At 38.8% G+C, this 288,358-nt stretch overlaps 3 protein-coding genes across 3 annotated transcripts; 1 reads left to right on the top strand and 2 right to left on the bottom strand.

Annotated features, from left to right (window-relative positions):
- The first annotated feature begins 82,260 nt into the window (after positions 1 to 82,260).
- LOC140229339 (USP6 N-terminal-like protein) lies at positions 82,261 to 199,921 on the top strand. The gene is made up of 15 exons (XM_072309622.1): positions 82,261 to 82,397; positions 100,327 to 100,500; positions 141,609 to 141,682; positions 143,545 to 143,630; positions 144,148 to 144,190; positions 161,990 to 162,070; positions 169,869 to 169,976; positions 178,033 to 178,191; positions 180,361 to 180,481; positions 181,359 to 181,453; positions 182,981 to 183,146; positions 184,415 to 184,531; positions 185,758 to 185,906; positions 194,869 to 194,919; positions 198,905 to 199,921. The coding sequence occupies exons 2-15, from the start codon at positions 100,497 to 100,499 to the stop codon at positions 199,859 to 199,861; spliced, it is 2,211 nt and encodes a 736-aa protein (XP_072165723.1). The 5' UTR covers positions 82,261 to 82,397; positions 100,327 to 100,496; the 3' UTR covers positions 199,862 to 199,921.
- Positions 199,922 to 211,131: 11,210 nt separating this feature from the next.
- On the bottom strand, positions 211,132 to 212,025 carry LOC140229338 (uncharacterized). Its single transcript, XM_072309620.1, has one exon. The coding sequence runs from the start codon at positions 212,023 to 212,025 to the stop codon at positions 211,132 to 211,134; it is 894 nt and encodes a 297-aa protein (XP_072165721.1).
- An 18,326-nt stretch (positions 212,026 to 230,351) lies between these two features.
- LOC140229337 (synaptotagmin-15-like) lies at positions 230,352 to 282,479 on the bottom strand. Its single transcript, XM_072309619.1, has 10 exons — positions 282,353 to 282,479; positions 258,818 to 259,010; positions 250,674 to 250,852; positions 249,739 to 249,939; positions 239,329 to 239,480; positions 237,643 to 237,795; positions 236,367 to 236,541; positions 234,371 to 234,490; positions 232,033 to 232,215; positions 230,352 to 230,762 (listed from the first exon to the last, which is right to left on the bottom strand). Exons 1-10 carry the CDS (start codon positions 282,375 to 282,377, stop codon positions 230,635 to 230,637), a joined length of 1,509 nt encoding a protein of 502 aa, XP_072165720.1. The 5' UTR covers positions 282,378 to 282,479; the 3' UTR covers positions 230,352 to 230,634.
- Between the last annotated feature and the right edge of the window lie 5,879 nt (positions 282,480 to 288,358).

The raw sequence follows: 288,358 nt of genomic DNA, 5'->3' as shown, positions 1-288,358 counted from the left end.
CCACACTACAAGTTGCCTTGCCAGCCCTAAGCTGATGTTTCCCTTCCACGAAGGTCAACAGACAAAAGCATTGCAGCATTCATTAAAGCCGCAGTACAGTTGTATCACAAAATGTTGCATCCAAAATGAAGTTGAGCAAAAAAAAAAAAAAAAAAAAGTCTGCCTTTATCTCATCTTTAGCAGTGTCATGAAAGATGACATCTCATGTCACAGGCATTCATATCACTGTCAAAAAAAAAAAGAGAGAAAACTTTCACAATGTGCACAAAGATTGTCAAACAAGTAGAGAATACAAATGATGCTACAATACACGAATGATATTGGATATTATAAAAACTGCAGTGCAACCAAAACTGTATAAAAACTGCAGTGCAACCAAAACTTCTAGAATCATGCATCATACACTGAAACAAATGAAATAATCAGACTAGCAAAACAAACCCATATAAATGTACTCTTTAGTGTACATGTATTTAGTCTTTGACAATTTCTTTTAAAATCATATTCCAATTACAATAGTCCTATAGAATTGAGAGCTTGAAAGTCGCACATTCAGTCAAGCAATCAATAGAAAAAGAAAAAAAAAAATACCACGGTTAGCTACACTCAAAGTGAATATCTTAATAGACAAAACTATACGCAAGAGTGATCATGACATGTGCATCACAGGGAATAAATGTTTACCTAACCCGTTACTTCCTTTCACATGGGTACTTGGAAATGTATTCATTGTTTGCTTTGTGCCATGGACTGTTACGGTGCAAACTGAAATCACATTATGCATGTTTGCTGGCACTGCTGCAGATTAGAGAGTCAGATACAGTGTTTATACCTGATGAGTATAACTGTTTCTTCTTTCACAATCGACAACAAAGTAAAATGTCACAAGAGCGATTTTCAGGAGACTTGACATTCAGGCTTATCCAAATCTTTTGTTTGTGGGATATTGGATGTCTTCGCTTCTAGAAAGGCTAGGAAATATGGTGGTGTGATTTCTCAAACATTTCAATTTTCATGGATCACACTAATACCCCTTTCAGGTAATCGCGGTTCAATTATCCGCATCCAAATAATGCGGATGAAGTAGTCAAAATCGCGTTCATATATCCCATGAAGTGCGCACTACTTTTACGAGCACCCGTTCATATAATGGTGCGAGTTATTTGTGCGAGTTATTTGTCATGGTTACTGCGCACGCCTCTATAATGACGTACTGTTTCCGGTGAATATCCTCACGTGTATGCACACCTCTCGCGCGCTCAAGCTCAGCAATCAGCGGTTGTGCGGGAAATCGAGTGACCTTTGACCGAACTGTGGAATGTTAGTGCGGATAAGTCGTAAAACGCGTTCATGTATTCTCGATCTAGTCCTCATGCTGCAATTATGCGCATAATAGCAGCATAAAAATAATGCGCACTTTTCTACTCCTCTCCCGTTCATGTAATCGAAATTTTACGACTTGTGCTCCTATTATCCGCATCCACGATTACCTGAAAGGGGTATAAGAGGGTTCTAAACTGATTCTCGTACTTTGTGTTGCGGCATGTAATGAAAATGGGGGTATATGGGGGCCATTTTCCCCTCAATATGCCACCATGTTATATATGACTAGAACTACAATGTACTGATAGCCACTTAGATAGAGCCACTGGACTTGAAGTTTTCGTGGACATTATTATATGACATAGCTGGAAGGCCTTAAAGTGCAGCCGTGCTGTCCCTTATATGACCCCACCCCCTGGTCATTTGCTGGGTAATTACAGCACTGCTATGTTGTGATGGGCAAAGGTAGACACACTATGCAATAAAGGAGGGTTCTTCTGCCTGCTGAAGAGATCGCAGCTGATAGAGGAGCGGTGTCCCAGGGTACATAGGAGCCAATTACATTATAAATACTGTATTTGGCTGCCATGGGGGACGTGAAGCTGTCATATTGGAAGCACTTCCCTTTGAGGATTGTCATTTCATTATCTGTTTATCAATATTGGCGAATGTTGGCAAATACACTAGAAAAGAAAGCTGATGTCCAATTCAAAAGATCAGTCAATGCATGATGATGTCCAGTTAGTTAGTATTCTAATCACCAACTTAGTGGCACTCTTTCATTCTTCTCTCTATGTAATAGTAGTGACCCCCCCCCCCCCCACAAACACACACACACACAGAGAAAAAGGCAAAATATTTCATCCCTTGTAATACATCTTTCAGATCATGCTTTAATTTTTTTCCAGCATAAATTGAGACCAAAACCATCGCAACAAGAGAACACTTTTAGAACAAGAACTAGAAGTTCAAACTAGAATTGAATGCACAGTATTCAGGACTGGGCACATCTCACATAAGCTGGCCTTACATCACGCCAATGGCTGCATCTCAACATATACGATGCGCACAGACTCCATCCATGGGGCAGGGACTCCATAATTCCTCCCTGTTCCCTGGTTACGTATCCATGGCGATGCAGGAGGATGTTCGTCCAACTCAAGAGGGGCGACAAACACACAACTTGACCTTTGCTTCCCAGGCTACAAGTATCTCATGTCGTGACAAGCTGCGCCTCAAACAAAAATCACACCATATACAACAACTACAACACATCGTAAAACATTGCTCTTCCTTCACAAACGCTCATGAATGGATACCTCATACGGTATGTTTACAAGTTAGTCTTTTACAACATAACATCTAGCATTTTTTCCATACCAACTCATCATCTATGCTGTTATCTAAAGTGTAAAAAAAAAAATCTAAGAACCTGTTTTTCTTTCACAGGAACAGCACATGTACTTTCCTCCAGGACACACATGTGAAAATAAAAAACAAAACAAAACAGAACAAGACAAAAACCTAACACTAAGATGTTGATAACTGCAATGCCGATCTATGTGCAAACTTTAATCACACATATCTAAATAACATAATCTGTATTCTTGCATTTTTTAAGCATATTAATCAGTCTCCAGAAATGATGCACACCTTAGGTCTCACTACTGTAAAAGTGGAAATTTTCGCGGTGTTGAAATTTTCGCGCATTTCGCGCAACCAGAAACTAGCGCGAAAATAAAAACACGCGAATATTTTTGCTTGCCATACGTTCTTGTGCGTGATGTCTTGATTCCGCGGAATTAAAAACACGCGAAACTCTTCTGACCCGGCCTAGCGCGAAAAATTAGTCGCGCGAAAATATCCACTTTTACAGTATGCTAGTCTTCTGAAGAACAATTAATAGGGATTTCAGTCTCTCAATCATCAAGATAAAAAAAAAATAATAACTCTAGCCAGTTTATCTACCACCTGTCCATTTACCAGAAATTTACTAGGGGTGGTATTCTGAGGTCGTAATTAAGTCTGTAATTAACTTCGTGATTAAGTTGTGAAGTTAATAGGCCCTTAATCATGGGCAAAATCGGTATTCTAAGGACGTAATTAAGGTATGATTAAGTCCCCTGTAATTATCTTAGGTCCCTCCCATCTAATTGTTATTCCATCCAATCAGACGCGTTGTTAGAAGCCAAAATGATGATTACACGTGCAAATATGCCCTCAATGCGCGCTCCTGCACGCCCCCTGTAATTACAACCCAAGAGCTCCGTGCGCACACTCCGGTATAAGGTTACAACCCCTTACCTACGCACGCGAAGATCTCAACCTCTTTGCTCACATAAAATGACAAAATTCCTCGAAGATCGGCTATATTTCTTTTTTTCTCTGAATTCTACGGATACCATGATAACAAGATTCAACCGCTCCCTGGTTACCGAAGACAGTAAGCATCGTTGTGGCAGAGAAAACACGATGTAATGCGTGATATCGGAGTAGTTAATGACACTCTTTGGTATCATTAAGTTTTCCATTAACTTTCATACTTAATTACACCCTCAGAATACTGATTCGTAATTTTCTCTGTGATTAAGTCCTCTCAGAGGTGCACGCGCATTGATACGCGCAAACGCATAGGTCCTTCCCGCCAAAACGCTTGTTGCTATGGTAGTTACTAGTAATATATCCCCTACTTAATCATGCTGTCAGAATACCAATTCGGTAATTAAGTGCTAATCAGACACTTAATTAGCTCTCAGAATACGGCCCCAGGGCTTTAAATTTGATTTGTATATGTAAATATCCAAACGCACCTCATCAGGTGCAAAATTATGCTACATTTGTAACAATCTAAATTAAAAAATTAAGGTAAAGGCCATGGTAATGCTGACAACAACAGTGAATAATTTTCCTGGTAATTGCATAGCAATGTCCTATGCATTTTGGATATGACTGCTATACAAAGTTGAATTCGTTGTAGGCAATTTCATTATGCAGATTTGTATGTTGGTAATGCATGTCCATCGATTAAAATTGCTATTCATTTTTGAGAAGGGAAATTAATCCCTGAACATCAACAGTCATAATGATGTTGATGATTACCATCATTCCCATAGCTGCTTATCACATAATGATGGAATTATAACCCACTAATGGTAATAATATCAACACTGCCAACATTATCACAGTAACTGCTTGAGTAAATTTCTCTAAGAATTTCCTTGCTCTGCATAACAATCCCCTTTAAAATGCTTCAAAACAAAACAAATACCATTGAAGGAATGTGTCATACACTCACACACGGTGATCTGTCAACAAAATGAGGAAGTTCAAGAGTTGAAAGTCAAGGAACTTGTATAGACTGATTGTCATTTCCTAGTTTCTTCAACATAAGATGACATCATAATCATAACAGACACTCTACCCCCCCCCCCCCTTTCCATTTAATTTCACTTCCTCTTTTGGCAGGTGAATGACTGGTGGCTTCACAAACACGAGTCTGGCAACAGAACCCCCCCCCCCCCCCCCAAAAAAAAAAAAAAAAAAAAAAAAAAAAAGATCCCACATTGGTCATTATCGAGCATAAATGAGAAAGATGCAAGAGAAGTTGAGGAGTTATGCTTTTTCAAGGAGTTCTTCTCCACTGCCTAATGATGCTCTCAATGGCTCAGAAATTACCTCACACTGTGTTTGTGTGTGTGTGTGTGGGGGGGGGGGGGATCATGGGGGAAGGGGTTTTCCGGACAGCTGTATGTCCGCACATAGCCTCATCGAAACCTATCTTAACGAAAGAGAGCTTGTCGTCACTTGGCCAGGAGAGGGGAGGGTCACCACGATACTAGTAACCGGATCAAATTTTCCTCTGAATCGAGCGCGAGCGTTGAACACCGTGTGCGCAGCGAGCCAACCTGACAGATTCCAGCTGGCTGCTTACAAGGGGACAGCCAAAGATATTTTGTTACACACCATAAGTGTCATTCACACAGACAAAATAGCGGGATGCTGACTGCGATCCAAATACTAGGATTATTTTTGCTCCTGCTCAGATGAAGACAAATATCCTGATAATTGCCGATCTTAATAATTTGTCGCCAAAACTGCACATGTCCAAAATCCAGTGAAATGGTGCCCCTCGCCTGGATAGTGTTCATGTACTATTATGATGTGTGTTTTGAATGTTGGGTTAAAGGATTTTAAAAAATAATAATGATAATAATAACATATCTCCATATTATTAGCTACAGCATTCATATACTAGCCACGGTGCAAGTTATCACCATAATTCCCCCCAAAATTGGAAGATTTCTCGGGATTTGTATCGCCATGCCGATCATGCTATCTAGTGAGATTTTTATGTCCCCGCTGACAAAAATCTTACGATTTGGAATGCGATGCAAAATCTCAAGGTTTGTATTCCACCAAATTGCATCAGTGTGAACCTCACTATTAAACCAAGTAAAATTGCAGTGAGCAACTCTACAACACGAGTGGAATGAGGGCAGGAGCTACACAAACATTTGAATGATACTATCTTGATATGAACAATGACTTTTTGAATTCAGTGGTATACTCGGGAAGGTGAATAAGGTGAGGTTATTGGTTTATCATAAACACTGAAAACAGGCAACTGTGTGCACTCAGTGCTATACAATGCATAAATTTGTGGAAATTATCATTACAGACAGGGTACAGTCCTCAAATCTTTTATACTTTGTTCTAACATTGTTGTTGTTGTTGTTGTTGATAGTCTTCGGATTAGAGCGCAACAGACAAAACCTGAGGAATAACCTAATGCCAGCACTGCACAACAACAATCCCAACTCCTTGAGGGCCATTTACCCTTTGACACTTTGTGCTTTTGTCAAAAAAACAAAACAAAACAAAATGCAAACTGCCGTACTCTATGAAGCAAACACATTAACCTCACTCCCTGACTGACATTGCACGTCAATGCTGAGAAAACCTCAGAGTGATTGATAAGTCAATTCAGGCATGATCCTGTCAAACAACATTCAGCCTGAATTTCCCCCCCCCCCCCAGATATCTGTCATAATCCCGCACTGGAGATCAAGTTTGTGCGTCACACAACTATAAATCACAACTGGATTGCTAAACAAAAGTGATAGGTGTCTTGATCAGAGCTTTTGTTTTTACTATTTTGCAGGGCACAGAGACCAGATATTTCACAATAGATATGAGTTGGCTTTTGACTGTCAGCTGGTTTTGTACAGTGAATAGGAACAACAGCAGCATGTGCGATATATGTTAAAACACTTTCAGTATGACATCTCTTTAATAGAACTTGATGAATACTAGGTAGTTATGGTGCTGATCATACATAACTTCAGAAATACCAATCTAAGCGTCCCTCTTGGACCAAAAGGATATCTTGACATCTTTTGTTTGTGAAATTTGCACTGCAGCATTACAAAAGAAATGAACAAATGGCTACAGCTGTCAGGCATGTACCGATACCGAAACTGCTCACTTCTCTTCCCTCACTGACATGGGATGACCTGAATGGCATCATGCAAAAGCCATGGGCAATCATGTGATCTGATTGTAATTTAATGCATTACCTGGGCCATGAGGGACGACATAGGGGCTGCATTTACTAATCCAAGAGCAATCATAACACTTTATTGCACTGTGTATAAAATGCCTCTTTTTTTTCTTTTCAATACCCAAAGCTATCTGAATCTTTAATGTCACACTGCATGTTGAAGCCAACATGATATAGGAAACGACAGAAGCGCACTTGAAATTGCATATATCGTACGTGCCAATAATGAATGTATCAATCACAACACTGCCATCTCCTGCACAGGCCACAATGGAGAACAGGAACTAATTGAGAGCCATGCTACTTGCAAGGCAAGGCGTTACAGAAAATAAATAAATAAATAAATTATACATATATTATACACATCTATATACCGCACTAACTCAAACAGGCAATTGGTCACGGGCTCCTGTCTTTAACAGGCAAGTGCCCATCCATTTTACTTGCCCAACAGAGAGCTATTGTAGCCCCGAGAAAGTGGGCACGTAGGCTTGTTGTGCCCTGCTTTAAAAAAGGGCTTATGCCCTATCAAGAAGGGACACTGCAAGATGGCATGACAAAGAGAAGAGATTGCAGCTGATTGACAAATTGCCCTACTTCGACGTAAATAAGCACCGAATCAAACAGTTGCAATGAAAACATCTCGACGGAAGAATTTCATGAACTTGAAGAGACGAGATATTCCATGAGTCGGATTCACACTTTAGAATCAATGCAACGTTTGACAATGATGATTAACATTCAGATGGAAAAGATGGAAAATGCAATGAGAGGTGGGAGAAAGGAATAAATGAAAAGCAAAATGGAAAAGTAAAAAGAAGAAGAAAGAAGGCAATGATGAAGAAAATACAATTTCAGATTTTGTCATACATGTATCCAATGCGGCCTCCTCAGTTTTGCAAAACACTGCTCTTCTTGGGGGCTCTATTATCACATCCAACACTGCCAGCTGCAAATCTGTACATCTGGGTCCAGAGGTACATGTATACTACACAAGTAGAACACCAAATGACATAAATATGGCTACTCCTATGAAAAAGGTCAAGACACCTGCTGGGATCAAAAATGTGTTTACATTTGGTAACATTTGATCACCTAGAACCTTTCAGCATACAGCTGAAAGCTACAGATGTTCAAACATTTATGGAATGGCTGCCCTTTCTCTTTCCTCTGACCTATAGAACCATCGACAGCATCATATTCATTGGTTTGTGTTTACATGTAGAACAACAACTCATCAATTTATCTAGAAATGCCCCCATGCATAGCGGCAAACTCTAAAGAGTTAAAATCTCATTTTCTCATCTCGGCCGTAATCTAGAGGACGTCGCGTCGTCTCTCGTTGCCAGAACATGGACGCGTCTGCTCAGCTCATTACCGCCGTGCCGCATGATGCGCCACGTTCACCAAGTGCACCTCCTCGACGGACCAAAAGTCTGCCCATGCCTGCGCATAACGTCACAGTGCTATCAAACACTGCTTTTCTCGCTTTTGTCTAATTTCGACGGTAGAAACGGCTAACTGACACCCAGCGAAATGTGCAAGTGCGAGGCCATGATTTAAATAATTTTGGCGAGTGCTCCAGTGGGAAAACAAGACAACTTTGTTTGTTTGTTTGCTGTGCTAGGATTTCCCTTTTTCTAATATTCTTTTGTTCTTGCTGTTGTTCTGTACTAAAGCTAGAAGTCATTTGGCTTGAAGCCTGCATGCATATAAATATGCAGGAAGTCATCCAGGCCTTTTATTACCTACCCCTCCTCCCCCCCCCCCTCCCCCTTACCCTGTGACATCTCTATCCCTATCAATTTTGATGCTAGCATTAGGGTCATTTCACAACGCCCATAAAAAGAATTAAAAAAAAAACAGATATCCCCCCTCTTTTCCATTAGCTAACTTTCAGTACGTGTAATGTTCTTTTCAAAATCTACTACACAAAAGATGGAATCTTACATATTTGTAAATGTAGATCTCTAAGTTTGGCTTGCTGGTGTACATTTTCCATGTTAATATCAGCCCCATATAATGTTGCAAAAGAAATAATGCTAACTATACTTGGATCTCTGAACAGAAGCAAATAACATTAGTTCTGAGTACAGAAAACAACTTTTCCTGAGAGCATTACATAGATCTGATATCACATATTTCAAAGGATACACATACATCAAAATGAATTTGGTTGTCACTGAATATATCAAGCACATAAATATTGAGAACATCTTCAGCTACAAATACACAAAGCAGGCAACCAGGCAGGTGTATTTGCATGTGTGAAAACAAATTTTGCGGTAAACAAAACAAATCGTAAGTTCGCAAAATAATTGAAGTTCAGGACGGGTCAGCCTTCCTTGAGTCATGCGACTTGACCTCCCAGGCTGTAATGAGCATGCCCTCCACTTTCAATTAGCTGTCACAGTGCTAAAGGCTGTGCCCAATATTTGTCCCAGCCCTTTGTTTGGTCACACACAACTTGAATGTGCAGCAATGAGCACTTCCAACGCCGACGTAATATTACTGTAAACACGCCACGTTGTATAGATGGACACAGGAGAGAAGCAACGCAGTCTATGAAAAGCAAAACAAATTGGTTATCACTCTAGCCTGCTGTTCATTTCACTTCATGATGAAAATTGTAAATGTGGAGTAGAATCATAAATCCACACGCGTTCACAAGATGATCTTGCACATCGTAACATGCTTTGAGTGGGTATACCTACAAATCAATTTCTACAATTAAACATGCTATCAATTTACCCAGTATCTAATCTTCCTGTTATTAGGTCATACAATACCAAGATAACTGCTTCACACTGTGCAGCATAACTGCAAACAAATGTCAAATTTCATAACACAGGCATAATCAAAGTTGAACTGGATTAATTTTGACAATCCATTAAAACATTTATTCAAACTGATGATTGTTCATATATCCTCACTCTTTGCAAACATCATAAAATCAATTATTACAATTTTCGTGGAAGCAACTTGTTCTATTAAGTAGAACATATTATTGACATATATATTTTACATTTTATTCTTTATATCTCCAAAATATCTCTTTATTCTTTTGGATTGAATCACTTTTTCTTCAAGAGAAGCCAAATTAAATAAAAACAAATTTGCCATATTCATGGCTTCGGAAAAAATGTGAAGCCAATGCTACGTGTAATTCTATATCTTTATATTACTTCATTGCATGAAAAGGGATGTAAATGAAATCCTATTCAAGCACGGTCATTTTTTGTTTCTCAAAGTGTAAGTAACGCATAATTATTGAAGATTGCATTAGCGTAAGGCAGGAGCCAAATCCCACTATCAGTGGCTGGTTCACATCATGAAACTAAAAAACATACTCTTTCATTGCATCTTCATTTCTTTCTTTTTTTCCCCCTCTCACTTACGAAAAAAAATCTCAGCGAGACTAAAAGAAGAAAAACAGGGCTCTTTGTGTCGGATACTTTTGCATCCTCATGTTACAAGGAAAACACCTCAGAGTCTGGATGCAGACTGAGGGTACTTGCAAGAACTCACGCTTTTTCGCAAACACTCCTCCTTTTGCCGTAACCCCGTAAAAGATGGAAAGTTGACGGCGGAAACCAGGGCAAAGATGGTTCCCTCCAAGATCCCTTTCCCCATCGCCCATTGTTCCCCTCCCCCCCCCCCCCATCCCAGATCAAGCAGTTAAAGTACATTCATCACTTCTATCTGATCCCTCTTGTTTTGTTTTATTATTATTATTATTATTATTATTATTATTATTATTATCCCTCCTGGAGCATTTGTCTGAAATCTGCCAGTTGCAGTCGACACCAAGCCTTGTTGCCTAATCCTACAAAGCTTAAAAAAATGAATAAATAAATAAAAAAAAAATGATGCCTAGCTAAATATATATTGCACGTCACCCTTTCTTTGACAACCATTCCCAAATTTGCAATATTACTCCTTTACTTCAGTCTTTACTTAGAAAGTTAGTAGGTCTAAGTCTCTAGGACAATATAATGCTCGAAGTGTAAGTAGTTCAGAAGTCAGAGTATTTGCTAATATTTCACTGATAAGCATGTATTAAAATAAACATTTTTAAATCTCAAGATGCAGCCTTGGAACAATACCATATCTACATCTGTTAGCAGCAGAAATCTACAAAAAGTACTACATAATCACACATTGCATGCAAATTACAAAGTCTTATTTTCAGATCACTTTTTCATCAACAAACCCTGAGTTTTCTAGCAATTATATCAAAATTAACTTTTCTTACAGGCTTGGGCCCAGGTATACTATCAACAAACACATGGTAAATTTGGCTATACTAGAACATAAAGTATGCGAAATCAAACTTACACTTACATACTCATAAAAAGATTGCTAACTTTTATCTACAAATGTATTGTGGGGGAGGGATTGTTTCAACACAGACATTCTGTGATAAGCTACACAGAACAGTCAGAAAACGGGAAAAAGAAAAAAGTGACGTCCATTGATGGTAATAAGGCCAGTGCTACTCTGCATGCACGATTGTTTCACAGATCTTCATACAATACATGTACTGCACTCTCGTCACAATCCCTTGTCAACACACTTCAAAACTGCAGATATGTTTTGTATGCAAATGTGATTCATCTTCCATATGGAGAAGTATTCAAGGATACTATGTTGCTCATGTACAGTACCTTTAATATGCATCGATAGCAGCTGAAACAACATTCAGCTCTGAGGCATTGGTAGTGAACCTAACAGCTTATGGTGACAGAAACTCAGTTAACATAACAAAAAAAGCCACATAACAAAAACACACATAATGTTGTTACAAACCCGAAAAGAACAGTCCGAGGTGTCTGCTGCAGCTCGCAATAATTTTTTGGATGTGAACTGGATGAAATGCGGAGGAACACTTGTAGGCAAGGATAGATAAGGCACGCTTTTGGGCTGGTATCGTTGCCAGTACAGTACTGTAGCAGGTAGTTTGGATAGGGTTTCATAAGGAGCAGATTGGCAAGGGCGTGATACTGGGCAAAATATAAATAAGGGCAGGAGAGGGGAGAGGAGTATTCAAAGCAAGATGTGTAAGCCTGCCACTGATGAGAAATAACGCTAAATTTTGAAGTAGCTGTTTTGGAGTGTTGGATAGGGACCTACAATATGTAGAAATGATGAGAGGAAGGCTCCAGGAATGACATTGCATCATGTGCACCATCACATTGCAAGGAAACCAGCTGAAAGAGTCTACCCACCCTGGTTTGGACTGAAGATCCATTGGGGTGGGATGTGACACAACCTCACAATATGTTCTATCACCGAGCAAAAACAGTGATAAAGGGCCGAAGATTTTGAGGTCCCATTCGAACCCCTCACTATCCCCACTTCACAACACCTGTGAAATCTTATGCAGTAGAGTTGACAGTGACAATTGAATGACCGCTTTAACGATGAGTGCTGAAGGATGCCCTTTAAAGGGTGTGTACAGTTCTGGTTGAGGTGAGGATTTAGCTTTTAAAGGGAAGGTAAACCCAAAGAGCAATGTGGATTGAGTGAAAGCAGCAACATTAGTAGAACACATCAGTGAAAGTTTGAGAAAAATCGGACAATCGATGCAAAAGTTATGAATTTTTAAAGTTTTGGTGTTGGAACCGCTGGATGAGGAGACTACTAGAGGATATTACGTATGAGTGGACAACAATACAAAGAAAATATAAAGGATATTCAACAAAAATTCACTTTTCTAGAATTATGAAAGAGCAGTGGACCAACCGCTTTCAGAAAGCAGGGGGAATAATTGCTACCCTTAACATATGTCAATATCAAGTTGATGGCATTTGTAATTTTCATGAAAAATGGATTTTTGTAGTATTTTCTTTATATTTTCTTGATATTGTAGTCCACTCATACGTCATAACCTCTAGTAGTCTCCTCATCCAGCGGTTCCAACACCAAAACTTTAAAAGTTCATAACTTTTGCATCGATTGTCCGATTTTCTTCAAACTTTCACTGATGTGTTCTACTAATGTTGCTGCTTTCACTCAATCCACATTGTTCTTGGGGTTTATCTTCCCTTTAACGTTTTGCGAGATATTCAGAAACCATTCTATGAGATGTCAAAGGGCATGCAATTCTAAGGGGTATCAAAAGTTTATTTGATGAAAAGAGGTTTGAAATGTCTGAGATATCCAAAAAAAAAGGTGAGACAAAGAGATCCTAATAAGAGGCGTGGCCTGTCGCCTTTTATTATTATCACTTTTTTGGATATCTCAGCCATTTGAAAACCAATTTTCATCAAATAAACATTGTATCCTTCTTATAATTACAAATAAACGTTGAATCCTTCTTAAAATTACATGCTCTTTCCTATTTCATAAGAGGTTTCTCATTATCTCACTTAGGAATGTTATAAACCTGAATCCTCACCTCAACCAGTACTGTACAGTCCCTTTAATGATCAAATTCAGGAAAAACGGCACACCAAATATTGAACATTGCCAGGAAGCGATAGAGGCTATTGTTCCAAAACTCTTTTGGCTGCATTTCTCATTCAGTCATTCCTGTCTAATAGTGAACCCTCACATCCGTGTTCTAACATCCAAAGTATAGAGAAATGCTACAGGTCTGAGTAACTACATGTATCCCCACAACTGTACAGAGTACATGCAGCACTGACAAGTGCGACCAGTAAATCCGCCTTATCATCACCTACCTAAGCCTGCTTCAATCCCACTCTAGACTCTTGTTTTGATTTTTGTCAACATTTCCTCCACATTCTACCCACCGCAGAGTGGCTCTGATGCCTGCATGCACAGGGAATCGGTTCCCATCAAAACATTCCGGGAATGCGCTCTCACAAAATCTCTGAGGTCCTCCACGGATTATCGATCCTGTACAGCACTGGTCTTCGAAAGACACAGTGGGGTTAGGCTTCATACTACTGAAAGACATAAAAAAACAGTTGGTGGGGGTTAATGTCATTAGTGGTATCCAATCATGATGCGTTATGGAGGTCCCACTAAGTGGCCCTGTGAATACAACATTATGGACGAGGTATGACATTTGAAATACAATGTATCTGACTTGGCACATCAATGTAACTGCATGTGTAAAACCCATGTGACATCTACATCTGTTAACGGGTCGGCAGACTCCTGAGCAAAAATAACAACCTTTGCTGAAGAATGCTGTTAACTCTCCACTCCACCATCTTGTAATGTGGTTTCTCATCTTTATCATAAATTGTCACAAATTCTATCATTTATTAGGAATAAGGAAAGTGTCACATCACTCTGATTCTGCAACTGTGGGCATCTTCACATTTTGTGTACTTATCTATGGACATAAGCACTACAAGGTGCAGACCATGGCAATGTTGAACAAAGTCGTATCATAATTGTCTCTACATAGTTTGTATATTTATTGATGGATTTCCATCAACAAGTGAAATTCAAGGGGGTTAGACAGAGAAAGCATGCATGAAAAGGAATCGCTATGAGAAAATGTGGTTAACAGCAAACTGTTTTTTTAGACAATGATACAGGCCTTAAAAGTGCACATACGAATGGTGAATTTCAGCTTTCAAGATCAGCAAGCTGTATGATCTGAGCGAAAACATACAGGAATATATGCAAAATCACTGACCTACAATCATTCTTTTTTTCTTTGTCTTTTTTTTTTTTTGGGGGGGGGGTAGGTTTCTAAAAGCATATTGCCAATACAGAACAGAATTTCAGCTTTGATCAATGTTGGCAGCTAGTTGATATATGTAGAAGATTAACATAACAAACAATACATATGATTTACAAACTTGCTAAACCTTTGAAGCTTTTTTTTTTTGAGGGAATTTCTCTGAACATACGTAAAATTCAATTTCATGAAGAACGAACGGTGTGATGTGGGATAAAGGATTTGTTTGCACATTCAGGTATGCGAGAGTGTGTAAATGTGTGTGTGTTTGCAAAAGGGAGCTATCGATTTAAGGACGCGGATATCAATTTTGCATATCATGTGCAAATTTCTGCCGTTGGCATAATTACAAACTTGAAGTACTGCATCTGCTCGATTCTAAAATGGTAGTAGGCCATAATAACATTGTTCTAGAATCACCGACGGAACAATGCTGTTTATGATGAATATGCACAATTAACAAAAGCAGCGCGTTCTTTGCAAGCAACTACGCATAGTTTGCTCCCCGACATAAACTTTAAAGTTTACTACAGACAAAGCCATGTGGGGTTTCACTGATTGCATGCATGAATTCTTGTTTAATATCGGTCATGCATTTCCCATAACCATGTTGAAGGAAAAAGACTATTTATGACGTCACACGCTCATTTACACCTGGGACAACCCACTCGGCTGAGCTGCCGCATCACACATTTTCGAAAGCACTTGTAAGGGACAACGGACCGAAGGACACGGACGCTCCAGGCTGGTTGCTTCCTGCCTCGCAGATTTCACTACGTCCTCAATCGAAAGCTCCCTACTAATGAAAAAGAGGGACAGAGAGAGAGGCAAGGGCTGGAGGTGGAGAAGAGACAAAAAGCAGAGTGCTCTCTCTTGCTGATCCTCTGCGCGTGTTCAACTCTATTCGAGCAAATAATTGCTAACATGTTCCTGCGATAAATGTGGGTGTCGGCTCCACTGGCTTATGCCACAGCCTTCCTCCCTCTCCCGGTCCCTACGCTCTGGTCACTGCGATCAATGCGGACCCGCCGGTCTGCAAAAGGGTGGGCAGGTGTGGGAGAGAAAGGTCACTGGGCTGCTCTCCTCGATCCGACCTTTCACACACCCTGGGGATGAGCATCTTCATTTCTCCACAAAGGAACAATCAATGACACACCCACGCTCCGTGTCTTCTCTATTAAAGTACAAACCAGTGTCAATATGCTGCCGTTCAGTGGCAAGTTTAGTGAAGACTAGTGGTGGTGACAATTTTAACGTGATGATTATCATTATAATGATAATAATGACAATAATGACAATGATAATAGCATTTGTATATCAACATCATCACCTCTGGGCCAGAAGAAGATCCTTCTACATTTGCAGTTGATGTAACAAAAGTCCATTTCCATCCTTCTATCCCAAGTGAATGAAGTTATTGACATCCAACAGCTGTATTTTCATTCCTCCTAGAAAACGAAAAATCACACTGTTTGCACCATACAATGAGTGGTTTGCCGATATGAAGTATACAAATTCAATGGCAACTGTGTGTGTGTGTGTGTGTGTGTATTCTCTATTCACCTATCTTCTACATCCCTCATGAAACAGACATGTACCTACATAACCCAATATATTTGCAACTTTAAAAATTCTGTCACATCAGGTCGCATTTGTATTCAACCACTGAACATGTCCATCATTCGCACCACAACTGCTCTCCCCCCCCCCCCCCCCCCTCTCTCTCTCTCTCTCTCTTGTTAACTTCCAATTTCTTTTTCAGCAGCTTTTTTTTTTTTTGTTCTTCCTAGATTTCTTTTTACTTCACTTTTTTCCCTTCTTGAGTGTGGGCATGTTTGTTTGTGTAATGCACATTTCAATTAAGCTCTTGAGCATATTTACCCAAGTCATAATCAGCACAGCTCATGAAGTTTGTTGGTCCCCAAAAAGAATAGGTAAAAGGACAAGAAAACAGCACCAAAAAATCCTTTTCCCCAAGCATAGTTCCTCTGACCCCTTCTCCCAACACTTATTGTTTGCCGTTTCATAACAGGCATGGCATTATTATATAGCTAGTCCTTTTACTGTCTCATTGCTATAAGACAAGGGCCCCACGTTACCTGAATTCCACTGTGTTATAATAGTATACAACAACTCCATCTGTTTAAATTCTGTATGAACTAAATGGCTTATCACCTGTTGCAAAACACTATTCATTAGTGACAGGCCATTGTGTTCGGCAACATTCCTACGATGCCAGATTTTACAGTGGATGATCAAGAAAAATATAACAAGACAAAATCAATACCATCAAAATTGGCTTGATATGTTCTATTGTCAAGTTGTAAATTTGCAGCAGGCAAGTTGAATCTGAAAAAAAAAAAGTATTAATTTACATAAAATTTTGCTAAACACATACAATGTACACATGATTTAAAAAAAAAATAGTATTCTTTCTCTATTATTTTCATGTCCTTAAATCTATCTCACAGTGAGTTTTACTGATCATAATAGTCACTGTTACATGGCAAAATATCACTGACCACATTCTTCACGGGGACCCCATACCCCCACCCCCCACACACACACACACCTACCTTCACAATGTTTGGAAATGCAACCATTATCACACTAATGTGTGAGTACACATTGCCAATGTGAATGTTTGGCATACAAACGCTGTCCTCACTATGAGACTTGCTCAGTTAATACAGTCTGCTTGGCAGTTCCGTAACTTAACAAGAACACTCTAATGATAGTATTACCACTAACGGTGCAGCTTTACCAAGCAAGAGGTACCATCTCTGACAATCAAACCCTTAGCACCTATTGACTGTGCAAACACAAACATACGTATATGAGCCAATATCCAACTTAAAGGGATTTGCAGTTTAACAGTTTCTTTCATTTAATACCTGTAGCTTTTGTACCTTTCTTTCTCTCTCTCTTACACTGGAATCTTCAAGCATCTTGTAGAATAAAACATCTCACTCAAAAATTATCACGGCAGTGTGAAACATACACATTGGCTTAGTGAAGCCCAAAGCGAAAGCTTGTGTTCTAGACATTTTGTAACCTTCACCTCACACACACACACACACACACAAATAAGTTTCCCTAGCAATTACATGCAGTCTCAGGTTTCCAAGGCAACATGAAACAAAATCTTTAAAAAAAATTGCAAGTAATGATGCAAAGGAATCTGTACTTTTTATTTTTTAATGCAATTTTGTGGAATTCTCTTTACATTTTCTTTATAAATATCAATCATTGCTCGAATGACATCCTTGCATTTTTGCAATCTTCTTGTAAATCCAGAGAAGACGGCACATGGATTTGACCAAAACTTTTAAAAATTGTTAACTTTGAAAACAGACTGTTGGATTTTCTTGAAAGTTTACTGATTATTAATGTGTACTACTAATATTTCTGCAAACATAAAGTCCACGTACATAAAAGCTGTCATTCCCCTTTGACCCTTTTAAAATTCATTAATTGGATTTTATAAAAAATGCCAGTGACATTGAATACAAGCACTGCCATTTGTCCCAATACATTTCTAACAGTAATTAGTGATGGTTGACTGAAACTGCACGGATTACAATGCAATTCAATGAATGGGTATATCACACAGTAAATAGCTTCAAGCAATGATTAAGCCCCGCATGGACAAATGTATTCCAGTGATAAACACACAAAATACTGTATAAGCTGTTATATTCCCATGTTCGTGAGGTTTTGCAAATCACTGTTGGACCATGAATTTACCAACACACAAAAATGTCACCATATGCTAGGGTAATAGCATCAGCCTCAGTGTCAAATCACAAATACAACATCTCACAAAAATATCTGTGACCTCCTCATTCACATAATCATCTGTTTGCGAAAATAACAGTTTAGTAATCACTGCTCACTTTTTTGATTTCCAGACAAAAACCAAAACAGTTATTCATTCCACTCATTCCGAACAAAAATTAAAGAGATTTCACATTCAATCCAATTCTCCTCAATTACAATGACCTCAATGGCTGTCACAAAAAAAAAAGTGACAAAATTTACATAATACTAAGTCTGATCAATTTTCTTCTATTCCTATACTGAGACAAACAACTGAGGGTATGCAAATTGCACCCCAGAGTAAAATGAAACTGAGCGAGGCAAGTTACAAAGACAGACAAGTTCCCGCAAGCATGTAACCAGAGTACTGTCGTTAAGTTTCAGCATAACAGCCAATGACATCTGAATGGTCTGCATCCGCTCTCTATCTTTCTCCCTTTGGTTTGTAGCACTCCTTCTAGCCTAAGACGTTTTAAAATTCAGATTTATTCGGGCGGACAGCGCGCAAGCTGCATTGAGACAGCAGCCTACCGTCACCCATTCGTGTAAGTGGCTCGGCGACACGGATTAGAATGCTGATCGAGCAGGTGAACGTCGACCTGCATCGCTTGGCATGGACGCACGCCCCGAGCGGCGCATTTCCCCCATGGTTCGTGTAATTGGTTTGGGGAGAAATGTTGAACGCTGGATAGCCGCGGGTCAATGGAATGATGAATTACCAACACAACTGGGTCTACTCTCAATGGAAGCTATACTTTACCTTCCATCTTTGACGATTTTATCCAACCACAACATATGTAAGCACTTGTGTTTTTGTAATACAAAGGATAATTATAAAATCATACTTATACATAATCTATAACTGCTTGCTATTGGCAAATCAAAATTTTCACTGCAAAACCACTGGATAATTTTAGGAATCTCAGCAAAGCATTCTTCCTTCTCCTTCTCCAATGAGCTTCAGTTAAGTTTTTTCAACCAATATGTTGCACAAGATACATCCAAAAGGCGTGGCAACTCTTCGCAATCTCAAACATATGTTTGAGTTCTAAGGCATTCCAAAGGAATGTCTAACACTCCTCTACGCTTCTATAAAGCAATACTCCAAGACGAAACTTAGAAACAAAGTAAAAGTTTCACATTTCATTAAATTACAAGCTACAATTTGAATGAAATACTAGGATGTTAGAACAGTTTAGGAAAGAATTAAAAGTTATACACATGTACTTCTGTTCTCTCAATGTATGAATCAAAATGAAATGAAATTAGGTCCTCTTATATTTTTCCAGATGTTGCCCATGCTCGTTTCCTATCTGTTAATCTGGCACATTTGATCTTTCAAGTGAAGTACTCCACTTCAGCTGTTCACACACATTTTTCAAATTCTTGAAGTTAAAAAGTATAAGTTAATGTTTTACACTGCATTTTAATTCTCTGCTCCATGTTAAGGCACCAACATTCATTGTTACAAAAATGTAAAGGCACATTAAAATAGGGTGCTAACTGCAGCAGGAGAGGTCTTTCCAGCAATGAGAGCACCAGTTGTTTCTGACTGATTACTGATGATGTGCTTGTTTGTCAAAGCTCCTGGGTACATATTGGGTATCTTGTAGTTAAGGACATAAACTTCTCTGCGGTGTCGAACACGACTTCAAAGGAGAGCAATTACTTTCTACTCCATCTACAACACCTCCCTGCTTCGGGCAAGCCTCCTGTAGTCAGGAACGACTTTCTGCTAGAAAATTATGCACAGAATTGTAACATAACAGAGTATAGTCGACTGTGCTTCAGCTTTGTCATTCATGGGCAGTTGCACATCTACTGGATGGAATATCCTACAAGCATTATTCCGGATGTGCAACTTCAAATGCCCAGTACAGACAGCGTTAATAAGGTGATGCAGGATGCTGACAGCATAACACATAAATGTGCATACATCAATGTAGAAACACAATTCCTTTGCATAAGGCTTTTATCTCTGATTCAACTCTCAATCTCGTTGGCAACTTGTTTACACACAATGTTGATGCCATATTGAAGAAGCAGATATGACACAATTTTGTTGCATGACCACTAAACATATTATATGGAAACCTCTCCAGTGTGTGTGTGTGGGGGGGGGGGGGGGGATATAGAGATAAAAAGGTCACTAAAAACGGGAAGTTGCTTTCCCTACAGGCATTGTGTGACTATATCACCACTTTCTGGGAAACATGGGGCCAGCTCAGACAATAAATAGAAAAAACAAATGTATGCTTGCCTCACTTCTGTTAATATGTTGTTGTTGTTGTTGTTGTTGTTGTTGTTGTTGTTGTTTTTGTTTTGTAAAGGATGTTCATCTTCAATTTCACTGTGGGATGGGGTACTCTTCAAAAGATGTTTAAAGAATCTTACCTCAAGAGAACATGTCACGATTATTTGTGACCCGCTACAACAAAATGGTCCTAAAGTCGCGCACGGTCGAAGCCGTGAAAATCGAGTTTGAAGTTAGAGCATCAAAATTGGTCAAAACTTACGATTTTCTGAATTTGACATATTATTAGAGTCCGACATGTCTTCTATCATCTGTCGAAATTTTGAAGCAAATGATGAAAAGAAAGACCAAAAAATAGCGTTTTCTGGGCCATGTTTTTTTAGCGTTTCAACGAAGCAGAAACTGGTTCGAACATTTGGATTGAGCGCCACACATGGGCTCCGCCCCTAACAACAACCAGAGTGATCTCATTGGTCAGTTTGCTGCTTGCCGCTAACTGAAGCATGAAGCTTGCACACTGCCCAGTCGACTGGTGCGTGCGGGCGGGTTGCGCTATGCCTAGCCGCTTCTCCTGACATCCTGGTCACTGATTGGTCGGTGAGGAGACCGCCGACGCTGTGTTTGAATGAGCATTTCGGGGGTTGCTAGGGCTTAACTTCTATTGTCCGGAGGTGAACTGACTTGCGTGTCTCTTGATTGTGATTGCGTCGCAAGGAGAACTTTTAGGGCGCTTTTCTCGAAACAGTGATTTCCCAGACGTCTTGACATGCTCTCTTTTAAACATCGATATCTCCGCAGCCGATTATTTTTACAAGACGTGTTATATATCAATTTAAAGCAGAAAGATTAGGGAATTGTGTCATGCAATTTTCAAATAATCGACCTCGCCCGACTTTAGGATCATTTTGTTGTAGCGGGTCACATTTTGTTTTTCGATGTCCCTGCAGAGTGATACATTTTTTCTGCCAGATATGCTAAATAGGTACAAACAAATACAAACTGCAGCTTCTTCTGGTGCACATGGAGTAGCACTCAGTTCAGTATTATGTCTGCTCTGCTCTAGGTAGATACTCTACGGATGGGAAACAGGGTGCCTTGAAAAAAAAAATAGTTGACCATAACTTTGAAGTGGTCTCTCTACAGCATACACATTAAAGATTTGCTTCCTCAGTACTGATCAAGATATTGTTTCTTATCACAAGAACACTGGCAGTTGTACACAAGAAGACCGGACATGCCAAAACAAAACCAATTTTTCTTCCCGTCGGGCTAACTTTTTCAGAAAAACCAACTATGATATATATATGCAAAGATTGTGGCAATGACAAGTTTCTGGCCAACTGAACATAGAGCACACAACACAACATGTGTATCTGAGATAGAGAGAGAGAGAAAAAGGCAATACACTGTTGTACCTCCCTCTCTTGCACCCCGTCATCTCATATACACTATCATTACTTACATTGGGCCATACAACATTGGCTACTGCAAATTAACAAGAACAAGCCCAAAAGAGGTGAAGTACGTTTGAGGCATCATGCAAGTCTCTACTGGTAACTCGTTCACTTCATTTGGGTTTTGTTTTTCAATTTGTTTGTAACAAACGATGCACACTAAAGTCCAGGAGTCAGTTACATTCAGAAGACAAGGCTCCTGCAATGAAATCAAATTCATGGCTGATTTGAAATTCAGATAAACCTTAATGTAATATATTACAACTCGCATTCCCTTGCAGCGTTCCATATACTGCCAGAGATTCGGCTGTCTGGAGCAGGGAGCAGAAGACGTTATCACGTAATGGACAAGCTGCTTTTGAAATCAAGTCAGGCCTAAGCTAATTGCGAGAAGACTTGCAATCAACTGCACGCTTTGGGGGGGGGGGTCTAAAATGCAGCGTACTGGGATGAAATTTGCCTCGCGATTTAACGTCTAGATTGCGTGCTGTCATTTTAGAGACCATTTTGCTCTTTCTTCCATCTGGTAAAGAATAAAGCACCATTGATCTGCAAACCATGCACCCTGCACTGATGTTTGTATGTGTGTCTGTACATATGTGTGCATGTTTTTGCTTGTTTATCACTTTATTGTGTTATCATCCACAAGTGTAGATACTATCAAAGGCAGCGCAGCTCAGTTTCAGCACATGCTAATATCGAAAATGTACCGAAAGCCGCGTATAAACTTTCGTATTCAATACATGAAAGTTACTCACTATAGATTTGTGCCTATATAATTCACCCTTGAGCAACAGTAGCAAAAGTTCAAAAGGCCCTTTTAATTAAAGGTGTGGCTTATCTAAATTCTGAATATTGCATTGTAACCTTTATTGTAGTTTATAATGCCACCATTGCTGGCATTTTCTTGTTTCTCCTATTCCATTACTAAAAAGCCACAGGAGTTCAGATGCACTGTCTTAATACATGCAGCACGTGAAATATGCAGATCTATGCATTGTGTACTTGATTAAAGAGGGTCGGCTATTGTTGTTTTGTCATTATGAGGAAACGTACTAAACATGCACAAATAGACACCTTTAGAGCTTAGAGTATGACATAGCCGATTCTCGTAGGTGAGATCATTTGATTTTTGCATTAAAGCTCTCTTCACACATCACTGTGAGTTCAATAAAGTATATATATTATACTGAAAAAGCTGTTATTTTTGCGAGGATTTTTTTTGTGTGTGTGTGTGAATTTTGGAATCACAGTTGGGCCATGAATTTTGATAACAACACAGGAAAAATATTGCCCTCTCATCTTGATTGCAATAACTTTGGCAACTAGGGAACGGACAGGCATTAGTGCACTTGCAATAGCCTCAGTGTCATATCGTGAAAACAATATCTCAGGAAAATGTCTTCCTCATTTGTGAAAATATCTGTATGGAAAATAACAGCTTTTATAGTATTTGACATGGTACATATGTATGAAATACATATCACTGTACAACATCACTGCATAAACATTTCCTGCAGTACATACTCAACCATTTCATTTGATATGCATGCCCCTGCTTCACATGTTAACAATATGTCTACAAGCATAACCATATATTGTGCTTGTGCTACATGACAGATATATTTTTTTTTTTATATCAACTGTGTTAAAGTGCATGCCTGTGACAGGAAATGCTACGTCAAAACCAAATTCCAAGTAATCTAAAGTTCCAGACATTATATGATAGTTGAAAGTCAAGGGCCCAGTGTGTGTGTGTGAGGGGATTGATGGAAGGGGGTTACCGAGGATGGGGTTGTGGAGATGGGGGTTGGACTAAAACTGCCCAAAACAGCATCCTGTATGTCCAGGTTCAGAACCATGCAAAGAGGTACAGCTGTAACACCTACAAAAACAGGGTTGTGTGTTGATACTAGTGCATAGACAGCAAACAGGACAAAAATCTCTGTCCATACAATTATTTTGATGTTCACTGTACTTACAGGTTGTAGGCCTATAAGATGCATTCTGTGCACTTCAGTGATGGCATGAGATTTTCACTTCTGATGAAATCCTTTGAAAAATGAGAACTCGCATCATGATAATAATACTTCTTTTGTCTATCATTTCAGCTACAGTAGCATACGATTTACAATTCATTCTGAACTTCCAAATTTTTGGTATCATCTAAAGAGTAATGCTCACCCCTGTTCAATTAATGTTTATATCAGAAATCCTTAGCACTTCATTAGAAATTTTAAATATGTGGGTATTTGAGTCTAAAGAAATTTTAGAATGAACTAATTCTGGCATATATATATGACAAAATGTCTATGTGAGGCATGCCTGGACAGTGAATGTCGGTCTACGCCATAGATTTCTGCCTCATGAGTTTTTATTGACCAGCTGTGCTTTGTTCAAACACCATGCCCATCAGTGCACCTGGCCAACAAATTATATACAGCAGGTTGTGATATTTTTTCATCCCCGATTTATACTTCATGAGACTCACTCTCGGCTTTATCTGCCATGGCTATACAATGCACAGGATCTCATTTTGAGACCTGCAATGTATTGTAGGGTACCCCTTTCACGGAGCCTTAGCACAGAAACACCGGCAATTAGTGCCTTGTATTGTACTGCGGGTAAACAAAACTGCTCACAAACGTGAAAACAATCAACTGCGCAGGACAGGTGTAAAGCAACTTGCTTTGTTATGACAGCTGTAGCTGGCCACATAGGTTGTTAAGATTTTAAATGAATATGAATTCATCAACAACTATTGACCTTGTCTGTATTATGTTACTGCCAAGGTACACACCCAGTATGTTTACAACTCATAGCTAATGATAGGAAAGCACATTCTGATGGGCAAAACATAATTCAAAGATTAGTTTTGACTTTATCTATAAACACACTGTGAATGAGTCTGTGAATAGCACTTGTTCACTGGTTAAATTTTGTACATTCTCCTGCATTAGGGGCTATACACGTATGTGTGTTCTACAATATTCCAAACTGTGATGAACAGATTGGAGCATTTCAACATACAAGATGCACCTACAAAGCACCTAAAGGGAGAGCTTATTACCCTCCACTGGTTAAAAAAAAAAAAAAAAAAAAAAACATTTTGAATGAAGGCAAGGGGGTGGGGGAGAACAGATGAGTATTTAAAAACTGTGTGCAAGATCAGTATGCTACAGTTTGTATGTGCAAATATAGTGACATTAGAAGCCATGTAAATGTCAGCTTGTCATCAGTCACTTGTGTCATACCATCCAGGTGGGTTTATCTCAAAAGTAACCCCCGATACATTCCTTGGTACATGTATTGTCATATTCCACTACCACTTGACCTAGTCTGTTGCTGTGGTATATTTGTATTATGATTGGGGCTGACTTCCACAAGTCTCAAGATATCGACGACGCACAGTACCATAACCACTGCGTACCATCCGTAATAATGCCTACTTCACACCACGGTACAACGGTACGGAGCCTGCACGACATCCCAAAGCAGTATATATGGATGTCCAGTTAACGAGGACAAAAGCTGACATTTTATTGCTGTACTTCTGCACCTGTCGCCAATTAAGCATTCAAGTATGAGCCACACATGGGAAGTAGGGTATCTCACCATCCATAGCAGGCAGAGATAAATGAGAGCGGTTGGGAGAGAAAGAGGGAGAGACAGAGAGAGATATTGGACCTACTGATAGATAAATAGAAATATCAGATAGAGATCTATATAGATAGTACAGGGTAGCTAAACAGACACATAGATGGATAGATAGATAGATAGATAGATAGACAGGTAGATATCTATATATATATATATATATAGATATCAGATAGATATAAATAGACAAACAGTTTTTATACAATGTAGACAAAGACAAAGACAAAGACAAACATAGGAAGAAAAACAGATAGACAGAGATATATACAAACACAGGAAGACATAACAACTTAATGTAGGAAACACAATATGTTGCAAACAATATATCTATGACACATATCAGATCAGATCACACTCTAGTAAAAGTAATATTTGGTATGGATCCCTTGGATAATGCTTCCAGAATATAAGGTAGAAAATATGAACAAATTTTCCCACACAGTACAAATCATAAGTCAACTGGACAGAGAAATTACTATGGACATTTGTGACTCTAATTTTTTTTATAATTCCTCCAAAGGATTGTAAAGAGCTTGAGAGGGGTTGACGATATGTATTCTAAGATCAACTGTTCTGAGTTTCAAAGCAAGTCATGCTCTAAATCATTTTATGTAGTTACAGTAGTATGCAAGTTTTTGCAGATATCGCATTACTGTAAAATTGTGGACAAGATACAATAATGTATAGCTTCGGTGGGAAGTTCACTATACTAAATCAAATCACCTTGCTGTTGAATGCAGGCTCACAAATATGGCCAGAATGTATAATTTGCACAAATCTGATCGTGTTCCAGTTTTTTGCTGGCTCAGAGCTGGGGAGAGCCTATTGATGTATTCAGTCCATTTTGCCTCAAGAATTGATCTGGTGCTTGCACTTATCTTACAAAAGAGATAGTCACATGAATGGATAAATTGTATGGATGCAGTTAGCATTTGTACCTGAACCAATACACTCTACTTTTCCTTTCAGCTCTTTTGATACCGAGTACACACACATGGATAAAAAACAGACAGTGAAAAATGGGTCACACATTGTGCAGTGATAGTCCATACATGTCCCACCAGTCAGGAGCTTTGCAGCTCATTGGAGAATGTGACAATACACTGTATACTAGTATTGCTTGTAATTCACATATTGTTTTGACACGTTCCCACTGATAATATGGGACACGGGGGCCCCCTCTGAAGAAAGACTCAGGGCCACAATGGAGCACTTGACAGGATGCAAGTGGGGGTGAGGGAGAGAATTCTCTAGCCCCCTCTCTATGAGGACAATCAAAAACTAAAAAGAATAGGCACAAGTACAATGTGTTATTAACACAAACAGCTCCTTCAGACTGAAAGCCTCGTCTGAGTCTTCTACCCATTTTTCATACAAATTAGGGGATTCAATGATGCAATTCACTTCAACAAACTATCAACAGATTTGGCAGCCTTTGCACAAGCAACTGATCACAGAGTTCTTACGTCCTAGAATATGAATTTTGGCAAATACCTGAACAGGTGAATTAAGCTCCTAAGCACTCACTACTGCTTGAACTGAAGTCAGGGGCCATATGAACACGTAACAGTGAGAATATCATAAACTTTCAATTATGGAAACACATCCCTCATGGTTGGATACAATAAGTTCCAGATTACTGAGAGAAAAATGCACCAAAATACAAAATACAAAAAAAAAAAAAAAAGAATACTAATTGTATATCATCATGTGGAACTCTTCACACTAGCGCAAAATATCTCAACATTCACACACTTCTTGCTCCATTCCTTTGGCTTCTGTGAATCAGAGTATGCTCATTCTTCTTTAAAGTATGTAGGCCTACAGATACCAGATGTGAGCATTCATTTCAACTCAGTATCAATAAACAGGTTATAAAAACACACTGCATTGCCCATTTAAATTGTTGTGTCACAGGCTGAACAGTTGAGACTAATTAACGGCTCTGTTTGAATTGGCTGTTAGAGGATTTCGGTTATTGTGTAAAATGGGGATACCTCTTCACACACTTTAACCCTGTGCTTGAATGAACAGAGGGCATCGTTATGTAATCAAAGAGATCCTCCACTGAACAATGGAGTTGACAAAGTGCCCCGGGATTCAATGGGACTATTTGAGAAGCAGGTCACAGGTCCAAATCTCCCAATGCCTAGTGTGGGCCTACATGTACAATGTACTTTGTGTGGGCACTGCATGAAGAGAGCATATTCAAAGCAGGGGTACCTCCCTGTTCCAAGGGGGGGGGGGGGGGGGGTGCCATCACAACAACAACAACAACAACAATAACAAGAACAACAATGGCAGAAGCACCAGGGCAGTAAAGAAGAGGTGACTGGACTGTTACAATTGTTAAACAAACGCAGCGTTGGCACATGAAACAGATTTTGTCAGACAAAGGGATATAATGGGATTATGGCTGGTACACATATCTGGAACACATGGGCCTTGAAACTCAAGTTTTAAGGCCCTTGTCAAATCAAAGGAGGTAGCGAATAGGAGACATGCACTATTAGTTACACTTTTCACTGATTTCACTGTCATCATTTAAAATCCTCTGTCTAATCATTACCTGCTAGAAAATGAACAATGAAAGTTTCATTCAACTCGCTTCGTCCCAAAGCTATGCAAAGCTAGTGGTGGTACAGTTTGCCGTGGGAACATCTCATATCATATGAGATTGCTGCAACCTTTGAGGGGACAAAATGCCTGATGCTTGCAACATACCTCTGATAAGGATCAACAAATTATAAGACGTTGCCACTGAAATAAATGCAAGTTTGTTGAGCATGCTGACAGCTGGCGAGTTTTGGCTTGTATAAATCATGCCATCTCTGGCAACTTTAGCCCTAAAAAAAAAAAAAAAAAGGCAAAGAAAAAAAAATCCAGGAATGGTAACCAAAATGATTGCTAGTGAACCAAGAAAGGTGTTCTGGAGCAGCCCCTCCCCCCCCCCCCCCCAAAAAAAAAGACCCCAAGAAATTACATGGTATATCAAAAACAATATTTTTGTACATTATGTACAATGATGTTTACGTACATAATATGTGTACGTTATCCATACTGGACGTCCCAGTCAAGCTTTTCATAGCTTATGACGATCCAAACAAAATGTATGTTAATAACATGTTTCATGTACAAACTATGTGCATATTTGTGAATAATGTATGTATATGCATTTTGTGAATAAATCAAATCAAATCAAATCAAATCAATCCATTGCATCTGAAAGCTCTACAGATTGGCAAAGATAACTTGCAATAAGGAGGATATTGATATGACACACGGACCTAAGAAAATTCATATTCGCTGGGCTAATAATAATGGCACAGACTAAAGCGTACTCTCACTAAATCAGACTGCATGTACAAGTATTTCATTTTACATATTAGTATCATCAATGTTACAACTGAATGAAGAGAAGCATGGTAAAATGCTCCCTACAGCAGAAACAGATATTTTCATACCACCGCAGAATCATATGCATGCATGTGTCACAGAGCTTTATGAATGTTTTGGGGTTGGTACAATGTACAGTACTGTACATGCATCTTAAACTTGTTTGAATAATGATGATATTGTATCCCCCTTCAAGTACTGTTTGGTTTTTGATAGCCACATGATATCATTCCATGGTATCGCTCATTGATGTTTTAGTTTATCTCAAGATCAATGAAAAGCAAACAGCGAAACAATACAATGGGCCTTCAAAGTACAGTCGTAGTAGATACGACTGTAGAACTATTCCCATACAAGATGCAATGCATGCACTCTTCCTCCACACAATCATATACAGGGAATAATTTTCCTGGTATCGCATGAGCCATTTGCTATGCATTTTGGTACGACTGCTATACAAAATGTAATTTGCATAGCAGTTTCATTACATAGACTTGTATACCATTTTGTTGAAAATGTATGTCCATCGACAAAAATTGTTATTCAATTTCGAGAAGGAAAATTATTCCCTGATATAGACATCTATAAAAATACACTGCTACAAACATTACAATACAGCCATCATTTCAGAATGAAGGCTGAATCATCATGATAAGAAATGTACAGTAATGAATTAGCATTTACTGTATAAGGCAATATGAAATAGAGCACATTGTAGTCCATGTCTCGGCAAGATTGTTGGAGGTTTGGCATTACCTCTCACGATGGAATACCAATATTTCAGCTGAACAGAGGAATGCTCTTGACATCCTGATCTCACATCTCTTTTCTTTCTTTCTTTCTTTCTTTTTTTTTTTTATACGAGAGAAGCAGATACAAGAATTGATAGGAAGAACTTCAGGAGATATGTATACCGAGATGACCATTACTTAGGCAACAAAGAAAAAACAAAAAGCAGCAGGACATTATGAGCCCAGCAGACAATGTGTACACATGGCATTGTTAACATTCCTCCAAGCATGAAAGTCTGTGGTCCAGCCCATTCTTCTAGCCACCTGTAATCACCACCACTCTGGCCAATTCATGAGGTATCGAGATAAGAAGATTGGACACAGCAACTGGTGAAGACATCGTGTCACGCTCAGTGATTTGTGAGATCTCCATTCCCGCAAAATTCACAGCTTCAACATCGCTCCCTTTACCAAAATTAATGAACTCTGAGATCGACAGGCCGAAATTTGTTCTGCGAGGACAATCAGACATACACTCCATTATATGCTGACTCATACGAACCTAAAAAATCTCAACATGTGTGTAAAATTGTCAAGAAGAGCACACATACATGCTGCGCGCTAAGATTTACAGACCATTTGTCTGTGAGTATCAGCAAGTGTTACCATCTCAGACATTAGTTTTTGTTGTTATTTTACTTTTTCTCTCTGTGTCACAGGTCCAAATCTGTGACAGAGTTTTGGTTTTGCAAAGATCTTATACAGTATTCATCGCATAATCGGGACAGGTTGGGAGTAGCAAACACAGCCCCTTTAAGCGGGGTGCCCGATTTCGCGATGAGCACTCACCATACACTAACGGCATACGACATATACATGTAGTGCACACACACACACACACACACACACACGCATACTGACGTACTGTACATGTACATGAATACACAACCACGCTACCCCTCGGCGCGACCCTCTAGCTCTCAGCTCCCTGCATTCTCGCAATGATGTAGAGTAATCGCAACCGGGTTCTTCTTCTGTCACCTCTCTCCGAACACAAAATATGTGGATTAAAAGCTAGCACTTTCTTAAACATTCGTAGAATTCTTGAACACGTAGGGCATTCCGTATAAATATATATCCACAACCATGGGAAATGATTACCCCGAACTGATGTGGGAACGTCAATGAAAAGTCCTTCAATCATTCAATCATCACGGCTTGATTGTTTACTTGCCGCGATCACTGCCCTGTACATGTGTTGTCAATATGTAGCGATCTAGCTCGCCATACACCATGTACAGAAAAGCGAAGGCGGGCAGCGAGCTGAAATGTACGTGTACTGGATGGACGGAGGTCAAAACACACCAGTCCGAAGCTTGCTTTGTAAGTTCGATGTAAACGACAACTGATAGGTGTCACAAATGTACACACAAGTAGTTATGTACATGTATCAAGGCTGTATGCATGGTTGTTTAATGTGTATGTACACAGGGTGACCAGATTAATGGAGAACATTCTATATGATATAGATATAGTACATACAGGCTGACCAGATCAGTGGAGAATTTTCTATGTGGTATACAATGTAGCTACAGTACATGTATGCATGTGACAGGAAATACATTATAGCTCACTCAATCTAGAATGATTTAACCCATTCCAGAAAATTCTAGGAAGTGCTGGCTGAGTGAGGCACTGCCCTTGTAACCCAATGTGATTGGTAGTTAATTTTGGCAATGATGTTATGCACATATTAGGCAGTGAGTCATCCAGGATTCCTGGAATTTGGACTTGCTAGTATGTTCAGGTATGTGGCCCAGGTTGGAGAAAATTACAGAATGTACTAGAAAGGGGTGAATGGATAGTATATAAGCAGGAGAAATTCTGAGGTAGGCAGAGTACCCAACACCTCTGCTCTGAGAGTTACGTCACTTCTGGCTCTGAAGCGACTTGTTATAGTCAGTCCTGTGTTACCTGCTGACCTGCTATACAAACTGTGTTTGTGGAGATAAGGCCTGGGAGACATTTTGCCTGCAGAGGATTAATTTGCCTACGTTGGAGATAGACTCCATATTTTAGTGTCAACGGACATTATTACGGCAAAGCTGTGACGGGCTGGATTCCTTGCTGGACATTATAAAGTGAATCATCATTCAACGCATCAACTGGACGTGGTCGTCATAACGTTTGGATTTTGCACATTTCGCCGTGGCCATTATCGTGGATTTTACCCCCGGATCTTAATAACGTGGATTATTGCAATCAGTGCCTCTGGATTTACATTGGAGGAATCATTCATCAGTGCATCAAGGACCATTAATTTGTGCATCGAACATCGTATCTGGACACTGTCAAAGGATTGCTTGCTTTTAAATTTGGCTGTACTACATGTAAGTAATTCCACTACCGATTTATAATTGTTTCTATTGATCATTATTGTACTGATGTGAGAACTGATTACGAGTCTGTACCCACAATATCACTGTTAATAAACCGCCTGAACATTAGTTGATTGTTTCTTTTGTGCGATCATTCTCAGAGTGATTTTGGTCGTAACAAAATTGGGGGCTTGTGTCCGAGAAGTGAATTTAAAGCCAAAACGTAGAATTTGGAACGTTCCGGAATCTAGAATATTGGTACAGATATATATCAGTTGAGTTGATTGTTCAATTGTACATTGTGTGTAATACATGTGACAATGTCAATCAGTACAATGGATGTTCAGGCATTTGTTCAGAGGACAGATTTGTCCCTCAAAGATTTGCAAAGGTTACGCAAATGTGATTTGACCGCTATTGCACAGCATTTAAATGTTGATGTTCCACAAGGTGTAAGAAAGGCAGAAATTCTTGACTTAGTAGCTGGTCACATGGAGCTCAAAGAAGAAATTCATACTCCAGATCAAGCTCAAATTTCAGATCAAACACGGCTTGAGCTTGCAAAATTGGAAATGGAGAAAGAGAAGATGAGATTAGAAATAGAAAGAGAGAGGGAAAGAGAACAAAGAGAAATGGAAATGAAGGAAAGAATGGAAATGAAGAAAATTGAAGTGGAGCAACAACTGAAATTGCGTGAGATGGAATTGACTCATGCACAGACTGTTGGAAATCGTGAAAGGGCTCCCCCTGAATTTGATTTGGCCAAGAACATTCGATTGGTGCCAAAGTTTGAAGAAAACAGAGTTGATGCATATTTTGTGTCATTTGAGAAGGTGGCTAACAGTTTGAACTGGCCACAGGAATTTTGGCCCTTGCTCCTTCAAAGTGTGTTTGTCGGCAAAGCAGCTGATGTGTACTCATCTCTCTCTGAAGAGCAATCACGTGACTATGCTACAGTCAAGAAAGCAGTGTTGAATGCTTATGAGTTGGTGCCAGAGGCGTACAGACATAAGTTCAGAAATTCGTACCGCAAACCAGGCCAGACACATGTTGAGTTTGCTCGTGAAAAAGAAATGATGTTTGATAGGTGGTACAGATCCCTGAAAGTGGATCAGGATTTTGATAACCTACGTGAGGTTGTTCTCTTGGAAGAATTCAAAAAGAGTGTTGCTTTCAGTGTGCGGTCACATTTGGATGATCACAAAGTGACAAGTTTGCATAAAGCAGCCTTGATGGCTGATGAGTATGAGCTGACCCACAGAAATGACAACAGACCACCTTTCAGGAATTTCTCTGGAAATAAGAGAGACAAAAATCAGTCGAGCAATCCAAAGAATGCTGGTTCTGAAAAAGGCACGAGTTCTGAAACTTCATCGGCACCAAAGCCTCAATCTGACAAAGGGTCCAGTACAAGTGCAAATGTCATCAAATGTTTTCACTGTAACAAGACAGGGCACGTAAAGTCACAGTGTTGGAAGTTGCAAAACAAAACTAAGAAGGACATGGGATTTGTCATGTCAAAAAGTGTCCTACCCGAAAATAGTGTCCCGTTCAGTGAAACACAGGCCATTGAAAGTCGATCTCCCAAATTCAAAGATAGGACTATTAAAAGCAGGTGGATGAGAGCTATCGTAGCTTTTTGTTTGATGGTGAGGTGACCCCATGTACTTCTGGTGAGGCAGGTAAGCCAGTAGTCATCCTGCGGGATACGGGGGCCTCTCAGTCGTTGATGGTGGATGGTGGTATGACTTTTCCACCAGATAGTGCAGTTAATGCAAAAGTCTTGATTCAGACTGTTGATGGCAGTTATATGTCAGTACCACTGTATAGAGTGGATTTGAAGTGTGACCTAGTTTCTGGTCCTGTCACTGTTGGAGTTGTTCCTGAGTTGCCCATGGCAGGCATTGACTTTTTGTTGGGGAATGACTTGGCTGGGGACAAGGTGGTTGCGTCTCCAGTTGTTTCGGATAAACCAGTGGTGGTTGCTGAAACTGAGCAGTTGCAGGAGGAGTTTCCTGGGATTTTCCCAGATTGTGTTGTGACTAGGTCTCAGGCTCGTAGAGCTGTTCAAGATGACGCGGATTCTGTTGATGTGGAGGAGAATTCCGGTGTTTGGTTGGCAGAAACCTTTTTCAAGGATTTGAATGATGGGGTTGCTGTATTAGGCTCCGAGGCTAACAGTGATGGGCTGTTTAGCAAGTCTTCCTTGGTTGAAGCACAGCAGGCAGACTCTGAATTGAAAGGCTTGTCTCAGACAGCGTGTTCTGAGGCTGAGGCTGAAAAGGTCCCTGAGTGCTATTATGTCAAAGATGGCATTTTGATGAGGAAGTGGAGACCTCCCCATAGGCCAGCTGATGAGGATTGGACGGTGGTCCGTCAAGTTGTTGTCCCTCCCTGTTACTGCGGTGAGATCTTGAGGATTGCTCACGAGTTACCAGTTGGCGGCCATTTAGGCGTCAGAAAGACAAAGGATCGGATCATGAGGCATTTCTATTGGCCAGGGTTGAATGTGGATGTGGCTGAGTTTTGCAAGACTTGTCACACATGTCAGGTGGCTGGTAAACCACAGCATTCAGTGAAGCCGGCGCCATTGATTCCGATACCTGCGTTTGAAGAACCATTCAGTCGGGTTCTAGTTGACTGTGTTGGACCTTTGCCTAGGACTAGGTCGGGTCATAAGTACCTCTTGACAATCATGGATATGTCTACACGGTTTCCAGAGGCTATCCCATTGCGAAATATCACTGCCAAGACTGTGGTAGATGCTCTAGTGCAGTTTTTCACTAGGTATGGGTTGCCCAAGGAAGTGCAGTCTGACCAAGGGTCAAATTTCATGTCAGGCATATTTCAAGAGGTGATGTATCGTTTGGGTGTGAAGCAGCTGAAGTCGTCAGCTTATCATCCCCAATCCCAAGGTGCGTTGGAGCGCTACCACCAGACCCTAAAGACAATGATTAGGGCATTTTGTGAGGAGTATACGGAGGATTGGGATAAGGGCATCCCTTTCCTGCTGTTCGCAACGAGGGACTCCCCAAATGAGTCGACGGGTTTCAGCCCATTTGAGTTGGTGTACGGTCATGAAGTTAGGGGCCCACTGAAGCTCATCAAAGAGAAATTCATGACTGAGGATGATGAGGTCCACCTACTTGACTATGTGTCAAAGTTTCGTGAAAGGCTTTCAAAGGCTTGTGAGGTAGCTAGGGAACACTTGAAAGTGTCACAAGACTCAATGAAGAGAAAGGCAGACAAAAATGCCAAAGCCCGAACCTTCAAACCAGGTGACAAAGTTCTTGTACTGCTGCCCATACAAGGTGAACCACTGAAAGCCAAGTTCAGTGGCCCATACTGTGTCAAAAAGAAACTCAATGATGTGAACTATATGATCAGTACGCCAGACAGACGAAAAGATCAGAGGGTGTGTCATGTAAACATGCTGAAAGAGTACTATGAGAGAAAGGCTAGTCAGCCTGTAGGCGTAGCTCAGGTGGTAGAAGATGAAGTAGATGAAGAGGGAGAAGCTCAAGATGAGAAAGGAAGTGAGCCCTCTAGTGCCAGGTTGTCTAACTCAGAGATGTTATTGTTAGGGAAAGTAGATGAGGCACTGAACTACCTACCTGAAAATCAGAAGAAAGATGTGACTAGTCTGTTACATGAGTACAAAGAATTGTGTAAAGACAAACCAGGCTGCACCCCTCTGGCTGTACATGATGTTGATGTAGGAGATGCTGACCCTATCAAGCAAAACCCTTACAGACTAAACCCGAGCAAACTGCAAAAAGTACGGGAAGAGGTTCAGTACATGTTAGACAATGACATAATAGAACCGAGTAAAAGCAGTTGGAGCTCCCCAATCGTCATGGTGCCCAAACCGGATGGGTCTCAAAGATTCTGTATAGATTACCGAAAGGTAAACGCCGTGACAAAAACAGATTCTTTCCCCATTCCCAGACTTGAAGACTGCATTGACAGGGTCGGAAATTCTGCATATGTCAGTAAAATAGACCTTCTAAAGGGATACTGGCAAGTGCCCTTGACCGACAAAGCCAGGGAGATTTCTGCCTTTGCTACACCAGATGGCTTGTTCCAATGCAAAGTAATGCCATTTGGCATGAAAAATGCTCCGGCCACCTTCCAACGGCTAACAAACCAAATCATTGCCGGACTTGACAACTGTGTAGTATACATTGATGACATCCTAGTGTATAGTGACACGTGGGAAGAACACATTACACACTTGCGGCAACTCTTTGATCGACTCAAGGAAGCCGGATTGGTGATTAATCTGGCAAAAAGTGAATTTGCAAAGGCCAAAGTGGTGTATCTCGGGCATGTAGTCGGTCAGGGACAAGTATTGCCAAGAGAAGCCAAGGTAGAAGCTATACTAGGCTTTCCCATCCCCCAATCCAAGAAGGAGTTGCTCAGATTCCTGGGCATGGCTGGTTTCTACAGGAAATTTGTGCCAAATTTCAGCACTGTAGTCACCCCCCTAACAAACCTGCTGAAGGGTAAGGCAAAGTACACCTGGACTGATGAGTGTCAAAGGGCCTTCGAGAAACTAAAAGCAGTCCTTGCTAATGAGCCTGTTCTGGCAGCTCCTGACTTCCAAAAGCCATTCAAAGTGGCAATCGATGCTAGTGATGTAGGAGTGGGAGCGGTTTTGCTCCAAGAAGATGAAGAAGGCACTGAACGACCGGTTAGCTACTTTTCCAAAAAGTTGAACGCATACCAAAAGAAATACTCAACTATCGAGAAGGAGGCTCTCAGTCTCATCCTTGCCCTCCAGCAATATGAAGTGTACTTGACAAATAGCAAAGGGGAGATCACGGTCTATACTGACCACAACCCCTTGGTCTTTTTAGACCGGTTCAAAATGAAGAACAATAGACTGTTCAGATGGAGCATGATGACGCAGCCATATGCTCTCAAAATCAAACATGTGGCAGGCAAAAATAATGTCATTGCTGACGCTTTGTCAAGAGTGTAACATGAAGAGAGTATCAAAGGTGAAAAGTTTTCACCGCATATCACTTACAGTGTACATTGTATGTGTTTAGCATATCCATTAATGTATGCAAAACAGTTTGACATGATTGTATAAGCTCCGAGAATCCAAGCAATATCAATGTAACTGGTATCCATGAAAAGAGAACATGGAATCAATGCAGCTTTTCAAAAGGCATGTGATAGTATGTGATTATGGTTGTTTGAGTTGGATTTTACCTCACATTCGTTGTAAATAACAATAAGAAATTGTGAAGGTAAAAGAAACCCTTGCTACAGCAAGGCTTTCTTTTTCCCATGGGGGATGGTGTCACAAATGTACACACAAGTAGTTATGTACATGTATCAAGGCTGTATGCATGGTTGTTTAATGTGTATGTACACAGGGTGACCAGATTAATGGAGAACATTCTATATGATATAGATATAGTACATACAGGCTGACCAGATCAGTGGAGAATTTTCTATGTGGTATACAATGTAGCTACAGTACATGTATGCATGTGACAGGAAATACATTATAGCTCACTCAATCTAGAATGATTTAACCCATTCCAGAAAATTCTAGGAAGTGCTGGCTGAGTGAGGCACTGCCCTTGTAACCCAATGTGATTGGTAGTTAAGTTTGGCAATGATGTTATGCACATATTAGGCAGTGAGTCATCCAGGATTCCTGGAATTTGGACTTGCTAGTATGTTCAGGTATGTGGCCCCAGGTTGGAGAAAATTACAGAATGTACTAGAAAGGGGTGAATGGATAGTATATAAGCAGGAGAAATTCTGAGGTAGGCAGAGTACCCAACACCTCTGCTCTGAGAGTTACGTCACTTCTGGCTCTGAAGCGACTTGTTATAGTCAGTCCTGTGTTACCTGCTGACCTGCTATACAAACTGTGTTTGTGGAAATAAGGCCTGGGAGACATTTTGCCTGCAGAGGATTAATTTGCCTACGTTGGAGAAAGACTCCATATTTTAGTGTCAACGGACATTATTACGGCAAAGCTGTGACGGGCTGGATTCCTTGCTGGACATTATAAAGTGAATCATCATTCAACGCATCAACTGGACGTGGTCGTCATAACGTTTGGATTTTGCACATTTCGCCGTGGCCATTATCGTGGATTTTACCCCCGGATCTTAATAACGTGGATTATTGCAATCAGTGCCTCTGGATTTACATTGGAGGAATCATTCATCAGTGCATCAAGGACCATTAATTTGTGCATCGAACATCGTATCTGGACACTGTCAAAGGATTGCTTGCTTTTAAATTTGGCTGTACTACGTGTAAGTAATTCCACTACCGATTTATAATTGTTTCTATTGATCATTATTGTACTGATGTGAGAACTGATTACGAGTCTGTACCCACAATATCACTGTTAATAAACCGCCTGAACATTAGTTGATTGTTTCTTTTGTGCGATCATTCTCAGAGTGATTTTGGTCGTAACATAGGGAATCTCTGAAATATTGTTGTGGTATTTTGGTAGATTTTTTGTGTAAAATATCAACAAAATCAAAGATCGCTTGAAGAAAAATTGTCCCGTTTATCAGAGGTCCCCGCCCGATTATCCAGTGAAAATAATGTGCATTGGAAATGTTTCTGGGAAGCGTATGTCATTTAAGCGAGGTCCCAATTATCAGATGCCCGATTATGCGATAAATACTGTACTTGTTTTAAAACTATTTATTGAAATCCTATGTGTGTTCCAATTGCATCTGTACTTTTTTGTACTGTGGCAATAATAAGAATGGGAAATTTAATTCAATTCAATTTCAATCTCTATTGTCCATTTAGAAATTCCTTTTGTTTCAAGTCTGTGCTGCTAGACCATGTACATTGTAAGGCTTCATATCAAAATACTTTCTTTCCCACACTTCCCTATAAACAATTTTTATGAATAGCTCTATTAGACATAGGTACTATGTATTATACATATATGTACTATGCATTGTGCATGATTATTATGGACACAACCCTGTTCTCATTTCTTCTGGCCTTGGCACAAGCAATAGTAGGTCGCAAGCAGGAAAAATCGATGGCTGGGTTTGAAAGCCCTGGGAGTTCGGTGGTCATTAAGAAGGGCTTCAAAAGGGGCTTGAGGTAAACACAAAGAGTTTAGTGACCACTGATGCACACAGGAGATTAGTGGACAGTGAGGATGGCTCTCAGGTCACTCACAAAATAACATAAAAGGAAAAAATCAATTTGGTCTTATCCTTGTGGTGGGTTACCCCTACACAATGCCTCCTGAACTTGTTTATGATTGCTCCACAACAGTTTGTGAAATATCTGTGGACAGTTATGTTTGATACATGGTTTCTAACCCATGTTATGTAATCAGGTAAACCTTGGGTCTTTTTGCTATAAAAAGCACTAGTGGTGTACAGGCACTACTGCACAAACACAATGTAAAATGTTGAAGATTGCACTGAGTAGCAGGTTCTCAAAGGCATTCTCTACAGCAGAAAGCACCCCCAAAATGCAGTTCCTCACTCTGAGATCAAAACAATCAGATACATATAGCCATGCAAGGAGCAGTACACGTACTCACTTACGTAATTACTGTACACATAAACCCTAACGCTGTGTATTAATGTGTGTAGGTGAACAAACTTCATTTACATTCAATTTAAAAAAGAAAATGTAAGACAGTATGAAACAGTTGATACTAGAGTAAAATAAACCTGTTTATATATTGGAATGACTATCAGATCAGGAACGTTGCAAGTACATGTAATACCCTATGGAAGTGTCATTTTCTTTGCTGTTTTCTTATTCACTTATTTATTTTTTATCATTTTTTTTAATCAATTTTCTTTTCTTTTTTTTAATTGGAGGTTGATTTGAATTTATTTAATAGTAGGTCAGATGCTTTACTCTGTGACTCTGGCATCATGCATAAAAATTCCAACAGGGAATGTACCTAAGGAAGACACTATCTAATGTACAGTGCATAAATGAAATCACAAGAGCAGGGAAAGTCCAGGCAAATTCAAACAATAATTTAGACAGTTGTGGTGGTACAGGTCTAAAGTGAGACATCTCACATGGAATCCTACAAATGGAGACCATCAATATATTTTCACAACTTTCTTACTATTTTGTAAAAATCTCTGGGAATATCCTGTTACTACTAATTGATAGTATTGCAACAGACATACATGTAGCTGCTTGAGAGAGAAGGCATGGCAAATTGCAAGCAATAAGTGTAAAAATTTGTCTGTAATTGGACTGCTATCAATATTACAACTGATGCAAATAAACTGCATGAAGTAATTATCATCCTGTATTCAGTTTATGATACAGAAAAACTTAATTTCATGGTAATATAACTACGTGTATAACTGATGAACACATAAAAAATTTTGAGCAAAATATCAAATTAGTGAGTCTTCCTAAATGTTTTCACTGGTTGCTACACATACTGTACTCGGTCCAAGCTCTAGTTGTCAATTAGCAGTTCATAACATTTTTTTTCATAAACTGTAAACAAACTACATGTACAATATACTGGTATACTATAGACACACTACAAAACTATAACAAACCATATACACTTGTATATCAGTGTTGTCAATACCATAAAGTTTAAAAAAATAATTACAATAAGACACATACTGCTTGGTACTAGACAGCTGATTGCCAATAATGGAAATTGTGTTATTTGATATTTACATTCATTTTGACACTAAAATCTTTGTAGCATAAGTGAATTAAGTTGGAAAGGCATCAAGAGCAGGCCATGAGAAAAGGAGTATGATCATTACTTGTGGGTGGGAAAACCGATCAATCTGGATTATATTGAATTTCCAACTCGATTGCACGCTCCAATCTTCACATGCGCGTGTGCCTTCCTCATTGTGCTCTGGATATAAGATCCATCTTTCACCGATCGCTCCCGAGAAAAATTTGGCTCCTGGTCTGCCTCCGGCAACACAGCAAAGATGGGCACGCAGTCAATGGAGAAAGGGGTTCACCGCATTGAAGTTACAGCCCTTTTGAGATGTGCGGAGAAAAAAATAATCTAAAGAACAAAAATTAATTCTGAGTCAGATGTGTGTGCAAGCACATACATAGCAAGCGGCACGGTACAACATCTTCAAATCTCACAATCTTTCACTATTTGCCCTTTTTGTCTCTTCATTTTGATGGCCAGTTAAATTGTGATTAAAGAAGGTCTCGGCAAGGCAAGGCTCTTCCATAAAGTCATCGGATGTCAGGCTGATGAATCTTACATGTCCATGTTTATGTCATGCAGTGAGCACTTCCATGGAGGTTGCAATTTAATGCAAGGCTGTAACAAAGACCCCAGGCACTGACCGATGTGAGTCTTTGGGTCTGACTTATGGATCAAAATTCAGTGCATAAAGTTACTTGATGACACTTTTAATACATTATGTACAGCTCAACATACAAAAATATCAAATATGGCACAGCACATTACACAATATCTAAAATCCCACATGAACAGCATAAAATATTCCTATTGATTAAATGCAATTTATTGTAAGATTGAGACTGTAGGGAGGAAGAAGTCTTTGAATATGAAGCTGAGATAACAGACATGAAGGAATAGATCACAGGAACATTTCACTTGAGGATGTATGACATCCACAGAAAATCTATCATATCAAGCACAAATTTTGACGTAAAAGTTAAGAAAGAGGTGCATGTGGTAGAACGACAGATCAGTACTAAAAGAAACTATTCAAGAGTGAGATTGAAATATTATCTGTGAAAGTATCTACTTGAGCTTCATCATCCTACAAGGCATTCTGTAAACTGTACAAAAGACAAAGGGCAAAATATTCATAACATGACAGAATACAAAAGGGAATTTTTCATCTAAATTTACATGATTTTCTGAAACTTAAGTTACAGCTGTCTCTTTTGGGAGAATGTTTGAGGACATGATGACATATTGCAGCACCACTGATTCACTAACATTCATGCTGCCACTGCATTCTTCATTTTTTTTTCTGATTTCACTCCAGTTTCACTGGATACATGTGTGTCCATACCCTGTACCTGTACTCTCTCCTCAGAGTATATCCTCCTATGAATATCTTCAAGCCTTAGCATACATTTGTTGAATACTGAATACAGTGCATGGTACAGTAAATGTAAATCAAAAAAACAAACAAACAACGACAACAAAACAAAACAAAACAACAACAACAACAAACCTGAAATAGTCATAAACATTGGCATAGCTTATGATGACAATATATGTAGGGTATATTGTACCTGTGCAATAATGACAATGTTTATTCTTAGGAAGTATTTCTTTTCCAACCTCATCTCTGGTTGGGGCATGTTGTACATTGTATTGTTTATTAAAGTTTACTGTAAAAGTGGAAATTTTTGCAGTGTTGAAATTTTTGCGCATTTCGCACAACCAGAAGCTAGCACGAAAATAAAAGCACGCGAATATTTTTGCGTGCCATATGTTCCAGTAGTTGATGTCTTGATTCCGAGGAATTAAAAACACGCGAAACTCTTCTACCCTGGCCAAGCGCGAAAAATTAGTCACGTGAAAATATTTGCTTTTACAGTAATGCAATTACATGCATTAAACATCACATCCTCAGATTCATCCTAGTTCAATGCATCCAGTTGTTTATAATTGCAACTGATTGACAAATTGTCCTTCATCAATGTAAAGTAAACATCAATTATTCAGTATTTTTAGTAAAAGCCATTTTTTTTGTTGAAAAAAATGCAATGTTTTGCAGTTTTGAGTCAGTATTTCAAATAACACAATTTTGTTAACCATGTTCAAAAGAGGGTTCAAATTCAAATATTTCAAATTAGCACAATATGTCTTTATGATCTTTATCTGAAGTTATTTCACAAACCAAAATTGATCTGCCCAAAATGGCTTAAAATGTAGTGCAGAATCTACTGTACATTTGTGTCTGAGACGCAGGCTCATACACTGATACACATCATGTAGACTGTATACAATGTAGGCCTACCGTCAAATGCTACTAAATTATACATTACAGGTACAAATGTACAAGAGTATACAGCATATGACAGTTACCCCTTGGGAACATGAATGTATTAAAAATGACACACAAAAGTGCAGCATATGGATTGGGGACTTGCTGACATCTGTAGTGTGTGTGTGTGTGTGTCTTTTTGTATGAGGAATTCTTTTGACATATTGGCAATCAATTCCACTTTTCTTTCCACTCTACAATGGCCCATCCATAATTCCATGCATATGCTCTGTTCCTATTTGCTCAAACACAAACACATAGAGCCACATGAGCACATATCATACATGTGTGTCTTCTCTCATGAAGAGTATTATATGTATTTGTAGGCTTGTATTATGTGCTTACAACAGATTGTGCATCTGCCAGAAAATGCTGATCCATGTCAGCAACAGAGGAACATTGTCCATACAACGTTGGACACATATTCACATGAGTAGAAGCACACTAGTTCTCTGGCTGAATCATCGCTGCATATCAATCGAGATAATGGCTATTTGCAATTGCTCTAAGCTGTAATTGGCTAAGACAATGGGCAGCAGTCCACTTCTGTCCTACTTTGCTCTCAACTGTTCACAAATGCCGCATTTCAATCATGCGTCACACCTTGGCCTTCACAGCAAGTGTTCTAACGTGTATTAACCTTGTACAATTTGATATGTCTCCTTGCAGGGAATGACTGCATAATAACAAAATTAATTATGATAGTAATTTTCCAGTTGAATTTCATGAAAGCAAATTAACAACATTTATCAGCTATTTCAAATACAGAAATATCATACAGTAACTCTGTTACTCAAACGAAAAATTCAATCAAATTGATTTTATTTTCTTCCCTCCAAAGAAATAAAAAGGAATCAAGCTGTTGATTATTTCTAACATTTTGTTTTGTTTTGTTCTGTTTGGGTTTGGTTTGAACCATCTATTGCTAGTTGAACAGAAGCATGCAAATACTAAATAATGTTGCTTACTTGGAAACTTTATTTTCACTGGGTTTTAAAGTACACTTTGTATAAAATTGAGACACATCAAGGATATTACACACATACAAAAACAGTTGACAGCTCTTCCTACATGTATAATAATATTCTACAACTAGATTTAGGTCAGTTTCAAGAAAACTGATGAAATGGCTTCATTTACCTGAAGAGCAACCACACAAAAGAGTTAAGTTTTAATCTTACTAATAGTTGGTTTCAACCAAAGTTCCTGTACCCCAGCTTTATAAAGTGTCAAATTCCCTAGTAAAAGATGGTATTACTGTTTGATATATTTTGTATTATGAACAAATGACATGCCACATGCTACATTTAAAATCACCCATTAGTCAGGCTATAACCACAGATTGCATAGACTTGTCACTGGACTGCCTGCAACTGCATCAGAAATCGGAACGTACTTTCCAAGTCAGCTTTGGAGGCAACCTGCTTTTATTGCCAGCAAACTGAAGGACAGAGCCCAAAAGGAGATGCCTAATCTCTCCATTGAGGGAAGCACTGGATTACCTGGTTGTCCTTTCAGAGTGCCCAGCAGCCATTCGAGTCTGCCAGAGGCCGAGCGCATCATCATCGCAGAGCTCGACAGTAAACAAGTCCTGTGCAATTTTTCCATCGCACAATGACTTATTAGGCATATTGGCAAATCACTGCTGAAAGGTCGAGGGAGACGCTGGGGGATACGACCACTATCAATAACATAAAGTGCTATACCTCTCACTCATGAAGGGGGTTGGAATCTTCCTGTGTACCTCCAGAGCGAGCCTGGTACCCCGCCAAATCAAATTTATTTCTTTGTTGGGGGGGGGGGGGGGTTCTTCTTGGGGAAAGAAAGGGGTTCACAGACAGCTTTCTTGTGAAAATCGACTTTGATGGATACATCTGTAGACCTATTAAAGGTTATCTGTGTACTGTGTAGGCCTATGTGCGCATGCTTGTATGCTTCCATTTGTGACATAATGGAATTTCCCTTTATATATGTTGCTTCATCCCATGTCATCTTGCCTCAACTGTTCTTGCCCTCCCTCTCTCTCTCTCTCTGAGGCTGCTCCACAGGTTCTCTGAATCAATAGATGTATGACTTTCCCCACAGCACATGTTCTGATTTATGTTTATATGGCGACATCTATTGATCGCATGCTTACACGCGCCAACAAATGTGTGGAAATGTAGACAGGTGACACAACCACAGTATGGCCATGTTCACATTGCTAGCCTGTCACATGATGTGTGAGTATGGTAATGAGCATGCACACTTACAAAAAAACTTGACCTGCTTTCTGTTTATATTGTATATTTGCAGTAAAATGCCACATTGGAGGACGGGGCTCTCATTCTTTCTTAAATTTAAATGTAAAGTATGACACTTGTAAAAGTGAACAATAATATCTGGAAGCAATGTACCAGTTTCATTTCTGCTTTTGATGCAAGATTTTTTTGGCCCCAGTGTCTTGTGATGATGCAAATTCTTCACCTGCTTCTTACACAGAGTTGTAGCTCCTAAATTGAAATTCGTATTGCCCACAGTACGCATCTAATTGTCCAATATGGGAAGCTACAGTGATACCATACAACATGCTTTTCATAACATGAAATCATGGAAGTAGGCCTATGCCTTAAAACACTGCAGCAGTCACTCATTCGGGTAACAACAGCTTGCACTCTCTATACAATTACAAAACGTATGAGCATGCATACCTTCGTGTCTCACAATGTATTCTCACTGTATTTTGTGAGTGAAATACCTGTTGACAATAAAGGAATGCAGAAAGCCTGCTTGCTTTAATCAGACAGTCACAAAAGCCTATATCTTAGCAGCTGCATTCCCTTGTTGTCTGGGGTATGCGATTGTGATTGACGTGATGAATAGTATGCATAAACAAAAGCGATATAAAACCATAATTCATGTGGTTAGTAATCACATGACGATGCCATGTGACATCACCAGTACTAGCAACAGGATATGTAGGGTACAGTTGCTGAATGTTTTCAAAGCACTGTGTTTATGGCTAGATGTAAAGTGAAAGCAATTAGACTGAGCTGAATGCAATGGAAACTCCCAACACTACCTAATGGTTCCTGAGTCTAACAATTCTCTCAAAACACAGACTGCTGTCATGCGAGCTTATCAATGATGTCACTGTTTTCCATTTCTCTTGAAGGAGAGAGGAAATTGCCACTGACTGCATAGAGTGTGCATAGCAATTAAGTCCTTCCAGCTGTAAACCCAACTTGCATCTGCTTCAGCAGAGCCATCAATTGTATTTCATAAATCCCATATTTATGTATCTACATAATCCACTACATTCATACATGCCTGAAGCAAGTCTCACACAAGCAGAATTCTGAAAGTGTTGTTGGGGAGCCAATGGAGATTTTGAAAACCATTCTCTAAAATTAAAAACCCATAACGTCTCTTGCCCTCCTCCATAAGGAACGTTATATGCATTCTTGACTGCCAATCTCAAAAGGAAATCGAACACAAGGCTTTTATGATTTTATGAGTTTTTGCTGTAATGAGTAACAGGTTGATTTGCAGAATGCAGGGGTCAATTACTTGGTCTGGTTAACTATCAATGGGCAAATCAATCCACAGGGGGTCAAACAGCTGGTTCCAAAAAAAAGGTACACCATTGTAAACGTCACATACAATAGGCCCGTTCACAAACAACGAAATTCGAAATTTCAATCGCGATCCAAATTTCGATTTTTTTTTCGACCGTTCATACACAGGGAAAAATCGCACTTCGCAGCAAGGAAAGAACGATCAGTGGCCAAACTGCGCATGCGCGAATCTTGCATGACCGAAGACTGACCCCGCAGTCCCAATAGAGTTTCGCACGTGCTCCGAACGATGGGATTAAAAATACCGATTTCCGAATCTCGATCGCGCTCACACACACGACGCTTGGCAAAATAATCGCGATTATTCTGAAAAATCGCACTAATAGTGCGAGTTGGATCGCGATAAGGATCGCGGTAATTAGTGAGATTTTTCTGTCCACACTGGAAAAAATTTCGAAATTTTGATCGCGATAAGAAAATCGATTTTTAAATCGCACTTTTTCCCTTGTGTGTGAACGGGCCTACTGTGACTGTCAGAAAGACTGAGCCACATTGCTCAGTATTAGAAGAGAGAATGGACTTACAATTTGTGTAGGCCTACCTCTGCAAATCTGTGTTACATGTATTTTCCAAGAAATCGATGCAATGTCAATCATTAAGACTCAAACTCTCCAAGAAGGGTAAATGTCGCATGTTGTATACACTGTGTGACTGCCAGAAAGACCACGTGCGTACACATCTGCAAATCTGTGTTATTTTCCGTGAAATTGATGCAATGTAAAATAGAAAGTATCTTTCTGCAATTTCATGTGAATTATATGTATGTGCATGAGCGTTTTTGTGACACGTGTTTGTGTGATTGAATGTGTGTGTGTGTGTGTGCTTGTGTTGCATCTGTCCTATGTAAATATGTTACTATTATACTTCTTGTTAATATGTTTAAAACTTTAGTATGTTTTGCTTTGTTTTATATGTTTATCCGGGACCCCTTTTTTACAAGCTCTGCTTCTTTTGGGGTCCCAAACCATTCATTATTCTTAATGCTGTATCCTTTTGTAAAATGTCAAATGTTTAATGAATTGGTTAAATAAACTTGAAACTTGAACTTGAACTTGAAGTCCCACAGCCTGCCATTATTACTCCCTTGATATCAATGCCACCTTCAGATCTAGAAATCATGACTGAGGTTTATATGGATTTAGGTTGCAACTTATCTTTGCTTTCATTCTGTTTTGTTTTTTAGTTTATGGGTGTTTTTTGTAGCTCTGCAGGTCACAGACATACACATGTATGCATATAAATCAAAATGAACAGACCAGGTACATACATTGTAGATGCAACACTGCAAACTTCATAACACCACCATAATTTATGTTGGATCATGAGGGTCAGTGTCAGGAGGTAAATTCACATACCATGGTTGCATGGTTGACAAAATAATTTGTTGGAAAAAAAAATGATTGTTGGCAAAATAGCAGGCATTCTACTGATCTATGTGACCATATCATGCTACAGTATGTTGTATCACCATAACACTATCTGACTGGCAGAAATGCTGTACAGAACATGTAGCCTGAGAAACTTGCTTTCTATGACATGCTTTTGCATTGGTACAAGTGTATGAAAAGCCAAGACAGGTGGTATGCAAATAATTCTCCACATGTTTTATATTTAATATTCTATGGAACTTGCAGAGATCACATACCTTTACTTTATGACTTTCCAATTGTACACACAGTGTAACATAACAGTTGTGACCTCACAAGCATTTGTCCTTACACGGCATTTTGCAAGTGCAATGTACAATGTTAATGCATGGCACTGTGTTACAAAATAATTTGCATTATAAATGGCCTGTTTATCATCACATCATCATGATTCAACTCATTTGTGTACTTTCACCCACAATAAAAGAAACTACAATATGTAGCAGATATTGAACCCAAGGTCAATCTCATGTTTCAATGGGATATCTAGCAATGTCATTCAAAAGAAGGCCGTTAGCTGAAGCTGTGTTTCAATGGGATTATATTCCCTTTAGCACAAGACTGGTAGGACGGCTACCTCAATGCAAGATATTCAAGATGGCAGGCATACTCAGTTCTGAGTGATACATGCCATCAAAACCAAAACAACAATGCAATAATAATAACAATAACAACAACAACAATGGTTACATTCCTGCAAACTCCTGACCAAATCCATTTAAGTATGTTATATGACATATCTGCATATAACACAAGGAAATTTCTCACATTAGTAGTACAGATATTAGACGGGAACTCTGGCTGATTTTCAGACTTTTACACTGGAACAACTAGATCTATAAATTGGCTATTCTGGGTACAGATTTTCAGAATATAGAGTGACTTCAAAGTTTTCAAAATTTAAAACAAGTCACAATGAACAAAGATGACAGCAGCTTCACCATAAGAATGTATGAGTGGGGGCTCACAGAAGCAGAAAAAAAGAAGAAAGCATGTATAAATTCTACACAGGTGACTTTGAAAAGCAAGCAGTATTGTAATGGAATTGCATTGCTACATTTCGAAAATATGAGCCTCTACTCAGAACGCATTCTTATGGTGAAACTGCTCCCTTGTTCAGTGTAATTTGTTTGGGGTTTTCAGAGTATCGGTTTCTCTGCTCAAGAACCACATTTAAAGGGAACACAAACCCAAAGAGCAATGTGGATTGAGAGAAAGCAGCAACATTAGCAGAACACATCAGTGAAAGTTTGAGGAAAGTCGGACAATTGATGCAAAAGTTATGAATTTTTAAAGTTTTGGTGTTGGAACTACTGGATGAGGAGACTACTACTAGAGGTTATGACGTATGAGTGGACAACAATATAAAGAAAATATAAAGGAAATTCAACAAAAATTCACTTTTCTAGCATTATGAAAGAGCACTTGACTAACCGCTTTCAGAAAGCTGGGGGAATAATTGCTACCCTTAACATACATGTATGTCAGTATCAAGTTGATGGAATTTGTAATTTTCATGAAAAATAATTTTTTGTGGAAATCTCTTTGTATTTTCTTTATATTGTTGTCCACTCAAACGTCATAACTTCTAGTAGTCTCCTCATCCAGCGGTTCCAACACCAAAACTTTAAAAATTCATAACTTTTGCATCGATTGTCCGATTTTCTTCAAACTTTCACTGATGAGTTCTACTAATGTTGCTGCTTTCACTCAATCCACATTGCTCTTTGGGTTTACCTTCCCTTTAATTCCACAAATCTAAACATGGAGCTGTCGATTCATGTACAAATATGATGTGAAATTGTGAAAATTGCCTGGACTTCCCCTTAATACAGAGATAACATTTTGTCACAAATGTACACACAAGTAGTTATGTACATGTATCAAGGCTGTATGCATGGTTGTTTAATGTGTACGTACACAGGGTGACCAGATTAATGGAGAACATTCTATATGATATAGATACAGTACATACAGGCTGACCAGATCAGTGGAGAATTTTCTACATGGTATACAATGTAGCTACAGTACATGTATGCATGTGACAGGAAATACATTATAGCTCACTCAATCTAGAATGATTTAACCCATTCCAGAAAATTCTAGGAAGTGCTGGCTGAGTGAGGCACTGCCCTTGTAACCCAATGTGATTGGTAGTTAATTTTGGCAATGATGTTATGCACATATTAGGCAGTGAGTCATCCAGGATTCCTGGAATTTGGACTTGCTAGTATGTTCAGGTATGTGGCCCCAGGTTGGAGAAAATTACAGAATGTACTAGAAAGGGGTGAATGGATAGTATATAAGCAGGAGAAATTCTGAGGTAGGCAGAGTACCCAACACCTCTGCTCTGAGAGTTACGTCACTTCTGGCTCTGAAGCGACTTGTTATAGTCAGTCCTGTGTTACCTGCTGACCTGCTATACAAACTGTGTTTGTGGAGATAAGGCCTGGGAGACATTTTGCCTGCAGAGAATTAATTTGCCTACATTGGACAGAGACTCCATATTTTAGTGTCAACGGACATTATTACGGCAAAGCTGTGACGGGCTGGATTCCTTGCTGGACATTATAAAGTGAATCATCATTCAACGCATCAACTGGACGTGGTCGTCATAACATTTGGATTCTGCCCGTTTCCTGTGGATTCTGCACGTTTCGCTGTGGACGTATATCCCGGATTCTTACCCCGGATTAATACGAGGATTATCACAACCTGCGCCTTTGGATTTACGTCTGAGGTGTCATTCATCGGTGCATCGCGGATCATTCATCTGTGCATCGAACATCGTATCTGGACACTGTCAAAGGATTACTTGCTTTCAAATTTGGCTGTACTACGTGTAAGTGATTCCACTACCGATTTATAATTGTTTCTATTGATCATTATTGTACTGATGTGAAAACCGATTACGAGTCTGTACCCACAATATCCCTGTTAATAAACCGCCTGAACATTAGTTGATGGTTTCTTTTGTGCGATCATTCTCAGAGTGATTTTGGTCGTAACAAAATTGGGGGCTTGTCCGGGAAGTGAATTTAAAGCCAAAACTTAGAATTTGAAACGTTCCGGAATCCAGAACATTGGTACAGATATAATATCAGTTGAGTTGATTGTTCAATTGTACATTGTGTGTAATACATTGTGACAATGTCAATCAGTACAATGGATGTTCAGGCATTTGTTCAGAGGACAGATTTGTCCCTCAAAGATTTGCAAAGGTTACGCAAATGTGATTTGACTGCTATTGCACAGCATTTAAATGTTGATGTTCCACAAGGTGTAAGAAAGGCAGAAATTCTTGACTTAGTAGCTGGTCACATGGAGCTCAAAGAAGAAATTGACACTCCAGATCAAGCTCAAATTTCGGATCAAACACGGCTTGAGCTTGCTAAATTGCAAATGAAGGAGAGAGAAATGGAAATTAAAGAGAGAGAAAGAACAAGGGAATTAGAGCTGGAGAAAGAGAAGATGAGATTAGAAATGGAAATGAAGGAAAGGGAAAGGGCTAGAGAAGTGGAAAGAGAAATTGAAATGAAGAAAATTGAAGTGGAGCAACAACTGAAATTGCGTGAGATGGAATTGACTCATGCACAGACTGTTGGAAATCGTGAAAGGGCTCCCCCTGAATTTGATTTGGCCAAGAACATTCGCTTAGTGCCAAAGTTCGAAGAAAACAGAGTTGATGCATATTTTGTGTCATTTGAGAAGGTGGCTGACAGTTTGAACTGGCCACAGGAATTTTGGCCCATGCTCCTTCAAAGTGTGTTTGTCGGCAAAGCAGCTGATGTGTACTCATCTCTCTCAAAAGAGCAATCACGTGACTATGCTACAGTCAAGAAGGCAGTGTTGAATGCTTATGAGTTGGTGCCAGAGGCGTACAGACATAAGTTCAGAAATTCGTACCGCAAACCAGGCCAGACACATGTTGAGTTTGCTCGTGAAAAAGAAATGATGTTTGATAGGTGGTACAGATCCCTGAAAGTGGATCAGGATTTTGATAACCTACGTGAGGTTGTTCTTTTGGAAGAATTCAAAAAGAGTGTTGCTTTCAGTGTGCGGTCACATTTGGATGATCACAAAGTGACAAGTTTGCATAAAGCAGCCTTGATGGCTGATGAGTATGAGCTGACCCACAGAAATGACAACAGACCACCTTTCAGGAATTTCTCTGGAAATAAGAGAGACAATAATCAGTCGAGCAACCAACAGAATGCTGGTTCAGGAATGTTGTCGGCACCACAGCCTCAATCTGACAAAGGGTCCAGTACAAGTGCAAATGTCATCAAATGTTTTCACTGTAACAAGACAGGGCATGTGAAGTCACAGTGTTGGAAGTTGCAAAACAAAACAAAGAAGGACATGGGATTTGTCATGTCAAAAAGTGTCCTACCCGAAAATAGTATCCCTTTCAGTGAAACACAGGCCATTGAAAGTCGATCTCCCAAGTTCAAAGATAGGACTAAGCAGGTGGATGAGAGCTATCGTAGCTTTTTGTTTGATGGTGAGGTGACCCCATGTACTTCTGGTGAGGCAGGTAAACCAGTAGTCATCCTGCGGGATACGGGGGCCTCTCAGTCGTTGATGGTGGATGGTGGTATGACTTTTCCACCAGATAGTGCAGTGAATGCAAAAGTCTTGATTCAGACTGTTGATGGCAGTTATATGTCAGTACCACTGTATAGAGTGGATTTGAAGTGTGACCTAGTTTCTGGTCCTGTCACTGTTGGAGTTGTGCCTGAGTTGCCCATGGTAGGCATTGACTTCCTGTTGGGGAATGACTTGGCTGGGGACAAGGTGGTTGCGTCTCCAGTTGTTTCGGATAAACCAGTGGTGGTTGCTGAAACTGAGCAGTTGCAGGAGGAGTTTCCTGGGATTTTCCCAGATTGTGTTGTGACTAGGTCTCAGGCTCGTAGAGCTGTTCAAGAAGATGCGGATTCTGTTGATGTGGAGGAGAATTCCGGTGTTTGGTTGGCAGAAACCTTTTTCAAGGATTTGAACGATGGGGTTGCTGTATTAGGCTCCGAGGCTAACAGTGATGGGCTGTTTAGCAAGTCTTCCTTGGTTGAAGCACAGCAGGCAGACTCTGAGTTGAAAGGCTTGTCTCAGACGGCGTGTTCTGAGGCTGAGGCTGAAAAGGTCCCTGAGTGCTATTATGTCAAAGATGGCATTTTGATGAGGAAGTGGAGACCTCCCCATAGGCCAGCTGATGAGGATTGGACTGTGGTCCGTCAAGTTGTTGTCCCTCCTAGTTACCGCGGTGAGATCTTGAGGATTGCTCACGAGTTACCAGTTGGCGGCCATTTAGGCGTCAGAAAGACAAAGGATCGGATCATGAAGCATTTCTATTGGCCAGGGTTGAATGTGGATGTGGCTGAGTTTTGCAAGACTTGTCACACATGTCAAGTGGCTGGTAAACCACAGCATTCAGTGAAGCCGGCGCCATTGATTCCGATACCTGCGTTTGAAGAACCATTCAGTCGGGTTCTAGTTGACTGTGTTGGACCTTTGCCTAGGACTAGGTCGGGTCATAAGTACCTCTTGACAATCATGGATATGTCTACACGGTTTCCAGAGGCTATCCCATTGAGAAATATCACTGCTAAGACTGTGGTAGATGCTCTAGTGCAGTTTTTCACTAGGTATGGGTTGCCCAAGGAAGTGCAGTCTGACCAAGGGTCAAATTTCATGTCAGGCATATTTCAAGAGGTGATGTATCGTTTGGGTGTGAAGCAGCTGAAGTCGTCAGCTTATCATCCCCAATCCCAAGGTGCGTTGGAGCGCTACCACCAGACCCTAAAGACAATGATTAGGGCATTTTGTGAGGAGTATCCCGAGGATTGGGATAAGGGCATCCCTTTCCTGCTGTTCGCAACGAGGGACTCCCCAAATGAGTCGACGGGTTTCAGCCCATTTGAGTTGGTGTACGGTCATGAAATTAGGGGCCCATTGAAGCTCATCAAAGAGAAATTCATGACTGAGGATGATGAGGTCCACCTACTTGACTATGTGTCAAAGTTTCGTGAAAGGCTTTCAAAGGCTTGTGAGGTAGCTAGGGAACATTTGAAAGTGTCACAAGACTCAATGAAGAGAAAGGCAGACAAAAATGCCAAAGCTCGAACTTTCAAACCAGGTGACAAAGTTCTTGTACTGCTGCCCATACAAGGTGAACCACTGAAAGCCAAGTTCAGTGGCCCATACTGTGTCAAAAAGAAACTCAATGATGTGAACTTTGTGATCAGCACACCAGATAGATGCCAAGAACAGAGAATGTGTCATGTCAATATGTTGAAAGAGTGCTATGACCGAAAGTCAGTTGGTGTGACATAGATAGTGGATAGCACAGTAGAAGTTAAGGGTGAAAAGTTTTCACCGCATATCACTTACAGTGTATGTGTTTAGCATATCCATTAATGTATGCAAAACAGTCTGACATGATTGTATAAGCTTTGAGAATCCAAGCAATATCAATGTAAATGGTATCCATGAAAAGAGAACATGGAATTAATGCAGCTATTCAAAAGGCATGTGATAGTACAGCTGTATGTGATTATTGTTGCTTGACTTGGATTATACCTCACATTCGTTGTAAATAACAATGAGAAATTGTGAAGGTAAAAGAAACCCTTGCTACGGCAAGGCTTTCTTTTTCCCATGGGGGATGGTGTCACAAATGTACACACAAGTAGTTATGTACATGTATCAAGGCTGTATGCATGGTTGTTTAATGTGTACGTACACAGGGTGACCAGATTAATGGAGAACATTCTATATGATATAGATACAGTACATACAGGCTGACCAGATCAGTGGAGAATTTTCTACATGGTATACAATGTAGCTACAGTACATGTATGCATGTGACAGGAAATACATTATAGCTCACTCAATCTAGAATGATTTAACCCATTCCAGAAAATTCTAGGAAGTGCTGGCTGAGTGAGGCACTGCCCTTGTAACCCAATGTGATTGGTAGTTAATTTTGGCAATGATGTTATGCACATATTAGGCAGTGAGTCATCCAGGATTCCTGGAATTTGGACTTGCTAGTATGTTCAGGTATGTGGCCCCAGGTTGGAGAAAATTACAGAATGTACTAGAAAGGGGTGAATGGATAGTATATAAGCAGGAGAAATTCTGAGGTAGGCAGAGTACCCAACACCTCTGCTCTGAGAGTTACGTCACTTCTGGCTCTGAAGCGACTTGTTATAGTCAGTCCTGTGTTACCTGCTGACCTGCTATACAAACTGTGTTTGTGGAGATAAGGCCTGGGAGACATTTTGCCTGCAGAGAATTAATTTGCCTACATTGGACAGAGACTCCATATTTTAGTGTCAACGGACATTATTACGGCAAAGCTGTGACGGGCTGGATTCCTTGCTGGACATTATAAAGTGAATCATCATTCAACGCATCAACTGGACGTGGTCGTCATAACATTTGGATTCTGCCCGTTTCCTGTGGATTCTGCACGTTTCGCTGTGGACGTATATCCCGGATTCTTACCCCGGATTAATACGAGGATTATCACAACCTGCGCCTTTGGATTTACGTCTGAGGTGTCATTCATCGGTGCATCGCGGATCATTCATCTGTGCATCGAACATCGTATCTGGACACTGTCAAAGGATTACTTGCTTTCAAATTTGGCTGTACTACGTGTAAGTGATTCCACTACCGATTTATAATTGTTTCTATTGATCATTATTGTACTGATGTGAAAACCGATTACGAGTCTGTACCCACAATATCCCTGTTAATAAACCGCCTGAACATTAGTTGATGGTTTCTTTTGTGCGATCATTCTCAGAGTGATTTTGGTCGTAACAATTTGTTGAGGCAAGGATTCAGCTTTTAATTTTTTTTTTGCCAGATACTTAGAAATCACTTTATGAAAATGTTCAAGCATGTTCAAGCATGATTACGCTTTCCAGATCACCAGTTTCTGCATTTTTAACATGTTCCACCCTTGAAATAATTCACACCAAAAAAAAGAAGAAGAAGAAGAAGAAATACTGACAGCCTTCAATGGTTCTGAAAGCCTGAAGAAAATCTGCAATGGGTATCAAAGATGTTAATATCACATCTAGCACTTTATTTAGTGAAACTACTTCGGTATGGCTTTCAGAGCCTTTCTTTCAGAGTACAATTGTACTGTAAAGTAGCCTACAATGCTACATCACATGCAACCAATATTAGAAGAGACTATTGAACAGTTGCTGTGCATAATGAATTCAGTTAAAAATCAGGGCAGGGGTTTCTCCCTTTTTGCCCTAGCCTTGTAAAGGATGTAAACAACACACAATACCCTTTTCAGCTCCTGCCTTTAATTAAAGGTACTGATGTGATGCGTCTTAAAGGTCTGACTCTTTAAGTAAAACCATGGAGCTACGTAGCTCCATGGATGGTAAAATTCACCGAAGTAATAATAAATAGCTGTGGTGTCGCGTAGACCATAATTATATCTTTCTCATTCTCATCGACATTAGACAATGCCATAATCTCACAACTGATTTGCCCTACTTGGATGTCTTGGTGTGGTGTAGATCTGTTACCAAGTAATACAGTTATTTGTTAGTTAGGTCCCTACATGTAGCTACAGTTATGCCTACTGACACAATATTGATATTAATAACTGTGACAGTGCTGATAGTGATATCGTGTTCGTAGTGGAGGTGGTGCATGATGCCTGATGGTGTTTGTTAGTGTCTATTCATCTAGTGACCAGTGTGACTTCTAGAAATGCTCGCCACTTATCACGAATGGGCCGTAAAACGGCCTGCTTGATTACACTGTTATAGACCCGTAGTGTACTTTGCTTGTTTCATTTTTTTTTTCTTAGCTCGTTTCCATACCTGTGGCCGTTGTATTAGTGCGGGTAGAGACGTTCTGCGGGTTTTGTGGCTGTGACTCGCCACGGAGCTCTGCGATGACGTCCGCCGACGCCGCAGGACTGGAATTTTGCCATCGTTACTGAACGGCGAAACGATGGAACTTCGCCGAAACAAATGAGCCTCCGTGTATTTGGACAGAACGCAGCCGGCAATTCCGCAGAAGTAGGCAAAATAGGGCCTCATCCACATAGGTAATCCATGCAAGGTCGAACCACTGAGAAATCGCATGAAACTCAGAAAGCTGATGACCAGCGCACTTTGAGGTGTGGACAAAGTTGATGTCATGCTGACCAACGAGGCCGATGCCAAGACGCTAGCGACTAGCCATAGGCTAAAGAGGTTGGCTGCCCCAAAACAGACCTGGCCAAAAATCTCGCCGACGTAGCAGGCCATGAAGAATACGTACACATTATTACCAGTCCATGTCTTTCGCAGATAGATTGCTAGCCAGTAAAACGCACAAATTACACTAAACATGGGAGCGAAGAGACCACACAAAATGTGTAAAGCCGATATGAATGAGTCTTGTAAGATATACATGAGTAACGCAATACCAGCTACGCCGGCTGCAAGGGCAGATCGACTCTCAGCGCCAGTGTTTTTCAGTTTCTTCAGGCCAAACCAGGCCAGATATGGATTATAATTCCTCCTCTCCATGAAGGCTGCTGTACCGGCGATATATCCGTTATTATCCGAGCTATCGAGGTTAAAATATCCTTTGTCTAGTCCATATCGAGCTGATGGTCTTCTCTCGTCCATTTTCCGTGTCGCGTTCACGTTGCCATACCAGCTGCACTGACAGGCCGTACCGTTACCCGCCGCCGCATGCACCGTACTCCTCGGCTGATTCGATTACTAGAAAGATTGCAGTCGTTCATTGGTGATGGGCGATATGGCCTCCGCAAGGCGCAGACAGCAAGCGCTGGCTCGATTGGACGGTCAGCTATTCAACCACATATTTACTACGCACGTTATTACGTGAATGCCGTCTGCGCGAAGCCTGCCAACACAGCTGAGTGCACGCCGCTTTACTACATTGTACTAGTATGCCATGGTTGTTTATGAAGAAACCCCGAAACCGTTAGTTGTTTACACTCCTCACGCCGACATGACAGGTGCATGACACCCGCCACATTATCTACGACAAGGCAAAAGATGTGATAATCGTCAAGCTCGTATAAATGAAACCTTTCCTCTTCTTTTGATCTCCCTGTAACATATCGGCTGTGAATGAACTGAGCGTAGGGCATTATTTTGTCACGACGTAGCTATTCACCTTTTGTGTCCCTACACCTTGCCGCCCCCAGCAATGACAATTAATAAAATCGGCATTATGTTTTCAACTCCGGAAGAGCGAACTCTTCATTCCTTCACAACTGAAGTATAAAGACAGGGGCTAATTCATGACTGCCTATAAATCATATTCAAATAATGATGTTGACAAATTTGAGAATTTGTCACGAGATGGGGCATTCCTCTACATGGTTAACATGAATTTCATGCAGGGGCACCAAAATATTATTATGACGATGATGGTAAACAGCGTTTATTGATAGCGTCATTATTTTGTCTGTAGAACATTCAATAGAAAGGCACCCGGCTCCCACAATGTGTCACGCATTATTGTCATTCTTAAAGTTGCTAGGGGTGGGGTGGTCTAACAGGTCAGACTGAATAAAATTTGCAAAATAAATTTTGGTAGAATGCAGTTTGTTTTGATACCTCGTAGTGATAGTTCAATCCACCTCTATTATATACAAAATAACTGAAAAAGGAAGCAGTTTAGGCCTATGCCGAGAAAAGATAACTAGATGTGTTTCACATACCTCATTTCCTAACCACATTCATCCAACTACAACTTCTTTGGGCTGATCACGTCGTGGGGTGTCGCATTTTCCGTCGAATATGTATCGTGATGTTAGTCATATTTTCCGTTCTATACATTGTGGACGACATAATAGTCACTCGCCGAAACAAACAAGTTGATTGTAGTGACCGTGCTTTATTTCTATACGATAATCTAAGAAGTAGCTGTCACACTTTAATGCACCTTAAAAACAATAAAAATAAATAAATCACGATTAAGTTTGATTGTTCTTGATAAAGACGTAAAATTCAAGGTTTGGTCATTGATTAAAAAATGTCGTCATGGCACGCAAGAAAAGAATACCGGGTTTGTTTGGTTTTCTTTCTTTGTTTTTTGGTTCCATGTGTTGTTGTCACTTCATCTGGAATATTTCAAATAATGGACTAACTCCATTTTGACAGATGTCCTACGAACATACGATTATCTGTTCTTATATAGAGAAGCAGGACCCCCCCCCCCCCCCACCCGAGCGTTGCCGGGATAGCAGTTCCCCTTGAGTGTAAAACTATAATACCCTGCCTTTTTAAAGAAGATACGGATAGATAGAATGGTGACTGTCCAGCATGGGCGGAGGTCATGGAGCAGACTTTCCCATTGGAAGCAAAAACAATGAAGCTGTTAAAACGTTTGTAGGATTTCATTAATTATTTCTATTGCTAATCAAAATTGGCGAAGGCTTCTCCTATATAATTTCGCATGCCCCGTTTACATATATATATATGAAGAGTTTGTTTGCAAAAACCGATAAGTCCATATTCGCCAAATGGAGATATTTGCGATTAAAGGTCAAGAAAAATAAAGAGAACAATGAAAAAAAAATTTGCTTCTTTTAACCAAAACTTAAAACTTAAAAAACTTTAAAAATGTACCTTTATATGTAGTGACCAATATATCATTTAAGAGGTGTTATTTAGTACTTTATGACAGACACCGGACATATACTTTAAAATCTTCAAAAATGGACTTATCGGTTTTTGCGAACAAAATCTTCATATATATATATATATATATATATATATATATATATATATATATATATATATGTTTTTCCGACTCTATGAAACGTATACCGAATAACAAAAACTGAACTTCCTTAGTACATTCGATCTTATCATGGCTTCGTTCAATCAAACGTTGAAAAGCTGCAGCTATTCCTTTATTAAAGCTACAAACTGAAGTCGACCTTCATTTCCGACAGTGAAACTCACCTTTTATGTGAAAATCCACCCAGTTTGAAATAAAGGATTTATAAATTTATGTGAAATCAAACAAGCCGGATAGCCATGGGGGCTTGTTTAGGTCGAAATAATGATAAGGAAAGTTAGTCTAGTTTTTTCCAGGGTTTGTTTCTATCAAACATAATCGGTCACGCATAGTTGCGAGACAAAGACTGAAGCGAAGATGCAATATGACTTATTCAATAGATTCAATATTTTCTTGCACACCGCATATCGTGTTGAATTGATTTCCCTTTCTCACGTTGCTTGAAAAAGATTCATTTTGTATATACATCAAATAGATTTATGAATGCAGTTTTGATTGAGAAATGGCGGCTTTGATGATAAACAAAAACATGATTTATGACAATCATGTTATGTAAAAAGAAGATAGAAGATTTATGAATCTAAATGATATGCAAACGTCATCATCACATCCACGTAATTCATAAGAGCATGTTCAAATTCCACAATGCCATATAACTCCATTATGGATTATTCCAATTGTGTTTTTGTTGTTGTTGTTGTCGTTGTTTTTGTTTGTTTGTTTGTTTGTTTGTTTGTTGGAACTTCTATTGTGCTTTGATGGTTGCCTCGATGCTACTCATAATAAAGTTAACGCGAACATGCAGGGAGGGAATTTTCCCTTTAACACCGTGGCACACTTCCAAAAATACATGTCGAGCGGCTCTGTTCTAGAACTGAGTGGAATTTTGATTCCATCCGCCAGTAAGTTGTGGAGCATGTCACACTGATGAGCTGAATAACGTTTTCCGCCTTTTACTGTCTAATTTGTGTTGTGTCCTTTTAATTCGAATAAACGATTAAGTGAAACGATGTCACATAATTTATATATTAATAACTGAAATAGGAAATGAGACATTTTGTAAAGATTACGGAGTATAATACAATTACGGAATATATATATATATATATATATTCCGTAATATACTCCGTATATTAAATCTTTACAGAATGTCAAATTTCGTATTTTAATCGTTAATATTATTATGTGACATCGTTTATATATATATATATATATATATATATATATATATATATATATATATATATATATATATAATCATCTTGTCGTGATATATTTCTATCGTTTCCTCTATGCGTGTGGTCACCTTGTCACCGGTCTATCATCTGTCAAGTACACGGGTTTATCATCCAAGGATAACTCCTTGGGGTTTATGTATTCAATGTCATGTCTGCGTGTTTCCTTTCATCAGTATAGTCGATATACCCGACTATAAAATCTCTCAGCCGTATACTATATACCCGCAATGGAAGTTGCATTGGCTATGTGGAACGCACCTACCTATGAATATATAGCTGCTAGGTTGGGCAAACTTCCAACGAGCGCTGGGGGGGGGGGGGGTGGAGAGTTTGCAGGTAACCTTTGTTAAATGGGGATGTGCTTGAGATTTGAATGCTTTACGAAAGTGCGAAAGATTCACATCTTGGTGGTACGAAAGTGTATCGATCGATGCAAGCGTTCCGCAAAAAGTGCATATGGATCGAGGATTATAGGCCAAAGTTCCGATCACTCGGCCTATCCACCGACTGTGGACGACTGGTGGGTAATAAAGCACGCTCCGTAACCGACAGAGTGTATAATCTTCTAAGTTACCTTTAAGACACCGCTAGTCTCGAGTTAATCCAGATTAACATGGATGGCTGAATAGGATTAACGGAGGCAACAGTGGGACCTCGGGGACTCTGACGTCAATGAAACGTTTCATTACGCGCCTTTTCTTCGAGTGCGCGACCGACTGCCGGGGAAAAATAATACAAAAACTGCGGAATATGAAGCTAGGCAGCAAACTATCCAGTGATAAAAGAGGACGAACTACTGTAAATCGGATGTCGGCACTATCTTCTTCTGGAATGTTAAATACAAAGCTTGTATATAACAGAGATGACTATCTATAGGATAGGGCACCATCATGAAAGTGATTACTCGTATCCAATGCGCCGATAAGATTCTAATGGTGAGACACTATTTCTCTTCATTGTATGAGGCCTAGTGTACATTGTCTTGTCTCACCTCCCTGTTGTGACTAAACCGACAGTATACCTCAACATTTTTCTTCATACTGTTGGAATGTGCGTTTATCTCACCACTGAAGTATATATGCACTATGCTATCTTCTGGAGTCGTGCTGAGAGCTACAACCAGTAGTGATTTCTGAGATAAAAATTACAACGATAAGTGACTTCTATTTTTCAATTCAATTCAATTCAATTCAAACTTTATTTCACTTTCTTCCTTCAACAGAATGTACAAGAAGAAACATTATTATGAATTTGGCATGCGAATCGTTGAAAATGTATATAACCAAACAGGATTAACAACATGTTCATGTCTACATGTTTCTGTTTTTCAAAGAAAAAAAAATGCTTTGCTAAATATGTCTTTGTAAGTTATTTTGCTCTTTCTCTTTTTTATCTAATCCCATATAGATAGTAGTGAGAAAATGATCATAGAAGAAACTTTGACCTTTCAAGAGATTTATAAATGATTATTACAATGTTAATCTGGTAATAACATTGTACGTTGATAGAGTAAATAGTTTTCAGGCTTTTGAATTTAAATTTCCATTGTCCCGCAACAGAATGAAAAGTCAGCAGTCAATGCACATCGCAAGGATAGAACGCACTCTGAAAATATTCACGTTTCATTGAATCATTAAAATGTGGATGCCTATATAGGCCTACATCAATAAATTAAAAAAAAAAACAACCTTGATCATTGCGTAAGATTATTGCTGAGTATAATGATAGAACAATACAAGGACCTTGACAAAAGTGGGAAAAGTATAATGTATTTTGAAAGAGTGATGTTTGGCTTTTTATAATAGCCGGAGGATGCTACATTAAAGAAAAGGAAGTAATATCGCTATCTGTGATGAATTATGCCAGCTGCATTCAATTCAGTTCAATTCAATTTAATTCAATTCAATTCAATTCAATTCAATCCAATCCAATTCAATTCAAGTGAATTTATTGGGAATTTTCTGCATTGAATATATATTACAAATGAAATACAGTCATTTCTTTTTATTTTCAAGGCAATAAAACATACAGTGTATACATCCGAACATAACTGAGATACGAGTGTACAGATTGAAGGAGAGAATAAGAGAATTAACACGTCAATTGGGAACCACTCGGGATGAAGTGAATCAAATGAGCTGACTGAATTATGGTGCATGTATTGGGAGTTTTAATGCAGAAGCATATAACTTGAAGATACGACAGCCTTAAAAAGAGAAGAAAAAATGGTCAAAACATACATCATGTATACTTATCGAAGACAAAAGGAGGGAGAAAAAAAAAAAAACAGAGTCATTCTGGCATCACACTGCGACAACAAAAATTGTGTAAACACAGTATGTACAGAGAATGAGGTGAATGAGGTGAGTGCTGGTGCAAGCGAATGAGCCCAGCAGGCGCGTGGTACTAGGTGCCTTTTAAGATTTAAATATGTTTATTGAATAGTTTGATGTAAAGAGACTCTATCAATAAGTCACCGCATCAGGTCTTTGTTGAATCGTCAAGGGTATGATAAGACAGAGAAAATAATACAATTATTAGACGTATTTCTGTTCAAATCATAATTATGACTCAAACGATTAGCTGCAATTGCAAATTCCAATGGGGAACACATTTCACTGTTCCAAGTCACTCATGGAATCTAGCAGTCTTTGTTCAGCGTTTCGGGGTTTCGTTCTTTCTTTTTCATATTTTTTTTTTCAGTCTGTCTGTCTGACTTGTATGAAGGTGGATGTAGATCTGTCTCCTCAAATTCGAGCAATTCTATACTGCCTGCGGGGTGTGTGGTTTTCCATTTCTTGACGGATTTTGCCCTTTCGAAATGCATCGCGTCCAGGCTGCTGTGGTTAACTGCTTCTCCACAGGCCTGCAATGTGCGGCAAACTGTCCATTACAATAATTACCGCATGCATGTCTTGTTTGGTTAGAATGATGTCCATTTCACCTCAAACCTTTGAAGAAAATGTTATTCACGCCCAGTGATGACAAACATATTATACACACAAACACACACATACACACACATACGCGCGCAAACACACACACACACACACACACACTCATTAACATGGAATATTATATGTGTATATTATACATTAGCATTAAAAAGGGCCTGTATGCATTTACGACTATTAGCATGGAGAGCGAGATATCATGAAATTACACAAGAGCAACATATTATCGTAAAGCATATATACATATTTTATGTAATTATATACAACGTATACTGGTATATATATATATATATATATATATATATATATATATAGCAATAATACTGTCACTTTTATATAGAGGAATGCCTTAAATGCCAATTGCCTTGATTTTAATTCAAAATCAAGGCAATTGGCATTTAATACATTCCTCTATTGTGACATTATTATTGCTCTTTCTAGTACTGCCAATACGCGGAGCTATTACAATATATATATATATATATATATATATATATATATATATATATAAGCAAACTTCTTGCCAGATGTATTAACACTGTCATTGTATTGTATTGTATTGTATTGTATTGTATTGTATTGTATTGTATTGTATTGTATTTATTTTCCGTCATTAAAAGATATACAAACAAAGATATGTTACATAAAATAAACCTTCAACGGAGGGATGACCCTACTCAGCACTGTTATCGTAACAGCGCTGTTTTACAGAGGGGTCCCTTACATGAGAAATATAAACAAACAATATAGTTACATAGGAAGAAAATACAAACATTCAGAGAAATATATCAGCTGTGAAATATATACAATTATAAACTTCGATGATAAATATATAAACACAAAAAACAGGCATCTACGTGGTTACATAAGAAGCAAATACAAAAATTCAGAGAAGTATTTCAGCTGTGAATTAATTATAAACTTCGATAACAAATTATAAACACACACACCAAAAAAAAAACCACACAGACATCTACGTATATTCAACAGAGAAAGAAACTGAATGAGGAATATACATCTACACGTTACATAAACAATAATCACATAAAATCAGAAATACAATTTTCTAATCCCTTTAAAAACATATCTGGACTTCAGGTCAATTTCAAGGTATAAGGCAGTGCATTGTATTGCATCGATCCCCTATAATGTGTTGTTCTTTTACAATAATCAGTACGAGGCTTTGAGAGAAGAATGTTGCCTGCGTTTCGAAGAGAATATGAGTAACGGGAAGGCTGGAATATATCATTCATAGATGAGGATAACATATTATGAGTTGATTTAAATACAAACATGTTCAACTTACTTTCTCCTTCTGAGAATTGTAGATAATACGATTTGTTTTCCCTGTACTGTAAGCATGCATTGTTTTGTTGTTTTGTTTTGTTTTGAGGACCGACACAGGGTTATATAAAATCAGCTGGATTCATAGGCCTATTCACCGTGTTATGCTGACATGTTTTTATTATTACATGTACTCGTTTGTTATTGTCTTCTGAAGAAAATGCAGAAATAAAATCGAATGAAATACAATCAAAACCGAATCGAATCATATCAAAATAAAACATTGCATATTTTGAGTATACTTTTAATGGTATATTATTGAGATATCTTCCAGCCCTCTGAACAACAAGAACGTGGATTTTTTTTTTTCGCTCTTATTACATTCTATGCTACAGTCAGAAAGCTAATATTTGGCGATCCGTAACCCACTGACTCACCACTTTGAGTAATATTAACCGACCCCTGACTCGAAGAACCATCGGCATTGTACACATAGAAATTGCCCCTGGTAATGACAGTGCTACCGTATTCTTTGTAATTATACACTCCCCTTTTTCTACGCTGGTGCTTTGCAAAAAAAAAATGTGCGCTAATGCACCCAGGAATATACACAAATATTTTTACAAACGTAATGCAGTGCGCGTGTTTACATTATTCATGCTTCCGCCCGGGTAGTCACATTCGATTTGTTTTGATGTTTAGGCACCTGTAGAGGAGGGATGCGAAGAGACAAACTTCGCCATGTCAGACTTGATAAAGGCTAAACCTTTCGAAATGCCACCTGTCGGAATATTGCAGATAATATTAAAGAGAGGCGCGTCGCGTTCCCATCAGTTCAATCGTGTACTTGGCCTGTTGCCTATACTGTTATAATATTCATGGATATTGATTTTCATTGAGGGTCTTGTTCACAAACTCTATTCAATAATGGTATCGGCGATATATTCATCATATTTATGTATGCATGTTTATAATGCGCACCTTTAATATAGTCAATTTTCTTACCTGCTGCATACATTTGAAGTTCTTTTTTTTTTTCTAAATCCAGTGGAAAAGACCTAGTTGTCACCAGGTCGTGTAGGCCTCATGCAGGCAAATTTAAGTGTTAAAAATGCCTGGAGCGTTTGTATTGGAAAAGTATTTCGGGAAAATTGCATGCCTATTATTATTACAACGTGTTAAATAGACCTTTTCCTGTCGAATACATTCATGTTCGTTGAATCCATTCAGCGGGTATTAGTTGCTCTATGAACAAGGCAAACTTTCTTGTGTTCGCAACAAACTTTGTTGGATATAGGAATGCATATGAATATGAACCATCATTTTCGTTTAGATAAGAACACACATAAAAGTAGCCTTGCGACCAACATGAGGGTGTTGGTCTTGACAAAGTCTATGCAACACCTCGAGATATTTCTGATATAGACTAGGTGACGTGTTTAAAGTGTTCATATTCATATTATGTTCATATTCATTCCTATGTATATTTTCATCAAACTTTTTGACTCGTACTTCTTACCAATTGTCATCCGATATAATTTGACAAAATGTATATACTTCTGTTTTATGTATTATCGTTTGTTGGATTGAAATAAAGTAAGTTGAATTGAATTGAATTGAAATTTCATTATTATACTTTTATAACAGAGATGCTCCTTGAAAACCAGAAAGCATGGCCGAGACCTATCTGAGACTTGCCCGACATAGCAGCAACTATTATGCAAGTTGCATTCAAAGTATTAAACTGCGTTGTGGCTTGGATTGTTCAAAATAATTACAGGTCCATTGGACAAAAATAAGAACAAATTTATGAATATGGAAGATGGATGGCCAATTAGTACATAAGGCTTATTCATAATATGACAGAGGTCCCATGTCGTGTTATTTTGCTTGCATTCAACCTATTCATCAATCCACTCTCTCTACTAGATGTTTCTTTTTTTGCATGTCCTATCCGCTCTTCCTATATGACCAAGAAGATTCAAGAGTTGGAGTTCCAATTGGCTATAATTATTACTCAAACAGCTGTCAGTTTTCTATGGATGCATAAAAGAATTCCACATAATATGATTATATTTTTGCCATTTATGTCTGATATTTGAAGCCACTACCTTTCTGAGCAATCTGAAGATTTATTTTGAACTCTAACAGCCTGGATGATATCAAGTATAAGATTCAAGATTCAAGATTCAAATTTATTTTCACTTCCATCAAATAAACAAAGAAATTATATACATTGCATATGTACAGGATATTTGTAATAATTGCAGAATGTGATTTGACAAAGTACATATGAAAATGAGAAGCAGATGAAAAAAAAACACGCAACTATGTCTTTGTTAATATATGAAAAGCGTATAATACAAGTCAACTAATGATGAGGATGGAAGTGGAGGGTCCCACTAAGAAGCAGAGCTTGTACGATATGGGACCCTCAGAAAATACACAAGACAGCAATATAAAACAAAATAAAATGAACCGATGTCAACTGACATCAAAATAATTGGATAGGAAAAAGAAAAAAAAAAAGAAAAAAGGGGAAAAAACTACAGCACGTGCCATCGTGGACGTAAGCAATCTGGATTACATGATGTAAAATAAGTGATGAAATACAACCTGGATTGAACATAATGCAAAATTTTTTATGCATAATTATATTGGTAAGAATGCAGGAGAAAGAGAAAAAAGACACATCGATATATGCGGAACACTGGCAGGAATATAATTGTAAGGAGGACTTATAAAAAAAAAAAAGGTTCTTAATAATTGTTTAATATTCAAAGAGATGATGACTTGACTGAAATGGTAAAGCGAAACTAACTCGGTTGGATGTTGTAAGATTTCAATAAAAATAATTTGATTTATTCTTGAAGGAGTTCAGAGGTTGAGCTGTTGTGATACTGTTGTGAAGTGAATTCCAATACTTTGGCCCATCGTAGATGAATGTGTTTTGAGCTAACAAAGTTCTCAGAAATGGCAAATTGAAGTCATTTGATCGCCTAGTTGGATAATTGTGAACGGATTGATTTTTTTGAAACATTGTTTCGAATATATTTGGAAGATTATTTTTGTTATAATTATACATAAATTGTCCTAAATTAAACAAACACAAATCATTAATTTTCAATATTTTATGCTCATAAAATAGTGGGTCAGTATGGGACAAAAATGCAGTATGACATAATTATGATACGGAGTGATATCTTTTGCAATAAACGTAATTTATCTAAAAGTGTTTTTCACAACGCGAGAATACCGTAATTTAAATATGGCAATATCAAGGATGAATAAGCAGGGACGACAAAGGAAAACAAAATTTAAGCTTATTAATTATACCAATATTACGTGAAATAATTTTACATATACTGTCAATATGAAATTTCCATATAAATGCTAGTTTATTCATGAGATGAAATGGAAATTCCCCTGTGATAAAACATATAAATCAAAAGTCAATCTCATCCAGAAATATCTGCAATTAAAAGTGTGAATCAGAGCTGCAAGTTGTGAAAGTGTTTTTGAGACTGTGAGTCCTTTATAGAAATCAGATTTTATCTCTTTTCGCTTTACGCAAAAAAAAAAAAAAATACCATTCTGTATCGCTATATTTTATACGTATAGGGATGGCTACAGTCATTCTACCATCATAAAGACATAATTACTTTCCTTATGATTATATATAAAGAGCAACTGGTCATAATGTGATAAGTCGTGAATCAATATTGTCTTCCTGTCTGTGAGGCAATTCTAGTTTCAATTCAGTTCAATTCAATTCAATAGTTTATTTATTTCCATCATAAAAAAAGGGAACATTATTCAAAGTGATCCAAAGTTTCACACATATATAATTCAAATATTTTTGAGTCGCGGTATCAAGCATGGGTTCAAAGGTAATAAGACAGTCTTGACTCCAATCTTTAATTGAACCTCCTCACAGCACGACGCATTATGTTTGTCACTCCCGATTATTCCAACTCCCAGGCCGAGGCAGGATTTGTGTTGCTTTTAGCAAAAGTTACACCTTTTCTTTTTCAGGCAAGTTCCAGGTAAAATCTAAACAAAGACAGCCTCGGAGTTTGCCGCGGGGACATTCTTGTAAAGAGCAAACGTGAAATATAATTCAACCATCACTGTAAGATGGCAATCCTGATTTTGTTGTAAGGTAACTGGATCAATCGGTGTGTGATATCGATAGACACAATCAATAAATACAATTAAAGTTGCAAACCAAAATGAATATATTTTCAAATGAATAAATGATGAGATAAGAGATGTCCTGAGACCATATTAGTGAGTGGTAACAAATATTACGAGGGAATGTAACATTCGAGGCTGAGAATACGAAGCAGGAAATCAGTCGTCATGCAAAGCAAAGAGATTATGATTTAATTGAAAATTTGATTCCGGTGAGAAGTGTTCATCTCAAGTCAAAACCTCTCGCTATCTGAGCCACAGATAAACGTTGACCTTAGTTGCAGCGATTGGGAATATTGTAAGCAACATACCACGCCGAGGAATGCGACGATTTGTTATACTTTTTATTTTGTGCGTGTGTGTGAGTGAGTGTGAGTGTATGTGGCATGTTTTCTTATACTCTACACTCCTTTTCTCTCTCTCTCTCTCTCTCTCTTCCTTTTAAGAGTGCTGGAGACGTTACAAGCGCCGCCTCTGACGTCAAGGAATCTTGTTTTTCGCCGATCAGTGATGACGTCACTGGATCAAAGTGGTTAGCGCTGATTGGGTTAATTATTCTGTTCGGCGTTAGTGCATATCCAGCGATCATTATACATCGAGCTAAAACATCTCCGCTCATTTAGTATATCTGTTCTTTCTCTCTCGTATTCTCCCTACCTTTTTCTCCTTCTCTCCTTCTCTCTTCCTTTCTCCCCATCTCTCTCACTCACTCACTCACTCATTTTGTTCCTCCTCATTTTTTCCTTTTTCTGTGACGGTCAGTCAGTCTATTCGTCTCCTTGAAAAAAGAGAGGGGGAAAAAGGAGATAGAGTATAGGAGGAGAGGTAAAACGCTGTGATAGCATACCTCCATCAGTTTCAACTCTCAAGAATCTCTCTTTTTACGTAGAAATGATATCATGGTCACAATATACTCAATTTTCATATTTTCCTGGAATGAAGCCCACTGAAAGGATGGCGGGGAAAACATGACGTCACAATTATTTCCCCACACTTCTCAATCGACATTATATTTCTCTAACCTTTATATGAGATTGGAGAGGGTAATAGTGGGCGGGGCGCGGGCGGGGCAGGGGGGGGGGGGATCGATGACTGATTTCTGAATGAGGGCAAAATTCTCTATTGCATTCTACGCTGGAAGGGGGAAAAAGACATTGGTTGATGTGCGAGTTGTAGGAAGCTTAGTAGAATTGGTCGTTCCTCTCAATTTCCTGCCAATTAAGGCTGCCCAACATCAATTCTGGAAGCGATCCAGAGCATAGTAGCCCGAAAACAAAACGGAGCGGTTAGCGCAGTGATGTAGAGATTTATTCTGCAGGCTTAAAAAATACCTGACATTTTTTGGTTAATCGGTGTTCATATCAAGAAAGACCGTATGGTCACCAAATCGCTGTCAATGCGATAGTTTCCATTATGTACCAGGAATCTTCTTCACGATTTGGTCAAGAGGCCGCTCGGTTTTATGAGCTATCTGTCAACACGTGAGGGCGCTATAGCAAAACTGGAAAACGTTTGAGTTCTCTGCAACAGCTTGTGGCAAATCAGACCAAGGCGGATGTTGTATACTACTGTATCTCGCCTAGTACCTCCTTGATCAGACACACCATCACACACACACACACACACACACACACACTTTTTTTTTGTTTTTCAGTGATATTTTATTGATTTCATTCAAATCAATCATAAATCAACCCATTCTGGGTGTAACATGAACATAAAAACGGTACAAATGCCATTCAAAAGACAAATCCATTACCAACTTATACTGCCATCATCTCCCTTCAAACATAACAACTCGATTATAAATCAATCCTACTGACCATTTCTTCACGAGAAAGTATTGACATGTACCAAAAAAAATGTATAAATATATGTATCTTTGACTATGTATCTTTGACACACACACACACACACACACACACACACACACACACACACACACACACCTACTCAAACGCTATTTATACCTTCATTATCAGGCTCCGCAGAATGACTTCACTACAAACATACAAACATTTATAATAAACATTTCCAAAATGATTCGGACTAGGCCTACAATACGCCATTTCTCCACAAACTGGATTCACAATTTAACTTCTGAAGCATACGTCATTTCATGGTTTATCATATCATTACGAAACAGCGACACAGCTAAATAATTACGTTTCAAAGTGAAAATAGTATGTTGACATCATAACGAATCAACTGAAATCTATATTACAATATTGCTGCAAAATTAGTGATACACAGTACCATTTATTCTGAAATATCGTATAACTAAGTCACGTATAAGCTTAAAGGATTAAACAAAAATCCTGACTTCAGGTGCTGATCAGCCAGAATGTTTTAAGGAGCGCTCGTGTTTTCTCACGCGCAAAACTGATTTTGTAACAAAACAATACCTGCGTTTTTATTACCATTATAGTTCAAGAAAGGATCAATATTCACGGGGACATCAACACCCGGCATCGATATTTCTATTTTTACAAGGAATCATAAAATCAAACAAACGAACAGACAAAAGAACAAATAGAAAATTGTTCGAATTGGAGAGACTTACTACAATGATGTTTATATTATTACACAGTAGCAATGGCCGATGCTCGTCCATATTGGACATTACGCAGGTTGAAGTGTATAATGATAATAAATTATGGTAATGACAACACTTCACAGAATTTTCTTTTGTATAACATGCTGGAGATACAAATATTTTAGTTCATTTACAAGTTGACTTTGACAAAAGTATACAAAATCTTAAATTTAAAAGAAAATGCAGAAGAGTGAAAGCTTCTTTAGAGGTATATTCTTAAATTCCATTTTAAATTCCTTAAATTACATTGCACGAAACATATAGTGATAATGCCGACAATCACTTACGTCCAGATCAGATGAGATGATGTCGCGATATTTATCTATTTGAACTTTCGTTGCTAGGCGATGTAATGACGTCAGCATCACAAGTGAGGTGCATTTATCGGGATCGTGCATGACCAATTTCACTGTTACGGGATTTCACAATCCCGTAACTTTGTGATTTCATGTCCGATATTGATAAAACGCCTACCAATCTGTTGCGACATTGAAATCTATCTATCGAGATCGATTTTAACATGGAATGTGTTTTACAGACAGCTTATTGTCGGAGATTAGAAGTAGTTTTGAATTGCTTTGGCTATTCACAGACACAGAAATTCACTTCATTAATTTCATTCCATTCATTTCATCTCATCTCATCTCATCTTATCTTATCTCATCTCATCTCATCTCATCTCATCTCATCTCATCTCATCTCATCTCATCTCATCTCATCTCATCTTATCTCACCTCACCTCATCTCATCTCATTACATTTCATATCATATCATATCATATCATATCATTTCATTTCATTTCATTTTATTTCATTTCATTTCATCAATTTCCAAATTAAAAACTACAACCATTAGAGTTTCAAGTCGTAAATTTTGGAGGACCAAACTTTAGAGCCTATCAGATTTGATGGGGGAAGGCCCCATTAAGCCTGTTCACATTAATTTACAGTGATTCATAGAAAAGTTAATGAAATTAGATGCCAACTTAAGTGGATCAGCCATGTTTTTATCTATATTTCCCATTCTAAGAAACAGTGTACATTGCAATTGTCTATCCACAAAATTGCCGCTTGCTGTGAAATTTTGTATTTTGTATTTTTTTTTTTTTCATTTCGTTTGCAGTTCGGGTTACCATCATGGTAAGACCCTAACTCATGCTTCCTGTTTTGCACTTGCTCAAGGTAGTACGTTGTATGTATGTATACGTGCGTATGTATGTGTGTGTGTGTGTGTGTGTGTGTGTGTGTGCGTGAGTGCGTGTGTGTTCTTGTGTGCTTGCGCGTGCTTACTTGAAGGAATGCGTCATCATCTGTGGATAAGGGGAAATGCGTCCGACTGAGTCTTGATTTCAAATGACGTTGGGCACGCTTTTTTGTTATCTGTTATACGTTGAATGAGCAGAGACACGCCAACAATTTTCTACTGAAATTCCAAGCCAACCACCGATCAATTTTTCTTTTTCTCTTTTTTTTTTCTTCTTCTTTTTCAAAAGACAGCGAGGAATCCAGTTCTGGTTCTGCTTTGCGCATGAGCAGAAAAAGGTCATTTGTACCAACAGGGCATGTTAGTCTTTAAATTCACACAGAGACAAGTATCTGTGATGTAATGATTATTCTACGTACTTCAGTCATTGTGGTGTTTGCCAGCACACCCACCTACACCGAAAGTGGTACTCGGCGATAACAATTATAAGAAAAAAATATTACATTCAGTTCGAAATAATAAAATACTAGTAGATGCTTACCCAAGTCTTAATTGACTGATCCTTCTGGTCACCTGGTCTGTAAGCAAGTAACTGTTCATCCAGTGCTTGAACACGATTGGTGAATAACTCCATAAATTGTTACGTCGGGCAAACCTATGCTCTATGTCGCGTAGTTAACGAGCGAAGTGCCTATTAAACCAAGTAAAAAAAAAAAAGAAAAGAAAAAAAAAAGAAAGGTTATTTGAACCCGTGTGCACACATACGCAATATTGCTTATGCGCAACTTTACGTTATATACTCGTCACACAAGTTATCTTCTGTATGTATACATTAATTCATCATGCCTCTATGTTAATTCATCGACATGAAAAATTAAAACACCCTAGACAAGACAAAACAAAACAAAAACATGGCGGAAATGGCAACTGTATATTGGTACTTTCCAGGTGATGGTTTTCCCCCGAGCTAATTACTATGATGTCATAATGACGATTAGTCAATGACGTCATGAACAGCCATTAACCGATGATGCCTTTTCCCCGGTCACATGACAAAATGTATAGTGACCGTCACGTTTTAATTTTCTGTCTGTGGAACTGGACTTTTGGCACCGTAATTATGTTGCCTAGGAATAACGATGGTTACCTCAAAGGAAGTGAGCAATTTTATATAAAAGACTCAACCCAGCTCATTAGTGAAATTCAGCCATGCCTACATAACAAAGAATGCATGCATCCCGCAAACTACTCATTATGTAATTACTTTGCTTTATAGAATATGATGACTTCTTAGTATTCATAACAAAGCACGTCAAATAAACATATGATTATATCTAATGATGAATCAATCCCATTCATGTATTTTATTTGTGGCAGTTGAATGGGCCGGTTGTAACATTATTCAAGTTTTATGCATGCCTTTCTGACAATGACAATGAAAAAAGTTTGTTACTACATGAGGACGGAAGAAACATCCACAAATTATTTGAATGAAAATATCAGTAAAACGGTATATCGCATCCATCCTGCAAAATCATTTTGTGGAACAAAAACAAACAAACCCATACACACTAACAAACAAACAAACAAACAAACAAACAAACAAACAGGCAAACAAACAAAAATACGCAGAGAAATCAAGCAAGCTGGACGAGAATCAATCATTTTGATCATCGAATGGTGAAAAGCGCTAATTGAATGCTTTATGAACATATTACGATGGTTACAAGTATGTAAAGCTTTTATCATGCCTTTAAAATGTCTATACACAAGTGGTTAATATGGGATATATAATATGAAGAGTTCAATCATAAATCGAGCTAATTCCATTCTTCTTGATTTGAAATATTTGCTGATAAAAGACAAAGAAAATGAAACAATGAAAAACCTTAAATTCACTTGAAGATTCCTTGTTATGTAACAAGTGAGGCATATCACTGGAAAGATTTTATTTTGCTTTACCTGATCAGATTTTTCGCAAATTTAGTACCCGAACTCTATTACATGAAAATGGAGGTGTTTATTAGAGTCTTATGGCAGTGATAAGTAATCAGTCAAACTTATGAAGAAAGTTTTGGTTTTTGTTTATTCATGTTCGGGGTCTACGTCTATAAAATCTTACTCATGATAATAGTTAACAATAATAATAAATTACATTTTGTAATGCGCCGTATCTATCATTACTGATACTGGTATTGATAATGCACCGGACGAACGAACTGTACGTGGAATTGCAATCCGGCAGGAAAACCGACATTGTTTAGCTCTTACGTCAAGCGGAATGGACATTCCTCGTGCAATGTCATCAACTTCCTCCGACAACCGCCCCTCCCCCTCCTCCTTGTCTGCAATACATCATGTTAATTCCTTTGTCTCTAATGCTTTTTCTCGTTTCTACTTTTCATCTTTTCTCATACTCAAGCTACACTCTCATCAATCAATATCAAATGCACCGATTATACGCCTACATGTTCTTCCCTGCTCTCCCACTTCATACTCGCACACTTATCCTTGTGGATTACTTGCGTTTATATAATTATCTAGTTACCTCCGCGTTTCTTTAAATGTCATTCAAGACGAAATTATATAAACTGTAGAATACTTTCTCTAAGAAACTGTGCAACTTACATAACTTACATCTATTCTGCAAATACGTCATGCTACAATGACAGTTTATATCGTTCACATTACAGGAAAAAAATCAGCGTGTGTGTGGGATTTTTGTTTGTTTGTTTGTTTGTTTTTGTTTTGTTTTGTTTTGTTTTTTGCTCTATTTGGGTTTCTTTTTGCCATTTTCTCCGTCTTATGAGTCGACTGTGTAGTTTGACCTTACATATTTGCCCTTTTTATTTTCTCAATTATAATCTCATTTTGATACAAAATGAAACTTCAACAACCAGACCTCCCACAAACAAACAATGACAATATGACACACACACAAAAAAAAAACAACAACCAACAAACAAACAAAACCAAAATCTGGACTGTTGATACTAGAAATCATAATTATCATGTAATGGTTGATATTAACAGCATGTTTTTCATTTCTTCGATCATTTTTTTTTTCATTTTTCTTCGTAGAAGCCAGGTTATTATTTTGATCATTAATTTCTCTTGTTTACTGTATCAAAATCTTATCGCTTTCAGTACAACTCGTAATAAGAGGACTGCACGTGAATTTGCTGACCTGCTCATAGACGTAGATGGCGCTCTTGAGCTTTTCATTATGTACTAGTACATGTGTCGTTGAGATTCGGGACGTGTCGATAGTATTATAAAATATATTATAGCCTCGGTGCATAGCCTAGGGGAATTTGATCTGTATATAATAGGACGGGGTATACGTTATGTTTTATATAATGGAATGTCATGTTTGTGCCTCAATTCAATATTGAATATGTTAGATTTAGTTAATTTATTCACAGCATGTGGTATTTGAGGTCATTTATCATAACTGCCAATTTTCATGTAATTATCATGACTTATAATCATTTTAATGTTTTCTTAATTTAATTATTTCATTCTTTGACATTTTTCTTTCTTACTTATTCACAATATGTGGTGACTGAAGCAATTTACCATACCTGCCAATCCTTACATGATTATTATGGTTTATTTTATCATTTTGATGTTTTATCAAATGATGTTTTCTTTATTTTTTGGACCACCAAAAGAAAACAAAAACTAAATACGTGTAAATGTTCTTGCTTACATAATTATACTCCTGTATTCTTTATATCTTTCAACTACTGTAATACCACAATTTTTGTTAGCCTTCATATTCAGCAATGATGGCACACAGCCTTGACTAAAACTATAAAGATTCATTAGCCGAGTGATGTTCGTTATTCCAAAGGTTTGTTAATCAGAAAAGGAAATAAGGAACTCTTTTTTTTTCATTTTCGGATTAACAAACCTTCGGAATAACGATCTTATCTAATTTTCGGATTAACGAACCTTCGGAATAACGAACTGTAACGGAACGGACACGTCACAATATTCCCCTTTGTACATGGTAATAATATAATAATAATAATAATAATAATAATAATAATAATAATAATAATAATAATAATAATAATAATAATAATAATAATAATAATAATAATAATGATAATAATAATAATAATAATAATAATAATAATAATAATAATAATAATGATAATAATAATAATAATAATGATAATAATAATAATAATAAGTTCTTAATTACCCAGGGTAGCCTCTTCAGTGTTGCCACTGTTCTACCAGAGGGCCCTGCTATTATTATCACCCTAGCATTGCCAGGTACCCATTTATACACCTGTGTCGAGAGGGACATAGTGGGTAAAAACATCTTGTCCAAGGACGTAAGCACTGGGCGGGATTCGAACTCGGGTCCTCCGATCGGGAGTCGGGAGTCTTATCCACTATACCACAGTGAAAGGGAAAGATGCTTATCAAGCTTTTTGATCGTTGTACTTCAGAACAGGAGTAGGCCCTATCAACTATTTTACAGTGCATGATTTGTGATGTGTATGTCTTTCATTATGTTTCTTTTATTCTTTATTGACTATCATTATTTTGTTTGACCGTGACAAGGACATTAATTTCACTGTGACACCGAGAAACTCTAAAAGGATGAATATTGTGTGATATTATGTAATTTTGCTATAGATAAATGTTGCATTAAAACAGATATCTTGATCTGTGGTTGTCATACATGCAGTGTTAATAATGTCCCCACTTTGCCAGCCAAAATACAGTGTAATGCGTTAAACATTATGGCCGCCGTATATGCAAGAAATCTTGAACACCATTTATCTCCATAGAGTTTGTGGTGGGTGAATAAAACAGATGACTGCTGTTAGACAAGTGGCCACCAAGACAGGTTTGATTGTTCCAAAAAGAAAGGCAAATTGTATGCTATGTATCATATATAAACATGAGGAAAATATCGGAGGAACTGCATCTGTGATGAGCAGAACTTGACTTGAACGGTAGCGAGAGAGAAAATGATTGATGATAGAATTGTGAATATAGTATTTCTAATAATAGTATACACGTACTATAGTACATAAGACTTATACACGTAATTACCCCCCCCCCCCAAAAAAAAAAAGAAAAACTTACCCCGTTGCTATTTCACTCTTTTCCTTTCTTTATCCCTCTGTTGTTCCTTATCTTGTTTGATGTTGCCTCCCTATTCATCCTTATCCTTCCAGGTTGCCTCAGTGGTCTTCGGGATCATCTAATCGCTCCTCTGCCTTTTGTCTGTCTACCCACCTGATTTAATCCCCCCCCCCCCTTTACCTGTTGGGCTTCTTGCCCATGACCTCCTACCCTTCCCTTTTGTTTTCTTTGTTCTGTGTCCCTAGTCCTCCCCTGACTGTTCTTGTTGCGTGTAGTCCATGTGATTGCTTTCCCTGCCTGTTTGTCATTTTGCCTCTGACGAAGATTCTGCTAGGATCGAAAGATCCCTCTTTACTCCATTTTACTCGGCTGGCTCGCCACTATTGGATGAGCAGTTTTTGTTTTAGTTTATTTGTTTGTCTGTTTGTTTGTTTGTTTGTTTTTTTGCTACACGTCATTTTACGCACATAATCAGTAGATTGATGCAATAATGTATTAGTGTGCCATTTGTAGCTTTCGCGATCCATCGCCTTAACCTATAAGCATTTGTGACTTTCAACATTCAGAATGCAAAGCTGCGGTGTAGGGAACGTTTGAATAAGAGCGTGTTTCTACTGAGAGCACCTCGCATCCCTCGCATCGCCACGAATTTTGTCCAACGCAGCACCTCGTACTTTACGACTCACTCAAGTTGTCATCCATCATTCACCATGCCGCTAAATCCCTAGGAAAGTGGGTAATCTATTCTTAAATTCTTTCTTCTGAAACAATATGGATTTGATAATTTCTTTATTAATGTGCTAACAGCAAACTACCTAGTAGAGGAAATCCAACAAAAATTTAAATCTCTGAGGCAGATAATTTCGCCTCATAACAGTGATTTACAGCATTCAGTGCATCTTTTTGGGAGGTTAACTTGAACGCCGAGTATAGCGATAAATCCACATTGCTCATACACGTCAATAATTATGATTGTTCGACATTACTTGCTCGATCACATAGTGAGGATGTCGCATTAATTACAAGTCTTACACTATAACTTACACTCAAAGTCACACCCGCACATAAAGCAAGTGGTCCCTGTGTCTACTAAATACTCAGCTGTGTTTGTTATCACTGCCATACAGTAGAAGAATTATTCTTTTATGATGTAGCCATGATGAATTGAAACTATCTACGCACATAGCGTAGGCCGTGAGTCAATGGAAATGATATCAATTCTGTATGCCCTATATTCATCATGTTACATCTGTCAGAGGGAGTTAAAGGGAAACTAAAACCCAAACATGTGGATCGAGTGAATGCAGCAATATAAGCAGAAACATCATTTAAGTTTTATGAAAAATGGGGCAATCCGTTCAAAAGTTACGACTTTTGAAATTTTCGGTACCGCATAGCCTACATGACCCTTATAGTTGGATAAAAAGACGACAAGAATTTGTGTTGTTTGAATTTTCTTCAATTTGTCTCCCTCTGAAATTTGTAAGATTGCATCTGCTGATCTGTAATTTAACAAACATGTAGGGGAAAAAAGGAACCTGTCATTCTTAATATTCTCTTGCATTTATCAATGCATTGTGCGTCTTGGACTACTTCACATAACAATGTCGGAATTTCGGAGCTTGGATATAATTCGTTCCAAGTTCATCGCGTCACTACCGGCAACTATATAGGGATAGCCTGGTGGTAGTGGCGCTGCCCGGCGGAAAGCAGTAGATGGAATCATGGGATTTACCTGGATATAAATCGCAAAACACGTTGAATATTTGGTATTGTCAGTTCTCTCCCCCCCCCCCCCCCCCGAGTGCTATCTGTCAATTTCAATACAACGTCTCTACAGCAACTTGTTCAAGCACAAATCCTTATCAGTATGGTGTACAGTAGTCGAGGCTCGTTTTAAAAGCTTCAACAGCGCCCTCTTGTTGGAAAAGGGCACAACCATATTGGACATCAGGGGGTGTTTCATCAATTTAGTCAGCGCTGACAAGTTGTCAGTCTCTGACAATATCAGCAAAATCCTTGGTTTTGATTGGCTGAGATGCTCTTGTAACTGACTGTTACCATGGTGATTGTCAGAGACTGACAACTTGTCAGCACTGACTAACTTGAAGAAACACCCCCCAGGATTCTGTTTTCTCTGGCAAAACAAAACAAAACAAAATGCTATGAATTAGTTCTTCCTTCTTCAATACCTAATAGTTTTGGTGAGAGATGACTATACGTCATTCGCACTGATGTGATTCTTATCTCTGAAATCCAAGGAACTTAATGATTATGATACATGTGTATTCATATTATGAATGTGTTTGCCAGTGAAAAGCAGGTTATCACGAAGCGTGCCATCTAGGCCTATCCACACTTAGTACGTATGTTTGATTGTTTGTACGTGCAAGTTGTAAAAATACAATAAATTACAATGAAATACCTATCCAACCACCCATCTATCTACCTATATCAATCAATCAATCAGTCAGTCAGTCAGTCAGTCAATCAATCAGTCAGTCGATCAATCAATCAGTCAGTCAATCAATCAATGATCAATCAATCCATCAGTCAGTTGATCAATCAATCAACAATCAATCAGTCGATCAATCAATCGATCAATCAATCAGTCAGTCGATCAATCAATCAGTCAGTCAATCTGTCAATCAGTCGGTCAGTCAGTCGATCAATCAATCAATCAGTCAGTTAATCAGCCAATCAATCAATTAGCCGGTCAGTCGATCAATCAATCAATCAGTCAGTCAATTAGTCAGTCAATCAGTCAGTCAGTCAATTAATCAATCAATTGGTCAGTGCAGTCAATCAATCAATCAATCAACCAGTCAGTCAATCAGTCAATCAGTCAGTCAGTCAGTCGATTAATCAATCAATCGGTCAGTCAGTCAATCAATCAATCAATCAACCAGTCAGTCAATCAGTCAATCAATCAATCAGTCAGTCAGTCTATCAATCAATCAATCAATCAATCAGCCAGTCAGTCAATCAATCAATCTATCAGCTAGTCTATTACTCTATCAGTTTATCAATCTACCAATCTGTCTATCAGTAATCTAGAGTTTACAATGTGTAGGCCCTATTTTATATACTCCGTACCTCCCGTCATACAGAAGTGATAAACCAGAATGACCAATAACCATCCAGCATAATAATGAGATGACACTTCTTACTAACCCAACAATGATGTAGGACAATGCCTGTTCATCAATCAACTTCTATCGCGATCCATGTTAGTACATTTTCCGGGGACTTGTAAAATTAAAATGTTATGAGAAAGGACAGAAGCAAAGAGTATAGCTTCTATATAGGCCTACTCTTTGGAGAAAAGTGTTCAAGAAAAACATACAGCCGACACTGATTCTGACTCTGACTTGATTCTGACACCGTCGTTTTTGGTTTAGCTTCTTTTTTTTTAATCTTGTATTCTAGGTTTAGAGGTGAAGAGACCTTATGTATGACGTCATTACTGCGAGAACGAGCGTGAAAACGACTGTCATGTCAAAACTAACAAATATTTTGGTCACGTGACTCTTCAGACAGTCAAAGGTGTTTCCAATATGGCTGCTTGCTGTTGAGCTCTTCGAGAATTATGCGATGATAAATGCGGATACTGATGAAAGGTATGACTCATGATGGTAATTTGAAGCTATTCGTTTGGATATACGATACTTGTTATGACTCGATCCGAGTGTTCAGCAGATATACGTCGAGTTTTCCGTGGTAAGTGAAATACCTAAAGGATTAAATTTTGCAATTTGCCGTCAAAATTCCAACGAAAGGCGACCTCGATCGGAATGAATGGGACTGCCGTGCCAGTGCTTGTACACTGTTGAATGTGGGGATGTGATGCGGTGGGCCGTCGCCGGGCCGTGACCAGTATCTTATGGATTTATGTCCACTGCTGCACTGATGAGCTGAGATGAGAGTAGGCTTATAAAGAGAATCATATGATACTCCAGATTCTAGTCTACGTCTAGTCTAGGCCTAAAACCTACTACTAGGTTCTAGATAGAGACTGTGTACAGTGAAAACGTTGGATTGGTGTTGATCAATTAAAGTTTACTATAATGGTGACCACATAAACACAAACACAATCAAGTATGGTAGCCCTACTACATATCGACCACCCTTATTGAAACCGACTGCGTATAATTCGCGCACTGAACACTTAATACGCACTTCTCTGCACGCAAAGCACATAAAAATGGATTGGCTTTGAATGTAGATTAGGATGGTGTGGGAAAACGCGATAATACACTCTTCATTAATGGTTTTAATCAAGGACAAAATTTCGAATGAATATTTTCACCGAATCGTAATGACAGCACAATGTAATGTCTATGGAAGTTTCTAAAAGGCTTCTAAAAAGCTTCGTACAACACGGTGTTCAATACAACTCGGTTTACGTGCATTGTCAATGCAAAATCAGCGGTCGATCCTAAAAACGCGATTTACCGCGGGGAGCTGAAACGAGGCCACGCAAGTTCGTCGGCGATATTTTTGCACTGAAACTTCGAATCGAAAAGGGAACAACGGCATTTGATAGAGCTGGATTTTCTCAATCATGTAGGTCAAGTTTTTTACGTGAATTTCAGTGTTAAATATTCTTATCAAGCAAATAAACATTAGGCGGTCGATTAGTAGTAGGTCCAACCCTATGTATAGACCGATATGGCAATAAATCTGCCTCTTGACGTTGTTGAGGTTTTGAATTTTCTTCAGTTTGCCTTCCTCTAACAAATGAAATTTGTGAAGATTGCAACTGCTGATTTGTGATTTAACAAAATTTAACTAAATTACTTGTCACTACCACCAGGGCCAGGCTACAGTCAAAGTGGAAATTTTCGTGGTGTGGAAATTCTCGCGCATTTTGTGCAACCAGAAGCTAGCACAAAAATAAAAGCACACAAATATTCCTGCATGCCATATACATTTTCAGTAGTTAATGTCTTGATTCCGCGGAATTAAAAAACATGTGAAATCCATCTTACCCGGCCATGGCCAAGCGCGAAAATATCCACTTTTACAGTTGGGCCTATGCAGTATAGACGTCTCCAATGTACCCGTACCCAGGCTGGTTGCCGGCAGTGACACGATTAATTTGGATTTTAGATCTAACTACAGTGTACCAACAACTTATATCCAAGCTCCGAGATTCCAACATTGTCATGTCAAATAGTCTAAGGCAGACAAGGCATTTATAAATGCAAGAGAATATTAAGTAGAGGGGTGAAGGTTGAGGTTTTAAATTTTCTTCAATTTGTCTCCCTCTAACAAATGAAATTTGTAAAGATCGCAACTGTTGATCTGTTAAACAAACATGTCGTAAAAAGGAACCACGGGACCCGAACCTGTCATCTACTGCTTTCCTGGCAGCGACACTGCTAGGCTATCCCTGGTTGCAGGCAGTGATACGATGAACTTGGAACAAATACCCAAGCTCCAAAATTCTGACATTGTTTAATATGTTAGTTATTAAGTTGTCAAAGGTGGACAAGGCATTTATAAATGCAAGAGAATATCACATAGAGGGGTGAAGGTTGAGGTTTTGAATTTTCTTCAGTCTGCCTCCCTCTAACAAGGTTAGAGTCTCATGGTTCCTTTTTTCCGACATGTTTGTACTTGTCGGAAGCTGGTGAGCATGATCATGACTTGTTCCTAGGGTACAATTTATTTATCAGTCTTTGATGCATCAGAAAATGTATCAGTGTAGCATTCAGTCAGGTAAAAATCTAGTAGTCTAGATGATAACTGAAAAGCTTGTGATTGTAGCTGTCGGCTGTCATTTAGCAGGGTTCATTGAAAAACAAGCCACCCTACTTTCAAAATCCATGTTTCAAATATCAAATAACCGTTCCACAAAAGGCTTCTCTCTTTTTTTTTCTGTAAATTGTATCACTGAACATGAGCTTTCTGTGGGCAGAAATTCATACATTTTCAGGTAATGTCATTAATGCAGGATATGGAACATCAAAAGTTTAGTGATTATTATGTAAATTTGTATAATTTTTACTAACTTGCTTTTTTGCCACCTTTTAGCAATTTTCTGCACTGACTTCCCCTTTGAGATACACGTGTACATATGTGACCCGCTACAACAAAAGGATCCGAAAGTCGGGGGAGAACAATTTTCTAAAAATGATTTATGATATGACATTATTCCCTTACTCTTCTTCTTTAATTTCATATATAACACAACTCATAAAAGTACTTGGTTGCGGAGATATCGTTGATATTATTAGTGCATGTCAAGTGGTTGAGGAAATCAGAGTTTTGAGAAAAATGCCTTGAAAGTTTTCCTTCCGACGCTAACATGATCAAGGGGAGGCGAGACAGTTTTCACTGCTTGACAGTATGTTCCTAGCGACCTCCGCGATGTTCATTCAAGCTTAGCGCCAGCGGTCTACGCATGACCAATCAGTAATCAGGATGCCACGCACTGACCAATAAGATCACTCCCTTGTTGCTAGGGGCGGAGTCTAGTTGCAGCGCTAAATCCAAATCTTCGGACACGTTTCTGTTATGTTGAAAGTCGGAAAATCATGACCTAGAAAAACGCTAATTTCTTGCCTTTCGTTTGATCATTTAGCTTCAAAATTTCGGCAGATGATATGCTAGACAAAACATTAGACTACAAAATTATGCCAGAAAGAGAAATCCGATTGTTTTGACCAGTTTCGATGATGTGACTTCAAACTTGATTTTCTCAGCTCAGCCATCAGCGACTTTAGGATCCTTTTGTTGTAGCGGGTCACTTATGTAAGCAATGTGTGCATGTACACATTTCTTGCAATGATGCACATTGAAGCAAAGTTTCAAAGTAGCTTCACAAAGCCCACGTAGATTGTATTGCACATTCGCAAATACAGTGTACACGCCAAGGAAAATGTTTGTTTTGATGGTTGTTGTTGTTTTGGTTGTGTAGGCCCACTGTACAGTAATTATAAATGGTTGAGCGATGATGGAGAAGACAGATATCGTATAAATTGTTTTAATTGCTGTCTACTGGTATGAGGTTCATACAGAAATCTGTAGATGTTCATAGAAAAATCAACATCATAGATACAATATGTATACTGTATGTGGTCACACAAAATGGTCGTTCAGCCTTTTGAGAACTTCGCTCTGCTATTTTCAAAACAAAAAAATTAAATTCTGACATTATGTTTGAAATGGCTTAGTGTTACGTGTGTCATCTGAAACTCAGAGGAAAGATTTACAGGACCATAATGAGGATGTTGCAGGATTGTTTATTATTAGTAATCCTTATGAGTATTTTTCAATCGGGGATTTGGCACAGTCGGTAGCACGTCTGCCTCTCAATCTAATTGACCTGGGTTCAATTCTCAAGTTTAAGCTGAGCAATATTGTGTGTAATCATATCGTCCGCTTGTAAGAGACGAAACACTCTGTCTATATCATCACTAATCAAATACAGTAACAACAATAAATCAATCTCACCAGTCAATAGCCTAATTTTTACACAGGAGAAATCTGAATGGGCATGATCTACAAATGTATACCAGGATTAAAGGAACAACTACATGTATGTTGTCAACATGTATTGTACAGTTTACATGTACAGTGTAGGTATAGTATACCGGTACGGTAGATGTGTGTACGTAGCATGTACAATTGTAAATTGTGCATACATTGTGCTTTTACAGTACAATGTAGAACAATGTGCATTTCTTTGTGCATTTTGTGTAGTATGGTATACATTTGTACATGTACAGTGTACAGTGTGTAGTCACATGCCTTCTTCTGTCACATACAAATGTGCGTGTACATGTACACAAATGTAGAATTTATTTGCATATGGGCACTTACACTTGTTGATAACGTTGTATGTTTTGAGTATACAGTGCGTACACTGCAGCAGCATGATTTTGTATTGATGGCAAGTTGTACGCTATAAACTGGAAAATGTGACCGGTGTACGAAGGATGCATCATGTGATACAGAACTTTGTAGATGTTCTCTGACAGTTTAATTACAGTGATTATAATCACCAACAAGCAGCCCTGCAATGCCTTAGAAGTTGGATGGAATCTGTTGATAATTGAGTTGTTTCTTTGGTTATGCCACTAAACATATCAACGTCATTTATGGTAGAGTGAATGTACAGGCATGAAATAATGATCCCTTGGATGTACGGTATACTGTACATTGTACAGTACTGAGTACTGGCATATAGTTTGTACATTGTACATGTACAAAGTGTACTATATGATGTACAGGACTATAATATACAATAATAATGTACATGTATGTATGTATGAATACAGGACTGTACTACACATCTGTACAGCAGTGAATGTCTGCATAAAAAACAGTACAGTATTCTTACATTATGTACATTGTGTGCATATACAGCTGTATAGTAACTTAGCTGTTTCTACGATGATTGATAAGTCATTCTACAATATACAGTGTACCAGAGTTTTCTTCAAGCATTACGTTAGCACGTTAGTGGAGTATCGGCCCATACAACAGTATTGAAGCCAGGTATGATTGATGATGTATTCAGCCTACTTACAATGTACTTTCATTTGTTTGTTTTGTTTTGTTTTGTTTTGTTTTTTTTTTGATGATGATGAAAGGGAAGAGTTTCATAGTACCCCTGTCTTCAGAAGTTCGGTCTTCAGTCTTGTGATTAGGATTAACTGGGTATTGATGGACATGTATTCTAGTCTTATGTTCAGATGGAACCTGCTTCCAGGATTTGATTTCTTTTCAAGCGGGGGTTATATCTTAACATACAATCTATGTACATGTACAGTCCTTCACATCGTGTTATGTGTGATTATATTTTTTATTGCATATTTAGGTGATCCGAGTATCCTCTCGGATCACCTTCTGTATCTGTACTGATTCTTTGTCCTTCTTCTTCTTCTTTTTCTTCTTCTTTCTCCGCAAAATTTGTGTATCGGTTAGCTCAGAAAGTACTGCTCCTATCAATTTCAAACTTATACCATATATGTATCATGTCCCAAAGACGACGGGTCTAATAAAATCATAGTGATCAGTTGACCGTGACGTCACTATGACGTCATTATATGAAAACACATTCTCAATCATATCTCATCAATGGAATGGAATTTTCCAATGAAATTTACGTCACATATATTTCAAGTTATGCGCATTCTACTCATATTCTCAAAATTCATATTTTCTCTTAAAACGCGCACATACGCGCGCGTTGAAATATTTGTATGCTCAAATCGAGCTCAAATTTTTTTTGCACACGTTTCAGACCATTTGGAGCATTTTTTGAAAAATTGAAAAAATCGGACGGACGCGTACGCGTGCGCACATATACGCACGCACAGCTCATATGCAATAGAAATTTCCCGTTTTTTTACACTTATCGGATGCCTCAAATGTCAAGGAATATTTCCACCAAGTTTCAAGTCAATCCAACTAAATATAAGGTCATACTGGCCCGTCAAAGTTGAAATTCCGCGCGCGCGTCAATGACGATATACAGTGCAACAATGCAAAAAAAATGCCAATTTTAAATCCGATTGTATTCATCAGGATGGACGGTGATCCCCCATTTTCTTTACATATTGTGAAAGCTGATGAGTTGTACATGTCATTTCATGGGTTGGCGATACTGAAAAAATGTTTAAAAGATATCAAATTTCTTAATAAAGTAAAAAAAGTAAATTTTCAAAATGACGTCATCAAATTTCAAGTTTACTCGAGCGTATCTCACTTATCCTTTGCCAATTCTTACCCAAATTTCAGTATGTTGTAGCTTGCTAAATGCTCTTTCATTGCTATAATAACAACATTTTGATTAGATGACGGCATCACCTCGTAAAAATGGATTGAAAGTAATCTTGTCAAATTTGACCAGTTTACGTGTTATCTTAATGGGAGTGCAGTTTTTCTGGAAATGAAAATTGACATGACTATCTTTTTCGAGCACTAGCTCACCTATGCTTCGGTGAATTTCTCTAGGATTTTAATATGTTGTAGCTGAGACTTTGGGCTATCGTAAGTTTTCCTTCATTTTTTCATACGGTATCGGGATCACGTCAAAAAACTTACTTGAAATTTAAGTTTATCTTCGATGTATTTTCATATTTCTTTCTTTTTCCAACTTTCTTTGCAATAACTCAAGAAAAACATACCCTATCTCTACCATATTTTGCACATGTTTAGTTCATGTCACGTACATTATTTCATAAAATAACAACTACTTCATCAGACACCATCTTGGGTATGTAAATTAAGGTCAAACGTCATAAATGTTTCATCCTGTATCTTGGTGAATACATGTCCTATCTTTCCCATATTTTGCACACATAAAGACCGTGATACAAGGATCATTTCACAAAATAACCACTTTTTGCTCAGATGCCATCTTGTCTGTGCAGATCGGGGTCAAAGGTCATATGTACTTCTTTCTTTATTTTTGTTATGACGTGTTATCTCTATGGGAGGGAATTTTTCTAGATGTGAAAATTGACATGATTGTCTTTATCGAGCAGTAGCTCAGATACCCTTCGGTGAATTTCTCCCAGATTTTAATATGTTGTAGCTGAGACTTTGCGCTATCGTACGTGTTCCCTTTGTTTTTCATACGGTGTCGGGATCATGTCCGAAAACGTGGTTGATATTAAAGGTTATCTTCGATGTATTTTCATATTTCTCTCTTTTTCCAACTTTCTTTGCAATAATTCAAGAAAAATAGCCCCTATCACCCCCATATTTCGCAAATGTTTAGTTCATGTTACGTACATTATTTCATAAAATAACAACTACTTGATCAGACACCATCTTGGGTATGTAAATTAGGGTCAAAGGTCATAAATGTTTCATTCTGTATCTTGGTGAATACATGTCTTATCTTTCCCATATTTTGCACACGCAAAGACCATGTCACATCGATCATTTCACAAAGTAATCACTTTTTGTTCAGATGCCATCTTGGCTGTGCAAAATGGGCTCAATGCTCAAATATACTTTATTCTATATCTTCGTTATAGTGTGAACGGAATTTGGTACCATAGATGGCAGACCTGACTCCCTTTTCAAAATGAGTATCCAAACATCACACAGCCAATATCCCTAAACACAGATGAAACCTGTATAGTCATGCCTATATTGGGATCAAAACTCATATCATTGATTTTCAAAAGATCGGATCACCTAATTTGTCAGTCTTGACAAATTCCGGGTCTAGTTATTTTTTATTATTTTTTTTTTTTTCCTGAGCTTTCTTTTGATACCAGTTTTGATAATGCATCTACTGTGCCTGTGTAAGATGCTGGTTGTCCAATTTCATTTAGACTTCTCATTTTATATTTGTGAGAGTAGGAAATGTTGAAGTAGAATTAACACGATACCCTTCAGAATCTGATGACTAAGAAATTACAGTGAAATTACAGCGAACCACGGATAGGCAATAGCTATTGCTTGAAAATGCGCTAACTTATTTTCAATATTTGGACTACCGTTCGCAAGAACTTCCCGACACGAGCGCTGCAAAGATGTACTTGTACTCAACGAAGCCAACATAGCGCAAATCGCACACTCATACGAAGTATAGCAAAGCATCGCGCATTGTGCGTACATTGCGTTGATCGTACATCGTGCTGTTTTGGCGTGTTTCCCACACGAGAAATCGCATGTGGTCTCGCTGCGTTGTACTCCCTCGTATTCCCGTGTATCCCCGCAGGTATGTCGGAAGTGAACGCCGATTTATCCACTCGAAGAAGCACGCGGGAATATGCGGGAGTGACACAGGTTACCGTGAGCGCTACTGTAGGTCTTTTTTTTACTTAAAGACGCATGAAAGAAAAACAATGTTTCATTCATTTATAAAAGTAGTGGCAATGACTACAACTTATTGTATTTGTAATCATTTTTTTTGCTTTGTTTTCGCATTAAAGTATAGAAGGTTGCAGAAAACTCAATTCTAATCATTAGTTTCATACTTCAGATTGAAGTACAGTAGTTCCTCTGAAATTTGAACAAATATGCACAAGGTGTGGTGAACATGACGTATTCAAGAAATGAATTGTATACAGTAAACACACACGCACACACAAATGAGCTTTATTATAAGCTGTGAATCTACGCTGTACAGTTATATACACTGCAACTTACAGTAAATGAAAATGAGCCTCTTGAAAAGTTCTGTTCAAGACATGCAACATTGTATGGGTTTACAGGATTATGACCTTTAAAAGTACAGCATGTGTCGGAGTCGGCGGATTCAGTAATTTTTTTTCTTTCTTTTTTTAATACCGATATGTACTGATTGGCTTGTGATCGCATCCGTACATGTGTAGCTCATCCACTGTGGCTCTGGGCAGGTGCGCTCGATGTTGCATGTCCGTCACAGTCTCTGCCACCCCTGCTGACATTGCGTATTTGTGCATCGCGCCATTCTGTCAATAAGGCATTATGTTGGCACAGTTGGTGCCAGAATTATTAAGCTATTATAAAAGCATGCTGCTCCTTTGGAGCCCTATGTACTTGAATATCTCATTTTTGAGACTGGCTGTGATGATGGATTGCTGTTACATAGCCATGAAATTGTATTCAAGAAACAAGGAAGTTAAAGATAACTTTACAAAATAGGAAAAGGTGTCTCAAGTAGAGGTAAAGGATGTATTGAAATAAAGGAGAACAAATTGAAAAGGGAAATGTTTGCTGTTTCACATTTGATGCGCATGAACAAATGTACATATTACACTGATAGTACATGTTGGTCCGGTTAGAGCTGTAGATAGTACAGGGGTCATTGCAGGAATAGATTGATTTTTTTTTTCTTCTTCATTGTTTATACTTCATTATGCAAGCATCTGCCTTCAAGGGTTTCTAAACCTTGTCGACAATGGGTTGTTTCACATTCCCCTCAATGTTGATATCTCTGCATCCAAACCAAAACCAATCTTAAATGAAAGGAGACCACACATGAGAGTAAAATGACCAAATTTCTTGTACATGTGTATTGCTGTCATTACAACCTACAATGTACATCTAGCTGTGATTTCGTTTTGAAGTCAATTTAAGTGATTATGGTGGAATATTTAGAAGAGCATCCTCCTTGACAATGAAGTTGTACAGCTGTAGTCTGGAGTATGATCTATATGTATGGGATGAGTGTATTTCCTCAAGCTGAAATACAGATCTACATTTGTACTTGTACAATGGGATGATAGTGGAGAAAAAGGCAACATTTGGATTGATTGCAAATGTTTGATAGCATGATTTGACATATGACTAAAAAATTCCATGACCATTTTAATGGTGGTATTAGTCATCTAATAACATACGTGTAGATCTGCATTTAATGGCTACCTTGAAGTACACCTGAACATGTACATTATGCATGACATAGTACATTGTAGATGTGACATCCACATAATAGTAGGGCAGATATGTAACAAAAATTGGTCGAAATGCTCACATCCGGCGGAAAGTATGAAATTTTGCATATAGGGGTATTTTGGGGCGCTGATTTCAAATATTGCCGGATCCAAGAGATCTGACCACGGGGTCGGCCGCCATTTTGAATTCCAATATGGCCGCCGTCACAAAACAAATTCAAAGATCCCTATCTTCAGTTCTGAATGACCTGTGGCACCAAAATTTGGTTCACATGAGCGTTTTGACACATTGAATTTGATGACAGATTGATTCGGAGTGTCTGACAAACATCGAATGGCCGCCATTTTGAATTCCAATATGGCCGCCTCGACGAAATATTCAAAATTCCTATCGATTTCTAAGTGGTGAGTGACCCTGAAATTAGGTGTAAACAAGTATTTTAACATACTGAGTTAAAATATTAACTGATGTGATGTGTCTGACAAACGCAATGCCTGCTATTTTGAATTCCAATGTGGCTAGGAAGACAAACATCACGACTAACATTCACGGGCATGTCAAAAAGTGCAGCAAAAAGGAAGCATAATGCACCTTTCACTGACGTCACAATGTAAATACATCAGTGCGCACTCTATCAGTTACAAACGCGCGCTCAATCAGGTAGCCTAATTTACAAACCCGAGATAGAGATTTTCAACACTCCAACATGGCAAATATGTATAAAAATTCAAGTTGGCTGCCGTGCAGCTTGTCAGACATATCAAATAAGTCTGTTATTGAAGTCATCATATCACCATGCTTTTATATATATCAAATTCCAATGGCTAATGTCATTCAGAACTGAAGATAGGGATCTTTGACGGCGGCCATATTGGAATTCAAAATGGCGGCCGACCCCGTGGTCAGATCTCTTGGATCCGGCAATTTTTGAAATCAGCGCCTCAAAATACCGCTATATGCAAAATTTCATATTTCATACTGTGAGCATCTTTTTCACATATCTGCCCCACTATAATGATGAGGGTGTATACTGCCATGATGCATGATGTACACGGTAACCTATGTACACTTGTACATTGAACTAATGCATTAAATGTCAGTAAGTGCATATTTATCTTGATCAGAAAAATATTTGTCTTTCTTCCTGACTTTGTCCAAGATACAGTGATATCAGCATATACTGTAAATGTACACCCTTTGTTATGTTAAGATTTAACATAACAATGTCGGAATTTCGGAGCTTGGGTATTTGTTCCATGTTCATCGTGTCACTGCCAGCAACCAGGGACAGCCTGGTGGTAGTGTCGCTGCCCGGAAAGCAGTAGATGACAGGTTCGAGTCCCACTGGTTCCTGTTTTCCGACATGTTTGTTAATTTGCAGATCAGCAGTTGCGATCTTAACAAATTTTCATTTGTAGAGGGAGACAAACTGAAGAAACTCAAATCCGAAGTGGAAGGAATGTGTACATAAAATGTGAAATTTCGTGGAATTATTATTATATTTTATATATACATGTATCGTTCATGTGTGATATCAAATATTGTTTATTATCTTTTAGTGATCGTGAATTCTGTAATCTCATTGGTCAATCAACCACTTAATATATCCCGTATTACGTGATATGACGTCATGATACTGTATTACACAGACAGCTGCGCGTGTACCAAAGACGCTTATAGGAAAGTGCGCGCTAATCCTGTACAAAACAAATGGACAGCGCGCGGTCCTCAAGCGTATTGCGCACATAACCTGAGACCACTAGACGCTTGATAAACAACAGCAACTTATCTGGCTACTGCACTGAGCAGTACCTTATGGCGTGTACGTGTACGTATTTGTATACGCGCATCGCATGCAGTAATCAGCTCGTGAAACCTAGGCCTAAGTCAACATGGTCATGGCTGACAGCCGGCGATTTCAACATCATTCACGAGGGGAAATCAGCGAGAAGAAGGTTAGCACTTACACTAAAAGATAAAATCGTTACCCCCTGCTTGTTCTTATGAAATACGGGAAATATCTACGGTCTGGTGCCATATTCCATTCGGCCTTCGGCCTCATGGAATATGGCACCAGACCGTAGATATTTGCCCGTATTTCGTGAACAAGCAGGGGATAACTAATAGTCTTCTGGATCTTATCCAGCAATGCCTGTACCAAAACTTTAGAAATTCATTTCATTTTAACAGATTGTCTGATTGTTCTTTTTTTTTTTCTTCTAAAATTTCACTGATGTGTTCTAATAATATTTCTGCATTCACTCAAGCCACATACTAACTTGTTTTTGGGTAGCATTTCCCTTTAACATACTATTGAAGTACAGTGTCACACGAGCTCAGAGCATGTGTCGGGCCTTTGACAAAGGAAAACCGCCAAAGTCAATACCATCTCCCATATCTGTATCATTCTCACATGCATGGAATACTTGTGAACGATGGATCAGTGTGAATCAGTTTGACGTGTGTTGGACTGTAGTCGCCCCGAATAGGAATTGTCACGGTTATCTAATACCCCCCCCCCCATACTTTTGCTAAATCTAACATGGAGAGTTTAATTCAAATTCTCTTGAGGTGACATTGACTGCAACTAATGGTATAATTTAATAAATAGATATTATTTCAGAAATAATATCATATATTGTACATCTTCCATGAGGAAATGACTATCCCAAACTTCAGATATCAAATTTACATATGCCAAATCATATGTGCAACTGGTGTAAATCATCATGATACACTATCGAAAGAGAATGACACCGCAGAAGGACAGATTGTGGTAAATGCTTTCTAGTTGGACTTCGTACAATCCGCAAGAGTGTGGTAAATGCTTTCTACAAGTATGTAGTTGGACTTCGTACGTAATCCACAAGAGTAAATGCACTACATGTAATCTGCATGTTCAGTGCTGTATATTGCTGTCCAGTAGTGTTTAGATTAGAACTGTACATGTTCTCCTTCAAGGCATTTAAAAAAAAGAACAACAACAAAAGCAAAAGAGGAAGTGCAGTGCTGATCTGTTTTTCTTAAAGATGAATAATGATAGTGTGATTTCAATGCTGTGGTATATGTCAAATCCCCGTGCCTAGAATTAGAAGTGGCAATGGCAAAGGAGAAGGAGTTAAGAAGAATGAGATGGCAACAGAAGGGTCTGTGGTTTTTTTTTTTTTTTTTTTTACTAAGTACATGAATCATGATCACTTCTCATGCCCAGGAGTCACATATTCATCTTAAGCACGAGTAAACAGCCTCCGAAAAATGCTCGAAAAGCACAGCCCCAAAGTGTGAAAGGGAAAGACCACATTTAGTGGCTACATAGATACTGTGACACCCACATGTTGACAGGCAGGCAAGGGCATTGTGTGTAGTATTTCATTGCAAAACGAGTTGCCATCTCCGTTCTTGTTAATTTGAGATATTGCGGTATTAAAGCTGCTGATAAAAAGAATGAAAATAATAAAGAAAACATTTTTTTTTTCTTAAATCATAACTGCAAGAATGTTTCTTATTGCAACTGATTGACAAATTGCCCTACATCGACGTAAATAAGCACTGAATTGATCAGTGTTTTAGTAGTAGCCATGATAAAAAATCATGGGCGTACATACTCGAGCAGGATTCGAACCCACGACCTCCTGATCACCGAACAGGCGTCATCTCCACTAGACCACCGAGCTTTCGCCCGACAGCAAGTGTTGGTTCTAATCCTTATAGCATGCAGCGGGTACTGCTTTGTTGTTCAAATTTATGAAGTTCTTCCGTCGAGATGTTTTCATTGCAACTGATTGACAAATTGCCCTACATCGACGTAAATAAGCACTGAATTGATCAGTGTTTTAGTAGTAGCCATGATAAAAAAAATCATGGGCGTACATACTCGAGCAGGATTCGAACCCACGACCTCCTGATCGAATCCTGCTCGAGTATGTACGCCCATGATTTTTTATCATGGCTACTACTAAAACACTGATCAATTCAGTGCTTATTTACGTCGATGTAGGGCAATTTGTCAATCAGTTGCAATGAAAACATCTCGACGGAAGAACTTCATAAATTTGAAGAATGTTTCTTGTTATGTAGAAAGTGATGCACACATGTGCAATGTACATGTATCATTGGACGGGTTTTACTTTGCTTATCTGATGATGGACTTACAGTGTATTCAAATGTTTAGAAACAGCACTTACAAACTGTATCCTGTTTTGTGATCAATCTCTTTATATATGTGATGATGCTGGGACAATTGAAATCATATCTTCAGTGATGATGGTGAAATTGTGATAACGGCAGTTGCAAAATCAGTGATGATGATTCAAAATGGAAGTACACTGTATAGTTATGATGGTGATAATGATGATAATCTGAGAGTTTATCAGTCGTAGCTTTTCTATCATTTGTCCATTTTTTTTGTTTTCGTTTTGCATCCTGATATTTTGAGCTATCTTCTGTCTTTATTATATAAGTATGATTTTGGTTTGTCACATTTTAGAAGTCTATGGGGCAAATGTTCCTTAAAATTGATATGTTTTTGAAATGTTCATTTTGACAGAGCATGTTGCAAGTCATGCAAGAGTACATTGCAAGCACATACAGTACAATTGTACAGTGTACACAAGTGATGGCATTGTTTCCAATATATGCTACCATACATATGAAGGTTAGTTATGCACAAAACACATACCGTAATACATTCTAAATACAATAGGATGAGTTTACTGCCAGGAATGGTGTATTGACTTTGCAACATTTGTCTGATTGGATTACATGTACATGTGGGCACTGTGTGTTATTGTACATTGTCATGTCCATTAGAGTAATGTACCATCATCTCCTCATGCACTTCTTCATGTCATACATGTACACTGTGTATGTGACCCCCATTGATGGTAGTGATGATGAGGGTGGTAATGATGAGTACATATAAGTAAGGGGAGGGCTTCTTCTGCCGGCCAGACAATGACCATTAACCTCAACTGTTTTTTTTTTTCCCTCCTGCTGATTGACATGCATGTTTAGCTTGCTTTAGTGGCCTATCAGGGCAGACGTCCTCAAAACCGTTTGGAAGTGCATTGGGAAGACGTCAACCCCCCCAGCAAAAGCATCACATTGGCTATCGAATGGGACTGTGATATTGCTGTATCATACAGTACATTTTTGTTTAGCTTTTATCATGATAAAGTTCGGGAGAAGTGTGTGTGTGGGGGGGGGGGGGGGATTTACACCATAACCCTCTACGAGATGCTGCTTGCCTACTCTCTAAAATCATTGTACCATTCATCCATGTGTGTGAGATGTAATGTGTGGAAGTGTGTCTCCCAATTTACGTAATCCCAGTATCACTCTACAGTCTGCCCAATTGAAACACAATTGGATATTTTGGTTTACTGCTGCAGTCAATGAGTAAAGCTTGACTTTGTAGAAAGGATACATGCTAGAGGGTTGCTCAAAACAGTGAAGTGAGCTTTGTGTTAAAAGTGCATACAGACTGTAGGTACAGGAAAAGCTTTAATAGGGTGGAACATAGTGCTAATCTCTTGTGGTATATTGATGCCACACAGGCTTCCTTGCATAGCACATACAGTACCCCCTATTTAGTTTAATATTCAGATATTTCTAAAAGGGTGCATGGGGAAGTGAAAGAATAATATGATGTTCACATGACCTTTGTGATTTGTGAGAATTTACCTACATTGATGCATGAAACATAAAACAGATGTTTGTAGTAGAAGAGGTGAGTGTGATGTCTAAGAATTATGAATATAGTTATTCACATTTGGATTAACTTGTCATTCACTTCAACATGATTTAACCACAGAAGACAGTCATATTGTAATATTGCATTTGACGAGAAGATACTATAATGATGGTGTTGTATGTAATGAAACCTTTACAGTATTTAAAGGATGATCAAAATTTTGAGCAGCAGAAATCTACGAAGAAAGTGAAGTTATCCATTGCAAGAATGCATAGTGTACACGTAGTGTAGCTTTTCATACCCATAGTTTATACTGCATTATGAAATCATATTTTTATAGTTTTATCAATATTTGTTTCCAAATCTATTGATATGAAACATGAAATGCCATGTATATCTGTGTCGAAATGGGAACAGAAAAAAAAAATCACAATTTCTGCAATATTGTACAGTCATATAGTTGCTGATTGTATTTCAAATATTTTGTGTTCATACAACTTTTTGAATTGGAACTTGGTATTTAATGGTAAGGCTGAATTTTTTATCAAGGACATCAGTAACGGATTTAGGAATGGGGATTTTCCCTATTCAGGACGAAAGTTCTAAAGCTGCTTCCCACCTTAAGACGTGATACTTTGTGTTACGGGAGGCAGCAGTTTTAGTGTTGTTCATTTTGCAAATCAAAGTCAGTTGACTTGCAAAATTTGTGAAAAATACTACCTACATGTATTCAGTATTCATACAAATGTATGCCTGTGGGTTTCACAAACTGTCATGAGGCGAGCACTGTTAAGACAAGGTATTGAAATAACCAGTTTGAAATATTTTCAGGATAACTGCACATGTGTAGTATACAGACCAACACACAAATCCACCTCAATATTCCATGAGAGGATGCTGGAGCTGGGGCTAGGGATCTTGGGAGGTACGTAGGAGAGAATTTACCTTGCCTGGGAATTCATTATGGTGGAGATGTTTTCTGTGTTTGTTGCCTGTGCTTTGCCAGAGGGCTGCCAAAAGGCATCTGACGTCAGACCTTTGCTGTTTTCATTTAGTCTAATAGCGTTTTGTAAGTGTGCCAGGTGCTTGCCTTGGATTTTTCTTTCTTCTTCTTTTTTTTTTTTTAATGGTATCGCTAGTGTCTGCAGAAGGTGTTGCATTCTCAGAAGTGGGAATGTGGGCAAGAATCATTAAAAAAAAAAAAAAAAAAGAAGAAGAAATGTTCCCCTTTTATAGCCCCTGTAAAAGAATCTACTACCAAAAACTGACCAGGAAGAAAAGATGCAGGACACCAGTATATATTTTATTCAATTTTTTTTTCTCACAATCATTATGAAGAAAATGTCAAATTGGCATTCCTCAAACGATGGTTATACAAATCTATTAGGTGTACATGTAGTACATCATTACTGTAATGTTTAGAGTTAAATGACCACTGGAATTTATTGTGTAATTGAAAATTAATCATATTTGTTGTAATATTTGTCATTTTTATGTGAAATGAGCTCATTGTTGCATGATATAACAAGATGAAGCATTCAGTTTATTGTTTTAAAAAAATGTCTGAAACTAAAAATCTTTGTTAGATGTGAAGTGTGACTGGAAGCAGAGAATGTCTTCAGTTGTTGTAGGAAATTGGGTGAAATGTGAGAAATTCTTTGCATTCCTACATGCAGTGCATACTGTACAGTACTGTTTACATGAAGTTTACCACTTCTGTGTCTGCTTTGAGAATCTCAAGATGAAATTTTCATGACCTTTGGAGGACTTGCAAGGAGGATGTCTACTTGTTTAATCTAGGACTTGCATCGGCAATACAATGCAAAGCAAGTACAGATGTACACAAAAATGTACACAAACATGCACAATGTAGATATCCCCATTGTACAGTGCTCGCAGAGTAAGAAGTTATCAACATGTTTGTTTGTTTGTTTGTGCGTGTGTGTTTTTTTTTTCCAATAAAAAATGATGTTTCTTTATGACTGTGCAAGCACTTGCAAATGAATTAAGTAAAGTTACAAGTTTAGTCAAGACAAGCCTGTAGTGCTTACACAGTTGAGAGAAAAGATGTTGGGAAGTTTGGCTGTGTTTTATGTAAGTCGAAAGAGAGAATCACGTTTCAAAATGCATTACAAACGGCATTTACGAATGGGTTTTGAAACGCGATTCTCGGGGTGCCGCATCATCTAACCTCTTACAATCATGATTCAAGTGTTGTCACTGCGAGCTGCTTTGTGCTGTTCTGCTTAGGAAGTGGAGGTCAGCTTTTTGTAAGTGATGGCATTTATACTGGAAGTTGACCTTGGCAGCGTGGAGATATAAACATGTTTCAAAATGGCATTGCGTTTATTTACTCGCAGAAAGGCGAACACGTTTCAAAAGGCCCTTTGAATGGCTTTTCGAATCAGTGTTTCTGAATGTATTTGAAAATACGGTTGCGTTTATCTATTGCCCATAAATGCCTCAAACACACTCAGTGTCTTGATTCTGCCTCGGCAGAAAGTTTTTAGATAAATGTACCTTTGATACGATAACTGTATGTATTGGTGTACTGTATCATGTGCCACAGATGTAACATACATTTCTCTCTCTCTCCACCCTCAGGTCTGTGGCAGCGCTCTCGTTGATGCATGGTACGTGCCGTTGAATGGTGAAATTTTCATGCTTGCCAAACTTGGAACTGCTTGCCTCGCCCGACGTGGGAGTCGTTCCGATTGTTCCAAAGTGCGCGTAATGAAGGAATACGCTCTATTACGCCTCAACCCCGTTCTGAGATGAGTAAGTACGAGTACACTGTGCCCACCATTCCATGGCCTAATATGCAGTGACTACCTAACTCCTCCTCCTCTTCCTCCTTCTCCTCCTGTCTCTCTCTCTCTCTTTCTCTCACAGTGAACCACTTTTCCGATGTGTTTGTTATTCATATTTCATACATGCATTCTTACATTTAACTCAAGATTATCCAAGGTAACCCAGAATTTTGACCACACTTGTTTAAAGGTTGTGTGACCTACAACAAGATACAAAATTGGTCACATCTAGAGTGAAAAAAAAGGATAAATAAATGCATCAAAAAACAAGCGTGGAATAGAATTTAAAAATAGACCAGTTTAATAGTTCGTGGCATTGTCAAGAGAAATAAAAAACAACTACAGACTTTGAATTCATAAGGGATCTATTCCCCTGTATGCCATGATGTAACATTATACCAATAAATGGTAAATGGTAGTATTTTCAAAAATGTCTGCTGCCATCCATTCAAAACATTGCCAGGTCATGCCATCAGTGTGTAGTGTATGTGTGACTGTGCTCAAATCGACGTCAATTTCAATGTATCACTCATCTATATCGCCATCACTGTCAACATCATCCATCAAGAGCATCAGCATTGTAACCATCAACATCAACATGATCGTCAACATCGCCATCATTATCATTGAAATCAGCATTGATATCAGCATCAACATTGATATCCACATCAACATTGATATCAAAATTGACATCAACATCAGCATCATTGACATCTGCATTGATATCAACATCAGTCTCAATATCAATATTGACATTGATCAGCATTAATATCATCTATATCGACATTTTACATCAACAATGACATCTGAAGTGATATCAATATCTGCTATTAAAGCATCTTTGCTGTGATGTTATTCTGACATTATGGTGTGTGGGAGTTACATGTATGCAGAAGTGCTTTATATACCTGTACTGAATGAAAATACTTATATTGTGAGATTATTCACTGCATCATATAAGGAAAAAAGTGGAGCGTGTTCATAGAGGCTCAAGTGGATGTACACATGTACGTTATACACATGCATGCGAGAATTACAGTGACTTCGTGTACAGAACATGATAGTTGGTCTCTGCAAGTGTAGTCCCACCTAATCACACAAATGTACCTAACCTGATCAGAAATTCTCTCCTGCCACTAATTTGCGAACTTGGATTTAAAGCATGACCGCACATTCACAGAGCCTGCATATCAATGTCAGTTAAAGCAGAAGGATGTGACGATTAGATCTTCACAGAATTACTCAATGCATCAAACAGAGGTCAGGTACAATGTATATAGGCCTGTACTGTGAGGATACTACATGTAGGTTGCTCTTTCTGAAGGCATTAAAAGTGAAATATGAAGGCTATGATCTATTGTGCCAGGGAAGGACGTAAACTTAAAGCGAAACCGACACTAGTGTCACGCACCCACACAGTTCATTGTCATGATATTTTCACCGTACATTCTGTGTGCAGAGTGATGTGAGCAGTATCATCAGTTTAATAGTCCATACACAAAAGGTTTGTGTTTTGTGACTGAGCCCAGCTTTGGTCTTAGATACATTTTATGCATGTAAATGCACTTTAATTGGTGCCAAAGGTTGGATGCGTGATATGAAATTATGTTTTTGCACAGGGATTTATGGCATATATAAGAAATTTATGGCTTCTTGAAAGCTCCATTTGTTGCTGTAATGCACAAGTTTGACATGATGCACAGTTTTGATGCTAGTAATAGAATTATATGGCTTTTTTTTTTCTCTGTAGAGAAGTGCTAAACATTGAGTGTTGCTGCACGTAGATAGCCTTTGAGGGAGAGAAAAAAAAATATTGGGAATGTGATAATCAAAGGATCTTGGTGAGATATTTTTCATAATCAAGTGTGCGTGTGTGATATACAGACTTGATATTGAATATTTTTTCTTACATTCTCAAAAACCATGGATATTGTACAACTCAAAGGAACAATACACATTGCAACAAAAACTTTATGGAAAGTACATTTGTGTATGAGCAACGAGCATATCAGAGGAATAGTGTTTGGTTGTGGTACACATGGAAAACTTCAAACCCTGTGAAAACATACCTGTTATGCGGTATTTGTATGAGGTGTCACAATTTCTTGGTACAACTCATGTACAGTTTATATTCAACTTCGTAGATGATGATATAAATGCCATGTACAGCATATGCCTCCCTCCCCCCCCCCACAAAAAAAAGTAAAAAAAAAAAAACAACTCAAGAATTGCAAAATTATCTTATTACACTTTAAGTTACAAAGAAAATTAAATGCAAGTAAGATTTTGACATCCACTTACATGTACCCACATAAACATGCACATGCACACAAACTTACTGTATACACCTACTGTAAAAGTGGATATTTTCGCGCGAGTAATTTTTCACGCTTGACTGGGTAAGAAAAGTTTGCGTGTTTTTAATTCCGCGGAATCAAGACATCATGCTTTTTATTTTATTTTCGCGCTAGTTTCTGGTTGCGCGAAAATTTCCACACCGCGAAAATTTCCACTTTTACGGTATTTTTGTACACTTATTATACTATTTTGTGCACACTAACAATATCACATGCATCAACATTCAAAAAGCTCTGAAGGTTATAATCTGCTTGATAATTCTGTCAAAGTAGAATATTGTTTTACTTAAAACTGTTTCTGATATCAAGGTTGTGGTGTACACATGCATGTCTAATTAACTTTCCATGGTTTACAGAGTTTGATTTTTTAGACTTCGTTTTGTTGGTAATGCATCAGATTTTGCTGAAACATGCAACCCCAAATCCACTTTTTAGGGGGAGGGGGTGGGGAGGGATTTGTACTCAGATACATGTAGTACAGTACTGCCATGATTCAAAAGTTTGGGATCTCATTATATGTTTATTGCCAGTATGTACATTCTATGTGTACATGTGTTGACATAAAATCATGTACACACAATGTATATTTGTAAGAAAATTTGAAGCATAATATCAACATGAATGGGATGTCACGCTTTATGTCATACCTACAAATAGCTTGATTAACAGAGCACATCTTTAGTAGGATTGTGCCGTTTAAGTGGCCTGCTATTTTGTGTGTTACTGAGTAGGCCTATGTGTCTTCGCCTAATGCCACTCATATACAACCGATCTACAGGCTGTGATAACTGTGGCATTTTTTGCCCCATTTTTTGTCAGCGATAGAATTAGCACACAGAATAGTCCATTCACAACAAGCGTGTTACCGGAAGAAAACACTCGTACAGAGTAAACGTGGTGTATATATGCTGTAGTGTGAAGTAGTACTACTACAGTGAGTGAGAGAGATATATGCTTGTAACAGACCAATGTTTACAGAGTCAATAATAGCTGTGAGCTGTCCTACAGTGAGTGTACGGTGTAAGGTCATGCAAGTGGTGTATATAGTGAATTCCGATCTTGGTTTGAATAAACTGTGGATAAAATGGAACGGCCCGGATTGACAACTCGGACAGGACGTCACGGGCAAGATCAATATCAGCTGGCCTCAATTGGATCTGGAAGTCTGCGCTAACGTCCTTAGCAAGGCAGATGGAGTCTCCATGCTTACAATGCAGAGCTGCCAAGTCTCCCTGATTCTGCAGGAGTCTCCCTGAAAATGTCAAAATCTCTTCATGTCTGAATAAGAGAATTTTAAAATCTCCCTGATTTGGGAATTATTTTCGCCCATTGAATGCATGTAACACACAGATATCTCCCCGATTGCTGTGTGGAATCTCCCTGATTTAGATGTGGGAATGTTGGCAGATCCGACAATGTACAATGCGTTCAAAATGGGCCTGTATTATCCCGGTATGTCTAGTGAGACAATCATAGGATGTCTTTTCATTCTAACACACGCATGGTATACATTTTACATTGTACATTATACGTATACCTGCACAAAGCATACATTGTAAAACTTACAAGGCAAGTCGTTCCCAATGTGTAAGGTCATCTTGGGTGACATACAAATTTTGGAACTAAACATGGTAGTGCTCTTTGAAGTTTAGTATACTGCTCTAGTGAGTCTTGTTGCAAAATTACAGAACAGTCTTTACTGTATGTCTATTATGTCTAGCACTAGTAGCAGTGTTAAAATAGATATTTGAATTTGTTATACACAATGTAGAGTATACTGTGTTTATTATATACATTACATGCAGAGTCAATACTTATACATATATGTATGTGTGAAAAATCTATTTTATGGTGGTTGTGGTGAAGGCTACAGAATGATACAGGTAGGCTCCTAGACAGTTTGTCCCTATGTAATTTTGATATGTGCATGTTGCAGCCCAAGAACTTCAGGATAAAAATAATCATGGATTATGTGAGACATGTCAAAATCCAAGTACTGCATCATACATCAGACAGTTTTACATGGGAATGTAGGGTAGCCATTTTTTTTTTTAAATCAATTTGTATCTTTATGTATTCATTTTTTAAGGGGTTGGGGTAAATCCTTTAATAAGAATTCTGCAGGAAGGAACATTCTCAGGACTTTCTATGCCATAAAGCATGTTCTTGGAGAGGCGATGATGCATGTGCAAAAATGGCCCACGCAGCTTTACGATGGCTCATAGCATTCTCATTGTGTGTGCAGCCAAGCCCTGTGCCGACGCTCAATATGCCACACGGCAGTTCTGCCCAAATTGGCAAGATTATCAACCAAGCCTCCGTGTCGCACGAGCTGATGACTTTGGGTGCAATCAGCTGTGCAGAGTAAAGTGTGTGTTGTGCGTGCGCGCTTGCCTGCCGCCAAGTCCCGAGTTAATGAAACGATTGCCGAAACCTTCCACCCGCCCGCCTGTTGCAGAAAAGATGAACTCCCCCATTGTTTATTCAGCAGCATTTGCAGGTGATGGTAGACTGAGGGTTAAGTCCATGTATAGATCGACTCTCATTTTCATCCAAATGGAATGCATTCCACATGTAGACGTGTTAGCATGCAATTAGATTTCTGGATCAATCCCCCCCCCCCCCACCCGGTTTATTTGCCGATGCACACACACACAGTAATACAAGGTTAAGCATGTGAAAGTACTCTGAACATCACCGTAGGAACATGTAGACTTGATGTGTGCTGCAGTGCTGCAATTTTAAAATGCATGGCAAAGGGATTGGAGAGGAGATGATGTTTAGATTCGATTTAGCTCTTGTCAGGTATGTACACTAAGAGTGTAAATGTATGTACGTTAAATCTCCTGTGCTGTACTTCAAGCTTGTTTGAACGGTTTCTGTTCAGGTACGAAGCTGGCTGTGTAATGAATCCGAATGGAAGCGTGACATTCGAGGACACCACTCTTTGTACCCCCCCGTCTGACTTGGCCCACCCCACAGAAGTATGGAAAAAAGAACAGAAACAGAAAACACATAAATGAGGGAAAAACAACTTCCCAAATGCTATTGAAAGGACTATTCATATTTTGTACGCAAATATTATGCTTCTGAACTTGAAATTTATCCAAGTAATAGATGTACCTCCAATGAAAATTTTATTCAAATTTGTTTATTTGTATGCCCTGGATACTGACATGTGATGCACAAGCTGAGGTAGAGACAAAAATGAATAATCTAATTTTCTACCGCCTTCAGTCCAAAGTACTTAGCTTATTTATGTATGCCACTTCAATATTAAAATAGCTTGCAGCCCACAGTGCTATGCTGTACGCTGTAGCTGCAGACTGGAGCCAGGGGTCATTCCGGAACCTTTGCACCCTTTTTATGCCTCCGCCACGAAGTGGTGCCGGAGGCATTATGTTTTCGGGTTGTCCGTCCGTCCGTACGTCCGTACGTCCGTACGTCTGTACGTACGACCGTCCGCAATCGTTTACGCGATAACTTGAGTAATATTGACTGGAATTTTACCAAACTTGGTCCAAGTATAAAGTATGATGGGGCAATTAATTGATTAGATTTTGGGTGAAATCGGCCAAAGGTCAAAGGTCAAAGGTCAAGGTCAAATCATTAAATTGTATCTGTTTACGCGATAACTCAAGACTGGATTCAACAAATTTCACCAAAATTTGTCTGAGGATGATGTATGATAGGACAATTACTTGATTAGGTTTTGAGTGAAATTGGACAGAGGTCAAAGGTCAAAGATCAAGGTCAAATTATAAAATTTATCTGTTTACGTGATAACTCTAAACTGGATGAAGCAGCTTTCACCAAACTTGGTCCAAGGATGATGTATGATGGGGCAATTAGTTGAGTAGATTTTAGTGACATTGGCAAGAGGTCAAAGGTCATAAGGTCAAGGTCAAGGTCAAATGCTAGAAACGTTGCTATTTCCCCATATCCATGCAGTGCCCGAAGGTATTATCTTGAACTTATTGTAGACATGTACTACTGCATAAAAGATTCTCCAGAGAGAGTTTCATGTCATAAGGTCAAAGGTCAAAAGGTCAAAGGTTAGGTGAATATGTTACAATTTCACTTTTCTTGCAAATGGTTCAATGTATCTTCATGGAACTTGGTACATACACATGTACTGACTGGCAGGGATTTTCTAGGGAATGTAGGGGTCTTGGGTCACTAGTCAGGGGGTCAAAGGTCAAGGTCAACTCCTCAAAATTTTACTATTTCCCTCATATACTAGTATATTATATGCAATGCTTACATTATTATTTTTAAAACTAAAACTTGATATATACATGTATTCCCTAATGGAGATTCTCTGAGAAATTTCCAGCCGGAAGGTCAAAGGTCAAAGGTTAAGGGTCAAAGGTCAGGTTTAAATGCAAATATATATATATATATATACATTGTATTCTATACTGTAATTACACTCTTTCTTCATACCTTGAAAATTACTCAATGCATAACTTAAAAAGGGTAGGTCAGAAGTCAAGTAAAAGTTCTCAATTCCCCAAATACAGGTACCTGCACTCTTAGACAATAGTATAGCAAACCTAGTTCAAGGAAAGTGAACATTCAAGATATTTCTGACAAACCTGTCATATCAATATTTTGTCAGTTTTGTGAAACTGTCATAACACATTGTGAAGACATTGTACCATACACCTATTGGGAGAATCATGCATTATGGCGGAGGCATCAGTCCCCATAGCGACATTTCTAGTTATAAATGCAAGGGGTGGGAATGGGAATGGGGGGGGGGGGGGGGAAGGGGGAGGGGGAGGGGAGATGGTAAAAGATGAAGGATGGAGGTTGAGTGAGAGGAGGGAAATATCTAATGAATCGGATGATTTGAGGGCAAGGGAGAGCAGACTTTCAAATCATGCCAGGATGGTGCGAGCACCAATTAGATGACATCAGGCACACCAGTCCTGTAACAAAACAGCAAGAAGGTCACATCAAGCCCCCTCAGAACGGACATTGTAGTTGCTCTATAGGAATTACTGCATGAAATTTTTGAAAACTTACACACACACACAAAAAAACAAATCCCAACACACCAAAAAAAAAAAAAATAGTCAATGGTCATTTATGCAGGAGTTTGATGCATTCTAATTCTACATTAGCTCTGAATGGAAATCTGAAGTCATTGTCAAAGTCAAGAAGTTATGTTCTGCCAGCATCATATTTGAAAGATCTATACTTCACGATGATGCTGGGGGAAGAAAAAAATCAAACTGAAAAGAAACAAATACATAGAACCTCTCACAGCAACCATCTTGACAACTTTAATAGATATCCAGAGAGGACTCGCAAAGGAGTGCTTAAACATTAACAATATTAGAACATTTCTGTGAGTACAGGTTGGCTACCAGTCTGAGGCAGAGTCCAGTGGGCTAGAGGACAAAGTACACAATTCTATCTCCTCTGAATTTCACAAACACCACAAAAATAGGTATTGTTGGCAAGCATTATAGTTGGTACACACTTGTACGTAACTCATACTTTTAAAGCATCCTTAACACAGTGGATACATGTATATACAGCTGTAGGCCTTTCTTTGGAAAGTGTACTGTTTGATTGTAAACTATTATTGAATGCGATTTGATGTCTATGGTGATATAGTTTTATTCTCCCCCCCCCCCCCAAAAAAAAAAAGAAGAAGAAGAAGAAGAAGAACAAGTTGTAATGTGCACATGCAATGTAACTGTAGGACAGCTGAAACTGCTATGCAAGTTGTACGTTTATAATGTTATGAAACGGGGTGTAGCATGTCAATGCCCATAAGATATGCATGTCATAAAAAGAAAGAGGATGTGTGCAATATTTACCTGGTAAGCACAGGAGTATTGTCACATTCTTGATACAATTGCACTCAAGGTGACTTAAGGCACTGAAAGTATAATAGGATCCTACATGTTATGATGGATATTTATGGATTTACAATGCGTCTGCTTTTGGCCTACCCAACTGATCATGGATATTCAGGTTTCGGGTTTCATACTGACACTGAGAGGTGCATGGTTCCGCCATTGTTTCTCAACCACTTCGACCCACCCGATGGTAATGCTCACACAAGAGACTTCTTTTCGACATAGCTTGTGTCGTATTAGTAGGAGAGTGCCGATATACAGTGTATTAACATGTGGCCATGGTAGAATGATTGATCCGAGGAATTTGTAGTTTTTTTTTTGGTTTGTTTTTGTTTTTTTTTATAAATCATATATATTGTCCAATATTCTTCTTTGAATCTCCCCAGTTTCAATGAAAAAGTAATGTACATGTAGATGATCAGTTTTATCAGCATATCAAAGGATTGGTGAGACTTCTTTTCTGATAGATAAACAGGTTGGGAGGGTAAATATCTCATGAATCTGCTCATTTAAAGCTCTTTGAATGTGATTATTGAACAAAGGGAATTGTTTAAATGTAATAATTCAGAATTTATGGCCCAAAGCAAAATCCTAGTGGACTTGTCAAATATCTGACAAATACCATCATTTGAAAGAATTTTAGGCTGTAACATGTACAATGCAAGTGTACTTCTACATTTTGTACAAATTAATGTCAGATAGATGCAAATGATGTTTAGCTAGAAGGATGTTCAACTGTACATATAGATCTTCATGGAGTGTTGTGTAAATGAAAATGATATTGAACTGTGAAATAGTGAATTCTTCTCCTGGTATTACTTGAAAAACAAAACAAAACAAAACTAAGAAAAGATATGAATACGTTGATTGGATAATTTTGATCACTGACTCGATTCAGGCAGATATGACTGTAGGTCTGGGACACAGACTACATGCATTAGGTACACCATGCATCCATTTGCAAAGCGTTATTTGTCGGGGGGGGGGGGGGGGGGAATGTACCGATAGAGGTATTTATGATACAGATCATGTGGATTGCTTGTTGCATGAAGCATACAGTCATGTAGTCACTGTTGGAATGGCGAAGGCTTTAGCTTGGTGTTTTTGTGTACCAGTACTCACATACATACAATGCTGTATGTCTCATACGACTAATATGTATAATGTAGCTCTCTGTAAGTGGTGGTCCTGGAATGCATGCCTTTGAAATGTGCAGTGATGAAAGTAACAGGAAGCAAGCATTCTTCATTTGTCACAGAGTGGACATTTGTAAGGACAGTGTAGTAGCCATATCTTCATTAGATATTAAAATACAAGGTGACTATGTGTTTACAGTGGTGCGGAATGCGTGGCTTGCCATCCACTAGCAGTTTACCTCAGACAAATCTTTTGCTCATGTGGTTGTATACACTATATATTTGCTTCATGGAGGATGTCAGTTTGGAATTTGTTTAGTAATTTGCTGAGAGATTAAAGAACAACAAGACCCCCCCCCCACACACACACACACCACGGTCCTTGACCCATGGCACACACTTTAGGTCTTCATAACCCATGCCCGCGCAGCTTGCTGTATGTGGGGCTATGGTGGGCAAGCCACCAGATGAGGGGCTAGAGCATCACTGGCCACTGTGGTATGCCAAACAGACTCCCAGGAGGAATGTCAACAGGAGTTGTCCTACTGACACTCTCAACAAATTACCCTTGCATTCCTGACATGAGAAGAGGTGGGCTCGGTATCAATGGGCAGGCCCTGTTCACATGCCCAAACTAATTCTGTCGGCAGTTCTCGCACGAAAGGCTATGGCAGACTTGTGGACCGTCGCCCAGCGCGAAGTAGTTATTGCGCATGGAGTGCAAGGTGTGTGTGGGTAACATGTTTCATGCTTCCCTTGCCATTGATTTTTTAAAATTATTTTTTTAACAAGAGCGTATTGATAGATTTGAAGTATTTTATTTTGTGTACTCCATAAGAACCTGATGTTAAAAGTGGTCGCAGATGAGTTTTTGAGTGCTGCACGTGAGTTTTGATGATAAACATTTGGGTTACTGTAGTCTCTCTTTTGGGGGAAGCTTGTAACAGAACCGAGCTGTCTGTGCTAGGCTTGACATTCCAGATAGGTTGCTTGCTTGTTGTCAAGAGTCAATGAGCTGAATGAGGGTTTGACTTGAACAAAACACTTACTTGGAAGGCTGCTGAATTTAAGCTAAATTGTGGCATGCAAGAGAGATATCATTACTGGAGGATATCAATGTCTATCTGTTCAAAACCCCTCGAGGAGGGTTTTTGTCGGAATGTGCATTGTATGCTAATGTCTTCCTGAAGACTTTCCTCTGAGTATAAAGGGAAATTTTTCCACATTCTGGTGGAAAGAGAGCCAAAACTGTGCATGAGCTCAGAACGAAACTGATCAGCAGTACCATGACGGTAGTAAATTCCCACTTTCACTGTTCCGTCTTCCTTACAGTTTTCTTTGTATTCTTCTTGTTTTTTTTTTAACCCATTAAATACTTGCATCCTTCCCTCCCTTGGTCACATACTTGCTAGCTCCTGTACTGGTTAACAGAAAGAGAGTGAGAGAAAAGTAGAAGACAATAACAACAGCAACCCAACCACAATAGACTCATTTGCCTTGCTGTGCCTGGTTGTGCCTGGTTTTCTGGACCATTCCAGTTTTCCCAAAGAGGGGCTGGCAACCCATTAAACACACACTCTCCAAGACTATTGCACAAGCTACATGTACCTGAGTTCAAAAAAGAAAAAGAAAAAGAGAAAAGATGTATAAATAAAATATCTCTGCAGGCTGTCTCTAATGGTAATATCCACATATTCCATATTGTATCATTCACAGTATGTAATTGTTGGATTCAATTGAATGAGTGGTCAAATCTTGCTTTTAAGCAAATATTGAGAAATCTATGTGAAGTTACACGCATATATGAGCTTTTGGTAGAGTTAGGACAAATCATTTGTTGTAGTTTTTCTGAAGTAGTCACTATATATAAACAGTATATATGTTTTCAAACTTAGCAACACAAAGAAGCTGTAAACCTTGAATGAAATCATCAATGATTAACTTTGAATTTTTATCAGAAAGTAAATATATGTTTGGGTAAGATTAATTTTGTTGCTGATATTAATTTTTTTCTTAATCCTGCTACTTTTCAAATCAGATTTTATTTTTTAAAGACATATCAATCAATCAATGACCAGATATGACAGAAACAAAATTATTATATTCATTCATGACTGAGGTTTCCTAACAATGTGACCCAGTTTCCTCATAGTATTTTTAGCAGTGTACAGGAACTTTAGATACATTGTACTGTATACATTTTTTTTTTTTCAGTGACAAATATTTCAACTTTGCAAGGTACAAGTACTGTGCACCTACATGTCCAAAACACTCTTTGCACACCATAAAAATAATTATGCTTATGTGCAAAATGATGTGTTTTTATGTATCACATGAGTATACACGTGTATGTAAATGCATATTAATCATATTGTACATGGGGAGGGGAAAGAAGGAGAGAGAATTTCAAATTTGTGGTGTGCAGTGATTTTTTTCCCTTTGTCTTACTCTAGATAGTTGAGCCCTGGCCAATTTGTATCGCCTGCAAACCCTCACCAGTTGCTAGGCAACTGTACTACACAGATGCATGCATTATACATCATACATATACACCACTATAAAGGCATTGGCAGGTGGAAATCGGGATGGAAGTGGGCAATCTCCTCTCCGCGATTTTCCAGACGCCTCGATTTTGACAGTGACTAAGAATTTCGACTTCCTCGTCACGGCGTGAAAACAAGAAGACTTGGCCGGGGGTCAACTCGATAAGCCATCTCCGCTCTCATTTCACGGCGTTAAAGGTGGTGACCGCAGATGTGTGGAGCATCATGCTCCGCTGCAAACCTACTTGCCCCTTTATAGCCCGGGGCAACTAAAACACGCTTACACACTGGTGAAATTCGTTTATGGGTTCTTGCCCTCTTAACAAGTGTGGGAACCTTTGCTGAAGTGTCCACTGGTGCAAGTAGAAAAAAAATACTGTGTGTGTGTATGTGTGTGTGTGCGCGCACGTGTTTGTGTAATGCTCCGCATCAGAGACTTTAGACACCATAATATTTGTCAGAGCTTGGTAAAGTAACATATTTATCAAAATGTATCTTACTGTATACGCCATATATTTCGCGAGTCTAAATTTCTGCGAATCGGGAATTCCCGATGATTTCGCGAGTGGTTGAATTTGCGATCGTGGAGTCCTGTACTGAACGGAGAAGTGTACATGCGTACGTCACATTCACATCGGGATCAGTAGAGTCAATATTTTCGCATGTCTTTAATTTCGCGAATAGCACCTGACTCGCGAAAATAAAAACCTCACGAAATATTCGGCATATACAGTATTCAAGTTGAAGAGATGTGCCGTAATACCGGGCTCATTGTCGTCTTGCAACCATGCATGATAATAAGACTCTTTTTTTTTATTTTTTATTTTTAGTTTTACATCATAGGCAAAAGGCAGGGTATACCTGCAATGCGTAAAGAAGGATTATTTGTCATTCTTAGTCAAGCCTGAGGATTGCTCTGTTGTAAAGTGTAACGCACGACATTTGGATGTTGATGGCCCGCTGGGAGGCATTTCATCTAGTGTTTTATCAGTGATTTTCACTGATTTTTCATTGACAAATTTGCTCTCAGCCAATCGTATGCAAGGATTTCAGTCACTTACATTGTAAAACAGCTGTCATTGGTGACTGACAAGTTTCGTGAAATGCTGCCTCTGAAGATGACAGTCGTAGGGTTGTGATAGATGGGCTTCCAGTCGAGCAATGCCACCTGTAAAGTTCATTGACCTCCAACTTATATACTGAGCAGTATACTACTTCATTGCCTCAGGCAGTGATGAGCAAAAACCCATCTACTGTGAATGTTCGCCATTGATTGCCCGGACAAATCTGGCAAGAACCTTTGCTTTGATGAATGAAATATGAATTGACCGGTAAATGAGATTTGTGTATGCGTGCATACAACATGTTGTGTAGAAACCCCCTTGGAGACGGTGAAATCAGACAACCAGAAAGTTTGTGTTCTTGGTTGTGACTTCTGTGTCTATGTGGATTATATTTCTGGTGTGATTTGGACGGGGCCAATGCCCCCTCTAGAGCTTATACTGACAGCTGCCAAATCAATGAGATGGGAGCATGCCACATTCATATGGCTGGCTGTCACAGGGGCGGGGGGGGGGGGGGGGGGTGGTTGGGAGGGGGTAGAGGAGAGGGCTACTAATTGCAGGATAGCTCGCATGGTCACTGTCTGCATCCAGTCTGTCCAGTACTTATTGACCGTTGGTGACCAGGACTGAGAGAATTTTTTTTTCTTTTTTAATCAGATGGAGTGTGACATTGCTCTCTGCAACCACCATAACCCCTTTCAGATGGGTCTATGTCATTTGCTGTTTCTCCTGTGTGTACACTAGTACCCTGAATGCTCTGCATGTGTTCAGATGTGGAATGATAGGTCTGTTCATTCACCTTAGTGACTGAATAGTGTGTACATGTTCTGGTGCAGAAATACCTGGCATTATTATTGGCATTAGAGATCAGACATTAAGTGACAGAATGATGTGATACTGGGGTGGAAGTATCAATATGATACATGTACCACTGAATAGCATATTGTAGACTGTGTAACCTCCCACCCCCACCCCCATCCCCACAAACAAAAGAGATGCAATACCTCATTAGACATTTTGTTATTCTTCATTGAGTGCAAAGTCCAAATGTCACTTTTTTATGTTGATAGTTTGGGAGAGATAGGAAAATACTATTTTCTGTCCTCCTACACCTAAGTATACCAACTGCATGTGCATTAATGTAGCCTCACATGGGAGGGTGTTGTATTATGGCAGCATTATACACAAAACTTTGTTCACATTCAGCCCTCTGCATTCAACATCAACTCTTCCAAGGAACTTTTCATATCCGGAGGCCAGTGATGAAAACCCGGAGCTCCAGTGCAAATTGCTGTGTCGCGTCTGATAATTGACTCGTATGTCCGTCGCCATGGCGACGTCAACATCCGAAAACGATTAGTTTCAAGGAGGATGGATCGTGAAATAAACAAGAGGGGAAAGCTGTAATGTGGAGAGAGTCATGCAAATGAGGATGGGCATGTTCCCGCTTTGTGGTAGAAATGTGGTGGGTAATATGCATGCCACAATACCTTCGCTTTCTAAACCAGTACAGAGTCTTATGAGAAGGCTTCTAGGATATTGATAGGTGTTTGATTTTCATGGAGGAAAACATGCCTCAAGCATCTGTTTGTTTCTGTAAATGCATATTTAAAGTGAGAGTATCACTATCAGTGACTGGGGCTTTTGAACATGTATAATGCAGATTTATAATCACTTGCGCTAATCCAAATTTGCTATAGGTGTTTTGCGGCAACACTGGACAAGCTTTTATGATGCCATCATAGCACCATCATATCATTATGTTCTTCGACCCCCAAATGATCTCTTGAATACCTCTGTTACAGATCATCTAAGTCACATTCATGATCAATTCTCCATACATACATAACTTTTTAGTACATTTTCCCTTTCTGCTATACCACTACGGCACTCCCTGTTCTTTAGTAGCATCATGTCCGATCTATAGCGCTGAACCTTCCCCGTGGCATCCTGGTCAGCTTTGGACTGAAATGATCCAGCTTTTTCCCTTTTCCAACTTTTTGAAATACATGAAACAGATTCTTCTCCTGCCCTTCCTGAAATAGGGTTATGTCATAAACATCTTGGTTGTTTTTTGTTTATTTTCTTTGTTATCATGAGAACATGGGTCCTATTTCTTAATAGATGATGTAAGGACACTTACTAAATCTTGTTAGAATTGCAACTTCTTTTTTTTTTCAGCAACAGCTAATGAGTATCACAGCAGAATTCTTGTCATAGCCATGACACTTGTCATTGTAGCAAGAGTTGCTCATATAGCAGCAGTTTATCAAATGGTTGTCAGATGGGTATTTAGATTTCTTTTCTTTTGTGTGTGTGTGTATGGGGGGGGGGGGGGCAGAGAGTAAATCAATTTACGTGTAAGTATCTCTTCTCCGGCTACGCTAATTTGCCTCTTGTAATGTGATGCTATTATTCAAAGTTTACTTCCAGTTTCTTTATCAAAGGATATGAAGTAAGATAAACTGGGTATTGTCTCAACCTCTTTCTATTTCTGCTCTTTCTAACCAGATGGACATTGAGCCCAGTATTAAGAGGGCTTTCTGGGCTGAGGAGGACTTTTGTTTACATTTTTTACTTTCAAAACACATGTCAATGAAATTTCTACAGCATGGCTATGACTTCTGCCAAGAGAAAAGCGAGCAGTGATTGATAAATGGCATTTGTGAAAATTACTGAGCATATTTTTCATGGTCATAACTCTTTTCTTCTGTACACTATGTATGTTATTTTAGTAGTATGCATAGATGTGCAATGCTTTGATATTGGTTCTAAATTTGTGGGTCCACTGTTTCAATGGCATTAGAACATTGGTCACATGTATGCACATACAGTAGGTATAGACTAGAGCTCTATATGTCAGGCATCCTTGGTTGCAACTGGGTGCACGCAGGGGCCAGCAATATATAGAATCGTTCTTTGTTACATCGATTGTGTCGAGTGATGCATTGGTTCAGAGTGCCAACCTAGTAAAAGATTGCACAAATCTTGTCCTTTGTGGTGTCAGTAAGCATGTTTTAGATGAAAATAGTTGTGATATGTTTAAGGTATATCAGTCTTAATATAGCAAACACAAAGTCTTTGTGTGGTGGTACCCTTTAATATTCCACTAAACAGTGTTTAGAGAGTTTTGCAGTGAAATCTATCCTCCTATCACATGTGCACACACAAAAACAAAACAGGACAGACAAACAGGAGTAAGTGCCAGATAAACCCTTGTAAAGCATGTACTTATGGACACACAGATACACTGTGTATGATATAAAAGACATAATCATGCTTTAATTCTTTTTCTATACTGGTACATCTATTTCTGGCATTAGCAGTCATATGATTCCCAACCTACATTGTGCAGAGATGCCAACTGTTACTTTTTTTCTTTTCTTTTTGTGCAGTATCTTTTTGGCAAAAGTACTGCCCGTTTCATGGTAAACTGTTTTTCAAAAATTTCATGACTGCACATTTGACTGTTGCGGGAAAGGTCAAAATACTGTATTTTCACTGAATATATACCCTTTTTAGCCCTCTGACTGCTACAATGTACAATGCTGTTTACAAAGTTGGCATCCCTGAATGTTCAACTAGATAATTTGCAGTCGCTGTAGGAGATACTCTAAGTACGTGAAAAGAGTATCAGTGGACACGTCCCAGATATGTCATCTCGGTGGCAGATTAAGAACGGTAGGTGTGACAGTGATGTTGCCCCGGAGCCCGATTCCTGCAGAAGATGGGATTGTTTGTTACCAACAAGAGGAAGAAGTTCAAACAGATGGTGATATAACAGAGAGAAAAAGAGTGAGCAATAGAGCAAGGTACTGTGTTTTTTAGATAGAATACAAAAATGGATAGATGGATAGATAGATAGATAGATATAAAGATAGATAGATAGATAGATAGATAGATAGATAGATAGATAGATAAAGGGAGAGAAATAAGAGTGCTAACGGACCGGAGACTGGAGACACTTTAGAAACTAATGCTCAATAGTGCGTGTTGTGTACACCTCCACTTGAAGTGTGGAGCTTGTATCCAGTGGCGCACAGTCATGTGTGTTTGTATGTGTGTGTGTGTGTGTGTGTGTATGTGTGTGTTTGTATGTGGTGTGTGTTTGTATATTTTATTTTGTATCCAGCATGGATTGTTTATTTCTATATGATTTGAGAATGAAATCAATAACTACATGTAGATCAAGGTGAAAAAAAAAAATGTATGTGTATGTACTCTATATTAGCTATTATTTTTTTTGCGAATTTCGCATTAATCACTGATGGACCGCAAATTTAACAACACGCTTTCATACAGTATGTGATCGCCCATTAGGGAAGTGTTTGTCGAAAAACAAAACCAGGAACAGAAGACGAGAATGGATTGCCCAAATCAAAAGTTAGGATGGCCATACGAACCCAGAGATGACACACTCTCAATGGGTTTTTGTTGTGTTGTAATGATGTGTGGAGGCATGGACAGTAAAATGTGGAATGTCATTGTAGCCTAGGTGCACGACTTTCCTCAAATTTCCCATGTATTGTAAGACAGCAAATTTTTGTTGCCATGGCAACTGGACATGTTTATCTGTAGCTCCCTGGCATTTTGGATCCAAGATAGAGAGATTATGAGATTAAATGGCTAGAGCAGATGAGAGAGAGAGAGAGAGAGAGCTAGAGAAAGAGAGAGAGGGAGAGAGATACATACAATGTATGTATGCTGAGGCTGTATATATGACATATTACAAGTTTTGTGCATTTTTTATTTTTGCAAATTTTGCAAGTCGGGTGCTATTTGCAAATTTGACAACATGCAAAAATATTAACTCTCTGATCCTGCCATAAATGCGTTGTGCACATGTACATTTTGCTGCTCATTACTGTACTCCACAATCATGAATTTAAACACTCGCGAAATTGTCGAAAAGTCCCAATTTGCAAAAAATTAGACTCTGTAAATACATGGCGTACACATTGCATTGCTGTCTAATGTAGATATTGATATATAGACTGAGCTATCATGCAGGGGAGAGCAAAGCCTTTGGATAGGAGATATAGAATGAGAAAGATAGAGGGAGAGAGATTTTAATTTCAAAATTGAGTCAGCAAGAAATGATGTTGTTTTGGTGATGACGGAGATATGTGTGTGTGTGTGTGTGTATGTGTAAGTGTAAGTGTGTGTTTGTGCTTGTGTGTGTGTTTGTGTGTAAGTTTGTGTAGAAATGCTGTTTCTCAATTGGCGGAGTTTCTCGACCAGATGCTGTGAGTAATACTTCATATCAAAGTTTAGGCTCTGGCCTATTTTTTTTTTTCTCTAACTCCTTCTATCCCCCTCCCCTCTCACTCTCTCTCTCTCTCCTTCCTGCTTAAGCGAGCATTTTAAACATTCCTTCCCCTCTCCCTCCCAATTTCTAGTAATGTTTCCTTTTTTAACCCTCGGCCTGGCCTGTGAGCGAGCGTCCAGTTATCTTTAATCTTATTACGGCGAGATCAGAAAGGCCAGGTACTAATAAATGAAGCCACTGATAGCAAGCCCCTATTAGGAAAAATTGATTAACACCAGGCGCAAATGACGTGGCAGGCTGTGCGGAGAACTGCCCATGTCCCCGGCACGTACATGTATTACGTAGGGACAGGCAGAAAGTTGGCATGCGCATTGTGAAGTACTTTCTATCTCCAATGGTCTGTCCGTAGCAATACCAATCAATGAAATCTATACCCAAATCAGGATAATGATTAGTCAACTGCCCTCTGCCCGCTGCACAGATACTATATTAAGGGTTTAGAAACCATTTGGAGAGCTGTAATACGTGACGGCGGTCGAATAAATTTCGTTCTGTCATGTTGTATGCTTTTAAGTTTTTTCTTTTTGTTGTTGTTGTTGTTGTTGTATAATCTGGTTGATGGCCATCACAAATTTGTAGACAGCTAGTATAGTTGTGGTTTCACATTGTACAAGTACAGTATATGAATAAAATGCAGCCACGTCTGATGTAGTACATTGTACCTGTGTGGGTGATGTCATGGCGGTAATTTGCATGTATGGATTTTTGTGTCTTTTTATCTGTTGCTGTTATGAGACAGAGCAACCTCATTAAGGGGACTTTATAGTAAGGGATCTTGATTGGTTAATACTGCAGCTATGTTGACAATTATCGACAGCATTTGGGCAGGGGGGCAAAGCTGGCAAATACATACGTATGTAGCAACGCATTGATATAAATTGTTTTCGTGGGAATATGCGTACGTTTACCACCATCCATGCTAGAATTCTTACTAATTCATTGCCACTTTCAGTGTCGGGATTTATTTTGTTGAGTCTGCAGATGGTCACTGCATGCAATGGGAAACGCAGCAACATGTCTTACTGTGGATTAATATGACATAGCATGCTGACTCGCGTGAATGCGTTCCTTCATGATTTGTATAAAAAAATTGTTGACTTCGGCATTCGCTATGAGAACACTGAGCCACCAGCGGTCAAATCATGTATGTATTACATGTAGTTGTACGCTTGAGGGTATTTTCTTTATTAGCCGAGTATGGTATTCTGAGTGTCCAAGTAGTCCGTGTGGTTTATGATTATCATAATGATATACAGAATACACAATGCTTTCAGTCAGAAATCACAATGTTGTAGACTTTTGTTTCTAAGCACCAACAATTGAAGGTATTTTTTCAAGCACTTAAGGGGGGCGGGGAGGAAACCGTATGATATTTCATCAGTGGGAACATCATGCGTACATAATTTGTCTGTTCTACACTATAAGCTAATTGTTCAGTAAACCAACTTGCATGTATATTGTACATTGTACATTGTACATTGTACACTTTCAATTGCATTTCACATTGAGAGAGGTGCTTGCTTTGACAAGATGTAAAGAATGCTTTCCTGTCTGAATTCTATCTTTTGTTTGTATTTGTGCAGATACCAGAAAACTGAATTTATACACGTTGGTCAGAAACGTTATATAGAAATGAATTCATACAGTATAAAAACTAGGAACCCTCGACAGCGTGTGATAAGCCTGCTGGTGAATTACTGGTGCCCACATAAATTTGCCTATATGGGACTGACATGATGCAGCTATAAAAGGTTGATTTTGATTCAGTGCTGTTCATTTCACAGAAGAGCATCTAAGGATCAAGTTATGTCTAATTTGGCATATTTTGGATGTTTCTTATTTTAGTTTTTCCATCAACACACTTTACATGGACATAACCACAGTTTGATACAGTAAAGGTTCTTCATTCTTCCTTTATATTCTTTATAGTATCATGCTACATTTGTAAGTGTATTTCTGATAGTTACTTGGCCCAATGATACACCATCTTTTCAAAGTAGAAGATATCACGTAGTGATACTGTTTTATAATCTGTGTTCAGTTCTATTTTTCCAGGATAAAACTCAAGCTGTCCCCATGAGGAGACAGTGCCACCATTCACATGGCTTATCTGACATTCTTGCACCTAAAATAGCCCTCAGGAATAATATTCATCGTCCCATATTCATGTTCGTCATGTCGCAGGAATTTGAAGCATGCGACATAAGCCGCTTCGTGCAGCCATCCATTAAGAGTTACATCGTTGTTTACACTCAACCGGAACTGCAGTATCGGTGTGTGGAAATTCCAAAACAATTACCATGGCAAACCAGTATAATACCAGTGTGTGATTGGTATGGCTTTCATGTTTGTTGTTTACTAATGAGTCAAAGTGTATTGGCCAACATTTGGGATTACAAATCATGCAGAAAGGATTCTCTTTAGAAGTAATGAACACTATAATGATGATTAGTAGATTGAACACATTTTTCAAAAAACTTAAATGACGAATGTAATCATGTAAAATTGTGCTTGCAAACTGGGTTTAAGTTGTATCTAGTGTCAATGATTTAATGCAGTATTCTATATAATGGGACCATAGGCCTAAAGTGGAATATCCGACTAACAAGAAGATATTCAGCTATAAAGGAGACTAAGTGCCCTGAAGTCATGCAGTGTTTCAAACTGAGTAAGGAAAACTTGGTCAGAAATATGGATGTGTTGATAGTTTTTGGTTTTGATAGTACCGCTTGACCGTTTTCTCATATTCTTGTCTTTTTACGGTAGAACCAAACTTTGTGCACCCTCAGTGTATGACCACGATGAATGTTTGGGTAAATGCCAGTAGTAGAAAGTTGTTGTTCATAAAATACTACTGTATCGAGTTATACACACTGTAACCAGTTTGTTTTCCTTTCCAAACTAGTGAGTGGTTACATGTACCTTTTAGAAGAGATTGAAATCTTTAGAACAGGGTCTCTATGGCCACTCAAAAGTGTGGTGAAATTGTCAGGTTTAAACACCTGCCAGTTATAGATTGGAATGCTTATTGCGCAACAAAGTTATTGAACATTTAATTGCAAACTTAAATCTAGGAGAAATAAAAAAAAAAATTGCCTCAACATGATTCATTGTAAATGAAGATATATCTCATTTTGAAGGCATGATGTATGTTTGTGAAGATACAATTTGTTCAGCAAACAATAATGTCTCTATTGAAGGTAATCTTCCTTGATAAAACAAAATTCATGAGTTCCCTATTGCTTTACGAGAAATGAAATAACTTCCTTGTTTGCTGAAAGGTATCACACTTTACCATGCAAGTGTGCTTTACATGCCACCAATGCACATGATCTTTCTAAGGTGCTCACGTTTGTTCCAGTACAAGTAATGCTTTGTCAGATTACAGGAAGATTGAATAAATGGCCTCTTTTCCTCTATCTCCACAAACTCTTTTGAGATGAAAAGATTGAAAGTTAATTTCCTCAGAACCACTGCCTCGAAATGTCATATGCTATTGCACACAACAATCTTGCCCCCGGGCATAATGGGGTTTAAGGCTGTAATGAAAATGGCATAGTTTCCTTGTATTTTCGAGGAACTAACGTTAATTCCATGTTTTAAAGAGACATAGTTTGATGAATTGAAAGGACTTCATGAATGATACAACAAAGACTTTAAAGAGTCAAACTCATTTTGATGAAATCTGTCACGTTACTGGCCAGTGTTCATCACAATTACATCTATTTGTTGAGGGTGATGGGGGGGGGGTGCTCTCTAGTCAAATTGATGAAATACTTCTAGATGTTACATTGTAGGGTATGAAGAAGTGTTTATTTGCAGTAAATGATGTCTGCAGTGTAGGGTAAAACAATGCAAATTATCTCTTTAAACCATCGTTGTGATTACTTGATTAGCCTTCTGAATAGAATGTACGATGTACCTTCAGAGATACAGATATATTCAAAAGACTATCTGAGTTTAGTAGAGCTCTTGAAATGATTTACAGTATAACCAGTGTATCTGCAGAGTACAGGAGTAGGGGTATGGGAGATGCTCTGTACAATGTAGCTAGTGTACCAGGTAGCGTTGGAATTGCAGAGTCGTGCGGCTGCAAGATTTTAACTAGACTTAGAATTTGTCAAGACTGACAAATTAGGTGATCCGATTTTTTTTTAATCAATGATTCGAGTCCTGATCGCAATAGGCATGACCATATAGGTTTCATCTGTGTTTAGAGACATTGGACGTGTGATATTTGGATTCTCATTTAGAAAAGAGAGTCAGGTCTGCTATCTTTGTTACCAAATTCGGTATACACTATAACGAAGATACAGAATGAAGTATATTTGACCATTGACCCAACTTTGCACAGCCAAGATGGCATCTGAGCAAAAAGTGGTTATTTTGTGAAATGATTCTTGTAACATGGCCTTTGCGTGTGCAAAATATGGGAAAGATAGGACATGTATTCACCAAGATACAGGTTAAAACATTTATGACCTTTGACCCTAATTTACATACCCAAGATGATGTCTGATCAAGTAGTTGTTAGTTTATGAAATAATGTACGTGACATAAACTAAACATGTGCCAAATATGGGGATGATAGGGACTGTTTTTCTTGAGTTATTGCAAAGAAAGTTGCAGAGAGAAAGAAATATCTCAATACATCGAAGATAAGTTTGATGTCAACCAAGTTTTTTGACGTGATCTCGGCATCGTATGAAAAAATGGAGAATCACTGATGATAGCCCAAAGTCTCAGCTACAACATATTAAAATCTGGGAGAAATTTACAGAAGAGTAAGTGAGGTAGTGCTCGATAAAGACCGTCATGTCAATTTTCATTTCCAGAAAAATTCCCTCCCATAGAGATAACACGTAAACTGGTTAAATTTGACAAGGTTACATTATATCTATTTTCACGAGGTGAAGACATCATCCGATTAAAACTTTGATTGATCAAAACTTAAAGAGTATTACATTGGCTACAACATACTAAAATCTGGAAGAAATTCACCGAAGGGTAATTGAGCTAGTCGTCGATAAAGACAATCATGTCAATTTTCACATCTAGAAAAATTCCCTCCCATAGAGATAACACGTCATAATGAAGATAAAGAAAGAAGTACATATGACCTTTGACCCTACTTTGCACAGACAAGATGGCGTCTGAGCAAAAAGTGGTTATTTTGTGAAATGATTCTTGTAACATGGTCTTTACGTATGCAAAATATGGGAAAGATAGGACATGTATTCACCAAAGTACAGGATGAAACATTTTTGACCTTTGACCCTAATTTACATACCCAAGAAGGTGCCCGATCAAGTAGTTGTTATTTTATGAAATAATGTACGTGACATAAACTAAACATGTGCAAAATATTGGGCTGATAGAGCTTGTTTTTCTTGAGTTATTGCAAAGAAAGTTGCAGAAAGAAAGGAATATGAAAATACATGGAAGATAAGCTTTAATTTCAACCAAGTTTTTGGGCATGATGCCGACTCCGTATGAAAAAAACGAAGGGCACACTTACGATAGCCCAAAGTCTCAGCTACAACATACTAAAATATGGGAGAAATTCACCGAAGCATAAGTGAGCTAGTGCTCGATAAAGATAGTCATGTCAGTTTTCATTTCCAGAAAAACTGCACTCCCATAGAGATAACACGTAAACTGGTCAAATTTAACAATGTTACTTTTAATCCCTTTTTACGAGGTGATGCCGTCATCCAATCAAATTGTTGTTATTATATATCTGAAAGAGCATTTAATAAGCTACAACATATTGAAATTTGGACGAAAATCAACTAAGAATAAGTGAGATATACTTGAATGAACTTGAAATTTGATGACGTCATTTTGAAAATTTACTTTTTTAACTTTATTAAGAAATTTGATATATTTTAATCATTTTTCCAGCATTGCCAACCCATGAAATGACTTGTACAACTCATCAGCTTTCAGAATATGTAAAGAAAATGGGGGGTCACCGTCCATCCTGACGAGTAAAATCGGATTTAAAATTGGCGTTTTTTTGGCATCGTTGCACTGTATATCGCCATTGACGCGCGCGCGGAATTTCAACTTTGACGGGCCCGTATGACGTCATATTGAGTCGGACTGACTTAAAACTTGGTAGAAATATTCCTTGACATTTTAGGCATACGATAAGTGTGAAAAAACGGGAAATTTCCATTGCATATGAGCTGTACGTGCGTATATGCACGCGCGCGTACGCGTCCGTCCAATTTTTTCAATTTTTCAAAAAATGCTCCAAATGGTCTGAAACGTGTGCAAAAAAAATTTGAGCTCGATTTGAGCATACAAATTTTTCAACGCGCGCGTACGCGCACGTTTTAAGAGAAAATATGAATTTTGAGAATATGAGTAGAATCCGCATAACTTGAAATATATGTGACGTAAATTTCATTGAAAAATTCCATTCCATTGATGAGATATGATTGAGAATGTGTTTTCATATAATGACGTCATAGTGACGTCACGGTCGACTGATCACAATGATTTTATTAGACCCGTCGTCTTTGGGACATGATACATATATGGTATAATTTTGACATTGATAGGAAGAATACTTTCTGAGCTAATCGATACACAAAATTTGTCCAGAAATAAAGAAAGAAGAAGAAGAAGAAGAAGAAGACTAGAGATTGTAATTTGTCATCACTGACAAATTAAGGTGATCCGATTTTTTTTTAATCAATGATTCGAGTCCTGATCGTAATAGGCATGACAATACAAGTTTCGTCTGTGTTTAGAGACATTGGCCGTGTGAGGTTTGGATTCTCATTTAGAAAAGGGAGTCATATCTGTCATCTTTGGTACCAATTCTGTATACACTTAATAACGAAGATACAGCAAAGAATACATATGACCTTTGACCCACATTTACACTCCCAAGATGGCATCTGAGGAAAAAGTGGTTATTTTGTGAAATGATTCTTGCGACATCGTCTATATTCGTGTGCAAAATATGGCAAAGATAGGACAGGTATTCACCAAGATGCAAAATGCAAAGTCTTAGCTACAACATAAAATCTGGGATAAATTCACCGAAGGGTAAGTGAGAGCTAGTGCTCGATAAAGAAAAGCATGTTAATTTTCACATTAAAAAAAATCCCTCCCATAGAGATAACACGTCATGACGACAACATAGAAAGAAGTACATATGACCTTTGACCTCACTTTGCACACCCAAGATGGCGTCTGAGCAAAAAGTGGTTATTTTGTGAAATGATCCTTGTTACATGGTCTTTGTGTGTGCAAAATATGGGAAAGATATTACATGTATTCACCAAGATACAGGATGAAACATTTATGACCTTTGACCCTAATTTACATACCCAAGATGGTGTCTGATCAAGTAGTTGTTATTTTATGAAATAATGTACGTGACATGAACTAAACATGTGCAAAATATGGGATTGATAGCCATTGTTGTTGTTCATCTATTGCACAGAAAGTAGTAGAAAGAAAGAAAAATAAAGAAAAAATATGTTATTTTATAGAAATTTGAAGGAGAAGCATAAAAAAATCAGAAAAAGATAAAGTTAGGAAGGGAGATTAAGACTAACTAAAGAAAAAGAAGAAAAAAAGTGTTTAAAAAATTGAAAAAAAAATATTGGCAGGGGTGAGCCTCGAACCAGGGACCTTAGGTTTACGAGTCGGATGCGCTATGCAATGACCTATTTCATGCTCCATAGGCCCTGTGTATTAAGCAAAATGACGCTGCATCGAAGCCACGTGCCATTTTCAACCAAGTTTTTCGACGTGATGCCGACGTCGTATGAAAAAATGGAGGGCACACTTACGATAGCCCAAAGTCTCAGCTACAACATACTAAAATCTGGGAAAAATTCACAGAAGCAAAAGTGAGCTAGTGCTCGAAAAAGATAGTCATGTCAATTTTCACTGCCAGAAAAACTGCTCTCCCATAGAGATAACACGTAAACTGGTCAAATTCTACAAGGATACATTCAATCCATTTTTACGAGGCGATGACGTCATTCAATCAAAATGTTGTTTTTACATTAATGAAAGAACATTTCATAAGCTACAACATACTGAAATATGGGAGAAAATTGGCAGATTATAAGTGAAATACGCTCGAGTGAACTTGTAATTTGATGACGTCATTTTGAAAATTTACTTTTTTTATTTTATTAAGAAATTTTTTATCTTTTAATCATTTTGTGAGCATTGCATTGGAAGGGTAAGTGAGCTAGTCGTAGATAAAGACAATCATGTCAATTTTCACATCTAGAAAAATTCCCTCCCATAGAGATAACACGTCATAATGAAGATAAAGAAAGAAGTACATATGACCTTTGACCCTACTTTGCACAGACAAGATGGCGTCTGAGCAAAAAGTGGCTATTTTGTGAAATGATTCTTGTAACATGGTCTTTACGTATGCAAAATATGGGAAAGATAAGACATGTATTCACCAAGATACAGGATGAAACATTTTTGACCTTTGACCCTAATTTACATACCCAAGAAGGTGCCCGATCAAGTAGTTGTTATTTTATGAAATAATATACGTGACATAAACTAAACATGTGCAAAATATTGGGCTGATAGAGCTTGTTTTTCTTGAGTTATTGCAAAGAAAGTTGCAGAAAGAAAGGAATATGAAAATACATGGAAGATAAGCTTTAATTTCAACCAAGTTTTTGCGCATGATGCCGACTCCGTATGAAAAAACGAAGGGCACACTAACGATAGCCCAAAGTCTCAGCTACAACATACTAAAATCTGGGAGAAATTCACCGAAGCATAAGTGAGCTAGTGCTCGATAAAGATAGTCATGTCAGTTTTCATTTCCAGAAAAACTGCACTCCCATAGAGATAACACGTAAACTGGTCAAATTTAACAATGTTACTTTTAATCCCTTTTTACGAGGTGATGCCGTCATCCAATCAAATTGTTGTTATTTTATATCTGAAAGACCATTTAATAAGCTACAACATATTGAAATTTGGACGAAAATCAACTAAAGAATAAGTGAGATATGCTTGAATGAACTTGAAATTTGATGACGTCATTTTGAAAATTTACTTTTTTAACTTTATTAAGAAATTTGATATATTTTAATCATTTTTCCAGCATTGCCAACCCATGAAATGACATGTACAACTCATCAGCTTTCAGAATATGTAAAGAAAATGGGGGGTCACCGTCCATCCTGACGAGTAAAATCGGATTTGAAATTGGCAGTTTTTTGGCATTGTTGCACTGTATATCGCCATTGACGCGCGCGCGGAATTTCAACTTTGACGGACCCGTATGACGTCATTTTGAGTGGGATTAACTTGAAACTTGGTAGAAATATTCCTTGACATTTCAGACATCCGATCAAAGTGAAAAAACGGGAAATTTTCGTTGCATATGAGCTGTGCGTGCGTATATGTGCGCGCGCGTACGCGTCCGTCCGATTTTTTCAATTTTTCAAAAAATGCTCCAAATGGTCTGAAACGTGTGCAAAAAAATTTTGAGCTCGATTTGAGCATACAAATATTTCAACGCGCGCGTACGCGCACGTATTAAGAGAAAAAATGAATTTTGATAATATGAGTAGAATGTGCATAACTTGAAATATATGTGACGTAAATTTCATTGAAAAATTCCATTCCATTAATGAGATATGATTGAAAATGTGTTTTCATATAATGACGTCATAGTGACGTCACGGTCGACTGATCACTACGATTTTACTTGACCCGTCGTCTTTGGGACATGATACACATATGGTATAATTTTGACATTGATAGGAAGAGGACTTTCTGAGCTAATCGATACACAAATTTTGTCCAGAAATAAAGAAGAAGAAGAAGAAGGAAAACAAAGAATCAGTACAGATACAGAAGGTGATCCGAGAGGATACTCGGATCACCTAATTAGCAGGATGGCCAGCAGCGGGCTCTCTCTTCCTGGCGGCACAAACATCTCTTGGAATTATCTCTCAAGACAAGGGAAAAAAGTTCGACTAACCTCCTCCTTGTCATGATAAAGTGAACCCAGCCCCACAGTGTTGGCTTGTTTACAGATTATGCTGGAACATGTGTAGTCAACAGTGTACTTCTTGGAGCACAATGTTTGTGATTTTACTCTTTTTTATTAATTATTTAAAGGATTTAGGTTTGAAATCTCATTATTTATGAACTTCATGCCATCAATCCTATACTGTTTTTTATCATTACGGCCATACTGAGTATGATTATTATTATTTATTTATTTTTTGTGTAAGTTATGTCCAGTCTTATCATAGTGAGGTTTATTGAATGAATTGAAATGTACAATAAAATTAACAATGTTGTGCCAAGTCATAGTTCTTCGTTTATCGCATGCCAGGCAACAACAACAACAACAACAACAACAACAACAGAAGCAGCAGCAGCAACAACAACAACGAACAGAACCTTGAGAGATGATAAATGTATCACATCTTGAAATGTAACCTTTTTTGCATAAAACGTGTACCTTGGTAAATGGAGTGTTTTACAGTGTTTAGATGTATGAACTTTGCCTGTATTATGCACAATATGGGAGTAGAAATCATTATGAAAATTACATTGTGGATTGCATGGGGCAAGTGTGTGAAAATATGTGTTCCATACTTGTACAATACAACATTATGCATTATATGGCAATGCTGATAATCAGTATCTTTGCAATGGAGGTTTTCATGATATCTTATTTTTTAATTCCACAGAGTTGTATGGTATAATATATGTATTTTACAGTAGCTTTCACACAATATGGAAGTAGAAGGAATTTTTGTACCTTGGTAATTTTTCAATCATATCCAACAACATACCAAAACTGTACTTTTTCTCTAAGTACTGGTAGCCGTGAAGTGCTGCCTATTAGCAATCCATTTTCATACAATCCTTATAGTACAGATCTTGAAGTACTGCACTGTAATACATTGAACCTCTCATCAAACTTTCATGTGTATACACTACTTGTAAATCTCCTGTTATTACTCTGAAAGTCACCAACAAACCATGCATTGAAAGTGGTACATCATTCTACTTGTCACATATAAGTGCCTACAGTGATTGTACTGTAGTTTCATCATCCATTCGTTAAAACGTTCGGGTGTTGCCTGATAAAACGTCAGGTATTGATTTTTGTATATGGACATGTGTACCTTAAAAAGCTGCAGCTGACTGACAAATCTAGTTTCCAACTGGCAGTCATGAATATCCATGGATCATGTATGCCTGACATAATTTCTGTCCCCTTTCCTTGACACCTCATTCAACGAAATGATTTATGGTCCCATTATAAACCACATTTCTGTACTTGATGATATAGGCCTACATGTATTTCAGATTCCGTCCTTTGTTCTTTGATTATGTGTGTTCGGTCAAACCAGTCTTTTGAATGGTTGTATGGGATAGAATGGCAGTTATGAGAATGAACCCGATGGGCTGATTTTGCAACAACACGCACTTCCCATGGACACTTGCCCGAGTATACTCGGGACTTGTCCTCAACGGGTTAAGGTTTGTCAGATAGGAGGATAATAATCTGATGCTTTTCTATTTTATTTTGTTTGTTTGTTTGTTTGCTGTTATTTTTGTTGTTGTTGTTGTTGTAATATTGTGGCTCAGGAAAGATTCCAGGAAAAGTTCTTCATCCTTGTGCAAAAATGTGTGCATGGATCCCCCAAGGAAGTGATGAAATCATTCTGTTATGAATAGAATTTTGCAAAATATGCTTGTGTAGATATATCATGACATTGATAATGTACTTGATGATTTGAAAGGAATAAAAAAAAAAAAAGAGCGGAGACAATAACAGGATCTGTGCAGGATGTTGGTGCGGAAAACATTTAGATCTGATCATGGCTCAATGGGGTCATCTAGAGGTCAAACTTTTTATACCCCCGCCAAACGAAGTTTGAAGGGGGTATATAGGAATCAGCGGACGGTCGGGCGGTCGGTCGGGCGGGCGGTCGGTCGGTCGGGCGGTCGGGCGGTCGGTCCGTTGCAAATCTTGCGTCGCGAACTACTTCCTCAGTTTTCAACCGATTCCCATAAAACTTGGCACAGATGTGTGCCTTGGGTTGTAGATGTGCAAGACGTATTTTTTGACAGTACCCAAAAGTACGTTGCCATGGTAACGGCATATTATGGGCAAAAATGGGTACAAATCTTGCGTCGCGAACTCCTCCCACAGTTTTTGATCAATTTTTATGAAATTAGGTACAGATGTTCATCTGAATATGTTAATGTGCAAGACACATATTTCCGCAGTGGCAAAAAGTGCGTTGCCATGGTAACAGCATGTTATTGGTAAAATATAGGGCAAAATGCTTCATGGCAAAACTGCTTCATCAGTGTTCTTCCAATTCTCATGGAATTCATATTGAATGTTTGTCTTAGGATATAGGTCAGCATGACACATTTCTTGACAGTGACAAAAAGTATGTTGCCATGGTAACAGCTCACATATTATGAGCCAAAATGATGGAAAATTTTGTGTTGCAAACTACTTCCTCAGTTTTTGCCCAATTTCCATGAAACTTGGTACAGATGTGTGCCTTTTGTTGTAGATGTGCAAGACGCATTTTTCGACAGTACCCGAAAGTACGTTGCCATGGTAACGGCATATTAATGGCAGAAGATCAAGGAAAGATCTTGCGGATTTAACTACTTCCTCAGTTTTTTGACCAAAGCTTATGAAATGTTGTTTGGCGGGGGTATAACCAGTCGCTGTAGCAACATTTCTAGTTTTTTTTTTTTTTTTTTGGGGGGGGGGGGTAGGGGGTCATATCTCTTAATGTTTCTGTTCAAAAATTCTAAGAGCATCTGAATGGAAATCAAACATACAGTTGCTGTTGTCAGCATGAGGACTTTGTATTGTTGATCATTTCACAAAGCACTCAAATACCATTTACACGCATGTGGCATTCAGTGACTAAGCTAATTGAACCTGAAAGAGAAGTGGGTGGGGTTGGTAACTGTACATGTACATGGTCTCCACTGAAGTTTATCTGAAGTTACTGCTCTATTTTTAAGTTTAGTTTAATCATTGTACCATTTTCTTTCATATTTCGTCCCAAGCAAGCGTTTGCTCCTGTGGTACATGTACACCAGACCATGCTTGGATATCTTGCACTCTGACAAACGTACACACTACATATTGTACTGCAGGCTTAGATCAAAACTCCCATATTAAACTTGTAAACTAGTCACACACTTTTCACGAAGGATGTGCAATAGTGATACATGTATGTATGTTCTTGCCAGTGCCTACCCTATGCTGTGGAATGCAGGCCCACATTGACCCTGTTCACATCAGGATGAGTAAAGAATGCAGAATGAACTCCACTGATGTATCTGTCATGCCAAGCATTCCTGCGGTGTACATTCAGTTTACACTGCTATTGTGCCTTTCTCTGTCAACCTGTCACAAAAGCCATTCTTGCCTTAGCCTTTTGTCAAGGCCCTCTCACTGTAAGGGGCGAGCAAAGTGCCTCGCGCAACCCCTTTCAGCTGGGCTCTCTTCACCATACAGCGAGAGGGCCTTGACAAAAGGCTGTTCTTGCCTCTGTACAGTGACCCTGTTCACGTAAATAAAATTAGCTGATTGATGTGTATTTTTGATACGTACAGTAGATAATGTTGTCATAACTTTGGGAGTACCTGGTGCCAAAAAATGCACCGCTATATTCTTATCTTGCCTCAGACAAGAGCCCCAGGAAATCAGACAGCATTGCCGGTTGAAACATTAGTGGCGCAGCAGAAGTTGTTGAGCTACGACAATGACACCCACAGATTTGCTGTGGCTCCGCCGATTCGAGGGTACATTCTTGCTGAATACCCACATTTTGTTGTGAAGTTTGGGTAATGTGTCAAAAAAAAAAAAGTCTGTGCTCCCATTTGAAAATATGGGTGACGTGCATAAAGGAAATATTAAAGTTACGCACTTTGTTTAAGTTGTGAGATGTTGACATTGCACCCTCTGGTATACTTGTATATATGGAGGTTTGTATTCGTTAAAGTAATATTAACATTTTGTGAATGTATGCAAATTGTTTTAATAGAAGTTCCAAAGCTTCCCTTTTTTTACATCCATATTCTGAAAAACATTTTCGATATTCTTTGCTTGATTTCACTCCATGTAGGTTAACTTGAACTGTTGAGTGAAAGTTCATTTTGAGGATTTTTTTTTTATATTTGATTATTGTTATTATTATTATTTTTTTTGGGGGGGGGGGTGGGGGTGGGGGTTACACCACCCACACTTGCACAGGGTACCAGTTATTCAGGTGTGTTGTTGAGAGTTGTGGTCAGAATGTGACTGGGTGAATCATGCCACTAAAAACAGGGACATATCGCCACAAGTGGCTGAGCTCATGGCAGGAAACTTGTATCGTGCATGAGATATTGAGATGGAATGGAATGTTTCATCTATTTATTTTTGTCTGGGCTGACTGCAAAATCTGCAATTCTGTCACTTAATCCTCAGTTGATTTGCTGTCAAATAGAGAAAGTTTTTTTTTTTTTTTTTTTTTTTTTCTCCAAAAGAGAAAGTGATAAATGCCTGTTGCAGGACAATGACTGCATGATGCCATGATACACTATTCTGTATGTCCATTTTGAGACAAGATTTAATTCCTTCCCTCTACTTTCTGTCGGGACTCACTGGTGTATGATATCGATGATATTTCTCAGAAATTGTGTCAGAGCAGTGTGTGATACTCAAGGTTAGATGAGTACCCAGTGGTGGAAAAAATATCTATTTCCATAGAATGCCCAACACTATGAAGAAGGAACTATGTTGTATGTTACTGGTTAATATTGCAGAAGTTGAACTCTATTTCTGAATTTCCTATATTGGCCATGAATTCAATAATAGGAAATCATATTGTTTACATAAAATGTCAGAATTGTGGTGATGTAGAAATGAAGCCTTTGTAAAGGGGAGGGAGTTGAATTAAATAAAATTTGAATAAATAGAAAAAAGTAATTTCATTATATATATTTTTATAGTATAAACCAGTGGAAGCATTGTAAAGCATGATGTCATTGCCTAAAAACTCTTTACATACAGTTCAACTGAGTATGTGATTGTGCTAGAGGATATACAGTGTAAATGCTTTGCAAACAACATTTTGAATGTCAAATGTTATTTTGGGTCTGATTGGAATTAGACTTCTACTGCAGTGTTTGCTGGCTTTACTCTTCCATAAAAGTCAACTTCGTTAGAAAGTAGGGATTCCTCATATCTAGTCCTTTATGTGCCTCGATACTTTAAAAGCTTAAAGGGATGGTATAGTTTTGGTTGAGATGGGAATTCAGCTTTTAACTTTTTGCAAGACAATTACGAAAGCACTTATGAAATAATCAGAGAACATACAGTACAATTCTAAGAGGAATTCAAAGTTCATTTGATTAAAATCGGTTTGAAATGGCTGAGATATCCAAAAACAAAGTAAAACAAAGCCATCCTAATAAATGATGGGTTGTAAAGTTTTATTAGGATGGCTTTATTTTGGATATCTCAGCCATTTCAAAATCAATCTTCATCAAATGAACTTCCTCTAAGAGTTCCTCTTAGAATTGTATGCTCTTTTATATTTCATAAGAGGTTTCTCATTATTTCTCTAAGAAAAAAAGGTTGGAAACCTGAAGCCGGCCACCTCAGCCAAAACTATACTAACCTTTTAAACTTGCCAATGCTTAATTTTCATCAGCATTCAGGAATCCTTCAAAACCTGACTACATGTAAAAGTTATAACGTTAGCAAGCCCACTCAGGTATAGCAGTGTTTCCCAGTCTAACGGAAAGACCATGGTGACACAGTGGGGATTACAGCTGTAGGCAATTTCTGTCATTCATTGACAGTTAGGCCCGAATTCACGAAGGCGGTACGAATGAAACCATGGTTTAAACCATGGACAAAGACCGGAATTTTTTTTATGGGGTGCCAAGTGTCGCATGGCCTATTTCGTTACGAAATCGGTCATTTCATCGATTTTGTCGACGAAATGTTTATTTTGATATGAAATGTTAACATTACGTCAATAAATGATCATTTCGTTAACGAAATGGTCCTTTTGTCGACGAAATGACTAATTTCACAACGAAATAGGCCATGCGACACTTGACGCTCCATACAAATTGTCCATGGTCTAAACCATGGTTTCATTTGAACCACCTTCATGAATTCAGGCCATAGTTTCCAGACATTTGTACCGATCTGCCAACAAAGTATGTTAGGGGTTAATGTTCACTGACATAAACCACAAGATGTACAACATGTGACAAGCCAAAGACAGCCTTTAGACAGACAGCTTTAGGAGAGATAGGGCAGAAGGTGGGAGTATGACAGATTCACACTCCATCCATTCATCATAAATAACCCCCGCTCAAAGACAAGTACAATGAATAACTGAAAGAGCAGGCAATAGAGGGGATTGGCCATCTGTTAATTGATAGAAAAATATTACCCCATGGCACTCCAATGACGATTGTCATCCATCACGAATGTCTTGATGATTAGGGCAAAATCGGTTGACCCACTTTAAAAATCGCGTAGTTGATATACTCTGCCTTGCAACAATGGGTTCAGCATGAAGAGATGGGAGCAATGAGGAAGTTGATTTGTATGTTGTCTATCATAACGGGAAAAATGTAATCAATCTGGTTTGTTCTTTTTCCACACTATACTGCTCACACTTGAGGAAGCACATGCTCACACACCTACATTGTACTGTACCGACACACTCAAATGTAAATTCATGTAGTGTTGAGCAAAGTGACCTCTACAAATGAATGAATAAAAAGGATTGCAAATATTGTATTGCATGGAAAAAAGGGACGTAACTCGGTGGTTTCCCAGAAGCATGATATGACAACTCTTTTTCCTCCTCTAGTCTTTTAGGCATGTGATAGAATGCACAATTAAGATTCAGTAGTGTGCCACGGCGTTCTTCTCTTGCCCATTTAGATTCTCTGAGCATTTTATTCGGGAATTCTCCCTGTCACATTTCGTCCGTCCCCCCCACATGGTTCGAACGGTCGGCAGCTGAAGGCACGCTCTGCCTCCAGCGTCCCGCAGATTACATGCTTAAAATGTCATCAGGATAATGCGGCTACCGGCCGCGATTTAAAGGGAGCAGCCCCCCCCCCCACCTTTCGCAAAGCATCATGGGTTACGCCAATGTGATGACTACATTTAAGCAAGGAGATAAAGAATTTGTTGTCATGCAGTAACATATATCACGGTGATGTTTGACACTTTATATACAATACTGAAGTCTATTTCTTGAGGAAAAGGAGAGAGTGTAAGACTCTACTACATGCAGAAGAGTGAGCATGAGCACAGAGTTTACAAGTCTGGCATGTAATATGCCAGCTCAAATTATAAATGAATATATCACAACATATTATATTATTATTGTAACATTTCATTTGAAGTAATATATGAGAATCTGTCATCACGTTGTAAACTGGAAAGCCCCCTATATTGTAGATACACTCAAGAACTGAAAAAAGATGTCTTTGTAATTTTGTGTTGTTTACTTCAGTTTTGCTTTTACACTCTGGTATTTTCCCCTCAATTTACCATGTGCTAATTCAATGCCATATACGCCACATTCAGGTGATGTTTGATGGCTTGTAAGATTATTCCGAGGAAGGACATGACTTGTGCCTTTAAGGGCAACCTCCATTGGCCCATTGTCAATGTGCACTTTAGATTCAACATCGGCATAAAGCCATCATGTGATGCAATTCTTGGAATTCAAGATGACTGTTCATTATGTATATACTCTGTGTATCCGGTATAGACTGAACAATGTTGTGATTATAGGAAAAGTCAACCTTGACTAGTGATGTTTCTTGTGTTTCTGGAATATGCATCAAATATTCAAACAAGACTAAATTCCCATCTTGTGACAATTATGATGCCTTTTTAATAGTGTCGTGCAGCTTTTAGTGAGTAATGTACAATGTAATCATGTTCCACATGCGTGGACAAGCACTGCACAACTATGCAAGTCAGTTTTGATATGTGTATTTTTCCAATACTGCAGAGATTTAAGGTGATTAAGTTTGATTAGCCCTATTTCAAAAATTAAACATAAATAAGACTTAAAACTTTCAGGATATGTAGCCCACATATATGAGAGACAGTGGAGATAAAATCATATGAAACCTTACATTTTTCATGTATATTTTAAACAATATGCCTTAAAAATTGGCCATTTTTGGACACCAAATTTGTGACATGATTAGTACCCCTAAGATCAAATGCATCACACTCAACTAAATTATATATTTCTATAAGTGTTTTTGACTGATCTTATTCCAGAACATGCCTATTTGGAATGACATGTAAAGAAAATCCTGTTAATAAACCTTTTTCATTCCTAAAATGCCATTATAAACAGTGCGTAACGCGTGTTACGCTTGGTGTCCACGCGACAACCGTTACACAGAGATCCTAGAAAAGGTTGATCGGAATTCTGAAAATCAATGCATTTTTGCTGTTTTAATGAGCTCAATGGGGGATGAAAAATATGTGACTTTTGTTCCAAAATATTTACATCTTTATGTCAAAATTAACAATGGTAAATCAACAATTTTTTGGTGTCCAATGTAACCACCGTTACACATGAAGATTTGATCTTTTATTTTGTACATTTCCAATACTATTTACTGGCCTTTCTGATTTTTCTGAGTTCCTTTCCAGGATAGGTATCCAAAAGAAAAGAATATAAATTATATAAAATATTTGGGAAGAAACTATTTGCCTCTTTCTCTTTAGTGTCCAATCGCGACGCGCGTTGCGACACGCGTTATGCATATTTGGAAAATGCCTAAATAAGTACAAACAGTAAAATTCTGCACTGTTATCACAATACATTAGTTACATTATTAACAAATCAAGTTCATAAATATTTTGTGATCAACAATATGTGTTTAAAATTATTTTCAATATTCTATGTAACGGATGTTACATAGGACACCAAGCATTTTCAATGGATTTCCCTATAGGAATGTACACAAAATAACATTTTTCTGATTTAATTTTTTACAGAGCTTTTTTGTGCACTATCTCTCTGTACAACCCTGAATATCAAGAAGTCACTATTCATTAAAATGAAGCTTATTTTGAGGTCATTCTAGTGGAATTTAATTTGTAGTACAGTGTCACACTTTTGGTTGCAGTATTGTAAAACTACACATATACTATTAGAGATATACTAGCTGATGTCAAGGAAGTTAGTTATCAGAGAAGTAATAAGAATATAGACCATACTGTGTTTGCATCAGTGAAATAAACAGGAGGTGATATGGAATTCTTCTTTAGAGTTTGCCTTGCCTTGTCTGATACTGTACATTATACTGTAAAGCACAATATTTTTGCGGCATGAAATTTTCGCGAATTGGAGCCGACGGCCTTTATTGCGGCATGAAATTTTCGCGAGTTGCCTACAACATTCAATGCATATGTGTAGACAAGAACTTTCACATGCATTTTAATTTCCCAAATCTTGGCTCTCACAAAATTTGTGAAATTTTAATGCATGCGAACATTCCTCGTTTTACAGTAGTTCACTGGATATTTGTTACATGGCTTGCTCATTATCAGGGGTTTGCATGATGTTGGTATATATAACAAGAAGGATTGCATATAACATTCATTTCATTATTTGTATCTTCTTCTTTTTCTTTTTTTTTTTTGAGGGGGCATATTCTCTATCATTACATGTCAACAACATTGTCTGAAAATGTATCTTTCACATGAAAATCTGACAGCATGTATCCAAGGAGATAAAGCTTGTACACACTGTGTATGGATGCTAACTGAAATGCATGCCACTGGGCTAGCTGCCCCATGCCTTGGTGACATGCCAAATGGATTACTATGTTAAACCGGTCAGTTACACCCATTTTGCTCAAGGAACAGAAAGCATCTTTGCACTCTGCACTCAGAATAGAGCTGCCAGACAATGAAAAACAAAAAGTCTTGTTCTACCCCCCCCCCCTCCAGTAGGCGACAGTGCCCAGACAGCACCTTTAACTCAATATCTTCCTGTCATACCTATGGCCGAATGTTGCAGATACAAGCCCTAGTTTTTCTTTTTTGCACAGCCCTTTGTTTCTGATTGATTTTTCTTCTATGTACGTCATCATGTCATCTGCATCCTCCCTTGATTTCCCTCAAGTTGATCATTCAGTGATCAAGAGTAGCTTTAGTAATAATTGCTTGAAAATCATTGCTTCAAATATTTTGAGTACCGTCCCTGTGGAACTGGGATGAGTGGTTTCACTAATATTTAAAGGGAATCCCCTAAAATTTAAATTTGAGAGGTGTGAGAGCATGTCCTAAGAACTCTAGAGAAAATTCTATCCCATCACAAAAAATGTCCCAAACTGTGAAATATTAATTTCAATAAATCAGCACGCACTAGTGCGCGCTGCAATAATAGCCGCGCGTAGCACATCGGTGTGTGCACGTTTCCTTCGTTAGCCTCCGTCTGCACACAGCTATATCGAATCCTGTCTATCGATATCGCCTCATCGAGCCATATGCATCCGCATGAGTAGAGGCTGCTGCGGCTGCCTGGTCAGTGGCCCGGCGCGGCGCAGTAGCACCAACCTAGCTGCATATGTGGACATTTGTTTGCGTTTGCATGTTTTGAGAGTATCGTACATAGTACACTGATCGTGCAGAAACTACGCAATCTAAATGCAGTCGATAATGCAAGACGACTACTCTTAGATCAAGGCGCATGTAATTTTTGGCATTTTAGAGATTGATCTATGTCTCTTTTTATATTGCTATATCTCTGTATGTGAGTAATGTTGCACTCTTATATTTGATAGGGATATTACCAGTACAATAACCTACAATGTCAGAAAACTAAATTTCTGTGTACAGATACACTTTAACAAGAATGTAGATACACATACAAATATACGGTAGAAGTTAATTTCTGGACACCAAATCTGCAAAGCACTTTGTTGATTTTTGTTTGTCTGTTTGTTGAAAAGGCCAAAAAAATTAAGTATTCTTTGTTTCCATAGGGCTGGACACAAATATTTATTTGTTATGGACACAGTCATTTGTTTATGCAAGAGTGTATGATTAATATTTCATTTCCTCTTTTCCGTGCTGTTGTCCTTTGACGCAGTGTTTATTAACGGTCTGTTTCATTGTGGCATCTTTTTTGTCACCATTCTAATTGTAATCTGCTCATTGAAAAACAAAAAGACAAAAAGCTGTCCAAGCTCTGTGGTTGTGATGTAAGATCGCCTTATCATCAACGGCATGCATTACATTTAGATGCAATATGGCACTTCCAGAGTAAAAAATGTACATTTGTATTTTTTGTTGTAATGTCTCTGGTTTGTTTGTTTTTTGTTTTTTTTTCTGAGGAATGAGGGATCTACATTTGTCAGCAATGAAATGTGTAAACTATTCAGCGCTCTTGTACACATAGTCACAGTGTACCTACTGTATACTAGTATTTGCGAATAGGATGCACATGAAAGCATGCATGAACAGTAGCTTCTTTGTACATTACTTTGTTTAAAATCAGCCAGCAATTTTGTTCATTCTCAGTGTACATCACTGTGTGGTGTGTATGTATGTATGTTGGTGTGTTTGTATGTGCTGTTTTCTCATCACCAATTATTTGATTCTCGGTTGATACATGTATCTCTGGCACTTGACATCGTAGTATGCATTAAAATGTCATGATGTAGATATACTGGAATTTGAGTTAATCATTGGTCCATGCAGCTTACCTTAGTAACCTTTAAAGTCATACTGAAGACTTTGCAGCAGAAATTATCATCTCAGCATTATTAGATTGGCAGCTCCCAATTTTCCCGCATGTTATGTATTGAAAAAGATTAAATAGAGCCAGTTGAATTCATTAAAACTGCACAAAATAATAAGAATTACAGACAAATTTTCCACACTGAGATAGACACATTTTACCTTAATCCTCAAAGCTTTAAAGGTAGGGAATCCCATTCATAATCCCATTTGCATGCCTTAAATGAAGAGTTGTATAAACACAGTGGTTTGTTGAAGAGAGTATCATTTTAGAAACTCCCATAAAGTATTGAAAGTGGAAGGTAACATTTAGTACATTTTTATTGACCGTTAGATTTTGAATTGAATTCTTTTCGGGGCTCACCGTAAATTCCAGTACATCACTAGGCTACCTTTGCAGACCCATGCACTGCATGTGTGTCCATCATGTATATTTTGTGAATAAAGTTCATCAAAACTTACAAACATTTCTATATACATTCTTGCCACACACTCTATATGTTATTACATCAGCTCTTATACTTTTAGATTTGTGTTCATAGATAAAAAATACAGAAGACTGCAACAAAAAGGCTTAAGTGTGGCTGACGCACAGAACTACTGAGTAGTTGAGTTTTGTGCATTATTCAAACTGTAGATAACTGTTGACTTTCAAATTTCTAAGCAGTGGCCTAAACAAGTCCCCTGAGGTTCATATTTAATGTTTTGCTGCATTTTGGGAGTATCTTAGGTATCTTAGGTATAGATTCAGCAATCTAAATGCTTTCGATAATCTTGCCATCAAAATGAGCAACAGGATAAGACCAAATAGACAGCAAATGAAGGAGATATATTTAATTGAGCTGTATTAGTACTAATGATAAACAGTCAGAATTATAATAGAAAGATGGCAGCACTGAACCACATTTCTATGCTAATCAGCTTCTCCTTTTCTTGCTCTTCTTCTCATTCCAGCGGAAACACATGAAATGGAGGCCCTACAGAGGGCCCAGAAGGAACGCCATGACATCTGTCTGAGATACGACAAGGTGGGTGTCCATAACAATGCAAGAATTCATTCATTTGAATAAATATGCAGTACCCGCTGCATGCTGTAAGGATTAGAACCAGCACTGGCTGTCGGGCAGAAGCCTGGTGGTCCGGTCCAGTGGGTAAGACGCCTGTCCGAGATACAGCAGATTGTGGGTGTGAATGCAACCCGAGTACAGTATAGCTATATGCTAATGATTTTTTTTTTTTTTTTTTTTTTTAAATCATGGCATCTACTGAAACATTGAATAATCTGTGCTTGTTTATGTCGATGAAGGGCAGTTTGTCAATCAGTTGTAAGGTGAATGTCCTTGATTAGTGGCCTGAGAATGCCTCAGCTGTATTGCCAAAGAAGTATGACTTTATGTTTGACATTTTTTTTTCATTAAGAAATAAAGAAATATTGCAAACTAATTTTCATTTATCAATTTAGTGTGCACAGTGTAGGCAAGATTTTCAATTTTCGACCAACCGAAATACGCCTTCGAAATGTGGTTTTACACTACATCAGTATGTTTTTCGTTCTGCGAGGTTAGCCCTCCTGCTTCAAACTCACCACATGATCTGATGCTTTGTTTGTCAGGCTGCCATAGACTTACAGTTGAAATCAACTATATAATCAATTTTAACTCTTCATAAAACAGGGCCCTGAAATGATACAAACATTTCTTTCTTTGTTTAGTCATGAGGCCTAGTATGACAAAAAAAAAAAAAAAAATGTGACAGAGACAACCACAAGAAGAACAGAGAAGCATGTCATTTATTGAAAGTAGTTGAGACATACAATGGTATGTCTCGAGGCCAAATTTGTGTTGTTTTGTTTTGTTTTGTGTGCCTCACCACTGTCTACCGGTCTCGGAGGAACCCAAAGTTTTGTCAGTTTCCCCAGAAAAGTTTCTATTTGTTTGGTAGGTCCCTAGATGGACTTCCTGATGTTGATCTTTTTATTGGAAAAAGTTTTAAAAAGGAATTAGTCATGACTGCAAAAGCATGTGTCTTCCTTGATAATTTTTTACCGATGTCAGTGTGAGATCACATGGTTTATGCACATGATTGTTCACATAGCGTTGGCTTTAGTCATCCCTTAAAAGATAAATATGGACTTTACCTGGTTGGCTCTTTCTTTATGCACACATTGTAAGTGGAGTCAAACGACAAGAAATCCTTTCAAACTAAAGTTTCTCCTTTGCTCTCATACAGTAGGTAGTGTAGAACACCCAAGACAAGAGACATTGTTAAAATACAAATTGTACTTTACGGTCCACCTGGTAGATTTTTGTTTTCTCTGATAAGGTCAGTCCGCAATGTTCTTTTGGCATGAGATATTGCATGTTATAAAATGGATAAAATCTACACACAAGACGATAATAAGTTGCAAGTACTCAACATACCCGTGGTATGTATGTCTAAAATGTCAGGCTGCAACTTTTCTTTTACACGTTTGTGTGCAAAGAAAGTTATGTCATGAAATTACACTCTGCTGAAATTTAGATAACCGAATGTCCTGTACTTTATTTTGTTTTTATGTTGAGTGGAGAAAATCCTATGCAAGTCCCATATAACTGCATTTGTGGTGGCACTTGTGAATTTACATGGTCTTCAGTTGATTTCCCTTCTTTGATGTGAGATTATCTTGCACATGAGAATCAAGTGGATTTGGACATTTGAACACTTGATTATTGGTAATGAACTGTGTAATTTTCTGTCTCTTGGAATGTGCCTGCGATCTGATGCAAGATTGGGCGCTTCAGTTTAGGCACACCGACATACATCAATATCACGTCACATCATGCGTAGAGCCAGATAAGTCTTTGAAAAGCAAGGGTGATGATATTCATGTCGTGTGTGGTCTTTGTTTTAGGGAAGAGACAAAGGAGCCCAGATAGACCCTTGGGAAGATGCCACCTACATCATCTACAAGGTCACCGACCGATACGGTTTCCTACAGTGAGTAACGGTGACACCTCTCTCTGGCATGGTGTCTCAGATCTTCTCTTCTCGTCACTTTTATTCTATTGTAAGGGGAATCACCCCAAATATACATGTGGATTCGATGAATACAGAAATACCAGTAGAACACATACAGGAGAGTTTGAGGAAAAATAGAACAAAGCATTCAAAAGTTATGAATTTTTAAAGTTATAGTGAAATCTACATGTATGTGCTGTCATTGCTTGAAAAAGAAGACTACGTTTCTTGATGTCACAATAGGGCAAGAACATAAAAAGAATTCAAAATATTTTCAATTTTCTTGCATAATGAAAGAGCACTTTACTTTTCTCTTTCAGAAGCCAGGGGAATATTTTAGACCCTTAGGATACACTTTGTATGTCAGTGACAAGTCAAAGTGGTGTTTATTTTTTTAAGAAATGATAAATGTTGTGGAATTTTTTTGTGGCAATGATTAAGATGAATTCATATTTTCATGGTCTGTCTTAAAATGTGTGTTTCCTCCTGCCTGCAGTGAAACGGAGCTACCTCCCAGTCCAGATGAAGAAGAGAGAAAGGTAAGGAAGATGGTGCACATAATGCAGGCTTGTTTCCTGGCCATTGCTATGTCAGGCAAGGCTCAATCATCTTCTGAGACTGGCAGTAGCTATACAGTGTCTATGACTGCTGAAAATTGTAATTGATTTTATTGATGGTGTTATTGTAATTATTATTATTGTAATTATCATTATTATTATGATTATGATTATGATTATGATTATGATTATGATTATTATTATTATTATTATTATCATTATTATTATTATTATTATCATCATCATCATCATCATCATCATCATCATCATCATGATCATGATCATCATTATGGTTATCATGATTATTATTAACCTAATAAAAAGAAAAAAAAATCCAACAAATGGAGCAAATTGGTCCATTCCTGTATAGCAGGTATACAGATATGAATGAGGTGAATCAAAACTTTCTTTCTCAGGCTACATCTATCATGGAGTGCGCACAATTTCACCTTTTATCAATCACAGGAAGTTTTGTCTGCCGTAATCCTTGTGATGCTGTCCGCTGACATTCTAAAACTAGAGAATAGATGGCAAAAACTGTAGATCGAATGTGATCATCATTTGCAGAGTAAGAGATCTGAAATAGCACTGTCTGACCCTCAACAAAAGAGGGCAGTAGGCAACCTAGATGAATCCATTTGAGTAGCTAAAGTGTGTGTTCCCTGGGAGCCAAAACCACTGTCAGTTTAGTGGATACGTAGCCCTTGTCTTATAGCGGTTGATATGTCGTGTTTCATTTTCAGTGGGGAGAGTTATGAGGGAGGGAAGATGGCTCAAAAGAAAAGTGAAAGATTCATTATGTTCCATCAGTTCATCAGCTTTGTGCAACATAAAAGCAAAGAGCATTTGGGCACAGCCTATGTGAGCTATATGCTACTGATATGCAATGTACGTGTATACACTTCAGAGAGTACAACCCACAACAAGTTGCATGTGAGTTTAGTAAATTCCAACTTATCACAAGCTGAGAGACTGTGTGTTGTGTAAAACAGGAATCTAGAATTGCCACCTCTTCCTTGCTGTATAATAATAAAAAAAAAACCCACAAAAAACAAACAAACATGCATAAGAACCCCCCCCCCCCCACACCAAAATACAAAGCAATGAACAGACAAACTGATGAATATGTAAGAATGAATACATTGCTTTTTGTATCATGAAAAACTTGTATGCTTTTTTGAGGGTTCATGTATCAAATTTACTAATGATAGGAAATCAATTATCAACTGTCAACTGTTGCAAGCTGGGTTGATGCTATGATCTGGAGCTCACGGGAACTAGGCATGTAGAATTCTTGAAATTACTGGCCATGAAGTGCTGCAAAGATTGCAATGTTTTCAGCACTGGAGGGCAGCAGACAGGAGATTTCTCAGTCTCCCTGTGCTGTGCTGAGCTTCACACACACACAGGCGACCTATACTGCTTTCAAGCATTCTGTGACAGAGGAAGAAGTTAAGAAACTGTCTTGTCTCAGACTGCAGAGGGCAGCAGAGTAGGATTTTCCCCATTTTTTTAAAACTTTTTTTTTTTTTCCTGAGATTAAACTGCTGCAGGCTCATGTATTCAAATTAAAAAATTAATGATTCCTTTAATATAAATAGATATACTTATCATGTTTATGCTACAGTAATTAGGTTTTCCATTTTCTAAGGGGAAATTTGTTTAATACCTTAGCAAGCAAGGTCTACTTTTGTGTACCACAAAGATCTCGTACAAATTCCCAAACAGTACAACTGATAGCAGTAAGTTCTACAATTTTGTATATGATGGTAATAAAATTTACGAAGACATTAAATTAACATGGTCCGTGAGCAACAGTTATGGTCAGCAACATTTATGTTAAAGTAAATTTGCACGCACAGTGTGTGAATTATAGACATAATCCGTTTACCTTTTGTTTAACTTGGATATTGTGTTGTGGATATCAAGAATCTTATCATGTGTCTGCCTTTATTTTTAGAGTATATTAATTTCTTTCCAAAGAAATGTTTATGACTATCATTTATGGGTGAGGACATGAAGTATGATATGACTGCATTTCTAAGATCGTTTGGTAATCATCAAGTTTCATGGGTTATTTTTGGAGAGAAAGCCGAATAGAGTGGTTGGCATATCTTGGGGGCAGAAATATAGATCATGCGTATCGTAGGTTTAAAATACCCTTCAACAAACCAAAACTGATCAATGTCAATTTGGGAAAAATTTGATAATATTCTCTGCATAGGTGACACCTGTTTACTATAACGATAAATATTAGCTTGGATCTCATTGTTTACTTGGATATTTTGAGGTGTTCAACAACCGTTTTGGCTTCCATTATGGCCTCCGCCAAAGAAGGGGGTTATGTTTTCATCGGCGTTAGTTTATTTGTTAGGCAGTTTGATTGCTTGTTTGTTTATTTGTGTGCAAAATAACTGAAAAGTTGTGGATGGATTTGGATGAAACTTGCTGGAAAAGTTGATATAATGACCCAAGGAACTGATGATTAGATTTTGGTAGCGATCCGGGAATAGCTATTGATTTTTTTTTAACGGATTTTTTAATCTTTTTGCAGATAGGGTTAATGAACTTGGGAGTTCCAGCTGCGTGTATTTGAGGTTCGCATATATGCACCCTGAGCGCATGCTTTTCTTGGGGCCAGGGGAGGCACAGCGCAGCTGTAAGCTGATGACGTTAACAAAGGCTTCTATTATGAGAAACTGGATGATTTTCAGCATATATGTGTATGGCTGGGTGGGAATTACATGTAGCTGCTGGCCAGAGGTTAGCACTCTCAGAGTGCTTTTCTAGTTACGTTTGTTCTATATATGAAGCCGAGAGAGAAGGAAGCTAGGTGCCAAAATGTTATGAGATCACCCGTCAGGTTTATGTATGACATAAAGATGTCAAATCATCATCCCCATTCAGTTTCCTCTTGTAATGAATCAATCATCAATCAACTTGATCGATTAATCTTGTCACCACACAGTCATACAGTATATATTCACTGTGCACTTCGCTATACTGGAATATGTGTGAACACCACATTAATAGAAGCAAGTGGAATAGGTTTACGATGATGTTTAGACAAAGGTATTTCAAAGCAAGTATTGAACTTGCTGTAACCAGTTTGATAGTCCACCTATTCTTGGATATCTATTTTCTCTACAGTTTAGTTTATGCATTTAAAAAAAAATTCTAAATCATCTGATAAGAATGAAATTAAGGCATGGAAAAAATATGGAGGAAATATTTTGAGGCCTGAATTCAGCTGTATTCCTAGATAGTAGCTGTTCTTCCTCGACGGTCCCCTGTTCATGCGGAGAAGCTCATTTGTGCGGTATGAAGGGGGTGATTCCTCGATATTTAGCCCCTCTTAGATGCACCCCAGAGTATCAATAGGTGAACTTTGTGGAATGGGACACCCTAGTCACGTAGGGACTGTCAGGCTCTCTCTTTCTGCACGAAAATACCGTGAGAATGCAATCTTCTCGAGCGCGGTCTTGCTTTTCTGTGGCGTGTAAGATGATAAATTCCGGCTGCACCAAGATGTGATAAAACTCACAGGGTGATGTGTGTGTGTGTGTATGATACCTAAGACCTATGTAGTCCCCTATCGTCACACCCAGTTCATGTGTGAATATGTTCTCCGATGATCCTCTGGTGATTCTTTTTTATCGTACCCCTGCCCCCACAACTTCAGAGTCTTGTCATGGGAACTTTAATCCGTAATGCAACTACTCACGGCTCTTCGCCTGTGGCCAATGTGCAAGTTGTCTATCAAATCCATACTTGAGGAGAATACGATGAGCAGTTTTATGGCTAGACAGACAAAGAGAGATTGTAAAGATGCCACACTAAAGGAGTTGCGCTCATGCACTGAATAGCGAAACCAGGTCATTGGTTCATACGATGCAAGCCACGCAATGAACCCCTTACGAGTTTACACAATTGATGTGCGATTTTATAAAGTTTAGCCGTGTGTACCAGGACTCGGCAGGCTCCTATGTGCCACTGTGTATCCTCATGGCGACCAGGGGGTTAAAAGGACTGTGTCCCAGCCCTGCCCCTCCCCCCTTACCCTCCCCCCCCCCCCTTGCACACAGTCTGCCATCACTTGTGAGATTTGTGTGAGCGTGTCAAGATCGGTGCACCCCGTCCGACACTCTTGCAAAACCTTAAGGGATTCCGTTCCACCCCGGGCATGAGTCACAAGCTCGAAACTTGGGCAAAAAAGCGAGAGGAGATTTAAAGCAGACGCAGAAAAGAGAGAACAAGGATGAAAGCTCACATGAGAAATGTTTAATCTCTTTGTGCTCTCATTCCATTTTAGCAATAAGTTACGGACTTATGAATATGATGATAGTAGCATATTTCCTATGGTACTTTGTTTATTTGAAATGGTTTATCATAAGTGATAGAGGATACTACTATGACACCGTTCAATGTCAACCTTTTCATGTCAAATGTAACAATCGCAAATGTAACAAGATTACACGTGGAATTGTTCGTAGTCATTTATCACTTTCAACTTTTGCTAATGCTTTAATACCTGCTAGCGAAAATGAAGTCTCAAGTATTAAAGTGCACCGGTTTTTGGATTTCTCTGTCCATAGATTCAAACAGAGGTTGTCTCTCATGCACAGATCAGATTTGCATGAAACCTCTGAGTGCCAGAAATGTGACATGTGCAATGGATGTGAATCGGGCCCTAACGAGTTATCTCCTGATTGAATTGGCCAGGGATGTGGCAGCAGGTGTGCTCGTAACTTGCCTGAAAGCTACATCTGTATGTCTCTGAAGAATTCTCGTCTCTGAAGTTTTTTTTTTTCTTCAGTTTATCTGTATGTAAAGCATGGATGTGTCTATTTAGTCTGATAATTTGGCTGTTTCTTCCGTATTCATCTTTCAAGTCAATGTGAATTCATGTTTTCTTCAATTTTACCTAAAGGAGGAGTGGTCTGCAGCTCTGTGATTGAGAGTGCTGATCACTGAACTCTTGATCTTGGCAAAGAATTTATGATATCTAAAATAATTTTTGAAATGGGGCGTTAGGTCATTGACAATAATAACGTGCTTGCAAAACCTACGTTGGGTTATCTGGCCGATTTTGGTGGGAAATGGTCCTTACATGTTTACAGTTGCAAGAAATGTCACTGATGGTGTGCTCTGGAATGATAAAGGGTGGGAGAAGGGGGCAATCTACCCCCCTCCCCTTTCTTCCTAAGTGAAGTAAAGGTAAACAGGAGCCAAAGCATACGGAGGCGTTGTCGTCAGTGACAGTGAAAGTGATGACATTAAAGGTCAGCATGAGTGTCAAATCGTCAAGACGCTAGTGAGGGTCTGCTGTACCTGCTGAATGTGCTCCTCTTTTATTCTCTTTTTTTTTTTTTTACCCCTTTTGCTCCACAACATTCCCAGGTAGAAGTTAGTTCTTGTCCCCCTCTCACACTCTGTTGCAAGCACCATGCGACCGACTCTGTCACCAAACTGCCCCCTCCTCTGACTCAATTGTTGAAAGATCAAACTCTCAATAACCCTGATTTCTTTTTCTTGGTTTTTTTTTTTTTCTCTCTGTCTCTTTTGTTCTTTTTAAGGAGGTCATCAGTCAGTGCGGATCTTTGCTTTCCAATGAAACCAGCACATAGTTTGTGGTCAATGCCATGCTTCTGGAGAATAGTTTCATGTTTTCATGGGAGTATGGTGATTTTCCCTGGAGGCAAAGATCTGAAAGAATAGATGGAAACATGAGAGCAGTTTGATGGGTGCAGAAAGGGCAGACAGATGGGGTGTAATTTCATTTTTAAAGTGCAATCAGTGGGGGAGGGGGCATATGTTAAGGGTGCAAAGGTGAACATAATGTAAATGCAGGGGGGGGGGGGGCGTTGCATGCAGATATTTTTTTTTTCCTTTTTTGTGAATGAGGAGGTTACAGACATTTCGCAAGATGTTGTTTTCATGATTTTGACACCTTTGTTGTTGTAAGTGCACTAATGCCTGTCTGTTCACTCTGCAGATTTAATGCGATCAAGAACAGGTGTGCGATGTTTTCGCGGCCCAACAGTGATTCGTGAGATTCACGAAAATAACAGCTTTTGCACTACATAACAGCTGCTGTACAAATGTAGAAATGTTATATAGAACCTTCTCTGTGTGTGTGTGGGGGGGGGGGGGGAGGGTGTAGGGAAGGAAAGAAGGTGGTTTTGGGATGCTACAAGATGCCGACCTGATTGCATAAAATCACAATTTTTGGCTGCAGTGGATTTTAGGGTAGTGACCAAGGAGATTTCATCCAAAGTGTGACACTATTTCTTGAGATTGGGACCAGGGAAGTTTCCACCTGTATTTGAGAGGGTGCTGGGATATTCCGGGTGAAATGGCAGCATGCAGTTAATGGGGAAGGGAAAGTGTGGCAGAGGATGTTGGTTTGATGGGCTGGGTCAGGAAGGCCTATGTCTCTCTGCCTCACTGAAGCCCACCACGTGCTACACGATCAGATTGGTCACACAACTCAGGAGGCAAGCTGGGTTGCACTAACCAGTCGCATGACTCCACACCATATGCACACTATGTGATCAGAGCCCTGCTGCGTACAGAGTTACAATGAAACATAAATCAGAAAATTAAACATAAGGTAGGTATCAGCCAATCAGAATTGAGTATTCAGAGACTTACGTTTGATTTTTTTTTTTTTTTTTTTTTTTTTTTTTTTTTTACTTACGTTTGATCTCAACTTTTATGTGACAGGGCCCAGACCACATAGCCACACTTACAACTGTACCAGTGTCAGAACATATGCATGATTGGCTGAGAGTTCCACAACCGGTCATGAAAATCTCACACATCAAATCTTCACGACTGGTTTTGTGACCCAGTCGCACGATTGGAAACTGGCATGGCTGGTGACGTCACACTTCCAGTCGCTAGCTCGTACAATCTGTGAATTGGGCAAAGTCATTTAGTGTGCTGTGGGTTCTGAGAAGATAGTTTAATTTCTGTTGATACCTCTTTGTGGTAGCCCCTCTAGAGAACATGAAATGTCAACAGAAACAAACAAACAAACAAACAAACAAACAAACAAACAAACAAACACACCTGTGACTAGGGCAGTAGTCTCAAATTCAAGATTTTGTCCATTGCCAATCTGCAGCATTTTATTCTTTTTTGTATAATGTTGAGAATTATCTTTTTCTTATATCATTCTTGTATTTTTATAACAGTGATAATAATTCAAATAGTGATAGATAAACAGTAATAATGATGAGTGTAATAGTGATAAAGATAATAATGATGTCAGTGATGATAATGCTAAGAATTATTATTTTAATCATTATGATTCCCATTATTATTAGCAGTAGTAGTACTGTCGTATATGTATGAACATGAGAAACCATTGAAAACTAAAGATAATAGCAAATCCAACAAATTTGATGTTGACACTTACTTTTATAATGTCATTCTTGTATTTTGTTTTCTGTAAAAAAATGCTAATAAATAAATAAATATATATATATATATAGTAGGGGCTTTAAAATTGTAACATATCAGTATCATTTTTACCAAAAAAAGTCAAGGTAAGGCCCAATTGCTACCCACATGCTGCATTTTAGCCTACTCCGTCATGAACACCTGTACTGCGGTCTGTGTCAAATGTGTGAGCTCTTGAGGGTTTGAGCCAAGTGACACATAAGAACACCGCCAAATGCACTGTTTTGGGGAGCAAGGTCCCCGAATCATGGAGCAAAGTTGAGGTTGACTAAGCATACACCTCGTCTTGCCGGCTTTTGTGGCAGCATTTGCAAACAAGAAGAGACATATAAAGGGTCGTGACGAATCGGACGGACTCGGAACACCGTTTTTTGTTTTTTTCCAGAGCCATTTCAAAATATCCCAACAGGATGTCATAGAGGACGAGTTTGATATGTGGGACAGTTCAGAAAAATATTGAGTCGCCAGTGCCGGGGCTCTTCCGTCGCCTCGCCCAGTACAGTTCCTGATCCCGATTTTTCCCCATTCCCTATTGGGATTGGGAGCATTGTTGTGCCCTTGTGTGTAATCTCCAGCCAAATGCTGGCGTCTGTTCTTGTAGCCAGTGGTGATGTGTGTAACAAGTTCAAATTGAAGACTGAAAGTGATTGTAGGATGTTGCCCACTTGATCAAAGAAATACTCTGGATGGAGGATTTGAGATAGTAGGTGCCCAGGGGGTTAATGTCTTGAAAATGCCTTTCTCTTTTCAAGTCTTCTTAAAGAGGGAGTAGATTTTTCAAAAAGTGTTATGATATGACTTTGAACAAGATGGTCAGCTTTTGAGGTAGGATGTGTGTGCATTGTATGAGTCACCCTATTTCTGACAATGATACAGCTCGTATAGAAACAAGCTGGTAATTGATAAGATCCTCCAGTGAGCAGGTTGTGGCATATTACATGCAGCCTGACATCATCTTCAGTGTGTGGGACTATGCATTATCTCATAATGTAAATGGATCCGTGAGATTCAAGGCTATGTTGGCATTTCTTCGCGGATGTTGAAGCAGAGAACATTGATCATTCACTGAGTTTACTGAAAATATTCATTTTACTGACGCACATGGTCCCGCTAAAGTGAACTTTTCTTTTTTCTGTACTTTGATAAAAGCAAGTGGCCTTTATAATTTCTTTTTGTGGGGGGGGGGGGCAGAAGCAGAAGTTGGTAAATGATACATTCATGCAATTACAAATGAATTAATTGAATATGACTCTGAGAATCTGGCTTTACATAGATACGTGTAAGTTTCTAGATGATATCCTAATCTTTTCAAAAGAGGAAGAATGATAAAAAAATAAAACACTAGAAGAAGAAGAAGGAGGGAAAAGGAATATTAGATGATATTCTTAAATTCAGCCAACTTTAAATGGCTCCTAACCTCCAGCCAGAAAGGAACTGACAGGTCCTGCCTTAAAGGGGATGGCGAGTAACTGATCAGTGTGAATCAGTGGGAATGCTGGGGTATGATTGTTCCAATCCTTGTTGGATTCATTTAAGAGTACATTACATATCTATTGTTGTGTGAAACTTATTTGTTTCAGAATGGTCTCACATTCGAGTAATGTGAGTTTAATGTTTCCAGGTTAGCATGCCTGTACAGTGATTGTTAACGAACGCCCCGTCACTGTACAGGCATGCTAACCTGGAAACATTAAACTGCACATTACTCGAATGTGAGACCATTCTGAAACAAATAAGTTCACACAACAATAGATATGTAATGTACTCTTAAATGAATCCCACAAGGATTGGAACATTCATCCCCCAGCATTCCCACTGATTCCCACTGATCAGTTACTAGCCATCCCCTTTAACTAGCAAGGCAAGCTTGTTGGCTCACTAGCCAACAAATCAGCATCTAGCTCCTCGCCTGTTGCATGGCAGCTTTTTACACACTTCATAGTCTAAGGGAAACAGACCCTTGCTGAAAATTGGGCCTGTTGGCAAACACATGTCTGAACATTCCCCCCCCCCCCCTGTGTATCTGCATAAATCTAGGGACAGTTCATTATCATGAATCTCCCGTGAAGACACGTCCACCCCCTCCCCTCCCCCAACCTCCCACTTCCCTTCCCCCTGACAGATTAAAATGCTGAGGTCTCAAGCTGATCTCTGACATTAAATACAGAATAGTTCATGCCAGTTATTCACGAGACACTTATTGATCAAAGCCTTTGTGGACATGTTGCCACATAGTAGACTTTCCACAGTCTTGACCTTACTGTGTGTGGATTAACCCATTATTTCTGAACGCAGTAGCACTCCACAACCTGTACATATATGTGAAGGAAGGTTGAGCAATGGAACTGTGATGCATCACTGATTTGGAGTGCTGAACAGGGTCTGAGTGTGAAGACGGAATAGGGCCTGAGTATGGAGACTATTAGAAGCTGTTTTTTAGTGTCCTCAGTATCAGAATATTGTGTAATGAGTGAAAGAGGAGGTTGGATCTGATCTAGTTGTGAGCCTGTCAGGTCTCCGAGGAAGAAGACTTGACTGCCAGCTTTAATGTTGCTGCTGCTGCTGCCTGTGAGCCTGCTGTGAAAAGCGTCGCTTCGCCAAACCTTTCATCTTTGCAAATTCCTCCAACTTGGAGCTGCGGGATTCCTCGTCTATCTATCGTGTGGAGTAGATATCCAGGGCCATTCATCTATCGCTCAGTATATTATACAGTGTTCCCAGAGGATCTAGAATTGAGACTCCAGTCGGTATCAGCCAGTTATCTGAGACAGCTGCGTTTATTCTCCCCCCCCCCCCCCCAAACATTCACATTTAAAAAGTCTAATGCAGTCTTTGTAGATACTGGTCTAGCATCTGACTGTGTAATTTTGTCTTGGCCTAATACACACTGATGAACAGTCTGCTTTGTCGACAGACGGAATTCCCTTATAATTACGTGGAAAGTGCTACTTGTGTTTCCCATGTGACATGAATGATGAGAGTTCACATTTTGATGTATCATTCTGTTTGGAGAAACAATTTGACGTTATCAAGTTGACATTTGATAATGAATAGATTTTGTCATCGGCTATCGCTGTTGGTCACTGTTCCCGCCGTCACCGGTGCAGGATTGCACGCCATTCAATACCGTCTGCTCCCAGACTTCTCTTAATTCATTCATCCAGGGACGACAATCCACTCGCTCCGTGCCAGGAGCTTCAAATCCGCCGAGGAGTCGTCGTGCGTCGATGTGTTTTTGTCGGTCGGCTGACAGTTGAGGACATTTACAATTTACTTGCATTGTTGCCAGTTTGGACTTTCAAAACAATTCGCGGGCCAGCCTTTTGTGACATTTGTATTTCATGATCAGGTCAGCCACAACTGCACTCTTGATGTCACACACAAAGTCCAGCTTCCGGAGGAACTGCTGTGAAGTCACAACAGTTGCTAGTAGTTGGACTGCTTGAGTTCTCTTCTCTTTCTGATGTAGATTTCATTTGGTGAACTTCCTTAAAGGAAATTTTAGTGATAAGTTTTCTTTTTGTATTCTCCGTCTGTGAAAAAGGACAGTTTCATTGCATCATCAAGGTCTACTTTGGCAGAGTTCTCCAAGCTTCAAAGACGTTGACTTTTCCAAGGAAGTCATTTTTGTGGGTGAAGGGAAGATGACTTTGGGAGCCAGGTGATGGTGCAGTTAGCGACTAGACGTCTCAGGTCTTTTCTATCAGGTTACAAGAGATATTGCGCAATATATGTGTGTCTTTTTGAATGAGGAGGACAGACTCAAAATATTATTTTTATTAGCCAGAGGCTGGCTGCCGTGTCTAAGGTAGACTCTGTGCCAAGTTATTTTTAGGGCAGGGAGCGTACGCAGTGCATCGTGTATGATACGTCGATTTGGAGCACACCATAGATAGATGTTTGTTCGTCTGGTAGATGCTGGAAAGCGCATAGCAAAGAGCAGAGCATCGTCCCCTCTGTAGAGCGTCTGCAGAACGGAATCAGAGGGGAGGGGGGTGGACGCGGAGGAAACTTTTCTTATTCAGTGCCCCGGAAAGTGGCACTTGTGGTCTGTAAGGGGCTCCAGCGCCTCATATTAGAGAATACTGGGAACCATTCGTCCTCCCGGACTGTCCCTGCCGACATGGTCAACATGCCGTCACTGCACCTCCTGTATCAGAAGGAGACGCAGCGCTCTACAAAGTTTTTAAGGTAATGGCCATCAATCACCGCCACTCCCCACCCCCAGGTCCTCTTTCCCCCTCATTCCACCATACCTGTCTCCAGAGCTCTCCTTCATTTCAAGTTTTCCAGCAATTTTTTTTTTCTTAGGCTGTATTCCCCTTTTATCAGCTCATCGTACAGAACCTTTAACTTCCCCCGAACTAGAATTCTGCTTTGTCCATGTAAAGCTATTTCTAAATTTTCCCGCCTCTCTCTCTCTCTCTCTTCTCTAAAAAGGAAATAGTACAAGAGGGACTATATTCTTTTTTATGTTTTCATATATTATATTTCATCATATGTGGGATATCTATTTCTCTGTGTTTATTACAGTTCACTGTTTTAAGTTATATCAATATTGGTGTTTTGTACAAAACGGGCAATCATTCAAACATGCCATCATCACTTGAATGTTTAAAGATTACTCGTATCCTACAGCTTACTTCCCTGCCCCCCTACCACCCCCCCCCCATCTCACTCCATTTTCTCTCCCCTCTTTCCATCTGCACTCTGCAATCATGTGCCATCCTCCAGTTTCCCCTAATTTCTTTTCCTGTCTATTTTCAATATTTTCCACTGTCTTTTTCAACTCATCTCTTCCTTTTTTAAACATTTCTTGCCTGCAAATTTCATCCCGTCAAATGTTTTTGCAAAGGGTCCCCCATGTTTTGTGCTTTTCTCTGTCATGAGATGACCTTGGCGTGCATGTTCATGCCCTGCAAATTTTACTCTGATGCATTTATATGGATGGATGAAGTTTATATCTGCCCTATTTCGTTCTCTATTTTTATGTCATGGTGCTCATGTGATTTTATATTTCAGTATATTTGCTCAGATAAGCTCATCGTTGCTAGGTTTTGACGTGGACAAGCGCACAAAAAAGGGGGGACCAAGGAATTGAAAAAATGTAATAACTTTTTATTCTTTTCTGCAGCAAAGTATTACAATATAGAGCATGATTTGTCTTGTGTATAAGCAGTATTTTTTTTTTTGGGGGGGGGAATTTTGGTGTGAATTTTGTTGAGTAGACTGATATTTGTTTAATTCTCAACATGCAAAAAATATGGGCTCCCATAAAACAAATGCACTCTATGTCATAAATCCTCGGGAGAGTCACAAACTTTTCCCCTGACAAGGGAAATGCTTATATCTCATTCAGACATATTTATCCTCAATTGCAAATACAATCACTTACAAATTGTACACATTCAATTCATAAATAGTATACCCAAATAAATGTATGGCATATACAGTGCTTGATGCAGGCAATGCCACTTTGTTCATCAGTCAAGTAAGAAAAAATGAATGGTTTAAGCAAATCCTACAATGTGTGACAGAACAGCCTACTGTCAATATTCTGTAAATGACTTTTAATGGTATAGTGTTTTGCCACCAAAGACCAAAGTACAAATTGTACCATATGCATTTTTCTATTCTCCCTCTTTCAGTGTGTACTAAATCATGAAATACTTATTAAAAGTCATCACACTTGCTAATATTTGCACTCATGCATTCTAAATGTTCTCTTTAATATACCTGCACAACTGCAGTACTCACTGATATGCATTTTCCCATTTTCTTCTTGAAAAAGCAAGCATGATCAAGGTCACTTTTATATTTTACTTTTCTCTTTCTGAATTATATGAGCTGTAGAAAAAGAATATTTTGTACTTGTTTTTTTTTTTGTGTGTGTGTGTGTGTGTGTGCATGTACATACTTTATCTCTGAGTGTGTCAGCATCCAAACTGTTTTTTTGACGAGATGTTTTGCGATAGCCATCACTGCGAGGTCCCTGTCTGACGCAGTCACACTTGACCAGCGATGGTTATCAGCTGATGTGTGCCTCGTCTCGATGGAAGTCTCGGGAATCTCAAAGCCTCCAGTATGGTTTTGGATTAAAAAGCCTGAACAACAACAACAACAACAAAAATATGTATAGATAATAGAAGAGGGAAACCAAAGTTGTTGGTGATGGAAATTATCCTCTTGTCTAAATGATGGCAAGTTGTTGGTGATGGAAATTATCCTCTGTTCTAAATGATGGCAATTATTAAAGGAAATTGATATTCAGTAATAATAATAAAAAAAATTGCTAGGGACCATGTCTGCTAGAAAGCTTTGATGACTGATGCTTTGCTAGATTGTCATGGTTACCCATCCCTTACACAATTATTACATATCTCATATATTTGCCAGATGTCACGTTTTCTTTCTTTTCTTTTTCTTTTTTTTACACTTAGTAACTTTTTGGTCATCTTTTGTTGTGTGATTGTGAAGAAGACAACACAAAATTTTTTTTGGGGGCCATATTCTCTTGTTTTTCAAACTATACCCTGGCTTGAAATCTTCCCTGCAAAGGAAAAAGAAATACAGAAAAGAAGACAACGCCCCCTTTTCTAGATATCGTTCAAAAAGAAAAGTACCTTCCACCTGCCACACCCCCCCCCCCCCCCCATATGTCGTTCTTTGGATATGATACAGGATCTACCCTGGGAATTGTGTTTATCATATAATGTGCTCAGGGATCTCATTTGTGTTTTATATCTGTTTAATGACCCAAAATGAGGGTATCGTATGCGGTATCTGTGAGTTTTATTTCACGGCACAAATCGGCTGTGTGATGTGAAATGCTATCGCATCGTGGAGCACTCCGCTCGGTCTATCTCTGAATATATCACGAGCCGGCCTCATCAGGTAGCATCTTTGGGAATGGGCGAGAAGGCTGCGACTCTTGCGATGCATACACGCGAGTGTTCCTCAAACAATTCATTCCCAAACAATTTTGGAGTGTGGATTCGGCTGACTAGTGAGCTGTACTATGTTACATTGACTGTCTCGAGGGTAATACCTGATGCCAATGTTGCCATCAAAAACAAAACAAAACAAAACAAAACAAATCAGCAAAGTCACAAATGTTGATGAAGCTACTGTAATGTTGGGCTAGATTGTCCAAAACTTATTTTGATGAGTCCAATACAAAAGTTACATGGATATCTTTATTCCAAAATGATGACTTATAAACAGATCACAATAAGTCTTTATCCCCTCCCCCTTTTCTTTGCATTGATTGTTTTCAAGAGTTCTATTTTAGCTGTTAAACCCCTTCAACAGGTAGGCACTAATTCTCTGTTCTGGATATGATTTTTTTTTTTTTCTCTTTAAAGTGGAAGCTTACATTCTTTTTGCAGACGAGGTTTTCTGTGTGAATATGGATGTGAAATGGTTTCAGTGATATGAATAGAATATCACTAAAATGTAGTGAATACTCTAGATGTTACTTTAGTCTTGGGTACACGGTCTTGGTCATTGACTGTTGTGTTTTCTGCTAAACTACCGTGTTCTAGCATGAATTTGAAAATATAGATGTTAGTATGATGTCTTTTGAATAGATTTTCGATAATAGGATGCTTGCAGATTTATTTTATTTCTTTTCTTTTTTAAGGTTAGAGATGACTCATCTCTAACCTCCTCCCCGTCGGAGCACACATCTGTTGATGTTCTTCTTAAACGCACAACTCACCCCATGAAACAAATGCTGCCAACATGCCAATGTTGTATAATGTTCTGGCAGTCCTGCGTGATGTTCCGCTCTCGTGCGATAGCGAGAGAGCATTACTTGTGACAAGTGCAGTATCTACGATGCTTACCTCTTGTTTCTGTGATTCAGCGGCCAGCTAGGGGGGCAGGTGTTCTTCACCGAAGACTCACCCCGCCACGAACCCCTGGATAGGTCTCGTTGAAGCAGTAATTGGTGGCCGATCTTGGCTCGAGAGCCAATACTGCTGATCTGTGAGATAGGTGGATGGAGAGCTGAAAAAAGATAATAGCAACAGGTTGCTTCAATTGATGAAACCCCTCCCCCCCCCCCCCCAATAAAAAGATGCTAGTTAAGTAAACATTCCTAAGTGATTTCTTGCACATATATAATGTTGTAATGATTTGATGTTGATCTCAGCCCTAAAGTGTGTGTCGTCATCACTGTCATGAACATTTGGCACTTAGTTCTGTTTTTTTGTGCAAGCTGGCAGCGGTAGTGTTTTTACAGCCATATGCCAATTCAGTTTAGTGATGTGTGTGTTGGTAACATAGTCAGTGGCAGATCCAGAGGGGGGTGCACTGGGCCCACGCCCCCTGTTTATTTTTTTGTTAAAACAAAAGAAATGAAAAGGAAAAAAATGGGGCGCGTGCGCCCCCCTTTGATTTTGTAAAGGTGCCTCCCCTTTACGGAATTCCTGGATCCGCCCCTGATAGATAACCATATTTCATTGCTGTCACTTCTAATGGGAAGTGGTAGACAGCCGTTAGTGTAATGTTGTGAAACAGAGACGAAAAATGGCGTTGCTCCACCGCAGAGAATACGTGTGAAAAGTAATGTGGGACTAAGCTAAATCTGATCATTGTGGATATATAGCCCAGTTCCATCGGTGTGATGTTAGTGTGTATGTGTGTGTTTTTTTCTTTGCAGCCCACAGAAATGAGAGGAACTACACAATATGTTCCTATTGCTTGAAATGACACTGCTAAATGTATCCAGTGAATGCATGATAATGTGGATGCTGTAACTAGGTTAATGCACACCAATCGTTGCTCCCTGGCTGTGGGCTTGCAAAGCTTTTTGTAAATTGATATTCTTTTCTGTGAAAAACCCTCACCCACCCCCTCCCCCCCCCCCCCCCACAAAAAAAGAAAAGAAAAAAAAAGAAAAAGAGAGAGAATCTTAAGTTGTCATAATTCTCAAGGTTTTACATATATTGAATTGTTCTTCCTGGGACAATTTCATGTCACAATATATAGTATGCTTCTCCTTAGATGAATAATGGAATCTCTAATAAGACTATTGAATTTGAAAACTGGCTGGCAATTTTTAAATTTGAATTTGCCAGGAGTAGTTTGCAGAATATTTGTAATGTGTATGCTGTGTGTATGTCTACATAGGAGCAAGATGCTATTGTGATTCAGTCATAAGTGGTGCGCAGCACTTTGTTGCACTTTCTCAAACTCCTTATTGTATGCACCTGGAGCGTGTTGCAGCCAAAACCGAAGCCTGTAACGCAATCCAATCTTTGTATGTGCATGGCAGCCATGCACCTGCTGGCAGTGGCCATGGACAGATTCAGCGTAAGGACGCCATGTTTGTAGGGAATTGATAACTGCATGTCCTGTCTTAAGATGGGTGGAGGTTACTCATTATGGTGTCCCTGGTTTTCTGTTCACACTACACCTGGTGGACAGGGATTCCTTTGAACCACGTCGCAGCTGCAGGTTAGGAGGATCTTCGACTGGCTCTTTCGCCTAACAATGGCAAAAGTGACAGGAAGAGATACAACACAATACAGATGATGAAATCTGTGTTGTTGTTGCTGCTGTTGTTGTTGTTATTTGTTGTTGTTTCTTGTTGTTGTTGTTGTTATTTGTTGTTGTTGTTGTTGTTGTTGCACATCTGTAGACATGAGGCATTGTTGTTGGGGATTCCCAGATACGTCCTCCAAGCTGAGGGCTATGCTTGTTCTGGTGTCTTCCGAAATGGGTGACACTACATTTGCTCCTGTGACAATTTGCTCCGGTCTGATTTTCTCCAAGGACTTCAGGTTATGGTTCAGGTTGTGATAAGGTTTTTAGGTTTAGTTTGATGTGAGGATGAGGATCTGGGTTAATATAATGTTAGTGGGTAAAAATCTTATGTTTGGCTTAGGGTGTGGATATGTCATGGGAGTAATTGGTTCAGGAGCAGATGTCATGGAATCAAGTGAAGTTAAGCCCATAATGTCTTTCATTTTGTAATGGGCCACTTTTCAAGCAGATTGCACCAAAAAGTCTGAAATGACTGAATGGAAAAAATAGTGATAAAAGCAGACCCTCACCCATTCCCCATCCCCCGAAAAAAGAAGAAGAAAAGTGTTGAACTTCAAGATGTTCTGAAATTTCAGGACACAATCATGTGTATCCATAAGCTTTCTGCAAATTGTAGTAAACTTGTTGGTATTAATGTGGTCAAGCTGTACTGTCAATTGCCATGAACTAAATTTGAAAGCCTTCATCACATTTCTTCACATCACATCTCTTTTCACCTTCTCTCTTTTTTTTTTTTCTTCATGTCTTTTTCGTGCGATACAGGCCAAAGAGCTAGAGGTAGAGAGAACACAAAAATGGCTGAAGATGGTCAAAAACTGGAAGCGGTACTACCCCAGCGAAAAGGTACAGTATGCATTGGAGTTACATCATACGGGACCATTGGAAAGTGCACTTTCACTTACATAATAGGAGTCATTTTGTTTTGCAGACTACTGAAAATCTAGATTTGGCAGACCACTGCCACCCTCCCCCCCCCCCCACTGTTGATTATATTTGATCTGCGTTGGTGTTTAAATTTTTATATGGTTAACTCCCCTGTGCAATTTTCTTGGATGAAAACAATCTCTATACACGGTGGTTTTTGTGATCATCCCTCTCCAACGAGTGGTTATGTTGTGATGCAGTATATGTGTACGGCAGTGCCTTTTCTACATGCCATAATATGAATGCCTGCATGAGTATAACAACAAGGGAGGTATATAGATGCCATTGCAGAACCCCCCCCCTTCCCCCTTACCCTTACCCTTTCCTGTTTCCTTCCTTCAGTCTCCTTCTATGTCTCAATGCTCCACTTCAAAGTTTCTAGTTCAGTTTGTTAAAGCCCACCATAGTCGCCAACATTGATCGCATTTTCACAGCATAGCCATCTGATCTGCACTGTCAAATTAAATGCACAAGCCAACTCTCCCACCCAACCTCCTCTCCCTTCCCCTCCCTCTCCCCTCACCCTCCACATACCCCTCACCCTCCCCCTCCTTCATGGGAACTTGCATTCGTACCTATTCATGCCCTCCCACCCCCACCCCTACCTCCATTATAAGCTCTCTCAGTTTACAGTGTCAAACTGCCTCGAAAAAAATCCTGGACAACTTACTTGCATTCATGACAGCTGTAGCCAAAGGACAGAGGGGCTGAGGTCGGCCGTTCGTGAACTTCTGTCAAGTGGACAAGGGACTTCAAACTGGGCAAATCTGTTCGGAAATGTCAACGAAAATCCCTCGACATAGACATACGAAGCGTGCAGGGGAAAAAAAAGATGCATTTGAACTGTTAGAAAATAATGCTGTATGACGTGTTTTAAATTTCATGCCCGTTTGTTCCACTTTAAGCTTAGTGTAAGGTCATGGATTTCAGTCACAGTATCTTTTATGGGGACTCTTTGAGTCGAAGTGAAATGGTTCGGTAAATACTTCTGTTTCATGCAGTGGTCGAAAATGAGGAAGACATTGAAAGAGAAGATTGAACGATTGCAAGTGATGACTTCATAGAATGTACTCCATGAAATTAAATATTTGTGTAGTAACCTTCACAGTTTGCTCACCTCAAATTATTAGCTCACCCCCCCCCCCCCCTTCCGAGACAAACAAACAAACCAACAAAGAAGAAGAATAAAAGCAAAAAATACACATTTTCTTAGAACCTCAGCATAATGTTAAGCGTTTCTTTTTGGTGCTACTTTTGCGTGGGTATGTGTGCGCGCCATAACTTGATTACAACAGTTTATGAAAAAGGCAGTTAAAATTACTTTTTTTTTTTTCCATTCAGACCAAACTGGATTCAAGCCAGGGCAGGAAAAAGATATATACACGTTGTTGTTTTTTTAAACTTCAAATTTGTTTTCCGTAGATCTGAATCTTCTCTCTTTCAGATTTCCTGTATGACCTTTTTTCCTTTTCCAGTGTAAATGTCAAATCTGCGGATTGACCTGGACATTACATTTATAATCTCTTAATTTCTGGAAGATGAATACTGTGAGCTGTCGTATATCACATTTCAAGATAATGAAAGCACATCAAAAGCAAACCGGTATCATACCACTGGGGGGAAAAAAAAAGAAGCTATTTTTGATGATTGTCTTGTGTGAGGACATCCAGGTATTAATTCAGAATTTTGAATGGATCAATTCATACTTGTACTTCCAGTAGATCACAAATTTTTGGACCAGTGTTAAGGCTAACATCAAGGATCGGGTGCATGGTGTCCTGCACATTTATAAAAAGAGACAGTGCACCTTTGAACTTAGTGGTCTTTCTTTGCCAGGCATTACAGGAAATTAGGCTCCTCATAGACACTCACATGGATGCTTGATGTAGGCAGTCTTCAACGGTTAAGGTCAAAACATCATTTTGACTTGAATGAATACAAGTTATTTGTACAATATAAAACTTAGAAGACATATTGCGGGCTGCCTCTCTCTAAAGGCCTTTGCCACTTCCACCATAATGTGTTTTTGACGTTGGCGATTGCAATCAGAATAATCTCCATGTTTATCAAGTTAAACCATCCTATGCCTGCAGCAAGTGAGATATTTCTTCAAAAAGGTTTTTTATTACTGTAGTGGTCAGAGTCCTCTAGCCAAGTTTGCTCCAAAACTCAGTGTTACAACTTGTATGTGGGAAAGGTTGCGTTGTATTACCGTGATTTCATGTTATGCTACATCCTTCGATTAGCCTATTTCTCTGTGAGATCTCATTTGATGTTCAAATCGAGCAGTGCTACCTCAGAGCACCAAAGACGAAGTGGTGGAAATACGAGCCGTGTATAAACCTTACCTTAACCCTTCCCTCCAGGTAATTTGAGTTACAGCTTGAAACATAGGCATACTGTTTATGATCGTCTGAAATGGATGATTGTCCAGAACAGTCACATAGACTTTGTGAGGGCCCGATGAAAGACGTTTTCTACCTTTAAGATTCAAATGTTAATGCTGCAAAACCCTGTTAATTCCGTAAATTTAAGTTGACCTTTTGGGGAAAAACCACATCACAATTGGGGGATATTCCTGTGGTTTAGGGCTGAGAGCAGTGGCCTTATGCACAAATGTCAATACACACACATGCACACATGCACTTACACATACATTTACAGTGCACAAACAATAGACAAACTCACAGATATACACAAAGGAGATTCACTTCTTTGAATATGCCTTTTGCTAACACATCAAAATTTGAAGGAAAGCATGTAAAAGCCACGAACGAACCTTGTAATTTTTCGAAGCAATATCATAAATTTGTTTTTGTTTGTCATATTTTTTCTTTGTGTTCCCTACTTACGAAGCTTGACATCCATTTACTGGCAAGCAGCAAGAGGAATCTTCACTGGGCAGAGCAGTAGAGATGGCACTTTATTCTAGTTGGACAGCAGCATGGTTTCTGGTTTATGGACAGTTTCTGCCGGTAATCACTAGCAGAGTTTTTAAGACCGTCGTTTGGCGTCCAAAGTTCCATGACCACACTTGCAAAGTTCATTAGGTTTGTCTCAGATGCTGACAATTAACAGTTGGGTGGATGAATTTGCTCAAATTGGTAATGCAGAAAAAACAAACAAACATAAGAGGGCTTTCACCGGAAGTGTAAGAAAAACATGATACTGTGTTTTTGTTTTGTTTTTTGGGGATGGGGTGTTTCTGTAGTTTCAGGAGGCCTGGGAGGAACCGAAAATGGAGTCACTGAATATTCTGGTTAATCACACTTCTCAGCGAGGACAGCTCTCACCCAGAATTTGGTAGCTGAGTCAAGACCATCATTTTGGATGGGTGCCGTGCTTGCCTGACCTTGCTCCTCGCCATGAAGTTCATTTGGCTCATCTGAGATGTCGGCGATTAACGGTCGGGCTGGCGAGTTTGGCCCACCTCAAATTGATAATGCATTAGAATCAAAATAATGTCTGCGCCAGATGTGTAAACAATACACAAACAACGTATTTGGTTTCTGTTTTATTTTGTTCTTTCTATTGAGCTTGGAGAGTCAGGAGCTGAAATGGAGTTGGAGAATGTTCCAGTTTATCACATTTCTCACTGAGGAAGTCGCCAATTGGCGAGAGATGAAGCGTATAATTTTGAGAGAGGTCTTCCATCTTTTTTCTTCTTACTCTCTTTATAAGATACAGACTCCAAAACTTCCTGGAGTAGCCTTGAACAATCTCAGGTTGCAATGTCTCTCTCTATCTCTTTGTCTTTGAATATTTATCTATCTATAATTCACTCGTTGAGCTGAAAGAAGAAAGGATAGATGGTTGGGGTAATCTTTTTTCTTCTGGTGTCTGGTGCAGACTCGCCAGCAGCACTTGATATTGGCGCAGAGAGAAATGTTATAGGGCGCAGGGCGCTCCATAGCCAGACCTTTTTTTCCTCGCTCTTTTCCTTTCATCTTGATGGAGAGGTCATGGAGAGGGCACAAGCCTAGACGGAGAAAGGGCAAATTTCATAGCACTCCCCTGGATGATACTTATTTACTCTTTTTCACTTAACATCAATATGTGCTTCAGGGGCGTCTTTTTTCCCCCCTGGTCATGATCTTATATTCTTTAATGAAGATATTGACTGTCTTCTAATTAATCTCTCCCATTCCTCTAGCTTTCCTGTCTGGATGGCAATAATATGCACCTATTCAGTTTACAGTCGTCCCAATGCCACCCGAAAAGCAGCCTTAATGTTGCTGAATAGATGACTTGGAAATACTGAAAAGTAGATCAGTCAATTGCCAATCCCAGTAAGTATCAAGCATTCCACTACAAGGCAAATGGAATAGGCCCTTGAGATATTGGGGGGGGGGGGGAGGAGTGGAAGGTGATGACAGGAATAATTGTATCATTGCTGGTCCAAGACCTAATGTCTGTCTTAATGCTGCCATTTCAAGCGGTAACTATACACAAGTTGAAGTGGAAATCTGGAAACAAAATGGTATGGACGGAGAGAAGGCTAGTAAAGCAAGAATACTGCCACTAATAAGAGCTCACAGGGAACGAGAAGAAGACTTCAAGAATCGCGTCTATAAATCTCATTCATCTTCATACTTTGGAGGCAGTCTTTTGTCCAAACTGGGGGGAAGATCAGAAGATGATCTACACCTGACTTGTGATTTGATTGTCATCACCTTGCAAGTTACACTTCATGACACTAAACTGCACTACACCAAACTTAAGGAGAGATGCTCAGGATGGTATATACACAGTGAACTTGACCCGACTGCCATCACTTTGCAAGCTGCACTACACTACACTACACTACATACACTAAACTAAACTACACTGCACTACACTATACTACACTACACTGCACTAAAAAAAAAAAAATAAAGGAAGCACTTTGGATCAGAAGGGTCAATCCAGCTCTCAACAGAGACTCAGGCTATACCCTTTCACCAATATGGTCCAGTGATTAATAAAGACAGGCAACGGCACCAGCAAGACAACACTGCATAAGGCTTGAGAAAGTCCTCAGGAAAGGATGAAACTTGCCCTCTACAATTTTAAGGTTGGTTGAAGCTCAGTCATTTAATTATACACTGCACTACACTACACTACACTGCCACTAAACTACACTGCACTACACGACACTACACTGCACAACACTACACTGCACTACACTAAATCTGAGAAAAGATGTTACAGATTAGATAGTCTACATTAGACAGGTGGTTTGACTGCCATCACTGTGCAAGCTACACTTCACTGCGCTAAATTTACCCTACACCAGATATTTTCCTGTTGAAGACGAGTCCCGAGAATACTCGGGCAGGTGTCTGTGGGAATGTGTGTTATAGCAGAACCAGTCCGTCCTCAACGGGTTAAGAAAATACAGCAGATGATCTCCACAAAGCACATGATTGTGACTACCATTACTGCAAAATCTACACTATGCAATGAAAGCTTACAGCAAGGCTCTGGCCATGTGACAGACAGCGTGCATCTGTTGCCATGGTTACCCATGATTCATCTTTGAACTTTTCCCCCTCTTCCTTGCTTTGTTGAACCATATTCTATAGGGAAAATGAGGGGGGTGTATACATACAATGTACACGTACATACACATCAGATAACATTCTGTCATGGTGTCAGTTTTGTAGACCGTCGGGGCGTTGCAACTTCACAGTCGCGCATCAGCGTGTAGAGGGCTCGCATCCTACACGATCTCATATTGTTAATGAAAGAGCACATCTGACGTACTTCCCCTCTGGAAGTGAGCAATCCAGAGATCGGGAGCGAGGCAGAGATCAGGTGCTTGGTGTCGCCTTATCTCTCCTGGAAAAAATGCTGATCCCTCACCTCGTGCATTTGAGTGAGACATGGGAGCAGTTTTCATGGAGTAGCTAGAGGCTCTGGGTGTAATGAAGAAAAGGTTAACACTTGAAAAAAATATCAAATGTTTTATGGAGTACTGTATATGCCAAATATTTCGCGAGATTTCTATTTTCGCGAATTTCGCGAGTCACATGCTATTCGCTAAATTAAAGACACGCGAAAATATTGACTCTGATCCCGATATGATTGTGACGCGCACATATACATTTCTCTGTCAAGTACAGGACTCCATGATCGCGAATTTAACCTCTCGCGAAATCGTACGGAATTCCCGATTTGCGAAATCGTACGGAATTCCCGATTTGCGAAAATTTAGACTCGCGAAATATATGGCATATACAGTAGTGCATTTACTGGCATACTTCAGTGCTACGTGGTTCTGTTTGATATATCTGATTATAATGTGTCATGAATAACATTTCTCTTTTCCTGATAAGTTTGAAGAAAATACCCTTCTTCTTTCTGTTTTAATAGCCACCTACACCCTGAGGTATTTAATTTGTTAACTTGTTCTACGATAGCATCAACAAATATACATGAGTCAACTTAATAAAAGTCTTGCATAGCAGCCATATCCGTAGTAACATATGAATATTTTGCACGTAGACAAAGATGAGCCACATTGCTAATCTTCTGCAATAAAAGCTCAGCTGCACTTTTGTGCGGCTCCGAATCCACACTATGGACAAGAGACAGCGCACTCCCCTGTTTTGATTCACGTGGCTCAACAATCACGTGCACCGTCCCTCGCCGAACTCATTGCACCATTCTGGGTTATGCTCGTAAACTCACTGACTGGCTGCACGGGAATTGGTCAAAAGTGTGTGCATGGGAGTCTATAAAATTCATTTAAGAAAAAATAAAAACAAAGGCAAAACCCGACTCAATAACAACAAAAATTGGCACGTTACCTTGTGGGCCCCTTCAAGTCTGGACACTTGTCAGATCTGTACTTTCCATTGGCTTCAACATCTGAAGATGTTTAATACTAGTAGTTAATTAGGAAAGGAAATGTGGAGTGGAAGTGCAATTTGAGTTGTTTTGTTTCGTTCTGTGTTATATTCCTTCAGCTGTCACTTGTTTGGAGAATCAGGGGAGAGATGATCTGTCAAAAAGTTTGGCACATTTGTGGCCACATCATGGTCCTTTTTGTATTAGCAATATTCAATTACATACCCAAGAGTCAGTAATATTTCCATGTGTGTGTATATGTGTGTGATGATCTAGACTCTACTGTATTAGCAAATTGGCCACCTGTTGCATGTTTCCATACCATGGGAACAAACACAGTGCAATGTTATTCTGTCATTCAAATTTCTATCATGCACGTGTCAACCTTCACATTCTTCTACTTGTAATTTTTTGTTTCCAATTTAGAAGAAGTTGCAAGTCAGTGCGTGTGCTGTTCTTCATAGAGGAGGTGAAAAATGTCCACTGCAGAAAGTGATCTCAATGATTTTTATCTCATATCTATAGATGTGAATAACATTCTATTAATGTGACTGGCAAATGTTTTCATAGCTGAGGGAGCTGACTGCTGATCTTTCCCCCTTCTGTTCTTGCCAAAAAGAATACAAACTGTTAAAAGAACAGTCCTGAAAGTCCAGGGCCAGTCACCATGCAGGATGGTTAGATGACAACCCCAAAGAATCATGTGTGATATTACTTTGAATGGGATCAAAACTGTCAATGTTCATTATGAGTTCATTATGCTCCCTATGTGTGTACATGGAATGTCTGTGACTTTTTCAAATGGGACGTCAAGCTCTGATTATTATTTTTCTTTTCTTCTCTTTTCTTTTCCTTCGCCGTTTGTCATTTTTTTGTCCCCCTTCAGCTGACCCGGAGGATATACAAGGGCATCCCGGACAAGATGAGGGGGACAGTCTGGGCCCTGCTGCTGGACCTCAAGAAGATCAAAGATGAGCAACCAAATGTCTATGAGGTAGGAAGCCTTGATGGGGGACGGTGGAGGAGCTTTGCTTAGCTGCGCAAAGCATTCAGGTGGTAAAACCAGACACTTACGAGGCGTGAAACGTTTGCGAATTAGAGCTGATGGCCTTTTTTTCCCGCAGCATGAAACTTTCCCAATTTGCCAGTGGCAGTCAATGCATTGTGTGAACAAGAACTTTCGTGTGCATTTTACTTTTGCGAATCTCGGCTCCTTGCGAAATTCGCAAAAGTTTCACATACGGTACACGAAAATGTCTGATTTTACAGTAGTGGGGTTGGGGTGCTCTTTACATATGGGCAGCCCACCCATGGGCCATTTTGTAGTATCTTGGAACATCTATACTTAGCTCTTACCAGCATTGTCAAAGGACGTCACTGTGGTGTCTGTGAACATTCTTGAAGTGTAAGATGTATCTTGTAACAGAAGACTCTGTAAATGAGGATAATGGCCAGTTATGAAAAGGATGATACCCAAAAACGTGTATGAGTTTGCAAAGCACAACAGAGTACAATATGCTAACTTCTTTGAAAAAAAAAGCAAAACCCATTTGATATATTTGTGGTAACACGATATTAAAATAGCTCATAGGGACAAACTTAAGACCTGGATGTGTAAGAGAAGGCCAAGGAATAAGCTGACCAGTATCCGTTGATAACTTTCAGCGCTTCAGTTCTGTGATACATTTGAAGCTGAAGCTCAGGAATACGTATCATAACTGGAATGATACTACATTGCTGTTCTTGTGTTACAAGACATAGAAGTAGTCACGAGCAAAACATGTCATGTAAAAAGCTGTGATTTTCTTTAAGAAAGCTGTTGTACAGCTGTCCCCAAAATAGCCTTGGAATCACAAGAGCCTGTATGAAATGAGTTTAACACCCAAGGAAGGGGAGAAAGAAATGCTCAAACTTGCGCAAGGCAAACTCTAGCTGCGGCTAGTCTGAAGAATTAGTGGGTGCGTCATCGCGAATCGTCATGACGACAAAAAGAGGGGAATTTTGCCGGAAAGTTTGATGCATCGACAGGCGTCGCCTCGATCCCGTCGTCGTTTTGGAATTGAGGGCAGCGTTGCTATGATTATCTATTGTCTAGCTGAATTGTGTGAAGTTTCGCTCCTTCCTGTGTTTGTTGTTGCCTGTGTTATTTTACAGATCCCTTGTAGGGAATCTAGCTAGTTTTGGTCTGATCGAGTAGACTTGTTGCTATCGTTAAGTTTCGTGTCAGTATGTAGACACACAGGAAATGGGTGGAGTCCCGGAATGAGTTTTTGAAATGGATTTGTAAGGGGCTTAGTGGAATCGCTAATTACTATTTCTGCCCCTCGAAATGTCTTGATTAATCATCACTAGCATCTTGCAAGAGAGGAGCCAAAAGGAAAGAAGAGAAAAGATCTGCCATTTCTGATATTTGCTCTCCCGAACTGCATGTGATGTATGATTAAAGACATCTTTGATTTAAGCTTCTCACTCAAATGTTTTGAAGATTTCATATGATAGAAATATGGTTTCCGTAGCTGTTTATGGGAAATAAAAATAGATTTTTTTTCTTTTAGAAAGAAGAAAATGAGGAAGAACTTTTATAGAAGCTCTTTACTTTCGTGTTCCTTATTTCTGAAGTCGAGAGATTTTAAAAGAACTAAAAGAACCAAGATAAGAACGTATACTAGGGCTTATTAAAGTACAAACCATATTGAATTTATCATATCCTTTATCTTGTCATTTCTGTATAATGTATTCGTAGAACATTTGGAGCCTATGACCTGCATCTTCCTTTTAATTTTTTTTTTTGTTTTGTTTGGTAAGGCCTACTTAATAACCCCCCCCCCCCTTAACCCATTAGTAACTGAAATGCCCCAAACCGCCTGCCTTATTACTCCCTAAACCATCCAGAACTGCCCGTCTGTTTTTTAGATAGTTCTATGCATATAGAATATATAATTATGTTAATTTGAAAGATGTCAAAAGTCAACAAAAGTATGTCAGAATTATTTCTGTGACACACCATTCTCTTGGTAAAGTCTTAGTAGGCTTTCAAATAAACACAACTTGTAATAGACAAAAATATAAATATTATGCAGTGAGCTGTTTTACATCATTTAGAAAATTGTTGAAATGAGAGCAATATTGCAGTTTCTTCCAGGAAACCATAGGCCATCAAGTACAGAATCTTCAGTTGCTGAATGGTTAAGAAGTAAAAATAACAACTCCAACAACAAAATGAAACCAAAACCAAAGCAAAACAAAGGAAACTCTGTGTTACCTTTCAAATTCTTGTGTCAACATCAATCTCTATAAATGTATTTTGTGATTTGCTGCCAATCTTAATGCCCTCACCATGTAACTTTGGTATGGAAAGAAACTTTTAAATGTTGCAGATTATGCTATACGAGAGCCATTGCAGTGCCAAATAAATAGAGACCGACTCTGGGGATAAAACTATTGAAATTGGCATCCACATATAGTTTAGGAAATAGTATTCACAGAAATGAAACATGCCACAGCAGGGGTAGGCTTAAAGACTGACGCATCATTTAATCTCGCATGGATAATCCTTGGCCTGAATTAGAAGGTGAGGCAGACTCAACGTGTGCCCAGTCAACCTTGAGCTGTGGGATAATTAATCTGCTTGAATCGATTACATTTCCAAATGGAGATTAATCCCAAACTCAGGGTTCCATGACCCCTGCCTACAGTCATCTTAAAGATCTTTTTTTTTTTTTAAACTGTCAAATCAAAACTACCTTCAATAATCATACCAGATTCCCCCCCCCAAAAAAAAAATAAAAAATAATAATAATAATAATAAATAAATAAAAAATCACTTTTTATATATCTTAAATTCTTATGAAATAATTGTCGTACATTGTGGTATGGTTGTAGTTATTTTCATAACTTTTTTTTTTCTCAATAGGCGCTGTTTCCTCTCCTGTGTTTTGCATGCTGGAAATTTAACATTGTTTTTCTTTCTTTATGGTATGCTTGATGAAATCATTTTCTGTGATGAGACAGGTGGCCAATGATGAATGAAAGTGACTGTTTTTCTATTTTCTTAATACACAATCGCCTAACCATTGCCAAAGTACAGACTTTAAAGATAATATACTCTGTTTTATTGTGTATGTGAGCATTCCCAGACCAAACACTCCTACAATTGTAGACGCTGTTTCATTTTGTATGATTCTGTGGTCTTTGGTATAATATGTGTCACATGAATCTAACAAGTGAGGGATTTTGACTTCTGGGGATACAGTGTTAAGAAGATCCCAATCAATCCATACTGCATTTTGTTGTGTTTGTGAGTATGGGGTGCTAGTGAGAGGATTTTGTCATCAAAGCACGAGGAATTAAGCTAATTTTTGTCAATCAAAACTTGATCTGAAGAAGGGGTCACCTCGGAGGCTGCAACAGGTACCTCGGTCAGTGGCTGTTATTTGGTCGTTTGGGGTAAATGAACTTTCTGTCTTTACCGCGACACAGGTACATTAATTTAAAAAGCTAAAACCGGGTACAAGCATCAGCAAAGGCTGTCATTTTGTTTGTTTGTTCGTTTGTGTGGTAGAATATCATGAACTCCCTCAACAGGATTTGTTGTGAATCATTTGGTCACATGATCTGTCACATGGAAACTGAAGAAGTGGGTGAAGTTTTTCTTTCAGTGAACGGTGAAATAGATAGGGGAATATTCTCCCCGTGCGGTTTACGCCGCAAATTAAGGTTCATTCAGTAATTCATTATTTTGCTGATTTGTATGAAATGCTGCGTGGTAATTCATCTGGCAAGCAGTCAGGTTCTTTCATGAGGGCTGAATCAAGAAGGACCGATGATTTTATACACAATTTCGACACGCAAGTGACAAGTTCGTGGACTTCACAAAGTGTGATCTTTGCTCTCTGCGTGGTTAAAGTTTGACAGTCGTAGTGTAGCAGTGACTCTGTCCTCACTTGTAGACGTCTCTTAACCCAGTTGATACCACCAGCTTGAATCTCCACCACTGTATCATGTGACAGTGATGCCTGTGGTCACGAAAGGCTTAAAAGAAACCAAAGCCCACATATGAATATGGATTGAGAGAAAGCAGAGTAGTATCAGTTAGAACACATCAGTGAAAGTTTGTAGAAAATCGGGCTGTTGATTCAAAAGTTATGAAGTTTTCCAAGTTGTGGTGCCATCATCACTGGATATGGAGACTACCACACCCAATGATGTCATTATGAACAACTTTTTATAGAAATAAAAAAGAAAAGTCAATCTCACATTTTTGCATTAATGAAAAACACTTGACTTAAATACCTCTTTCTGAAAGCAGGGGGGATAACCTTTCTTATGTCAGTAACAAGTTGATAGAATGTGTAGGCTACTTTTCATTTAAAAAATGAGATTTTGTGGAATTCTGTTTTCTTGAAATTATTGTCCAAAATGACATGAACAGTAGTAGTCTCCTCCCAGTAATGGCAGCACTGAAACTGTAAAACTCGATAACTTTTCAGTCGATTGTCCAATTTTCCTCAAACTTTCAGTGTTGTGTTCTACTTATTTGCTGTGCTCACTCAATCCATATTTAGTTGTGTGGCTGTGGTTTCCTTTAATGTCCAGACAGACGAACCGAACCGACTGTGTTTGGCTCCGAGTACGAATGTCAAATTTTCTGGCAACGGAGCCGAAAGGAGTCATTTTCCGTGCCCCCACTGTCGAGTCTATTTAGTCCTCTCGGGATTTAAAGCTGGAATTACATGTAGTCATGAATTTGCTTGAGTATGGAATGAGACTGTCCGTCTGTAGTGTACCTGCTCCTTACAGTATGGGTGTAGGTGGAGAGTGTTGTTATGTAACAGAGGGTAGTGCATCTACTCCCTGTTGGAAGAGTGTAAAATTTCATTATTTGTTGAAGTCATTGCTAAATATCTACTCTTTCATTTCCTCCCTTTCAAGTGTAGGAAAGAAAAAACAATAGAAATGATTCGGGCAATATTTCAAGAAAAAGGTCAGAAGGTTACGCCTGTTGCACGCACCCAGGCATTCCTTCAGTTTGCCGAGGATAGCATGGGACTCACTCGAGAACTTATTACGAGTGGTTGCAAAGTTGCTAACGAAAATTTCCACCACATGCACATTCTTTTCTGTTTGAATTGAGCAGGCTCGTTTGATGACTTAATTGACTTGGCATAGGAGAGCGATGCCGACTTTGCCTGCGCACGATTGTTGACAGGGACGTTGTTGAATTTAAGCCAATTATTCAACGCGGCATAACTCCAAGAGAATTAAAGGAAAAGTGAAGCTGATGAGAAAGAGGGAAAGAGAGAGATGAAGCACAATATCTAGCAATAGCCAAATGATGATTTAAGCAGGCTTTATCAATTCATTAGGCATTTTGGATCTGTCAGCTTATGTTGCAATGTTTGTGTCAAAGTGGTGTGGGGGGTGTGGGTGATCAAGAGATAACAAAATTCAATTTCATGAAAATTGAAGCACAGCAAAATTATAGAGGGTGGTGAAAATCTCAATGAACTAAGCATCAGTTTTCCTTGTCTATATTTTTGTAGGCTGTCTTTTAGGATTGCAGTCACAAACGAGCAGGCTTTATATCAAAATCCATGACATATCACAACTTTTTGTGGTCATCATTTGCCTCATTGTCTTTTTACGACGAAATATCGCATCTACATGTATAATCTCCCTCCGTAGATTATTGGTTTATGCACAATGAATGATCTGTCTTAAAAAACTATTGGTTCACACATAGTGATTGAAAGGAAGGCAGGAAATTTGGATTATGTCTGGATGGTCCACGCCGAGTTTGCAGTTGTGATAACTTCAAGAAGCGATAATGTTATTGTGGGTTTTTCTTTTTTGATAAAAAAACAAACAAAAACGGGTTTTGAGGGCTTTGATTTTTGAGGGCTTGTTAGCTGGAGGGGGAGGCACAAATGATAGAACAATAGAAGAAGTTTAAAGAAGTAGGCTTGGGGAAGTTACTTGTTATCCTTGGAAGTCTTGAATTCTGGGGTAGTTCCTTTGCAAACACCGTCAAAGCTGAGAAGGGTGAGGTTTGGTTTGAAGACTGGATTGGGTGTGTCGGGGGGGGGGGGGGGGGGGGGGAGGGGGGATTGGGGGTGGGGAGGGTGCGGAATGTTGGGGTTGGGGGGATGGGGGTTGGTCTCAGAGACTGCCGGAAGAGGAAAAGAGGAGGAAATTGACAGCTGGCTTAGGAGCAATCCCAGCGAGAACAGATTGGCAGAAACTTGGAAGGTGCTGCTGCCTCGGCATCACGCCCTCAAGAACCGAATTCAAAACATTGGAACAGGTTGTGATCTCCAACGTGCTTGAGTGCGCACACATGTGTGTGTGTGTGTTTGTCTTGCTGGCACATTTGGTTGTATGCTCGTGCAGTGCAGCTGAGATGAATCATCACAAATGCATTGATGAGAGAGTCTGCTCGCATACGACTTTTGTAGGATACAAATCATGATCCTCATGTTATATACAGGATGTTGAATATCTAACTCACAATCATCACAAAATGCAACAAGCAGAAGGTTTTCATATTAAAGGTAGAAGTTGCATCAAATTAGGGATTGTATTTGTTGATGTTGACCAATGTTTAACTTCCCAAAAGATAGACAAACATAAAAAAAAAAAACTATACACAAGCAAAATAGGAATGCTGAAAAAGGATCAAATTCATGAAGAAGATGTGGCCGACAGTGCCCTCCATGAATTTAACACTGTCACAGTTTGCAGCTGCGTCAGAACTCAATTAGTCCGGGGGGATTAAATCAATTTCCTCCTGAAATTCTCAAGAAAGGCAAAACTTGCTGAAATGCAGAGTTGTTGTTGTTGTTGGTTTTGTCTTTCTGAAGACAGGTTTTAGGGAACTGCTGGGACAACCTCATCTCCCAGCAACTCCTTGTGAAGTTTGGACGTTATGTCGTAACCTTTCATTCTCAGACCCACCTGTGCAAATTCAAGAAGTCTAGTGTGTGTATGATTGGGTGTGATAAATCTTACTTGCCCAGGGAATGCTTTGCTGTGGTAGCAAAGATGTCATGCAGGTTTTTGTTGCAATGGTTTGTGCTGCTTCTGCTGTTGTTTTTCTTACGCTTGATTGGGGCAACCATGCGAGTGACGACTCATTTCGAAGGCAGTTGCCTTGGCTGTGTGCTACAAAGTATGTTAAGAGAGAGAGAATTCTGCTTGCTTGGATGTGCGTTATCTAATCAGAGAGTGTCTGCCACGTCTTGTGTATGTGCAGCTAGGGTCTGCCGGAAAAGACTATGTTTCGGGGAGAATCAGACCAGGGGAAGTTAAGAGGTATCTGGTGCTGATGGATATCAAAGCCTCCACGTGATGTACGCTTCCTTGTCAAAAAGCTGTGAGGGGTGAAAATCAGGTCATAGACAGTGGAAACCAAACATTTTTTTATGCACATACTCACAGGGTAAGGATTACTAGGTATCAACAGGGTAGTCGGTCTTGAATAGGGCATTATGCGGCCTCTGATGCAACAGTGTTTGAGCAAAATATATTCAAGACTCCTCGATGTTCAGCAATATGTATGTGATCAAGTTTTTGATTAGCATTCAACATTTAGGTCAGCGGGAAAAGCCAGATAACAGTATCATTGCTACAAATTATGATCTCATCAACAGTTAATGTGCACTGACATTCAGACATAGATAAAAGATATCATGCATATATGATCACTGCCTTTATTGTGTTGAATTGCTTTCATTAGGAGTAATATGTCTGTCACTTTAGAGTGCACCCTTTCGGTAAGAGAACAAGGTGCATGCATTGATTAATTGATGCACTCAATTTATTGAGATGGTTTAAAGAGGGGAAAATACCAACTTGGTCATTTAATCTTGCTTCCTTTCGCTATGAACATGAAGAGATGCTTCGTCAGTCATTCATTTATTTTGTTGAATTGATTTAAACAGAGGAAATTTAATACTTTGTAATTTCTGTGAAACTCCTGTGTACTTTGGCTGTTTCTTAATGTTTTTTCTCTTTATTTTTTTCTTTCCCTCTTTTAAACATTGTTTGAACAGAGGATGCGAGAGAGGGCGCGGGGCAACTCCCCCGACATCCGGCAGATCGACCTCGATGTGAACAGGACCTTCAGGAACCACATCATGTTCCGGGATCGCTACGGCATCAAACAGCAAGCCCTGTTTCACATACTAGCCGCCTACTCCATGTACAATACGGTGGGTTTGGTCTTCATGGAGTCATGGAGGGAGAGGTGGTAGTAAATGATGTGATTGGGGGGGGGGGGCAGTCTGGGGTACAAGAGTATAAGAGGTCACATGATTTGTAGATAGGGCACACATATATGATGTTGGGGCACTGAAATGTTCTGGTTTTGAAAGGTGATTTAAGCATTCTTGGTGATTTCAGGATATGAATCAATCCCTTGAATAAATTTCAAAAGCCTACAAGTGCTGCTTGATTATCGTTCTCCCTCAACACCACCACAAAAACTCCCCAACAACAACAAAAGCAAAGGAGTGTAAAGGTCACGTGCTTTGTGGATAGAGTACACATGTTATGTTGGGGCACTGAAATCTGTTATAGTTTTGAAAGGTTTATTAGGGATTCTTGATTATTGATTGTTTCGTAATATCGACTGATCATTTAATTAAATGTTCCAAGTCCACCAGTGTTGCTAGAATACTGTTCTCCCTTGCCATCCCCACCCCCCCCCCCCCTTTTTAGTTACACGTTATTCGGGATAGAGACGTTCAGTTTGAAAGGGAATTTACATCTTGTGGGGTTAAGCAAGTACTCAAATTCTGAAAGGTGCATACTGCTCTTTTGTTCATTTGGTGATTTAAATCAAATGCTCGACGATTATTTGTCAAATCATGCTGCTGTATGGCTATCTTCCTTACCCCGTCATGTAAAGTGTATGGATGCTTATGAGAACAAAAGAAGTCAAATTCTACACATCTTGATATTCATTATTAGCCCATGAGATAAACTAATTAAAGATCCTTTATGTTGCATGTGTGTTTAATAATCTGACTAGTGTATGAAGTGATACCTATCAAGATTCATCATGGACATCACAGTCAAAGACAGATGTTGGTGAATTCCTTGTGAATGACATCAAAGTTGTTTTCTTTGTAAATGACAGATAAGAATGCTACAAGTGCAAACGTGCCTGCCAGCTGTTGATATCCTCGAAAAGAAATGCCAGTTGATCAAACAGAAAATTGAAGTAGGACCCCAAAGTACATTGCATTGCCAGAGTTAGTGTTTCATAGATTAGATATGTCGTTTTTGTTTTATGTACCCCCCCCCCAAAAAAAAAGCAAGTGAAATTTGGAGAGTCCTGAGGTTGACATCGATAGCAATCACTGAAAAGGATTAAACTAGAGATGCTTCTAGTTCTCACGTAACCAACAGAATCTTCTCTGTCCATTTTGACGGATGCATTGCTCTTGATATTAAAGATAGGCATTGAAAACTTGGTCACTTCTTATTGTTTTTCTATTCAATAAGAAATGATTGGGATTACAAAATTTGTGATGGGTAAAGGGGGGGGGGAGATGGGGAGTTGTAGAACTGATAACACACATCTCTGTGATTATGAGTGCTTTGTGCTGAAATCTGCAACTGTTGGAAATCCGTGAGCATGTTTTTGATGATAATCTGGCTGTTTTCAATCAAATGTAGGGCTTTGTGATGAATTCAACAGAAGCTGCATGATTTGGGCTCATTTCCTGCATACTATCTATGTAACCAAGCAGTACCCAGTATAATATATTTATGGGCAATCCAGTTGCATGAAAGATGCATGAAAGGACAGATTTTAAGAGATATAAATTTACTTGACACTTTTATGACATATCATATCACAAAATTGCAGAAGTCTGAGAAAAATGAGTTATGGCCAGATTGTTGAACCCTTTTGCTTCAGATGTTCTTTCATTCCATTTAAATCAACATGCTGTGTTCACACACTCCTATGTACTTGTGTTGTGTTTGTCACTACCTGTCCATAGCAGCCACCTGCTAAAAGTGACCATTAAGATAATTCCTTCACCATGTGATCCTGTGGGGTTTTTTTCCTGGGAATAGTGGCCACTTGTCAGTTGGTGGCAGCCATTGGTATTGCACCCTCTGGCCAGTATCTTATACTCTGTGCAGTCGTCACCAGTTAATGAGGTGTCAACTTCATTTGAAGATTTGCGTAATTGTTACAAAACAAATAAAAACATATGAATGCGGGGTAGAATTATGAAAACTGAAATTTGCGCACATCATCAAGAAGATCAAGAACTATGTCATCTGCTATTCAGGCATATTTATTTTGCGATTTTTTTATAATATGTCTGTTTGTGTATGTTTGTATATGTTTGTCTGTCTTTTAGGAGGTGGGCTACTGTCAGGGCATGAGCCAGATCGCTGCCTTGCTGCTCATGTACCTCAACGAAGAGGAGGCCTTCTGGGCGCTGCACATACTTCTGACGGACACAAAACACGCTATGCACGGTAAGCCCCCACATTGGCCTTCCCTCCCAGGGCCTCCCGATACCCTAACCTCCCTGTACCCCAACACCGATCCTGTCGGTAACACAATATTTGCTCTGTGTTCAGTGTATCGACACAGTCCTATAACTGCTTTTGGTGTTGAAGGCAATCTGAGTTGGCACAATTAGTCAACCAAATGAACTTGGAAGTTGAATATGTCTATAATTAGTTTGGACATACTGAGCAAAATTGCAATGAAATTGATATCCAATGCAGTCTTTCAAAAAGAACTTGTTAGAAGTTTGAAGGGCTTCCCAACTAGGATTCATTGTTGCTCAGTGGATAGAATGCTGACTCTCTGTCTTAAGGTCCTTGGTTCAAGTTGTGCTGAGAGCGGCAGTTGTTCCTCAAGGCACTTTTTCCTCATGGCCTGGCTATTTGGAGGAAACTTAGAGCTTTGGGTCCTTTGGTAACTTTGCTCATTAGCATAAAAGTGCTTCCTTTGTATGGCTACATAAAGTAAATCCAAACCACAATTAAACTGTATTGATAGATAGATAGATAGATAGATAGATAGATAGATAGATAGATAGATAGATACATATTGTTGTTTTTTTTCTAGTCAAATAAAAATGGTATAAAGCAGCCCAATGGCTGAATTGTGTGCCATACATGCAGATACAAAATGATAGAATAATTCTGCACATTTAACATAAAGAGACGACATACAGGCCTACATTATGAATACAATTCTGTTTTGAAATTCAAAATTAAAGGCATATTGCACATTAAAAGATGAGGAATAAGATTTATGTGTATGAAACAGAATGTAGTGTAATAAATCGTACGAGTATGCACTGAACTGAATATTTTGTGTATTATCATGTATTGTCAACAGGATTCTTCATCCCAGGATTCCCCAAACTCATCAGGTACCAGGACCACCATGAAAACATTCTCAAGAAGCTTCTCCCCAAAGTCAGGAAGAACCTGGTAACGTATACGAGGCTGTCATTAACAGTGTTGCCATAGCAACTGCTGTCTCAAGTCATTGAGTTCTGTATACCCGTATGCATAATATTTCACATTGTATAATTTTTTTGAAGTTTCTAGGATTAGCAATACTGTAAAGCATAACACTTTTGCAGCATGAACTTTTCGCGAATGGGAGCCGACGACCTTTTCCACGGCGTGAAATTTTAACGAATTGCCAGCGGCATTTAATGCATAAAGTGTAGACAAGAACTTTTGCGTGCATTTTAATTTTCGCATTTCATAGCCCTAACAATGTATCTATGAATATCATCACCATCATCATTATTATCATTGTCAGCATTATCATTGGCCACTTTGTCATCATCATTGCCATCATCATCATCATCATTATCATCACTGTCATTGTCATCATCATCATCATCATCAATGATGCCATACCTACAGTCAGCATTACTGTGATCAACCATGATCATCAATGATATTTCTGTTCTGTTTAGATCAACTTCAGCCTCGTCTACTTCAACATGTTCTTGCTTGGCACACAGTCATTAGCAGGTGTAACTCATACCTACATTATAAATCCCTAAAGATAACCACCTAATGAGAAAAGTTTGATACTCTGAGGGCAGAGGTGTTTGCGGGTGTCATTGGAGAAAGACGATTCCTGTCGTCTGCCAAGGATGCTCTTTTTGTAGAAAAGGTTAACTTAAAGGCAGAAGGGAGAGAGAGAACCTGATCTTGACCCCACTTGGTCGATTTGTGTTGTCTAATTTGAAGAAAACGTGATACATTTGCTAAATCTTCAACAAACCACAGAACACTGTTTTTGTAACTGAGCAGCATTTAGGAACGAAAGGGTACACTTGGCAATTAATTTTCGCTTGACTAGTGTAATGCTGGGTCGACACGATTGTATTTCCGTCGTTGGAAATCAGGTTCATTGGAGGAGAGAGACGATTTTGTTACCAACGGCCCTGACCAGATTTATCCATCTATAGGATACGCTCTTTGCAGCTGTGTTAGCACATTTGGGCAAGATTTCATATATCACATCTCCCTCAAGGAATGCCAGCATGCTATAAAGAGAATGATAAGGGGCTTACTCCAAAACAAGACCTTGGGAGTGATTTGAGGAGTGTTGCCATAGCAGCACATTTATTCAAAAGCAATTGTGAAGCTGGAAGCAGATCATTGGTAAATTCTCTTAGCCAACTTTGTAGTGCCCAGAACATGAAAGGGAAAGAAAATGAGATTGTAGTTGCTGGTAAATTCCTCATTTGCAGACAGTTCTCAAGATCTTGCTTCTGTTGTTGTGGTACGGAAGTCTATCTTTAGTTGACGTAAAACCTGCGAAAATGTCACACGAAAATATCAGCGTGTACAGTATTTCATTCATAAAAGTGACATTTATTGTGAAGTATTGTTTTAGCTGCCTTATTTTCATCATCCCACACTGACATAAATTCATTTCTCTCCCCATCTCCCAACCCACAACCTCATCTTGTTGTCGTGGCGACCTGGCAGGACCGGTTAGAGATCCACACCAGTCTCTACTCCATGAAGTGGTTCTTCCAGTGCTTCCTGGACCGCGTGCCCTTCCCCCTCACCCTGCGGCTGTGGGACATCTTCATGCTGGAGGGGGACAAGATTCTCATCTCCATGGCCTACACGCTCATGAAGCTGCACAGAAGTAAGACTGTGTGTGCGCTGGAGTGTGTGTTTTAACCCGTTGAAGACGAATCCTGAGAATACTCGGGCAGGTGTCTGTGGGAAATGCGTGTTGTAGCAAAATCAGTCCGTCCTCAACGGGTTATGAGGTGGAAGAGGAGGAGAAGGACGAAGAAGAAAGAGAAGATAATGATACTAGAGAGAGAGAGAGAGAGGGGACAGAGAGAGAGGGAGAGAGAGAGAGAGAGAAAGGGTGTGTGTATGTGTGTGTTTGTAGAGGAAAATACAGAAAAAAAAAACAACAACAACCAAAAGCACAGGGTTTTGAACAATGTGCATTGTTTAAATTTGTCTACACCTTTGCATGTTACTAAAACCCTCAAATAAGGACACTTTCTCATGTACGGAAGGGCTGACAGATGTTTCACATATAATCATGACTGAAAACTCTGCCTGGTGAAGGATAGGCCTTTAATGCACCTTTTTTTGGTTTTTTTTTTTGTTTCAGGCTGGTGATGGCCATAAGACAACCAGTTTACAATGTTGTGTAATGTTCAATTCAAGGTAATAGAAGTGACAAGATTTGCCAATTACTATGCAAGTAGTTGAAATGCAATTCTTGGTAATAAAGAGACAGGGAATATATATGTTCAAGCAGATCACCCTCTACAGCAAGTCGAGGAGGTTTTCTCAAATATTTGAAACTGTCATCAGTGCAAATCTTCAGCCTTGCTGGGCTCCCTTGCATGAGGTGTGTTTAGAGGACCAAGTTAACCCTCACAGCACTGGCATCCCAAAACGCTGCTGACATTGTGTTCAGGCAGGCTGTCGATAGTAATAGCAGGGTTGGAGAGGGTAAGGGTGTCGAATGCCCACTCCTTAAGGTACAGAGCATGCTATTGGGTCTTCTTCTGATGAAAAGCCGTTCCATCAAAGATTGATTACCAGCTCGTAGACATGCTGTGGCGAGTATGGTGTCCGGAGTGATGTAAAGCAGGAGATCCAGTTAGTCCCAGAATGGACTTTTAGTCTTTCTGAAAACATACAGGAGGAAACTTGGGAGATTGAGTGAGCTTGCAACAAAAGGGCAAGCCAATTCAAATAAAAAAAATTTTAAAAAATCAAAACATTACTCCTTTCATTACCCACTCCTTCAACCCTCCACCTCTCATACCCTCACCCTGATCTCGTGCCTCCATCTCCTGCCCCCCCCCCCCCCCCCCCGTGCCTTCTCCTGCCCTTCTTGTCCCCCTCCCTGCCACCTCTACCTGTTGATTCCCCTCCCCCCAGGAGTGCTGATCAAGAAGGACATGGAGTTGGTGGTCAGGTACCTGCAGGAGCAGCTGGTCATCGACTTCGGCTACAAGGATGACGAGGTGATCGATGCCCTGCAAGAAGGAATATCAGGTACGCTGCCGCTTCTCGATGTGCATCAAAAGCCTTTAACTTGTCTCATTCTAGAAAAGAAGAGAGGAAAGAGAAGGAAAGTGGAGATAGATGTACAGTGTGTCCCCCAAAAAAATTACAATCAGATTTTCGCATTGATATTACCCAATATGATTAAACTGTCTAGATGCTACTTCAGGGTCTTAAAGTATAACATTTTAGCTCTGTTTTCCAGAAAACCCCATTCGATTTGGTTAAGCGGTCACAGAGAAATGTGGATTGTTGTCAAGCATGTCATGAGTCTGATTCTTCCAAGTTTAGCACTTCGATGATCTTGTGTGTGAACACAATAGACAGAACTTGGAGGGAAGAGATTCCCGACATCCTCTACAAAATTCCTCATTTCTCTTTGACCACTGAAGCAAATCGAATGGGGTTTTCTGTAAGATGTGGGCAATGAGTTATAGTTTCATACCCTGAATTTGTATTTAGATTGATTCAATATTTTTAAAGATATCATTGCGGAGGGTCCCGTTGTAATTTTTTTTTTTTGGACATACGATAGATATGCTGAAATTAAAACTATATATGACATTGTTTTATCCCCATCCCCACTCCCCAAAAAAAAAAACCAAACAAACAAACCACATAATTACAAGTACAGGTACATGTAGCTGCAGATTTCTTTTTTATGCATTGTGGGTTGTGCACCCTTAAATGTTATTGGATATCATAGTCAGACAACAACTACTGCAACTACTAATGCTACCACTACTGCTACTACTTCTATCACTACCACCACCACTACTACTACTACTACTACTTCTACTACTACTACTACTACTACTACTACTACTACTACTACTACTGCTACTACTTTTGCTACTACTACTACTACTACTGCTACTACTTTTGCTACTACTACTACTACTACTGCTACTACTTTTGCTACTACTACTACTACTACTACTACTACTACTACTACTACTACTACTACTACTACTACTACTACTACTACTACCACTACGACTACTACTACTACTACTGCTGCTGCTGCTGCTACTACTATTACTACTGCTACTACTACTTTACTACTACTACTACTGCTACTACTACTACTACTGCTACTACTACTACAACTGCTATTACTATTATTGCTACTACTACTGCTACCACCACTACCACTTCCACTACCATAACTACTACCACTATGAGTAAGCACTCTCGTTTTATTACTTGTTCTGCAGAACTGAAGAGGACCAAGCTGATAACACCGCCCCCTCCCAAGTCCAACGAGTTGCCCATCCTACCGTTTGGGCTTCTCCGCCAGCCTTCCTTCAGCCAGGCCACGGGGCTGCGCTCGGCCATGCCCGTCGGAAACGGCACCAGCAGACAGGTAACGGCGGGGCAGTCCGTTTGGGTGTAGTCAAAAAAAGAAAGAAGGAAAAAGAAACCAAACAAACAAAGCCACCCCCAAACAAAACAAATACATTTTGTGGAGATGTGTAGACGGTTGATTGTAGTCCCAGTCATACGTTTCGCCGTATTGTCCTGTCCCATCCCGCTGCATGCCAACTGTCCAACATCTGTGTGGTTAGTGCTAATTGGACTGAAGCTTGGGGGTGACTAACCACTCTTTCCTTCCCTCTCAAGATGAGATAGGTTTTAGGGAGCTCCTCTGCGTCATCATTTTTTGGGCACCGTAAGATTGGATTCACGGCAGCCTCGACTTTGCGTATCGCGATGACGTGGGTCAAGGAAGACTCGTGTGATGTCATGTCAGTGTGTGCTTGCAGGGCAGACAGTGAATGGCAGCCGCAATGGGCAATTTTTTAATATTTTGACAAGCTGCATGCAACAACGTCTTAGACATTGGTGACAGAAACTCTTCGGCCCTGCACAGACTCTCACTTTTGGGAACGTGACGTTTTGATATTTTGCTGGCAATGCTAATTTGCCTTTCGTTTAATGTGTGTGTATAGACATGACTTATTAAGTAAAGAGATTATTCGACATGCGTTCGTGTATACCATATCAGTGTGGGTGATTTTTGTAATGAGACTGTGACCTGGTACTTAATTTCAGATTTTTTTTAAAAATGTGAATGGGGCATCTTTGTTCTCATATGCTTTTTAAGTGGTGCTGTATCCTGTTATGTAAATGTTAAACTGAACGGCAGACTTCTGTGGAAACTTTATTCTTAGTGGGGTGTTTTTTTTTTCTCACTTTATTCACTTTTATTTGTTGTGTGTGTTCAAGTAAAAAGTTCTAGATACGTCAGAGACCTGCTGATTTGCAGACATGAGTGTGACATCAACAACAAATATTTTCAGTTTTGCCACAGAGCTGAAAGTCTGTTTTAAGCTGAAACACAGAAGGATTCCTTAAACTGTTTTACTGTTGCAACAGTGGGACACAAATGATGAAGATGCTGGAATCAAGTTTGGGAGCTTCTCAGGTTTTTGTTATTGGTTTTGTTTTTGGACTATGACAAATTAGAATTACATTTTCATTAGGGTGGGTCTTTGTTTGTTTGTGGTGTTTTTTGGGGGGACTATGTGAAATTAGAATTATATTATTTTCATTTAGGTGTGGTGGGGATAGACAATAGTTCCTTAAGAACCATAAAGTTGAATGTGACATCATGTCGAATGATAGTAGTCCTAGATCCATTTTAGTTCCGAGAATTCTGCATCGCTTTGGGATATCCTTTTTATTTCGAATAATGAATTATGATATGTTTATATCTCATTCGGCTATATTTTTTTGTGTGTATGTTTGTTAACAGTTTCACCAAGGAAAATTTATCATCTTTATGTGTTTGTGTGTGAGTGTGTGTGTATGAGTAAGTATGTCAGAATTGTCTTTTAGTAAGTCTTGAATCAAGAATCATGAGCAAAATACTTCCCAATAATTTGTCATGAGTGGAATGAAGTCACACAACAAAACCAAAAACAAAAGTAGATTTCACAACAGCTCTGACTGAAGCTAGAAGGTGGAAAATATGTACCCATGGTAACAGAAGTCAATCTGTAAAATTATACTGCTCTGGTGTATAAACTTGGTGTGAGGATATGCTGTTGTCAAAAATGATAAAAAAAAAGAAGAAAACACGCTCTTGGAAATGAAACGCAGTATATATTTTGTTCTCATGGGGTTCGATCAGGAACAGATGACAATTATGTATTATTATTCCAATTTAATAACACTTTGTACATAACTCAAAGCACAGCACAATCAGGCTATGACTACTATTGTGATAATTTATGAAAAAATTGTTTATGTGTATATTGGTATATATATATATATATCCTTAAATTTTATGTTGCTAGTACTGAATAACACATGTAAAGATAGAAACCTATTATATGTTTAAATAACATTATACGTATGTACATACAAGAGTTGCTCTTTTTTTTTCAATTTTTTTGGGTATAACTTTAATATGTGAATACTCTCTTTCAAGATTAGTAGTTGCCAAATGTGTAAGTAGCTGTATTCGTGTACACATTATAAATAAAAAAAGACACACCTCCCCCCCCCCCCAAAAAAAAAAAAACTTTTTTTTCAATTTTTTTGGGTATAACTTTAATATGTGAATACTCTCTTTCAAGATTAGTAGTTGCCAAATGTGTAAGTAGCTGTATTCGTGTACACATTATAAATAAAAAAAGACACACCTCCCCCCCCCCCCCAAAAAAAAAAAAAAAAAAAAAAAAAAAACTTGCGCATTTGTGGTCTTGCATACTGTGCTAACGTGCCTTTAACTTCATATCTGTACATTCAAGCGCCTTTTCCTCAAATGTACGTATCTCAAGGGTTACAGAGCAGAATTTTTATATTCCTAGTTTCTTTCTAGCTCTTGTCAGCCTAAAATTCGTACATTCTTTCTCACACACGACTACATTTGGGCATTTGGATATGATCTTCTTTTTTTTTCCTAATTTTAGGGCCTCATGGGAAGAATTGTATAAAATTTTAACTGGAAAATGGATGACTGGACTGTAAATGAGAAGGAAATACTTGATCAAACACATTTCAAAATGTGTCATCAATTTGTGTGTGTGTGTGTGTGTGTGTCTACAACAATGCAACATAATTAAATGTGACCCGCTACAACAAAAGGATCCTAAAGTTGCTGACGGGTGAGCCGAGAAAATCGAGTTTGAAGTCAGATCACCAAAATCTGTCAAAACGTTCGGATTTCTGTTTTTAACATAATTTTGTAGTCTAATGTATCTTCTATCATCTGCCGAAATTTCGAAGCTAAATGATCAAAGGAAAGGCCTGAAAATAGCATTTTTCTGGGCCATGCTTGGCTCGCCCGTCAGCGACTTTAGGATCCTTATGTTGCAGCGGGTCACCAATGTCATCTCGATTTTCAAAATGCCCAATTTTCAGCCAATACGTTGTTTACAGTTTTTTTTTTTTCCGTGAAGTGAGTACATTGAAATGATATTACAGTTACTGAAGTGCATTCAGATTCAAAGTGGACTTTACTCTCACCAAATGAATAAAAGGAAAGTTTTTACCACTTGCCCTGTGGCTAAAAGTGAACTCAAGTCAATAAGCAAACTGTTAATCAGTTGTTGTACCCTGAATATGCAGATTTTGTTCCTGGTATGCCACAGACTGTAGTGACCACGCAGAGTTGCGAAATCTCCCTGATGCAGCAGGAGGCCCTCTAAAAAACCTTAAGATATCTTTTCTCACCCCTGATAAAAGAATATAACAGTCTACGTGAATTAAGAATTCATTTTCCCCCCTCTTTGGCACCTTAAGATACACTTGAAACACAGGTATCTTCCCCAATAGCTCTTTGAAATTCTTCCCGATATCATTGTGAGAATATCGGTAGCCCTTGACTACTGAGTGTGTAGGGACAAATCTGCAGCAGGGACTTATCTGCAGCTGGGATTGGTAGTACTCCTGCGTTCGTATCTATTGCTGGTGTTATATTTTGTAGCTGTGGTATAAAGAGGAATGGGCATGACTCTACATAATAATATCGTCAGTTGGGTTAGATAGTAGAACTGGTGCCGCATGCGTCTCTTTTTTGACCTTACTCGCACAAACACGGTCATGGGAATATTATAACATCATAGTGAGCTGCTATAGCAACATTTACTGACAGGTTAGGAACAACGACAGTTTTGTTTTCTTTTGTTTTGTTTTCATGTATATTACTTTGCATCATATGTTTGATTGAGAGAACATGGTAACTGGGCTGTGACTTTCGTCTACTACTATGTGGTGACTCGAAACCTGTTGAGGACTAGTCCCGAGTAAACTCGGGCAAGCGTCTGTGAGAAATGCGTGTTGTAGCAAAATCAGTCCATCCTCAATGGGTTAATTAGTGATAATAGTGACGTGGATTCAGAAAAGCATATTGAAAGTAGCTCTTCACAATGAAAAGTCTGTCCGAGGCATTGTCGTAATGACGCTTGCTATGCACTGGTGTTCTTTTTTCCACCTTTTGTCATGATTTTATAGGCAAGTCAAGAAAGTGATTTGAGTACATATTCATCATATCTCTTTTATGCAACCTATCAAATGTAAATGCCGAGGATGTCACCTTTAAAACAAATTCAGACTATCGTCAAGTTGGATGCAGTCAGCCACATTGCACTTCACAGGTGGCCGAGCTCTAAATTTGAAATGCCAAGTGTACATTGCACATTGTAATTATTGTCTGAATACCCTTTGCAAGTGATGATAATACTTTTGATATGAAAGTGCAATTGGAGTGCACATTTGCAGTGAGAATGAATTTTGATAGGCCTACCGAGCACACTGTTTAAGGACTGTAGTGCCAAAAGTGGTGCTTTTGTTGACATCATCGTATGTTTTAGGTTGACACTTCAGCACAGGTAGATATTATTGTTACCATGCAATGAACCTCAGAGCCACAACCAAGTAAATTCTGACAGCGTTTCACTGATCAATTGGGAGGGCTTGCATGACAAGCCCACTATGTAATCCCTCTGAACCCTTCTCAGTTATCAAAGATGTGTTCCCTCTGATCTGGAATGAAGTAAAGGTGCAGAGAAAGTTGCTGTGCACATTTTTGACTACTTTCTAATGGATGCTCTAGGTCTACGCAAACCTCACAACTCTTCCCTATTTGGGGCAGCATCCATAGCTATCATGTCAAGAACATCAGATATTTTTAGATATGTGCAGAAAATTTTGTAAAAAAACATTTTCCTGTTCTAGTGAGAGTGAAATACTTTTTTTTTTTTTTTTTGGCCTTATTGTAATTTGTTTTTTGGGTTTTTTGTTGTTGTTGCTCTGATGAACAGATGAATTTATATCATTTTTGTACAGGGCATTTGATAGTCTTAATAGTTAATAGTTTTTATGCTTTTGTTATGCAAACTGTCACGTATGCTATCGCTAATGACAGGCTTGAATCAAGCGAGTTGAAGTGAACAAGGCAATGCAGATTATCGACTGTGTTGCATGCCCAACAACACATTGAATACCATACCATTGTCTCATCTCGTGAATAAAACATGTGACATTGTAAAACGGACAAAGAATGCAGTGTAAAATGTGCCTGTTTATGCATGTCTGCATGTGGTATGCAAGCCAGTATATATGGTGAAATGTTATCTTTTTTTGTTTTTGTTTTCATGCCTGTTGTTCTCACCTTTCTATTATGCAACCGAGATTTATTTTTTGCAGATGATATAGTCTAATGGAATATATTACACTGACTACAGCGGTTGAATCGATAAGACTTCAGCTCTTGAAACTTTTTTGTTGTCTTGGTTTGATCTTTTCTTTAAAGTATTAAGATTTGTATCCATCTTGGGTTAAGATGATCTCAGAGAGATGGTCCTCATTACAGCTGAACATGTATAAAACTCAAATCCAGTCAAGCGATAAAACACAATCATATAAATCTTAATGCATATCATTGACGAATGACTTTTTGTTAGTTGTCCACAAAAGACTGTTACAACAATCCAGCATGTACATTGAACCATTTGCCTTTATAGAAGATATTTTTCTTCTCCCTTCTTTTTCCCCTCAAAAGAAAATTTAGATAAGTAAAAGCATATAACATGATCATTTCTGGTGGTTTTATACTTTACTGCAAGTCATCAAAATATGGGAGCATAAAAAAATATAAAAAAAAAACGATGAAAATACAAATGTGCGGCGCTGTCCATCAATGTAAAAAAAAAATAATTAAAAAAAAATAAAATAAAATGATAAAGGAAGGATTCCAAAATTAACCCAAGTTCAGAAATGGAAGCATGAATTGCACTGGTCTCAATGCATGTAGGAGGGGTGCCGCTAGCCCCACCCTCCAAGCCGCCACTCCCAGTCCCACCCCTTGAATTTCATGTCGGCTCTCCTTCCGGCTTGCCCTTCTCGGTCTCTCTGTTCTACACATTTGTTCGTTTCCCTAGTCTTCCCCATCCTACTTGTCCAAACATGGTCCATCCAAAGATCCACACCAACAGGTGAGCATGTCGAATACAAATTTTTTTTTAATTGTTTTTGTTTCGGTGATCTTTCATTCCTAAGAAAAGCACTTACGTCTGCCTCCAGTCTGTGATTTTTGTTATTTTTCTCCCTCCCTTCACAGCACACACTTACTTTATATACGGTGCTGGTGTGGAGTGCTGCGTGTCCTTGTATCTTTTCCTGCAATCTTCCACGTGTTGATTTTATTTTTTTCTTTTCCCCGTTCATCAGGTGCATGGTGCAATGAATACTCCAACCACCGCCACTCACTCATCTATGATAATCCGTTTCACTGACCATACAAACCGCCCCAGCACTCTGCTCTCTAGATCTTGTAACACCAGCTGTGGTCTGTGGGGGGAAAGACACACCTTTCATAGAGTGGATTAAAACACACACCCACAGATGGAGATGGGAATGTGTTGCAAAGTCCGTTAACCTGTTTGGTATGACATTTATTATTATTTTTTGGAGGGTAATCCCTGTAGCCATTTTACATAGGACCATTCAGGTGCCAGCATTCAACAGGTTAGTCCTACCTTGTTCAAAGGTAAAGCACAATTTCTTTATGACTGCAGAAACTGTAAATTTTAGCTCTAAAATGGACAGATAGGCATTAGAAATTTGTGAAATAACACTGTGATAACACTATTTTATTAGGTAATGACAAAAATGCTAAATATTACACACAAAAAAAGTTACGCCTTAAGTATTGCAATGGCTGAGCATTCCCAATCGTCATTGCTATATGATGTTTTATAATCAAGTACATCAATTACAGTATATCGGGCCATAGCAGTGTCCATTGCGTGAGAATGAATCGCATGCGCAGCTTGTTACATGCATGCAATTCAATACTACTGCTAGAGCACATTTCGATCATCACATACTAAGTAGCAATCTTCGTACCCACTTCTGAATGGGGAGGGCGTGTCGGGAATAAAAGTCTGGTACACCGACCTTTGTTATTTCACACCTTTGATCTAAAAAATACACCAAAATAAATCGTTATCCGTACAAATCGTGTCAGCCTGACAGGTTTCTTGGTAGACCTTTTCGATGTATCGCTAGCAAATTCCAGATGAAAATAAGCACTGAATTGATCAGTAATAATACACTGATCAATTCAGTGCTTATTAACGTTGATGTAGGGCAATTTGTCAATCAGTTGCAATGAAAACATCTCAATGAAAGAATTTCATGAATTTGAAATATTCCAGATGGTGGAAGATGAACTTTAAGCCCTTCTGACTACTATGCTTTAACATTTAAATTGTTTCGAATGAGGAAGACATTAGTTCCCATACAAAGTTTACAGTACCAGCTTCCGTGTGCTTGTCACGTAGGATGCTTGTCACAAATGTAGTGACTTTTTTTTTCTTTTTTACCAGTCTCTCACAAATCCCAGATGTTGCTGTGTCCAGCTTACGGGAATCAAAACAAAAGAAAGAAGCTATGTACTAATGCCCAGACATGTAGGACTAATGCTTAGGGAAAAAAAATCAAAAGATAAAAAGCAACCGAGAAACAAGAGGAAAAATACGCACATCCTGAGGTACATTGAATATTCTAGAAGACTATACTAGCTCACCGTTTGTGCTGGATGGTTCTTAACACATAGGAGTTTTGATTTCCAACAAACAAATGGCCAGGGCTGTGACTGTTGAACACCGTGGATTGATTTATTTCTGAATATGATTACATCTTCTGTTTTTTATTCAAACAATAGTGTATATTTTACAGTAGATCAAAAAGAAAGAAAGAAAGAAAGAAAGAAAGAAAGAAAGAAAGAAAGAAAGAAAGAATACAAATGATAGTGGAGATATCTGCTTTAAAAAATACACACACATTCTCATGCTGCCAATTTTAATCTTTCACCCCCCCCCCCCCCCTTGATGCAGAAGCATCAAACTATGCACCCATTTGTCATAAGCATTGTAATACATCTTTGGAATCAAGCTGCCCTAATGTGGGAACATGTATGACTCTTCCCCCTCACCCCACCCTCCCCTTTACACATGGGTGGAAGTACTGTCTTAAAGAGAATTATAATAACAATCTTCTTCTGGTCATAGAAATTTGCCATACCTGCCCACAAGTGTAACTACTGACGACATCTCACACAGTATTCCTATTATATTCTTGTTTAAATACCTGGTTTATATACCTGGTGCATAATCAATAATATATATATATATATATCACATCTCCAGCCACTCTTTCACACACATGTCATGTCAGGCATCCCTGAATTACAGCATGACTTCAATATCAACATTCATAGTTACTCTTCATACAGTCCAGTAACTGATATTTCTTTCACGTGTAGGTTCTAACTTTGACAAAGACTGTGCCCGATTATTTCTTGTGTCTTATTGTTCAACTCTTTTCCAAAAAATATGGCGGTTATACTACTCCTACATGTTAACATTCATGCAATCCTTATTATGTTAACATATATTTATTGCTTTTGTTGTCACTAATTATTGATTTCATTTTGATCATTTATACCTTTTATTTTATCGATGTCACCATTATTATCATTTTTTTTTTGTTATCATAATGATTTATTACTACTGTCATACTTCTTATTTTCATCAATATTATTATAACTTGCATGTTGAAATGTATTATTTGCCTGTATGCCTGATGGATACTAATTTTATCTGGGTTCATTTGGGCAGTCAATCTAGACGAGATTTACTGCCGTGCCAGTTTCATGAAGACAAGGACTGTACCCCTGTGTGTGTATATGTCTTTTTGCACCTTTGTCATTGTCACTATCTACTCCAACTACCTCTCCCCCCCCCCCCCCCCCACCACCACAGCACAAATCACTCTGTGTATTTTTTCACGTGTTGATTTCTTGTCTTTGGTAGAACAAACCTACACCCTCCGCTAAACCAGCAAAGGTTGTTACGTTCAAAGAGGTGAGAGAATGCCAAAACTTCATCCGTGCAAGTTGAGCGCCTCGAAAAGGAGACGACATTTATCATACCCAGCATGCAAATGATTTGAGCATCAAACCACATTCAACTACGTGTACTACTTTAATACTGAAAGGCTGTAATTATTCTACACACATGTACATTGTGTGACTATATCTATGCATTTCAATGGTAGATGTCATATAATTCCACTAAAATGTAGGATTTTTAAAACGTTCTTACTACTGTTTTATTTTGTTCACATTATATTCTTACATTATATTGCCAACTTTCAGTTTGCGTAGGACTTTAAGGACGCAGTGTCCTTGACAACATATGATCATGTCCCTAGCATGCCATGTTACTCCATTGTTACATAATCTAATCATGTAAGTTATGTCGTGCAGTGTTCTCATGTATGCAAGGTCTACAATGCTATACGGCAAACCCACCTTTGATCTGCATGCTTTCGATAGATCTGCATGTCAAAAAATTAAAAAGAAATGACACACAAATAGATTAGAGGAAGAAATTTGAAACCATGCACGATTCATGTTAATCAGCATCACTTCTTTCATCCAATGACTTCAACAACAACTATGGCTACAATAGGCCTATGTATGTCCACTGAAAGTGCAAAGCACAGAAGATAACATAGATGCAGTTTATTAAAGTTGAATACTGGTTCATTAGGAGAAATTGTAGCCCTATGAACAGAGCAGGGATACCTTGGATGGAATGAACCCCACAAGCCATCCAAGAGCAGCAAAAGAATTACATCCCTCCTTCAGTACGTAGCCGTTGTACTGGCCCCGCTTTCACCACTGTGCGGCTGGAGTAAGCTTGTGGCCAGACCATTCTGTTTAACCAAAGGCAACGTCTTTTATTTGATCATCATTCACCGTAGAGCCTATGTCGGCACAATTGGGGCATTCAAGGATCTATCCTCTCTGGATTGTTACAATTTGTGTATTTCTCTGTCTCTCTTGCAACAAATGAAGGCGTGGCCTTTGCTTGAGAGAAACCTCAAAAAAGATGTGTACCAGTAAACCTCTCCCCTCCCCCTCATTCAAACATTCAAATTATTGATTATGTCAATTAGATGCAACAGACCAAAAACAGTATTACATGTTTTCTATTGAACCTAGGCAATTTTTTTTTTTTTTTTTTTTAATATTCGTTGCCTGTTTTGAATATTGTAAAGTGGTAAAGTGAATTATTTGGTAGACATACAGACAGGATGAGTGGTGACAGAAATAGTAATATGTAGGCTTACTTGTTCGTATGATTCTGTAGGATTATAATCAAATAAGAAGCGAGTGTCTCCATTGTTTGTGTACCATGTCATAAACAAACCCCTCATCTTCTTGCTAGCTATCATGTCATTAATTTTGTGCATTGCATGAGATGCCACGCCTTCAAAAAAAAAGAAGAAAAAGAAATAAGAAAAGTAACATCATCGTGTCATAAATGTGTAGAAATCTTCATTTGTCATGTGTATATTTGCACTGCTTCAGTCTGGAATGAAGATTCGTACGTTGAAAGAACCACACCCTAATGTGCATGCCCGTTTCTCGTCAGTCATTGGTGCATTTGTTGACAGTGATGGTGCATGCCACTCCCCTACCCCCCCCCCCCCACCCCCATCTTGTTCGTACTGATGTTGAATTGTACCCCCAGTGAGAGATAGAGAAAGAGAGAAAGAGATAAAATGAGTGATGTATGATAGATTGTATGCTTTCAAACTCATGCACGATGAACGTGATGATACATCACCATGCCTAGAACAGAGTGGTAGTTACTAGAGAAGCCTGAAACGTTGGGGTCTGTGCTTAGATTCGATGCAGTTTGTCACTAAAGAACTGTTCTCTGTTGCATGAATGTGAATGACCTCATCATTTATGTTGCTAGAGAGAAAATTGCAAGAGGTAACAATAACAAATATAATGTATCACCCCCCCCCCCCCACTAAATGAGTAATATTAAGAATATTTACTGGAATGAGAGTTAAATGTAATCCCAGTGGCAGAACTGGCAGTACCTCACTATTGTATGTTTCATGCTTTCCATTACCTCTTACAAATAATCACATATTATGATACATTTGCCTACCTTACATTCACCAACTTCTTATGTAATTCTTATGGTATTTCATATGATATTTCATATCAAATATTCACATCACTTTGCTTTAATAATCTCTTTTAATTTCAAAGTAACCCTCATTGAGGTGGCAGCCCCCATTCACACCCAAGATTTTTTACTAAATTAAATCTGCAGTTTGCATTAGTAATACAACTCTGCACATCACACATCCAATCATTTGTATCATGGGATGGTGCCTAGAATTAAATCATGCTATTTTCTCTACTATATATTACTTTCTCCTTTGGCTCTGTATATCTTGAGTGAGTTCACATGATTGTACACCATACAGAAGATCCAGTAAAACAGTGTGTATGCTTCATAGTGTATGCAGGATGCATGGTGAATGCATAGATTTAATCTAAAGATTTCTTCATCGTGAAGAAGGACAAAATAGAGGGATGTGTCAAGTCCCGATGAGACCTAAAAAGTCGAATCGTTTGAATGAACACTGTCCAAGACATTCAGTATTTTTATTCCTTTAATCATAAAATGTAGGAAATTACAAATAAAACATTTTCAATTACTTACCGTAGTTTGATATGTTACAGAAATTTGTGCACAAATATGTCTCTCACAAAAAGGAAGATGCCAAAAATTTGTTTGTATTTAAAAAAAAAAAGTCTGAATAATTCACAGGAAATTTAACAGCCTTTTCTGATCACTGTCAACTCTAATTTGAGGGCATATACTGGCCGAGAAAAAAAGAAGTAAACACAGCTCAAAGGATTCCATGTCATGTACATATCAGTATGTATTGCTATATATATACTTGTACATGTTTATTGCTTTAGGTCTTATCCGATTGACTTGAAACCATGGTCGAACAGAATAAAGATATGAAAGATACGTTACACCGGTCATGTATTGATGTGAAAAAAAAAAATACCACGCCACGATTCGTCATCAAAGCTTTCATTCGTAGTTGATCCATGCAGCATAATGCACCGTCATGCGCACTTCAAAGAAGAATGATCCTTTGTACACGAAGTCTCCCATTGTCTGTCCAATATCATTTGGTCCTATCGTTAGCATTTTGCACAGGCATACTTCACAATCGTTCAAAAAAAGTTGCTGGTCAGATGAGTTATGCATATATGGAAAGAAAACTGAGCCAATTTAATTTTTTTTTTTTTTTTAAATTGCATCCAATACAGTAATTTGAATTTGGTTGAACAGAATGTGAATTGCATTTTATTTGGGTGTGATGGGCATCTTCCGTATGTAGTCTTCAGGGAAGCATTTAGTTCTTTCTGAAACTCTGACATGAAATGGTTTCCTTGAGATGGAATTATTATGATTTTTTTCTTCAATGAACCTCATACCATTATGTTGGCAGTGACCTAAACATTGATTCACACCTTGTGTGGTATCCTGTGAAAAATGAGGGCTACTAACTGAAAGAATATCTGCGTCGGACCTTTGAGTTTTTTTTTTCTTCTTTTTCAATTATTTAACTCTTATAGTTTACACTCCCACACATTCTTTGACGTATAACCTTGTGTGGGTGTGGTACATCATCATAGCAGTACTTTATTTTGTCAGAGAAATGCTGGTAATTTAAACTGCCTTGTTGGAGAAACTGTAAACGTAATACACATGTATCATATGACAAACTGCATGAAAATTCGTATTAGGGATTTTATGAGAAAAATTTGAGTGGTTTCAAACAATGTTTAGTGTGTGATTTCTTTCCTAAAAATATGTTATCATACCCTCTAATTGATGTGTGATTGCAAGTTTTGAACAGAGACAGGACTAAGTAACATGGAGTATGTCTGTATGTGGTGTTTTAAAAATCTCTGAAACCAATGCCTTTATTTTTGTCTGTTTTTCCCCCTAGGTAACCCAGTCCACATCCTCCTCCTCCCCACCCCCGACTCCCACGAGTACCACGGTGTCAGCCTCTAATGGAACCTCACAGCACACCTCGCCGGATAAGAGAAAGGCCGAGGAAAATTACTACAGCAGCGTGACGTCATTTGAGAGCCAGTTTTCGGCTCGCTCGTCGGGCATGCAGCAGTTGAGGTACAGTGCGTCGCCGTCCCACTCCGAGCCCGGGAGCAGCCGCAACGTGAATAATGACCTGACGCCTACTGGGCAGGAGCATCTGCCGGGTTTCCAGTACCAGCAGGGCATGACTGTGGCGGAAGTGGACTTCAGAAGGGAGAACTCTGGTGACAAGGGCACGTTGCGGGCGGGTAAGGCCTCCCCGCTCTCAGACCGGCCACAGAGCTTGCCGCCATCCAGTCCAGCGCACACCGACGTCAGCGAGCGCCGGCTGTCGCTCTACGACAATGTGGACGTTTACTATAACGCGCATTACGAGCAGAGCATGGAGGAATCGCTGGAGGCAGTCGGCACGCCAACGGCGCACGCGCAGGATGGTATGTTTTACGTGACGGGCGTGAACGCCGATCCGCGTGTCACAGGGGTGGCGCCACAGCCGGCGGCCGAGGCACCCAGCACGGAATTTGGCAATACCTCCTCCCACCACAAGTCTCGCCCGGAGGAGTCCCACCTCGCCTTCGCAACCTCCGCACAGCTGAGATCGCCCCCACCCCCGGCCAAGCCCACAAGCCTAGGGAACCTGCAGTCCTTTGAGGGCCACTCCAGCCACCACCGCCACAAGCGGACATCCTGGGAGGGGTCGCAGTCGCAGCCGGGTCGCAGCCCGAGCCGAAGTCCGGGGGTAGCTTCTTCTGGGTCAACACGACCTTCTGCATCATCTCCGAACCGGAAACCCTCTAGCCCAATCAATGGCGTTCAATACTTCAAACCACAGGTCACATATATATGAGAAAGAAGCTGTTGAAAAGTCAAGACACTATATGCCATATTTGCATCTTGAAAGGGTCCTCAAGCCTCTTCAGTTGACCTTCAACTTTTGACCTGCTCCTCTACAAGACAATAAAATGCTACAGTGGAAGAAGGTCTTCAGTTTGATACGTTAAAATCAAGTTTCATATGTCATATTACTTGAAGATACGTGTAGAACCCTTTACTTTCAACACTATTCTGGAATGAGGGGATTATTTCACCAGTACAAGAACATTACAATGCAACCATACAACTCATCTATCACACATATAACTGTGCGATGTATGCTATCTGGTCATAACTGTGAGAAAGTATGTGAAGCTATTTCATCATGCTTTCAACAGTCAAAAAATGCAAGAGCATGAGGATATTCAAGTTATATATTTGTTTTAGAACGCATTCTCCTTAAAAAGAGAGCATTTCTACGAGTCGCACAAGCTCATTTATTGACACAAAACGCTCCCGAACAAAACAATAATATATTTTCTTTTCAGCTAGTGAGAGATGTGACGCAACTCCAAAATGTGTTGAAAATGCTACACTCACTCATTTTAGAATTTATCTTGGAGGGGGCTGAGATAGTGTGAAAGTTATCATAACATGAAGCATATGTGCCGTTTGCAATGCCTTTCTTTAAAAATGGATGGAGAAGCTTTTTATTTTTATTGGTTACTGTACTTCTTTATCTGTCTTATTGTATTTATTTACTTATTTATGTATTAATCATAGTATCCGTTTGTGTATCTATTTATTGTCGGTGATGGCAGAGAATTAAGAGGTGTTTATTCTCTAAACCTTTGTTGCTCCATACTTTTGGTAATTCAAAAATTTGATATTTGAGATTGCACTCCAAGGTTGGTGATCTCACTCTGTTTTATAAAAAATTACTCTGGATTACCCTGTTTTCAAGCTGGTGACATAGTCTAATTCCAGTTGCTTTTGACGGATTCTTTTTTGAAAGAGGAAAACAAAAAATTCAAGAACTTGCACAAGGAGGACCTGCTTTTGTGGTGCCATTTGATACATAACTCTACCAATCCCTGTATTTACACGACTTTGCAATAAGTTAAGGGTAAACATTACGTTTTGACCAAAATGGAGATAAAACATTCTTCAATGCTGAACACTTTCATGAAACTTTTCACATAACTCTGAGTAATTGCTTTTGCCAGAGATGACCAAATATGACACCAGCTGTAACCATTCAAAAAAAAAAAAAAAAAAAAAAAAAACATTGTTAATTTGTAGGTTATGAGAGGAAATATTGTTCGTGGCCAACCGAACTTTTGATATCCTATAGAAGACCTATACTGGAGGGTCCGTTGATAGATTGTGCATGAATAAATCCTGCAACGTCCCAGTCGAGACACATGTGATATACTGCGGCATTCTTCTTGTTGTTTTACGGGACCACCTTTTCTCGCTGATTGAGATGGCAGCTCGTTCTTCGTATGTACAGACAGGTATTGGAAGTGACGAAGCCCAGAAAACGAGATAGAGAAGGGGGCAGGGCGTCATGCTTAAGAATTCTGACCTCATCAATATCGAATGTTTCTTCCATTTCCCATCTCACTTTTGTGATAAATAGAAAAATTAGATGTCATGGCACTCTGTTCTGCAAAATGCATAGTGAGGTGTTCTAGATCTATTTTAGAAGAGAACTTGTCGACCGGAAGGGTCTGTAGCAGATGTAATGTGAGATAATTGTCTAATTGAAAAGAAATCCCTCTGTGCCCTTTATTTGCTATTGGGCATTTTTAAAAGATTTTTTTTTTTCATATTAGACAACAGCCATAAGATTGTGTTTTGGTTTCTTTTTTCAGTGTTTGAAAAATTTAGTACATGTAGATGGAACCATTACAGAGAGCTGGAAGTTGCATTAATATTTGAAGCTGTGATTTTGATTTCCAGACGAGCAGCAATTAGATACATTTGAAGCTTTTGACATGTTGTGTGTATGGTCATAAAATGAGCTCGTCTGTAGGTTTGGACAATTAGAATTTTACACATAATAAGCTTGTAGTTCTAGACACAAAATTGGGTGTTTGTATTTTGAAGCTGTGTTCAGTTATTTGAACTGTGCTTATCGTTGGTGGCTCTTAGTACCTTACCGTTGTATTGATCTTAATAACAGAAAGGCTAAGTAGATATCTGTTTATTGACACTCTACTGTGTTTAGATGCATTATTACAGCACTGGATTGATGTCATGAGTCGTGAATTTTTGGCCGATTTATCATCAGTCTCCTTTTCTATACGCAATGTATGCTACTCTAGAGAGCAGCTGCTTACATTAATTTTTTTGTTTAAATGTCAGATGTAGTATGTCGAGCTTAAGTGTACAGGTTCAGTGACATATTCATAGATGGCTACGTTAGCTGTTTTCTTCGTATGTGGTCTTTGGACGAAATATGTTTTACTTCTTGTATGCATGCGCGTGTGTATATGCGTGTTTGTAATTTCTTACGCTTGCCCTACGTCACTTACCCTGATCCTCCGCTTTCATTAAAGAGTTCTGGGTTTGAACTCAGAATGGACTTCACTATCTTTCATGCGTAGATGGACATCAGTACGCAAACTGGTCGTCAATTTTTACAGTGCAAACTGACGTGTAAATAGTGTACAGTCATTAGATAAAGGAGACACTTTGTACCGTATTTCTCAATTTTTATAAGACTCATCTCCCGAGGAGTCGTCGTAAATGTGTCGGGATTATGTGGTGAGGAATCATGTTCGGTGTATAATGACGGTCTTCACACGTGCACACATGCAATGTACATGGAGATGTGTGTGTGCTGATGATGACCGCGTGCGTGAGATATGTATTTAGTCCCCGAAGTCTATTCAATGCCAGCTGTGTGTGTGTGCAGCTTATTTTTTCTTTTTGTTTCTCTTTACTCTTTTTTTTTCTCAAAGATTTGAACAGTGATATTTTTATTGTGTAAGATTGCCTGTGCTGAACTATTCAGAAAAGAAGGGCAGACATTAGTGTCTAGTTAATGTTTTCTTTATGTTTTGAAAGTGAGGGTAAAGTCTTATGCGAACCCTGTCAAATAAAATGCTTTGTGGCTGTGCCCCTTTTGTGTCTTGTGGATGTAAGCCTTCAATGGAAAATCTGTATAACTTTCTGTTAAAAGGTGCCAAGTACCTTCAGAGTAGCACAAGTACAGGCACAAATAGATTATTTATATGGTTACTTGATGGGTTGTGTTTCTGTTTGTTGTCTGAACAACCAAAAAAAAAAAAAATAAAAAAGATAGTTTAGCTAGCATTCAAGCGTCTTGGATTTGTCTCTGAAGATGAGGAAAATGTATGCAAAGATTGGATTTTGCAACGTCAAATATCACGTATGGTTGCACACAAATTTAGTAAAAGAAGTAATTGAAAATGATCTCTTGAACATGTGGTCTTGTTATGAAGAACCCTGTCGGGACCATGTTGATTTTGTGTCTGGAAATTGTGATGAATTTATTCGAGAGATAGCTGTGTTCACAGACAAGATGTATGAGAAAGAAATAACCGTCATTAATATCATATATTATAGCACTTTCCTCATAAAAAATGTATGTGGATATAAACCTGACCATGAAGGGGCTGACATGGCAAAGTATGTAGAGGTCACCACGAGAAATGCACAAGCTTTGTATACTTTGAGTGTTTTGACTATGAGGAGCCAAAGTGGTCCATAATTGAAAACTTTGAAGAGACGTGAAGAGGACTGGTTTTCATTTCATGTTTTTCCCCCAAAATCATGATTCTCGATAGTACAAGTGTGGTTTTATGCTCGTAATTTTTGCCAGGCTTTAGTTTTCTTGTATTTTGCATGGGTGCCTGAACTATTGATAGAAGAAACTGTCACCAAAATCAATAATGGTACAGAGCTGCGTGCAGAGAATTACAGGAGAAAATGAGAAGTGAAGTATGTAAGAAAAAAAAAAGAGAGAAATAATATTGTGCCAATTGCTGAATTTATTTTTGTGCATATGTTGTGATTGATGTCATTATTCATTTATGTATTTTGTATTCAATGAGGCAGAGTAATGCCAGTCTCTATCTGTAAATTCTTTTGATACAGGTCCTATGTTTATATATTGGCACATCAGATGATTGAATGGGCTGGACTTTTGTCAAGATTGACAAGCGATTTGCCTTTTTTTTTTCTTTATGCGAAGCCACTATTGCAAAGATATCATGACCTGTATTCGAGTAAACGTGATTTGACCTGAACATAGGATTGAGTTGGTTTTGAGTGTAAAATGGAGTGCAAAAATGGATTCAAATCTCTGTAAAACTTATTTTTGTATGTGGGCTACCCTGTTAACCAAAACAAAGGCAAGATAACATTGAATTTGTTTGACAAGAATCTATGTCTCAAACATTTGCTCTTGGTACAGATTTTATCATACTGTTTTCTCAATAGGATACTCAGTATCTGTAATGTAGTCATCAACAGGCGTTGCGTACTCAAACGCAGCTCAAACTCAATGCTCTACCAAGATCACTTTGCACCGTCGTCTCCAGAATGCAGGCCCATGAAATTGTTATGCTGTTGAGATTCCTGTTCATGAGCAGTGATTTTTTTTTGTTTGTTATCGTTGTAAATGTTTTGTGAAAAAAAGAATTGTGAAATCATTCTATAATTGCCTGCATGCTGTATCGATTGCGACAGAACTGCGATGTTTATATTATGGCTTTTGAAAAGCTTGCATCATTGTGATGGATTTTGATGGTGTATTTTACTGTTGTATTTTTTTTTCATTGTATTTCAAATCTTTGCCAAATATTCTATTTTGGAAGTGAGTTTGCCATCCACGCTTTTGATTTCACCATTGCTGTCAATTGCATTCAGATGATTATAGGAGATGGAGGTGATGAGATCATGTATTTTTTTTTTTTTTTTCATTTCATAAGTGTGATATGTTTGAACAATTTGCCAATGTGCACAATAATGTGTTTCTGGCAAGTGTTATGTGATTAATGTTAAATGAGGCTCAATGGATGATGCGGATTTAGTTTCATATAGCTATATGACTAGTCAGTGATCGGGTGCACGAACTTGAACTGGACAACAGGTTTAATCTGTGTGTGCGCTTGAAAGAGTAACAATGTGGCAGAAGAAAACTTACCATTTTTCTTTATATAAGGGGTAATTTTACTTGTGATTTATTAATTAATTGTGCAGTCTTGCATGTGTTGGCAAAATGAGAGGTGATTTCACACATTTCCAGTACAGGACAAAAGGATAATAGTGACAAACATATTGATAAAGATCCCACTGATGACCAAAGATTTTCTGAAGCCACAAAATAAAAAGGAAAAAAATATAACAGCCCCACTTGTAACTGAAACAGGTCTTGTAGAAAGTATGTTTCATTTATTGCATGACATAGAAAATACTATAATAAAATCAATTTGGTGTGGACCAATAATTACATTTTCAGTCACGTGGTTGTGCGTCCATGTAACGCTTCGATAGCCGCAGACAGTTACACAATGTTGTATTTATGACGCAGCAGTTTTTCTGTTTTTGCCCTTCTTCTCAAAGTAGTTTTTCCACCGTCATTTCCATGCAAATTTCAGTGAATCGTGACATATTTTACCCCCTTCCCCCTCTTCTCGTCTTTCTGCCTGTCGAAACTACTCTAGGTCTTCCATTTCCTTTCTACCGCCCTCTATCGTCCCTGTTGTTCATCCTGTTTTCTAAACCCATATCATTCTCCGTTGGAACTTGCTCACCCCCAGTGCAAAGTCGAGTTGGTCGGTGACAATTGGTGGATATTTGTTCGAATTGTGTTTTGTGTCGGTCAAATTCCATTGATGGGTAGTTGGAGAGGGGATAAGCCAATTGTGAGATTCAGTGATATATTCGAAATGCATTTCGTATACAAAGTTTGACATTGCTTTGCATGTGTGAAACGTGTATGTCGGTCAAAGATATTGATAGTGTCTTTTTCTTTTCTGTTAGTAATCATGGTTATAATTCTTACTTGACAGTTACTTTACGTATAATCTGTATGGCGCCGTTCTTTCTATTTATGCGCCTTTGTCTCCATAACAGCATACGTTCCCAAACTGTTGCGTGGTTTTTGCATCTCTGGCGGTCCAGACTCGTACACATAATTATGATGTCGTTTTATCTCGTATTGTAGATCCAGTTCTGGTCGATATCCTTGCGGTAACTGCGTTTTCGAAACTTGTGTACCACTTCATTATGCACCCTGCACATACAGCAATAATGTATACATAGGTGATAAATGGTCAGAGAAGTCGGTAACCATGTATTACAATAATATAGGTTTATGATACAATGTGTGTGTGTGTGTTTGTTTGTGTGTGTGTTCTAGTTTTTCTTTTTCTTTTTCCCAAGATGATGTTGAGTAACTCCTCTTTTTGATGTCTGAAAACTGTTTTCTTTTCGATGAAATGGATTTGTGATTTTGTAAAAGTTTGCAAGTAACCATGAGACATGTGATTAACAGATCTAAACAGGGATATTGTTTGTAAGATAACTTCATGTTGTTTTCATTGTGACAGTCTTGATACGGAATACTCTGTCTGTCTGTGTCTGTGTTTGTGTATGGTGTGCGTGTGTGCCTGTGTGTGTTTGTGTGTGTGTGTGTTTGTGTGTGTGCATGTGTGTGTGTGTGTGTGTGTGTGTATGTATGTGATAAGGCGGGGACAGTGAGAGATGTTCTATACAACTGACAAGTTTCCTTTAATTCAGCTGTCTTGTCATTTCAAAATGATTTTGTCGGCTCTTCTTGATAGAAACACATGTATGTTTCCTGCAGCTACTGTAATTTGCTTGTATATTTGCTAGAATGATTCCCCATTGTTCACACTCCCCCTCCCCCACCCCATTCCTTCTCTCGCTCTCACTCTTTATTTTCTCTCTTGGGAGACGTTACTGATCTCGTTTACAGCAAAGTGCTTGCAGATTAATTCTATTAATGATATGATATTATAATGTATAATTTCGTTTTCAAGAAGGATTCACTTTTCTTTAAGTTTTGGGTTGCTGCTGGCATGTGAAGGGGACGAAGATGTGATGAGTGACACTATTGTATTTACCTATTGAAATACTACTGTACATTGTAAACTGTGAATATTTACATATTGACGATTATTATGTTTGAAGATTTTAGATTAATATATGTGGGATAGAGAAACTTCCTCTCCAGCTGTCTTCACACGTGTGGTTTGTCGGGTTCAGTCTGTCTGCGTGTCTGTGCGTTTGGCTAGTATATTAAAGTCTCTGCTTCTCGTGATCTGGTTGGGGCCTTAGTGTGTGTATATATATATATATATATATATATATATATATATATATATATATATATCCCTAGTTGGCACCTTAGGGAGACATATTGGGGGGGAAGTGTCTTCATTAGGGAGACAACTGGTCATTAAGGAGACAATTTTCGTGTCTCCATTGCGTAAACTGCCATTGAACATGTAATAATAAATTTGCATATAAAACAAATGGAAATGTCTTCTAAATGACCCATCTAGGAGTATATATATATATATATATATATATATATATATATATATATATGTGTGTGTGTGTGTGTGTGTGTGTGTGTGAGTATGTATACATATATGTAGAGAGAGAGAGAAAGTCGCTTGACCTCGTATCTACAAAATGTCAAATGTTCAAGAGAGAAAAAAAAAAATAAGCCAAAAAAAAAAAAAAACAGACAAAAAAAAAAAAACATGGCAGCCAAAGCACTACATTGTATATCAAATGGGAGAGCCTTTCCTTTGACATGCTGTGGTGGCTTCATTTTTGGGGTAAGACAGCTGGGATTTGGAGGACATTATCTGTCCATAAATCAAAAAAAGTAATTATCACCAAAAGTTGGGATACAAGATCGTGTTACCCCATTGACGATATACATACAAATGCATTCATACGTACAATATGCATGTATATGCATATCTTTATATACATGCACACTACTCGATAATATATACATATATATATATATATATATATATATATATATATATATATATATATATATATATATGTAAACATGTTGCGAATTCACGTATTGGCTCCAATATAACGAAGAATCAAGAAATAAACAAGTAATGCATTATTTTGCCAATAAAGAATGAGTTTATTGTACTCAAATTTTCGGTGGCCTTCACCTTCTTCTGGAGTCTCTGATATATATGTTGTACATAATCATACAGGCCTACATTCAATCAATCCTAATTCACTTCGTCACCAAGTAGTTGTTCGGTAGAAATGGCTAGTTCTTTTTTTTTTTTTCTCTGTCTCTCTCTATCTTTCTCTCCTTCCTTTCGACTGTTCATACAAGTCTCTACCTCTCATGTAATTGATTTCGATCTGACATTACTATATCACAGTGTGTATTATTTACCAGTCCTACCAGTTACACTGTGACGTAATCATCTTTCAGCTTCTCTTTATGCTTTCACGAAAGCGAAATGTCACACTGTGTTTGATTAAAAATTCAAAGAAGAGTAAATTGCCCACATCGAACAGCAGAAGTTCCACTTAGATTGGACATAAGAAATGATGAATTTCAGAACTTCAAATATTGCCCAAAAGGCAAAAAGCAATACCACATCAATATCGGTCACAACCTTTCTTGTGCAAATTGGATTAGCGATGACGTCCTCACTTCAAAATTTTCCCTTCGCTTTGCACGCAAAGATATACAAAATAATGACTTTGGTCAACAATAGATAGAAGCAACTATATATACAACTCGTTGCGCCTCTGCGATCATCGTTGCCATGGTAACTACGCTTCTCCTTTAATTTGACGTAGAAGATAACCCTTTTCCTTAAACATATCTGAAGATGAGTGAGGAAGATTTACGTCATAATAGGTCAATGTCGACTTGTGACGCGAATTCGGTCATCAAAATGTGATATTGGAAACAAAATTTGATTTGAATTAAATTGAATACGAAATTGAATTAAATTGAATTACATTATCACATTCAGCTTGTAACTGCGAATGTGACCGCTAATAATAACTTAGTTATGTTATTGGGGGAAATGGAATGAGAGATAAAATTCTTTACCTTTAATTATCTCGCGTTCACTGTGACACAGATTTCCTGTCTTTCTTCAGTCTATTTGATTATGGCGTTGTTTTTCAGTCGAGTGTTTTCAATAAACTCTTTTCCGTATGCCGAGCAAAATACTCTTTTGTATGGGATTTGCATGGATTCAATTTGAACATTTTGGCTGTACTGGAGACTGTAAATGCTCTTGGAACATAGGAAACAATGTTGTCTTTTTTAGTCTTTTCCTTGATTAATAATGCTGCGGTCATACTGAATGAATCAAAACATGTGTATTATCATAACTACAAACTCTTTAAGATAGCGAAGACTTAAACACTTTAGAACAACAATAGGCCTTATATAGACAGTGGTGACTAAGGCAACTGATGCAAATTGGACACCGGGTAAGTGTTGATCGACATAACTTTATTTCCATAGATTGAAACAGGAAACTAACATTGTATTTCTGATGTACATAATTACAGTCATGAAGTTAAAGGTTGAAAAAAAAAAAACATGAAATGAAAACTGATCTGCAATGCATTCTAATTAGGCCTACATGCAAATAAATGCCTCTGATATGACGGCACCTGAAACAATACAGAAAAAGAAAAATGGCAATGTCTTGCTACTTTGCATTATAGTTGCTTGATTGTTTCCATATTACACTATAATAGGAAGACTCAGTATGCAACGATTTGATATGTACAATCCTGTATGTCATCTACATAGGGATCGTATAGTTTTGGTTGAGACCTAACTTCTCTTTTTTAACTTTTTTTTGTGTGCGATAATGAAAAACTTCTTATGAAATATGATTGAAAAAGCATGTAATTCCAAGACGAAATCAACGTTTTTTGATTAAAATTATTTTTGAAATGGCTGAGATATCCAAAACAGAGCGATCGTGATAAAAGGTGGGACCCACCTTTTATTACGATCGCTTTGTTTTTAGATGTATCAGCCATTCCAAAACCGATTCTATTAACTTTGAATTCCTCTTAGAATGGTATGCTCATCAGTACTATTTCATGAGTGGTGTCGTGGTATCTCGCAAAAAGTTAAAAGCCCAATCCTCGTCTCCACCAGTACTATACCATCCCTTTGGCAATATTCTGGCTTACCCCATATTCAAATTTCGTCCATACCTGTCTGAAAAAGGTCCTTCTTGACAACCTTAAAACTTGCCCAATATTTGCCCGATGTAACAACAACTAATGTATGCAAACTGGATTCCAAAAATAATATTGATAAGTATTGAGGTACAGGTTAATAGAACAGCTCGTTATTACGTCACAGCGGGTGAAACATACCTGCATTTGAATAATGTGTTAGCAAATCGTTATTACTTTGTAGATTCATGCAGATAATCTTAAGTGCGTGTAGTTTTAGGAAAAGTAATATTTACAAAACTAATGATTTACTCGATGCACTGCTAACTGAAAGGATCAAGGTGAGTTATAAATGATATGTGGGAGCAGAAATACGTTGAGATTCGAGTTATGTGCTCTCAGTTGTAATTTAGATTCGTACTCGTAAGGATAAGTGGTTCTTTAAAAAGACGAACAAAAACAAATACGTCAACAAGCGTACGGTACGGCTCTACAGTATAAATCACTAGCGATTTAGATAATGAATATAAAGGAAGATTATAATACACCATCAAAACTAGACAAACTAGATTGGTATTCGGCGAATGGGTAACCACCAGGCCGTCATTTCAGTCAGCCGCTTCGTCGTGACGTCATGCTGGTGCCAATCATGATGGACAAAATTTCCGATACGTCGAGTATACGTTCATGAAAGTTAGTATCTTTTAATGCACAAATTGCAATTTAACCATGGCTTTGATCTTACATCCAACTAGGTATATCTTTCAACATAAGGGCAGTGTATTTTCCTGTCTTATTGTGTTCGATATACCTCTTAGTCGAATTTTGTCTGTTTATCATTCTCCTTGAGTCGTGGCATGACATTTGGAATTTCACATGATATTAAAACGGACAGATAATCTTTGCATCCTAATAAAAAATAGCATAAAACGCATTGTGAATAAACAGGATTTATAACATTGTTATCCTTATTTCAGATATTTTGATTATCAAAATCATTGTATCTATTGCTATCATCATCTGATATCTTTTCTAGCATTTGTGGCGAAGGTACGAATCTGGTCATTAAGAACTGAACCACAACCCCGGTTAACGAGAGTGGAGGACAGCCATGGTCAAAAATGTGACCAGCAAACAGAACGCAGCATTTGCGGCGTTCGAAGGGGCTCCGCCTCCAGGTCGAGGAGTTTCGGTGCCGTCGTCTCCTTCACCGTCGTCGGTCCCAGGATTGTCTCCAGGATTTTCGCCAGGACGCTGTGGCCTATCACCGGGGCCGCCCCCGCTCATCAAGTTTCGCTCGTCCACGACCCCGTGGAAGCAGCCCAGGATGTACGGAAAGTCGGCGGTAATGTGGTAGCGGTAGCTCCCGTCCACAGTCCGTCCGTGGCACGCGTCGAGATCCGCCGTCATCAGCTCGTTACCATTCTCGTCGTTGGGACCATAGATGGGGTAACCGTCCAGCGCCACGCCCACAATGTCGGACGGCACGCCCTCTTCGAGGGTGAACACGCACTTCGGCCTGCTGTGGTAATGGTAGGCGCCATGCTCCGGCGTAGGGTGCCCGTCACAATCGTCAAAGATCTCATTTTCCACGGCGTCAGTTCCCACGGCGGTGTACGGGTTGAACAGCGGTACGCCGTTCAGAGTCAGAGCGATGGTCCCCATCGGGAGCTCCTCCTTTTCGTCCTCCGGCGCCGGCGTCGGCGTTTTCAGTATGTAATACACGTACGTCTGCGCTATAATCTCGCTGGGGTCCTCATCATTTGGATACGGTCCCGCCTCGTGGTCGGGAATGCCGTTTGCTTCGATGACGTAATTGTCGTCATCGGATTCCGAGATCGTGATATATCCCTGGAGACCGGTGTTTTGGTCGGTGAAATTTCTGGCACCAAAAGCAGCTATCTCATCCGTCGTGAGGGCTGAAGTTAGCACGCAAAAGAACGCGAGCGTGCTCGCTAAGATAGCCACTCTTTCCACAATCATTATCTAGATGAGAGGAAAGACGGTATAAACGTTGGAAGGGCAAATTAAAGAACTCTTCACAAGATCATGAGGTGTTTTGTTTATATTGGTTTAAATTAAAAACATCATTACTTCAGGATAAGGTAGCACTTGACAATGTAGTAACAAAAAACGCTGTCGGTTCATGTTATTTCGAACATTATGTCTTCTTGGTAATGCGCTGTACCACCTTATCTTCTTTAAGGAGGGTATTCTAAGTCCCGACAGACAGCCACAGCCGTGTATACCGTTAGTCAGTCGCTGAAAATAAGAGTCACATATTTTCTGTAGTAATATTTACCAAAATGAATCCTGACAACTTCTCAAGGGGATCCCCATTGAAAACGTATTGACACAATATCTACTGACCGATCCGCCCGTGGTTTATCATTTATCAAAAGACCTATTATCAGATTCATAACTGTGGGCTTCTATGATGTAGACTTGCGAGGTCAACTTGTATACAATTTTTTTTTGTTTCGTTATTATATCTCGGTGAAATGTTTATCGAACAATTGAGATGGTTTGATTTTAGCTCAAAAGACAGTGTCAATGAAAAGGACTCAGACAAGCATAGTTTCAATTAGTGAACAATGATTTCAGGTGTTGATAGTAAAATGTACATTGTAGCAACCATGGCAGCTACTGTGATATCATAGGCCTTCAGCAGGCAAGAGAGTTGTTATTGTTGCCATGGCATTTGTTGCTAAGTGTCGAGGGTTACGATAGCTTGCAGGTCTCTTTGTGAAACAGAACACAACACATTAATATCGCCACATCGCCGAGGTATGGACTTGGTGTCATAAATTGAGAAAAATCACTTTTACCACGATGCAGGCGAGTTGCTGACCTACACGCTTTCAAACACGATGCCTGTAAATCATGTCAAAATGTTCAAGTAAGGTCGTAGGTAGAATACCGAGTACTGTATGATATCATTAGATTATCATAATAATAATAATGTTGTCGATATGTTTTCTCTGCAGCCAGTTCGTGTTCTGTGTAGTTGATGTGAGCATTCAGTCATATAAAAACCAAATCAATCCCATGATCCGTCAAAAATGATTCTAGGCCTCCCCTAAATGACATCTTACCTTAGAGCATGGAACCCTTCCCTACGGTAAGCTTTTGACCACAGCGCCCAAGAAGTCCGTTTTATGAGACGTCCGTCCGTCCGCTGGGCTTGTCACAAATGTATCTATGATCATTTCCGATTATCTTACACATTTTGAAGTTAGAGCATGGAGGCGTGGTGCGCACGCACTACCCAGAGACCTCCATACCTATCGTCACGTATATGGTTCCGTACAAGCACACTAAATGGATGAGTCAATTAATAAAGCCTAGCTAATAGCATGAAGGGCGTGTGGTGGGTACGAGGTGGCACGGTGACAGGGGAACGTGGGAGATTGAACCGTTACTTGTCCTACGGGCGCGAACGAGAAAAAAAAAATATAAAGCTCTTTGTTTAGTTGACGCCTTTGGCGAGTTGTATCTAGGTACGCGACGTGATCACAGTAGGTGTGCTTGTGTGTGTGTGTGTGTGTGTGTGTGTGTGTGTGTGTGTGTGTGTGAGATTTTTTTTTTCGTATTACGATAATGACATCTACATAAAGGTCTCACTCTATTACTGTCACTCTTATTATTCCCTCGACTATTTCATCAGTTCTCTCAGGTCTTAGTGCTTAGCTATATAAAGTTTGCATGATTGGTGAATGTCAGTGAATAGGCCTAACACACACACACACACACACACACACACACACACTTTTTTGTTTTTCCTTGATATTTATTTATTTCATTCAAATCATTTGTGAATCAACCCATTCTGGGTGTAACATGAATAAAACAATACAAATACAATTCAAAATACAAACAAATCCATTTTTCAATTAATACTGCAAAAAAATAACTCGATTATGAATCAATCCCACTGATAATTCTTCACATGAAAATATTGACATATGACAAACATATATCCCACACACACACACACACACAAACACACACACACACCTTCCCACCTACCCACTTATATACATACATTTGGGTATATTATGATATATTATTGGCTTGCAGTGTACCTAATTGTCTGTATTTACAGAGCGGAACATTTCACCGGGTTATGCACCCTGCTCGCCCTAAAAAGTGAATAAAGAGGAATCTCAAACGTTCGTGGGTTGTCACATACGGGACCTCCAGTTTATGCCATAATTTGCCCGAGGGAGAGATTGTTTTGCTTCTTACAAGGGATCGGACGACATGATAACACACAACATTACTGAGCAAGACTAAGTGGGATTCGATCCATTTTTATTGCAAGGCAGATAGTACGCGATCGACTGAGCCATGCACCTCATAGCCTTACAACATTATTGTAGGAAGAAGCAAGCTAGGACGATTGTTTTCATTTTTAAACTTTGAGAGCTTAAAGGGACTGTGTAGTTTTGATTGAGACAGAGAATTCAGATTTTAACTTTTTGTGGGATAATTGGAAACTACTTTTGAAACATGAAAGAGCATACAATTCCGAGAGGAATTCATAATTCACTTGAAGAAAATCGGCTTTGAAATGGCTGAGATATTCACACACAAAAAAAGTAAAACAGAGTGGGCCCTATAAAAGGTAGGTCCCATCTTCTATTAGGACCTCTTTAAAAAAACAGTTTTCATTAAACAAACTTTGAATTCCTCTTAGAATTGTATGCTCTGTAACATTTCATAAGAGATTTTTCATTATGTCACAAAATAATAGAAAAAAAAAACACGGGAAGCCCCCATCTCAGCCAAAACTAACTCCAGGAAGAAAATATCTATAGCCATCTGTGGCATCCCATCTTTGCTTTCTTTGAAGTCTAACAGGCTAATGATATGGTCTATTACTGCAATAATACATTAAAGAACGATTCCGAACCAGTAGAAAGCTATTCTAAAAAGAAACTACAAAAGTAGTAAGGACAACTAGAAAATTTGATCACAGTCGGATAAGATATAGGAAAGTTTTATGAATTGTACAGTTTTGCTTACTTTCACAAATCAGTTATTGAGCAGTCATTATGATTATGCAAATGAGTGAACTAATGGTGATGTCACGGATCGCCTTGCAGCTTATGATATAATTGGTTTTCAAGGTCTTAAACACAAAATCTCCATTTCATTTTTGTTCGAACGAAATCATGCCCCGGTCTCAAATCTTATATTGTCTGATTAATCTTTCATTTAAAGTTATGCAGCGGGAATTTACATTATTTTCAATTTAAATAGCTTTTACAACTGAAAAAAAGAAGATTTTCTGCTTCTTCTTTTTTTTTTTTGGCACGATCACTGGAAAAATGTTGAGATGATGATATCCTCAGCTCGCTCCTTTGCAGATTCATATCAACTGTTTGAGAACTGCTTGGCAGAGTTTAGCGGACTTTCACAAATTCAAAACTTCCCTAATCTTTATGCGATTTTGTTCAAATTTTCACTGTTCTGCTTGTACAAATTTACTCTTTCTTTTCAACTGGACATGGTCCAGAATAGGTCTCTAAAGGAACGAAGAACGTTGTAGTGCTGTACAACCGTAACGAGAGCAAAAATATGTACACTGGATGACAGAGATATTATACTAAGTCACATCACTGTATGCAGGGACCGCGATACTGGAAGATGACCACGCCTACTTATTTGCTCAGTGTAAAGTTCAACAGAATTCCCATCGGTACAAGCTCCGCCCATTTTTATTAAATCTCTTTTATCGTGTTGGGAGCTTATTTGACAATGCAAAGCTGGATCTTCTGAGAATAATAGTGCTTGGACGTGCCTAGACCTTTACTTGCTTGGTTCCTCAAGGTCGGGAAGCACCTTAAAGGGTTTTTACAGTTTTGGTTGAGACCTAATTTCAGGTTTCTAACATTTTTGGTGAAATAATGAGGAACCTCTAACAAAATATGAAAGAGCATGTAATTCTATGAGGAATGCAACGTTTATTCGATGAAAATTGGTTTTGAAATGGCTGAGATATCCAAAAAAGAGTGATTCTAATAAAATGTGGGACCCACACTTTATTACGATCTCTTTGTTTTACTTTGGTTTTGGATGTTTCAGTCATTCCAAACCCGATTTTCGTCAAATAAACTTTGAATTCCTCTTAAAATGGTATGCTCTGTACTATATCATAAGTGTTTTCTTGGTATCTCGCAAAAAGTTAAAAGACCAATTCTCATCTCTACCAATACTGTAGCATCCCTTTAACGTGACGCTGTGGTGAATAGTGCCCTGTTGAGGTGACTTAAGTTATGACTCATTTTACATGTCCACTGAAAAGTCATTCGATGTTAAAAATGAAAAGAAAAAACACACCCACTGGACCCACGGCACTAAATCCCCTCCGAACAAAACGAGCCCCACAATCATGACAACAATGTAAAGTATGTTGTTGGGGTTTTGGGGGTTGTTCTACGCATTTTTTTTTTTTTTTATTACTTCGCTATATCTTGTGTGTATTTTTAATGTATTCATGGTCCTTTGTTAACAATGTCTGTAATTCAGTCCTCGGCTGCGATGGATATTGATCAATAAAAACACCTTTTCAATTCAATGCAATTCAATTCAATATGACCAACATGCCTTACACCTGAGAGTACAGCCAAGGAGATATGGGTATACCTCCTTGGCACAACCGCTGCTACCAGTGAACTCGAACCCAGGACCTCAAGTTTAAGAGTCAGTGTTCTTAGCTACTCATTGGAGACCACGCCTCCTGAAGTTAATCCATGTATCCGTGTTTGTTACATTCCAGTGTTCTCCGATTCTCAGTAATCATTTAATCATAATTATAACATGCAATTTAAGCCACATGAGTTCAGCCTATCGCGTAACTGAAATTCTATATACTACAATTTTTATGTCATTATCGGGCCCCTTTTTTGAGTTTCGAAAAATATCCACATTATGATTTAATAATCAAACAAAGTGATACTTTGGAGGTAACAAGAAGTATTGGGATTCTGCGTGAGCGAATCTTCAAGGTAAATGCCATATCGTGTTTATAGTTTGCAGGCTCTGTGTCTAATCGCATCCAAATGATACCCGAGTAACCTTCTAGAAGAAGAACTAAAATTATCAAAGGGAAGTTCCACTTTGATCTTGATCAAAAGAATGTGGTTAAACCAAAATATATTGTCAAAATTTTATTCAAAATCTGACAAATTTTACGAGACATACAAAATTTGTGGAGCTTCGCTTGTTTCTGTGAAACACTAATATTTTTCACTATCATTCAGCATTATTTCTCAACATTTTCTTTTTCTTCTGACGATAAAAATTCATTTTTTGTTCATCAGAGTAAACCTTCTCTTTAAAAGTGAAGTCACTCATCTGCAAGGTCAGGAGCAGTTCAGTCCTTTGTACGGATATAACAAACCTCGAGATATGGTTTGATGAACACTCCATATCTAATAATTTTGACGTGAGCAAGTTTTGACGCAATGGCAAGTTTATGCACACCAGATTTTTCTCTCTGACATCCTTATCTTACAACCAGACACATTGCATAATGTATAGTAAGTGTGTAGTAAAATGAAATAAGTGTGCATACTAAAACGAAGTAAGTGTATCGTAAAATAGACTAATGTCTCAGTTTCATTTTGTTGTATATACCACTTGTACAAACGAAATCATAAAGACAAATCGACGACGATCACATCAAAATATAGATTAAAGTACTCATAAGAGTACTTACGAGATATAGATATGATTACGTGTATGCACAAACATACATTTCATCGTATTTTGAAGCACAACACGTATATACCGGTGCTCAAAGAGTACGTTACAAAAATAGCTATAATAACGTGTATACACAAACATTCATCTTATCGTATCTTTAGGTAACAGGTTGAGGAGACCGTTATCAGATATAATTACTTTGCTTCACTGGGATAATGGCGTTTGTACGATTTGGTATCTTTTATTTCTCTCTTATATTTAATAGTGCAGTTGTTGTTGTTCATAAAAACTTTCTGGCAGAGTTTGTACCTGGTAGATCCTGTCGCCGGATTCACTGCTTTGTTTGATAGTCTTCACTTTGTAAGGGAACCACTCGTCCCACCATTCACCGAGGTCGAGCTCTCCCTCTCCCTCCCTCTCTCTCTCTCTCTTTCTCTTGTATGTGGGTGGATGATGTGAGTTTAAAGTTTCACAAAGGACCCCAGTTCCCCCTTTCATATACTGCATCATAATTTTGAAAAAAAAAAAATCAAGCTGCGCCAAGCGACGGACAAACCCATACTTCGATGATTTCGGCACAAAAGAACTTGTGCGAGCAGCATGCACATTACCGAACTCCCTATAAGAACCACCTCTCTCACCACCCCCCCCCCCATAAAAAAAAGTAACAACATACATAGGTATGGGGGAAAAACAACTCTATAAGAAATGATATTGTATTCATCATTTTCCACGATGTTATTCTCACGAGCACTATACGCTCTGTGGGAACGCTTGCTATCAGTCGACCATTCATCTTATAGCTTTGGCATGCTGGCAAACGGTGGGTGGGTAGGGGCATGTTGCTTCATTCTTGATTTACCTTGGCAAACAGCGATATTTTTGTTAAAGTAAAGTTTGGTCTGTGACATTCATCATCATATCGATGAACGTACCAGTCAACCGTGCGCTTTATCTCATACACGAAGGTAGGTCATGTCAACATAAGTGCATCGTGCGTAATAGAAATGAGAACTCTTAAAGGTTGTGACATTGTCCTACAAACTGTGTGGTGATGCTAATCTTTATCACTGATAAAAGACCAGCCAAATACCGAGAGGCGATCATCCAGTGATAAAACCCCCCCCCCCCCCCGTTAAACAAATCAAAGTCAAAGGGGCAAAACCAAAATTAACACATTTCTTTTCTCTTTCTTAAAGAGGTCTTCGTGGATTTACACCCACCACATCATTCCATTTGGATTTAATGAAATATAATTTTATTATTGTCATATTACTACTTAGAATGCATGAACTTTGCACAAAGTTTCTCTCCGTTAGTGCACAGTCGTTGGCAGGGGTTAAGCAGCATGACTCAGTAATAGCAACTGAGATATTCTTTTTTTTTTTATCTTGTTATGACCCTTTCGTCCGAATGCCGGGCCCTGCCGGCGCCGCTGCATTACCGGAAAGACTTTCTATTTACGTGCATATCTGATTATACCTAAACTGTACTTACCTTTCAACCTTGATATTGACAATGACATCAGTTGGCCACATCTTGGTTTGTTTTTTTGTTTTGTTTTGTTTTGTTTTGTTTTGTTTTTTGTTTTTGTTTAAACTGAACTTCTTCCCCATAGAGCACTATTGATCAGCAGAGCATCATTTATTTCCGCTTCTGACGAATTAAACAACATACCAGCTTACATTTAAATCAGATTCTAAAAATTTTGTATAAGATAAACAAACGGCTGATGTTTTTGACGATCGGGACAAATTCAATTGGTCTGGATTTTCCTAAACTACCAGTAGATAATGTATACAGAATGAATTTTTTTTAATTTTTGTCAAGACAGTGTCCGTACACAGTTATAAATCACTCAAGAATGTCCCGTTTGCACTCTTGTAAACTTGTGAACCCTTTCATTGTAGTTTGACACAAGAATTTTCCTCCAGATGTACATTCCTCCTTCATGTCTCACCTTCACAAACTATCTCTACGTAAATGCATAGACGTTCGAAGGGGCTTGTCAGCATGACTCTGTTAAACAACCAATCTAATTTTTTTACCTTAACTGTTAGAACACCTCGTTCGTATACTATTATTGGAGTAATTCTATTTTTGTTATTACCATATAAGCGCCTTGTCTTCTTTTATAATCACTATTATTTCATATTACGCATACGAATTTACCTCACCAACGTTAAGTGTAGGAGGATTCCATTTACTTCTGTAGACATAAATTTAGCGAGACTACATGATGTAACATTTGTTCTATTGTATAACATAAAAATTCTTTATTTTTGTCAAGACTGTGTCCGTGCACAGTTATAAATCACTCAAGAATGTTCCGTTTGCACTCTTGTAAACTTGTGAACCCTTTCATTGTAGTTTGACACAAGAATTTTTCTCCAGATGTACATTCCTCTTTCATGTCTCACCTTCACAAACTATCTCTACGTAAATGCATAGACGTTCGAAGGGGCTTGTCAGCATGACTCTGTAAAACAACCAATCTAAAAATTTTTTTTTTTTTTACCTTAACTGTTAGAACACCTCGTTCGTATGCTATTATTGGAGTAATTATATTTCTGTTATTACCATAGAAGCGCCTTGTCTTCTTTTATAATCATTGTTATTTCATATTACGCATACGAATTTACCTCGACAACGTTAAGTGTAGGAGGATTCCATTTACTTTTGTAGACATAAATTTAGCGAGACTATATGATGTAATATTTGTTCTATTGTATAACGTAAAAATGTATCAGTATCATTATTGTTATTATCAACGCACATGCACTGCACACCCCCACACATGCACACACTCACATTTACATTCACGCACAGACATTGCAACGTACTACACAAAATACATGGCCCCAGAACAACCATTCTCAACTTTGCACTCAAATCCTCATGACTCATAACAACGATCATCCTGACCAGGGTATCATAAGTAATCACAGTAAATACTACACTATTTCGGATTTCAATAATATGTTCCAATCTTCACTTGATTCCACTGCAAGTCATGTTAACAATTCCTGTAGCAATTCCACAAATAGGAATGATGACACTAATTATAACCCCATTAAAGATTTTAGCTTATTCCACTGGAATGCTAGAAGCTTAAACAAAAATTTTGATTCATTTGAATTACTCCTTCTTTCTTTACAAAATTTTCCCTTTTCCGCAATCGGTATAACTGAAACTTGGCTAGGGCACATGTCTCCAAATTTGTTTAGCCTTGATAGATATAAAATATTTCGCTCTGATCGTAAGAGAGGTAGAGGGGGAGGGGTAGCCCTATATATATATAACGAATTGCGAGTAAAAATAAGAACTGATATTGATATTGAAGGTTGTGAAAGCCTGTTTGTGGAAATCATTAATGATAAAATGAAAAATAAGATAATTGGTGTTATATACAGGCCACCAAATCATAAAACCGAAATGTTTTTAGAAAATTTTGATGAATGCCTCAACACGATTACACAAGAAAATAAGGAAATTTATATTATGGGCGACTATAATATTGACATGACGAAAATAGATACTTTAGCGGTAAAATTAAAAACTATTCTTTTTTCATATGCTTTCCATTCCCATATTGATAACCCAACAAGAATATCCCAAACATCTAAAACCTTGTTGGATAATATTTTTTCTAATAACTTTTCTGTAAATAAATTCATTAATGGTATCCTTATATTATGATATATCTGATCATTTACCGATATTTATTATTCTTCGTTATTCTGAAAAAGTCAAAAGTATTTCAAAACCCAGGCCGATAATGTACAGAAAAGAATCAGACGAGAATATTGAATTACTTAATCTTGATTTAGTGAAGGAAGAATGGCAAGAAGTGTATCTTCAAAATAACGCCGATAAAGCTTATGATATTTTCTTAGATAAACTTTTATATTATTATCGAAAAAACATTCCTTTAGTTAAGAAAAAAACACGCAGAAAGAACAAACATCCCTGGATTACAAAGGGAATCATCAATTCAATAAAAACCGTAATAAATTGTATAAACTGGCGATTACTACCCACAATACAAAACATTTTACAGATTACAAAAAGTATAGAAATATACTCAGTAATTTGATTCGTATTTCTCGTAAAATGTATTATTCCGATAAGTTTGATAATCAAAAGGATAACGTAAATGGTTTATGGGAAACTATATATGAAATAACAGGTAAAAATAATAAGGAAACATCGTCCGTTTTTTATAATGACAACAAAGAACTCATAAACCCTGATGAAATATCTGATGCTTTTAACTCATACTTCGTAAATATTGGCCCCCAATTAGCTTCAAAAATAAAAAACAAACATGTTCATTCAAACTTTACTGAATTTCTTCCACCAAACTGCGACAAATCCCTTTTCTTTACCCCAACAGATGAGGAAGAAATACTGGAGATTGTTAACAGATTAAAGCCAAGTAGATCTAGTGGACATGATGAAATAAGTGTTTATATACTGAAGAAAATCATCAAACAAATAACCACACCTTTATCTTACATTTTCAATCTTTCACTGTCTTCTGGAATATGCCCGAACTCATTAAAAATTGCGAAAGTAGTTCCAATTTTCAAAAGAAAAGACGACCCTTCTCTTTTAACAAATTATAGACCAATATCGTTATTACCTAGTATTTCTAAAATTCTGGAAAAAATTATTCATAAACGCCTGTACATTTTTCTTCATGTAAATGACCTACTTATACCTAATCAGTTTGGATTTAGAAAGGGCCATTCCACCGATTTAGCTATAATTCAATTGTTAGATAAGATTACTGAATCTTTTGCAAATAAAAAACATTTTATAGGAATTTTCATGGATTTATCAAAGGCTTTTGATACCATAGATCATGATATATTAATTTACAAATTAAAAAGATATGGTATTCGTGGTTTAGCACTTTCTTGGATTATTGATTATTTATCCAACAGAAAGCAATATGTACTATTTAAGTCATCTAAATCTCCGAATTCTAATATTGTATGTGGTGTTCCCCAGGGATCAATTCTTGGCCCCCTACTGTTCCTTGTATATATTAATGATATAATAAATACATCAAAAACTCTTAAATTTATACTTTTTGCGGATGATACTAATATTTTTTACTCCCATGAGAACCTCGAAACACTGTTTAATACTCTGAACACGGAAATAGACAAAGTCTCCCGATGGTTTATATGTAATAAATTATCCCTTAATGTCTCTAAAACAAATTTTATACGTTTCAAACCTACTGCTTCACAGAACATTAACAGCAGTTATAATATCAATATTGATGGATTATCTTTAACTGAAGTAAGATCTACTAAATTTTTAGGAATCACAATTGACTCGAGTTTAACTTGGAACGATCACATTCATAATATCCACACGTCTGTCTCAAGAACTGTAGGAATTTTATATCGACTGAAAAACTTCATTTCTCAAAATTCCCTGACTATTCTATACAATGCATTGATCTTACCACATATCACATACTGCAATATCGTTTGGGGAAACTGTGGCTCAACTAAAATTAATCCAATTTTTACTCTCCAAAAACGTGCTGTACGTTTGATTACCAATTCCCGTTACTTATCCCCATCCAATCCCCTATTTCATCAACTAAAAACATTGAAAATTGAGGATCTTCACACCTTTCAAACTGCTGTTTTTATGTATAAATATACATTTAATTGTCTTCCAAAAATTTTTGATGGCTTCTTCACTCCAAATTTCACCGTTCATTCATATCCAACACGTCAGTCGTCCGATTACCATCTCGAAAACCCCAGAATCATTTTAGCTCAAAAATCTTTAAAGCACAATGGACCAGATATTTGGAATTCTTTACCCCCTAATTTAAAACAACGTACGTCGTTGAACATTTTTAAACGAGAACTAAAAAACACCCTCATAATCCAGTATACTTCTGACACATAAAAATATTCATACCACCTGGTCAACAAACACCCTAAACAATGAGTTCACGGCCATAACTGAAGTAATATTCACCTCATCACACTGATACACAAAATAACACTCAACGTACAAACCAAGATTCATCCCAACACAATGCACACCGCACTGCACCGCACGCCCTTCGCACAATTTACTTCCCACTCAGTGAGTGGCAAGATTTTCTTTATGTATCTCTTCGTTGTGCCCTTTGCACAATTACCCCCCTCTCAGTGAGTGGCAAGATTTTCTTTATGTATCTCTTTACCTGGGGCCATCTTCCTCGTCAAGCTTAGCTTATGATGATGGTCCCCTGCATTTCATTTTTATCATTTCCTATTGCTTCCTTTCATATATGATATTCGTTCTTGAAAAAAAAAAAAATGTATGTAAGATCCAAACGTTACGAATACTAGCTGTGTAAATGACTATGTAAGTATTTTGTTGATTTGTGGATTTGTATTGATTTTGAAATGCAGAAATAAAAACTGAACTGAACTGAACTGAACTGAAAACCAGAAAACTGGGGATGGAATTTCGGGGACCACTGTCCAACTACTTGCCAGCATGTCCAATTTCATGTGTGTCGTCTGCGTAGCAGTCATCATGCAATCTTTATCCTTATAAAGATAAGTGCAGGGGCAATAAACCTTTCAGTACACTAAGTAATTGACAATGGGTATTTTGGCGAGCACGCGCACGACATACTGGACTCTTACATCATATAATTTCTTTACACAGCATCTCCACCTCAAATAATGAACTACATCACAGCAAAGGGCAAACTTTCTCATGTGCATGCTTTTTCTATACGGACATTACCATGCGTAATATTGTTGTCATCACGTTTATAACAACATACAGGTATTTGACCACCCTAATAAACAACGTTGCAATAGCATTTACCGTCGTTTTTGTATAGATGACAGCTCCATTTATTTTCTGCAAACAGAATACGTATTTGTTCCTCTCATATCGAGGATCACATAGAAATTGCAGTCTACAGAAAGAATGTGTTCCTTATGAGTTATAATATATTTGCTTCTTTGTTATTTTCATTCCCGTTGTCATGTTTTGTACATGTGGGTATTTTTTTTTTCGAAGAGCCATGAACACCGGAAGTAGGACCTGTGCGCTATACAAGTAGCCACTATCATTAATATCGTTATTAAATCATCAGCAATAATCTTCAGCTGTCTATGTAGCTCTTCCATAGCTTTTGACTTGCATCTCACCTTTGCCTTACCTCACATTGATAATAATATGTGCATCACATATACGCAAAATATCAATAGTGTTAGAGTCAAACCTGCCTATAGCGGCCATCCAAGGGACACGGAAAAAAGTGGCCATTGGAGACAGGTGGCCACTATAGACAAGGTCGTTAACATGGCTTTCCTCTCTAGGGGGAATTGTGTTTAGTGGCCGCATATGGCATGTGGACGCTACAGACGGTGGTCGCTATAGACAGGTTTTACTGTACTCATCTCCTCAGCAAACTTTCGAATCTCCCTTCATTCGTACCGAACCATTGAAGAACATTATGGTGTGTATGTGTGTGTTCACTTAAAAGGTTTATAGGTTTTCGCATCGCGTTGTAAAAATCGATTTGCAAAAACGGTTCATTTCGAGCGTGTTTGAATGGGGACTTGTGTTTACTGATCTGATGTAGATCACCACGTGTGCATTGGTACCACTGTACGCCTACATCCTGTACTCGTGTATATGTGTTGTGCGTGCTTGTATTTGTGGGCTAAAGTTCAGGTTTGTTGTAAAGCTGTTTTTTTTTTCACTTTTATGATTTCTGTCTATCATTGCTTGCTGTTAATGAGATATGAAGGCGTCTTCCTGCAATATCTTACTTTGAGATCACCATTACATGCACACACGATCATCCTAAAACACGTACACATGTAGCAAGTGCATACTTGAACAGTAGGCCCCCCATGGAAGAACATAATCATTATCATAATGGATCTGAAACGGGCAATCTATCCATTTTGTAATCTTTCTTTGATTCATGTATGATTTATGTCTTGCTTTGTGCATTTTTTAACGTGAATTGGAGAATGAATAAACAAACAAACAGACACACACACAAAGGCCTATAATTCAAGCAGAAGAACCCATTTCCCGCAAAAGCTACGCTTGTTATGATCAAGTCGTGAGAGCGCTGACGTAATCAGGAGGACTGAAAACTTAGAAGAACAACAAAACAAAACAAGAACACACAATCGTCAGAGTAGCGCAGTAGCGATCAAGCTCAGATAGCACAGACGACACGAAAACCACTATCGGAAGTTAATTCTTTTGCGTAATGACAACGGGTAGTTTAATGTTCACGACGATTCATTCTTACATAAATCATTTACACAATATTTTCAGTGTAGTAAAAATATTCACACATTTTACATTTATCTTAAAACATATTTAAGCATACGCTCATACTATTCACTGAACTGGTCTCACCTATACGTACCTTTTTTTCTTTTATCTTTTTTTTTTTTTTACATGCATGCGTATTGTTTTGCGAAGTGTTATGGTGTGATATAAACAAATTATCATACAGGGATTATGTTACAAGGAATATATTTATATATGTATAACAGATGTTATATATTTTTCTCAAAATTATTCAACAATCAGTTTTACATTTGACGTAATTCTTATGAGCGTCCAGCACCGACAGACTTCATCAAATTTTATTAAACATTAATAAATTGACAATGAATCACCTCAAAGATTTTATCGATAAGTACAGAATTCACATAAGTTTCATCTCCTCTACAACACAGTCGTTCAATGAATGAGTTTTATAGACGCTGTCGTTAATTATCTGAAAAATATCTCATTCTGAAAATAAATAATTGTGTTTCTTTGATTACGATGGAATGTTGAGGATAACATAACATTTGCATAAGACCATAAAGGAATACATTACAGGAACATTGAGAAATAGCTAATAATACGAGATAACTTATCAAAAATGTCGAGGATATAAAAGTAATAGTCTAGCAAATCCAAAAATGGTGTCAAATACAGGAAAACTCAAATGGATACGTGGTAAGAAGAGGTAGCATGAAAGATGTTAAGTATCAAATCAAAAACACACTGAACATATAACCGTTGGATGCCTTCATTACTTCCAATCAATACACTTTGAATGCGAAGATGAACCGAACCAAAGATGCTACGATGAGCGATTGTCTTTTAAATTATGCTGAAGAAAATGAGTCGATAGCTTTTGTACGCCCTTATACAGGGTTTTCATAATTTCTCCTCCAAAGTATCACAGAATCACGGTTTTCCAATGAATATCGAGACAGAACACATCATGCAACACTTACGTAAGGAACAGCAGGGTTTCAACAGAAAAAAAATTCAAAGGTCAGAGTTAGTTATTAAATAGCTGCGACATATTTCCCGTATACTCATAGCGTCCAGTTAACTGGTGATCAACGGCTATAGCTGTCTCGTTTCCTGTGCCGATTCCAGTACTACACGTGCAGGAATCCCCCCCCCCCCCCCCATACTATGATTGGGCTACGGGGAGGCAAGCACGACTCGCAGATCTTTAACGACTTCAAAAATGTTGATAGCTATACACAACTTATGTTTTAGTGTCTTTTTTTCAGCCATTTTTTTTAACCCTTTGAGAACACACTAAAAAATTAATCCAGTATAATCATGACACAGATATCGTTTATTATATCAATTTTGCAGTTTTACCATGGGCTTTCAGTTTGCCTAAGATTTGAACTTGATGGTAGCTAGACTTAAATTACAGATTTATGTTAGTTTAATTCTACTAAGCCTCCACAGGACATGATCACGGTTAAGATGTCATTTCAACATGGATTATTTCTTGATTTATGTCGTAACGCAGTTGCCTACTTACCCAATAAGAGAGAGAACAACGTGTTTTCTGCATCGCATTGATTCATCTCACATAGGAAGCTTTAATATTAACCTCCGGCGTTACAAACATAGAAAGGGAAACAACGATCGTATAACAGTAGCATGTAAGTCGATCGGGAACCATTATTTGATGAGCTCATGAGCTCATGATCTGCTTAAATGTGCATTCGGGATTGTCAAATTCGCGACTCAATATCGTCATGTGCCCCAGGAGAACGATGCGAACGCAATCGGATCAAAGAAGGTGTGCCCGGGAGAACGACTCGAACGCACAAGAGGCGCGAGTTAAAGTTATCGGCCTCGCCATGCAGTGTTCGCGTCTTTCCCCCGGGCACACAACGATATCATATTGATTTATTCTTTAAAATAAAAAAGAGGGTCGAAACATTTTGAACTTGTGCCCTTTCATACCAGTCATTCTTGTTCAGTCTAGTAAGTTGCATATTCTTTCCACCAATCTCTTTTTGTTTCGTAATCATGACCTATTCGGCTACATTACACCGCACGAGCAGTATGCGGGATGAAATAACTCGCGCTCCCGTCGGGTAGGACCGATGTTTGTAGAATTCGTGATGCAGTGTATTCTCTTCAATAAATGTGAACATATGTCCTACAAAAATTCAAACGTTACTTTGGGGAGATTTAGAATATGTCAACATGACTATACCACTCAGATGCAGACGATACGAATGAAAATAATGTTGTTCTATCAATAATGATAATGATCACGAAAATGATGACGATGATGATGATGATGATGATGATGGTGATGGTGATGATAATGATAAAGATAATAATACACTATGTAATAACAACAAGAATAATTGTAATAATAAAGAAAAGTATGAAGGAAGAATAGAACAGAAAAAAAGGAATTTCGTTACCTCGATAGGAACAACATTTAAAAATTAACATTTCTCACACTGCACTTGACTGCTTACGACACCACATCTTTTTCGTTACACATTCCTTGACGCACGGAAGTTTCCTTGATAACTCACTGTGCGGAACACTGGCGGATTCTACATAATAATTTAGCATAAACCAGCACGTCTCTGATCTCGATCCTTGTTGGCTCTGATGAACAAGGTACTATTCAAAACCTCTCGAATGTTCATTCGTCGTAGCCATTTTTTTGTTTATTTTTTCTTTGTTATATATGGAAGAATAACGAAAATTGGTCAGTACCACCTGTTATGTTATTCAATCAATAATCACTTCAGCATAAATAAACCTCCGCTTAAGTCATGAGCCCGTGAAATAATCAAGAACGTCATGAAACCGTGATTCAACATGCCCGTGCTAGCCACTTGGATTTTGTCGTCTGCGCTCAACTTTTACCTCCAGTTTAGCGTCTTCAACAACATACCATCACTACGTATCAAAATATTAGTATTAACTCTATCATGTGGTGACTGCAACTATTCTACAAAATGGGTTATTCCTTCAAAGAATGTTCGTCGTAACAAATATAGCCATACATATGCCAAAATATATAAAGACATCTATAGACAAAATGCTATCGAATGTGATGGTGGACATGATAATATTGTAATGACCAGGTACGAAATAAGGATTCCTGGAATGATGCAACGATACTATATCACGTTTAGATTGAAATAATTTTCTTTGGTGACACGCTTTGATACTCATATCATTGCACAGACGCGCCGACAACGTGAAATTTCTCGAAACAATGTGCGCACTTGGAATACAAATAAATAGCCCAGGACTTGTGGCGGTTTCGTACCAAACTCGAAAGACACTCAGCGATCATCTCTTAGCAGTTTTCTCATCAACAGCGCCCCCTACCGTCAGGTGACTTGGTTCCTTCTCCGACAGCACGGTTTCCTTTACAGCCTTCTTGCTGTACCTTCTCCTGTTGCCGTTATTGTGGCTGTTTTAACACAGCGTCTTTCAGCGGCGCTGCACTCGTTAGAGTTTTCCTCGGCTCCACGGCATGAACAGATTCAGAGGTTTTCACTACTCTTTACACCACGGGACAGAAAAAAGAACCCAAACAGATAACTCTTGTGGAACCTTAGTTAATTCCTCTTTCCAATCATTTTCATGCACACCTTCTTCTGATACTAAACACGTCACTCATTTGAGATGAGCATCAGTACAAACGATTTGGTACACGATGGCAAAAACAATTTTCATAACAAACCAATGAATCATAATGACAATTTTTCGAAACACATTTCGTCATGTCGGCTTTTTGAAAATTTCTGCATATAAATCGATCTTCATAAGACAGACTGCCGTAGGAATTGATGATGTAAAACAATGCTTGCCGACATCAATAGGGGGAAAAAAAATTTGTCGTTGGTATAAACATTCCTGGCACGGTTCTTTGGTCGCCGAATATCAACACCAATTAAAAGCCAAAATGTGACTAACAAGCCTGAAACATCTCTTCCAGTTTCCTGTACAACATCCTGTAACCTTATAAAGAATTCTTGTTTCTTACTTTTCACTTGGCTGACCTCCGCCAACTTTTTTTTTTCTTCTACAAAAGGGTCAGTGTACTATTAAGTTTTCTGCAGGGTGGATTGGGCAGGGGTACATACTAATCGGAATTACATCGGAAGTGGGCTTTCTTTTCTTCCTCGAGCGAAAACTCGCTGGAATTGCGCAAAATTTGCTAGGAAGTGGCGACAGCTGGACAGTCAGTGGCGAGATGAAAACAGATGAAGATGAGGGTACGACGACACCACGAGTCCTGGTCGTACACGTCAGTTTCAAGCACGACGCCATCCGACCCACGTGGTCGCTCTGTTGTATCTAAAGACGCTGCGTAAAAGGGGGAAATTCCCTCATGCGCGCACACATCCGAGGCGTAATGTGGTACATAGGTATGTATACTTAAATCCACACGCCCACAGCTGCGCGCGCAAAGGCCCAAATATCGCGTCTATCACGCCTCGCGATGGGGGGCATCGAAACAGGGGCAGGGTCTGGTGAGAGTCAGGTTCGTTTTGGAGTCTTTTGTTGCCAGGCAACTCACGTTAGAGAGTGCCACTGTGAGATGGGTTCCTTCGGATGACTGACCATATCGTTCCAGTGTTCCAGCTCCTTGCCCCGCGCGTACATGAAAGGCCCGACGACCACACGCCCGATTTGCTTATCCCCTGGGCGATAAAGTGAAAGTGGAAGAGGGTAGGGTGGATGAGAGTTAAAGGGAGGATAGATGGAGAGATAGACAGATAGATAGAGAGAGAGAGGAGGGAGAGAAAAACGGAACAAGAATGAATGATTAATGGGTGTCATTCATAATCATCAGACCCCTTCCAATGTTTGGCCGAACACCCACTCGTCGCATAAACATTTACCGCTAGCGCCAATAGTCTCTAATCCCATCGAGAGCAATCTAATAAGATCTCCTTTTTTCGTTTCTGATCTTTCCTCTGCACCTTCCTGAAATAAATTTCGCCTCACTTCATTCAATATGTATGCATATAAATGGAAGGGGGAAGGGGGTGGGCTGCTTCTGTGAGCTATAGCTCCTTACTCTTCCGGTGAACGAAACACACACACACACACACGCACACACACACACACACACACACACACACACACACACACACACACATGTTGCAAACCCACTTCCCTCCAATGAGTTCCATCAGAAATGATTGTTACTTTTTTTAAAGATAAACGTATAGATTAAAAAGAGATAACGCACTTTCAATTAAGTTGTGAATGCAGGGGATAACGTTCATTTTCTATACCAAAGTCAGAGCATGGAGCTACCAAAACAGAGTATCGTGGTATATGGGATTAAAATCTGGACTTTCAAACATCAGGTCCTATACGTTAGATTTAGATCTCTGGACAATATCTTTTACTTCATAAAGACCTGGATGTTACCAAATGGGTACCCGGCATTTCTAGGGTATAAGTAGCTGATGTAGGACTGTCTAGAAGGACAGTGGCTTCGCCGGAAAAATAATGTATATTAAGACATTTTTTTAATCACTATCTCTAGATTAAACAAAAAAAAAATGTTTGATTCTAGTACAATATTTGATTTCGGAACAACATGAGAAGGCTATTTTGTTTGTTTCATTTTGCAATCATAGATTTATGACATTTTTTTTTTCTCGAAATAGTGGCTTTTCCATGGATTCAAGACAGTTATCTCCAGGCACTGGTGACACGACATTTTCTCCTGCGACATTATTGGCTCCGGTCTTATTTTCTCCAAGGACTAGGATGAGGGCTAGGAATGTGATAGGGTTTTAGGTTTAGCTTGATGTGAGGATTAGGATTAGGATTAGGGTTCATGGTTGTGGGTAGAATTTATGTTTGGATTAAAGTGCAGATAATATTAAATCATGGGAGCAATATTGTTGTAGGAGCAAAAAAGTCATGAAACCTCATGTTAGGAACTTCACCCACCTTTCACGCCCGGCGCGTGCTGCATGACGGCCACGGAGATGCTGTACATGTCGAGCCCGTCCGGAGGAAGCTTAAAGTGGAAGGACTCGTTGAAGGTCGGGTTGCAGTTCTTCTTTACCACCTCCGTCTTCTTCGCCTTCATCACCTTGCCGATATTCATGAGGCTGACTTTAACGTAGCTGTCTGTGGTTGGCCAATGATAATGATAATAATAATACTAATGATGATGATGATGATGTTAATAATAATAATAATAATAATAATAATAATAATAATAATAATGATAATAATAATGATAATGATAATAATAATGATATTATGATAATAGTGATAATAATAATAATAATAATAATAATAATAATAATAATAATAATAATAATAATAATAATGATAATCATCATCATCATCATCACCATCATCATCTTATCATCATGTCTTATTTATCCAGGGTAGCCTCTTCAGTGTTGCCACTGCTCTACCAGAGGGCCCTGCCATTATTAACCTAGCGTTGCCAGGTATGTCCATTTATACACCTGGGTTGAGAGGGACATTGTGGGTAAAAACATCTTGTCCAAGGACATGAGCACAAGGCGGGAATCGAACTCGGGTCCTCCGATTGGGAGTTGGGAGTCGTATCCGCTATGCCACAGCGCTCCCATATAAAAAAAATAATGAAAATGAATCCAGAGGAGCGCAATCATGCTCAACAAGTTACTAAGCTGCATCATTATTTATTTTGCTTCATGATATCTGAACTTTTCTTATTTTTCGTTATTTTTTCTTCAGGCTTTCATCTACGAGTGCGCCTTCAGCATTTTATTCATAGAAATGACATAATGTAAATTGTAATTATCATTGATATTACTAATAGCAATAATAATAATAATAATGATAATAATTACAATAATACAATGATATTAATAATAATAATAATAATAATAAATATACTGAAAATGCTATTTATTATTATTATTATTATTATTATTATTATTATTATTATTATTATTATTATTATTATTATTATCATCATCATCATCATTAGTGGTCATGATCACTATGATGCTTCATTACTCCCGATTTCTCAAGGTGTAACGGGTATTGATGAAGTTAATGATTAAAGGGATAATGATAACGCTAATGATGATGATGGTGGTGGTGGTGATTGTGTGATAACGTTAAACCACGATATCATTTTCTGTCTTTGAAATAATCTATCTACCATCAACAAATTTTCTGTCATGACAGCTAAAACGACGGTGTTGGCAATGACAAAGCTCACGCACATGCAGGTACGAGCAAATCAAAGACTTTAAAGAAGAAACCATGCAATTTCTTTTTTTTAATCTCGAAAAAAAATATTCACATATGGAAGATAGAAATGGAACAAATAAAAAGTCTTTGAAAAAGTAGGGCCTACATTCGAATGGTGTTATTCAAACGCGAGAACCTCGCTGCTTGCTATTGTGTTGTCGGATTTTTTTTTTCGGGAAGAAATGGGTCGACTACGAAATATTGATTTCCATTTTGGGGAAATATAGGAGAATTGCTATAAATTTGCTCATTCACGGCGCCAATTGAAATGGGAAGAACGCCTAGAGTGGCGAGTGACGCCGATTTCCGGGGCGACTTAGCGGCTTTCAGTTTTCGGCCGAGGAACTTTTGGACGAGACTATTTGCAAAGTGCGTATCAGAAGCAGTAGGTGCGGATGATTGTGAATGAGGGAAGAAGAAATGGAAATGAAGAGGAAGAAAAGGAAAGGAAAGAGAGAAGGAGAAAGGGAAGAAATAGGAGAATGAGGCTCACAGAAAGAATCAAAGGAAGAAGGAGGCTGAGGAGAGGAAGGAGAAGAAGTCAGAGAAGGAAGAAAGAGAAGAAAAAAAAACCAAGAAAGTGAGAAAAGAAGATTACCCCCCCCCCAAAAAAAAAGACTTAAAAGATAACGCCGAAGAAGGTAAACATTTCGCCGAATGTTGTTCCCAGATCCACTTATGAGCTTAAGTTTTTTCTGCCGAGAGCAATAATGGATTTGAAAGTTTGGGTAAATATCATTCTTCAACATTGAATTTGTTGACGAGATGAAAGCAAAAGCAACTAAGTGCTATTCGATTAGAATGCAATTCAATGCTACATTAGTATGCGTTTTTGCCTCAAGTAATGTCATATCACCTCATTAATGGACGACTAGCGTGCTTATACTACCGAATTACAACCACAAACACCACTGTCTGTACTTCTACCGTGACTGCACTAAACCCATCGTATTAATGGGTTATATAGAAGTTATTCGCATCGCTGATAACAGTAGACACATGGTGCAGTGCTCACGCGCACACTTACCGACGTGTTGGAATCCATCCAGCATCTTAAAACCTTTCCCCTCGGCGATCACCACAGTCAGCCGCTCGTTGGTGTTGTTGTAGTTCAGCGAAAAGTGGATATCCCCGCTCTCTGATGATGCTGGTTGCTATGGGAACGGAGGAGAGAGACGTAGTCACAGAACAATCATTTAAATGAAAATAATACAACTCTTCAAATTGGCATAAGAACACAATCATAAAAACATATCAGAGTTACATGAGATTTGTTATTGATTTGCTTCGTAATTACTGAGATTATTATGAAATACGAAGAAACACACGTCAACGTCCATGGATAAGTTGACTAAGCTGAAGCGAGGTGAGCAACGGTATGAGCCCAATTATCACCACGCTTTCTTTCTGCGCCACAATGTAAACTCTATCATCTAACACGTTTCCAGCCGCGAGCAATATACACATTGACCGCATTCGTCCTTGTCCTTATTCTTCTTCGTTTCTTTCTCTCTCTCATCTTTTTCGATCTTTGTGTTATCTGCCACAGATCTGATGTAACTCCCTCTCTCTAACTATCTCTCCCTTCTACTTCCCCCCACCCCTCTCTCTCTCTCCTTGTATATCACACTTATATATCTCTTTCTATATATAACACTTTTATATCTCTTTATCTGTGTATTTTTCTATCTCTATAATCAAACACTTTTCTAGCCTCGAGCAATAATCATCAACCGCAACCGTTTTTCTCCTCCCCCTCCCTCTCTCCCTCTCTCTCTCCCGCCCCCTTCTCTCTCTGTATCTCCCACTAATTCATCTATATCTCTTTATCTCTTTATTTTTCCTCTCTTACTTCAAGCTCGGTTACACATATTAGACTCTCTCGTATAATCATCTCTCTCTACCTGCCTGCGTGTGCTTTCTCCGCATACCTCGCTTTGTCAAATTTACATACCTCTGTCACATGTTTCACCACGCTTAGATACTCCTACAGCCCTCGTCCTTCCTTCTGTATCTTGATCCCATCTCTTCCTGACTGCGTGCTTTTCTACTTTCTCTTCATACACTCACACGCACACACGCACGCACACACACACACACACACACACTGTCACACGCACACACACTCTCACACGCACACACGCGCGCGCGCACACACACACACGCACACCTACACACATCTACACCTACACACATACCATACACCTTCAATCTCTCTTTTTTTTTTGTCGTACAAGTATGTAGGCATTCTCTCTCTCTCTCCCCCCCCCTACTCTCTTTGTTATGCCTCTGATCTGGCAACCTTTCCTTTTCTTTCTTTTTTTTTTCAATGAATCATACTACCACATTATGCCGTCTGCACATTTTCCATTCCAGAAATCCTTATCTTCTATATTATCATTATCTTTTCATCGCTATATTCACATCTCAAGAAAGCGCTAGGCTCTTCAAGGGCACAGCAAGACGCAATTATTTCATTCTGTGTGTGCCCATCAGCAACAATTTGCTTTTATTGATTCTGTCTCTTTAAAGGTTGCCAAATCTCTTAACCTAGCATTCTTACTTGCCATCAATTCTTTTCTGAAGGTTATAATTTTTCATCAGAATTGCATCAACTTGAACAGCTTTATGCATTACTCACTAGGGGGAAACATTCCTCGCATTTTTCTCTTTTGCTAGTTTTAGCGAATGCGTAAGAAATTTACCATTCATAATAAAGGAGGCATGCCATATTTATTATGTGAACGATGTTTAGTCTTTATACAATGCATGATATGATAATTATGTAAGCCTTATTTGCCATCATGTGTGCAAGAATGAGCCTTGTTTCTCTTCAGAACCTCTAAGATTTTACAATTATATTGTATCCACGGATCCATCGCCGTTTCTTTACATTTCCTTCCGCTAAATAAAATACAAAAGATACAACAAACTAACACTTGATTTTTTTTTTCTTCCAGCTAGATGTCTAACATCGACATCAACATCAACATCGACATCAACATTGACATCGAGATATATACTAACCTCGGCGACCTCTTTTTCGAGATCGAGCCACATAACGACTTTCTGGTGGGCCTCATAGTCCATGTCCTTGAGCGGGTAGCTGCAGTGGCCAATAAGTCGATGTTTCTTGGACCGATCTACGTCGTATACGGACAGACGTAGGGTGCGCTGTTGCAGTGCCTTGAAGGTGACCTACAAAACATTCGAAATAAAGCATGCACGAATGTCTTATATGCCACTGTGTATATATTCATATATCTTGTATACTTGACAAATATGCAAGTTGTGCAGTATGCTTTGATCTTGAGATGTTGAGTTTTCAGTTTAGTTTAGTTTAGTTTTAAACATTTTATCGTAATCTTATATCATTTTCTGTAATAATGTGTTGACATCTACTCATGATAGTCATACCACAGTCGAAAGTAACGTCATCTTCGTTGATAATTTTCTGGTCATTCCGTAATCATTGCCAGAAATATAATATGCACTTAGGTAACAATCTTATTATGAGCCGCAATAATTGGTATTCAACTTATTGCATCGCCAATTTTTTTTTTTTAAATCATCTCAACCATTACCAAATTAATCGGACGGTCGTGTCTCAAAAGGCTATGATTAATTGCAGTTTTTTTTTTCTGAAATAACGTTAGGTTCGGTCACCCCATTTTGTAAACAAGATGAAAATTACTCGTATTACTTTGCATGACAGTGCCATTTCATGAATGATTTACCATGGTTTTCAAGTTTATGCAACCGTTTTGAAAACGAATCAACGTCATCTCATGAACAATTTTGCATCGCTCAGTTACAGTAAACAGGTTGAAAAATCTATTGACTCATCATGTGCTCACGAAATCAGAAGGAAATTCGTAACAAGAAGAAAAGGTAAATGGAAGAAAGAGGAAATTAAATCTTCTAACAAAAATCGATCATTGATTTAAGAATCAAGAGAAATTCTGCAGCAAAAGTACACAGTGACTTATGAGCAACAAAGGTCTGGAATGAAGATGGTTTACCTAGCCTTAAAAAATGCAAATTATATGTAGACAAAAAAGAACATAGAAAAAGATGAGCACCAAACCACAATATCTGGTTTGTGGGGTTTATGGGTTAAATAATGTGACACATGCAATAAATTATGAAAGGACAAAGTATTAGGTAAAGTCCAGCACACTACACATGAACGCACAAACAGGCAAGCACGCACGCACGCACGCACGCACACACACACATACGCACACACACATACACATACACACAAAGCAATTTGTTTAACACGCTGGTGCTGCTTACTTGGAAGACGAAACTCTCGTCAAACTTGGGATTGCAAGTTTTCCGTTTAACCTTCGACTGTAGGTGGCGCCTTTCTTCGGGAAGCAAGAATACTTTAACAAGGGGATCGCACTGGTTGGCGTTTCCTAACGTCCTGCTAGGAAGGTTTTTGGCCTGAAAAGACAAACAGACACACAGGTAAACAGTGAGATAAATAATATAAATATTATATAGAAATAACAATTGTGAAGAAAGGTATGATATTACCGCACGATATATTTTGCAAATTTAACAAGTATCAAGTTATATCCAATCGGATATTGCTTGAAATTCTCTATCGAATTCTCGGTGGATTTCAAAACACCCTTGTAGCCTGCAATTGCACTCGTCAATACATCTGAAAATGAAACTCTGATAACATCATCACTCTAAGTAGTGAAGACATGCTGTAATATATTTGCAGCTGCAGCAAGTGCTTATTTGTTAGAATATATCCTGAATTAGAATTTTGTTCTCAAGACATTGACGGAACTGCGTCTGATGCATATATTATGATACAATGTCAACTTTTGCCAGAACATCAGAAACAAACAGACACTCCAAACAAAACGAAGGGTGGAACCAGAAGGTTTGATTCATTGCTGACTAATTTGCTTGATAATGGTGGTGCAGTTCTGCCAAATTCATCGGCGAGGGAGACTAGCCATGAAAGTGATCTATGTCCTGATTCATGCGTCAAAGTTAGCCATACATTACTCATGACGCTTAACCTGTTTTAGTCACAGAGACATGTACAAAATGGTGTGGGTGTGTAAACAGCTTCCGAAAACGATGCAAAAAAAAAAACAAAAACAAGCAAACCCCAAACCAAACAACAAAATGCAGAAGACTTCCGTAATGTAACCCTGGAAGGTTATATGCGCAAACTACAGACCCCCCTCCTCACTCGCGCCAAAATTAGTGACGCATATTCACTCTGGGCATAGATTGAAATGGATTTTGCGCATCACTCACTGAGATAAGTGCTTGTAAGAGGTAACGAACTACTGACGAGAGTCACTTACGGGTGACTCATCGCAGACATGGGGGCCAGTCGCCCCCCCCCCCCCTTTTTTTCCCCTCTGTCCAGACTGTACACCATTACGAGGAGAGCGCCCTATTAGCGAGTTCTCTGTTTTTATCAGAGGGACGGGTGCCACACCTTCAATTCACATTGCGGCCGACTGAAGTCGATGTCAAAATGTCATACAGCAACAACAAGAACAATGACAGATTGTAATTTAATGGTGGCAAGATTCCTGACAGTATGGTGATAACGGTATCGATGAATTCATTGTGTATGCTTGGGTTACAGTGTGTATAAATACATGTGTTACTGTTCACGCACCTTAAGCGTTAAGAGAGAATGAGAAAGTGTTTGTGTAGTATAATCCGCAGTTTATAGAGATGCTTCCAACTTTTGCAAATTATAACTGTCAGTTAATATATAGCATTGAATATGTGTGTATGTGTGTTTTTGTGTTTGAGTGTGAGTGCATAATATGCATTTTTTGCGTTATCATAGTCATCTGCGAGAGAAATTGTGCACAGAATTTTTATCCAAAAACATTTCGTTATCAAGCTGATATTTTGCCATGGGGCCGTTCTATATTTCTGTTTGTTTGTTTGTTGTTGTTGTTTTGTTTGTTTGTTTTACTGTTGCCTCACCTTAATGAGTGATACTACGAGGCGCTCGGACTCGAGCTCGTACTCGACGGCAAACCATATCCGTCCGATGTGGTCATCGGCGAAGTCGGACTCCTCCTCCTCGTCCTGGAGCTTGTAGAGCTCGGGGTTCAGACCACCAAGTACGAAGGCACCTGCACCACAAAGAGGGACATGAAAAAACATTTTGAAAGACCGAATGAAGACATTACCTGTGTGTTCATATATACAATGAATTGCATTTGACGACTTTAAATGCAAATATGTATATATATATATATATATATATATATATATATATATATGTGTGTGTGTGTGTGTGTGTGTGTGTGCTTATTGTCTCATTGTAAACAAATGACGTACATTTAAATCTCATTTGGATATGTAAAAGTAACATTGTACTTTACTTTGTTTACATGCAATTGTCATTTTGTATACTTTCGTCGGAAATGAAATAAAATAGAATGAAATGAATGAATGAATGAATATCATATATATATATATATATATATATATATATATTATATATCTTTATTTCATCATCTTCAGATATTTGTGATTGAAGCCGTTGAAAACCAAAGAAAATACCTAAAGCACACAGGACAATTTTAATAACATCTTATAATAAAATACACTTTTTTAAAATAAATGTAATGAGTGCAGTATCACTAAAAATATTTTTCTTGTATTTGATGATAACCTTTGAATTAGTACTTAGAAAGCTTCGAAAATGGCGTTTATCTGTTTTTACGTTCAAACTCTGAATATGTATATAGTAATTAGATTCATAAAATGAATGACTCACTTAGAGTCCACGCAGGTGTACATGTTTCATGACCTCTGCATTATCAAAGTCGTGCATGTCAATATATGTGACCACCTCCTCTGCAATTCTTTCAGTCACCATGACAGAATGAGATAGTAAATGTCACCGCCGGTGAACAACATTTCTCTGAAACTGATTAAGAAATATACATCCACACGGGTATACGGAAGCGAGGTTCCATTATCAGACGAAAAACCCCTTTACTAGCTAGGTCCTAAACCGAGTTACCGTTGTTTTTTTTTTTTTTTCGTTTTTTGTGTGTGTAATGATTTATGATGTCAATGCCCTCCAGCATTGTCGGTGAACTCCTACCAGAATGTTCCTCGACGATGTAGCGTTTTTAGAGAGCTAGGGGTGCGATCGCCGTTACTCGACGTGTTCTGAGCCCGCCGGGCGGGGCATCCATGAACGGGAGGGGCCAAATTAATTGTGCGCTCGCCATGATAATTGAACGATCTTGGGACTCGGGACAGGATATTAGGAAATGAAGGCAGACAGACATTTCTGGAGAGTACACAAATACAAACACTCACGTCCAATCTACTACCCCCCCCCCACACACACACACACGAACAGGGAGAAGGCGGGATGGATAGATTGATGGGTTGAAAGAGAGAAGGGGGACAAAATTAGAAAGAGAGACAGAGCGCGTGAGAGAGACAAATATAGGAGAAAGATGGAGACATATTCAGAAAGAAAGAGGGAAAGAAACAAAATCGGTAGATGGGTTGATAGCTAACAGCAAGACCGATAGATTGAGAGAGAGAGAGAAAAATGGAGTTAGGAGAAATGGAGAGGGACAGATATAAAGAGAAAGGTTGAGAGAATGTGCGTGACATCAGGAGGGAGAGGGAGGGGGGCTGAGGGGGAGGGGGACAGAGAGAAGGGGGGGGGCGATGAATCGACTGTCCTATACCGGGATGCTGTCATGTAAAGTAAAAAGCAAAGGTTACCATTCATGACAGCAGCTGCAGCCTGACGTTACAAAATTGATTCGCCTCTCTGCACCATCCCATCAGACGAAGGAAAACAATTACAGGGGGCATTTTATTTATCCCCAATCTCGTTCGTCGCTTAATCATTAACTCATGCTGGTGAAAAGCTCATGTTCTTCCTTGAATTTTCCCCGCAAAATGCATAAATCAGCCCACTCTCCCTTCAGGGCGAAGCAAACAACCACGTACTATGTTCGAATCATCCTAAATAGCATGTACACTGTCATGTCATGGGGAGAAATGAAACCGAAATCTGTGGGTGGACATACACCGCCATCGTTTGGTGCTCAACAGACTGGAGGTGGAATGTGGACTCGCCGTGTCTTGGAAGGTGCATGGCCTTGGTGGGTGTTTTGGTGTGCTTAGGAGGTCAGACTGAATTGTGACTATTTTCGGAGTATACGGTAGCGTTATGTGGGAGGGACTCGTGAAGCCGTGGGTGTGGCAAGATCTTAAATGTCAGCGGGAAAGTCGTTTGAATAAAAATGAGTTCCGCTTGAATTGTCCCAAATACATCATCACTATACTACTGAGTAGAATGACACTCCAATAACCTGCGTGTTACCATGCGGTAGAATTCAGCGAGCTAGTGTAACATCTTACAGGTGATCCTTCATGTTTTAATCGAGCACGTAATTTATTCATTTATTTTTATTTTTTGCCAGTGTTGTTAAAGAAGTTTCTGTTGACATGTGTGACCAATCTCAAATGCTTTGGGCGGATAGTTCGGGATGTAAGGTCCAATAGTTGGTCAGTTTTACTGGACTTTTTCCCTACAAACGGGCACACGCAACCGGTGCATCCGCTATTGAACTTGATATACATGCAACCTTATAATCACTCTTACTGCTATCCTGTAGCCATCTTGCGATAAGATACTGTTACCTGTAAAGATGATGATGATGATGATGATGATGATGATGATGATGATGATGATGATGATATTATGATGAAGCCAATAAAGAAGTAGTCGTAATGATAATAATTATGATAATGATGTTGAGAATGCTGACGCTGATTATAATAGTAACAACGACGATTATGATAATAAAGATAAAATGATAAACATAACAATGATAACCATAAAGACGATAATAAAAAAAATAATCGTATTGTTTTAACATGGCGGACATCTATACGAATGTAGCGGCGGCATACATCCCGTATAAATGCAGGGATGAGTAAAACAAACGGCGGCTTGTATACAACCGACAATTTCATGTAAAGATTTCCTCCGTTCTATAGTCTACCACCATGCATGTACCGATACAGCGAACAGTGTCCCCAAGCTGCTCATATTAAATACACACACCATGTTTCGCTTGTAAAGGTCGCATATGCCTCGCGGTTTCTGCGAATCAGCCATAAGTGGGAAGTAAGCACTCGTCCAAGTTATAACGACAGTGAGTAAGAGAGCGAGAGGGAGGGGGGGGGGGAGAGGGAGCGAGGGGGAGTCCTTAAGTATACGTGTGCGAGTGAGTGAAGTATAAGATCGCATTTGCACAGTTTCCATTTGAGTCCGTGATTGTTTATCGTCAAATCGCACATGTACATTCGATTAGATCCCTTATTTTCTATATGGCATGATATGTCCCCCTAACTATTTCAATTTGATTATTCGACCTTTTCGTACGCTGTTGTTATCTTCTTGTTGACGATTCCCCTTTCCAGTTGGAACATTCCTATTAGTTCATTCAAGCACATATACAAGTCATTTATATATATATATATATATATATATATATATATATATATATATATATATATATATATATATATATATATAATATATATAACATTCAAGCTCTGAGGAGAAACGTTTTCACATATTATGACAAACTCTGCGGAAATTGTCAAGATTTATGGACAGAAGAACAAAAATCAAGCATGGGGCAGATTGCATGGTCATAAGATATACAAGAACACAAGAACTAATTATTTCAACAACTTTTTGTTTCAGTGCGTCCATATACATATCAACAGAGACTCCCACTCCATGCTATATTATTTTGTGCAGCCTATCATAATAAAAGTAAACTTGTGCCACCAGCCCTTGTATTTTTCCACCGTATACGGTTTCTTTCGAGCCACGGCGTGTACGGTCGAAGTGTGTGTAGTTTTAACACGCGTCGCTCCTCGGTTGCGGTTTCTACATAAACAACGGTTAGGGCCGACCTGGTGTCGGTTTTGCTGTTGCAAGTCGGACTGATACCTCGCTATACCGGAACGACAATGCAAGCTAATACACCTCGACCAATAAGCACGCGGAACGCCCGCATTCCGTGGCGAGCTTGCTCGCGTTTCGCTTAACTTGGTTTACCTCGTACAGAAAAAAAAAGGAGCGGAAAAAGAGAAAGAAAGAGATAGAGAGATGGAGAGGAAAAAAGGACGAGAGCAAAATTCATGACGTCTCCCGTCCTTTCATTTATTTTCCTTTCTTTGACATGTAATGCTCGTACGGTAATCCTATACAAGCCCTCGCTGGCAGCAGTCGTGTTTGAAATCCAATTCAGCTCTATCAATAGAGGTTAATATGGCCGAGTTTGGGGCAAACGCTGCATCCATACATCCATATCCGGTCTAATTGAGAGTTGGAGTAGGCGATGTTCACCTCCGCCATTTGAGGTTTTGTTGTTGTTTGTGTAAGACGATTGCAGGAGGAAAAAAAAAAGAAACCAACAACCCATACGGCAAACACACACACCCACACACACACACACACACACGCTCACACATACACACACACATAGGAAAATAGACATCAACGTCAACAACAAAAGCATCCCTTGTATTTAGCTCTATAAACTATCTGGTAACAACTTTATCCCTGTAAACAGACTTAAAAGATTGGTAGCTTTGATGTACATTTCCAAGTCAAGAATCTTATACTCTATGTTTGACTGCATGGGGTGACCAAACGTGTCCATGTACTCTTTAGGTGATGCAGGAGCTTATATTGCGTGAGTCATTATAAATTAGGATATATCTTAAGAATTTGTTAGTTCCGGATGGCTTATTCCGTAAAGTCACCAATGTTTCAGAATTATGACAGATGAATTTTTAAAGCTAAGTTTCAGGAACTTGAAAACTAGGGTGTGGTTATCTATGCTAAGGATTGTCGACAGAAATATTAGTCTGAAAAACTGGACGAGATTTTGGTTTAACATTTTGGGGGACAAGGAGTTGCAATGGTCACAAGATTGCTTTCGTTGCGTAAAATTGATTTTGATTATGAGATATTCCTCTCGAGATGACGAAAATAAATGCAGTGCCCACAGTCCAAAGCGCAATATCATTAGGAAAAAAAAGGGGAAAAAACCCAAACACTTCACCAGCATGGTTAACATTTTGGCAAAATTACGGTGATTTCACTTTTATAACGTTTTCAGAATAGCAAGTTTTAACTATACACAAACACACACAATGGGGCGTTTGACTATTACTGGAAGCTAACTACTAGAATGGCGTTTCCGGGGTGTCTCAGTCTCGTCCGGTTATTATACTGTGTCGATAATGGTGTGCTCAAAACACGTAGCTTTTGCCTATAGACAGACGTCACACTGTAACTTTAATGCTTGCTTTGCTTACGTAGTACCCGCTATTAGCAGTGTTGCTTTGATACCCCAGAATGCGATATTCGGCTTTGCAGCTAATACATGTGACGCCAAATACGCATGAGCTGCTTTACGAACGGACGTGAAGCCGTGAGCGTATGGGGGATTCTAAGTTTTGTTTTCTTATATTGAAGGTAGGAATGGGAACTGTGTTTTTTCCAAATATTAGATCACCAGCTGCATTAGGCTTCGAAAATGAACGGATTTAGCTCCTACGTGAGGTTCCATCTTTTGATACTATGAGAGAGTCTTGGCACAATATAGAGAGGCGAATGAAATCTCAGGAAATGAAACGCGTTAATTGATGCTATAAGTCGAATCTCTGGAGAGAGCAAATTCAGAGCTTTCATAAAAACGATTTAACATGATTTGTGTCACCTTTTTGCAGACAGTTCGAGAATATATTGCCTACTTCGTGTTTAGTGCATATCGGTAGTGCTTCGATAGATCTATATACTTTCTTTAAATCAACCTATGGATTTATTTCTTCTGTATCGTGGTGTTAGAACTCTGACGTTGTACATTGATGTAATTATGTATCTGGGTTTGACATTCATTATAGTGGTGGAAACCGTGCGTGTTTTGACAATCAGTATACTATCATCTCTTCATATCTATGTATCCGTATCAAATTTGAATACTAAAGCAAAGTAGCAGAGGTAGGAGAAAGATAAATAGATAGATAGGGAAGGGGGAGAGAGACGTGATGCGGCGTTTGCCTATTAAAACCACCCTCTTTTTTTAAAACATTCGTTGTTTTTTTTTTTCTTTTGCAAATTAGATTAAAAAGGCAGCACTGGCCTCAGAATTACATAGAGTGAGAAACATAATTATAAACATACTGTGAAGTGTTGCACTGTAAAGATATGTAAACACGCCGAAACTCTACAAAGCTATGGCGTGACTATAGGGTTGCGATTTAGAGAAATTTCTTGAACTGGTAGCTATTCTTTCTCCAAAAGGGAAAAACAGAAACAAAAGCAACAACAACAACAACAACAACAACAACAACAACAACAACAACAACAACAACAAACAAATAAATCATCTTTGTCCTTTCTTCTCATTTGCTGCTTCATTTCCTTATATTTCTTATGGTACATGAAATAAAGTTCAATATTAAGGTTTTTCTGATTAATACTGTTTCGAAACACAAACTTTGGGAAGGACCTACAAATGCAAATTGTAAATGTCAACCAGAAAAAAAAAAAACAAAAAAAAAACTTCCCCCTTCCATCTTTCCGTTGTTCTCTTCTTCGTCAGATATCATCAAAGCTTTGGGGGTATTGCTAACATTTTGATGTCCCACAAGGGATGGATGTGTATCAAAAGCCCTCAGGACCCACAAGGAACAGAAACAATAAAGATGTCGGAGGCTTTCCCTTGAGTGATGATATTTCTACAGTACGCTCATGCGTGCGTCATGTGATAGACACGCAGCTCCAGTGTGTTCATATCTACGATCGATAAGTACTTACGTGAGCGTAAGTGTGTGTGTACGTGTGTGTGTGTGTCTGTGTTTGTGTGTGGTTATAAGGTGTATTGATAGTGTGTGGGTATACGTGTAGTGATGATGATGTGTGTGTGTGTGTGTGTGTGTGTGTGTGTGTGTGTACATTGTGAAAAGACGGTACAGTGTATATTCTTTGACTTTTTTTTTTTTGCTTGTTAGTGGCTATCGGCACACAATCGTCTCTAACTTATCACTGTATTGTTTTCACCCGCCGGCTATTAAAAGAGCTCAACGAGTTTCGATTATTTCAGACTGGTGGAAAACAAGTCCCCAAAAGCTTTCAAGTTAAGTGTTGATTCATCTTGTTTTGCTCTTTATCTGTGTCCACTGATTGTTGTCTGTTCATCTGGCTAGGAAATTCTGTCATTGCATAACTGTAACCCCTTAACAGTTTCTGTCTTGTTTGTTTGTATTTTTTTTTTTCATTCTCTGCGAGAGAGAAAGAGAGCGATAGAGAAAAGGTCGATGTTATATTTGTTTGGTCGTTCCCCTCGGGATTTCTGGGGCACGAAACGTATTGTTCTTTTCTTCTCCTCGAGCGTCCTTCTTCTAAAGGGAAAGGAAGTTGGATTACTAGTACCAGACGACGTGAATGCACAAAATAAGCACTTGATATCCGTTTCGTAACCACTGCCAATTTTCGTTGCATAAAATCGTTGTTATTCTTTTCGAATACCGATGTTAATGATTCGCGTTTACGAAAGAAAAGCTAGAAGAATTGGTTTGGTCACTGTGGCGTGCATGATGCTTGCGTTAGGCAGTTAGGTGTGTTTACTGTGTGTTTGTTCGCGCGTGCGCATTATAGTGGCGGTTCGGTTTTATGATTATTACACACTTTTTTTATATTTGAAATGATTCAAAAAAAGGTCAAAGATATCGACAGGATAGCTTTTCACCAAGTCTCACCTTGTCTTTCAAGTGGTCTCATAACTCTTACAAACTGAGCATCAAGTTAGTCTGCAAGGCATCGGGTATATAGTGTCAACTCCTCTGCAATACCTTGCAACCAGAGTTTAGTCATCGACTATCGTTTCCAGTTACTCGGCGTAGGAACCAGAGCGAGACGACATAAAGATCTATCAACCGACGTTCCAATGTCAAGTAGGCCAAGCTCTACTTTCCCCGAACCCGCCGTCGGATTCGCACCCCTTTTTAATGGGGCTCCATAGACTCGTTGAATGCATCGTATCCGTGCGCGCGCGCGTTTATGAGCGACTGGATGACACCTAAACTGCGCACATCTCGGCAGATTTCCTGCATATATGCATGCAAATGCTCATCGCTTCCCTCGGGAACCCGTCATTGTATACCGATTCTTCCGCTTCATAGACCGAGTTTTTTTAAATCTCTCTTTTAAAAAAAAAAAAAAAATCCCGTACGATGACGAATGGTGCGATATTCTTCCATATTTCCACTGCTGACGTAATCTTTCCGCAGTATTGAGTGATAATGTGGTGCACATTTTAGAATGGATTTAATGGTCTAAAAAGTCGGTTTCTCAAAAGCCGCGGCCACACTGGCAAAAAAAAAAAAAAAAAAATGCAAAGTTTAAGATCGCGGTTTTGAAGTTCTCGTTGTTTCACCAGTGTGACCGCGGCTAAAGTGACTAAAAGTTTGTATTCTGGCTGCACTGCAACAAAATATGCTAAGAAAATATGCACTATTACTAAATCCATATACACGTAGGTGTTGGTTTTGTAGCGACATTATATTTGCACCGATTGTATCTGTGTAATCACAATGTGTGATGAGTTTTATTCAGTTTATTCTTACAATAAAATCGATATTGTGTACATTAACAATAACCTTTGCAATTTTTTTATTTTTTATGATATATATTTTTTTCAATAATAAATCACTCCAGATGGGAAAAAAAGTACACGTATCAATGTCATTTCAATTGTATTTCAAAATGGTAGTGCTTTTATTTTCCAGTGCAGGCTGTTCACCCTGACCGAAAAAAGGGACTTATATAAATTTCATATCTTGCTGAAACAGCACATTTCTGTAATTCATAGCTGAATAAAGATACAGAAAAATTCGTTCCTATAGACGTGGCCTTTATTATTTTGACTAAGTATGTAAAACTCACATCGAAAAAAAAAAAACATGTAAAAAAATAAAGTAAATTCGAGTTAGTTCTGTAACATACCAATCCCGTCCTCAATGAATGTCATTTGGTACTTTTCATACCTGAAAGGCGCCGCCAATATAATCGCCGATTTCATAACCGTTGCTTATTAGTCCTTCCTTCTGTTTCGCAACGATGCGGATATCACGAAGTATAGCAACGTAACGATTTGCCTTTTTATCGGCGTGCGAATACCGCCCACGCTCATTCTGTATAACTCGCTTTGAGTTGCGCTCATTCCACCAACACTGCATCAAATTTAAGATAAGGCCTACACTTACAAGGGAAAGGAGAAAAAAAAAAGCTTCTGGCGTATTTCATGGCCTTGGCATTTTTCAAGGTGTGAGCAAACCAGGGCTCCACGGGATTGCTCTAATGATCCCTTTTCACGGCCCAGTAATCAAAATCTGGGGCTGCAAATCGTGTCTTGCAGGAGGGATTTCAGCGGAAAGATCGAGTCGGCTCTAAGCCGGCAAGCCACCCCGTTTAAATGTTGTACCAATGACTCGATCACGTTTGCTATCTCAATTGCTGATATATGCCTACGGTGTGTCATGTGCACCTACATCGGATCACATCAAGTGGTTTTGACATAGTCTCTCCTAATAATTTGTCTCGCATTGCTCATTCCATTTCGGCGGGAAAATTTACAGTAATGTTGGATCAACCTGGCTTTGCCGCCCAATTCTTGGTATTTCTCGTCTATGACGAGGGACACAGGGCTATTGCGGTTCAGTAATGTATATAGCCACCAATGACAGTCTAACATTTGCTATCATGGTAGTATATGGGGGATGGGTTTGGGGCAGATTACAGTGTGGGTAGGAGGATCTGGGTTGTTGTTGTTTTTGTATGTGTGGGGTTTTTTTTTACAATGCTGTTTTTATTATTGTTTTCTTTTAGTGAAATTTAGTGAAATTCAAATTAGTGAATTAAATTAAATTAATTTAAATTAGTTTTCTTATAATGCAGTTATCATAAGTTTGTATAAAACAACCTATTTTCCAATTCATATTTAGTGCTGAAAAAAAAAAGTCTTTCAGTTACTGGATCGATGGAAATGTGCGTTAATAGTCACGAATTGGAAAGTTGTCCCTGTTACACTTTCTTTGTGGGTGTGTATTCTTGTTTGTGTACAACATGTGTGTTTGTATGTGCAAGGGCGGATGTATATGCAAATTAAAGAGCTTACTACTAGAATAGTTATTCCTTTCATTATTTGATTTCATAATATTTTCATGTTATCTTTGTCATGTCATTTTTAAAACTATTTCTTTTCTTCTTTTTCTCATTCTTCTTATAAAGGAATATGGGACAAAGAGTTTGGGACTCACCAACTGGCGGGCTCGTCACTTCCGTGGCAGACGGTCTGCGGGAGCTGGCCCGGGGCGAGCAGGTATTGTGGGTCGGCGAGCCGCCCTCGGTGGAGTCGCTGCAGACACTGAGCGTCCCGACGCTGTCCCGCCGCCCGTCCTCCTGCTCGTACGTCACGCAGGGCTTCTGCTGCTGGTCCGAATTAATGGCAGGCTGCTGGCCTTTAGCGGCAAGACAGAATCATTCACACGTGAAGAAAGAGAGATAAAATGAATGATAGCTGGATGGATGGATGGGTGGATGGATGGCAAAATAGATAGATGTATGGGAAATGGATAGATAAGGGAGGTTGTGACGTAATATTTAATTTACAGGTGACAGGATCGAAGGATGAATTCTCAAAGTGGCAAACCAGTCGATAGAGTGACCTTAGATTATTATCCACGGCTCTCGTTATAATTGCAGTATATTGCTATTCTTTCAATATTAAAAGATGACACTAAGTTAGGCTTGACGCCTGGGGAGTGTAGAGGAACCTTACATAATGAATAACTGTCCACGGTCAGCCTTTGTTGTTTTGTTTTGTTCTGGCTTCTTAACACTAGGTGACCGCTCTTCCATTTTTTTTTTTTTTTTGCAAATTGAAATAATAACATCAAATTGATTTTATAATCACGAACAAAGGACCTAGGACCTGTGAAAAGAGTTGATAGGTTGCAGTGAGCCGTGGGCTGATTAAATTTTCATCTATTTTTAGAAAACAACAACAACGCCCTTTGAAATTCCTCTGAGGAAGTATTAACACCCTCAGATAAACACACACACACAAAATACACACACACAAGAGGATAGGTGAAATTATCTTTAACGGCAAGAGAAAATAGACGCGGCATTATGAGATTATAAAAATTGATAGTGTCCGCGGGACGTGTTCACACTGGCGAGTTTCTCTCACCTGCATACGACGGTCGTCGCTCCATAGTAACGGATGGTCGTCGCTCTGCTGCGCGTAATTCGGGCTGCTCGAGCATGTTGGGGTCTGGCATGGTGGATACTGGAGGTGGGAATGTGAAACCTCCGATGCGCTCCCTTGGGATAGGAGCCGGTGGCAGCGTGAAGGGGACTGTCTTTAAGCTGGAAGGATAAAAAAAAAGAAAGAGAGAATGAATGAGCGAGAAAAGGGGAGAGGGAGAGAACAGGAAAGGAAGAACGTAAGAGATTGGCACAAAAACTATTGTCAGACTATCATCTTAGTGCGTGTTCGCACTGGGCGTGGCATAGTGGATAAGACACTTCACTTTCAGTCGAAGGTCCCGAGTTCGAATCCCGTCCAGTGCTTGCATCCTTACACCATGTCGTTCTCGACTCAGGTGTATAATGGGAACCTTGCAAAGCTAATAAGGTAACGGTCATAGCAGGGTCCTCTGCTAGAGCAGTGGCAGCACTGAAGAGGCTACCCTGGATAAAGAAGACCATGTCGTTTTCATTCATTGTCATCATTATATTACTAAAATACAACACCAAACGATTCACTTTTTGACAAGGTTTTAGATCTGCTCAGTACGGGTTATCATTGTTATCATCATCATCATGATGAATGTGTTGTACTTTTCACTATTCCTGAGAGCATATTTCGATGTTCCCCGTTGTTGTTGTTTTTTCATTTCTTTCGGCGATCATCTATCAATCATTCTTTGTTTTTCGGATCACAAATAGAAGCATTACGCAGTCTGCCTCAATGCAGCCCCTTGAGCCTACCACCAATTCATACGTATCGTTCTAGTGAATGCACGTAAACAAACACAGTGTTAGATTAGAGAGTCTAGTATAGTTTACATCACGAGTTGACATTTCGCAAGGTGCATGCGGGTCTGAAAAAGCTATAATTTGATCGAATTTCTCTCCCTCCTTTGTGCTTCCAATAAAAAACAAAAAACAAAAAAACAAAAAACACAACCCCCCCCCCCCGCAGAATATCGCCGCTTCCCATCATCTTGAAACATAAAATTGGTAGTTCGCTCGACAATATGGCAAGAATCAATAGGAAGAGTTTACGAACACGGGAATGTCTGTCGGCTGTGCAAATGATCACTTGATAGATAGATAGACAAACAGACAGATAGATAATCTAGATAGATAGATAGATAGATAGATAGATAGACAGATAGATAGATAGATAGACTGATGGTGATATATATATATATATATATATATATATATATATATATATATATATATATATATATATATATACCTATAGGGAGGGCGATAGAAAGAGAACGAAAAAGTGAGAGACAGATGGAGGAAAAGGGAGGAGGAGCTGTTCAAAGGTTGGTCAACCCTATTATACCTACTCTATTTTCATTTTGTGCCACTTCATGTCCTTCTCCCGCTGTTGGATAATTGCGATAAGTGTTCCATATAGGAACATGAGAGGAATATATATATATATATATATATATATATATATGATTATGTTTATGTTCAGAACTCGACACTAACTTTTATATCAGGTGGCCCGTTCGGGCCACTGAAATCTTTCAATCTGAATTTTTTGTGGTCCCAAAATAAAAAGATATAACAATCCACTTTAAATCTCAGTTGCCCAATTTGCACCACCAAGAGACACCCTTTTTGCCCTTTTTGGAAATTTAGTAGCCCGATGTCAATTTCTTATTGCCTCCATGCATGCCACCGGGCCACCGCTAATGCCGAGTCCTGTATACACTGCGAATGTGCCATGTCATCTTAACCCGTGTGCCATGTACCATGGTGCCATGGTGCCGTGGTGCCATGGTGCCATGCATGGCAAGACGGCACCATGCCATGGCGCCATGTGTCATGTGCCATGGTGTAAACCCCCTGTGTGCCACATTATTCTGAGACAGCAATGTTGTGGTGTTTTGGGAAAACATTCTGTTTTTCAAATCTGTGGATGTAACTTTTAAAGATTTTTGTCACCCTAGACATATAAGGAGCAAAGTTGCAGAGAAAATGCCACGCTTTGTTTTCGATGTAAATTGTGTGACAAATAATCTATGTTTGCTTTCTTTCAAAAAAAAAAAAAAAAAACCATTAGCTCCTCTATTGTAGAGGCATGACTTTTACACACAAAACAGAAAGATATAAACTTGGAATTCACTTGTATATGCAGCAGGAACACCCCTTTATAGTCAGTCACCACAAAAAATGCAAGCTACAGGTGGCAGAAATAGAATTGGGCGAAACGCTCTCATTGTATTGCAGGCATTTGGCGATTTATCGATCGGTTTGGGCGGGTTTGTGCGTTTGAGCAGAATGTGTGAATTTATAACGTCCACTGAGTCTGGCGTGTGAACGTGGCACATAAAGAGTTAAACATCAAGAGTGTTTCATGAAATATAGACTTTAGGACATACAAACAACCTCAGCCACCAAGAGGAAATGACGAGATTTACGGATACCTATACGAAATAACCAACTTCGCAAGATTAAGCCGGGGGAAGTGGGTTACGAGAGAGCATTTTGATAAGGAAATGGGGAAAATGGATTTTTGATGAACAAAAAGTCCAGTGCTGATGAGAGGCAGTCATTGTTGCCGTTTGCCGTGCTCCATAATACACTTTGATGGGTACAAATGGAAAGAGGGGGAGGGGAACACACAGCTGCAATTTCCTTTTTTCGTTCTTCTTATATTCTACAGGATATAGTGTTACATCACATCTCCGTCGAGCTGTTCTGCCGGCCTGGTATGTATGTGGCTGTAACCTTTTCCGCTGAGTTTTAATCAATTTATTCCGAGCAGAACTTCAAACGGACTTCCGAATCAATTTGGCAGCGATTGGGAGCAGTCGTCGGTGACACCGGCAAGGGTGCGAAGAGATATGATACCGCCCGGGGCATGGACCGGCAAAGTAACGGTAGAAGTCACGTGAACATCTCTTTCTATCTCTCTCTCTTTCTCCTGCAATCTACCCCTCCCCCTCACTCTATCTTTCCTCTCTTTCTCTTCGGTTCTCTCTCACTCTATTAAAGTTCGACAGGTGTCAGCAATTTCAAGACATGAGGAAAAAAAAAACTACCCGAAAAGCAGTATGTGCCAATTTCTGTCAAAAAAAAAAATCATGTAAAAATGTGAAAAAAGTAAATGAACAGCTTAATGAAAAATAAATAAATAAATAAATAAGTAAATGAATAAATAAATGTATAAATATGTCATATATATATATATATATATATATATATATATACGAAAAGGGGGGCTAAGAAGAGTGCATTCCTTTATGATATCAGCGATTTCCCTACATCCTCCTTGTATAGCTGCTGGTATATTTGTGCTGTCGCTCATTTGTATGAAAACAGCAACAACAACAAAAGAAATCGACACAAGAATGCAAGAGCGAACTAAAGTATCCCACATCGAGTTCTTGCTCGTTTCACGAAGATTGATTCGTGCGTGGCAGAAACGCCTTCTTTGATCGATATCCATACAATGACATTGAATCGATGACGCGGGCACGGAGACGGACTTTAACGACATTAAAGGCCTCGGCACATCGAGCACGGTAAAGTCAATTGTAGGGTGTTTTTGTTTGTTTGGTTGTTTGTTTGTTTGTTGTTGTTGTGTTGTTGTTGTTGTTTTTTGCTATGGTGCGCCAAAAGGAAACATGTCCCTTTCTGTTACATTATCACTTCCCCGCGAATGGAATGATATTGTTACAAAACAAATCTTCAGTAGGTGAGTTTGTTGATCTTGATTTTGACGTAAGAATGACATTTTGCATGCATGATTTTGTACCAAATTATTGATTTTTTAAAACAAAACTAATGATGGTTCCTTTTGCCGCACCATAGAAAACCCGGACCGCTGCCGTTTCTGTGCTCGATGTATCAAAGGATTAACAAAGGGAATGATGGGGGAAGGCTGGGGTAAGACTAGATTGGAGAGAGAAACCATTTTTCTATGGACGCATCTTAAAGCAAACAAAGAGTGGACCTGTGATACAGCACAATAGATTGAAAAATTAGTTCCGGCTCAGCGAGGGACCTTCTTTTTTTTTCCTTTGCATTATGCAGGAGCAGTGCGCGGAAGCGACAAGACGAGCATGATATCGTCGGGAATCGTGCGATATCGACACCTGTTCGATATTGACTCAGAACGAGAAGGAAATGTGGGGGGAGAGAGAAAAAAGAGAATTGCGATGAATAACACATCGAGGCACACTCGGCGGTGTTATTTTCGCCGTTCCTTGGAAGGTTGTTTGGTCGATAGCGGTATGGACTGATGGGGAGCCGGCAGAAAATATGAGGCGATGGTATTTTTGAAGCTGACGATGCGGGCTGACGACAGACGATCTAAAACGGGCAACCCCTTTCACATACAAAATCAGATGATATCATCAACTCTAAAACTAACTTTTTTTTTAATGACCTCCTAGTATGAATAAACCTTACTGACTCGTCCTAATCGGGGCGCAGTGGCATTGTATTATTACTATTATCATTATTATCATTATTATTTTTTGAGGGGCTATCTTTCAAAGAATATCATGGCTCAGGGTATATAGTACACCAGTGACTATAATCTTGATGAATACTTTATTGATCATTCGCCATTTTCCTTCGATGCCATTTATATCAGCTTTAAGACCGTATTGGGCAACTATAAGGAAGTGAGGTTCTGATTGCACTGGGAATATAGAGAGCTCTTAGGAGCTGCGTTCACACTGCCTACTGGCGGCGCTGTGCGGGATCTCCAGCTATATTCTACGGCTTTAGTGCTTCAAGAAGGAGACATTGCTCCATGTACGTGTATTTTCATTGCCATTTAAGACGGCATTCATGTCAACAATGTGTACAAAAGGGTACTGACTCACTCCCAAGTTTAGACTACCCTTCCCCTCCCCCCCCCCCCCCCTCCGCCTTCCTGGGTCTTCTCCGTGAAAGGGATATGCGGTTTTATTGATGTGGGCACCCTTTCAAATTTTTTATTATGGATATGCATTTTTTCCTTTGAGAATTCTGAACGAGCACTTTCCATTTCGAATTAATCTATTACTGACAGATGAAACATTCAAGACGCGGAATCATGTTTACATGCATTTATCATGGATGTGTTTGGAATGCCTATTATTTAGGGCGAGCTCTCCATAGTCGACAGAAACGGTCTTTGCCATATGGTTTTGAGAAACATTGGAGCATTTCGGCAATATTATAGTCCAGACCTATACACAAATTCAGTGGATTAGAATGTGTATCAGCTCACACACACACACACACACACACACACACACACACACACACACAAAAGAAACCAAGGCCCTTGCGCTTCTGATTTCAAAACGCTTCACGAGCCCATTACACGGTGAGGCCACCACTGGTTTATAAGCGATATATTCTCTTGATAGCGATGTTCGGTGATTCAGAAATGCACGATTACTGAAATACAACATTTATAAACCGCATGAAAATGATACGCGAGGGCTACGTGCATTGAATGCATTCTCCACCGGGTGATTCCATGGACAAGCATTTGCCGCATACTAGGATGATAATCGCCGAGGCAATTTCAGACACGCCATTATAGATTTCCCCCATTTTTTTTTTTTTTTTTTTTTTTTTTTTTGCGGAGATGTTATTCTGGTTTGAAGAAAAAATTAGAATTAATAAAATGATCCGGAAAAACAGACAGAACGCCGGGTAAGCAAATATTGGCAATCCATTAGCAGTTGAAATATTCAAGGACGGGTGTGATTCCACTGTTTGGACGCGAAAGAATCAACAGGTTCTCCAGTAAATAGGTCGGACCTGATTTAAGCCATTTTAGCATTCGACCTAAAATACATCTATGATAAGGTGACATTTTGTTTTTCGCCAAAGGTGGGGTATGCAGGAATTAATTAAGTCCTTTTAAAGTGGAATTAATTTACTGGACAAAGAGAACGCCAGTGTGCTGTAAAGAATGCTAACTGGAGGGCAATATTCTAATCAATTAGCACCAGGAGGCCTCAAAGTATGCTAGTAGATGTAAACAGGGCAAGATTTGGAGTGGTGTGTGTAAATCTACGGTAGATATAGACATAGCGTATCTGCCAGTTGTATTTACTTGTCTAGAAGGGTGCACATCACGAGACCGACCGTCCACGAATGATACAGCCCACGAATCCTACAGCCCATGAGTACTACAGCCCACGAGCTATACAGCTCACGAGTCATACAGCCCATGAGTTCGACACTAAGCAAACAAGGCCCACGAGACCGACACATCAAGCCCCGTGCTGTATCTGTCGAACTCGTTGGCTGTTTTTACCTAGTGTCGAACTCATGGGCTTTATTTGCCTAGTGTCGAACTCATAGGCTGTATGACTCGTGAGCTGTACGACTCATGGACCTGTTTTCAATGTCGAACTCGTGGGCTGTATGACTCGTGGTTGTCAGTCTAGTGGGATGACTGTGTCGATATAACTCACATCTTTTGAAAATAAAATGTTTATCTCACTGTAATTCTTACCGTTAGCATAACAACATATTAAAGTTTGCTCTCTAATGTGTTTTATTTGGTCCCTAATTGGTCAGTGTAACTTCCATTCACATTAAATGGTCTTTTGATAATACCTCGCATCTGGCACTGAGAGGTTGGTACGTGTAGTTCGTATCAAAGGTAGCAATGTATATTAATGGTTCGTGCAAAATGATGTCACTTCAGTGGCGATGTAAATGACTAGTGACTAATGACTCATGACTAATGACTAATTACTAATGACTAGTATTCATGGCGGCATAATGGGATGGCAGTAGGTGCGGGCGAGGATAAGAAGCTTGCATTATATTCTTTGGCTATATACAGGGATGACAACAACACAGAGACACAGACACAGACACAGACAGACAGACAGACAGACAGACAGACACACACTCACACACACACACACACACACACACAGCCCGCGCATGATGTGAAATTTCAATTTGCGATGTGGATGAAGTGGACGGGAGGGAACGCCATCCGAATAATCTCAAACAAAAGAAACAAAGAAACAAACAATCAATTGAACAAACTATCAATCGAACAAACACGTGAACGAAACTACGCGATAAAACAATCAACATAAAACCTTTCTCGGGATTAAGATTGGAACTGATGCTGAAATATTACTCGTCAAAATTACTAGTTCGTTGATCCGCGCTAAATTATTACGCGCCGTTCATTCCGCCAAAATATAGCTCATAATCATTATACATCATGCGTGCTTATGGCACTTAGCACCCCCCCCCCAAAAAAAAAAAAATTAAGGCAGCAAAGCCTTCTGTGCATTATTCTGTATGCTTCAGTCAATGAAGGATAAATGGAAATGTGAAGAGAAAACTCGAGGGAGAAAAAAATCCCCCATAGCCACTGATATCGATTCAACACTCAATTGCGCAATTGAATTGGCCATCATACCTAAAGCACTTCTCTCAATTGCATTAATATTACATTGATTTCATTACATCGATTATAATGCCTGTCTCCACAGCTCTCCTTGAAAGATGAAATTTCTCATTGATTATACACGTGGTTGGCACAGGAAAAAAAAAGTATATATATATGTATATATCCAGACTATTAGAAATGCAGGGTCATTATGTTTTAGGTCATGGTACATTGCAAGGCAGCATGAAATATACATAGACGGAATCCGGTGGCAATGGGCCATTGATACTCTGCGGAGTTGATCTTGCAGCGGACGCAGACACTTGTACAGTTCCCCTTTGCGCCTACGCGCGGAACCTCCCACTATCTCCCATCAGCATATTAGAAAAACAAATTGCTGCCACCACGTCCTTGCCCCTGTTGTATGGCTTATCTCCAGCTGATGGCCATGGTTTTCATGAAGAAAACATGAAGGTTAACACTAATGATTACCACAATTTAGATGAATTTATATTTTACGTCCTACTCAATTCTTCAACTTCAGTCTTCTCTTTCATAGTTTTCTTCTTAATCTTTTCTTTCATCTTCTCCTTACCATGCTCAAGCATCGTACTACAGCTGTAACGAGGCATTGATGATACAGAAACAGAAATTGCAAGTAATGACAATGACGTAATTGAACTCTTCGTTTCATTTAACATACAAACCTGACAGGCGGAGTGACCAAGCTTTTCCCGTCGATCTGAACGGCCGGTGCGGGAGGTTTCTGCATACCGCCCAGTCTCTCGTAGCGCATGCGCGAACCGCACTTCCGCCTGTACACTCGATAAAGGAGGAAGGCGAGTCCAGCCAACACCACGGCCCCGCATAGCGATCCAACAATGATGCCCGCCACCGGGACTGTATTCAAAAGAGAGGGAGAGACAAGACAGAAGTGCCAAAATCAAAATGTATAAAACAAATAACGCACAAAATTTCTTTCTTTTTTTCTTATTAAAATTGTATATGACTGCTTTATTCTGGCTGACCAAGCCAGTTTATTTGTTCACCTGCCCCTCGTTTTCTTAAATGTATTTGTATCGGCAATCATATTGTACATGTGTCTCATTTTATGTTGCTAAGGAACGGAAAACATTCGGTAACTTTAGGGGCTGTTAACCAACCATGAAGCACCATGTACGAAAACGTAAAACGTCTCATGAAAGTTGTGCGTTTCAGATGACAAACGATGATAACAAAGCGATTTCTAAACAGCATTTGCGTTTGCTAAATTACTGTGCTTACGCCAGCGTGTCGGACATTTTCCGACCGTTATGCCCGCATACTGACGTCACTAGGGTAATAATGGTAATCTTACGACCATTGAGAACGCGTGTTTGCGATCATGTTTGGGATTGAAGAGGCGTATGGATAGTGGGGAAGGAAGATTTGAATGTGTAATTGAAGAAAGTACCTGAAGAGCAAAACAGCTGAAATACCAAGAGGTGATGAAGCTTAGGCAAAAGCGCGCAAAACAGAGAATTATGCGACTTTACCGTGGATTGATTTGCCATTTCGAGAAGAAATCTTCCTCGTCGCGGATAATATTGCCTTGTTTTCAAAGGTGACACGCAGAAAAGGTTAACGTCGCTGAACCCTTCCTAGTCATGTGCTGAATTTCTGCTCACACATCCATTTTCGCTCTTTCTTTGCCAACACAACATAGGTACGCTGACTGTCTTTAATAAGACACTAATGCTACTCGTAATGATATCACTTTTCTGCTCAGTCTGCCGTTCTTTTACGTTTCTTACTGTTGAGCTCATTTTTTCTTTCTTTGCTAGGTTTCCACTCGATCACGCTCTCTTAGCTGTTTTCTCATTTTATTTTTGTTTACTTCCGGATGGGAATGCATCAGGAGGAAAAAAAAGTGTAATCCGAGCCTGACAATTGTGGTCTTTAGGTGCATTCATCAAAAGTGTGGGCCGTAACTCCGTTTGGTTAGCCACAAAGACGAGATGCTACTTGGAAGGTATCCCAGGTCGCGCCAGCTCCGCGGGTGAGAAAGGAAAAGTGATATGATTCTGCGGTTGTTTTAGGAAAAAAAAAAGAAGTGCTACAGGAAGTCTATTCAGGGAAGAAGAAAGAGAGAGAGACAGAGAGACAGACAGACAGACAGAGAAAACAGACACAGAGAGATGGAGAAAGAAAGAGAGGGAGAGAGGGAGTCATTTAACCTCCTCGCATTTCAGACATGCCAACCGTAAACGTCGCTTTGAGGACAGATTTTCTTGGAATTTGCGGCGGATCATGTCCGTGCTACGATTACTGCTTCATGCGATTTTTTTTTTTGAGAACATAGGATCAGTCATTTAGAGCCCACTCAAACAGAAAAAAACTACGTACAATGTCAGTGATATAGGATGCTTTGAGTACAAGCGGACACTGAACCTCGCCTGAACACACACTCAGCAAACACAACTACAGTAGCACCTCGATTATCCGGTCACGTCGGGAACCGACGGGCGTCCGGTAATCGACTTGGCCGGATAAGAGAGATACGATGTATGCTCAAATACAGCACTTTCTAACATGCCATGTTGTAGGGGTATGCACATCATGTTTCATACTTCAGGAATTGATGCGGAAATAAAACGAAGTAAAATATCCCTTCATATATTGTTTGTCTGATCGATAGTCACCGACAATAAGATCGATATTCCAACTGGTCGAATAATGCCACAGCATTGTAATTTTAACTACTGCTCTGCACTCAGTGCAAGTGACAAGCGCGGCACCAGTCTCCGAATTCGTCCCACGAACTTCCTTAAAAGCGACAGTCAGCTGCGAAGATTGGACGGTTATATGTCCCATGGTGTAATCTCACGATAATGGTTGAACGTGCGAGGGAGATTTGGCACTGGAAAATACATAAAAACATTACCAAAAAAAATGTCAGCTAGTCGACGTCCGGATAACAGAGAACCTGGATAATCGATGTCCGGATAATCGATGTCCTGATAATCGAGGTCCTACTGTACATACGACAGATTTAAAGTAATTAATGTACTCCTTTAGGAAAGCTCACTCGAAGATGGATAAATGCTTTTTGATACAGGCGGTCGTTGTATTATTTGACATTTTCGATTCATGACAATTACTTATATTTACTAATATTTCAATTTTCTATATACTTTCTGGGAGAAAAGCAAAAGACATGTCTTGGTCAGACAGAACACACACACACACACACACACACACACACACACACACACACACACACATATTCATGTATCTAATGTTTGCTTTTAATTTCCAGTTTTTCGAGTGACTACTACTATTTGTTTGCAACAAGTGAAAGTCTCGTTTGGATTAGATAGTGACATTTGATTCATTTCGTCTGTTTTGTCAACTGAGAGACTCGCATTCGCAAATTATCCGCCCAGACACCAATATTGCTATCGGCGTCAACATTATACTATAGGCTGTTCCATCGACATTCATTAATTCTAAAATAAGTTACCACAGACCTAACTCTTTATATCTTTTTCTCTCTCTGATTCCGTTTGTAGATTATATATACATATATATATATATATATATATATATATATATATATATATATATATATATATACTATGTATATATACTCCTCTAGGGAAGGGTAGAACAAATACAGCTTCATAGGACTACAATTACGTTTCAAGCAAAACCATTTTGAGATGAAGGAAAAGAGCTACCTAATAGTTCTGATATATTGTATTTATTATTCAATTACGATAATGAGTTTTCAGGCTGCGTGTTTTTTTGTTTTTTTTAACTCTTTTGTTTCTTTCGAAGGTTTGCATTTGCAAACGAACTCCCCACGTACGTCAATGACATTGTCTGTCACATAGTTATAGTTTGACACAAATCTAGTCACGTGACCTTCTGTCGAGGCACAGCCTGTTACTTTGGCTCGGGACATGCGTAAACTCTCAGATTCAAAGTGGGAAATGAAGACAGCAATAGCATGCTTTGTAATCAGTTGTCGATTTGCTGACGTGAATTCTCGATTTGATAGCAAAGCACAAATAGTCAACAAATTCCTAATCTCCAAACTCAGCCTGAAAGAGATAACCAAGTTCTTTAGTCAAAGTTTAAAATTCAAAGTTCACATTTATTTTCATTTCCATCAAATAAACAGAGTCTCTCTCTCTCTTTCTCTCTCTCTCTCTTTAAAGAGGCTGAAAACGGTCCTACGCACAAGTACATTCATGTGTAAATGTCCATTAACTGAGAGTTAGTAACATTCAATCGTAACTATATATCATGGTCATGTGCATATTATATTACCGCTTATATATTGACATTTGCAATTAACAGACATTCAGTGTGGAGATAGAGACATTAAAGGCAGAGCAAAATTGCGATTGCACTTTTTGTGGTCAAGGACGCAGAAAGCTTCTTTTTTTTATGGCTCTGTAGTAATCAACACGCCACAGGCAAGAAATATCATTTGATGTTACAAAATAAGCAGGAGCTTTTTAATTTAAAAAGGTAGCAGTTTGAATAAGAAGGAAATTGCGAAATATTTTTTTTCAACACATGCGCTATAATAAGTAAGATACTTTCTTCGTCAATCTTTGTTGTTGTTGTTCTTTTTTTTTGTTTCGATTCGGTATTTTGTATCATTCTTTGAAATTATTACACTGCGGTGACCATGCGAACAAAGCGACAGTGATCCAAACTGGGTATCAATTTCTGTGGCTGCACATGTAAAAGCTAATGTGAGGTGAAAAACTTAGATTTTTAGCATTTCGCTTTGATATTTTTTTTTCACAGTATTAGGGGAAAGTTATGTTTTAAAGGAAAAAAGATAAGGAATGTTTGAAATTATTGAACTTTTTTTCAGGACTGTTCGGTACTGGTTCTCAAAATGAGCATGTTACACAGTCTTTACTTAAATTCTCTTGTTGACTCTGCATACCTACAACATTAAGGGGAATATTTTGCTCCTTCGCACAAAAATGAAATAAGAGGGTCTCCCGGAAAGGATGCAGTGTATGTAGATTGTTTGTTCATGCAAGCATTAATCCGATAAGGGGAGACCATGAGATGGCCTAGAAACGTGGAAGGAAATTATCGGTTCTTGAGAGTAAGAGAAAGGGGGAGGGGAGGGGCATGGGGAGGCAGGACAGAATAGCATTTAGAACAAAAATAGTATCATGATAGGTCGAAGCACATGTTGTTTAGCTTATTGCTTATGATGTCTAAGGGGCTTACCTAGGCAGGGTCACTTGCAGTTGAGACTGTTCGAAGTCAAGAAATTGAATTACACCTACGAGAAGTAGAGGAGCTATTCTGTAGACCTTTTTGTTCATCCAACAAAAGTGATAGGACACAACGATTCAAGTCAGGCGATTTCATCGTTTGTCGTCGTTTGAACACGTTGAAGTGGGGATGTAATTTTGTACATCATCAAAAGTAGAACTGGTAAGTGGACATAATTTTTAAAAGCATTGTGCCGGTGAAAGATGATATTTCATGGGCCGTGATTTTCTTGCTGTGACAACTAAAAGGACATCCATATCATAATGGCTTGAATGTTCAACGGCTGTGTGTCTTCAATTAGCTAGGATTTTGAGCTCTTACGTATTTGTGATGATTCGGCGGGGCGATTCCATTTTTTTCCAATACATGATTATCTATCAAGGGCTTTTATGAACATGCTGAATCATGATATTCCTTTTCAGTTTGATTGCGACTTATATTCAGACTTAGATTCACGAAAGACATATTTTCAAGTCTCTGCTTATTGTCTTTGGCTAGACAAAGACACTGAATTGTCAGCATGTAGATGATGATTGCTGTATTAATTTAATTTGTGCGTAGATCAGTGTTGTTGGGGTTTTTTTTTCAGTCTTGTTTGACATTCGTTTCTGCTGGCTCTACATTGATGTCTGTTCCAGAGAACGACAGGGTTTTGGAATGATAAGCCAATCAAGGACTAAATACTTCACTCCGCTCCGTGGGGAAATGAAGAAAATTACAAGCAAATTTCTGCACACATGTCAAAGTGTACTGCCAAGAGGATGGATTAACGAATCGTACGAGAGGAGACACGATCGGGTTGGGGCCCACGGAAAGCGATGCTGCGTGCTCCATGGATCCACAACGGCGTGGGGAGCACGGGCAAAATTAGCCATGCATTATTCAGCCAGTCACGAGCGTACAGACTCCTGCCGGATGAATCTTGCGCTGGCAATGTGCGCCAAGACACCCTATAGCTGCCATGTCGTCCGAAACAACACGTTGATTTACTTCTTCATCATGAAATCAATATTTCATCATCATCCCCAGCTACTAAAAGATTGCGCAGATTTTGATATGAAGATGAATATCATTTTACAAATTCTAACGCAAATATAAGCCTGCACTTAATCTGACTTGATAAGTGATTTATATTGTCAAGAATCGGCAAACCCATAGTTTGTCAGAAGTAATAATATATGAAAGTGACGAAAATTGGCATCTGCTTAAATCGCTTGTGCAATGTACGATTAAAACTGACTTAACGAGGACAGCATATAGTGATTGCTGAAACTGCCCAATGTTCACTCAATTACCTCGTATCGTACACCGTCTCTGCTTTTAAAGTATACAGTGTCACACAATATATACAGTGTTCGATAACAGCGTCCTCCAAAATGGCCTCACTTTCCACGTCGTTGCCCTAGAGTCCACCGCAATAAATGCAGAACTAGCAAGGACAAGCTGATTTTCATGGGGGAGAAGCTACGAACAACAGCTACACCTTCCAAATCATTGCCCGCAGTATTCCTTCCCCTACCCCCCCCCCCATCTCCCATTTCCTCATCACTCCTTTAGCTTGTTAAAAAAAGAAAGAGATGAAAAGTCTTTCGGGGACATTTTGATTGTCTTGAAAATGAGATGTTACGTCGAATGATGTTCGGGAAGGCGACAAGACATGGGTCTATATTGGCGATTATAATCTCAGCCAGAGCGAGAGACGCCGGCGCTCTGAAATGAACACGCTTAACCCATACGAAGCCACGGTCTCACGAATCCATTCCTACCACACCAGATAAAAGCTGGCCTGTCCGGAGAGATAGGGTTAGGCCACTCGCGCGATTTTAGGCTGTGAGCCCAAGGCGCGACGATTTTGACAGTGCCTTCACTTCGAGTGTTGTCTAAACAAGCATACATTTCGTTGCTTGCATTTCTTTTCCAATATGAGTTCGACAGGGACTTTGGCCGTATGACACTTGTGAGGATGTTTCCGTGGCCCAGTTTCCACGAGAGTTAGAAAAAAGAGCTACAAAATCAGACAAACTAAAAGATGTTAAAAGAAAAAAAAAATCTTCCATATTTTTGTCTTAGCTAGTGTCTTCTTTTATGTGTGTGTGTGTGTATGTGTATTTTTTTTTTTTGCTTGTGTGAATTTATATCTATCTAAATATATCTTATGCATACAGTGCTTCTACACCCATGTATATGAATCGACGCACACACTAAACTGATCATGATTATATCAGAGTTAGAAATAACAAGGAGACTGAAGTTAGAGCAAAGATGAATCCCCATCACAGATAATCTGATGCAAGCACCCAAAACCACTACCCCGGGAGTGATTCTTTCCAAAGGCAGACATCAACAGAATCATGGCGGCTCAACTCGGGTCAGTTAGCATTTCAATCTGATTCATTATATGCTGCGCCAGGATATCTTAATCTCTCACCCATACATAAGTAATGCTAACCACATTTCCACGACCGTATATATCGCTAACCCAATGAAGAATATATGGGAATAATTTCTTTTCCACGCCCGAGCCAGATTCCCAACGTCATTGCAAATGCATTCACGTTACAATTACATATCGTATGGCCCTGTCATCCAGTCTTATTATTTTTTCCCCTCTGCACACGGTGCCCCAGTCTTATTATTTTCTTTTCCTCTTCTACACAGGAAAAAGCATCAATTTCTCATTGATGAACCCATGAATGGGCCAGATATTGTCCTTAACTAGATAAACAAAGCTCTCATTCCACGCCAATCATATTGCAATCAAAAACAGAAAAAATAAGAATGTATAGTAACAAGGAAGACTAATTTTCGTGAACTAGATTCCACATGGCCAAAATGATATGGAGAGTCACTACAAAAAGAATACCTGGTATACGGGAGATGCGATGCAGCCAGTACCTGATTGTCTTCGCAGGAATCGAATCGACAGCACCCCCCCCCCCACTTCCCACTTTGACAATCTCCTAGATTAATGAAAGTACGTGTACCATAGAAAATCTCTCCTCCCCTATCTATCTATCAATCTATCTATCTATCTATCAATCTATCTATCTCTCTATCTATCTATCTATCAGTCAATCAATCTATCTATCTATCTATCTATTTATCTATCTATCTATCTATCTATCTATCTATCTATCTATCTATCCATCTACCTATCTATCTATCCATCTACCTATCTATCTATCTATCTCTGGCTCCAATGAGCTTGACACCTCAAGATTGCTCTTTAGTACACTCCTCATTAGAACTTCATACCAGGATTTCTACACAGTCATGCGGAATGAAGGTGATTTTCAACATTTGCACGATGAGCATAAACGATAAAATAATGGTGTGCTGTGTAAAAGAAGCCATCTTATATACACTAAAATGCTATTGGTACTCGAGAAAAATGTTTTGGTCTATGACAGCTCAGATTGTGTTGTTTTGTCTTTTGAATCTCATGAATTTGGGTTAAGCAAACTCGTTTCATACGATTACGGCATTCACCATGCCAACGCTGCACTCTTGCTCTTGCTGTTTACCTGTTTAATGGCGTTCATGGGTTTCAAGAATTCATCTGGATAATGTACAGCGCTAGCGAATGGTCAAAACGCATTTCCGTTCGTGAGCAGGGAAGAGGGATGGGGTGGGGAGAGGAATTAAAAACCGCACGAATTCCACAAAACCTAACAAATGGGAGATGAGTGGGATAGATGTGAGCATTTACTCTTCTTCGTGTTATTAAAGTGCGACTCAAAATAGGAAAATTCTTCTACAGGGTGAACGTTCCATAATGTAAAGACTTGTTCTCAGAAAAAGCCACTTCAGAGAAGTGTGAACTCGCTAACGGAACTTGCCATTGGGCACGGCAAAGGGTGTCATCGGCGGACAAAATGAGCAGATTCTCGAAAAAAAATAATAAAACATCCTATCTACAACAGTAATATACGTTCAAAGTCAGAGAATGTCCTCTCAGAAGTAAGTGTGAAATCCACGGCATTTGGGGATAAGGCTTTTGGAAAATGGCACCATCATCGTGGAACAGGTCCCCACCCCCCTTAAATGTAAGATGCATTTTTAGATTTTTATAGATTCAAATCTCTGTTAAAAAGACTCATCTTTTTGATAATTGTCGATTTCGTATGATTTTTGTTTTCGTACACACGCATAATGTAGAATCTATGAAAAAACTGTAAATTGTAAATACGCGTTTCTAAGAACTGATTATCATTAATCACAGAGTCGTCTTTGGATCCACGAAGGAAATGGGCGGCAATGCCAAACAGGAAATGATTGTCAATAGCGCATTTACGTTGGATATATATATATACATATATATGTATGTATATATATATACATACATACATACATACATACATACATACATACATATACATTAGAAAAAAGTGAGCAAGCCAAGACGGGAGAGCGGCTTTTTTTTCTCTCTTTTTTTTTTGTCCTCGGTCAAAGCCATTCTTTCCATTCAACTTATTTGCAAAAAAGAATCTCTTGGAAGCTTTCATGAAAGTTCACGAACCGCACCTGCTAGGATAAACAGCAGAGCAGAGAGGAAAAATTTGAATAAGATGCCTCACAATCGTGGGGATGAAAAGGTGAGCGGGAGGTGGGGGGGGGGGTCATAGAATTATGGAGCATGAATGGTGCATTTAGTGATTCGTCTGAACAAAACAGAATGTGGGAGATGGGGAGACAAAAAGCAACGAAAGCAAAAGATGCCGTCTGCTGAAAGAATCGCGGCTCTTTGTCCACCGCGTACTCACTTAATATGAATCGGCATTTATCAATAAACATACCGGTGCAGGAATGGCCTGGGCATAGCTATACGTTCTGAATGCATCGGCTATTGTAGGCTTTTTTTTTTTCTTATTCAAGCGCAGGTCAAGTCAGAGTCGAGACTGTAGCTTGCTGTAAAAAAAAAAATGGAAAAGGGAGGCACTGTCTTCTTCAGATAGTCTGACGATTTTTCGACTTACATCTGAGGTAGATAGCCATTACTCTGTGTCACAGGCTAGTTATATGTCCGTTAGTTATACGATTTTTCTCCCTTGCCAAGTTCAGAATTACGTCTCCAACTTCGGCCTCCATCACTTGAGAGCGGTTGCCGCTTTTGCATTATTCTCCCTGTGTTTCCGATTCCTTTCTTCATAACCCGTCTATTTATTCGCCGATGAAAGCTTATTATACATTTATCTTTCCTTCATATGTCAAAGTCCATAAAATGACTTCAGCCTTTTTTGCCACATTGCCTAACAGTGATTGCACCATTACATCAACGGCGTATGCGCTTTATTTTTGATACCATCGTTCTTGTTTGATAAGCAATTGCCGTTCTTTCTCTTTGATTTGCCAAGTCGAGATACATTTTCTATCCCCTTGTATTGTAACTGTAATGACAGTCGCGATCATCCTTGAAGCCACGTCGTATATTTTATAGTCGGGATAGAAATATTCTATAGAAAGTAAACATCGACCTGAACAGGACGAACTTAAATATAGAAAATAAAAAGAAACAACAACCTCCCTCCCATTTCATCTTCTACCCACTCCTCGGTTAGATGCAAGTCCATTACACAGATTTAATTTGTGATATTTTCAACATTTCTCCCCACAAGGTAGGCTTGGAAAAAAAAAATGACTCGCTCACTAATGGATATTGCTGGTCGGTCAACATGTCAAAGCTGACCTGAGTGGCGCACAGTGTGTACGTGTTGCTTCACGTCAAAATGGCGTCCTAGGTGACGGCACGTGTATGGGATAGCTTCGAAATGAATGTTTGCTGAAGTAATCGGTGCAAACTGCATTTCTTTGCCGACAATCTAGCAGTATGTTCTTTGAGAAGAGAATTTCTCTTCTCGAAACACACACAAGCTGTTACATCGATTTTTGTCTTCCTACTCTCCCCCTTTTTGTTGTTGTTGTTGTTGTGTGTGTGTCTTGGGGGATGGGGAGGGGGTGGGGCTTTGCACTGACGATGAAAGCTTCCTATGTGGATATCAGCGTAACGTTATATCGCGTTATTTTATGCTGTCACAGGTATATCATGTCCTATTATGTTGTTACATATCATGTCATGTTATGTCATGCTAAGTTATGTTATGTTATGTTGTGTTATGTTATGCTATGTTATATTTTATTATATTATATTATATTATATTATATTATATTATATTATATTACATTGTATTATATTATATTATATTATATTATATTATATTATATTATATTATATTATATTATATTATATTATATTATATTACATTATATTATATTATATTATATTACATTATATTACATTATATTATATCATATTATATTATATTATATTATATTATATTATATTATGTTATGTTGTGGTATATAAGATATGTCATGTCATGCCATGGTATTTATGTTAGGTTTTGCAATGTTACGTTATGTTATTGTTAAATCCTGCTCAATATAGTATACATCCGTCATAACAGTATACGTTTCGATCTAAACAAGTTCGAATGGCTGGCTAAGTATAGTTGAGGGTAATGAATGGCAGCCGAGACGAACAAACAAACAAACAAACAACAAACATGCGACTTTTGGTGGTGAACAATATGCTAATTTCAAAACAGCGCATCCTCGCACGAAAACAAGGCAGAGACCAATCTTCTCCATGTATCCATTCTTTCCCCGCCATTCGTGGGAGGCGGATGATACTCATTCACCACATGCTATTCACACTTTTTTTCCACTCTGCGTATCACCACATCCCCTGTCACACGCTGTTGATCAGAATTTATCGCGTGAATACTTAAAACTAAGAACAGAAAGTGGCATCAAATTTGCCTCGAACGGAAGGAGGGAGATACAGGGACAGAGAGATGGAGAGACAAAGAGAAAGAGAGAGAGAGAAGGAGATGAGGAAGAGAAATAGTTTGGAAGGGTACAGAGGGGGAGGGAGAGGGAGAGGGGTAGATGAATTTGATTAAAGAGGGAAAGGATCTAGAGGCGTCTCAGGTGGAATAGAGACGGCGACTGACAGATGATTGATGATCAACACGCAAGAAATGATGAGCCTTTAGATAATAAAGGCCCAGAGCTTCCTAGCGTTCAGATCCGGTTTCCTCAGCCCGCCTCTTGCAGCCGACGCGCGCGGGGCTGACATCATGTCTTCGACCTACCCAAGGCTGGGCATTTTTTTTTTCTCAGGGTGCAATTTCGTTTGCCTCTTTAACTCCGAATTGCGTTACCCTATACATCAAAACTAACGTCTTCCGCCGCATAATCAGCGCTTGGCAACATGTGCGAATAATATTATGATCTTTCAGGTGAACCAACACTGTAGTCAGTGACCAGGAAAAATCAATTAGATGTTTGAAGTTTGAAAGGCGTGCGCATTTAAAACTCAAAGGGGAATCAATCTGATGCTGCGAGCAAAAGAAGCAGATGAGATAAAAGTGAGCGTCTGAAACCAAGAAGTACTACACTTGGGGGAAGAACTGCTAGAAGTGAGCAGGTGTTCTGTTGCGAGCTGGCTGTATTCCAAAGGGTGCTTGTGGTTAAGAATAAGGATAGAATGGTGAACAAGGCAACATTTTTTTTTTATTCCAACGCTCGTGAAAGAAATAGCGTAGTGTTGGTTATTCTTGGCAACTTGGATGCATGTGTGTGTGTGAGAGTGTGTTTGTATGTGCTTTTATCGAGAGAAAGTGAATGAAAAGAGAAAAAGAGTGAGGGGGAGAGGGAATCCTTAATCCCGCACTTTATAGGGCAAGTGAACATGGCACTTGATTTCGGCATTATCCCTCAATATGTTTCCTAGTTCTGAAAACGCAGAAAGCTTACCTAAACACCCAGTAACCTCATGAGCAAACCCTACAACGTTTATGAGCACATACATGCACTTTTTATGCACTTAGCTCGGTCTTTATGACATTGCACTATTCATTTGATTATGTTTTACTAAAGTGAAATACAAATGTAAGCTAAACCATGTTGGTGTTGTTGTTTATGGAAAAAATAGGGCCCTATTGAAAATGATTAATTTTGCCCTAGCCAATTCTGATATCAAATCAAACGATATTAATATTTTAACGTATGCCAATAAACGTCTAAATCCAATTATTCTCTCCATGAAGTTGCTCATGAGTAAGACAATAAAGTAAAACTAAAACTAAAAAACGGTGTTGGATGTGTTTAAATGCGATGAACTCGCTTAAAGAGAGAATAATGTGGACACACATCCACATACGCACAACTACGCACTTACATAAACACGTGCGCATTTACTCCTCGATCAATAGTAGTCTCTCTTTCTTTCTCATCTCTTTCTCTCTCTTTCTCTCCTGCTGTCTGAATTTGAGCTTAACGTTTGAATGCATTATGCATGAAATGCGATACATTAATGCAAGCAGAATGAGACTATTCAGCGAGTCGATCTTCTGTCTAACATCCTCTGCTATCGTTGGGCTACCCTGGAAATACCTATAGTATTGCAGTCGATACGGAACTGAGGCAGACCAAGGAAATGGACAGACGTGACAGACCGCCGAACAACTCTGTCCACGCGCAGCATCGCGTGCAACGGAGGAGGGAGTAAGTATGCTTCATTCAACAGGTCGGTCTCGACGACGACAACAACAACCCAGATAAAAAATGAACAAAGAAAAAGCCCATTTTACCATTCCCGCTGCTATGCGGCTGCCTTGTGCTTGCGTATACATTTTGTGTGTGTACACACATTTACAGCGAACTCATCAATACGGCAGGTATACAGAGACGGTACTAATACCATCGCGCGCTCACTCATGCAAATTGGAAAGAGATGGCCTTCGGTCATTAAATCATTGTTTGCGCCACTTGTTCATGCTGCCGGCTGTAATTGCAACGAGAAGAGAGAGAGAGAAAAAAAAAACACACCCCAAAGGCTGTATGAGATTTGCTGACTTAGTCTATCCGAATATATAAGTACTGACACGAAGAATATAATTCCATCTTCACCAATATGTATCTATCCAATTATATATCATTAAATATATAATAGTATATATATATATATATATATATATATATATATATATATATATATATATATATATATATATATATACATACATAGATACGTATATATAATTGATTTTATATGTATCTGTGTATGTGTGTGTTTATGAATGCACCTTTTATTTTCCTTCTGGCATAATCTTTGACGAGCTCAGTGTACATTACTGAGTATTTTCTCCTAATTCTGTTTCTCTCCAAGGTGATGCTTTTTTCTGTTTTTCTGACTGGCGTAGAGGCAGCATGGTCATTATGTTTTCTCCCGTACAGCTTATTTAGTATTTTGCAGAACTATGCATACTGTCGCACACACACACACACACACACACACACACACACACACACGCACACACACAACCCCACTTAATCTGTTTTATTTTTGCGCTACCATAGCTCTTTCTCAGAATGTTATCATACTTATATTTTAAAGTGCATGATAAATGGTGTGTAAGTACAAGCTAATAAAAGTTACGCCACTTTTTAGATTAATGTTCAATCATTGCAGTAACGATGAGAAGACTCTAGGATTTCATCCGTTTCGAATGGCTGTTGCACATTGGCAGTAGCCATGGTCCTTGAAACCCGATGCTTTCGGCTGTAATTGCAATTTTAGAAATTTGAGCGACGCGACGGCAAAACTACGCACACTATCAAAGAGATTCACAGTCATGACTACATGTTACAAGTACAATGATATTTATTTTGAAACACGAATTCGTTCCAATATTTCATGAGAGCAACATTTCTGCCTAAAAATATCAAGCAAAAACTGATGTTTGTCTGGAAAATCAACGCTGCACAAGATTTTCTTTTCTGTCAACTCGTTGCTTCTTGATTTCCATAATTCTAGTTTCATTCAGTGAACACTGAGAATTTGATGAACAATTTTTCGTTTTTTTTTTCACTTCAATAAAGTGCTGTATTTTAGTCAGCAGCCTCAGACATTAGTTGGTTCAATGGTCAGATGACGAATTAACTCTCTTATTGCTCTCGGTAACCCGTTTGTGGACAACGTCATTGGTAGTTTTGAGGTTAGGTTCATGAGAGGGCTAATATTTTGAAAGAAAAAAAAAGCTTTACATTGAAGAGCATAATATAGACTTTTTTCATAGATTAATTCTGCGTACAGCTATTAATGATAATTTAAATTGTGTTTGTTGTTTGCTGGTTTTTGATAATCGTACAAGGACTTTTTGTTTGTGGTTGCACCTTCTTCTTTTTCCAATTAGCAGCGAGTAATCAAAATTGGAAAGTTAAGAATGAATTCTCAGAATATATTTCATTATAGAGGGCTTCTTGTCAAACTCAATTAGCATCAAATATTTGAAGTGGGAATCTCAAGAATGCATTTTTAAAATATTTCTTTTGGGGGAGCTTCATTTCAGACTCCGCCGATAAAATTAAAGAGGGAAAAAGAAATTCCTTTCAAAAAGCAATGTACTAATAAAGATAACATACAATGCGCAATTTATGATATATCAGACGGACGAGTAAAATTATTGCTAGACAAGGCCGTCCTTCTCCATGTATTACGTTTGAAAAAAAAAATAGGAAATCTCTCCACATAATTGTCGGAATAAAAACAAATGAAATGAAGAAATGATTGATATAAAAAAGCACTTGTGTCCCAAAGGCAATTATATATCTTTCAATCTGCTGGATAGTAGTAAACGATAATTTGTCGAACTTGTTGTGTGACAAGCACATGCCTTGGAATACGTTCCTTCGAGCGTTTATCAATTCACTTGCTCGGAGTGTGGTGGAACCGCCTCTCGTGAGAGAAGAGCTCTCCTTGGGTTGAGATGTGTTTTCAGGTTGCTCTATCATCGTGACAAACAGGTTATGCGGGGGATACGTGCACGTTTGGCTTTCCATAGAGAGACTCGATTCCGCGATAATTAAGGCTTTCGAGGGGCGTGCGCCAGCGCGGGCGATCGCCAATTCTCTAAAGGCTATAGGCGCTCAGGAACGCAAATGGCGCGACTGGATATCAGCTCTATCGAGTGCATATTATTGCAACCGATAGAGAAGGAAAGAGAGAAATAGGGAGAGAGATATACATAGAGAGGGAGAAAAAAAAAAACTCCAGAGAGAGACGGAGATAGAAGGAGAGAGAGGGAGGAGAGTGCTGAGTGCTATATGCACACTTTCAAATGATAACATGCGATGTTAATTCACGCGTACATTGTGTTAAAGTAGCTCTAAGTGCCTGTTTGGATAGCTCGGTGCTTGCGTTTGCGTGCAGGATAGACCGCTGATCCTGCTTGAAGCGCTACGACCGCTATAAACGGGGGAGGAGGCTGTGAGAAATTTCCAGAAACACAAGAATTTAATGAAAAGGTGTTTTTTCCCCAATATTTGCACACTATCATCTATCACCCGCATAATCGGGGGGGGGGGGTGGCAAAGATAAGGGTATTTCGAGTCTTCCGCTACGTGGCCTCCAAGCTACGAGCCCGATCGTCTATAGATTCCGTGATACGTATTTATATAATAAAATATTCCGTAGATACATATTATGATACACACACACACACACACACACACACACACACACACACACACACACACACACACACACATATATATATATATATATATATATATATATAGATATATGTATGTGTGTGTCTGTGTGTATGTGTGTGCACGTGAGTGCCCCCGCGCAAGTGGTGTGTAATGATGATTGTGCCAAGTTAAACAAAAATAAAAAAGCAAGCTCTTCCTTGTTAGAGATCAATTACATTAAGATTCAACATTTTCTTCACACTTCTTGGTAACATGCTTGATCAGTCTTCCTAATACGGACTTTCTACACAGTGAAATATTCGGTTTTGTACTTCCAAAGATTCCCTTTCCCGTACCCTCGTTTCCACTTTTTTGGAGAAAAATATCGTGTGGTTTAGATGATCAGACAAAGAATGCCTCCATTAAAAAGATAACCCACAGAGCCAACTGTCATACTATGAGAAAGGTTGTCGCCAAAGTCAAAAGTCGGACGACACACGCTGGAAGTTCGGAGCATAAAGAATCCAAGCAAAATTGCAAATGCCATGGAGACGACATACCTTTTTTTTCTTCTGTTTTTTTTTTTTTATACATCTTCTGACCACCCTACGGCAAAGAAATCCCGGGGCGCCCCCGGCTTGCGCGCTGGTGTGCGAACGAAAGACACGACACCAGAATCTCGTAATAACACATAATGAAAACGCCTGCTTCCCCGAGCAGTATATATTTTAGTCACGTCTATTCTTTGTTTAAAATGCTAGGCATAGGCCTGGAAGTCGTTCCCTCGCAAGACAAATGTTAGACATTGGCCGCATAATGCTCAGCCTGTGGTTAGCAAAACCCGTACTGATGCTGGTGCTGCAGACCTTTTTTTTTTCTTACTTCTTGGATTATCACCTCGATGTTGAAGATGGATATTTTTTTCCGTGCTGATATTCTAAGAAGCAGAGGACGAGATTAATGTCCTGTGCTTCTTTTTTTCTGAGCAGAAGTGAACCATTCGATTAGCCTAATTTGGAACTCTCTTAGGCAGGGCCATCTGAATTAGCTATTGCTTGCTTTTACATAGCATATACAAAAAACAAAACAAACAAACAAACAAACAAACAAACAAACAAACAAACAGACAGACAAACAAATGAGGGCGTTGACGAATCAGATGCAGATACACAGACAGTGGACAGTGTGTCTTAAATGTGACACACACCTCCGCACAATCCAGGCAAACACCGTCATCTTGATTTAACTAAAACGAACTCACCCCTTGTCATACACAAACACGGACACACACAAACAGGCACACACACACACACACACACACACACACACACACACGCACGCACACACACACTGCAGAGCTCAACTATATGTTTATCCACCATAAACTACAAAAGCAGAAAGTGTGGTCATAAAATGCCTTCATCATACCAAAAAGGCTCTCTCAAGTGATTCGTATCATCGGGTTTCACAAGTGGTGAGTGCGCATCTAATTGTCCTCGGGTTTTGTTTCACCGCCCTAGATGCGCGGGGCATCCAACGCCCGTGATCGGATCTCCATCCGTCTTAGCGCGAGCCCGAATTTAAATCCGTCTGCGCTACCCAGGTGAATGAATAGTAAAAACTGGAGCACTGCCCCACAAACAGTTCGCTCTCCATTCCGAGAAACTCAAGGAGAGCCATTAGAGTCACACAGCGAAGGACAGAATTATGAGTCGACTACATAATAAAACTTTTCCTGAAATGTATAGACCTGCGAATATTGCATAACGTACCAGTTTAGAACCATATCCCAGTAAAATGTTAGAGTATGTATTCTAGGAAAATAAATATATCATATCGTAATCTTGGCATGATCAGCAAATACATCTCCATCTATACATTAAGAAAAACTAAACAAACAAGCATGAAAAATGCTCTTCCTTCTCTCTTTCTGTGGATATACATATACATATACATACATATACATATACATATACATATACATATACATATACATATACATATACATATACATATACACATCAAGTGCCTGAAGGATCATAAACAAACGTACATACATACACACTCACACACGCACAGACGTATTATGCAATACAAATGCATTTACAGATGCTTCAAAATGTCATGTAGATAATAATTTTCATTCTTTCATGTGGCTTTGCTTGTATTTTGTTTGTTTGTAGGGTGAGTAGGTTTGTGTTTGTGTGTTTGTGTGTGTGTGTGTGTGTGTGTGTGTGTGTGTGCGTGTGTGTGTTTGTGAGTGCGTGAGTGTGTTTGTAAGTGCTTCCAGAAATAGCTCTAATATTTCTAGCATTGACAACATTATGTAAATGAAGAGCTATCGGGAAAAGCTGTGCCGAAGACCCCAGTTATACTTTTTGTAGCTACATAATACGCAAAATTAATGTTTCCATGGCGTCACCTTGCTTCTAACGCTTATTCACGTATGCGATGTCATAGTGAACGATATTGTACGGGCTGGGTAAACAGATTACCTTATGCCTAGATAGCAACGATATGCTTGCTTTAAAGTGGTTTATACGTATAGCGACGGGAAGCAAGCTGACAATAATTCGATATGGCTACATGACAAACACTACAGGTTTTGGTGATGTTACTATACAATGTACCACAAACAGCAGCGCTCGTTGGTGAGATTGAGGACATTTTTATCCACAGTGTATTACGGATAAAATGGAAGTGCTGCAGTCATTAATACATCATTTTCGGAAACATCTTGATGCAGTGGGATGCTCTGAAACTGCTTTATAGTCTTACTTTCCCCTCCCGAAATTTTGGTTCCATTTCGATTTCACCAACGGATAAAATGAAATATACATTCAATTTGAATGTTCAAATGTATATTATATGAAACAAAATAAATGTACGAAACAAATATCTCCTGTCAAGGACTATACTTGAACATTCCTCTTGTATGCTCAGACACACGACTTACCCTTTTACCGTCGAAACGCAGACACACATACACGCACGCACATACACGCACAAACACGCACACACACACACACACACACACACACACACACACACACACAAACATCACACGTATCGTGTAAAATGCCATCGACCTAATATGCAACCATCATGAATTATCTTGACGGTATTGTGCTCTCATTTTTTTTTCTTGAGCTTTTTTGAGCTTGCCCTGGAGGGCTGCAACACCTCTAAATTAGAATGTGAAAAGTTACATAGGCGGTGTATAAAATGTTAGGAACTACATGCAAGCGCAAAACTGTTATTTAGAATGGAAATGTCTTTCCTGGAAAGACGAATTAACAGTTCTTGCTGTTAAACTGATGGCTTAAATGCAATTTTCTATACTATTTATTTGCCTGTCACCTTCGATCTACTAGCAGGTGTTACCCGGCAAGACGATGTCACATTGCTTTATAGCGGTATGTGCAGATCCTATTCCCTAATTTCGTCAGAAAGCCGAAGATATGGATCTGCGAGGGGGAAGAGAATATATTGAAGACTAGACAAGAGAATTTGAAAAAAGAAATGGAGAGAGAGGAGAGATCAGACAATGGCGAAAGAGAGGAAAAGAGCGAGAGGGACGGGGGGGGGGGAGAGCGAGATACTTCGGTAGTCTGATATACCTTCGTTTCCTTGAAAAAAAATCGTAATGACATACAATCGTGACGCACGAGTCTCGGATTCGATTCTGATTAAGTTGGGGGCCCTGGGTAGCGCGCTCATGTCAGCAGTCCGAAATTTTTTTATGGCGCGGTTGGACAGTTTCGGCTATCGGTGAGGACATCGGAAAATAATATGCAAATGACTATCTCACTCATTGAATGGCACATAATGAGCAAAATGACCTCACTGACAGTCTTACCACACGCAATGGGGCACACGTGTTGTTGGAAAATCCCATTAGAAGAGGCAAGCCTTAATCAAAGTATAATAGACGGCCGGCCGTCGCAGTCACTACTCATTTCTATCAGACTTGTTTATGGCATGATCGGCTATTGCACCAAAAAAAAAAAAAAAAGTAAAAAAAAAAATCGTCAAACATGAATGTGTGCATGCATGTGCGTACATCTGTGGAAAAGAATACACCGGATGAATACATTGTTCTTTTTTCAAAATTTGTCATTAAGCTTTCATTAAGGTCGTTCTCAGAAATCAAGTATTTGTTATACGCTAGAATTGATCCAAACTGCATTGACCCACTTCACTGCGATTGTCACCCCTTCCCCTAATGAGACGTTGGCATGGCAACAGCGGTATTTCTGTTTCATCGACAGATCAATCTGTGTGACGGCAGATTTTCACAGCGGCATCATGTTCTTTTTTATCTTTTAGGATGATTTGGATGAGGAAATATAGAAACCCCATCAGACGAGCGAGTTGACAGAAGGGAAAGAAAAAAAAAAAGCATCCTGTATTTAATTAGAACCCGAAACGGGCTGCACCCAATATATTCACGAAGCGATTCCACAGATACCGGCTCGGGCTGCAGTGGTGGGCGTGTGAAGAACAGCGGCTTCGACTCAAAAAGAAACCGAACTTTATAACTCGACATCAAATTCCATGATGATGCTTTCAGCATGCTTCTCCGGCGATCTACAGGCGCTTCTGAATTATTCAGATAGGCAGCCAGAGCCGCCATCATAAATTCAACAAAAATCCCCTCCGTTCCTCACCCCCCCCCCCCCTCCCTCTCCATCGGAAACCTCGATATTGCTTTAGACTTTTAAATGGCCGAGGATTCATGTCTTGCAGTCATACAAGAATTATAGCATCTCACCCCCCTTGCAATTTCTATAGAAGTTACAAAGAATGAAAAAGAGACCAATTCATGAAAATACACGCAGGGAATATGGGAAACATATATATATATATATATATATACGACTAAAGATCGAGACCTGGTATTTTGTACTCTTTCCCCCCAATTTTTTAATGCTAAGAGACACCTTACTCTTCTCCGGAGGGCAATTTACCAGTCAATTGCAGGGAGGGAAATGGGAAGAGCTAAATAAATGACCTGATATCGGGGCAAGTGGTGTCGCCGAATGAGAGGCAGAGTCTTGTTGAAGTTTATACACATCAGGGTGTACCAGAAAAAAAAATAGCAATAAAGGATTGTAGAGAGAGAAAAGGGAAATATAGTCTCGATTTCACAGTGGCGCCACCTTAACGTCTCCCCACTCTACATGGCAGAGCCGGGTCGTGATTAACCCTATTAATACGCCCAGCGGAAAGGTTGTATCCCGCTAATCATCGCAGTGAATCTCCGAGGCACACGCCATTTTTAAGGGTTTCGATGGTCATGGGCTTACACTCACTCGACAACCAGAAAAAAAGGGGTCTTAATGAAACACACACACACATACATGCACCTACGCACACACACACACACACACACACATACGCACACACACATACACGCTCGCACACACACACACACAGTGTAATTTGGACTATTATGGGATATACGTGTATAGCATCTCAAACTCTGCACTATGTTTATAAATTATGAGATATCCAGCGGCAGGCATATTGTCCAGAGTGTCCGCGAACAATTTTATTACATTCTGATTCATGCTGAAAATGATTTAACAATAGCGATCAAGGGAAACCAAGCTAAGAAGTATAACACGAATCTCTCATCGACGAATAGGTTGAAGCCACTTTTCCTAGCTTGATATAAGCACAATAACGACACTGCACTTTCTGCAAATCCCCAATATCATTACTCATAATGTCATTTTTACATGGAATTGCTTAGCAATTTTACATCATTCTACCATGTCTACGCTTAAAGAATCAACTCCAGTTATTAAAGGTTTTTTTTGTGTGTATACGTCTATACGTATACGTTAAAATAACTGAGAAATAAATTTCACACGTTATAAACATGTGCGTGCATCAGCTTTCTTCAACTGTTTTCATAATCACCTGTAGATGATACACATTATTAAGAGATCTGAAATCTAACCTTATAGGCCTACTGCTCAAAATGAAAAAAAAAATACCGACTATTCGAATCGGTCGTTCCTTTATGTTCGTATCATACTGTGTGAATATGATTCGTCTTTCTTGGTCGGGGAGAAGAATTTGAATGATTTAGTTATACAGGAAATCTCTTAGAATGATTCGACAGCAGTTCATGCGTGAACAAGCTGCCGCTCTCATCATTTCACTTGACTGAGGGTATATCCAGCGATCGAACGGAGGCTTTACAAACCCCCTCCCTCCCCCCCCCTCCCATCGCACCCCCACCATCACCACATGTAGTCACACAGCCTCCCTTAACAATCCTCATCAATATATGAATTTCTTCTCCGACCACGACAAGCCAACGCCTTTACGTGTCTTATTTTCCCCCCATTTTTGCCCTTGCTGTAACTGATATCGTCTCATTCCCCACTTCATGCAAAATGCAGTTTGAGGCTCAGATTCGCTCGGGTCCGCTGCATGACCTTATCAAAGGCGATGACAAGCGTACACCAAATCTATGCATCCGTTTCAAAGGCGCCTCATCCGTTGAAGAGTACAAGAGACCATAAAACTATAACCAGCGGCAAATCAGGCAATAGCCCTGCATACAATGTTAACGTAAGATCATACTCTTGACCAAACAATGTCGTTGATGCTTATCGACAGAGTTTGTATGAAGGAATGCTTTTGCACTCATGGCTGATGTTTGTTTCATCAGGAAAAAAAAAAATAAGACAGTTATATATAAATAGAAACTCGGGACTGAAAATCTGGTGATGGCAGACTCGAAGACTACTTTTTCTCTTCCAATGACTGAAAGACAATTTTGACTCATGAACGCTCCAGCGCGCTAATTCACAAGATTCACCTGACTACATGGCTAGGTTTATTAACCAATGTGTCTGCCGCCATTCGAATACAATGAATATAAAAGTATGCCCGTACTAAAAGCACTTTCTCATCTTGCATAACATAAAACCCAAAGCAAACGTAATGTGTAGAATATCGGACATTGATGATAATAATAATAATTATTAAAAAAAACACCTTCAAAACCACCTGCTGGCTCATCTTAATGGACGTTTTCACCCCTAACAGACCGTTCTCGCGTGGCCTATTATTTTTCGTCCTTTTTTTTGGTGCAAAATACATCAATTCTATGAGAAACGGATTTTTATACTCCGCAATCACCCATTTCCAATCTTACACGGAAGACTTAAAACGAAAGAGAAATTTTAACATGCTGGGAATATTGTTTAATCAAGTATGAATATTCGTCCGGCCTCTCTCTCTCTCTCTCTCTCTCTCTCTCTCTCTCTTGACGGAGTATAAGAATGTTTTGCTGCTATAATTCCTTATAGAAACAATAATATTAAGATGCTGCTTCGGTAGAATGCAGAAGGCGAGAAGATAAAAAACACAAAAGAAGGAACAAAACTCACCGAGTGCTCCAACGCTCATCGGCATGGCTGCAATTTAACTATCACTGCTATCCGAGAAGGAGGTTTGCGGCAAAATGAACCTCGCTAGCTGGCTACACGAGTCTTCTACTTTACATCCAAGCTACACACACACGCACACACAAGGGGGAGAGGAAAAAAGCGCAAACGATCGCCCTCTCATAGAGGACAACAAATCAGCGAGTGCGTTCTCTTTTTGCACTTTACCAATCGAGATCAATATCGCGCGCGTTGCAAAACGGCGCCGTGCTTCGGCGTCGGTGCTACGTGTGTGCATATTGAATGTATGATCGAAAGCACCAAGCGAGGATCTGGTTTCGCGCTTCCCACAACTAATAATATGTATACCTTGGGCTGTGTGTGTATGTGTGTGTGTTTCTTTTTCCTCAGGTTTTGTCTGTACGTGTGTACACTAGTGTAAGATATTAAGTTAAAAGTAGAGAGACAGACAGACAGACATACAGACAGAGAGGGAGAGAAAGAGAAGCAATGTGCAAAGGGGTGTGTAAGCATGCGATAATATGGACATAGGGGATAAATACAATGGACTCAGCATCATCTTGCTCTGTCATCGCAGACGGGGAGGTATAGATGGAAAGAAACATGCACAACAATATATTGTTTGGAAAGGGGTGTATATACACAATTAAAGTCCCTGAAAGTTGGCAAATGTGTACTATAATGTCTATACCATCATTGTTTGTTGCAATGCCATTGCAACAAGCGTGACAAGATTTTTTTTTTTTATTCATCTATTTTCATTTTTATGAGAAATGTTCCTTACATTGTCAGTTAGTGCCAAAAATGGGAAGTGTCATCCACAAATAAAAAGATGTTATGTAGCAGTCTGGAAAAATTGATATAAGCAATTATATCAAATGTATGTGTATAATATATATATATATATATATATATATATATATATATGAGCCATCATAGTCTTAAGACGACAAGATACAAACAGTAAGCCGTGAAAACTGAAAAAAGAAAGAGATCGGCAAAGCATAGGAAATGTGAATTTTTTCGAACATGAGAAAATTTTACATATTTATTTATATCACACGTACATGAACAGATATGCAAGTACATTTAATATTTTATATGACAGTTGGGAAGATAGTAATGACAGCTCGTTCACATTCCGCCTTTTCCTTTTTTTGTGAACTTTTTCGGATAGATCTTTTCCGCGAACTCATTTTAAGAAGTTTACAGAATGATTCCTTCCTCTCGTTTGTTCTATAAAGATTTCACGACGTAGAGGGATATGGAATGGGGATAGAATTAAACAAAAACGCACTGAACATGTGCTAATGGATATTGGCAGACATGCCCAACGGTAAAACTGCGTTTATTCAGATTCAACGTAATGAAAAGAATTCATTTTGATTGCCTAAGAACAAGGAAACAATATACTTAAAGACATAGAATAAAAGATACATCAATTTTCAGCAATGTACTATAAGACACAAAGAATGTAAAATAAGATTTACAATGTGCGACAACGTGTCCATGTTTCAGCTTCAAGGTTCGTTTGTTAAAGTTTTGATTTGACTTGATTTTATTCTATTTCTGCATTCCCTTTTTTGTATTAGAATGTAACAGAAAGTCAAATGAACAACGTTCCTGAGTAATATTTGAACAGTGAACTACACGGATATTGGTTGATGGTTGACATAAAATGAATAATACTGTTTTTCTTAATAATACCAACGGATTTCGAGCACGTGACTCTACACATTAGATGAAAATGAGATTTCACCTACTTGCTGTTCAAAAGCCAAATTAAACAAATCTAGGAATAATAGGATTGCAGGAGACCATCATCTTTCTGCGTTAACTAACTTTTCCACGTAGATTGGAGAAAAAAAAAATCTTCCTGATGGCTTTGGAAGGCACAAGGACGTAGAAAGAAAGATTATTTTATCGATAAGTAACTATCATCCACTACGTTTTGTCAGGTGAATGAGAAGCACCACTTGTACTCCTGGGTCACTTTTTTTTAAAACTTTCGTCATCATCATTATTGCGTAGCCCGGGGAACAATTTGCAAGAATCAGACAAAAGTCAACCTGACAGCACCCACTATACTTATAATCATTATTGTGGAGTGATAATGTAACATGAATTTTTTTTTATGATGCTGTCTATTACACAGGTACCAATGTAAATCTAATAAGTTGTTTTTTTTTTGTTCTTTATATTGCATTTGTTTCACTTTTGAAGGACATCATATTACTTTTCTCCAGCCTGTATGCTTCAATATGTCATTTACATTTGCTGAGGTAATTATGTTGGACAGCCAGTTGGGATATTGAATAGTTGATGATGAGTAGGAATATAATTGAATCTGTTTCGCAGATACGTTCATACGATTCGCTATTCTTGGCCTGCAGTATTTCTTAATAATCATCTTTTGTGTCAGTCAACTCTGTGCAAATCTAACGAAGTCATATTCATTTTTTGTGGTTGTTTTCGCACTGCTGCACCGCAAAATGAAATAAAATAAAGATATATGAAACGGGACGTTATATTTCGTTGGTTCGAGAGCATCCATATTGCAAATGTTCCCGTTATATTTTCCCCTTGCTATGCCTCAGAAAATAAGATTACCGAGTGAGGGAGCTATCAGCGCCCATTACCTCTCATATATGCGGCTAATAAATTGTGCGTGTATTTTCCTCCGCGTATGCGATGCACAAACTCTAGAGACTAATCGCGGAGGGGTCTTTTTTTTTTCATACTCCCCCTCCCCCTTCTCTCTCTCTCTCCCTCCCCCTCTCGTTGTACCATCAATGCTGGCATACACGGGGAACACTGCGGAATCGCATTAACCACGCGTTTCTAGCATAAGGTATTATGTACAGTATACAAAGAAAACCCCACGGGAACGGAAAGTTAATATTGAATAGGTACCGATGCACATCAGGATTGCCTCATTAGGAAGCACTCGTTTTGATTTGTAGCTTTTGGCATTTTTGATCAACGATGATCCTAATTGTGTAATATAACACTCCCTTTGTCGACAGAGCCATACCCACCTAGGTCCAGTTCACTTATACCTACAGGCAGAACCTGCTCTACGCTGCATTTCAGACAAATTAGTGCCACTAGCATAATGAGATACAGCATCATGACTAAAAAAAAAACGACAACACACACACAAAAAAACAACAACAAACAAACACGCATCTAGGGGCAGGTATTCGTTTTGTACCGTCTGTAACATTCAGAGTTACGATATTATGTATGCCATTAAACAAATGCACCCACAATTTTACAAAATTATGTATGCATGTCAGTTCAGTTTCATTTATTTATGTCCAATAACATATACCACAAAATATTTTGCTGCACGGAGAGAGACTTGGCACTGGTTTTCGCGCCAGTGGCGGAGAGACGAAAATGTATTAGATTGTCTGCTCTCAACACGAATGCACGTGACGGGTATAGCTGCGGCTAATACGATATCCTTGACAAAGTGATCGAATTGGTGACAATCTCCAGTGCTTGGTTTGAGCAAAAGAGGGACGGCACATGGTGGCAACGACTCGCTTGAAAGGTACATTGCTGTGTTTGCTTGATTGGCAATTTGTATGCTTTTTGAAATGCATTTTTTTTTTACTGCCCGTATTGGTTTGCTATTAAGCTCTTGCTGGCAACCTCACAGGCGTTCTCTAGAATGAAATGACAGTATAGAAATGAGAAATTGTTTTACACATACACAAATGTATATCCATTTCTCAACCAATCAATGAATCTATCTATCTATCTATCTACCTATCTCTTCCTAACTTCCTATAGTGTGCGTTCATGTGTTGTGTGCATGTTTATATATTTTGAGTGGTCCACAATCTACAAGTAATGCTTTTTAGTGGACCTCTCAGTTCCCATTTTTACCCTCCAAAAATACCTTTGTAATTTTAGTATGTGTGCGTATCTTTATTAGTTTGTTGATTACCGTTGATTGTCATACTTTGTACTGTAAGCTTATGATTTAATTTTTGATTTACTTTGTGTTATGTTTTGTTGGAAGAAAAATTAAATGAATGAATATATATAATTATGTATATACGTTCACACAAATAGTTATATAAACATGCACAACGCAAACATGTACATTATAGAGTTCAGCGCGGAGACTACAGATTCTCATATGTACCTCTCACGCTTCTGTAAGGATACCTCCTCAGAGTTATTCGTTGCGATTGAGCATCTTATGGCAAAGAGGGAGTCCTCACCTCTGTACTTGATTCGATGCATTTTTTTCAAGTGTTCGTTGAATGGAAACGCATGATTTTTAAATAAATTGTTATGATGAGTTCTGCTGTTTGATTCAAAACGCGGCTGTTTAATCGCGAAAGGAGTTCCTGCAGCTGGGACACGGGCGAATAGAAGACATCTTCAAGTACACAGACCATTATAACACCCTCCGGTTTCACAATTTTATTCATCAAGTTTCCACACAAATTACATTATTTTGTAACATGCACCAAGAGCTCAATCAAAAGTTACAGATATTTGAAAATTCAGTGTATACAGGCTTTGAATAATGTTTCATGATACAGAATAGATTTAAATTAGTCTTAAGTAGGCCTACGTTACATTCATATTGAATGATTAAGATGATGTGTGGGAGAGTTACCTACAGAAAAGCAGATGCTTGTGGGGGTAGGTTCCCAGAAATGTAATGTAATCACTGTAAACTTGCGTAATCACTGTAAATTTGTCCCGTCAAATTATACGTTGTTCTCTGACGAGGTATAATCGCAGCAAGGTCAGGTGTCATTACACCCATGGATTGACATTGGAAACAATGGCAATTTTCAAAGTGTAAGAATCAGGAAAATCGAAAGTGGAGTGGACAATTCGGAGATGCGAACAATCATTGAAAATGCATTTTAGTAATTTTCCTTCCTTGGCTTACAATGTAGATTTCACTATCGTCAAATTCATTCAAGAAATACTACAAACACCAGTCGAAAATCCTTAGTCTTCTAAAAACATGTTTGCTAATGAGCTAATCATTCTTCATACGTTCATTATTACAATAAGAGAGTTAAGGTAGAACTTTACGCTCCTGAAGAAAGAAGCATCTAAAGTGGAAAATAAAACGATTTGTTGTTGTTGTTATCGTTGTTTGTTTGTTTGTTTGTTTTTTGGTTGAGGCTGAAATGGTGTGTTAAGCTTGTGAAACCATTTCCATTTTTTTCTCATGCATAAAAAGATCTAGTGTGGGTATGTGTCCTGTGAAAGGTGTGTAAAAATCCGAGACTGAATTTAGGTTTACCAAAGTTAGCTTGAGCGGTGACCGCAAATCCCACTAGACGACCCAGAATACTTATGACCCCTAAACTAGCTGCTTCACTTCATCTACATGGAAATGAATTCCAGTAAGACATTTATACCTCCAAAAACTTGAAAGATGTTATGTATTTTATGACACAGTTTGCGCGTCCATTCTGTTAAATGGCAAGGTGATTTAGCTATCTAAAGCACTTGGATTCTTAAAATCTTCAAGAGAAGCAAATGCGGGCCACTTAAGAATGGTTGCGGTTTCAACACGTAGAGTCGTAAATTAGGCATCGAACCAACCGTTGGCAACGAGAAAAAGACCCAACGAACCCGCACGACGACATAATGGCGACTGCAAATGAAATGCATTGCCATCATTTCTCTTTACCGATGGCCTGTGGCCGTTATCATGATAGAAAACCATCATTATGATAGACCAAAAAAAAAATAACTACAACGATTTTATGAACAAAATAATGCTTAATCTTTTCCATATAAGGTGTTCTGCACATTGGGTAAAGCTGGCTACTTAAGTATTCTTTCACAGTACTTGCAGAAGGTGGTGATATTGCTCTACAAGGGTAATTCAACGTTTTCATCTTTAGGCTCCTCGTACACCTTGGAATAATCAAAGTGACGCCCTCGCAGTATAAACTGACAGACTGGAACGTGCAGACGGCGCACGTGTGCGTCGAA

Source organism: Diadema setosum, chromosome 5 (genome assembly GCF_964275005.1).
Source record: "Diadema setosum chromosome 5, eeDiaSeto1, whole genome shotgun sequence".
In the NCBI taxonomy this organism is placed as follows: domain Eukaryota; kingdom Metazoa; phylum Echinodermata; class Echinoidea; order Diadematoida; family Diadematidae; genus Diadema; species Diadema setosum.
The sequence above is the reverse complement of the archived record's forward strand: the minus strand, read 5'-3'. Positions and strand labels throughout refer to the sequence as shown.

Bases quoted from the DNA above. Each gene is read 5' to 3' on its own strand.
- LOC140229339 (XM_072309622.1), top strand. The intron at 143,631-144,147 runs GTGAGTAACGGT...TCCTGCCTGCAG, and splicing joins GACCGATACGGTTTCCTACA to TGAAACGGAGCTACCTCCCA. The intron at 181,454-182,980 runs GTAACGTATACG...GCGACCTGGCAG, and splicing joins CCAAAGTCAGGAAGAACCTG to GACCGGTTAGAGATCCACAC.
- LOC140229338 (XM_072309620.1), bottom strand. From the start codon at position 212,025: ATGATTGTGGAAAGAGTGGCTATCTTAGCGAGCACGCTCGCGTTCTTT.
- LOC140229337 (XM_072309619.1), bottom strand. From the start codon at position 282,377: ATGCCGATGAGCGTTGGAGCACTCG. The intron at 236,542-237,642 runs GTAAGCAGCACC...AATGTTTTGTAG, and splicing joins ACGAGAGTTTCGTCTTCCAA to GTCACCTTCAAGGCACTGCA. The intron at 234,491-236,366 runs GTATATATCTCG...CATAGCAACCAG, and splicing joins AAAAGAGGTCGCCGAGGTTA to CATCATCAGAGAGCGGGGAT.